This window comes from Atractosteus spatula, chromosome 28 (genome assembly GCF_055471065.1).
Source record: "Atractosteus spatula isolate fAtrSpa1 chromosome 28, fAtrSpa1.hap1, whole genome shotgun sequence".
Taxonomy (NCBI): Eukaryota; Metazoa; Chordata; class Actinopteri; order Semionotiformes; family Lepisosteidae; genus Atractosteus; species Atractosteus spatula.
This window is the reverse complement of record NC_142733.1, coordinates 7,887,825-8,104,400: the sequence shown is the minus strand read 5'-3', so window position 1 is coordinate 8,104,400 and position 216,576 is coordinate 7,887,825. Positions and strand designations below refer to the sequence as shown.

Genomic DNA, 216,576 nt, shown 5'->3' with positions numbered 1-216,576 from the left:
AATGATGTCTTTATGTACAGTATTAAACTACAGGAGCATGGACATGACACACACCAGGGTCTGTGGTAACAGCCTATGTATAAGAGTGTCCACTAGGGGGCACTGCCATTATGATCAGTTTTTCTTGGCAGAATTTTAAGGGAATTTTGTTGCTAAAATTAAAATTTGGCTCTCAAAACTTACTCCTACTGACTTATGGAAAATATAGGAACGCAAGAAGAATGTTTTCTTATGAGCAAAATGGTAGAGAAAGTTAAAAAGCATTAGTTCCTTCAGCCCATTAGTGGAGGACATTCCCATGAGGCACAAGAACATATCCGGTGGTTCTTCTGAGGACAGATTCCAGAGCAGCAATATCTTTTCCATAGTATAGTGACCAGTAATGCACATAAACAAGTTGAGAAATAAAAAGATTTCTGCAGTGCAGGCAATTGGTAAACACTACTGTTGGTTGTGTTCCCTTTACAGCTTTTGAAAGCTCTGCATAAAACTTGCCCTCTATCTGGACTTTGGATTTTGTGACTGAATTGACCTTTCACTGTTGAGCGCATTCTGTACAACCGAGTACCTAAAGGCGTTTTCCAAGTCGGAGAACTGACAGAAGCTTTTTAAGAATTTACATTTGAAGCCGAAGTTGACTTCAAACACTCATTCATGCAGTCTTACAGAGACTAACAGGGATGTTTTGGTCATTAATCTGCATTATACTTAACGGATTGCTCTTTCAGGTTACCAAAGTTCCAGCGTGTGGCAGTGTCTATGCACTGTAATTCAGTATAAGCCTGAATGCCAGTTTTTCCATCATCATGTCAATATGGCAAGGAAAAAAAGGTTAAGTAAATTAGATGTTACACACCACTTAATTTGCCCTGGAGTTCTTCTCCATTTATCTTCCAAACCCAGTCCGTAATCCATTCTTTCAGTCCTTAATCTATAAGAGTCCCAAAGTCCGTAAAGCAACAAATCCGAGCAACAATCCGTAAACTGCATTCCTTTTTCCCCTTTTGTCAGTCCATTATTCTTCAATCCTTTTGTAAACATCATCAACCTGATTCCTCCCTCTCCTCGCATTCACCTTGCCGACTTCCATGCCAGTTCACCACTTCCAGGGCATGTACATTTTGTTTCCTGATGAGGCTCACCTGTCTCGTTGTTTTGCTGAATAGGCCCTTTCCATTTGCAGGTCAGCTGGTGCTTCTTAGCTGCCATTTTCCTCAGCTCTGTCACGTATATGAAGTAGGTCATTCCAGAAATATCCATCATGGATATTTTGCCATGTCCTCAGATTGTCTAGAAAAAAAAAAATAAACAATGCATTTGAGAGAGAGCATCTATATTACCTTGTTTTTTTCCGGGCCTATAAACCATTTGGAACTGAAACCTTTGAAGACTAAAGCCCCCCATTGAGTAATTCAATCATTTCTGTAACATTCAGGTTAATGGTACATGATCTGTATACAATATAAACTTTCCAATAAAGACCTTAAATAATCAAGGGCCCATTTTATTATGAGACACTCTCTCTACTGTAGAATGTTTCTCCACGGGGTTTAACTTGCAGCCAATATACAAAATAGGGTGCTCCAGTCCATCAATTTCTTGTGATAGTATGGCTCCAATTCCAGTGTCAGAAGTATCAATTTGTACCATGACTGCTTTAACGTTTGGCACCCATAAGAAAACTTGAGACGAGAAAGTCATTTTTAAATTCTTGAGAGGCCATCTCTTCCATTTCATTTTTTCCAGGACAACTTGTTTTCGTCAAGTCATGCAAAGGGGCAGCAATGGAGGCAAATCCCGGAATGAAACTGCAATAACGCCAACTCAAGTCCCAAAAATGTTCATATTTGCTTCTTTATAGAAGGTTTAGGCCAGTTTTTAAATTAACTGCACCTTCCGATCTTGTGGCATAATCATTCCTCTCTCCGTCACGCAACCGAGATAACTGGCTTCCCAGGCCCCTAGACAACATTTGGATTGCCTGTGAATATTGCTTCTCGCACAGCTCCAGTTACTGCTTCCAGGTGCTGTTCTCATGTCGTACCATGAATTACAACATCAAGTAGGCAGCCGCAAAATCTCAATAAGGTCTAAGTATTCAGTCCATTAATCTTTGAAAAGTAGCTGGAGCCCCATCTAAACCAAATGGCAGGACCCGATACTGGTATAGCCCCTGAGGGGTGGCAAAAGCAGTCTTGGTTGTAGCTTCCCCTGCCAGCTGGTGCAGATATTGGGCATTTCTTAATTGCTTGATTAGCTCATCTATACGGGGCATAGGGTCTGCATCAAACAGCAAGATCTCATTTAACCCTTTGAAATTACAGAACCCAGTAGTTCCATCCAGCTTTGGTATCAACACTATTGGACAAGCCCATTTGCTATGGGATTCCTCTATTCCAATTCCTAACATTTTTCTACCTCTTCTTCAGTCAACTTCCTTTTGGCTTCAGGTATTCGATAGGGGGGGGGGGGGGGGGGGGGCAGTCTTACCCTTTTCCCTGGTTCCGAGAAATCTTATGTTGGATAAGATGAGTTCAACCAGGTGTCCGGGGAAAAAGAAAAATTGTTTTGCAATAGGAATTCCTGCAATTTCTGCTTCCAAGACGGACCCTCTTCAATGAATTGACATGGTTCATTTTATAATGACGTCATTTGTCACATTGCTTAACTTTAGTTAACTGGACCCACCTTTCCCCACCACCTCATAAGGCCCCTTCCAGGAGGCCAGGAATTTACATTCCAGGGTCAGAACCAATATCAGTACTTAGTCTCCAGCCTGAAATTCTCACACAATAGCTCCCCTACTATAAATCCACTTCTGTTGTGCCTGGGCTTTCTCCAGGTTTTCCATCACAATGGGAACAATATTTATTATTTCATTTGTTCTACATGTTCAGTGAAGGATGATGCTCCCAAGAGTCTTTAACCAAATCCAATACACCCCGTGGTCACCGAGTATAGCAACTCAAAACGGAGAAAAACCAGTCAAGGCTTGCGGTACTTCTCGAATATCTAGCTCCATCTTTTTAAGCCCAATTTGTACTACACTCATCTCTCTCCCCGTTACTGGGGGCCATTTAATTTCCTCCCCCAATTTTTGCAATTCTTCACTCACCTATTTCTGTTCCTCTATAATCCATTAAAGGAGTTTCAGTTTGAATTTTTATAGATTCTTGTCCTTTTAAGAGACAAAAAACAGGGTAAAGGTGGCTTGGGGCAATTGTTGCATTAAACTGTTCCATTTCCCTCAAAGGGAGCTCACACAAGCAAAAAAAAAAACTTTGCATTTCCACAATTCTCAACCCCGAGCAGCGGGTGTCCGTACCCTCCACCAATTGTGGGGTCACCGGGGAAAAAGTTCATGGAAATGAGAGGTTACTTACGCCACACTTTTCTTTCTTAAATTTTCCAGGAGCTCTTCTCCGTTTCTTCCGTCCGTTTATCTTCCCAAACCCAGTCCTTAATCTATACGAGTTCCGAAATCCGTAAAACAACAAATCCGAGCCACAATCCGTAAACCGTAATGCTTTTTTCCCCCCTTCCGTAAACACCAACCCGATTCCTCCATCTCCTCCATCTCCTCCAAAACGCATTCAACTCGCTGACTTCCACACCGGTTCACCGGCTTCCGCGGCATTTATATTTTGTTTCCTGATGAGGCTCACCTGTGTCTCGTTGTTTTGCTGACTAGGCCCTTTCCATAGGCGGGACAGCTGGTGCTTCTTGGCGGCCATTTTGCTCAGGTCTATGTCGCGTATATTAAGCAGGTCGTTCCGGAAATACCTGTCATGGATAACCCTTCCCCTGGTCATCTTACAACCTGAAATGCGCAATAAATCATTTTTATAACAGACGTTCTTTGGTCATTTTTACGTTGAAGGTTGAAGTTAGGAGTGCAATTTAATTGAGCTATTTATGTACCTGAAGAACACAAACATCCTTTTTGGATGCAAAACGGCACAGCGCAGTTCAGAAAAGGTTTGGAATAAGTTTTAATTTGTTATGAAGAGGGCATTTTCAGGAGAACACTTAAGCAGATGCAAACAACATGAATCTCCCATGGTGCTATGAATCCAAGTAGTTTTACAGAAAGTTTTATAGTCCAAGTACATCTCTGGTGTTATTATCATGAACAGGGTGATTAGAAATGATCACTGCATGTACAGTACATCAGAATGAAACAAGATAATTCCACATAAGGCACAATGGCTGTTTCTGATAATGTTATCCCCACATTTACAGGTAAGTTGAAAATCACATACTCAGGCCAAGTCAGGAATGAACCCCTAATAAGTGATTTAGCAGTAAGAAGATCTAAAAAGCTAAAAAGTGTTTAAGCTCAGGATCTCAGAATTGAAGCCTAAGTGTCACGACCTCAGCGCGCCTGTCTCTGCAGAAGTGAATTCTCCTGGGGCCACTAAAATAACCCCAGAATAGTGACTGGGTCAGGTTAAAAACCCAATCAATTCTCCCTGCTCACAAATCTTCCTCATGGTCTCTGATTGCATCTCACTAATGAAGTGGGGAACCCCTGGGGCAACATTCACAGTCACTAGAAGACAAGCAGGCAGTGGATGCCCCATTTGGCATTGTTCCTGCTATTCCATTTTCCACATGCGGTTGATCATGGAAAGGTGAGTGCTTCTCCTTAAATGAAAATTGACATAAGCACAATTCACCCTGCCCAGCAGCACTAAGGAAAATGTACGTCTGTGCTATGAATAAAGCCCTTTGACTGAGCACTGCCCTTGAGTGATTTTGCATTGTTCTTCTCCATAAGCATGCATGTCTGCAAGTCCACGTTTTCTTGTAAGGCTCTCAAACTAGCAAAAATCCATTTGATATGTCGGTCCCATCCATATATACGGAAAATGATGTGTTCCAGATCTTTAGTATGCTACAGTTTGAGGGTGCATAGTGATGTGGTTAATACTGCTGCCTCCTGGCTCTTGGGTTTGATGGTGATGTGGGTTACCTTCTATGTGAAGTTTGCATGTTCTCCACATGTTCATGTCCACACACAATGCTTGTCCCCGTCACCATAGTGGGACATTAGGACCCACATGGACTGCAGGGTGAGCACCCCCTGCTGGCCCCACTAACACCTCTTCCAGCAGCAACCTTAGTTTTTCCCAGGGGGTCTCTTATCCAGGTACTGACCAGGTTCACACCTGCTTAGCTTCAGTGGGTTGGCAGTTGTGAGTTGCAGAGTGATATAATTTCTTCTTTAATTGCTTATATGTTTCCTAAACGTCTGGCAATTTGAAACATGCGTTAACCTAAAGAAAAAAAATGCCGACCTACAAGCGAAGATTTTCTTCAACAAATACTTAAATAATTCTGAATTACTTCTTCGGGTGTTCATTGTATACTGTACTACAACTAGTTCTGGTCCTTGGTTTGAGCATTTTAAAATATATGTAAAGGAGTATCTGCAGACTATTTCAAAATGTAAAAATATGAAAGCGGTGCGGATGTTATTTTTATTTAATTTGTTTACACTTTTTTTCATAATTTGAGTTTATTTTGTAATATGTACCCCTGGCGATGTTTTTGTCTTGTTATATGTAAATGTAAATGTTATATGTACTCTTGTTTGTATTGTAAGTTTTGTTATTATTTATGCATAAGTAAAAAAAAATAAGAAACAACTAGCTCTGGTTGCGTAATTTCTATTTTCGTTTCTTATTGGTTTGGTATTTTAATTAACATAAAACTACGTATGTCCTGTTTGGATCAGGAAGTAGAGAACACGAGTTATGGAAGAAGTATTTGCGTGAACCGGCTGCCGTGCGGCTTATGAGACGAAAGTGTTCGTAACGTTTGGGATCCAAAAGGTTATTTTTTCAAACAAGAACAAGAATTCGCGTATATGGTTCCGTTGTTTTCGTGTCTACTGTAGGAAGCTACTGGGACTTAGCTGTTGCAAGTATTTAATTACTGTAAAAATCAAGATCTATACGTTTCTTCAGCCGGTTTGTCTCGTTCTTGAAGAGGTTATCGGAAGCTCGGTGAGTTATGATAGTAAAGCATTGAAAAGCAAGGTCACTAGTCCAGTCCTGCTGAGTGGATGGTAACTGTGAGCTCGCCCGCCGAGAGGAAGCATGATCCCCCGGGGTAAAGAGCTGCTTGTCCGGATTTCTGGCTCCTGGAAGCCGCTCTTCAGGGGCAGGTTCCTCCTCGTCACTAACACGGTGAGCTGCGGGGGGATGCTGGCAGCTGGAGACTTCATCCAGCAGACCCGAGAGAAGAGGAGGGATCCGGGCAGGACACGGGACTGGTTCCGGACGGGTGAGCCTGGAGAGCTGCTTAGATGATGCTTTTATTTACCCCTTGTATTGAGACCGCCAGGTATCGTTACCAAATCACAAAAGGAGATGCAGTTAATCGATTTTTTTTGTTAAGTCTTCTTTATTTTAACTTGTAGTTATCTGATGTCTTCGATTAACACCTGCTCTTTGCCTTTTGCACCTTGAATCTGATTTCCTTTTTTGCAGGTTAATCATTAAGTTAATTGAAGAAAACAACAAAAAAAAACACGGCCACTCTCGCCGTGTTCCCTCTAGAGCACATGATAAATAAGTACTGTACATAATATAAGAAGCATCAAAGTAACATAAATGACCTGAATGCAGATGCAATTCTTGTGCTGTCCCCTCTCAAGGTTTAAGGAGTCTGATTAGGCGGAGTAATGATTAATTCTCTCTTGCAGGGCGCATGTTTGCTGTTGGCTGTTCCATGGGTCCTGTCCTGCACTACTGGTACCTGTGGCTGGACAGAGTGTATGTGGGGAAGGCTTTGCAAACAGTCAGCAAGAAAGTTCTTGTTGACCAACTGGTTGCGTCTCCTACTCTTGGAGTTTGGTATTTCTTAGGTAAGATGAGGTATTTTAATTAAAACCCGGTAGTCCTACAGACCTTCAGGTTCACCGTTCCTGCCACATGGGAATTGATCTGCGCACTTGTTTTAGGTGTTTCTGCACTTGGTCTTTGGTTTCAAAAATCCCCTTTGTTCACATTTGTCTCCAGTATTCAGCATTAAGATCTACAGTCACTTCTTAATGTGGACTTAAGGTTTGTCCCCTCATTCTAACTAAACTGTTCTCAGCAGGGGATCAATTTCTGATGAAGGGACACAGGTGGAAATGGCTGTGTGTGAAACACTCCCACAAGGAGTGTTTTTGTTTCTCTGCAGAAGTCCACACGGTTACATTGCAGGCAACACATCTGAATGAGGGGCATTCTGAAACTCAGAAACTGGTGCAGGGTTGATGGTCATTAAAATCCAATTAATCTTGTTAAGAGTGGAAAGCATTTTTAAAAATTGAGAATTTGGCTAGATCAAAAGCCTGATCCTCCCAGAAGCAGGGTTTAGAAACACAGACCACAGCAAAGGCACTAAATTGTTTGATAACGTTAACAAGCAAGCAAGAGGCACTTGTTGTTTCAGCCTTATTAACTTAGACTGAGTGACATCATTTGCCACAGTTCACAACCACTGAATATGTGTGGTGCTAAATATTAAATTTTTGGAGTTAAGTAACATCAAATCTATTGCTTTCCATGTACAATGTGCACAGAAGTCTACAGCTGGGAAACTCTGAAATGGATCTCGTCAGCTGTGCAGTGAGAGCCTCCTTGCTTCCCCATTCAGTACGGCCTTCACGTCCGGGGATCAGCTGGTGCTTGAATGCAGTACACTGTGTGTCCAGTTTAATACAGCTAGCAATCAGATCTGTGGTGCTCTGTGCTTCTTCCATGCCAGCTCAGCCAGTAAAGTGAAGTTTATAAGCGCTCAACCTAGTGAAATGTTTAATATAAATCATAACCTTATTGTATGCGATGGATTTATATTTTAAATTAGAACTCATTAGCACTGCTTATGGTGAAAGCCCTCAGGTGAATTGTCTAGCAAAATGACTTGTTTTTTTTTTGCTCTAATTGGGTTGCAGTGGGACGATTCCAGTGTTGTAACTTGAGTTGCCGGACGGTGCTCTGCTCCGTTTCTTTCCATTTGTTAACAGACGGTTATTTTCTCAGGAATGGGAGTGATGGAAGGCCACACAGTGCAGGAAAGCTGGGAGGAATTCAGGGAGAAGTTCTGGGAGTTTTACAAGGTAAACACACGACAAAACATTTCTAACAATCCTAAGCTTAGGAAGAGTGAGGTGACATTAGGTGATGTTCGGACTGGGCCCTACCATGCCTGGCTGATTTTGATTAAATTATTTTGAATCCCTTTAGGCAGATTGGTGCGTTTGGCCACCAGCACAGATGGTGAACTTCTACTTCCTGCCTTCCAAATTCCGGGTCCTGTATGTCAACATAATCACACTTGGCTGGGACACCTACCTCTCCTACCTCAAGCACAGAGTAAGTCATTCCCGTTTCTGGGTTTTTTTCCCTGGCCTGTGTTTGTATTCCTCTCTCACTGGTGTCTGGCTTAAGCCCTGCTGCTGTGTGTGTGTGTTTGTGTGTGTTGACCTGTGCAAGTTGTTAAACTCCTTTGTTTTCCCTCATCAGGTGAGATGAACTTTGTCCACTTTGTATAGCAATTCCCTACACACTGTAAAGACTTATGTAACTGGGTCATGTGTACCCTAACCACATGAACATAAAGCATGCAAGAAAATATGAGGTCTTTCGGCTTACCTAGATTGGTTCTTAGTATGTGAAAATATGCACATGTAATTGATGGCGGCAATCACTGCAGTTCATGGTTTCTGTTGCTCTGTTGTGTCTTTATCAGGACAGTGCCAAAAGAGGTGACCTCACCCAAGACTCCAGCAGCAGTGTAAATGAGGACCAGGAAACAGAGGTGCCCTTACCTGTAGCACAGCGCTTGGAAGAGAAGCTCTAGATTCCTGAGGCACATGTGGGACTTTGCAGTACCGGCTGTCTAGACATGGCATCCTATCCTTTTCTGACCTGGGCATCGTTTTGTTAAAGAGATCTTTCACAATCTGGACCGCAAAATAAGCAGAAACAATCCAATAATGATCCTACTATCTCATGAAGTAAAATTTTAGACCATAAGATCTACCATGTTTTGTCGAAGTAGTTGCACTGTTTGAGTGTTGATTTTACACCCTTGCTGAAACTGGGGGGTAAATAATTTCTCTTTGTACGTAGGAGACAGACCCTGTTTTTGGCCTTTGGTTGAAGACTAAGGGTAACTGAGCTGATGACAGACACCAGAGTCCTCTCACCTGCCTTTAGAGAATAGGATAATTTCTTAAGTTTTTAGCTTCTGCTCAGCTGGGGAAGCCCGATAGAGCCTGTATTTCTGACACTGTTAAATTGCTTTTCAGAACTGAAATGTCTGGTACACTATTGGGTTTTAGATGTCTCTAAAGAGATCGTTTTTTGCCAGTGTCTGTACTGTCAAGCAAAGCTGTAAATTAGGAATCACTCGTGTTCTGCCTGTTTTCAAAGTGATTCTGTGCCTTTTGTTTTGTTGACTGGGTCTGCTCATGACTTGTTCAGCATTGCCATTGAAGAGTAAGAAGGCGTAACTGCTTTCTTGAAAGCAGAACCAAGATTTGAGGAAAGAGGATTAATAGTCACAAGTGTTTGAGACTTGTGTGGCGGCATCTTTCAAATTCTTCAGCTAGAATGAATATTAAATAAAACCTGAAAGGGTGTTTTTGTTGGAAAGAAAAGCATTTGAAGAAATGTTTTTAGCATACAAAAAACTTACAATACAAAAAAACTGATTAATTTCCACTACTTGAAAGACTTTTGTGATTTAGCTTTAGAAGGTTTTAGGGGCTGAAAGGAACATAATTGCCAAAATTCCTAGATAATCAGATCATTTAGACTAAAATTGTCTGAGTCAATCAATGGAACAGCTAAACTACAGTTCTGATGTAATGATCCATAAGAAGGGTTCCCCAGTGGATTTTTAAATGAAATGAAGGCTGCAGGTTTATGGGCATGTCTTCATGAAGATTTTTAAAGCCTCGTTCTGTTCTCTACTATCGATCTGTACCGTGTTGCTTTATATAATGTTTCGTCATTGTTGCTCTCTCCTTTCAACTGTAGGGGGAGCTCTATTAACACATCCTTCTTTCATGGGAGTCCTCTTTTCCCCAGGTAGATCACAAACATAGTAACGGAGCTGCATGGCAGTATAGTGTTGTCTGTATATGAGCAGGTGTGAAAACGGAGATTAAACAAGCAGTCAGTGGTTATAATTTCTACAATATAGCATTTGAAATCTACCATACAGAAACCTTAGTGTGAATCGATTTTATATCAATACTTAAATTTGGCGGAAATTGATTGTTATTGGTGTTAAACCAGTATTATCTGTAAATCACTGGGTAAACAAATTATATATGTATGGAATATATCTATGGAATAAATTATTTTAAATTTGTTGCAAAACCTGTCGTGTTAATCTAAACTTGAAAAGTGTATATTGTTTGTTAATAATCAGGTTATAATCAGCCCTGCTACATTAAAAAAGCCCTTAGCATCTCCTTGCTTTATCGGTTGAAATGCATTTGAAGATTGTGAAGATAAATTGATATTTTTAATCAATGGCTATTTAATTGGGGGACTGGAGGTTGTTTTACTTTATAATTCCGCTCGTTAATGTTAACACGCTGTATCAGGGTAATATGACGTGTGACGCAGAGTTCATAACCAAGTGAAAGGGAGAGACAGTGTTGCTAACGCTGTTTAGAAAAAGGTGTTGTGGTTTCTGGCTAACCTTGTTAGGGAAGAAACTGGCATTGCAGACCGACGTGCAAGGACAGTGAGGTGGCAGGCTTTGCAGAGAAGGAAGTGGAAGCCACTGCTCGTTGTGCCAGAGCACAACACTTTTTAATTAATTTTTTTTTGTTTTCGGAAGCGCAGCTCCTTATTAGTCTTGTTTTTGCCAGTCCACATCCTGTGAAAGGGGAAAGAGTAACAGGTTACCACAGGTTCAACATCGCAGGGTGCGACAACGTGCAAAGATTTCCTTAAATCTAACGATTTCTAGCGAATCCAACTTTGAGAGCTGAGGAACTGCAGAGCCCACTGAATCTCTACATGTGCATAGAGCATTCTGACAGCTCATACAATTTATAGACCTTAATTGGATTGCATGCTGAGAGCTCCCAAAGAAGATCAGTTGTAATGGACAGACGAAGATGATCCTTTTCTTAATCTGCTAAACAGTTTGCAGGTATATAGCCTTAACTGTAACTTGCTCTATGGTTGCATGGCCCAACCACCAATTAATTTGACATTTTAATTAGGATCTTGCATGAGTACCTTCTCTATTCAAAAAAGACATTTCCCTCTACATTGTCTGTTTGCCATAAATATTCTGTTGGAAGAAGTCCATATCCCTGCTTAAGCCCTTGTAATTATTTCTGTTTCAATCCCCCTTGTGTAAAAATAGAGTGCCTGAGAAATATTTAATATAAAATCTTTGGCTTTAATTCACCTATGTTTCTGGGGAGTGGGTAGATGCAATCTGCTCAGCTCTGCACACTAGTTTAGTGAGGCAGTGTTTGAGGGGGTGGGCGATGGGAGATTTTTCACATCTCCATCACTCGGCTGGCTTGTTTATAGCGTTGTAGTGTAACAATTTTTTTTAACAAGTCTTAAACAGTTGGAATTAAGTTAAATAGAAATAGAGGCCGGAGCCTCCTTAATACTGCTTTTAGGCCTGTTCTAAACATGGAAGTGGCAGGTGATTGTTTGGAATTATTCAGTTGGAGTCAATACTGGTGCAAGCATACAGTACATAGGCAAGATAAGAAATGGTAAAATAAAGCCGGTACTGAGCCTTGCACCTTGTTATACCCATTAGTACAGAAACAAGTCTGAAAACATTCTCCAGTTACTCCTGCCCAGGGGCAACCAAGTTAAAAGGCCATCTTGGTAAGTGGTCTAAGACATTGCGGGCACCGGGGTACCACAACTGCTCTTTTTCGAGACATGGCCTGGAATTGTTCATGAACAGCGGGATTCAGTTTTACATCTCATCCGAAGGATGCCGCCTTTTTTTTTTTACAGTCTATAATTTTTTGGCAGGAATGAGGAGGTAGACGTGAGGATGGAAAGTCATGGTCTCAGCCCTGGTTGACCCAGCCTTTGCTGTACTACAGTACATCCTCATGAATAGTTTGCGTAGCACAGCCAATATAATGATCTAGGTGCTGGGTGTGGTTGAAGGGTGGTATTTATTTAGCTGTTTTAAAAGCAGTGCTGAAAGCTGCACTGTTGTTACATGGCTGGGTTTCTTTTGCCTTTTGTTCGGGAGATTAGATGCACCACAACTTAGTGTGTCAGCTTAGTTATGGAAAAGGATTACAGCATTCTTTGGCATGACAACCGCTTGGCAAAGTAGCATCAACCTGGTATAGTTAACCCTGCCCCCATCTTCCCTGTGGTGAAAGAGCTGGTGGGGGCGGGACGGCTGCAGGGCAGTGGATGCTGGGAAGCAAGGACCCATGTTTATAAAGGGAGAGGAAGTGAGATCAGGAGCGTGAATGGAGAGGAGGGACCTTCTTCCCTGACCTTTCATCCCAGTGCATCACAAATACAGGTGACGTCCCCCTCCCCTTTCAAAAGAGCACCTTTGCATCACTTAATGACATTGCATTCAATTCTATAGGTGGGCGACGCAAGTTATGTAATTTGATTAAGAATTCATTTCCAGAGTGTTCTCTGGGGGGGGGGTTCATTTTTATTGTTGTCTACTGGGACAGCCTGGCAGTTGTCACGAGGCACCTACTGTACACTGCTCTAACTCCAGCAGCGCCTAGGTGTTTATTAATGAATTGCAGCTGGAGGGCAGGCAGGTGGGAGGGAATGGGGGTGGTGGTGACAGGAGGCCTTGTATTCTGTCCAGTCGGCTCAGCTCAGGAGGCACAGCAGATGGGCTGTTGGCTTTGTCTGACCCAGAGCTCTGGCATCAGAAATACCGGACTATAAATAAAAGCCGAGGCTGTGGATCAGTATAAATAGGCTTAACTCGTGGCAGAGCGCGAGCGTTATGTTTAGAGGAGCCGTAACCCTGGCTCTTTGTGGCTGTGGCTTAGCGTTGATAAGGAGTTCAGTAGGGGCAATTGGGGCGCCCTGCCAACCCTAAACCGAGAGGGCAACTCAGAAGGCTCAGGTGCGGTGTTGTACAAGCAGCAGTGTCGGATTTCCCAGCAACTCCTCACCGAGCGGCGATCATATTGTTTTCTCATTGATCTGGTCTCGCTTACATTCGCTGCCAAGTCCTCAGGCCCCAAGTGTCTTAAACCAGCATGTGTCTAAAAAGATTGCACGGTGAGTAACAGGAACCGCAACTCTGGCTGAGCATTTTTGTTTGGGAATTTTTATTGACTTTCCACAACATTTACAGCAGATTAGGAAATGTTCACCATCTAAGAGGTTTGACACTTTATTTTTTCTTACACTCATTGTGTAAACTACTGCATGATAAGATATGTTTTTTAATTTTTTTTAGATATCTCCCCCCCCCCCCCCACATAAAGAAAAATAAAAAAAATCCATGTAAACCAATTTAACCAATCCCTTTTTATCAGTGCTTTCAGAGTTGATGCATAATTGGGGGAAAAATTGCAAGAGAACAAGCAACACTCAAAATAAAAGCCACAGGTTTTGTCAATTACAACACATTTCCCACAGAAAACAGAACTGAACTCTTATGAGAAGGTTGTTCAACAGTAGCTTAACAGTCAAGTTGTAAACTATAAAGAAATCAATAAGTTCGTCTAGGCTATTTCCAAGGCCAGTACCTTGCTTCAGCACAAGCCCTAACTAGTCTTCAGCGCTGGTCTTACCTACCCTAGTCTCGGATCCGCAGAATTTCAGTTTGCTTTGGTTTCTAACCATGTATAACTCTCACAATTACACGATATAAAAACAAAAGCAGCTCAAGTCCAAATCTTAAACCATCCCGTGGAAAGAAAGGACAACTCGAGGAAGTCAGGCTTCGGCTAGTGTTCAGATTTCTCTGTAGTGCAAAAAAAAAAGCCTATAGTGAATAGTGAATTCCTAAAAAATCACTAGGAATAACAACACCCCCCAAAATTAAGCGTATTGAAGAAGTGTATTGAGCGATTTTTAGTGAAGTAAAATTGGCTAAACCCGCTTTCATTGTAGGCTACCCTCCTGGCTGTAGGACGAGGAGGCTGGAATCTCCCTACAGAGTGAGGAGTGACCAACGCGCAGCTGCAAATGTGGAGACAGCGTGAAGGAGGGATGCACAAGACAAAAGCAAGAGTGAAAAGGGGGCTTAGGTATAATATTTATAGTTTAAGGCGAGGAAATGATGTCAGGCGTGATTACGAATTATTGACAGCGGAGGCTGATTGAACTTGGCTGTTGTCACCCCTCCTGAACGTTTGTTATAAACTCCGTTAGTCACACACGTCTTGAATTGCTCTCAGGCCACTTGAACAAGCGTCACAATTGAAGCAGCTGGCTCTAGGCTTGTTCCTCAGTTCCTGGTCTGCTCTGCGATAGGTTTTGCCAGTGTCCCTCTTGCAGATTCTTACAGACCACGTGTCAAGAACAGGTCTGTCGTTGTGTGTCACAGTATCGGTCATACTAAACTGCAGCAGGTATAAACATTCACAGTCGTTCACATCCCGAAAGCACTCCCCCCCTGAAGAAAAACAGTTTACATTGTGCTATTAAGGGGATTTTTTTTCTTGTGTCCACTTTTTAGGTGGCTAAATTCCAATATTACTTTGGCAATTGGGTGTTAATAAATACTGGCCTTACATAATTAGAGGCCAGAAATGAGTAGTAACAAAATCCAACCATCCACCCACCCCTTTTCTAATGACTTCTTTCAGATCGGGCTCACAGGGGAGCCGGAGCCGGAGCCTAGCCTAGCAAGCTACGAGCGCAAGACAGGGTACGTGGGATGGCAGCTGCAGGAAATACAGACATGTATCCTTGACGCCATTTAACCTCAAGTAATAGGTTTATTCCATGCTGAAAAAAAGAAGAAAGAGAACTTTCTTCTTTTTTTCAGCATGGAATAAAACTATTACTTGTTCCTTTGCAGCCTATGCATGCTGACGCAGCTCCCCACCTGAACTACTACTGCCATTTAACCTCTCAGTATGTCTTTGGACAATGGGAGGAGACCAGAGAACTCGTCCGAAACCTATATGAACAGGGGGAGAACATACAAACTCCACACAGGTGGGACCCCAGGTCGGGAACAGAACCCACGATTCCAGAATCGCGAGGCAGCAATGCTAACCACCGTGCCCCCGTGCTACCCATAACCAAATCCTTCTCTGTTAATCCCTCTTTAAATCACTGTAGGTCTGTGGTGCCCAAAGAGCCGCCTGCCTTTCTTTTTTCCACTTTTGCTGTCTCACCCGGGCTCTGAGCTACTGTTGACAACCTTGTTTTTTTCATATTAGATATTGCTTTTTAATTAAGTGACACAATCGTTTACAAGCAGGTTTAGAACATAAAGCCTGTCACAAGCTCGGGTCATTACAACACAATTCACACAGGCAACACCGACTAAGCTTATTTACAATTCTTATTTACAGAGAGGAAGACAAAGAAGAGGAGGGAGAAGCTGGAGGAGATGCAGCTCAGCTCTACTGTAGGAGCAGCAGGACAGGAGAGAGGTTACTGACAGCCTGGTAAGTGTACAGACGCCTATCAGTAGTAAAAGAAAAAAAGAAGGCTTTTACAAATGTAGAAAAAAATACTAGAGTATGTTTTATCTGAATTGCAATAGAGTCTTATTACATATACAGTTTGATTAAAACAGAGAGACTGTTCTACAATGGTGCATGTCTTCCTGTATGAGTTGAAGTAACAGGCCAAACCCCAAATTATTCCATGACTACCCTGTTCTTTCTCAGTTCTTTACCATCTTGTTGGAACTTGTTCTCAACGAGACTACCCTGTGACCTTCCCTACAAATTAGTGCAGCATGAGGACTTTAATTATCACTCCTAAGCTTTGGAGAATTCTAATATGATTTGAAACTCTCAACTTCAGGTCAGTGCTAAAAACTCTTTTCGAAATGACAGCTCACTATCATAAAAGCTTCTGCTTTTTGTGTCCTTTTTCGCTAGCAGTCTGGACCAAGGCTGGTTAAAAAGCTTTTCTGTTTGTATGCCCGAGCCCCAAAGCCATTGGAAAACTGGAGCACCATGTTTGACATGCAATGCAAGAGGCATGACTTAGGTTTGGACGAAGAGAACATGCAAATACAGCCGTTTCGAATCAGAAGGGTAAGGAAAAAAGCACTGGACTTGATTCCTGTCCAGTCTTTGTATGCAACATGATACCAGCTGCTTTTAACAATATTTTAAAGGAAATGAACACAATGTAAAAAAAAACAACCAAAAACTTCGTTATGAATGTCTGATCACAGAAGGAAGTCTTGCCTGCAGAGAAAATCAGTGGTCACGAAGCCTGCAGTGATATCAACGCAATCTCAGTTTCCCTTGCAGACTGAAACTACAGTAGGGATTACATCCTTGCAGATTGGCACATGTGGTTATGTCGTACTCAGACAACCTGGTGGGGTCATCCTCTGAAAGAATGCCTGAGCAGTTGTTTTTGCTTTTAGATAATTCTTTTACAAAAGGCAAACAGCCACCTAGATTTGCACCACACACTTCTCTTTTAGTCTCCAACTTGAAACCTAAACAAGATCTGTATTACATGAGACAGTGTTTGCCCCTCTTTTCAGGCATGCTGTTCCCTCAATAGAGCAAAATAACAATAACAAAAATAACAAAGATAATATCAGCACAGTCCTGTATTCAAAGCTTCTCTAGCAAAACAGGAATAACACAGCTTTGAACACTTTTCATCTAATCCACACTCTCTGGCCAGCAACCTTCCCCTGCTCCTAACCTGTTCAACCATGCCATGGTTCTGAGAAACCTAGGTTTTCTTTTGCCCAGCTGCTAGCCCTTGGACAATTCTAAAGTTTGGACATGCTTTGTTCTGAGAAGACAGTGATGCCTTTTATAAAAGTGCATTAAAGCCCTGCTGTTAAAAGTTTTGTTCTATTAAGTGAATAAGTAATGGTGTTGACACTTGGCAGGTAGAAGGGAAATCAGCCTTTCAGTTACGCCATAACCCAGTGACTAATGCCTGCATTACCCATCATGCAGTGGGAGGCCAGTGAGCAAGAACAAGACTGGACTGTGACTAACAGAACACCAGAGTCTAGATTTCAGGTAATAATCCATTGAGACCTCATGCTCAGACCAAAGAAACATGGAATCTGAAAGCATAACAGCTGCTAAAAACATGCAATATACTGTCAGTAATAAATAATATATATTCATAATAATAATATGTTCAGAAACAGAATTTTTGTTGAACTCTTGGTATTTCATTCACTGAATACTGTTCTTGATTTTTAGAGTATTTTTGTCTCATTTGTATAGCCCTGTCTATTTGTGGCTTACACTACTGAAAGTTTAAGAAGACCAGACCAGTACTGCTTCAACCTCATAAATTCCGCACATATAAAATAATTTAAACAGTGACTTTTAGAAAAGGCTGGTTTTGATCTCACCATTTTTTGTGGAGGTGAGTGGAATATTTTTCAAACTGGAAATGGATGTGTTGGCGTTCTACAAAACCTTCTAAATACCACAGGATAGATTACCAAGTTTCTCTTAAGACTTTACGACATGACAGGATATATACATCCACTGTAAAACTAATCTGAGGTTCCTCTGGGTGTATCTGCAGAAACTTAGTTACATTTCACTACAAAATAACAAGACATCTGTAACCTAGGTCTCTGATTTAACATAGAACTTGTCTGATTTATAGATTTCTTAAATTATTAGTAGTACTGTATCTTCATATACTTTATTAAAATTTATATCTATAGATATACTATATGCCCCGTATATACACATCTCAAACATAAAGCTGTTAAAAGATACCCTACTTGTTTTGTTTTTGTTTTACACAAATGTTCCTATAGAATTTGTTCATAGAATGTACTGAAACAAGATTACAAAAAAAAAACAATTACAGTTCCAGGACTTCACAAAATGTAACAGCATGATACAGACATGGAAAATCCTTGGGATCACAGGGGGTGGATGTGGTATCTAAAGGAGAGGAGGTCTTACACCTTGTGCGTCCTACACCATTTAAACTCAAGTGATGGAGGCCCGGTAGTGTTTTCTGGATTTCGTTGCGTAGGGAAAAAAAAAACGACAGCTCTGTCTCAGCTGCGTCACACTGCTTGTGTACTCACGAGACCTTTTCGTCCCCCCAGATCTAGCGTTGATAAAAAGATCTCTACACCTGATTATAGGGACGCTGCCTACAAAACGCGTGGCTAAACTGCCCCCTGCAAAGAGAAGTGGATGTTATCGAGCTTGGAAATCGTTAGACCAGTTGAGAAGAACGAAAAGCCAGAGGACACAGCAGCCTGGGAGGGAGGGAGGGAGGGGGCGGGCTTGATGACCTCCCATACCCGGCCCTGCTGCCTGTCGCTCTCGCGGTGGTGGTGGGGGGGCTCTTCAGCAGGCACAGTCCTGGTGAGGGGGTGCCGGCTGCTCGGTGAGCTGGGGGCCCTGCTTGGCTCCCGTGACGGCCGGGTCGGCCGTGTCCAGGCTTTCTGACATCTTCTCGCAGATGATGTCCACCAGCCGCTCGAACGTCTGCTTCACGTTGATGTTGTCCTTGGCGCTGGCCTCGAAGAACTCGAACCCTGGAAGAGACGGACGCGTTTCGCGGGGGCGGAGCGAAGAAGCTTTTTGGTTTTGGTTTTTTTTTTAGCCCGCCCAGCACGATGACAAGCATCCACCTCCCTGCCTTAGACTTCTGCTGCCGTTCCTGGGTGTTTGCTCCCAGCAGCTGGGTGGAAAGTAGCGCGCAGGGAAGAAATAAGATGGGGGAGAGAGTGCTTTTAAGACGGCAGTAAGGAAGCTTTTCTTGACCCAAAGGGGTTGTGAGTATATGAACCAAATCTCACTGCCAGACTCCTGAAGCAGATTCCCTGGTCTCCTGCAAGAAGCAGCTGGAGATCCTCGGATGGATAAGCTACTACTGTATGTGCTAGATGGGCAGAATGGCCTCAACTCATTTGTAACATAGTGTTACATAGTTACATTTGTATGGGAGTTGAAATACAAGGATTTATCACAGGAACAGTAAGGAAATGCCGTTTTCAGACTAAGGGGAATATCCATACAGTAAGGTACAACACAGCTTCTAGACACTCCAGGATCTTGGATTTTCAGGGGGATCCAACAGGTATCATTCTCTGTGCCTAAGAGGTATACCATGTCTTTGGACAGTAGGTCTGGCTGCAGACCAGCTCGGACAAGCGGAGGTGGGTCGTTACTCACCTAGGTGTTCAGCCAGCTGTCTGCCTCTCTCCGCTGCTACGATTCTCTCGTCCTCCATGTCACACTTATTACCCACCAGAAGGACCTGAGCGTTGTCCCAGGAGTACGTCTTGATTTGTGTGGACCTGCCCAGAATGTGATACAAGAGTCACGTTATCAGCAATGGAATCCACATCCTAATCCATCAGCCTTTTCTGAGCCAGGAAAAAGCCCGTATGCGATAATGAAGTCAGGGGTTCCCAGGCTTGGTCCTGGGCACACCCACACCTGTTGGGTTTTTGTCTTCTTGGGCAACTGGTCCAAGAACCGAACCCTTCACAGACCTAGCAGGTTTAATTTGAACTTTCTGAGGAGGGGTCTCTTTAACTATTGCATTTCTTAAGTAACTTAAAATCTCCAACCCATCCATCCATCTGTTAACAGCTTCTTCCAATTCGAGGTCACGGGGGAGCCGAAGCCTATCCCAGCAAGCAAAGGGCACGAGGCAGAATACACCCTGGACTGGTAGCCACACACTCGCAACAGGGCCAATTTTCCCAGCTGCTCCCAGAGGCCAGCTAACCTCCCAGCCTGTTTTTTGGACTGTGGGAGGAAACCAGAGCATCCAGAGGAAACCCACGAGAACACGGGAAGAACATGCAAACTCCACACAGACAGCACTACCCCAGGTCTGGGAATGAACCTGTATTTTTCTTGCAATCTACAAATAGGAATGTCTGCCAACCTTTTATCTATCTAGAGGTTTACGTCTTCACTATTTACTTTCAGTTTTCTTTCGAGTTGGGGAGAGTTGATATGCATAAACCCTCTGCACACGTACCAGTCCTGGACAGCGCTGAAAGACTCCTCATTGGTGATGTCATACATCAGAATGAAACCCATTGCCCCTCTGTAGTAGGCAGTTGTGATGGTCCTGTACCTCTCCTGGCCTGCAGTGTCCTACAACATATAAGGAAACGCACTTCAGTGAAATACACATCAGTGGGATGGGAAAGGCTCTCATCCTAATGAAGAACAGTGCCATATTTACAATCCCTGCAATGTACATTCCAACAGCCAAGTCGCAGTATGTGTGGTACTCCATCCATCCTCAGAAAGCTACTTATTCCTGCTATGAGTCACAGCAGTCTGGCAAGAATAGGGCATGGGGAGAAGCTATCCAGATCAGATTCTGATTCATTGCAGAGCACAAGCTCACACAGATTTAAAGACACTTTTTAAAACTAGCCAGCATGTCTGAAGCATCCAGTGGACACCCAGGCAAACACAGGGAGAACACTCAAAGAGAAGGCACCCCAGGCTGGAATCTATATCAGGAGCTATTATTATTATTACTCTCTGTAATAAAACTGAGAATGTTCACAGACTTTTACAGGCCTGTGCACTGCCGACCCTTCGTGCCTCCTGGCAGCACTTGAACTTTACCAAGGTTGATCGAGTTTCACCCCGAGCTCTAATGAATGCTCAGGGAGTTGCACTTTTCATCTTCTATTGAGGCAGCAGCACGGCCTGGTCTGCAGGCGTGCAGGAACCATACTGTCCAACACGCACATGGAAACCTGCCTGGACTGGAGCTCAGCCTGTTCTGTGACGGCAGTGGGTTTGTAGGCACACCTGTGTTATACATACTGTATAGAAGCAAACGTTCTTCTGCTCTGATTCCGTCTATCTTCTGCTGCTGGCCTGACCTCTGACCTTTAAAGCTTATTTCCTGTACCTTTAGGCTGTAATGACAATACCTTGTTGCAGTTTAATATGACTATTTCTTAAGTGCAAAGCAATAAAGGTCTGAACACCAGTGTATCTATAACTGAAGTATGACTACTCTGACACAATCAGGAAGTCCTTTAAGTGTTTTCAGAACTCTGTTTCTAAGGCTGAATTAAGCATCCTGTGATGTGACCTCTTAATACAGACCGGAGATTCACTGGGTCTTGGTATGCATATTAGTCTCACACTTATAATATTGCTTACAAGGCTACAATTTGGCTTTAACACATTTAACACAATGTCCACAGTGCCTTCAGTGTACATACTTTGTGCTTTACATACTGAAACCAGCTGCCAGCATGCTTTTGCGTGTGCGTTTGTAAGTAAATATTTACAAGTCACACACCTTATGGTACTGTATGTACACACAGAGCTTTAGTGCATCTCTGTGTGCTGGCACCCATTTCAGCACAGCTGGGCTCTGTGCACGGAGAGCTGCTCAAACGGTTTGCATTTATGACGTAATAAAGGACACTGTAGAATAAATGGAAGCTGCAGGATTTTCTTTCTGGGCTGCATGAGCTCTTGAATACGAGGGCAGTGGGGGAGGGGAGGGGGTGGATAACCAATTGGTGTGCCCAGCCTGCCATCGATTGGATTGGCCGTCTGCCTGCACAGCCAGCCTCCTCCAGAGGCCTGTGGTCTGGAAAAGGCTGGCAACAGAGAAGGCTCCTTGCCTGCTGATGTGCTTGCAATCAGTGGGCTCCCCAGGCCACAGCAAACAGCTCCTGCGTGTACCTCCTCAACATGCACATTTCACGCTCTTTGATTCAGTATTACGCAGTTTCTAGGCTAACTAAAGATGAACAACTCAAAATGTTTTATTAACCCTTTTGTAGAGAAAAGGAAACTAGAACAGCACCAGTACTGCAGTATTTAGGCTGTGGCTATGCCAGTAATGTTCAGTGTTTTTAACCAGAGATGGCTGTATCTTTGAACTTTTTCACTTGAAATAAGATATTCATGGGCTGCTCCACTTGGAATCAAGTCCCCACTATTGTTATCATTAAGGTTAGTTCTAAATTATTCATTTGACAAATCGACAATCTTCATATTAATGCCTTGAGACCTTCACAAATCATTGCATAGTGGCTTTTAATAAGAAATACTAAATAATACATTGTTGGCCTAATTCCATAACTGGGCATCAGTTATGATGCTGAGGAGAAAAAGACCATTTCCCAGCATACAGCTGCTTTGTAAGACATTAGATACTAGATATAACATATTTGGATACAGAATTGCATTGTGGTTCCGCAGTGCTAAAGTAGTGCACCACTGTTCTCATACTGAACCATTCTTACTGCATATGACAACTGAATACAAGGGTAAATGGTGAGTAATACAATGAACAGAAACGTAGTAACTGGTGAATGGGAACAACATGTTAAGATTTCAAATTTACATTGACATTTAAACCAAGAGAAGCCAAAGTGATGCTTTACCTTTTGTGAAGGCTGGGAGTGTTATTAAAATTTGGCAGGTCTAAATTCCCTAGTGATGTGGGCTCTGGTGATCTCAGGATGCACTCTACAGAGGTGGGGGCAGGGGGTGGGGGGTGGAAATGTTTTTTCCAGTATCGGGAAAAAAGACTTTTTGTGCTACTTAGCTGTTGCTGTAGAAAACAGAAGCTGGCTGATCACCCTTGCAAGCCAGTTTTAGGATAAAGTCACCTTCTGAAATGACCTGAGACATCTAATATCTAACTCCAAAGACACACAGGAACAGCATCCAGTTTCCACAATGGCGTCAGCGTTCTAAATTCTGCTTCCGAAGTCCGACTCCACCACAATAAGACCGCTGACTTCCAGCAGTGAAAGCAAAATCTGTTCCTTCTCACATGAACTGGCCTGTCTCTCTTCCAATTTCTCTCCCCAAACCACCTCTTATTTCTGGTCGCAGAGTCTCCCCGACACCCTTGCAAGGTAAAAGGCTTCTCTTTGTGAACGACTACAACCAAGGGCACATGGGTAAAGACGGGGTGAACTCTCCAGCTGTCTGCCACCTTAAATGACATTAAACGGGATTGAGATGTTTTTCCCTTTTGGAATTTTTCAAACAGGCCGGATGCCTTCTTCCCCAAACATACTAAGGGAGAGATGGTGAACCTGAACTTTTCTATTGCACCCTTCAAGTATGAGAAGTTAGACTTAAAGTACCATCGCTACCCAAAATCATAAAGACTCCCCTGTATAGTCCTTGTCTGGTTTAACTGGGGGTCATCACCCTAGAATTAGCTGAAGAATATATTATTAGATTAAGTGGAATATATTAAAGGTAAAAGACCTGTGTTTCTCAAGGATCAGGGCTGGTGACCAGCTGTTCAGAGCTACTCATTCCTGTAGAATGGGTTTGCCCCGGCATGTTTGTGTGGCCGTGTGGCCTTAACCAGTATATTTCTCTTATATTGACTATGGAGAGATGTTTCTCACTTTAGTCAGGACAAGATTAATTACTATGAAATGTGTAACTGGAGCAGACGATTGCACACGTTCATGCACAATTTAAAAAACGTGCAAATGGCTGAAAACAGTAAGGTCAACATAAAAAAAAAGTTAGCTCTGTGGATATATTGGATATACTGTACTGTATATATATTGCTCTGAAGTGAGGAAACAGGATGGCACAAGTACTAAAAGGAAGACAGATTTATCTCAAAGCAGGCACAGCCAGGTGCCCATGGGCATGAACGGCTGAAGAGCTCAGAGGAGCAGGGGCTCGTGGGTAAGAGGCAGATTCCATACCCCCCTCCCCCCCCCCCGCCCTGAGCATGAGCCCTTACCCAGATCTGCAGCTTGATCCTCTTGTCATTCCTGTAGATGGTCTTCACCTTGAAGTCGATGCCCACCGTGCTGACGAACGCCGGCGTGAAGGAGTCATCGGCGTAGCGGAAGAGGAAGGAGGTCTTGCCCACGCTGCTGTTCCCGATGATCAGGATCTTGAACATGTAGTCGAAGTTCTGGTCGGTGGACTCCTTCTGCCCGTAGCGCGCGTCTGTCGCTGAAGCCATCTGCAAGGCAGCCCGGGATGTTCGGCATGAGAGTGCTGCACTGGGCGAGTTTAACAGCACCTCCTTTGCTGTGCAATAGCAATCAGATTCTTACTCCTCGCGTTAACAGGAAAGGCACGCCATCAATTTTTCTCTGCTATCGAGAACAACCTCACCGAGATCCCGTCATGATCCAACAGGACTTCGCTGCCAATATCTCGCCAGTTAATAAATTCTGTGGGTAAGATTGCGAGATCCTTGGTTGTGTTACTATTTGCAGCTTTAGGCTAGCGATACAGAATTGTGTACCAACAGGTTTGAAACCATTAACATTTAAATCGCTGATGCCTCAATGCCTTTAAGAAGTGTTAAATTAACCAATTACGCTAATGATCAGTTCACTTAGATAGATAGGAGCTCAGGCAGAAAGAAATCTTGAAGTTCTTCATCACTGCTTTGGGTACTTTTAATGGAGCTTAAGCATCCATCTTGTGAAACACTGCTGCCCTGCAGTCATTCCTCTGTACAGTACATGAAAACAATGTATAGAATTATGACCTCTTGCTAATTATACTAAAAACAATGTTGATCAATCTGATCCAGAATGATCCTCAGTGAACAATTAAAGAGATTTTAACAGCCACTGAATAAATGTGTTGAACTATTTGTTGTGTAACGGGAAAGAAAGAGATAACAGAAGACATTAACAACAGCAACATGAAGCAGAGAGAAAGGGCTCAGCCTCTTGGCATGTGACTTTCTGTGATAAACCCATGTTTTTAGTGTGATACCCAAAGCCAAATGTCAGAGTTCTCGCACACAAGACAATTAAGATGAAAGAATGTTATATAAATCATCACCTCTTCAGAGAAACATATTTCCCAAATATAAAATCCAGAAGTCAATGATATTGGCAGGGGTCTGTTTACAGAAAAGAATAATGCAGCCCATTTAAAAACAAAGACAAATGGAAGGAATTATAGCACTATACAAGGCCCTGGCAGATGAGCTTCTTTGACCTCCAGGCTCCCTCATAGGGAATATAGCCCTCAAGAATAGGGTCTCAAACAAGCCGCTTGCACAGGACCCCATATAACATCACATAACATCACTTTATTAGCCCTATACAATTTCTTGCATTAGGAATTCGTCTTTTCGCATACCCCAGCTTGCTCTCCATGAGACACACAGGCACACAGACAGAGAGAGAAGCTGGGGGTCAGAGCACAGGGTCTGCCATTGTACAGCGCCCCTGGAGCAGTTGGGGTTAAGGGCCTTGCTCAGGGGCCCAACAGAGTAGGATTCCTCTGCCAGCTGCGGGATTTGAACCGGCAACCTTCCAGCCAAAGGTGCAGATCCTGAGCCACAGAGCCACTGCTCATTTACATTTTTTTCTACTTTGTCAATATCTCAGAACATGACCAGCCATCATTATTATTATTATTATTATCCACTGTGCTGGTTTGTGTTTAATTGAATTTGAGCAGCCAAGCCCATTAGGAACACCTCTGTCTTGCACCAAACCTGCCAGCTGTGGCTTAGGAAGGCCATGTGTCACTCACATGTGCTTTACTGTGCAAAGTAAGGGTTAAACAGTTTCATTTGCACAGGGTGTAAACCTGCTTAGGGAAAGAATATAACACCTCCACATTAAGAACCCTGTCCACCTTAAGAGCAGAAATGAAACAAAGTAAAATAAAGGACAGATGCTTTAAAAGGAGACTCTTTTTTACAGACTAGCTGTGGGTGTAGAGTAAACCAGTCTCTATCTAACCTTGCATTACTGTACTAATATTTAAAATAAGAGCAAAATATATCCCATATTAACAAATGTGTTATTGGGTTAATGTGTGCTATCCAGTTTCTGATAGCTTTTAATGGTGAACAAATAAAAATGTAAATAGATTTTTGCTGTGACTGTTATTTCCAGAGAAATTCTGAAATGGAGACCAGTCTTCACATTAGAATGCAAGTTCAAGGTCCCTTACTGTGTCCCAAACTAGAGAACTAGAGCTAAATATGGAAACAAGTTTCTCTCCTTTTGTCGCATCGAAATTTTAGACCTCCCTGCAATATGGGCAAACAAGGCTTTCACCTTGTTTGAAGATGTTATGAGATGGCTGGAAAAATCAATTTACAGTAGGGCAGGGCTAATCTCACACAGACACAAAGCGCAGTACACTTTTAAAGGCATCTTGCAAAGCCGTGCCTGTGAATAGCTTCTGTGGTTTCCTTTCTGTTTGGTGAAGATGCCACAATGGGAGTTCTGTCCCCTCACTTTTTAAATATGATTCCCCATGAGGAAGTACATTCTGGGTGACAGTGCGCTTCTGATAGGGAGAGAGCAGACATCGTTTGAAGGACACAACAACTGACATGACACAGCCAGTGAAACACAAATCTGAGGACACAAGGGCACCTAGGAGAATGCATATTTAGATATTAAAAACAGGAAACTTTTTTTTTTTTACCTAAAGGGTTGTGAGAGCTGCCCAGCCATGCTGACAAAGCCAATACCCTGGCTTTCTTCAGGAAACAGCAGATAGCATCCTGGGATCAATTAGCTACTACCAATCGCTAAACTGACCGGACAGCCCCCTCTTGTCTAATAAAGCCTATAAACATTTGGGAGAAAAAGAGAAACTGTAGCCACTATAGAGAAATAATGTCGTCTGTATATCACTTTATGCGTTGGCTCTGTGGCTCAGGATCTGCGCCTGTGGCTGGAAGGTTGCCGGTTCGTATCCCGTGGCTGGCAGAGGAATCCTACTCCAGTGGCCCCCTGAGCAAGGCCCTTCACCCCAACTGCTCCAGGGGCGCCGTATAAATGTCTGACCCTGTGCTCTGACCCCCAGCTTCTCTCCGTCTGTGTGTCTCATGGAGAGCAAGCTGGGGTATGCGAAAAGACAAATTCCTAATGCAAGAAATGGTATATGGCCAATAAAGTGATCTTATCTTATCTACTTATGGGATATAGGACCAACAGCCTTTAAAAAATAACTTATAGAGTGCCCTTCTTCTTTTTCTTCACTGCAGAGCATGAGCACCGTGCCAAGATTCCCACGATGAAGATGTGGACGATGACTAGCTAGGTCCTGCGGCTGACCCTGCCTTTAGAGAGTTAAAACAAACTGGGATGATGACTCAGGAACCCCGCCGCTCATTCTGTGGGAGGGCCAGCTCTGAGTCAGCCCAGGCTTTCTCACTCACCTCTACCTCCGGAATCTCGGCCCAAACTACAGTTTGTCATTCGTGTGGTTTAAAAAAACAATCCGTCAGTTCTACCTCTGGGGAACCACTACGTTGGTTTTTAATGCTATCGACCTTTCAGTGCTGGGATTGGCACGAGGTGTGGACTCACCGATGACGAGGGACATCAATTGTCCGAAACAGCAGGACAGATTCACTAAGCCATTTGCGGCTAGGGGAATAGCTCTTTTAAAAAAAAAATATGAAGCCATTCAGTGGCTTAGGTTTTCAAGAAGCCACGTTTATAATCTAAAATGTGATGCGTTACAAAAAACGACATATTTAACATGCAGTAAGAAATAAAAGAGACACAAAATTTGGTTAAGGAATGACAATTTCAGCAGCTAAGGGAACATTTTCATTTTTGCTATTAATTACAGTTATATGCATAGGCCTACAGTAAGTGCTTTAATTTTGTTCTAAATCCTGAGCAGTACTAACGTGCAGTAAGAAATAAAAGGGACAGTTTTCCATTAAGAAATTAAACTTAATTTCAACAGCTAAGGTCATATTTTCCTTTTTGGCCATTAATTGTAGATATATGCATAAGCTTGAGTGCATTTTATTTCATTCAATTTGGGCCTAAATCCTGAGCAATACATTACAAAATTGCTGCAGCAGGATGTTGGTGTAATAAGAGACTTCGTCATTTTTTAAGAGATTGGTGCTTAATTCCAGAAAATGACAGACTCCGGAATAACTGGAAGAGCACCCTCACCACCACACACTCACCGTCCCAGTTAAGAACAGCCTGCAGTGACTGAAACAGCAAACACAAACTGGACACAAACTGGAGCTTCGGCTGTGTCTAATTCATTTCAATTGCAATCAGAATTTTTTTTTTGTCTCTGGCTTTTATTATTTGACCAGGCCACGCTGGCATCAGACACCCCCTAACCACATGGTCATCCACTGCCTTCTTCAGCTACTAATTCAATGTAACCTGCAAAATCAGGAAAGATCTGCTTCTGAATAGTATGTTATATTAATATAATGCTGTCCCCTTTTTCTTCTGGGTAATTCTAGCTGCAAAGCATACACAATATCATTTAAAGACATGCACAGAACCTAAAGTCTGTATAAGAATCAGATTAGTGGATCTGCACATCTTTGTAAAGTAGCATTATAAGATGACAGATCTCAGGTTACTTTATTTAATTTGAGAATTTTTTTAAAATCTGAAAACCAGCTTTTTATGAGATTAACATCCAAACGTCACAGGTAAAAAAAATACCTGTCACACAACTAGAGACAGCAGAAGAGCTGCTCCTTAGAACGCCTCGAAGGCAGTCAGAAGTGAATTTTCCAAAGGCAGCCGTTCACATGAGCTAATACATTGGTGACCTGATTTGACAAGGAAAGGAGAGCCAGGGTACTAATTATGTAGAAATAAAAGCATATAATTTGCATGGACTCTTTTGTTAAGTGACAGCATCTAAGGCAGGGACGCAGAGTGCTTGATATTAAAACAAAACCATTTACATCTGTTAAAAAAACTAATGGCCTGGTGGGTTTTTATACTTTTGACTTCTTATCATTAGATAAAAATAAACAGTGCATAATTTCCACAGTTCATTAAGAACCCTCCATATCTAAGCAATTTAAATACAGTGCAAGACAGTATTCTCTTTACAATAGGAAATCAGGATGACTGGGTCAAAACACCTAGTCTTAATGAGACAGTAGTTAGAAAACACTGTTCAAACAAAGACTACTAATTTAATGTTTTATTCTAATATTATCACCTGGTAATTAAGCGATGATATCCATCTAATGAAGATGCTAAACCTGCTTCACATCCTGTCAAGTGTTTTTTTAATTTACACAACTGTGTCTTTTCAAAGAACTCTGGAATTACAGGACCAGGCAACAATCCTAAAATACAATCTAGCTCTGTGCACGTTTATAGCAGAGGACCAAAAGACCTTATGTAAGCAGTCGTACAGTTTTCGTACCTCCAACACACAAACCTTCAAGGGTTTGAACAGATTTTTATTCTGTCTCTAGAGAAAAACATCTTCCAACACATCATTAAAAGCAGTTCACACCTACTGCTCGGTACGCACTCAGCTGTGACATGTCTCCATCTTTGGGTTGGTGCGATTGTGTTGTTTCTGAAGAGCTTTCACACCCTTATCACACATTTCTTATTCAAAGCTCGGGCAGACACCCCAAGTACGTTCGCTGAATCTCTCAATTCTGCCATAAACTCTATTTATACTTTAACCAAACTGTGTTGTAACTAAGTTCTAATAAACTTTATATGGAGGAAAATCCCTCACACTGCACCGCAGGAAAAACACTTCAAATTCCGAGCACCACAAAAACATTCTCCCGTAAAAAAGCGGTCTTTTGCACACAGCTTCATGCAATTCCAAGTAGCAACCAGCTCTCAAGAAAAGAGCCACAGAGGTCTTAATCTGTGATAAGATTTGTCAATTGAGAGAGGAAACCTGAGCGAACATGATGACAATTTATCAGGATTTTCACTTAAACAGGTGAGCGCCTCTGCCCATCAGTACAGCACTTCAACCAAGAAAGGCTACTCAAAATTATACTTTCAGACCCAAATAAAGCCTCCTGTTTTGACAAATATTTTAGTGTTTCTTAAACCAACAAAAATAGATTACACATAAGTTACATATTGAAGTAATGTTACAGAACATGTAAATTGTTGGCATAGTCTGGTATATGAACATAATTTCTGAAAAGTAATAAAACATTCTTTATAAGGTGCCATTTTAACTTTTGTCTTTGTAATAAAAGTGTGTTTTTTGTCAGATATATAAATGTTGTTTTTTTTTTTAATGTAGCATTTTGAGAGTAGAGTGCCCTGTCCTCCTGGTATCTTATTCTCCTGCAGACCTGCGGCTGAATCCTCTGGCTTACTTGCTAACTGTTGAGGAGGTCACTTTATCAACAAGTGTCCAGGAGTTGCTTCCTCTGGGCTTGTGAAGTAGGTTCTCTGCGTCACCCGCATTACCATCTTGTAACCTGACTTTGTCGGCTAATGGGAGGTAGAGAAGGCTGGGCGTGGTCAGTTCTGGGAAGGAAAACCAGCTTGGCGCAGGCAGTGGTATGGGTAGACCCGTAGATGGTGCTCTCTCCCCTGAACGACATTTTCCAAAACAATGGAAACAAAGGTCACCATGGTGACCATGGTCTCCATGCTGTGGGAAATGTCATCCTTCACATGAGACCTGTAACTGCCATATTCTTGGCCACTAAAGATTCCATAGCACTGATCATAAGAGTGGGTCATTAACTGTGCTATCCTTACTAAATTCGTTTCTGGGCCTTCCTCCTCGACTTCCTATTCTCTCTCTCTGATCGGCTGGGCCTGCGCTGCACTGAATTGGGACGACTTCTGTATGTAAAGTTCTTTGCGATCCTTTGCCATGAAAAGCAAACATAAATGTAAGCAATTAATAATTAGACAATGTGATAACTGCTTGCAGAGCAACCTCTTTCTAATAGACTGATTCCAGATGAAAGTGCATAAACCAGTAAAGCAGCAACAAATTTATTCATAACTGAACATTCAAATAAGAGTTGTCAGACAACCAATTCGCAACAAAATTGTTAAAACATTCCCAATATCAAGATGCAAAACTGTTCAGTAAGAATTTTCATTTTATATGCAAAGACAAGGCTATTCTTGGGACATCCTGGGATACCTCTTCCATAATCTTTCCAAAATCGACTTTGAAAACCACACACAAAACCATGTAGGGTAAACACTGCGTTGCCTAAATATAGGCAGGACTCCATTTAGTCTAGAGCTTCTGTCCTATGTTGTGTATTTACATGATCTTTTTTTACATGATGAAAAGATCCACCTATCCATTTTCTATCTTCATCAATTCCGGTTTGCGGGGGAGCCAGAGCCTATCTTGGCAAGGGAGGGTACAGCCTGGATAGGGCACCAGTCCATCACACAAACACACTCACACCAGGGCGAATCTTCCCAGAAGCCAATTAACCTACCAGTAGAAACCTATGCAAACACCAGGAAACATGCAAACTCCACACAGACAGCACCCCAGGTCCAGAATGGAACCCAGATCCTCAGCACTGCAAGACGACAATGCTAACCGCTGTCAAAACAGCATACATTTAATCCTATGGTCCATTGTACAACCACACTGGAGTAAACAGGGTAGGGTGTTGTGTTGCTATAAGAAGAAAGGGTTTAGTCTGCTCGTCAGCTTTCAGTATCTAATGTCACACCACCCTCCTGCCATTACAAACTAAAGCAAATTAAAGTTCCATCTACATGGCAATTGAAGTGCTTGTAGATTATGAAATATATCTGTATTAAACCAAAATGACTGTATAACCTTATTTGTGATTACAGGATGAAAACCAACAACAACTACAGTGTTTTCTGCGTTGGAATGAATTATTGCCATAGCTTGACAGTGTCAAAAACTGACCAAGGCTGGAGAAAGAAGTGTGTGCTGATGGTGGGGTTGTTGCTACAGAGAGAGAAGGGAGCTCTCTCCAAGTCCGGCTTGATCCTATAAATGAAGAATCCGGTCAGGCTTCACAAGCTGTGCGTGCATGCCTGTAAACCACACAGCAAAGACTGCTCCCGGACCTCTTTAAAAACAGGCCTGTCAGCTCTCCAGACGACCCATTTTGTTGACAGTTCCAGAGGCTGTGTAAGACACTACCAGTCTGATTGAATGGCAATTTCTATGAGGTTTTAAACATAACAAAATCCATATTTTAGTTTTTATTTAAAAAAAACTGACGCCCAGTGCATTTGATACAGATTATTTGGACAGAATGTGGCCACTCAAATGAGGTTGTAGAAATTCCTTCTAGTTCTCATCCACAGCAGGCTGTTATCTCTGTATTAATAACATCAACCACCTGCACTGGCCTGAATCCTCCCATTTTCTAACTACTCCATCCGATGCAGGGTTACGGGGGAGTTGGAGTCTATCCTGGTAAGGCAAGGTACACCCTGGACAGGACACCAGTCCACTGCAGGGCAGACACACAGACACAGACACTCACACACCCTGGACAGGACACCAGTCCACTGCAGGGCAGACACACAGACACAGACACTCACACCCTGGACAGGACACCAGTCCACTGCAGGGCAGACACACAGACACAGACACTCACACACCCTGGGCAGGACACCAGTCCACTGCAGGGCACACACAGACACACACACTCACACACTCTGGACAGGACACCAGCCCACTGCAGGGCAGACACACAAACACACACACCCTGGACAGGACACCAGTCCACTGCAGGGCACACACAGACACAGACACTCACACACCCTGGACAGGACACCAGTCCACTGCAGGGCACACACAGACACACACACACTCACACCCTGGACAGGACACCAGCCCACTGCATGGCAGACACACAAACACACACACCCTGGACAGGACACCAGTCCACTGCAGGGCAGACACACAGACACACACACTCACACACCGTGGACAGGACACCATTCCACTGCAGGGCACACACAGACACACACACTCACACACCGTGGACAGGACACCATTCCACTGCAGGGCACACACACTCACACCATGGCCCTTTCCCAGAAGCCAACTAACCTTCTAGTATGTCTTTGGATTGTGAGAGTAAACTAGAGCTCCTGGCAGAAAACCCCCACAAACACGGGGTGAACATACAAACTCCACACAGACAGCACCCCACGTCCGGAAATTGAACTCGGGGCCCCAGATCTGCGGGCACCAATGCTAACCACCGCACCGCTGTGCTGCCCCACCTGGATGTCACACACACACACAAAGATAGCTTTAACGATTTCCAGTCCAAATCAAGGTGTCGCTTCTCAAAATACTCTTTCCAGACTGAAGTTCCAAGGCGGTACATTGTCAAATGTGGACTGAATTAGAATCCCACATAAATCAGAGATCTGTGCTCTAACTGTGCACATAAAACCGGAATGAGAACTAAAACAACTACCATGGTGAAAGAAAAACATTTCGTAGCTCAGTGACAGGACTACTAACTGAAACAGCTGTTGAAATTTTCCTAGCGGTACACCGGCCTCCTGGCGCACCCGCTTCATCAGTCAAGCGGCCGGCCGGCCGGCCTCGCAAGCACTTAAATCTCCCGGTGTTGACGATCGTGGAAAAAAACAAAACTAATAAATAAAACGCACCGTCATGGTCACGACTGAGCACCCCTGTCGGGTAACGGTGCGAATGTGTGCACACCGCGCAAGATGAAAAACTGCATGCCGGAAAAAACGCAGGCAGGGTCAAGATGCCTATAGCCTCGCACCTCCTGAACGATTAAATATCCACAGCTCGCCGCCCGGGCGCAGTAACTGTATCCGTGTCTGTGCCGGCCCCCGGGATCGGACAATGGATCGGTTCCACGCCTCGCCGAGCCGGTCGTCACGGGCCGTGACCAGGACGCAGACGGACAAGCGGAGCTCACTGAATCGCCGAAAGGCAGCTCTTCGCGTCACTGTTGCAATGCCCCTGCCTCGAAAATTAAACTTTAAAAGCCTGCCTATGTAACCGTACACCGGAACCTACACATTCATTCAAGTAATGCCTTCGGTGGTACAGGTAAATAAATCTACGTGCGCTGCTGGAACACTGTACAGTGTCATGTACTAATGGCTCGCTACTGCCTATTCATACAGTGTGTCAGTATGATTTCATCAACTAATACATGATGGATTACTGTGCATTTGCCAGCGTTGTGTTCCCTCGCTAAAGCAGGGCAACAGAATACTCATATTTTTCTCTTTAATGAAAGGTTTGTCCTCTCGAGTTGATACTCCTTAATCTGCGCCCAGGGACGGCTGTGAAGGCTGAAACGATGCACCGTCCCTAATCCATCGCAGCCTCTCCACTACAATTCGGTATTATTTCGGTACTCCCTTTCAAACGTTGTCAACATATGAGAGTGGCGGTACCAAACGAAATCGACGTTTTTCAAGCTATTCTCTAATTAAAAGCCTTCACGGTGGGTTCTGAAAGGCTACAAAGAGACAACAGTGCATAGCCCGTAATAGCCCCCAGCAAAAAATGGCTTTCTGTATTCTCATCTTCTGCACTGACTATTGCTCTTTAAGCATCGTAAGTCAAATGAAGGTTATTTGTGCTTTTTGTGTCAACCAGAGACTCTATCCCGCACCCATACTAGCAGAAATGGTGAAAACAGCGCATCTTTTCGCCAGCGATCGAGCAGCAAAGCTCTAAATATTTAAAAACGCCGTGTTACTGCTTACCGTCGATGTATTTCTCGCTGCAGCTGCGAATGCACCAGTGCCGCAGTTCTCCGCTCACCTGCAGAAACCATGGACGTCACTTGATTGACAGCCGCGGAGCACGGAGGCGGGCCGACTGAGGCCTCCGCCCGCGAATCCGCGCGCCGCGCTCTCGCAGGCAGCAGGCGCGCGGCCTGTCCCTTCTTTACTTATTCACGAAAGGCCGGCTGTTCTCTGCATAATTCATGGGGGAAAAAAAAAAACAGTAAGAGAAAATAATTCGGAATTTAAACGGCGAGAACGAAAACTGCCTCGGCTCTTGTGCTGTCGCCTAAAGGATCTAGTCCGCACGGAGAATATTTCAAAATGTTAATTGTTGTGACTCGTTTCTGGATATTTGGAGCGTAACAGCTTTTCTCGCTGAATTGGGCGTTTTCTGCATGCTTGCAATTATGTTGTTGTTTTTCTCGTCAATGCTGACGTTCTTTGTGACAAGAATCTGATTTCTCTTCTTCTGTTGCATTGCTGTGGTATTTCGCTGTTGGGAGAAAGGAGCTTTGATGTGTAGTAATCAGTTTAAAAACCGTGTATAATTATGTATATAGATATAATATATAATAATAATGTACCCTAGGAATTAATATGCATACATTTCTGATTTACTGAAACACCAATGCGACGTAAGGCATTTGTCGCCTTTTAAATAGAATTGCTCAATGGTTCATTCCGGACTAGATGGCATCTGGATGATGACGTGTAGGCCCGTGCACCCCCCTTCAAGCTTCCTGCGTCTAAAGCACGAAGACTTTTGTACGGATGAATAACAAAATACGACGGAGTATATCTGAAATGCATCGCAGCCCGAACACAGAATGTCATTTTAGAAAGGCAATTTTAGTAGGTAGCTTGACACCTACGGGCCTTCATGCATAGCAAATCTAAATAATGAAGACCACGACAGCGAGCTCAAACGTTTCACTTCCGGCCGTGCAATGTGTAAATTGGGATAGCAACCGCTGCAACACCTGGGGTCAAGATATTCCCGAATAGTGGAAAGAGCTGTAGCTGTCACTCACAGCTCCACATCGAGCTCAGGCTGCACGCTACTGTGCCCCCTGGTGGTGTACTGCAGCTATGCACGGCGATGTCCTGTCAGTGTGCGCCTGCTACTTATATAGGCGGCGCCAACACACGAATTGCTACACAGCACAATTTCAGCTGTGTTAAAATATTATATAGGAAAAATGCATTACCAAATCTCGAATCGTTTCGAGAACAGAGTGCTCTTCTATACAGGGTCTAGAAGTACATGCTACCAAAAGATATGTTTTTCATGACTAATCTCATGGTCCTTTATGCCTGATAGAAACCCGTCATAATATCCTCACAGGGCTCAGATGACCAGTTTTGAGTGGTCTGTCCGTGCTCTGCTTTTGCCAGGCGCGGCCAGTGGCACACGTCTTAAGGGTGTGATAGTTCCCCATTAAACAGCCAGCAGCTATATCACCCTGCAGCTCCCAGCTGGCAGCCCACTGAAGCTCAGCAGGTGTGGGCCCGGTCAGTACCTGGAATGGAGACCTCCTGGGAAAAACTCAAGTTGCTGCTGGAAGAGCTGTTAGAGGGACCATTATTATTAAATGACCGCAACTGAACGGCCTGTAGGTGTCCCTAGTACAGCCCAGCGCCGCAATCGTTAGTTCCCTGTTCTGCCGCTCTGTAGCGAAGGAGGACAACTGCTCAGATTGTGATGCTACTGCTTTTCGCCGTGTAAAGTTTGCAGCAATCTATTGCTAACACTGATTTGTTAACACCGGCTGGTACTATCACACTGGGCAAAATAAAATAATCAGTCTGTTGTAGTTTCAACAGGAGAACGTGTGGCAAGGAAAAATACGTATTGCTTATGTACGGACACGTGACAGTGTACAGCTAGATAATGTTTTTCTGTGTAGCTCAGAATATAACAGCAGCCTTTCCGTTCACTCGCTCTGCAGTATTATTGACAATGATGGATCAATCTTGAGGACGCCAAAACTGGAGCATACGTGTAATCTAATAACAATTATTCAAATCAAACGAATCGGTACATAATATTGGTTCAAATTAAGGACGTCGGTCCATTTTGTCTGAGTTGTTTGTATTGTTACCAAAATTGTCTATTTTACATACAGTCTCAACACTAGATGTCTCCCACGCTCTGCAATCTCGACCTTGGGTATAGATTTTTTTTCCTACCTTGATCACTTTGCGTCACTATTTTTTAACATCTCGAGGAAATAAAATGAGATTGTAACTAGTATGCACATTGGTACCATTTCTTTAAACAAACTTTATATTTCAAGTACCCTAACCGGGGGTTTTCATTTTTACATATCTCAATGCTAACATTACAACAATCATTCTTACAAACTGTTGCAGTGCTTGTAGCTAAGCGCTTTGTTCCGTCTCATTTCAGTCTGTGAGTTTTGCTGTGTCTGAACGTTTGAGTTCGAGACTTTTTAAGGAAGGTTACTTTGTGGCTTGGACTCTTGCAGGTCTCCAGAATTCTTAAATAAGGTTATTCTAATATATCATATTGTATTTACGGGTGCAAGAAAGACAAAGATTACCTTGTATTTTTTAGAATATATTTATATATAAAAAATGTTTCAATGAATAGTGCAGTTCCTTTGTACTTGTACATGGATTGTATTATGATTTATTTATCATATGTACTGTAAGTTCCTGTATTTCTATAGAACTCCAAACATAGTATATTGTTACACTGAAGCCATCAGCAATGGGAATACTTCTGGCAAGATCTTTCTGTGATGCATGGGGGCGTCAGGGAACACAAGAAGATAAAAACATGCCGAGCCAAAAAGCTTGACCCTTCTTGTTTTTAATGACAAAGAGGACGTGTACAGTCATCAGGTGAGACAGAAATACAAATCAGTAGTAAACATTGGTGTTTGGATTGTCTAGACTGCAGTAAATTCAGACTGAACAAAACAAATATATATATATAGGACTTCACATACAACACAGTGCTATTCCCTCATATGCAACCTGAATCCTGGAGTCTTTTGGTTTTTTAAAAAATGGTAAACATTCGTCGTAGTGGTTCAACTGTCCTGGTCCTCTTTCAGAAGGTACACTTGAATCCTTGGGCTCCGGTACAAGAGACAGAGGCTCCGCATAGCACTTCATATATCAGAGATACGTACAAAGAATAAATAGCAAACTTTACAGAATGTACAAGGAAATAAAATCATACAGTAATGCAGTACGGAGGCTGGGCTCAATGTTGGGACGTTTGCATGGCACTGTGAAAGTTGTGAGTGATTGAGAAGGGGAGGTTCTTGCTGCTGTTGCTCTCGACTGAGGAAACTCATGACACCAGACAGCCACAGTTTCCAATGGGGAGGAAGGGAGGTGGTTCTGATAAGACCCCAGGAAGCCTAAGTGCTCATCAGATTGGCGCTGCTTACCAATTCCAATATCTTTTCACAAAGGTCTTGACCTGTCACCTATTCCAGCTGGTATAGAGACCATTTGACCTCCATGTGTTCAGCACAGTTTCTGAGGTCTAGGTTAGGATACAGTTTAATACATAGCATATATTTTATAACACTGTGATCTACTGCATATTATTATATAATATATCATATTGACGTTTCCTTTCCATTAAGCCTCATGGAAAGCAAACTGCCTGCTTCTCCCTGACAACTCAATTGCAATTTGCAAATTAATTTTATGTCCTGCAGGGCCATCGTTTAGGAAAGTTCACCATGGCATTCTTTACAGCTGTGTTTATGGCACATCACCCTGGAAAAATACTTTCCCTCTGGCTCAGGTACAGCCTAGATAAACCATATTCCATGTGCTGTGATGCACAATGTAGTACAAGCTGCTCTTATCATGGTTGACAAGACAAGATGGCACCCCAGTATTTATACAGCAGCCAGTAAAAAACAAAGGGACACTAGGCTTTGTTTACCACCTGTTTATAAAGTCATCTGGCATATTAATGCAAAAATAAATAAAAGTACAGAAGAATCCACTGTCACCAAGGGAGGGATCTGTGGATCTTTTGGAATGGAATTTCCAAAGCATGTTGTGTCATGCTGGCTTGGAACCTGCGCTGTCATTTGAGGTGTCCCTGTGCAAGACATAAATAAAGGATGTATTCCTCACCCATGTGTACATGCTTGTACAAACATACAGTCAGCTACAGTATATGGAAAATAGCAGCTATTTGGCAAATGAATAGGTAGAAGAAGTCAAGTGCATATAAAAGAATTGCATCCTTCAGCGATACAGTTGCCTTCTTCAGCCATCTGGCTTCATAAACCCTGTCATGTTTGCACAGGGAGTGTTTGACCACAGACAGGAGGGTAACAGAAAGCTGGGTTGCTACACAGCTCCCAGTTCATCACCTTCATTTCAGACTCGGCATGACGTGAAATACAAAGAAGGCTCAATTATTTGGGCATTTTTTCTCAGGTGGCAAGTGTAACTCCTGAACTCCTTGTAAAGGCATTTCCCCCAGCTCTGCTGCCTAGTGTGACGGCCGTGTGTCTCATCTGGAAGCTCCAGATGTGGAGGAGGCTCGGTGGGCCGCCTCCCGTGGGAATGGCGTTTGGATCGAGCCCTTCTAGGTGGACGGGGCGGTCAGGCAGGGAGGGGGAGTAAAGTGCTATCGTTGAGGCAGCCTGACAACAGAGCCGCCATCCAGGGAGACGGGCCTCGACCAACAGCGGCGACAGAGGCGTCAACAGCGTACAGACACATGGCGACAGCTTTAGATTAGAGCAAACCAAACTGCGTTACAGACCGACACGGCATCACAAGAACGGCACTCGCTAAGCACAGAGGACTGACGTCTCAGTATAAAACACAGGGCATCTCTGTTGACCAGCCCCTGACACACACTGGATCCTGATATATTATGGATGTCATAATATTCCTGCTACGCTAACTCTTCTCTCACTGCTGCTTTGTAAAACAGAATTTTAAACAGACTTTATTCCAAGCCAGTGGATACTAGGATTTTACAGCTCTAGGGATTTTATCTGATTTATCGGTTTGCATTACTGGCAATAATGCATCTACGTAACCCTTGAACCGCCTCATGTGAAAGGCGATACTTAAGAGGATTCAAATTAAATATGTTTTTTTCCAGGTCATATTTTCTGTCTCACTGCAGAGCTCAGTTCCATTGACAGCTTGCAGCCACTAGCCAGGTATTTGCAGGGCAGGTAGTGTTCCCATGAATAAATCTACATTCTCTTAATTAATTTCCTTTATCAATATTCCCTTATCAATATTAACAACAATATATAAGCACATGTAATACATGATGGTGTAATACAATTTTAAATTGGGTGCAACTGCACACTATGTTGACAGGGGGCGCCAAACATTCAGCAGTTGTCTATATACACACACACCATACACTATACTTTAGAAAGAGTTTTGACAGCATGAGTCTGGACAGGGCCAGCCATTTCTAAAGCTTTTTACTTTAAAACTAGGAAGAGGTATGCAGTACACAGGATGACCTGCTCCCTATAAGATCAAAAATGTGTGGGCTTTCATATGGTTGCAGCAGAGAGCCCTCAAATGAATAAATGCCTAGCTTAAAAACAAGAACAAGAACAAGAGATTCCCTGGATCATTGGAATGTCAATCACATTGAAAGCACAACCTTCTTTGAAGGCTTTTGGCATGAATTCTCTAGAACAGGGGTATCCCAGTTCTGGTCATGAAGGCCATGATTCAATGTTTTTTGCTGGTGTTCTGCAATAATTAACAGTTTAAGACCAGCAGGAAAGAATTAAGAGGGACCATTAATCCTTAACTGGATTTTCTTAACTTCTTTTATAAGTAATGGGGTGATTAGTTTAGAAAGCCTAGAACACCTGAAAAAACTTTGCCCGCAAAAACTGGAATTACAGAGCCCTGACAGAAATGTGTGCTATACTAGCTGTCTTTAATATACTGAATTTGAGAAATTGGTGCGTATTTGGTAGTGGTACGGGGTCGGTACTGTCAACCTATTCGAGAATCTTCAATGACTTTTTCAGTAAGTGATTGACCATGGGGGGGAAGCCTATGTTATTCCACTGCTGGTACGAAGAACACTATCACAAAATATGTGCAGTTTTTGCACATCATGGCTTTCCTGGGCTGCTGGTTAAAATCTTACAACTTTTTGCACCTCCGGTGTCAACGCTGGCATCTTCCATGTAATCATTTGGACCAATTAGCCTTGCAACCAAATGAGCTGGACAGGCCAGTTGGCCTCCTCTTATCCGTAACATTGTGTGTTCTGAGGTTTAGGCACTGGGAGATAACAAGGGCAATATAAACCTCTCTCTTCTGCCATTTAGTAAAATACTAATTTATACTAAAAGGGTTTTGTTTCTGTGTGTTGGTTCTAAACTGACGAGCGCAGGAATATGTTGAAAATGAAAAGACCAGCTTGATTCAAGGCTGAACTGAAACAGACTGCAGACCGGCAACAAAATCCGGATCCCTGGGGACCCACAGGCCTCGTTTCCTGTACCTAGTGGGGCTACTTTAACTTATCGTTACAACTGCCCTTCTCACTCAGCCTTTTTTGTTGAAATATGACCTAAAAAAACAAACACATATGGGATCACAAGCCCAGAATGACGAAAGCCTTGCAAAGGCCTGTCCTCTAAAGGTGGAAAACTGTTTAGCAAAAGTTAAAAAAGAAAAGAGCCAAATTAAGCTCATGTGCCACAGATCTATAAGGCATATCGGGCCCATCTGTATTTGCAGGGATACCCAAGATGTCTTTGCTACATTAGAAATCTGTTGTTCTCTCTCCTTCATACCCTGAGGTTAATGTTAATGGGGTTTTTATACTGTTCAGGTATGTATTTGGTAGAACCGTAGGCAAAGTAATAGTGAGTGTTCTCCAAATGTTAAAAACCGAGGAGTATGAGGTACGAACAGGCAAAACAAATATCGATTATTATTCTTTAAAAGTCAAATAAACTTTCACTTAATGTTTGGTATAAAAGTCCCGAGACCCTGTGTTATTATTCTGTCTTCTTACAAACGGTATATACAGTCGATCAAAGGAAGACGTTTCTTGGTAGAGTTCCTTTCTGTCTCTCAGTAGGCCTTGCAGCAGATGGTCTGCCCGACGCCGTTTCCGCGACGACGGCACAAACCGTAGGCCGAACGGAAGCTGCAGTGGCCATTGGATCCTCCTCTGTGCCGAGGTGCTTTTCCCGAAATCCAAAAGCCCCCATCCCTACCCCCCACCCTAACCCCCCCAAAAAAACAACGACTGAAGCATTTGGCAAAAACTAGAATTCTGGTGTCGCTCGCTCTTCGTGACGGTAGGAAAAATCAAGTAAAACAATCCATGGCATGTTGTCTCAGAGGCAACTCCAGTGTACGGCTACTGCTGTCTGCCTGACAGACAGTGCTGGAAGCCCCCTTAACCTCTCCGCTACCATTAAGACCACTACTGCAAGCCAGGCAAATGGGAAAAGTATTTAAAAAAAAACAAAAGTGCATCTCTCTTTTGTTATGTACCCAGTGGAAGGCACGTCACGTTCCCTTCTTGGTCTAGCTCGTTGTTTTCTATGCTTGTTCCCCTGTCAGGGCTCATGTCCACCTCCGGAGAACTGTCTCCAGGCAACGTCCTTTGCGCAGGGCTCTGAACAGGAGCGTTCGTCGGGGCTCTGGCATTGTCCTTAGCTGAGAAGTCCAGACCAGGGCAGGCTTCCCGGCTGGGGGAGTCCTGGCTCAACTCCCCAGAGCCCACAGTCCTAGATTCCCCACTGCTGTCCTCCGTGGGGCTCTCACTGTCCGACTCCCCCTCTTCCTCCAGGGTCAGCTCGAACTGGAACTTGTCTCCCGCGGTCACTCCCTCCTTCTCCCTCTCCTCGGGGGGAGGGGAGGGGCTGTGAGGGATCATGCTCTGGTACCACTCTCGGTTGTCCTCCAGGGTGTCCAAGATCTCTTGAGCGTCGGGGTGCACCAAGTCGGCCCAGGTCTCCCACAGCGGGTGGACGATGTAGTCAATGAAGCCCACCTGGAAAACGATGAAAGGGTCATTGTGGCTGTCTTTTTTCCTGAGATTTCACTACTTATCTTTTTTTTTCAGATTCCTTTGAGCATGACAGAAGAGAGGTAAACTCTTCTCTTAACGCTCTAGACCAGGGCTGTCTAATCCTGGTCCCTTGTCCTGGAGGGCCAGTGTGTCTGCAAGGTGTTCCTTCCAGCAATGCTCTTAAAAAATTTGCATCAAAACACCAGCCAGGCTTGTTGGTTCCACTCTGCTATAGATACCATCAGGACCTCAAGAGGAACGGGAGTGGAAATGCACTGTATCACAGTGCTGTTAATTGGTGGGACAGGTAACCTGGCCGTCATTAGCTGCTGTATTATTCATCGATACTTGCTTTAGCAGACGCCATTATTCAGGGTGACTTATATGTGAATTCTTCTTATGGGAATTAGGAATCATGTACAAACAAAAAGATAAGTTAATAAAATGATAAGGCTTGCACAAGCTGGAAGAGCTTGTGCTAGCTAGGCAAGAGGAAATAGTAGGATTTAAAACAATATATACTGTAGACAGCATGACTACCAAGCAGTAAAGAAAGCAGCTTGATGGCCTGTTTTTCTTGCTGTACCTGAGACTTCTCAATGGAGGCGTTGTGCTTGTCACACATGGGGCTGATCTCCATTCCCTTGTCCCGCTCGCGATCCCCCTGTGTGAAAAACTCCACCATGATGCGGTCAGTCCACTGGCGGTACAGCTCCAGGGGCTTGGTGGGGTTGCTGAGGTCAGCGCAGTGCACCATGTTCTGGAGAACCTGGAAGAGCAGCCGTCCTGAGTCGAGAAGGCAGGGTGGAGTGGATCTGCATCACCAAGCCCTGGCTAGGTGAACCACTTGGGGAAAAATCCCTAAACCACAACTACAACTGCAATTCAGGCATAAATTCACATTAATTCATATATTCTCTTGCCTGTTTTCAACACTCCAAATCATTCACACTGATTACTTGAGTTTTAATGTCTACAAAAAGATATTTCCTGGAAAAAGATATCTGTCATACCCTGGAGAAGCCAGTTCCACATTTCCGTGATATTTTTTCCCAATCTCAAATTCAACCCGTGTATCATCAATATGATCTTTTTTCCCTGTATCCCAGTTTCTAACCTGAATCCGATCGGAATAGTTGTCCAGCAGTAGCACTCCTAAGCTCGTCACCTTCTTAGTCTCCACCATTGTCTTCAAATCTGCCAGGAGGTTCATGTGTTTTGACATATCAGTGGCCAGTACCTGCAAATGAGACGATAACACTGGCTTTTGTGGCATTTAGATAAGGGGGGGGGGGGAATCCTATACTGTTGGTCAAGATCATGTCTGTAATACAAAATGTATTCATTTTATCAGCATCTAGCAATGTGAAACTCTAGATCCTGATCTTCCTGTTGTTATTCTAATGTAGTTGTACTGTATATAATATACTAGTATGGCTTTGAGGTGATGGTTACTGACAAAAAGAAACAAAAAATAAAAAAACTGACTGAACTGATGGCAGTTCTGAGCTTCTTAATGTGTTTCTAAATAGATTTTTAATATATCACTTCATTGAAAAAGAACTGATTGAAAGTAAGATCCTGAAATGAATACAGTAAGTGTAACTAATCCTATGCTAGCCTCTTCCTCGCCATCTTTCTAAATCCCGGACTCACTGAGTCCCCCCTTGTCCTACCCTGGTGCCCCTCTGCTCACACCCACCATGTCAATGACCATTTTGCGCAGCGACTGCCTCTGCTTCTTGCTCAGGTTCTGGAAGATGTCACAGTTCTCCTCCTGGAGCAGCTTGAAGCCCACAGCCAAGTGGTGGTTCTCCAGGACGGAGGAGTCATTGTACATCAGGGCCAGCTCTGAGTCTGTCAGCAAGACACGCAAACCACAAATCCCATGAGGGAAGACTACCAGGGAGAATGACACCCAGCGCCCAAGCTTAAGTTCAGTAGTAGGCTGGACACATGCTGTAAGGTAGCTGTCCGAAAGCTCGTTTGTAATGATTTTCCTATGGCTCTTTGCCTAGAACTCTATTTAGTGGAATATATCGACGGCCAGCTACCATCACTGAGTAGTATCACACATACAACTTGTACGTTGGCCCTGTGCTGCTTCAAGCCAGACAGTCATAGGGCTTAACCATGAAGCAGCACCTTGGTATGTGTTGAGATTACTGTGCAGCTTCAACAAAGGTCAAGCTCTGTCAACCTGCTGTGGTTTCACCACAACCACTATAGTTCTCAACAATAACTAGGAAACACAGTTGTCACCAGTGAGCATTAGCATGGTTCGTTAGCAGAAGTGACAAAGAAGCACCCACCCACCACAGGAGGCCACTCACTTGTGTTAATGAGAAACTGATTGGACACGCCAGGGTGGTCCACATCATGAATGGCACTGGCAAAAAGAGCAGCCAAGATTTCTAGATCAGTAAAGACTGCCTGGAAAAGACAATGATCTGTGTTAGAAAGAACTGCACACGATGCCTCCATTCAAAACTCAGAGCAAATGTCCAGGGAATTGTCGTGCAGTGTACTAGTATGTTTTCATATCTATCTGAGCACAATGTAAAAGTAAAACTCATCATTGATTCACAACTGCTGGGGGAAAAAGATGACTAATTTCAAGGCAACTTCTGTTTTAATCTATTAAAATTATTCTTGATGATATTATTTGACTATATTATTTTTTGGTTAGATATTAAATGCAAATAAAATACAAAGGCTGAAGGAATATAAGCATTGAGACTCAGCTGTGGTATAAATGGCTGGGGTTTCTGTTTGAGGCTCACCTCCAGCGCTGGCGTGGACAGGAGGACGTGGGTGGACTGCACCACGTCCGCGGCGTGGATGTTGTTGTGATACGCCACGTCAGCATGGTAGTGGTCCTCCAGGGTCATCATGAAGGTGATGAACGTGTCCACTGGGATCTTAAAGGACTTCAGCAGCTCTCTTTCCTGATCACAACAAGACACCCTTCCTTAAATCACAACCCGAGGAAGGAGACAAGACTGCCTCGATCTGCGTCAGGCTTCAGAAGTTGCACACTCTTGTACAAGTCATGGCCTTAAAGCATGAAAGCGAAAACTTGCGCCATATATGGATATAATCGTATATTCCATTTATATCCTATTTGCGTAAAATGAGATAAAAAAAATATCCAGAAATATCCAGCACCTGGTCTGTTTGTATAAGAGTCTGCAGCTTTGCTAAGCCCAAAATTGTTCAAACTGCTAAGCAACGTTATTTTCCTGTCTGCTGCTGTTGTTTCTTAAATCAAAAATCTCATTTTCAAACAGAATCCAGGAATGTTTCAGAATTTTAACAGATCCAAAATAAACATAGTACTCGTACATGTGAAATTAATATGTTTCAAAGATAAAAAAGACAAGCTTAAAATGATATATTTAGCTCACAGTAAATTCAAACCTATATGGTTTTAAACCCCAGTAGTGTACCAGCTGAGTTAGTTGTTGGGAGAACTGGACTTGTTTTGAATTTAGATAATTAAACATTATTTATAAAACTATGTGTGTGGCATGTTGCACTGTTTTGGGAAAGCTGCATTTTTGAAACATGAGCTGAGACTTTCAGAGGTGCAGTAGGCTGGAATGAGTGCTAATATATGGTGTTAGCCAACTGGGGTTTTAAGGATCCGTGGTACTGGAGTCATACTCTTTCAGTCTGTATTAATGTCTTTACAGTGTCAATAATTAAGGCCTGGGTAAATTGTTGCAAATAACTGATTCTTCAAATGACAAGTTCAAATAATATCAAATAGGAATGAAAGTTAAGTGTCCCTAAGGCTGTGGATGACGAGATTTAACAATCTCTACCTGGGTAAAAGAGGGAATACGATTGTAACCAACAACAAATCCATACCTGAAAAATAGTGTACATCATCACTGTTAGAGGGCGGTTCCCAGAATACTCCGCTATCTTAAAAATATCCAAGCCCCATCTGTTGATATCTTCAACTTCCTGGAAATAAAAACCCAGCGAAAAGACTGAGCAAAAGACAGTGACACACTAATCTGAAAACAGTCACTTCCTCTTTATTTGTCCATTCAAACAGGTTCCTGTCCACCAAATAAAAATGAACAATTGCCAAAACTATTCTAGCCCACTAAGCCCCAGTGTTAACCTGTGGCTGTATAATCATTATTCCCAAAGCCCTCCAGTCAAGAGCGAACAGACCAGGTAGAGACATACTCATACTATCAGCTGATGTTAAGGATAGTTGCTCATTTTCAGGGTTTATTTCTGTCCCATGTGCCCAGTTTAAAAGCTGCCAGTAGCATTTTCCAATCAAGCCCATTTCCTCATTGGCTCACCAATACTTGACAACAAAGGATTTCTGGTTATACATTGCTGTCTGGAAATTAACAATTATGATCACTCCAGGGAGGTCACAGTCATTCAATTGCATTGCTACCTGCTTTGCAAAAGAAAGACAATCTGCCTGGAGCTACACCTTGTCCTAAATATTGGCAAACCAAAAATGTAGAAATGGCCCAGACACAATTGGGATGATTACCTTTTAAAGAGCTGCTGCAGAAATCATAATGGATAAATGAGGATAGTGGATACTCTCCACTAAACAAGCGTCATATCTTGTTCTTACGTTCTTATGAAATTGCAGTGATGCTGCAAGAACACCGAAAATACCAACACAACACTCTTTCTTTTCACTTTAAGGAACAGAGAAGCACATCAGAAATCCCTTTACAGTCCCAAAGCCAGTAGATCCTATCCTGCACGTCTTTGATTGGTGAGAGCAAAACTGATGCAAGCATAGGAATCACATACAAACCTCACCCAGACTGGCACTCCAAGTTGAATTCAAATCGAGGACTATCGATCTGTGAGGCAGCAGTGCTACCCACTATGCCACTGTGCCAAACGGAAGTCAAGCTTTATTCTAATGTTCACGTTTACAGTAGGTGAGCAGTTTGGGTGAGAATGAACACCGAGAATGGGCATCACCCGAGAGAAGTCAATAAGCGCAGTGCCTTTGCAAGGGGGTCTTCCTGGTCAGTGTTGACCCCGAATCGTGGGATGCTGGAGGTGGCCAGGCTGGAGCTGTGGGTCAGCTTCTTCACCCCGCTGATCTGAGACATCGGCCTCTTCTTCTTCTCCTTTTCCTTGGGCGTGGGGGACAGAATCTCCACATCGTGTTGCTTGTCTGGAACGAGACAGGTGGAGCCCTGAGTGACACCGCAGCCAAACAAAACCCAGGCAGGCAAGATGTTTTGTTTTCCTGAGCTTGTATTGCGTACAGAAGACGACAAGCAGAGGCTAATGGCAAACCAAAAAGACACGTCAAGAAACTGTGCCAATGTCTACCGTCATTTTAACAAATATTGTTCAACTTTAGATCTCATCCTGTGCTTCCTTTTCGGGAGTCACATCACTCAGATGTAATTCAGAAGAATTCTTTGCTTTTGTCAGAAGAAGCCCTTGTTTCAAAGAGAAAGCAGGCCGTTCACATCGGCGTAATATACAAGACTTGCACACTATGTCAGTCTGAGAGATCTGTGCCTGAATTCTTGTACAGTTTGTTAGCTGTATGTTGTGATCTTATCCACACTGTCAGATCAGAGGAAGCCAGATCACAACAGATGATATTCACACTGACCAACGGCAAAATTACTCAATCTAACTACTCAAAATAATAGCAGGACATTCTATGGGAAGACACAAAAATCTAGCCTAATCTGAAGGGATGGGAATATGACTTATATCAGGAATACATATCATTTTAGGATCTACGCAATATACAGCTCGTAAGACAGGAAATAAAAAACAGTCTCACCTATTTCCAAATTTTTCCTCCTGCTGTTAGGACGCATGAGATAGTTCACAAAAAATTACTGTAATTGTAGAAATAAAAAAACCCGGGATCACCCTTTTTCCATCTGCACCCATTTTGGTGAAGGCTCCATTCTGCTATAATATTAGTTAAATGCTGAGTATTGACGCAAGTACAGTCTAATAATATTACCGTCCCCATGGCAACAACAGACAATGTGTCGAGGAATGTTGGTTTTTCCTTTAAAATGATGCTCCTGTTCCCCCCTTTCCATTTCTCACTCACACATACTCATTCTCACACAAGGAGAAACTCAGGATGCCAGAACTGGGATTGGAGTGCACTGAGCTATTCCTGGTCCTGTATGATTCACATCTGGGAGACAGAGACAGGCTGAGACAGTTTTGTCCACATGTGAGGATCACTTTAAGAGTCGTTCCGGTCCCAGCTTTCAGATCAATGATCCTAATTGACTCGAAGTTCTGTGCCATACTGTGTTTTTGAATATTTTTGAAAAACCACTGCACAGAAATAAAATTAATTAAGTGACCATGTATCCTGTTGGGGGAATTCTTCAGCAGAGGAGCCAGAGACAGCCTTGTGCAGATTCAGCTTTATTGAGCTCAATACACACAGAGCTGCAGCTTTGAGTTGGTCCCACTGAACTCTTTTAACTTTTTATACAGTATGGTCTGGTGTAGTATGTGACAGGCTGGTCTGTTTTGGGCTTGAGTGATGTACGTTTTATTCTTTGATAACTCCTTCTCTTGGCAAGCTCGTTAGGAGCAAACCTATTAATATTGTTTCAACAAAGTCAGTCCTTATCCTAATTTAACAGACCTTGAGCCAGTTTGGTGACTGCTGTATTCCAGTGATTATTCCACACACTGCACAACAGAATTAAACACTAACCCTGTATGTTTCACTTCATATACCTAAATTGCAAGTGCACCACTGAGGGAGCCAGGAGTATCTTGGCTCCATGTGAAACAGCACCCCTTGCAACTTTCTGGGTGCTTGTAGTGAGATCAGATGAGATCAGATGCACCCTTCCTCCAATCAGCAGTGAATCTCCTCTGTTCATAGCTGTGGAGTTTGGAGTGTTAGCCTATGAGTAGTTCAATAGGAGGGCAAGTCAGAGTTTGGGCACATGTTTCATGTTTTCATGTCCGATTGAAAATACCGGTTTTTCTTGAATACTGGAATGTGAGCTCACAGGAAGCTGCAATCTTTGACAGACCGGGGCTAAGCTTTACTTTCATCTTCTCTAACATGACCAGATACCTCTTTCTGCCTCTCCTGTGTGCTGGCTGGAAATGCGTGATGACAAAAGTCAGCTCGCCTGGCCTGCGCCAAGCCAGGACTGCATATCAGTGGCGAGGCACCAGTTTCGTTGGATGGTTTCTCTCTTAGCTCAATAAAACAGGCAGTGGAAAAACACCCAGAAACTTACTGCACAGATGCATTGTGACTCAGGTACACCAGCAGGAAATGTGTCAGTATTACGGCCTGCACCGTAACTAAGAATTTGCAGTATAAACCAATTCACGTGCACCCATTGGCAACAGCTTGTTGGAAAGGATCAAGTCACACAGCTCTTGGGAGTTTTTTGTTTTTCCTTTGGTAATCCAAGATACTGTGGGCACAAAAAAGTGCCACTGGCTCTGAATACCAATATGCCCCTTTGAGGAAAAATAAAAAACTCTAGAAGGGATAAAATACCTTCCCCACTTAAAACCAGAAATGAGTTGACTGATCTCATAACTTGCTTAATGGTAAGATAATTTGAAAGATGCACTTGATTCAAGGAACAGGCCACAATGTTTTCAAACGTATTAAATATTGCAGGTACAGTATATTAAATAACTAGGCCAACAGAACCAGAATAATTCATTTAAGAAGAATGAGAAATAACGGCCTGGGATTGAACACAAACTTGGACCTGCCTGCCAAGTAGCCTGTCTTCTGGAATGTACCCAATGGACAGCCATTCCAAACAAGACCCTTAAATTAAAGCTAATCTCAAGTGAATTAAACTGATCACTCTGGTCCTAACTCTGTGACAGTGCCGTTTCTTAACCTACCCAGAAAAGTGCTTGATATGAACTCCGATACTTGGTTTCCAGACCGGCTGGTTTCTGATAGGTGCGTCAGTTCCCGATTCAGCATCCTTTTAAACTGCAAATGAAACAAACCACAACAAAAAAAGACACATTAATTCCTTTCTTCTGGAGTGATGCACAGAAAGTGCAGCTCCACGACCTCAGCAGCTCTAATCAAGAAAACAGTGAAACAATGAGAGGATATTGTAAGCATGGTAAAGTGCTGTAAAATGCAGCTGAGCATGGCTTGTTCTTTTTTTGAGGTCAAATTTTTATTTTGCTCTGAACAAGGAACATCAGAACGATCACAAGATAAGCAAAAAGACAGTGCAACAAATTTAACAGGTTCCCCCTCTCTCCCTCCCCAGCAGTCTCACCAACCCTCCCCAGACCCTGCTACAATCAGACCTGTGCCAGTCTTTCATTTATTTGAGCTTTTCATGGTTTTTCAAGTCAAACTGTAGGTTAGGTGAAGTTTAGGGTGCTGTGACTGAAACTTGAATAATCCAACATTAAATACAATTTGCCTGATATACTGTATCTTTGTAAATTCAAGGCTGCAAGTAAGTTGTTTTTTAATAGTTAATGGTGGTGTTGCTGCAACAGTTTTCAGCAATGTACTGCAGGCATGTAACTTATCTCAGTGCCTGAGCCAAAACAGCTGAAGGCATCGGAGGCATTACCTGTTCTGTAAATGTAGCTTCATTGGAGCTATGGTATTATATAATCATGCATGTACTGTAGGTCTTGTAAAAAATTATTTCCAGCAAAAAAGAACAAATACATGTATATATTCAAAAATCAGAACCGTCCTGCTTTGTATTGACCAGAAGCAATGAAACTACAGCTCAGAAGACACACTCGCAGTTCTGGGAATTATCACTGAAACAACAGGTTTAGCAACAAAAGACTTATTGAGCTACAGCTGTGAGGGCCAGGTGTATGCAACAGACACTGGCTGGCCGCACATTTGTAAGGCACCTGTGAAGCTGTTTCCCCAAACCCTAAACGCAAGAGAAGTCCTCTGCCCTTTGTGGCAGGAGTCCTTCCTCACCAGAACAGAACAAAAGGAACGGAATTTCATTCACAGTGAAGAGCAACGCAATGGCAATGTGGCACTCTGCTCCTGATTTCTCCAGGGCAACCCTTTAGCTGTAGCACCTGCAGGCATGCCGTAGTAACTGCGTTTCCAGCGAGAGCTATGCACTAAAACACCTGCAAGAGCATGCACCTCACAGCACAGAGCAGCAGTGCCACCCTGAGCACAAACAGCAATGCAGCTTTGCCTTACCTGAATGAGCATCCGCGATACAGACAGCAAGCGACTGACTTCTGGCATTTCAACGTGAAGGGGGAAAAAGAAGGAGAGAAAGCTCCACGCATCAGATACACTCTGCCTGCAAGTGTCTGTCTAGTCCAGGCTCGTCCGACAGCCCGCGTGCACGCACACACACACGGCGCAGGAGAGCAATGAGGCAGGGAGCTGTGCTTATCCGAAGACGAGGTGACCAAGCAGCCACGGCCAAGCAGCCTTGCTGATGACAGGACTAACGGGAGGCGACCGCCCATGGAGAGAGGGAGGCAGGGCTGTGTGTCCGGCTGCAGACACAGCACGGGAATGCATGGCTGCCTGGAGTCTCCCTGTTCCTTCCCCTCGGTTTCTTATTCATGTGTAAACAGAAAAGGCTCGCTCCCAGCAGGTATCTCCCCTTCAGCCTCCCACACGCAGGCATACACATGAAGCCCCCGCCAGCCAATCGCCTGCTCTCAGCAGCCGAGGCTGGGAGGAATGCAAGGCCCTGATTGGGGCCCGGAAGACAGAGGAGCAGGAAGGGGGGGGGGGTTGGGGGGGTTGGGATGGGATGTGCTCTGACTGTAAAGCCCAGCTCATCAATCGACTGCTTAACTCTTTCACTGATGCTTCTCTCATTCATGTGTGCGTGTGTGAGCACACGTCTGAATGAATAAATGCGAGAGGGGTGGTGGGACTCTTTGTAACCAAACCCATCACACGAGGATACTGCAAAGCCAGGCCATCGAGATACCGTGCAAGCCGAGAGATGTTTTCAAATAAGAAGGGCATTGATCAAATTTAAATGTTACTGTCCATAATATATTTTTTGCATTATAGGTTTGATTCAAATACGAAACGAATTCTAAATTAAATAAGTTGGTGTAAATTAATGATTTTATATATTTTAAAATAATCAGAGAGATTGTAGATACTGTAGAAAGTGGAATATAGTTTCAGATGTCAATGTCAGAGTTCCTTTGTCTTATTATACTGTAAGTTTGGAACAATGTTGGACTTCTGTGATTCATTCAAATTTATTTATTATTATGCAAATCAAATCCAATGACTAAACCACAATGTTTTGAATTAAACCAGCTTGTTGATTGAAAACTCTGTAGGGTAGGTTTAGAATAAGGAACACGGGACTATACTATGTATGCAGGAAGTTGGGCTGCAAGAACTCCTTCCATGGGAATAACAGTCTACAAAAAGTGTTCAACTACAGCTTCAGATGACAAAACAAAAGGGAAACACAGTCTAGCACTAGAACCGAGCACTAGAATATTGTGTTTGTCAGCCACTTGGCGAGAGCAGGGTTAGACATATTAGGACAAATCACGGACCACAGAATCAGTCATCTATAGGAGAACAAATCAAGAACCACAGAATCAGTCACCTACAGGAGAACCTATTAAACCTGAAACACAGACTCACCTGTCTTCAGGAGAACCAACCAATCATGGACCACAGAAGAGTGACGGAACAGGCAGGCAACACAACATAATGACAGCTCATTCATTCACATTCTATAACATACAACACACACCACACAGTTCCTTCAAAACTAAAAACAACATTATGTTAGAAACCCAGGATGCTTGTTTTTTTTTAATTGTATACTGCTTATACAATTAAATACAAATGCAGGACACAGCAGTCTACAGTATATCCAAGAAAGAGCTGTAAGCTTGCAACAAGGCACACCAGACTCCAAGCCCATGGTGCCTGAATAACAGCTGTCATCAGAAACTCTGGTGGTTACATTTATTAAGAAGCATGCGGCTTTACCCTGTTTTTACCCGGGCTTACCTGTGTTTACCCAGGATACTAAATTTACCAGGTTCTTTAAGCAGGTCAGGAACATTGTTTAGTGACAGGAATTAGTTATTTCTTCCCAACTCAGAAGTGCATCTCACACAGCAACGCTGGAAGGATGGTTTTGTGCATACAGATGCATACAGATGCCAGGTCAGTGCTGGACAGTGGCTTTGACACACCTGGGAGCCGGACCTGGCGTGCGGGCAGGGGTCTTACCTTGTTGGAGGCCATCTCGCTGACAGAATGGCGAGTCTGCAGGGTCTCCAGCTGGTCCAGGCACCAGTCCAGCTCCTCCAGTGTTTCAACTGCCAGCTTCTGGTAGGTCTCCTCTGTGGGCACAAACACAGGTGTTGAAAGACGTAACTCTCCCCCCCCACATTCTGACCAGAAGTCTTATAGCTTCAGCATCCCAGACCCTTGCCTGCCTCACTGCCAGTGATCCCCTTGCCACTCGACTGTCTCACAGCCTCAGGCCTTTCATCTTTCACTCTCACTTAAACCTCTGTTCTTTTGCAAGGTAGCACAACACAGACAATCTTGTTAAATCCTCTATTTTAAGGCTGCTACCATGTGTAGCAGAAGCTGAGTGAGCAGTTATTTGGTATTGAAGTCTAACAAGAAAGCTTATGTGACACTGCCTTATCCTTCAGAGGCCCTCCAGCAGGTGGGCACAGAAACCCCCTGTATGTTTTGTGTTGAGACTTGGTGGTCTAATTGATCACTAAGCTATGCAAGATTACCCACTCTTCTTGCTATTTTAATTCCAGAACATTTTCCGTGTGTGCATATTAGCTAGAAAAGCCACCACAGTTCTTATTTTACATTACCTGACTTCAAACTAACCCAACACTTGTTGATTTTTGAAGTGCAAGTGCGGCCATTTTGGGTTGTCATGGAAACGTTGACCTGTGTTTACAAATGCAGTCTGCCGCACAACTGCAGAAGGAAAGATTTTTCTTTTCTGTTTTTTAACTCCATTGTTAATATGTCTGTGTCTATTCTCCAGTGAGAAAATGGTGTTTGTCCCCCACAAAGACCATGGAGAGACAAGACTGGATGCTTGCAATGATTAGCTTGTTTTACTGTTTAGAGTTATGCGGTGATTCTATCTTAAATATGGCTACTTAGCATCTCGGAGGCAAGTAACCCTGCAGAGTCAGACACAGAACTGGAATGGAATGGTCCTGGGGTATTCTGGGAAAACTGCTTCTCTGAAAATTGCTGTTTTAATTGGTTTAAATCAGTAGCTGCCACTGAAAAAGCTGCTGTGAAGCTAAGCCATCTTTCTCATACCCATAAACACAACCAAACTAGCACAGAAGTTCCCAATCCCGGTACTGGAGGACCACACGATTGGTTCAGCTCAGCTTGCAGTTACACAATTGAAATGATAACAGAATGAATTCAAACTGTTCAATTTGTTGTCTAAAATTCATTGAAGGATCCCTTTTAACCATTATGTTTCATAAGTTGTTTAACTTGTCAGTTCAATTAAGACCAGGAGGTGAATTAAGAACAGTTGCATTAAGCATCAATATCACAGAAATGATTCTGATTCTGGCACGTGTATAAGGGAGAATCTACTGATAATGTACAGTAGATCTCATTGTGCTTACAGGTCAATTTTTTCAAGTTCAATTTCTCGAGCCTATTTGCAGTAACAACTTCCTGTCATTCCAATTCAGCAATTTAACAGGCTGCTATTAACGGCACAGTGATTTCCAAATATAGGTTTGTACTGACAGACACTGTCGATCACAGCATTTGCTGTGCAATCTGTCAGGGGATGGAAGTGTGACCGATGGTGTCTGCTCAGTCTGGAAGCTGCACTTCTAGAAGCAATGATGTGCACAGTGCAGCCTTCCAGCAATTTTAAATGAGAGAACCAGGGAAGGATTGCCCTGAATAATCCCTAGCGAGCATTCCAGCATAGAGTGAGATTGCAAAGAAGTGGCAGCCTGAAAAAGAAAGATCCCAAGCAAGATAAAATATGAAATCGACTACGGAACACCATAAGCTGATGAATGGGAATGGTCTAGCTGGTTGACCAAGAGTTGAGGATGGGATGGGGGTGACGTGAGGGTGTTGTGCTGAAGTCACTGCTGGTCTGAGGTGAGGTGACTGGTCAAACGTATCTTTCCCTGCTTTTTTATCTTACAGGGGAATTACACCTCAGGCGAAGTTTATAGATGGGAGCACATCCATTGAGGCCTTACTGTACACTGCTCCCTGCAGGAAAGGGGAAGGATCAGTTCTTTTAACAAGCTTTCATTCTGGATGTACAAAAGAAAAGAGCAAACAATTTTGCACATGCTTGGAATCCTCAAATTCAGACAACATGCTTTCTACACACAAAGCAAACACAAAACAGGCCTTTTGGTGTGTAGTAGAATGTAGTTCCCATCCTACCTGGCCACAATCCCATTGAGTTAAGGGATATCTTACATCTGTGAATTGGCAAACACCTTGATTTCAATACTAAGTGAGTTGAATTAAGCAGTTGGTTAGCTCAGCTAGGGAAAGACTTTGAGGAGTAATGTCTGGAGCCTTGTTCCAAGCAGATTAAAAACTGTACTTAAAATTGTGCAAAAAAGGGATGAAAAAGTATGCGTTTTAAATATTTTGTAGTGAGAGTCAAGTTAAGGTGATGAGGCAGGGTATTGTAAAAGCATGGATGCCAGGGGTCTGCTGTTTCAGATCCCTGACAATATTACTGAGCCCATGTGCTTTACCTGAAAAAAGGTAGAGAAACAGACTAAGTTCTGTCCTAGAGATGAGCTGTAAAAGTGGAAATGGCTCTGCAATATAAGCCACTGATATAGATCTTACCCTCTCCTGTCTGTAAATTACTTAAGATGATAAAGCTTCAGCTACATTGTCTAGAAGTATCCACATCGCAACCTCTCACCTGGCTGACTGGGCTTGGACACTGATGGCGGATTGCTGCCAGATGATCTCCTGTAGGAAAGAAACAGACACTTAATGTGTAGCTGCATTATTCCCACTAGTTCAATCCCCAGGTAGAGTCGCAAAAGGTTGATCTGAAAATCAAAACTGCTTTTGTTACTTTCAACTACGGAATTCCACCCATTTGTTTGTTCGGCAATTAATGTTAATATGCCTTGGCCATGAACGAATGTGCTGTTCAATGGACCTCTTTGTTCCTTGTGTAGAAGCTTGAGGATGATTAGAGTACATTTAATCACTTGCTATATATTCGTGAACTCTTACAAAGTCCTTACTTGTTGGCCACACGATCCTGCAGGTGGGTCAGAACAGCAAAATTACTTCTCACTGTTCGCAAGCTGGCCAGAACCTACAAAACAGCACACCACAGAATAAGATCACACCCTACCCACATTTTTACAGTTTTGATATTGCCCATTATAGAGTAATAAACCATAGCACAGTTGAATTATGGAGTTGAGCTTGGGCTTGCTTGGGCTCGGTTACAGTTAGAATAATTTAATTTGCATTCGTATTTTTGCTTTGGTACACTGTGTAAGCAAAAATACGAATACAAATACGAACTGGTGTCCTTCTAATAATTAAGTGTCAGGCTGGAGCCCATCTCAATGTTATGTATAAAAAGAGTTGCTAACAATGGATTTCAAATCATGGATTTCTAAACCAAGGAACAGGTCTATACTTGGTAGGCCACATTCTTGCTTCTGATGTCCTGCAAATGCCGTGCTTAAATAGGTGCAACTGGGTTAGCTGGAAATATAGGACTGTTATTGTAGCATTATCTTGTTATAAGAAATGGGAAAGCTACACCAAGCACAGTTTGAAATGTTGCTGCTTCCGAGCTCCAGTGCAGAGGTAATATGCCTCTCCACCAATCATCATTCAACCCCTGGGACACAGCTGCATAGCTGATGATGTGTTAAAATGCGATTGGCTCAAAGAAAGATGAATGAGAGGAGTTTGACTACACATCCCCATTCTCCCCCTTGTGCGGTTGGGGGTTTGCAGCTGTGAGCCGAGAAATGACACCACTCTAAATCGGCTATTCCAAATCAGGCGGGTCTACCAAAAATAACTGGCCATTTTAACTTTATAAAAAAGTTCTGAGGCCTAAATGGACTGTGACATTAATTGAGTGTGCAAATAGTCCACAAAGGCTTACATAAGTTTTGGCCAGCCTTGGTCCTGATGAGACACCATCCAGCAGACTTCATAAATTACCTTTGTAAAGGTTGGGTGCTATTGTATTTTAAACATTTAAGGAGGTAATTGGTTCAAGTAAAAAAATCATACAATTTTGTTAGAAAGGACAAATATTGGTGACCCGAGCTTTCCATCCTTGCAATATGCCATTGAAATATGGGACCCTAGACACGTTCGAGACTTACTTGTGCAAATGGGGTTACGATCATGTCTTCTCCATGTCTGTGGAAGAGAAAAAAAATACAAAGTGACCAAACAAGACAAGCTTGAATAAATGACAATCATATTTTTTCTTGAAATTTGTAATTACACAATTTGCAGCAGGGTTTTAAAGCTATGACATACTCTTGAGAAGATATCTGGGCAGAAGATGTTCTCTGCAAATCACTCTAAATAATAGGCAGTAACTCCTGAAAGAATTTGTAAAGTGGGAGAATAAGACATGACTGAACTTGCTGGATTGGATGCACCATACTCCACATTCTAAAACCAAATTTTCCATTCCCATACAGAAGGGTGGCCCATCATTAGTCCTGGAGGGTTGGTGTGTCTGTTGGTTTTCTCTTTCAGCTCTACACTCAATGATCTACATCAGCTCATTAATGGCTAAAATGAAACAATGTATCAATTAAAAGTAGCAACAATTGCTTTTTTAAAAAAAGGCTAGAAAACCTGCAAACACACCAGACCTCCAGGATCCTCAGTTTGGGCAGATCCTATAGAGTACATAAATGAGTCTTATGTCTCTGGAACACTGACATATGATCCATTTTGGGTAATATTTAGTGACTAAGTGCAATATACCTGGTTTAGTGTATATAACTGTAAAGCTATTTTCAAAAGTATTTTTTTATGGCACATTACTTGTCTTAATTTGAGTTAATCTCAATTTGGGCAATTCAGCAAGTTCATACTTTCCACATACAATCTGGCAGTGCATGGCTACTGTTAAGGCTTTGTAACACCATGCACATTTCTGAAAGAGCTATACTGTCGTAAGGTCATTCGCTTCCTTAGTTTCACCCTGCAGGATGCTGAAGATTGTCATTCCATTACAATTATCTTAGTCCAGAGAAGCGAGTAAAGGTGTCACCTTCCAGAACACAGATCTGGTTAGATATGCAAGCCCCTTATCACAATTACGAGTTAGATTAAATGGAAACCATTTGAAAACAATCAATTTCAAAGAAAACAAACAGGGGAACTGGTATGTTAGTAGAGGGAAGTCTGTAAATTGTGAGAACCAATAAAGGCCCTTTTTGAACCTGAGATGACCCTAATGCACACTCAATGTAACCTGCACACCCTATTCCTTTCCCTGTCTCTGGAGTTAGTTCCCTATTAATTAATCCCCATTTTAAACGGCATTAGAGCCTAGATCCGTCACCAAGACGCACCAACTGTATTGGGGCAGGAGAGCTTCACAGCTGCAGACTCAAGCGAGGGGCGGTTCTTTCAGAAAATAATTTCACGTGTCTTTTCTGATGGGAGCAGGCAGCTCGTTTCCTACCGTCACGAGCCCTCTTCCCTTTAAAAACACAGGCAGAGTTTGTGACCCGTGACCAATTAATCACCAAACGAGCTGTCGACACAAGGGAAACAGGACTGACGTGGGCTGGAAAAGCAAACAGAAAAACGCCCCTTTCTGACTCCTTATTTATTTTCAAACAAAGCGGACACAAGCAAACCTGGTTGTAATTGTGGTGGGAACAGGAGCTGTGTGAGGTTATCTGGGGGGGGGTTACACTGGAACTCCTGTGACAGATCTCCAAACCCACAGAGCAATAGAAGCTTACAGGGTACATACTGTACAGTGACTGAGTCTGTTATCTCTGGGATGCTGACGTCGTGTCCGATTTTGGTTAGGCCAAAGCCTAAGCGCAATGTCAAAGCCATTTTCTTGAAGTTAATTTTTTATGTAGGTAATGGTGAAAAATCCCTAGTGTATTGTGAAGCACTTTCATCTGCTTCGTCATCTGTTAGACAGATCTCAGTTGTGGAAGTGAGTGCAATGCATTTCAAGGCTGGGCAATTACACTCACTCTTGACTGTTGCTAGGTTATTTTATTTCGAAATAAATCTGATTACAAACCAAGTCATAGGTGAAACAAAAGCATATTTTGCTTGTAGTGAGTCTGCAGTTAGACTTGTCATTTTATTGGACTCAACATATTTTCCCCTTAACTTGTAAACCACATGATTATGGTACACAAACAATGCAGTACAAAAGCCTTACACCTTTTAGACATGGTGTCATAATTACAAAATAACAGCTAGCAGTGGCTTTTAGTAAACTGAGTCTCATAATAAACACACAGTACTGTATACTACAACTCCACACTGTGCCTAAGAACTCTAAGACTTGTCAACAGCAATGTAACTATAAAACATCACAAAAGGTGACACTTTATTTTTCTTTTGTGGCTCATGATATGCAGACAAAACAAAAGATTTTTATATTCCTAATTCTGCTAATTGGGCTGAAAATCTTGAAGCCTACTCCTGTTGTATCTCTTGTCATGTCTCGATTTGGGGGGTCAGAGGGTTAGAGTTCAGAGGTCGGCCAGTCAGGCGGTAGGTACTCACAGCTCACTGGCGGTGGAGGAATTCCTGGACATTGTCTTGGGTGAGAGGTCAAAGTCACTGTCAGAGCGGTATAGGAAGGACTCGCGCCGCTGGCTGTGGGGGAAGTTGGCCTGCAGGACAAGCCCGGATCCTGGACTGGCCTGGGGATCCAGGGGACTGCGACCCACCGACAGACCATTTTCAACATCAAAACTGAGACAGAGAGAGAAAAAGGAGGTTAGGGTGTAAAATTCAGAGGCTCTTCAATCGTTTGCCTTGGAAGAACTTCATTTTGCAGTAAAACAACGGGAATGGAGCACATTTATACCATTAAGCATAGGAGACCCCCCAGTGATGTCTATAGAATTGCCAGATGTTCTAAAGACATATCAAATATGCCCTATTATTATATGTCATATATCATAGAGTAGAAATTAAAGAGCCCGAGAGTCTTAAATGAAAAAACGATCTTCAGGACGCTTGCCAGGCACAGATTATGATTTTCAAGACAAACACATTGATGAATCATACAAATTGCAGAACAGTTACCCATCCTAACACAACTGAGAATTTGAGAGTTGCAATTTACATTGAGAGCGAACAGGGCAAAGTGGGAGGCAGCTTTTGAACAGCCCTGAGAGACAGAACTGAACGATGGATTTCACACACACTTCAAGGAAGAAAACAAAAGAACACAAGGTAACACTGACCTACAATTCTTGGCTGTTTCAATGAGTCTCACAGAGAATCTCTGCGAAACACTGACCTTGTAAGACAAAAGGACCAGGTGGGCAGAAGAAGAGGCTATTGTGCGTGTTTGCCAGACCTATTCTAACTCCATTATACTGACGTCACTTTTGACTTCATGAGTAACGTCACAGACAGAACTCCACCATCTTCAGTCAGGAGCACCAAAATAATTGATTTCCACCTCCACTGACTTTTAATAAAGGCCCTATTTTTTTTTCTAATAGTAATGAAAAATCATTTTGAGTGAGACGCTGAAGATTACTGATGACAGGTGGATTTTTTTCATACCTTTGTATCTGTAAACCGAAACACAAGCCGATGTTAACAAACTCTCCAGGAGCCAAGGACATTGTGTATTGAAAGGTGAGAATTACAGACCAGATGCCTCACAATGCACAATCACAATCTCTCTTTTTTAGGGAAGAGCGAGCCATTTTTAAATCTGGGTAGCTTCGCTGACTATTTCCAATGACTGGAGAGATATCAGTGTGTGCTTCTCATTCACAAAGTCTCTGTGAATGCAGAAGAATGGGTCCTGGGAGGCTGTATCTTTTTTTTTTGGCGGTAGCAGCTGCCTCAAGGTCAATAAGATGTAGAGTGGGTCTAAGAATAGATCTGTTCTCTGACGCGCTGTCATGTAGATGTGCTATAAATAGTGCTTCAGGTAGGGTAGACTCCTGGTCCATCAACTGTGCCTAAGCAATCGCCCACTATTTATAGAAGGCATATCGTTAATTTTGCCCCCTAGGCACCAAGTGGTACAAGGAAACCATCGATAGCTTACTTCTTATCTTCGCCTTTTCACTAATGCCAATATGTTAATGAATAACCGGGCTTTAATTGCTTTTTTCTTATACTTGGAGTGAGGCCCAGTATTGATCCCTCCCTTTCCACGGGTTGCCTTCTTTGTCAATGCACCTTGCTGTCAGACACAGGTGAGAGAGCTGTCAGCCAAAGAGAGCTCCTGCCCGGAAAACTGCCCGGGACTCAAGGCAGCACCATTAGAATCATCTAGAAGATCTCAAATTGCATCTTGTAGACCTCCTTGTGCTCCTTCAGTTCTAACCTTGACTGAATTGCTAATGGACTTCATTAGAACTTTATTTATTGTTTTTAGCCTTAAATGGCTGGAAAGGATCCTGTTAATGGTTCAAGAAAGCAGCTGAGACCTTCACTAAAATAGAAACTCAAATGTCCAATAGGTGTTAAAGCTATCGCAGTCTGTTTTTACTCTTTGTGTTATGAGGGCAGATTTAAAGCGTGTTGCTCAATCGCACTTACTATGTCCTGGGGGAGTAGTAGTATCCTTACTATCTAGTTTCCCCATACTCCACTAAATCAAGCGCTTGTCAAGTACACCTTTCATGTAAACAAATTCCAGGCTTTCACATTTTGCAATGATGCACAGGAGGCTGCATATCTTCTGATATCCTTGCATGGCTCTGAAAGAGCAGAACCCTTTCTTAAGCTTGAAACATGTGCAAATACAAAAAGCCCTCACCATCCTAAACAGCCCGCTTCACGTCAATGAAATGCAATGGGATCTTCAATTAGAAATGGACTCTTAGTTACATTTCGCGAATACATTAACAAGAACATTAACTCAGTGAAATTGGGTTGTGCCTGCTATGCTGTATTATGTAATCAATGCCAAAGCAACAATGTGGAAAGCAATTTTCCATTCATGTAAAAATCTTTAAAAAAACACGAGAGCTATTTCTATAGATTCATAGGGGGGCTTTTTTTTCTAAAAATACCCACGCTCACGGCTTGCTCCGTCACTTCCATTTCGCCTTTCATTCTTTTCATTTAATGAGCCTCACTCCTCAGGGGCAGCACTACGCGTTCTGACAGTAGGTTGCTTCTGCAATGTAGGCTCACTGATAGCTTCTAAAAATAGCCTGCACACCCCCACCACAACCCCAGCACCTCCACCCTCCTGGGGGAACCGAGGCAGAAATGCTATTAATAGCTTTTCAGGTAGAGTGAGCAGCCTCCACAATCAGGCACAGATGGCTCTGTTCATTCATAAATATTTATAGTGGTGGCTATTTGAGGACACTACCTCTTTTCCTCTTTTTACACCCACATCTTTCCTCTTTTTACACCCACATCTTTCCTTCGTTGCCTTTTTTAAGAGGACTGTTTGCTTTCTGCATAGATCAGCACACTTTAAAAAAACAGATTACACATTTTGGATTGCTTTTAAACTGTCTGCAATCTAACAATGCGTTTATAGCAGATAATGTTTCCCTTCATTCGCCAACATCACCATGCTATTCATGAAGCTGCAGTGACAGAAATCTACAACAGCAGGTTAATCATGAGAGGGGTACAGATCAGACTCTCTTTGCATTGTACAGCAGGTGGATCCGTTTCAGGTTTATGAGTTGGAAAGCCTTAAATAGGATACTAGTTTCCAAAATATCCAATGGAGTATCCAATATCCAGCCCCTGACATTCCTTTTCCAAGAGCTTGGAAAACCTGAAATTAATTCATTTCTAACTGCTGTGCAACAAGAGTCTGACTTGAATTGGCTTAGTTCTTCACAGTGTTTCGATACTGTACTGTATATGCTGTAGCATCAATTAGGAAATGTAAACTCGTGTTTTATCAATTTGCTGTGTTTCATGCATGCATTTATTTATTTTTGCAAACCTACAGAAATACAGAAATACATATATTACATTTTCCTGAAACAATCTGTAAAATGGGCTTAGGGATGTCATGTATTGGACATCATCCACAAAACCGTTTAAGAAATGCACATGAAAATTTCTGGATTTTTAAAACTTATCTCAAGTATTATTTGGATGCTGGCGATGATTGTGGACTGGGGGTTTCAGAAAGAAGTGGATATGAAAAGGATCAAGAAGAGATACATCAACATTATATCCCAACAGAGTTTAATTTCGTCACTGTAGACCAGGCTCTCCAAACAATACACTGAACCACAAGAGAAAAATGTTTTCTGCCATCTGGCTGGGATAAAAAATGGGATATAAAAGGCTTCATTTTTATTCCAGCTGATACAACTATTATAAATATAGAACACATAAACATCCAGTTCCATTCTCAGGCTTCTTTGTTGTAAGTATCATGACCCCTATCACTAGACGTCAGAGAGCTTGTGCTCAATTTTCAGGTCACAGTTTCCTGAAAGTCCCCTTTTTGAAAAGAAATAGATGTAGTTACTGCTTATTGAAATAAATCTTCATAATTGTGTTATATATATATATATTTACAAATATGATCTATACTTTAGAGGAGCAAATTTATGTTTTCAGAAATTCTGCTTCATTCCAAATCTATCTGAAGGACTCCAGACTTGCTAGAGGAAAGGTTATTAATTTGTTTCTCCCCCAAGACCTGTGAAAGCCAAAGAGATTCGGACTGTTGTTTTCTAAACGCTTCATCCAAATTAGGGTCGCGGGGGAGCCGGAGCTGATCCCGGTAAGCAGTCGGAGCAAGGCAGGATACACCCTGGACAGGATCCCAGGCCATCACAGGGCACACACTGACACACACACTCGCACCAAGGCCGCTTGTCCCAGAAGCCAATTAACCGAGCCGCCTGTCTTTGGACTGTGGGAAGAAACCGGAGTATCTGGAAACCCGCCTGAACACAAGGAGAACGTACAAACTCCATCAGACAGCACCACAGGAACAGAATTGAAGCCAGGGCTCCAAGGCTGCTAGTTAGAACAGAGCCACTGTACCACCCACTAAACAGTTTCACTCCTACCATTAGAATTTATTCTACCATTAACGAGTACTCACCGGTCAAACAGAGGGCTGCACTAAAAGCTTCCAACTAAGAAATCAGATCTTGCTCCCACTTCATGTTCAGATCTAACCCGAAGATGCATCTCTTTTTGGTTTCTTTTTTATCTTTGCTGCTCTCACGTCTTATACCCCACGCATGCACTTATCTTTTAGACACAGCAGTGTGGAGAGGTGTTTAAGGGCTGGAGCCACATGGCTTAAAGATTATGGGGCACTTCTGTTGACCCAGCAAACCCAGGTACTTCACTCAGAATAGTAAAAAAAAATCCAGTTGCATGAATGAGTACCTCCCAGCTAACCACTGTAAATGACAAATTGACTTATCTGGTTAATCCATCCATCCATCCAGCACTGGGAACAAAGCAGGATACACTCTGGGATGGACACACAGATGCAGAGACACAAACACACACTCACACCTAGGGCCAATTTTCCCAGAAGCCAGTTATTCTGCCAGTATGTCTTTGGACTGTAGGAGGAAAATGGAGCTCCTGGGAGAAGCCCACGCAACATGGGGCAAACATACAAACTCCATACAAATAGACCGCCACACATGGAATCCACTGCTGTGAATGAAATGCTGATGACTCAGCCACCATGTTTGAATCTGGAAACCTGGAAAGAAATCCTATAACTATGGCATACTAGGCTGCATTGACATCCTGTGTTGCTTATTTTAACATTATCAATCATTATCAATACTATAAATGTATGTACACGAGTGTAAACTGCATGGAAGTCCATTTAAAACTGAAACCAGGGGACGCTCCTTTACCCTAAGAGTTGTGGGAGTCTGGTACCAGCTACCCAGCCATGTTATTGAAATAACCTGGTTTCTTTCATGAAATCACTGGATAAGATCCTTGGCTCAATTATGCAGTAACTACCAAATGTGTTCTATATTTATTCATTGCCCAAATATGTTCTCGTTAGTTCATTTACGGAGATCACACTGGACAGCGACAAAAAGTGCAATGTGAAAAACTTAAGCTCTCAGAGCCTGGTTTTCTGAAAGCTGGTCAAAACTGGATTTACTAAGTTGCATTCTGACCAGCTATCTTTGGCTGACAACAGCAGGGGGCACAGAGTTCAGGAAAGAGGCTGACCTCACATAGCTATGAGAGGAAGTTCGCATTGTGCTTTCTGGCAAGGAGCCTGCCTGCTCTATAGCTGTTGCTCCCTCACCTTTTAGAAGCTTTTAATTACCATTCCCTAAGAAAAACAAATACCTATGAATACCTTAGAACTACCAAAAATAAAAAGAGAAAAAAATATTGAAGCAGGAAGTGGAGAGATGCAACTTTTCTTGCTCTGCTGGGATGTTCACTTTGCAATTCCAAAAAATGAATGCCCATTACAACCCTGCCATCTTCTTGCAAGTGGTTCCCTCTACTGGTCCATCACGGAATTACAATCATTCAGCAGGGATGAAATTTCCACCCTGCAAATGTTATCATCATTTTACAGGGTGCAGGGTGGAAGTCCCATAGACATATAGCACTTTTCTGGACACTCCACTAAAAAAGCTTTACAGATAATGGGGACTCCCCTCCACCACCACCAAACATACTTCCTACATGTATGATAGTTCATACATTCCTGACATGTGTTGAAAGGAACCAAAAATCGAGATCTCTATAATATTCACAGACTCTGAGTAGCCTAAATCCAGAAAGGATTTGATCGTTGTAAACTCTCGTATTCGCAAATTAGCATCTGCGAAACTAGTGCTGAGGCAGAAAGAAAGGTTTTCTTTGAAAGCTCCTGCATGCATGTGCATAAGCTTTACGGCATCAACGTCATGTGACATCCGTTATTAAGAGTAAACCGGTACAGGACCTAGCTCAGATCAATATACGACAGAAGAGAATAACAATTAACTAAGGATTGTATTCAGGTCATGAAAGAGTGCATTCTGTGAGTCTGAAATCTGTGAATGACACATTAAATGAATGGAACTATTGATACCAACCAGTGCGCATCAGACTTCAGCAAATTACAAAGCATTTAGCGCATTTAAGTGTGGATAAGACTAAACCTTGCTGACTTATTGCAGCACTGTTGTGAAAAATACTTCTTATCTTCCCATGACAGGGATGACAAGGAGGTTTCCAATAAGAAAATCTAACAATCAATAGACTTTTGTTAGCAATAAAATGAACTGTGACATCAGAACTAATTTGTGGACAAAATCAATGCAGCTTTGTTCACCGCACCTCTTTTCAATAACCAATTTTCAGCACTGCATTGGGCCAGTAACCAAAAACATGCATATTTATTCTTTACAAAGAAACGTGCTTATTTCCATTTAAATCGCCTAATCACTATTTCTTTTGCCGAGCTAAGGCTTTGAATCAGCTCGTTTGACAATGAAAGATTTGTATTGGAACATGAAATGGGCTTGTGTTATTGTTTCAAACTCTGTGAAGAATGCAAACCAAAATCAACAGTAGGAGGCATTCTGTATGTCTCGGTTATTAAATCAAGGTAGAGGCCCATGGACAGACACGGTCAAGCAGCCCTTGTGACCCCTTTTACCTCTCAGGACCCTCATCTCTGCTCTGTTCTCTTTGTTACGAAGTTCCCCTCACATCGGACAGAAACATGGTTGATCTCAGCTGCTCTGTTAAGCATTATTGTGCCCAGCCAGCCTTCCATGAAAAATATAAAAGATACACATCAGTGACCAAGATCTGTGGTCACAGTCGCTGAAAATTTCAGAAAGCATCAATTTAAACCTTAATGGAGGAGATCGGAAATTGGCATTGAGTAAAAACATGCACACTTGAGTACATAAACAGTTTGGAACTGTGTGGTAATTAGAAAAGACAGCTATTCTTCAATTAGGTGGCGACTGATTCTTAATGGATGACCTAAATTTCATCATTAGAATGAAGCCTAAAGAAGATTGCATATTAAAGGAACGTACAGTACAACACATGGAAAGAGATCCACACCAATACTGCCTTCACTTTTTCATGTCTAAGGGGTGTTGCTTTCAGAATAGAACTTCACTTTTAAAAACTATTCAGAGGCAATTAGCCCTGATCTGCTATGCTTTTATTATTTATTTTTTTCAGCCCACTTTGTAGAAAGGCATCATGGGGAGCAGTATGAGACAGGACACAGTCCACTCATTAAACACTAGTTGAGTCAAATAAAAAGGTGCCTTCATTTATATTAAAGGCATACCAGTCAGTCTACAGAGGGGGCAAGAAAAGTCTGAAGAGTTCTGATTTAAGAATCCCCCCCACCCTAAAAAAAGGTATAAAAATCAAGGACAGGTTATATAGACACAATGCCTTCAATGTCACAAAAAATAACTCCTTTGAAAAGCAGTACTGGACAGTTTCACCTTGCATCACACAGTAACCAGGGAAGGTATAAATAACTTGGAAATGAGGACAGACAGTCATGGTGGCCAAAAACACTAATTAGTCTGTAACCTACCATCCTGTGCAGCCAGTAGCCTGCAGTGATTTTCCCAAATTGACACCAGCTGGGAAAGATCAGTATCTTCCTGGGAAACCAAAGACTCTTTCATATGAAGGAGCTGAAACACCCCACCTGTGCCAGTTGTGTGTGTATTTATTCCGGGAAACAGACCCTGTGATAAGAGTCATGTTGTGTTTTTATCTGTTGTTGTGTTATGCTCTTGTGTGAAGGATCAAAATGCAGTTCAGCTTTTATTTGGAGGAGTTTGAGTGGCGAGTGACGAACCTGATGAGCTCTCGAAAGCCAAAACGGTGTGTTTCTTCTTTGTATGTTTCAGCCTGGAATCAACCTTTACCTGTTCCTGTTTGAAGTCTTGTGTCGTCAGACTCAAACACTGTCACTAGTTTTTGAAGGGGTTGGGTGTTCTCTTTCTGAAGGCACTTACACAATTTCCCAAACTTGCAAAGCAGAGAAAGAGAAAACATATGGAAAAGAGATGTTTTCAACATCTGGCTTATTCACGTTTTAGGGCTGCACTTGTCACAGTAAGTTATGTTCAAGGGCAGTAAAGGAAAGCCCTGCAGCCATGATGCTGTTAGAAAGCTGAAGTGGTTCCCAGTCCCAGACCTGGTGACCCACACACCTGCTGGTTTGTGTTCCCCCAGTTACACAATCAAACCCTTGACGTAATAGTACTAAGATTAATTTGAAATTCCCTGCTCATAAACATGTTTGAGCTTTAACTGTTGTGTTTTGAAAGTGAAATAAAATCCCAAATTGTGACTAGAAGCAAAATGCAAACAATTAACAATTAAAGCAACTTCTTAGATCCAGTAAGGCTTCAATTATCTAATGAAGGTAGGCTGGTATCAAAACCAACAAGTGTGTGGGTCACCAGGACCAGGACTGGAAACCACTGTCTTACAAGGACAGTGTGCTCTGTATTTGCTCTCTTTTGAAGTTTATCTCAGTCACCTCACCAACAGCTACAGTATATGCTATTATAGCTATAGGTTATAGCTAACCAAGCCAAGTACAGCAATGCAGCCATGATCCTGCGATATAGTAACATTTAATTAACACCAAATTTGAGCAATTAAAACATTAATAAGAACTGGGAAGACAGCTTTACTCCGTGATGTTAGACTAACCTATGAAGACAGCTCTTTTCAAAATTATTTGCCCCGCTTAGGGCTGACTGCACACATCTGTGTTTAGGGAATAGTATGTTGCAATAACAAGTCAGATTTGATACCCAGGAGACATCTCATCTTCCTATGAACTCTGTTCAGATGGTCCATGCTTGGATTTCTCTAGCTCATTGTGATATCTCCAGAGGCACCCCCTGCTCAAGAACATTTAGGCTTGTCACGGAGGCACAAGGCTCTGCAGATCGAGCAGGAGGGCAGCACGTTTGTGCTCCGGTGGTGAAGCTATGGAAAGCAGTTTTCCAGCTCTCTTCTCAAAAGCCCTTCCTAATTAGACCCTGGAGCAGTGAGCAGCTGTGTGCAGAAGGCACTGAAGTGACACAACACTTGTCTGGTAGCCAGGGAGCCAGGCAGTGTCTGCACATGAAAAATGATTACTCGCAAGCACAATCCCGAATCTAAACACTGGAAATATGGGAGCCACCCCCCACCAACCTCCCCCTCCCATTATGCCATAATTTGCCCTGGGTTTGCATCCTGAATGATTTAGGTTATTGGGTGCTCAATGTGGCTCTCTTTAAGCGGAGGCAGAGCTCAGTAAAGACAGGCACTGATCCTACAGTATGTAGCATTTTGATCCTACAGTACTGTATGTTGTGCAAAAGAATTTCCCCATCACTGATGCAGAATGGACATTGCAGTCTTGTGCTCAAACAAAGACCTTCTGTTTAAATGGGTTGGCACCCCACGCCTCCATGTTGTTATTATGCCCTTGACCTCTTGCCTACCCAACAAGGCTTTGCTCCATCGGCACTGGGTGTGGGCTGGGAAATTCTGGCTCAGTGCCTAGAAGGATCAACCGCAATCCAGACAACAAGCCTCCAAACACACTGACTGGTGTCACATAGATAATCATGTCAGACTTTGTGAAGCCCCTTACACAAACTGATACAGGGATTTGTATATCTGTATGTGCTGCTAGTTTTTATTTGCTTTGAGTTTAAAAAGAAATACGTGAAGCAATTGTGTCTTGTCTTCATCTGACTGCTTCACTTCAATACTGTCCCTGTCTCAGTCTGTGGAAATTTATCTAGACCTCTCGAGCCACACCACACTATGCTGAAATACATTTATCCTGTCATCCCAGTAGTTCATTAGCAATTTAATTGGTAAACAATTCCAAAATATCCTCTCCTCTGAATGTGATTTTATTCTGACATGCTGACATAGTTTGTTTTGACCACACTCGTTAGGCAAGACCCTCCGTTATTCAGCGGCCCTGTGAAGTTACAGTATCTCAATTCTTCGACTTTTACCACCATGCAGTCTGTTGAATGTCTGTTAATGAAAAAAAAAACAAGTCTCAGTTTTGATGCACCAGAGACACAATGTCTGCATGGTACTTTGTCCAGTTTGTCTGTGATGGAATTCCATCAGTCATCACTGGGGAATTTCTGGTGTGTTTTGGACAACCTGTTCAAGTATGTATAGGTTACTATAGACACACAAACCTCAGTGCTAGTAAATCTCAAGGCAGATAAGAATGTACTCTGGGCTAACAGTGAAATATTACTGAGAAAATAACTTGAGAGATGTTTATTTTACTTGTGTATGACTGGAGGGATGACACTGTCCAACTGATCAAACATTACCTTCCAAAGGTATGTAAACAGGCTTTACTCTGTCCTTCACATCTTTGAACACCATGTAATTTAATAAAACACTTTCTTAAACAGCTTGTTAAAAGAGAACTTCATATTTTGTCTTAACCATGAAAAGGCCGGGTTTGGCTAGATCTGCCCTTGCAGTTTGGGTACCTGTCCATAAGCGTTTGTTTCACAGTTAAAGAGATCACTGGGATGAATGCTACCTAATCCTTGACAAAGCTGATTAGTTCTTTTGGAGCAGTGGTACTGCAAGCTATTAAAGTGCAGGTGGCCTGGGTTTGAATATCTGATTAATTTGGCAATGACAGATTTTAAGTGACAGAGAAAATAAACCATGCTGACACTTCAGAATCCTTTCTCACTATCCTGTTTAAAAACACTGTCACTTGATGGCTTAACCTCAGCTGCTAAACGCCTAGTATTTGTATGTATTGGGTCTATTTAAGGCATCTTGGTTGACATTGGAAATATGACAGAACTCACAAGACAGCATTCACTCGTATGGCAGTCTTTGGGATGCGCTGTGATTTGGTGATAGCTTTGTTTCCTAAATAAAAGACAGAACTCATTACCATTTGCTTTTTAAAAAATTGGCTTGGATGAAATAAAATTCTGATAACAAAAAACAGACCCTGCAAAGTTCCAAGTGTTCCAGGCACAAAGTGAGAGAATTACATGTACTAGGCCATTTTTCAGAATGACTGCTTGAAGAGCCAAAACGATCCCTAGATATCACGCCATCAGAGCATCAGATCAAGTAAAGTACAAGAATCTGAAACTGACAGGTGAAAGCAGACTTCCACTGATTCCTGTACTGGAAATTTAGATTTTATATTAATTTATGTATGTATATGTTCTAATCTAAATTTGCACCCACTTAAACAGCTGGGTATTTAACCAGAACTATTCAGGTGAAGTACCTTGTTCAAGAGTATTATTACAGTGACTCACCTGGGATTTGAACCCCCAGTTACAAGTCCAGAACCCTACCCATTGCTCCACACTGCCGCCCCCTAGTTCAAGTAGAAAACATTCATTTTTCTGGTCATCATATTATAATCATAACAATCTAATGATCATAATCACTAGATTAACCATAGTTAATCTATAGTTTAAAACAGTTCATACCAACAACAACTAGTTCACACCCTTCAGTTGCTAATACCAGTTGCTAATTTCTATTGGAACCAACTGGAACATCCATTAGGGCAAGAATGTCTTTCTAAGAAATCCAGCTGCGTTGAAGTCACACACTTGTGCAGTGCTCATTCTCCAGTGGAAACATGGCTAGAAAACCTCCCTTTACAGTCAAGGTACTGCAATTACCTTTGAGGGTATAATAGGACCCTGTCTCCATAAACGTTGTGATCTTTAAGACTCTCACATGCAATGGAACCAGTGCCAATTACTTGTAATAACAGAAAATGAGGAAAGATTGCACAACTTTTTACCGTTAAACAAACTGGAGCGTTTTCTGCTGTTCGTTTTGTTCCTTGTCTTTCTGTACAACAAAACCACATTTTCTCTTTCCCTTGGGCTAGGCATGGAAATAAAACTTGTTCCACTCACCTAGGTTACTTTGCCTTGATTTATTTTCTAGGATGTCATGCGTTTTTTGCAGCCTGTTAATGGAGATTCCAATTCTAATAGTACCATTTTTACACAACTGATGAAGCAAACAGATCATCTTGCAGATGATTTCATCAAAGCCATAACACAAAACATTCATAGATACCTACTGTGTGCTTTTTTGTCAGTATGAAGTTTCTTCATACTATAGTACATCTGCTCAGCATTCTTCAGATGTTATTTTCCAGACCTTAACCTTGTTATGCAACAATTAATTATTTGCCAAGTAAACACTCAGAAATCAGTGAGCTGCACTATTTTGTAGGTGTCAGCAAGAGCAGGAAAACAACTGCAATTCATTTTTAACTGTGGTCCTTCCACTGGACTGCATCTTCATCCCAAACTGTCCCAGGACAAGAGAAACAGTCCTTTAAGCCCAGACCACCCCAATTTTTCTTTTCTGAAGGTGTAACAGTCACACATCACAAGATGTCATGATCCATTTCAACACTGCCTCACACAGCCAGTGTCAAGTTTCACAACCCAAGAATTTGTCCCGATTTCACGCAAGCCTGACAGGAGCAAATATGCCCTTCTGGCTAATGACACTCAGATCTGAGGGCCGGGTCAAATTACAGCACCTGAGACTGAAACGCCCGCCAGATGTTGCAAAAACTCTCCGCAAACTGATGAAACAAAGATGCCCTTGCTCAGAAATAAGGTGAGGCATGATTTAGGGAAAACAAGAAAAATGCCAGGATAGTCAAGGAGAGAGCAGAAAAGGCCGCAAACCAGTGAAGACATGAGAAAGACAAACCAGAGAGCAATCGATAAGCAAAGTCGAAACAAAGTAACTCAGGGAAAACCACCAAGAAAACGTAAACACGCTGACTGGGCGCCGGAGTATCGCCGGGGCAGGTCTTATAAATCCAGGTATTTAGTAAGCATTCATGGGATTGATCTTCATCATGATCTGGATGTCACACAAACTGGTTGATTGAAGCGAACATATTAAAGACATATTAAAAGTAGCAATAGCAAACTCGGGTGTAAGTTTCCACCACTCAGAATAAGCATTTCACAATTGTTTCTATATGTCAAGTACTGTCCATTAGGTTCTTAGGATCTGTGCCATTCACGTGCCTGTTCTCCTACTACTTTAATGAAAAGGAGATCGCTGCTCTGGGAATGACAAGATATAATATTCATATCCCCCAACAACCACCCCGCCCCCCTCTCAGAATGATGTTTTCTGTGTAACCTACTGAAATCCCCCTCGTCTTATCATTTTGTTTCTATCTGGCCTAAAAATCATGTGATTAAGAACAGGAGATTCCCACCCCAAGACATTCACTCCACTTCATGGAGCTGAAGGAACTGCCAGTAAAAGTAATGACGATGTACAGTATCTTAGGGTCAGCCCACAAAATGTGAATGGAGGAAGCATGGCTCCTAATTCTGATTTGTTTATGAGACACTGATCCCCTGGGGCTCACTCGCCAGTGAAAATAGAACAGGTTTTTCCTCCTACACTATTCCCTTAACACACACCTCTGGAGTCACGATTCCAAAGACAGAGTTATGAGCCTGTGGCTTGGAACAACATGTGTTAGCGCATTGCCAACCCAGAAAGACAGTACAAGCATGACTTAATCCCTGGTTTTCAGAGGATTACAGTGCTAATATAAAAATGTCAAGCTATTTAATATAAGGAAAAAGAAAAAATAACTTGGGCTCCTGTTAAGTCATTCTTTTACTTGCTTAAATAAACTCATAAGAACACTGATATATTGGTTCTCAATAGGTGTGCATTTTTAAACCTTATTGTATTTAATGGCTTTCAAAGTTGCTACCCAGAGCGAACCTTCTTTCTTTTAAGAAGAGGTGTGAACACAAGGCAGTGCTGTAAGAGCATGATCTACACAATGCATTTAGAATGCTCAAATGAACAGCTCTCCCCAAACTGTTGCACTGAGAATATTTCCAGAAGACACACGGTAGGTATCATTCCTGATTACTAAAAAACAGATATTCATCCAAGATCCTAGTACATGTCTATGCATGGCCAGTTTAAACCATCAGATGAAAGCCACAGAACTTAGCCCAGTGCCGCCCATCTGCAATTTAACTCGCATGCATCTTGCACAATAAGCTATTCTATATAAAAGCTACTGCGTCCATTTTGATGGCACTGCTCCAGACCTCAGGAGCACATGTTGCCTCCCCCTTTCTGAATGTCATCGTTGCTGCATGCCAGAGCTGTTAACTATCAAACCCGACCTTCCATGTGACGTCAGCACAGCCTCTTCCCTCAGTCTGGAAAAGACAGATAAGCTGGTGTGGAAAGGGGCATGCCTGACTCAAGCCAGACCACAGGGGCAGATGCTGCCAACAGGCAAGACAACATGAGCCCAGGCGCGGTGGACTGGTGCAGGGGGTGTCTGTTAGCGGCAGGCTAATGCTATGCTGTGCGGGGACAGCGCTAACTGGTATCCGTGCGCTGTGAACCTTCCCCACGGACCCATGCTCCAGCGCACTCTGCAATGAAGGTTCTCACACCAGCTACTGTGATTTCAATGGTTTGCCATGCTGCGGTATTGATGAGCCAGGAAAATTAAAAGAAAAGACATTGCTCCCTTGGTAATGCACATGTGCAATGACACAAAAATCCAGAATACAGAATTTATCAAAATAAAGGACCTAGAAGGGACCTACAAATAAACTGCCAACCAGAATTGTCATATTTTCAAATAAAGTGGCGATCACCATGGGCAACTTTAATCAGGCCAATTCAAGGCCTGATTAAACTGTCAAGCTGCTACTGGGGTGGCTGTTCTGTGTATCTTTCCTGTCAAAGCCACATGACAAGCAAGGTACAAAACTGGGACTCTGTTGACTACCAGATTGTCACAAAACACACAGTTTCTCCCCCCCCCCTCCTCCCCACCCATGAAAAAAAAGTTTCAGGCTCTGAATCCTGGCAGCCTCACACTACACAAATCCAACAGTGTAAGTGATGTATACTGTATGGTTATTCCCTAAATTTCCAGAATCTACAGGACATTATTAGATGAACCCAGTCCAGCTGGTTTTCTTTAAGGAATCAGTTTGCTTTCCGCCCCCCCAACCAGCACTGTCCACTTCCCTGCCTGTTTAGAGCTGACAGTGGTCTCTGCTCTGACTCCCAACATACTTTGCTCATAGAGTCAGTCACCAAATCCTAGACCTTGTGCTGTGTATGTTACTTCGTCTGCCGACAAAACATCTCGGTTTGCTGTTCGGCTGCCAAAGTTTTACTCCTCCGTGACACATATTGAGCGTGGCCCTGACACAGGGTGAAACCCTTCGCTGAGAAATGGGGGGGCCATAATCTTCCTCTGGGCCACTGCTCATCTCCTTGGAAGAAAAAGGCTCCTCAGTTTATTTGCTGCAGCTCGTCTGGAACTGCTCTGCTCCTGCAAACAGGAATCCGCACGGGGCTGGAGGGGGTTGTTTGGTTGTTTCTAACACTTTGGGGTGATGTCAAAAACAATACTCCCAGCGCCGCATCTACAGCCACTTTATAAAGTGATTATTAAGAGGACTGTTAGCAGGCAGCCTGAGCCATTTCCTGGAAGAAAAAGAGGGCCAGGCGCCCATGAATGTGTTGGGTAGTTAAGTTTTGAAACTGGCACTGGCCCTTGTTATAAAAGTTGGAAATCATAACATCCACCGCATTATGCTGATAAAATATCTGTAAATGAGCTCATGTTCATCCAAAGATCTCACACACTTCTTCAAACCAAGAAGTCCCGCATATGACACACAGCCTGGTAAGAGGACGCAAAGCATTGAACTCCCATGTCTTTATCCCAGGAATTCATTTGACAAGTATGGTTTTAAAACTGCCCCTTTGGCAGATCAGTGCACTGACTTCATCTCAGCAAAGAACAGACATTGACAGCTGCAGCAGACGCAAGAACAGCTACCATAAGGGGACGGAAAATCTTTCTCATTGTATGGTTTTGTTGATGTCAGAAGAGACTGACAGTGGAATACCATTTTTCGGGAATCTGTTGCTTCAAGACATCAGCGGGGATATGGTTTATACCAGCAGCGTCAGAATGAAATCCACAACTCCCACAAATGAGCTAATGATTGGATCAAAGTATTGAATATCTGTCCGAGGTCTTTTAAAAGATCTTGGTTGATTGGAAAAGCACGCTTGCTCAGAGGTCATCAAATAATGAAAACAATTAAGTTAGCGCAGGGTTGGGTGAATCAGGAGCCAGATTTGACAAGATCCTGATACACCACAAGGTGGAAACTCCTTTAATTAGACTAGCTCTGTGGATCTCTTAAGAATAAAAATCAGTGACCACAACGGAGTTCCTACTCTTCCTTGAGAGAGGACAATAACGTGCTAAACCACAGTAACCAGCAGGCCTCCACACTGTGCTTGATTGCCACAAGGCAGAAGGCTTCTTTATTAAGAGGACGTATTGATCACTTTGAATTCCAGGTATTGTTCCTCCATCATGTCCGTTACCAGGGAAACATCTCAGCCTTAGAACTAAGGCACATATAAAGCATTAAGAGACAGTTCTCTGCATCAAACCTGTGGGTGTGACCTAATTTCTCTTCCGTTTCCATTTAAGTACTGCTGAAACAGCTACTACGACATGTAGGTTTTGTATGAACCACTTGAGAGAGACTCATACATTTTGAGAAGCAGTTCAAGATTTGTGTTTTATCATTTTCAAACAAGCAACCAAGTCTCCTAGATGTGATCCTGACCGATCATGTTTCTGAAGGAACACAAAAGCAATCATTTCAGTCATGGGAGTTTTTTTGTTTTCTTATTCTGAAACTCAGATTCTGACAGGAAAGACAAGAAGGAATTTCACATGAAGAGAATGATGTGCTGAACAACTAAACCAGAGTGCATGCACGCACACAGATATAAATATATTAAAGGAAAATTAAAAGTTCTCATATAAAAATACTATAATTACCCCATGATAAAAATACCTAAAGAAAAACACTCCAATTTTAAAAGGGACCCTAAATATCTGTGTTCTGAAAGCATCTAATATGTTAACAATGAAAGTCAGGATCACTGGCTATTACAACCAACAGCCAACAGCCTACTGTATGTTTATTTTTTGTTGAAAGGGGACTGGTATTGGAGCCATTCAAAAGTACTTACTTTATTAAATGCACTGAAACGATACTCTTAATTTTAACGTGCAATGACTCCGATTCATCAGGTGAAGACTTCAGATCCAGCCTGCTTCTTGTTAACCCCATGTAGTTGTGCTGTTTTGTTCTTTGCTGAACCATCAAGATCCTAACACTTGGTATCCACCTAAAGAACAGTGAACCTAGGTTGAACATGATTTGCCGGTTAAATGCCACACTTGTTTGTTATTCACTGGTTACTCCTGTCACTCCTTCTGAACTTTTCATGAATTTCTCCACACAACAGGCTTCTGTTATTCTTGGAACTGTAAAGCCAGGTCTTTAAAATCTCAACCTGCCCTGAGGTCAGAAAAGATATTCAAGATGAATTTTCAGCAGGGAATTTTCCTGCAGGAAGGATTAGGTAAGCTTTGAAAAGGATTAGCTGTGAAAATGTTTGTTTTAAATGCTAACTGGAAGTAATAACAGGCTATAAAGTCTTAATTTTCTTCTTCTTCAAGACAGTCAGCTATTTATTTTTGTTAACAAAGACCATCAGTAACTACAAAATGGGATTCACTTAATTTATTCTTCAAACCAAGTGGTTTTATTTTGCAAAACACTATATAAACCCAAGTGGGGAAAATTCTCACACCAACATCTCTGCTCTCCTGGCCTCTTGCATGGGACTACCCACCCATTTTCTAACTGCTTCATCCAGTTTGTGGTCTTGTTTGGGGGCCTATCCCAGCAAGCAACAAGACAGTGTACACACACACACTCACTCACACCAGGGCCAATTTTCCCAGCATTCACCTGCCAGCATGTTTTTGGACTGTGGGAGGAAACCGGAGCACCTGAAGGAAACCCACATGAACAAATACAAACTCCAGGCAGAGAGCACCCCTGGGTCCAGAAATGATCCCAGCGCTAACCACTGTGTCACCGTGCTGCCCACATTGGAATATATTTAAAACAAAGTCAGCCGAGTGACTAACACACTTCCTGTAATTTGCACCTGGATTTAATCTTTGCCATAAGGAATGACACAGATTACGCCACAGACAGAAGGATGCCAGGGAAGACAGGGGGCCAACTCGCCTCCAGTTTGCTCATCTGGCTGTTAGGCGCTGATCATCAAGGCTCTCCTGTGTGAACGTACTGCCAGGTCCCATTTACATTAAAAAGCCAAGAATCGCCCCTGTCAAGAGCTATCCTAGCATCCGAGCATTAACACTCAGAGTGAATCTGATCCCTAAAAATAAGCGAATAAAAGGAAATCCTCCAAGAATACTCCCCCGGTGGAGTGATGCATATTCAACGCACAGAGGGGAGGGGGGGCCACTGCACATCCTGCCGGTGTTTAATTCCCTGGGCTTTGAAGATTAAGTTTCCTTGAAAGTCGTTTCCACCCTGACTGCCCACGTTAGGAGAGAGAGCTCATCACCACCCGCACAGCAACCAGTGTATAATTACAACGACTGTAGAAGCCCGGCCAGGTTACAGCACATGCCCAGGCACTGAGAGGGTTTACATGACTGATTTACTGAAACGGCTCTGAAGTCAGAGGTCTCGATGCTTCAAGTCCCCTCCTCCTCTCCCTCCGCACTTCTAAAGCTGCCGAACATTTGTTTTTCCTTGACAAAACCGTTTCTTTCCGAGGTAGAGCTGGTCGATTTAAGGAAACTCTGTACCCAATACAAATTGCGTGGAACAGTCTTGGAATTTCGACACTCGAGTATTGTTTTACGTTCTTCATAACCAAGGTTTGGGTGAAAGACAACACCTCAAGGCCCGCCAGCCATCTCCTGACTACAATACACATACAAGACATCATGCTTTCTTTCCCAGCAGCCTTTGCTCAGGCTCCCCATCACTAAGAGCAACCCTTTGGCTCATTTTATAGGGGAACTCCAACTGCCTTATCCACATGGCCACTCAACATAAAGTCAAAACGTGTTCTGAAGTCTCCAGTTCATTTATCGCAAATGCATTACTTACAGTGAAAAGAAACCCACTAACCCCACTATAACTATGCCACTATTTCGGACTAGGCATTGAGACCCCTGCTCTTTTCATTATAATAAAATACCCATGTGCAATCCACAACTACACAAAAAGTCTATAATCAAAAATAAATGATCTTCCAATTATGAGCACAGAATCTTCCCTGCAGCAGTTGTGATTTCAACAACACCTTAAAAAGCAATCACTTCTGATCTAGAAACCGATACAGTTCAGCAGCAGATATTTAATTCCATAAAATTAAACTTCGACCCAAAACAATTCAATTGGACTTTTCTGATTTAATTGGTTTTGAGCGTGAGGCAGTTGCATTCAGTTTTACTTTTCAAAAGTCATGGTGAGGGAGCCAGTTCCACAGGGTGGGATTGGCACTATCCATTGGGGTTACGGGCACATTTATTTGAGGTTCAGACATCTTTGATTCAAGCACATAACCCGATTTTCTGATCCCACACAGATCAGAAATTCAATCACCTTCAATTCTCAAAGGATGCCAATCTCATTGTTACGGTTACTATAGCTGGGACTGTATGTTTTCCTTTTGTAAGGTGAAGGCATATTTTGCCTTTGTAAATAAATACAGAGTCTTGTTTCCACCTGGATGGAAGAGAGCTGTTTCAAATGACAAACTGTGCAAGGTATAGTCACAACTCACCAAGCAGATACCTGTGACACACCTGTGTGTTAGTCCTTCTGTATGAATACTAAGACAAATAAGTAGAAAATAGCCCACCTTATTCAGTTGGGCTCTTTTCTACTTTGATTGAACATCAGTTAAACATCAGTTGTGCACCTTATGAAACATCAGCCACCATGAGGACACTGAGCTGCCCCTCTGGTAGAGTAAACCATACAATGAAAAAAGGGTACTGTACTTCCCTTAGAATAGAAACATTGACTACTGTAAATTTACAAACCAATTCCACCACACTTGGAACATATACAACAAAATACATTATTGTGGCTTACTCCTGATTTTATTTGGTCTATTTACTGCAGGGGTTGCTTGTTTCACAGTTACTATCGTACAGCAGCTTGAATCTTTCGAAAAGCACTTCTAAGTACAAGGTAGCAGTTTTACAGTCATGGTCCAACACACCTCACCATGCTAGATCTTGTTGGCATGTTGTGAGCATACGTTTTCGAAGCATGCTACAGATTTAGAAGGCTTCTCATCTCGGCTAGCATAAACAAATGACTGTTAAAAAAAGTTTTTTTTTAGAAAAATAAATAAATGGCATTTACCGACGGCGCTTTTGTACAATATCAATGGGTCGGTTGACAGCACAGGGAGATCCGAATATATTCCCATTCCGCACTTTGAACGCTCGGTCGGGCGATGGGAGAAATCCACTGTTCGTTGGCAAACTCATATTTTCTTCTGTCCTTCCTCGCTCTTTCTTTATGCTCAACAGTTGGGGGGGGGGAGAGAGGGAGCTCCTAGTATCTGTCTGTCCTCTTCCTTTCACACAACCCTGGCTTCGCAGTGCAGAACCTGCTTCCCATTGTCACCAGTCTAACCAAAGGTACTGGACAACAGTAACACTAACCGCATGAAGACCAAGAGGAATAGCTCTCACGATCTTTCTCAAGCTTTGATGAAGGTTCACTTTCTCCTTCTTCCTCTCCAGAAATCAATATCAGCCGTGGCTCCTGAATCCAGCCCCTTGTCTCTCTGCTTATCCCATTTTTCGCAAAAATGACATCTTCCGAAGGCTTCGTGCAAGCTCATTTAAAAGTCTGCCTTTTCCGGAGAGCCTGTCAGAAACCAACTCGTGCTGCACTCGCACACACACTCACACGCAGAGACACGCGCACACACACACACACGCACTCACGCACTCGCACTCACACTCACACAGTGCAGGATTTTGTGGAAACCTGTGAAAAAGCCCTTGCTCAGTAAAAGAAAGCAGACGCACACTCTCTATCTCTCCCTTCTGTTCTACACACCACACTGCCTGCAGATCACACTCCTCTGGCTGAGTTCCATGTTTCAGCCCCTGCTACACTCTCACACTCTCACAGTTCTGCTCTCCCTCTCAATGCCTTGTCGCTCTTACTCCCCCCACCCCCCTTCACCACCCCCCCCACCTCCCCAGCTCCCGTCTCAACTCCCTCTGACAGCTGGAGTCCTGTACAACTAAACTGTCTCTCTCCTGCACCAGGACAGTGAGCGGCCCTCTGAACAAGTGCCAGTCTCACTGTGAAGTCACTGCGCGGAGGGGGCGGGGCTCAAGGCTAATGTGCTGAAGCTGTCTTGGGATGTCCCAAGTTAACCCTTTACTGGAGCTCCCTCCGGCTCTCCACTGCAAGACAACACAGACACGGGGAAGCCTGAGGTGCTGAAGAACCAGCAGCATTGACAACAGATTCATTAGTATCCCCGGGGACCAAGGCACTTGCTTCAGAATGGGATGCACAGCAAAACTCCGGTTTCCTTAAAGATTTCCTGCTGCGCACCACAAACACACTGTCTATTCAGTTCCTAAACATGCCAAAAAAGATAAATGTAACACCAAGAATGTACTTTAAAAACACCAAAACCAATTTATTTGTATACTGAACTCAAATAAGATGATTCTGTCTTTTGTGAACAGGGAAGCCTTGTTTTAATATTGCTTCAAATCTCCATACAGCTCTCTGGTTGTGCCTAAAACCACTTTCTTTTAACAGCTTACAGCTAACTGTGCAATCCTCAGAACTCAATGCACCTCTGTACTATGTGCTCTACACACAGTCCCATTGCTAGGAACCTTAATTTCCTAGGGGATTATTCATTGTGCACAGCTAGGGAGCACATTTCAATCCTTCAGGGAAACAGGATATCTCAGCTTTTATTCCCTCTGACTTCTCACAGGTCTGATAGCACTGTCTAGTTCATCTGACAGCTTGCCGTTGTCTGCTCACAGCTCTGCGAGCCGTTCTGCACATGTCAGGAGCTGCACTTAATTTGAACTGGGCTTGTAAGTCAGCTGCTGAAAATAAAGTGAAACGTGGAAAGCTGAGCAGAAAACGGACTCCATCAAGAGGAGATTTCTGAAGCTGGGATGACAAGCACAGAGCCTGTATTCTCTTTAGCACGGAAGGCTGTAACTCCCCTTCTCCCTCACTCTACCCCCCTGCAGAGCGAAGCGCTGGCTCTTCTGTTCCACAGCAGGTATGAGACGAAACGACTGTTTGCTTTTCTCGTGGCTCAAGCGCTACCATCATCCCCAAACGTGGACTAGCAAAAGGTGAGATACAAAGTGGGCCAACAGATGAACACCAGGAAGGCAGTGTGTGCGTGGGAGTACGAGGGAAGGGGGGTGTTTATTCTTGGCCAACAGTCTATAGAAACCACGCCAAGAGAGACTCGGACGTTTTTGCTGTGGTAATTGAGAACAGAAGGATAATGTCCACAGAGCTGACCCTCATCATTGGAATCACAGTTTAAATGCAGTACTCGGTGATACTGCACAGTCTATGACTAACAAATGATAAAGACTGGCATGCACCGATACCTGAACACTGACAAGGCCAGTGAGTAAAACGTTTGTATTAAACTAGACTTTATGCAGTGTACTTTATACAGGGTTATTTACATTCACACACGCAGTAGAACTTTGATTTTGTTACAAATAAATATATAACAGCGCCTCTCTCTTTCCTTATTAATTGCTTTTTTTAAAAAAAAGTAAAGAAAATCACATTGCAAGCATTTCCACTGTTACAAATTGTCTTTGAAAATCTCCAATTTCATGAGGAAGCCCCAGACTCTGTACTGTACTGTTCCTGGACACAATGCCTTTCAGCAGCAGCAGAGAAAAAGAACTAAAAAGACACTTTAATTTAATAACTAAAACCTTGAAATTGGAAAAAGATACACTTTTTCTACATTTTCCGTGGACATTTTTTCTTTAACATTTGCTTTCCCTTAAGGAAATCCCTTTAATCTCACTAATTAACAACCAGATAAAGACTTTGTTACTTCATCAGATGAAGGAGGGTCCCAAACTTGCCGATTACTTCCAGTGGCCACCAACCCAACTGATGGCTCCACAAGAGAGTGAAGGAAGATTCTCCAAACAGCAACTGTCTGAAACATCTCAGTAAACCATCTCAATAAACCTCTAAAAACGCAGGGGTCAGCAGCTCCACTCCAGGAGAGCCTCACTGATTTCAGGTTTACATTCAGAATTACTTAATTAGGTCAATATGTTGCTTCATTAGGAGGTGTGAACATGCTCTTCCAGAACTTCTAATCCCTCAGTAATGCTGCCTGGAGGCACTGTGCTGTTGAAGGTGCTGTCCTTCACACGCAACATTAAACCAAGGTCCTGGCTACTCGGTCATTTAAGATCCCAGGGTACTGCTGTAAGAACAGGGTTGTTCACCCCAGTATCCTGGCTAAATTCCAAGAAATTCCAAACTCAATTTGTAAACCAACTTTTTGAAAATTGCTTTAGGATTAATTGGAATGAAAAGCACAACCCAAACCCAATTAATGAATCTATAATAATCATCATCAACGACAACAACCAAATTCCTTTAATATACAGTAGAGCCTGAAGCAAAAAATGTCCTTTTCATAATAACTTATATTTACTAATAAGCTAAAACTTATATAAACTTATATAGGAACCATACAGGACAAGCACCCTGGTTTCAATTTTGTAACACATGATAAGAAATACAAAAAATCAAGAAACTCTGCTGAAAGTGTGACTGAACAGTTGTACACTGGCAAAGCTAATTATAAAAATCATTTAAAAATGTAAGGCCAAGTATTATTTTTAAAAACTTAAAGACATCACCATTCTTTAAAGACACCTTTGGGAAATCACTGCAATCCAGGAAGAAAACCTTTACATTTTCAAAATCAGTTAATTTTTCTTTTTTTTTCCCCAGTGAATTTTCCAAGACATCTATTTAAAGAGCTCCAGTTTGTAACTGAAGAATTAATCACAAGCATACAATGAATATCCCAAAGGATATTTACTCAGATCCCATGGATTCACAAGCCTCACGTAGAGTAGCTGCAGTGATTAGAATAAAACCCACTGGAGAATAAGATGTTGGCAGGACTGCGACGGCTGGCTTGTTTCCCCCCACTTTACAGCAAAATACACATACAAATAAGGAAGCACCTTTAAAAGGACTGGGTAAAACAAGAATATCAATGTCATAATGACATCACTAGTGAAATATGAGCCCAAACTTTGAAGAATAAAAGGAACGATTACCGAAAAAAAGATGACAGCAAAAGTTCTATCAGATGGTATTTTGACAGCAGGCACATGGGTGGGATCCCTTTTCAGAAACATAAATATCTGTCCGCTCTGAGCACTTGTTATTCACTGCCCACTAAAGATGGCCAGACAGGGGGAATGCTGTCTAAAGATAGACAGTGTCCTTTTCAACCTGTAATGCCCTGAATCAGCAGGTGACTGACGCTCCCTTGAGACTGCAAACCTGCAAATCCAAGAGTGATCTAATCACCTTCCCAGCACAGCCTCAGAGACAGGAAAAAGGGGTCGGGTTGCCTGAAAACAAGGCGCCCCAGATGCTGGAGGAAGTAACTATTAAGCTACAGGACTGGTGATGAAACAGCCATACTGGCAGCCTATACAGCAGAAGGACATAACAACAGCAGGAATAACACTCAAGGCTGTGAACACTCCCAGTGATGGATAATTCAGCATTGTGCTTGACTGAAGCATGACTGAGGCCTCCAGCATTTTAATAAATGAAATCTATGATCCCTGTTAGTTTCAGCCCAGTGGCCAGGATCCCACTGCTGCTGAGATCAGTGATACTTAAAATGATTTAGAAACTACAATTAACAGGTATGGAATGTGAGGCACATAAGTAGTTCTGCTTCAGTTTCATCATCAGCACCAGTGATTTGGATTTAGTCTGGTGTTCTATATTTGTATAAGACCTATTTGAAAGTGGCTTTCCTTAATGAATCACGTCATTGGAAAGAACACAATTATCTCAGTGTGTTTCCAATACCTTGGTATGTAGCCTTTCTTTCCCAAACACTTCCTGCTCTGACAAGCACATCCGACTTCAGACTAAAACTTTGTCTCTGTTGGCAAGTATTTACCTCTCCTGTCATCGCTGACCTCAACAAAAAGTGAAAAATAATGGAAAATTGTTGCTGGATTGCCTTTAACAGCCCAAGAAGTGTAAATATGGTCTCTGATGCTGGAAATTGTCACTTTCTACTTGCGTGTATTGGCCCATCTGACCTGGTGTCATTTCAAAAACAGGCTCTTTATCCTTCAAGCAAGTAATGTATTTTATACTGTAGAGAGCTCCTTTAGCAGAGATATGATCTGTAAAAAATGATTAAATTAAAACTCAAACATCATATTATCATGAAATAATCAGATTTTCCTGTAATGCATGTAAAAAAAGGTATTTGTAACTGCTACTACAAATTTACATTTTTATCACAAGGCTTTATCTTTATGAAACTTCAGTTAGATTTGGGGGTCCGAGTCCTGGCCTTGGGGTCCCCCACACCTGCTGGTTTTCATTCCTGCTGAGCCATTGACTTACTCGAATCCTTAACTGAACTGACAAGTTGCTTCTTAGGAACCTTTGCACATTTCTTTTTCAATTCCTTGGAGATCTTACAAAACTCAGCGGTTGAAAGGCCACTTTCAACATGTGAAATAATGAAAAAAACATCCACCTATTTTTGAGCTGCTTTGTCCAATCCAAGGTCTCAAGGGAGCTGGACTCTATCACAGAAAGCAACAGGCACAAGGCAGAATATGGGTGGTGGATGGATGGTCCAGAGGTTAGTACTGCTGCCTCACAGCACTGAGGTCCTGGGTTCAGCTCCTGAGGTGCTGTCTGTGTGGGCTTGTATGCTCTCTCCACATTCACTTGGGTTTCCTTCTGGAGCTCCGGTTTCTGTCCACAGTTCAAAGACATACAGGTAGGTCAACTAGCTTCTGGGACGAGTGTGTGAGTGTTTGTGTCTGTGTCTGCCCTGTGATGGAGTGGCATCCTGTCCAGGGTGTATCCTGCCTTGCGCCTGTTGCTTGCCCAGATAGCTTCGGCTTCTCCGTAACACTGAACTGGATAAAGCAGTTAGAAAACAAATGGATGGAATAAGTTGCAGATCGAACAGAAAAACATATGAAACTAAGAAGACCTCTGAAGAATCTGAAGCAGTTCAGTTTGATCAAGCCAGGGTGGGTGAAACATGAAGGGTTTTCAATCGCAAAATACGAATAGAGGCTGTGCAGCTGAGGACTGTGCAGTTTTTGAAAAACGAAATAGAGGCTGAAACACGAGGCAAAGAATCGTGAAAAGAACACAAATAAGAGACAGTGTCTCCTTCCAAAAACACACCAAGAAAAGCCACTCATCCCACAGACACTAATATAACCCTCTTCAAGCATTCTCTCCTTCACAGTCACAGAAATATGTGGACAAGGAAGTCATATAAAAGTGGCTGCAGGAAGGAAGCAGACTGGAAAAGACTCTTTTATGTATTTCTAACAGCAGTTAAAAATAGTTTCCCCTTTATTTTCAGTTGTTTAAACTTCAGTAGGACAAAAAAACAAGTGAGGCCATGTTTACATAACCAGCCACTTTTTCCTTATTTCTTAGGGTTGCTGAGCGGAAATGGGCCGTCGGGGTGACAGAACGCATCTTTGGAGGGTTTTTTTTTTGGTGCTCTCCGCTCAAAACAAGTTCCTCCTGCTGGAGAAATTTGCTGCTTGCTTCTGCTTGAAAACCAAGAGCTGCTGTGTTTTGTCTCTTGTAAAAGTCAAATGTTTTAAGAGTCGTGACACTGCCAATTCACAATGTTGTGATTAATTGTCAGATTCTCTGGATTGACGGCAGCATTGCACATTGCAAACAAAACGTGCATATGGCCCAAATGACATCAGAAACGTTTGGCTACGAAGCCATCTCTGAAGAATTAGACCCCTGTGAAAGAGGAGCACATGCCTAAGACATTAGCACTTCCTTTCTTTCTGCAGTTTGCTCTCCTTTCCTTTCTTTTTGCATGAGCATGGACATGACCGATGCTCATCCCAGTTAAACTCTGTAAAGCAGACACAACAGCAAATCCTCAGCACTTTGAGGCTGTAAAGCTGAAACTGAGAACAAAATCTACTGAAGTTGGACTTCAACTAGAGCTCATTTCTTGTTTAAGTTTATATAAAAAAGCATTTCAGACGAACCCCAGGGTGGGACTGCAGCCCCTACAATACACCCCTTTTAAGTGCTCTGAACATTTTCTCCTGCCAAGAACAAAAGTCTGGCTTAACCATTAAATAGAAGAAAAAGATAATGAGAGCTGGTGAACGTGACAGCAAGTGTTTCAGTAAGCAGAGGAGTGCGCTGGCATGCGACAGTGTGTCTGTGTTTCTATGGCCTACATACACTACAAAAATAGAAGCAAGCTGAGGCTTTTTTACCAGGAAGACTACAGTGAACAGAAATCCAAAGTGGAGTTAGGATGCATTGACAGGGGTGGAAATTTCAAGAAGTGCTAATGTTGTTAAAAAAATAAAACAGACCAGCATGGAAAGAGGCTGCAGCTGAAAAATATAATTAGGGTGATTAATACGTGTTGTGTGGCAACACGAAGTGGCTCAAATTGCTTTGGAAGACTTGAGGTGGATGCCACGAAAAAGCAACTGCAGCATAATGTTTCCCAAGGGATTGTTCTTGGAAAAGCTGTCAGCACGGCTGCCAAAAATGTCCCCTCCCATGCAGCAATATACATGTATAAAGACAACTGCCCCCTAACGGACCAATGTTAAAGAACTGATGCCATCACCTCGTTACAGTACAGCTCAATCTTGCAGCTACAACTAGCGCAGTACCCAATTTGTGTAATTGTTTAACACACAATGTTGTTATTTACACTTAACTGGATGCTGCACTACAGAAGTGATGGTGGTCTTCACTGGGCAGCCTGTGGGCACTGACTTTTTAGGTGGGCGTGCTGGCCATCACACAACACTGTACATTGAACTGTGATTTAATTAAACCGCGACAAACAAAGATGCAGAAATGCAGGCTTAAGATACATCATATTGGCATAATGCTGGCTGATCAACAGGCTTCATACACCCTCAAATACCATAAAGTAACCTGCATTCATCTGATTAACGTGCTGAATGAATTGAAGTAAAAATCAAATGACCAGGGCATGGCCTGTACAAACAAGCAAAATGCCCACATGTCCAGACCATTAACCTAAACATAAGGCTATTTTCAGCAAAATTCATCAGAGATAATATTAAACAGAGACTGGTAACTGAGGTTACAGTGCCCCCAAAAAAAACAGTATTACATGATGAAAAACTGCATACATATTTTACAAAATTTACAGATATGATAAAGTACAGATTTTAATACATAAACCTTCCCTAGCAAACTGTGAACATCTGGGAAGGACTACTGAACAGAACATGAGAAAACTTTACATCTCGTAGCTACAGTACAGCACACAACACCTGCAGTTAATCCTAACAAATTATATGACGCATGAAAAACTAATGAATTCTAAGAATTCCGAACTGATGTTTCAGGAATATGCAGTACAAATTACCAATATATCGGTAATAGGTTTGCACAGCACAGCTATATACAGTACAGTACTGTTATCCAGAAGTTTTTAAGATATTCTGAGGTTCCCCAACGCTAAGCTTGAGTATTATTGAGCCACTTACGCCCTCTGGTGGGTCCAGAAAACAATTACTCAAATACGCTTTGCGTGTTCTATTACGAGGAACCAAACAAACTCCCTGCCACAGACGCTCAGGATTTCTTGAATTGCTGTTTGAGATTACCGCTACTACACGCTGTAAATGCTGCCGTTAGAATAGTCTGAAATCTTTATTTTTTTCCACAGCCATGTTTTTTCTCTCAAACCAAACACTTTGAGGCACTCGCGGCAACAGTACACATCAAGAACCCATTTCTAGTGTGGAGTGCTTGAGAGAGGGCCGATCATGTTACTAGAATTTATCTGCCTTTGCATTTCTCACTCAATTCCGCATTTTGTTACATGCATTCTAAATACCTCTCTGCCTTTGTCTGGTTCCTGGCGACTCGTTCCTGAAACAACAGCATCTGAAAGCTTCCTCAAGCATGACAGCTGAGGTTCTGTGCAAGGGGAAGACATTCAGCATTGCACAAGTCTCCAAAGCCTATTGGAAAAGCCTGTGTAACATCTATTTCCCCACCAAACTCCCGTCTTATATTTACCCTTGGAATACTTCCAGCAGCCATTGTCACTTGTTGAACAGGGCATATAACAAACATGAGATAATTATACAATTTTATTTAGAAGCTCTTTTAAAAGAATCCCAAAGTGCTCTACAATAATTTACACATAACAGACAGAACACGTAAAAAGAAGGAGAGAAAAAAGCAGAGTAGATTGACCCAATAATACCCAAAATGAAACTAAATGATATCAAAACCTACACTGAAAAGATGCGTCTTTTCAAGAGGTGCTTTAAATACGTCGGCAGTTGCAGTTGTAATGGATTTCAGCAATAAGCTCCACAGACATTTTGACACAAGAGTAGTCTGTACCACTCATCATGTGGAGCCTGGACTTTGGTAAAGTAAGAAGGCTTGAATCAGCAGATCTCAGATTGTGCTGGACTATATTAATATAATAAACCCTTAGGATAGCCAGGAGATAACCACAATCACTAAGCACACACATAAAGGAATACAAATTCAGTAAGAGACCAGATAGCCAAAGATAATATACAGGTGATTAGTCTTTATATGTTTTTACACTAGCTGATGTTAGACTGTTCTGTCAGTTCCCTGAAAAACCTTTAACCTTCTGCTAAAAATAATTCACAATAATGCATGAAAATCAAACAAAATGTGTCGCGCCCTTCCAAAACCTCCTTGAGAGGTGAACAGACAAATGAGATAGTCCAAACAACAGTCTGTGATGAAGAACAGATCCTCTGCTCCTGCCAAACGTGATATAAATAAAAGAATTGTGAAGTATGTGACTGTGCAGTCAGTCCTTTATCCTCTTGGATAAAAAAATATCTGCTAGAAGCAAAATATTACATCTACACTGATGAAGCTCTATGTGATATATAGCCAATATGCGATGTGCCTGTCAGAGAGATTGTTGAAATGCTACTTTGCCTAATTTGATCAGATTTTTTAGGTCAGCCAGTAAAATCATGTTTTGCTCTCGCTCCCTTTTGTTAATCAAGGCACAAACAGACAGGAAGACAGGCAAGCACTTTCCTTTGGAGATCACACATCTAGAATCATAGAGTACTAGAAGATATACTCCTTTCAGCGTCCCATGGTTGGGAACTTTTCAAAGAACAGCTAATAAGGCTGTAGAGGAAATGAATGATTTGACTTCTGACCCTTCTGAATAATGAGTTGTATGAAGGAATTAAAATCACAGACAGCATGCACACCAGAGGGTCTTGTGGCTCTCAAGAGTGGCCCATTCTCTGTTTCAGAACATAATCCAACTGGCGTGTTATATAAAACGTGTTCCCAGTATTTCCGGTTACGAAGAGTGTGTCTGCACACATTGTACAAACATTGTTTACGTGTTTATGCAATATTGCGATGTACCATCTTTACTCTGTTTCTCCAGTTTCTTTAAGCAAAACTAAAAATCTGCTCTATGGCTTCCCAATCCTGATTTTTTTCAACTTTTGTGTGCACTTATAATTATACCAGCCGAGCTGTCTGTTAATTCATTGAGCACTTAATAGAACAAATAACCGACATACTTGGACAATTTCATTGTTACTGCACCTACTGTAAAAAACTTCTATTTTATTTTATACTTGAATTCTCCAATGTCTTCAGTGCTGAAAATATTGAAAAACAGATTAAGCAAATTATTACTTTAATTATGGATTCAATTAAGTAACGAAGAGCTCAGCTGACACAGCAAAAAGTATACACTGAAATCATTTGTATTAGGATTGAAAGCTCTGGAAATTGTACTGTGTCTATAGAAGATTAAAATTGCAAAATATCAGATTTTAAAAAAGTAAGCATGCTGCCAGAAGATGTCACTCTTTCACATAATGTAGAATATTGCTCTGGAGTCTGGTAATGGTAGCACTCACTTTTCTCAAAAACACAAATTTACATATGTCACAAAAGGGTGAAAATGATTTTCCTTTTGCCCCTTCTGTCAAACTCAGCGGGTGCAGTGCGGATGAGCAGTCTCTGACAGATACTGATTATACCCTTTTAAATGGAGCAGCTGTAATCAATGCATATGGTGTGATTGGGGACGAGCTATTCATGCTGAAACTCTGGGCTGTGTACTGACGCACAAAGCAGTACCAATCAGCACGTCAGGAGATATCGACTTCCTGAGTGGTGAGCTTTATCTCTGGGATCAATGGCCAGTGACACTCATGTCCTACAATCACCTCACCTAACTTGACTTTCCTTGTCAGCAAGGCATCATGGTTGGTAGTACCTCCAAAACAGCACCATGCACTTCAGATCCATTTCAGAACCTCGGTTCCAAGTCAGGGAGATGCTGCTACTGCGCATGTTACAATTCTGCGCCTCAATTCCTTAGCATTTGCTGGCTAAGATGTCGGCCTAACACATTCTCAATCCAAACAACTAATTGGACGGATGGAAATGAAAAACAGTAAAAGAAAAGGGAAAAAAAGGTAGATTTTGTAGACTTGTTGTAAACTTGTAGGTAGACTTCTTTCGTCTTTATTTAACAGGTAATTCCAAATATTTTTCCATACCCCTCTTACATGTTGTTTCCCACTAGCAGCATTATTAATTCCTAAAGATTCTTGCAGGCTTGGCATTGCAGTGGGCTACTTTTCAATCACCTCCATTAATTTGTTGTCCTCCAGGCCTAGAAGAATCTATACACGTGGCTATTGAAATACTTTTCCCCCTGCAGCGCCAAACTTGAGCCTCAACAAGGGGCAAAGGTTACTTTGAAGATCCTCATGCTCAGTGCATGTGATTATGATATCAGCGCAGGTGGCTCCGATAGCCACTGGGCATGCAAAGGAACTTTGATGTTGCAATGAATGGGGCCGAGATCAGACTGACAGTAATTGTGGAACGTACAGAAATGATCCCATTAAGCACCAGACCTTACAATTCTGCCGCGATCCTTAGCACGCTTTGGAGAGCTTATGACAAACACCTACAAAACTTCATTGCCATCATTCCATGGGAGGCGAAATCCATCCATTCCACGGGAGACAAAAATAACACCGTTTACATTTACCAAACTAACTGGGGAATAAAATAAAAATATTTATTTCATACTGTCATGGGTATATGAAATAGACAGCTGTGTTGCTTGCCAATTAAAATTAGAAAGTTTATTTTCTCTATTCAGAAACAATAATCATTCCTAGCTTTTATAAAGAGCTTTTAATTCTAAAGAATCTCAAAGCATTTTACATATAAAAAAGGGGACCCACTTTGTCAACAGGTGAAAAGGGGCCTCCCTGTGTTGTCCTATAGTCTTTGTATTTCTTCTTTACTATGGAGAGATCTGGGAACAATGTTAGCTTAAAATAGTTTCAATTACATTTAAAGTTTAAAGATAAAATTTAAAAAAAAATGCATTGTTTCAGCTCTTACCAAGTGTGCATTTCCATTTTCTAGTTATCAGAGCTGAAATCAAAGTACTTCCACTCAACTGAAAATAAACAGGATTCTCCATGGAGTTACACACTTTGTCATACTAAAGCTTTCATTAATTCAAGCGCTTGTGTCATCGCCTGTGTTTGTAAAACCAGTGAAACGAGCAGTGTTGTTCTTAACAACATCGGTCAGAGTATGAAACATCCCTAATTGTTTTTTCTTGTTTTTGCTAGAGAGTGTTCAATGTATGAGAGATATATATTTTTAATTCTGCTATAGAGAAAGCCAAGAGAAGGGTTGACAGCAGCCAATAGGTGAGGACAATAATTCCGATTTAGTCTTACAGAACCTTACAGAAGGTTTTGCCTGTATTAAAGATGAACAGGATCACGATTTTTCCCATTTCTCGCATGGCAGCTTAGAGTGGCATAGGAACTTGGACATCACAGGGGTACCAGGATCAAGACCAATTTCACAGGCTTTCGTCAGCACAACACAACCTTGAACAACTTCTCAATCTCTTGCACCAAAAACCCACTTTTGCCTTAAAGAAAAATATTCAAGTTTCAAACACATGCTACACACGCTCCACAGCCAAGTACAGACACCAAATGTCAAAATCCTTAAAAACTGTTCTTAAAAAGAAAAATTTTACATTCCCCAGCCTAATTCTTGTGCCAATGTCTTTTTCCCTCCAACTCAAGTGATACCTGCTTGATGAGCTGTATTTTGTGATATGATACAGTTTTTAGAACTGCATGTGTCTTTTCTTCAGCTATCTGTCTGAGCATTTTTCATAACTTTAGACCTCACTTCCTTGTGAAGGAAGTGCTTTAATAGGGAGCATACCAAGTTCACGAAAGAAAGTGAAGGTATTTGCTAATTGTCTGACATATTTATTATCTCCAATGTTCTTTGCATGCTGTCCACCTCCTTCTTTGACCACAATGCACTTAAAAGTTTGATTCGGAAATGCCTACTTCTATTTATAATCTGCTTCTTACCCCTTCTCATAAACTCTGCACCTGACAGTACCTGACAGTACCCAAACACAAAGCTTACTCTATAAGAGCATGCCAAACAATGCCAGAAAAACAACAGGAAGACACTAATTTCCTGCCAGATATTAGTGTGCCAATGCGTTCGATGCTTTCTTACAGTAACAGGCTGAACTTTGTCCAACAGATTTCTCATTAAGAAGGAAGCTTAAAAACCCATCGTTAACGTGAATCCTTGATGATGTTTCCTGCAGAATGCAAATGCAGAAGATTACATCTCTGTATGATTCCCATAGATTTCCATAGAAGGTTCCTAGGAGGTTCACCCCAGGACAGATCTCAAGACTACAAATAAAAGGAACTCAGTGTAAAATGCAACTTTACTATTTCATGAAGGCTTAGTGTTTTATGGATTTATTTTTATTCATACAGCCTGCGGTACGGCACAGGCAAAAACAATTACTACCCGGGTACATTTATTATTTACTGTATATATCTTCTGCTTTCCTTCAAGTGCAAAACACAACACAAGCAAGAAATATTGCCTGCAATTCAGGGAGCCAGAGCCTAGTATCTCAGCATGCAACAGGCAAAAGCAGGGGTACACCCTGTTCAGGAGGACAGTCCATGGCAAAGCAGACACACAGACACAAACAGAGACACACACTAACAGCAGGGCTAGTCTTCCCAGAAGCCAATTAACCCACCAGTATGTTTTTGGACTGTGGGAGCAAACCACCAACCAAGAGCCCACCTTCTGTGGCGCATCTTCCACGAACACTGACAACATTTCTGTGTGCGCACAAGATGCTGACAGGGGAGTAGAACCCTATGCAATGTTTGCTTTAATACTACATCATTTGCATACAGGACAAACATGGTTACCCTGCAAGCATCCAAGCACTTCAGTCAGATAAGAACACTGGAGGATGCATTTTTGCTGGAGTAGCTATTTGGCAGATGGGAGTGGAAGCCATCTGATGCAGAAAGCTCAGAACAGAAACACTGGAAGTGTGTGAGGTCACGGAGTGAACAAGAAAAACACCTTGGTTCCCTTCCGTTTCTTGAGCTGAAAATGTTTACCTTTGCCCCCTAAGCAAAAGTGAAACCTGCTTTGCCTCTAACTTTAGCATTCAGATTCACTAGCAATACAACAGAAGCACATTGCTGCCATCAGTGAAAAACATATTCTGTGTATCTCGGAATGATGAGAAAATTGTCCTGAGATAGTAAATTATTACAGAATTTCTATAATAATCATGTCATACAAAACCTGCATTATGATTAGGTGACTTTCAGTTTGAAGCAGTGGAATCGATTGCATGGTACTGTCTTTCTTGTTCAAGGACAGGTTGAGTGTCTCATGGTCATAATGATCATGTACACATTAGTTAAAAATTGTAACATTTAATTAAACAAAATCGAAAGTTCCAGCTGAGCTATTGGTAGCTTCTAGGTGCTGTCATTGCACAATGTTGTTCATCATTGTTGGTACGCTTAATTGATCATTTGTATCTCAGCATTACGAAATAATATTGTATCGCGTAATAAAGAGATACTTTACTGACAATGGCAGCTTCATCCCATTCTCAGTTCACCTTGATCATACTGTCTCTCTTTAGAGGAACGATGCGATGGCAGCAAGCATATGTCTGTGAGAATTCAAAAATAATGAAATCACACCGGACGTGTGGAATATACATACCAAGAAACAAAAGCACTGAACCTGGAAAAAAGCAGCACTCCTGCACTTCAGCTGCTTGATATTCAAAGTTTTGGATTTACTAGAATATCATAGTAACAGTGACTTTTGTTGTCAGTCAAGCATGAAATTAACCAATGCCCTTCAAGAGCTTAAAACTATAGGATCGTACTCTGTAGGGATGAAGAAAGAAGCACATAGCTGTAGATCTGTGAGGACTTTCAATGCATTCTTTTTATCATTTTGAACCCAGCTGAAACCTATCAAGTTATTCTTACTTTCAATCACTTTTCATCATGTTGCATCAGTGTAGATGAAGATTATACTATTTAAAGCAACAGAATGGCAATATTTAAAGACTGGCATGACTTACCAATGTTTTGGATAGCTTCCATAAAATTCTGCTACACCTACCATTTCATCAACTAGATAATACACATATAATGGAAGACTAAGCCCTCTAGATCAATAGTCCTTAAAGATTCTGTGAAAAACCGGCATATAGGCCACATGAATGGGTTTCTATTAATAAGCTTAAATGTAAATGCTTGGTCTTTCTTTCTGTGGTTTGGCAGAGAGAATTCTTCTAGTTTGGGTTTAACCTCTAGTTCCATGCTGTCATGAGAAACCATCAATGTCTATTTGCTTGTGCTCAAAGCACAACTAAATAAATGGGTTCAGGAATCGTGTGTCTTAAGCTCAGGGAAAATGAATTGTGTAAGCATTCCCAGCCCTGTTTGTAGCAACATGGCATGACAAGACGTAAATAGCTGACTTTGGCAGCTGTATCCTTCACTCTGAGCCCCATTCATTACAATACATGCTGGGATCCTGGAACAGCAATCTAAACACTAGGGTGAAGTCAACTGTTCCAAGCATGTAAAAGCACAAATGACACACTTCCACTTTCCAACAGCAAAGGAATGACAGCGAAAACAGCCTTGAAAGTTTCTCTCCTCAGCCAAAGAAGTGCTACATACCAAATGCAAGAGTGTCTTCGCATGGAATTGTAGTTGAACTGCATGGCTTTTCTGGGAAAGCGGGAGTCTCTATTCATCATAACAATCTTAGTGATCCACAACGTATCTCCAGAAACTGAGCTCCCTCATGAACTCTGGGCAGCTGACTGCTAATGACCAGTAGGGCATTTCCACCGGTATCTCCTGCTCATTCTCGTCCCACATGTTGCTTCAGTAGCTCCCAGACAGCTCAAATGCCTGTTACCAAATTCCCGTTCAGATGAACTTGCAGACCTCCTGCCAAAACGTCCTCCCAAAGCAAGGTCTGCGATGATCCTTTTCAAAGGCAGGTAGGGAAGTGCTGCTGGTCTCGTATGGCTGGCAGCACCAGCAGGTGGTTGTAAATGCTACAGGTTCACGGGGCTGTATTCATGCAAATGTTCTGGCTCATTTGAACATTGGTATTCCAGAAAAAAAACAAAGCATTCTTTGTGAATTTCAAACAAAGGCTTTTTTATGTCCGGACACTATCAGGAAAGCAAAACTTAACCTGCGCACGATGGTGTTGGAGTTTATGGTGCACTAGCGCTGAAATGAGCAAAATCCCAACCCCACATCCGATTCCTAGAGTAAAGTCGGGCTCTTATAGGTTTTGACAAGGCCGCTTTGGTTCATGTTGACACAGACACCATACATATCTTTCCTGGCCTCTGGCATCAAGCTAAATTAATCTCTAGATAGTTATGTTACATCTATTGCCAGTCTAGATCAACAGCCACTTCACTGTTTGTTTTCTTTGGCTCAGGACCAGACTACAAGCAAGGTAAACTTGAACTTCTGTTTCATTCATTCCTAAATAGGAAATGCTAAATTCCTCTCCCCTCCCCCCCGGCACCGTATAGAGGAACAAATCAGATAATCCCTCCTAATAGGGTTCTTCCAGAGTGGGTTTCTGCAATTCCTTTACCCCAAAGACTTGTTTCCTTTCAAAAGAGAGGGCATGGAGGAGACGTCCACAGACACAGCAGCAGCGATGCAAATAATGGTAACAACAAAAAAGGACCTCTTGCTGCAGCTTGTGCTGAATTATTGACAATCCCTCAGGCAAACCAGGAAATCTGTAATTAACCAGAGTGAAATTTCAGAATCCGTATCAAGTTTCCCAAGTATCCAGGGTCTCGCACATTAAACTGAAAATTCAGGAGAATAAAGCAAATCACAACCTGGTCTTTGCAAGAAGTTGAAGCTTAACTCTTAGCTGCCAGCAGATGTGAGACTCATGAAGGTTGCACATGCATGACCGGTGGGCTAGGCTTGTTTTTTCCCAGATTTTGTTCTCAACATGAGGGCACAGCTGCCTGGACTTGTTTCAGACCGGCTGCACGATGTTCACCGCAGTCATCTTCAGCTTGCCTGCACTGGATCAGCCTGAGTGACACACTCGATCGACAGCTTCCCAACAGAGCAGAGACTCGTCGAGCCGAAAGTTCAATAAAGGCGGCACGTAGTGTCAGCTTGTGTTGATAAGGGGGGAGGGACATTTTCCAAAGGATTTTGTAACGCGCTCTTTCCTAGCATAGTAGCTTCTTTAGCTAGAAAACTCCAACCAGTAGTTCCATGTGCTTGAGATAATTCAGTTCTGCTGAAAACATTCAGTGTGTTTGTCATGACACCCTGTGTAAACAGAGGATTTTTCTGCTGTCCTGGTTTGAGTCTTGGTGCTGCCAAAAGTTGACAACCTCATTCTACTGCAATGCACACTACACCATTTTAGTGATGTGCATAAACATCGTACACATTGTTCTATGTTTCAGTTCTGGATGGGCAAACTTTTAACTTCAGATAAAGAATTATCTGAATTAGCACACAGTCACACCATTAATGTACGGAAGGCGCATGTTAAGAGATTAGGTGCATGAGTTGATATATAGTCACGACAGGTTTCAGGGGGTCAGTCCCTCCATTTGCACTTTACTTTCAATCTAAAAATGCATGATAATCTGCATGAGCTAGTCTTTTCTTTATTATTCACTAAAAGCAGGCTATAAGTACTATACTTCACAGCATGTCTAAGATTACAGTAACATTTTATGACTAACGGCTTAAGGCTTCCAGCTGTTTCTGAGGTATGAGTGAAAATAATGAATGGCAGGTCTTTCAGTTCTTGAAATGCATATCTCTTGAACTCTCTTTTTAAAATCTAGCAGAGCGGACTTTCTTTAAATCCAGACTTACATCCTTCTGATGATGTTCTAAATAAAGGAGCTGTATGAATCTTGTCAACTGTACTCTACTGCTGAAAACGTCTCCTTCAACACATCTAGTCCAGATTCGTTTTTTACATAGAGAAAGCAAATACAACTCCCCAAACTTTGCATTTGCATATGAACTAGAAGCACGAGTTCATCTTAAAAGAGCATGCAAATAAGGTATTGTAATTAAGAACACATTTCAAATAACTGGATACAACACCACTTAAAGGAAGAACAGAACTAGATATAAATAAGATAGTTTGAGGAGAACTTCCACGTGTTTCCTTGATTATTTAACGTGATGTTGACTCTAATTTGATCTCTCAAACTGACAAAGAAGCTGATGTGTCAATGCTTCTCGCAGCAGTCAAAGGTTGTAATGTACATTATATGCTCCAAAAGCAATTGTAAAAGTTTAACAGTATGAGTCTATCAGGAGACATTGTAGGCTAGGATGTGTATTTTAGTATTGTAAAAACTGGTCAGAGCCTATTCATGTATGCACAGAACTGTGAGAAGACCCATGTGATGATCAGGGCTCTTGGTTGGACAATATCAGACGTTCTACTTTGTTGCTGGATTTATATGCTAAGAAGGGCTTTAATCCAGACTAAAGTGGACCCCCTTGCAGGGATTAGCCAGTGTGTTGCTACAGCCAATATACTGTGCGTCATTACTGTAGCCTAGAGTCAGAGCCATGCAACAGCGAATGGGCTCATTAGAGCATGAAACTGACACTAAACATAAATTTGTCGATCCGTCAACTGGTTTCTGTATTGAAGAGACAGAGGAGACCCTGCTTGCTTGGTTAAGCCTGGTAATGAGAACACTGAGGTTACACTGTGACCTGGCTGACCTCCCTGTCAGGCACCAAGCCAGAAAGCCTTGCGGTGCCCCCTGGTGGTAGCTGAGAGACCCGAGCCCAGAGGGCCTCTTACTATTCCAAGTTCAATCACATTTCATACACTGTTTTCACAGCTGTGTGTCGCCATTACTGGAGTTCTTGTTATCACCCCTTCCCTTATTTTACCTTTTTTTCTTCTGTTTTTTTTTACACTATGACTTGTAAAACATTTTTGCAAGAAAGCTATTGGTGTGGAGGTTTGTGCAGATGCAGACCTGGTTTAACTCCAGTAGGTGGAAAATTCCACAACAATCACAAAACATTGTTATTGTCTTATATTTTGTGTGGGGTGTCATGCTACAGTACCAGGAAATTCAAATTACTATGGTTTATTGTTCAATTTCCTAACCTTTGCCCAAACCTTAATCTACAACTGTACATCGTTTAATGTGCTTGCTCTGTTTTTTTTAGCCAGAGGTAAAAGAGTACCAAGATTACTAAGACTAAGAGTACTAAGACTGGCAATAACTGTCTCTGCTCAGTGTCACTGTATTTTGGAGCTGAGAGCGTCAGGGCGATGAACGTAGATGTCTGGAAGCTATAACTGATACTTAATCTGCACCCCTTGTCAGCCATTAGGTAAAATGCTATCCAGACTTGCTCTCAGGCTCCACTCTATGTGCTGAACTCACAAAGCACTAGTAATTGAGGTAGACTTGACAGACTCAAATCCTGCGACCGATTTGACATCAAGGGGACCAAGTAAAGGCAGTGACAGTGTTCAACATAGCCTCCTAAAAACTGTTGCCTAAGTAATAATAAGCACTGATCACAGCTCTTTGAATGTTTTTTCATTAAATGAACCATGAATACATTAACATGATCAATCTTCCATTTGTCGATGATGAAACATTTAAGCTCGATGCTTCTCTTTCCAGGAACTAACACTTTGCAGTTTATTACTAACTGAATTTTAAGACTTTTAAACTACTTTAGTGATTGTGCTGTACCCCTGGTTTTTCCTTGTAGTAGTAGTCTACTTTCAGTGAGTTTGTGAATGGTGGACAATCATTCTCAAAAGTGGAAAAGACATTCTTCTGGGCAAAATTTTGGCAACTTAAAGCATTAAATCTTTAGTGACTTCTAATCATCATACACAGAAACAAGGAATGGATTATATGCATGTTAATAATGTCAATTACATCAACTGATCCTATAGAATAAAATGACATCAAACAGTAACAACTTACCAAGGACTTACCATACAGGAAAGTTGTCACTGGCTGTAGTGAAATCAATGTTCTTGCTTTACTCACCAGATTTTAATTTACTTAGATCTTCAGTCACTTCATATTAAAAAAGCAAATCACAACACTCTAATAATAGAACCCTTCTCTCATTTCATCCCCTTATATGGCAATAAAGCCTCACTGCATTAAAATCTTCCTTAAATAACTCTAGAACTCTGGAGGAGAAGTACTGTAAGTGTTCACTACCTGTGCCTTAAAGCAGTTAATTCACAGGAAATCTTAACTGATACCAGCATGAATGAGGGTTCAATAACCTTTGTACAGATATCATTGTCACACTAGCTTTACAAACTATTGCACTAAATAAACAATTGACTAACTTTGAGTTGTGTGATAATAGGCTTGAGTGAGTGCCAGTATTTACTGTATCTCTGCAACTGTACTGTACAGATGCATGCAAATAATACACATATGAGCCCATGTAACAAGCATGCGGTGTTGCAGTTTTTAGAGTAATCACGTGGTACCACATTTTAAACAGTTTTTGATATTTCTGCTTTATGCCCACACATCTCATCATTGGGGAGAAAGAAGAATGATACATGCTCTGCTACAACCCACTCAGCCTTTAACCTTTTGACAGGCTATAAGCTCCACAGCTCCTGACAGAAGAGTTGACTGACTGGAGGGCTGTTGATCGGAAAGCACAAAGAGCCGTCCATCCATTTTTTAACCACTTTTAACCACAGCTGGAGCCTATCCTGGCAAGCACAAGGCTGGGCACACCCTGGCTGGGTGCACTCTGGGTACAGCAGTCCATCACAAGGCACACACAGATACAGACACGGTCTGACATACACACTCCGTCACACCAGGGCCAGTTATCCCAGAAGCCGATTCACCTACCAGGACTGTGGGAGGAAACCGGAGCACTCGGAGAAACCCCAAACAAACCCCACACAGATAGCACCCGGCTCGGAAATTAAACCCAGAGCCCCAGCGCTATGAGCTAGCAAAGCTCAACACTGCACAACCACAACGCCATCCCAGAGAGCCTGGATGACTGACCCCCCCAGTGTTCTGCTAATTGTGAACCACCACAATTGTGAACCACGCTAGTTGTGAACCATTAGCCAGGTCACGGCTGGCTAATGACGTGGCCCAGGCTGGAACTCACAGCGACTCAGCTCAGTCTTTACTGGCCAAGACACGGGGGGAGCCCCCAAAATTGCTGGATCTTAACAAGGTCTTCTCATAACCGCGGGAGGGCAGTTCACATCAAGGGCACAACATCTGTATTCGAGCAAGTAACATATAGAGTACACATTCCAGCATTCTCACGGAGCCCATAAAAACAAGTTTAAAAAGACCCCCGGGGTAGGTCCTGGGTACCCGATCATCTGCTGTTTTAAAGCTTCTCCTTGTGCTTTTCATTTGGTGAACATGTGCAAGGAACAACCGTTGTTAGGGCTTACATTATGTTATTCCCCTGAGAGCAGGAACAGTAACAGAATGATGTCACAGCACAGCACAGTGTGCAGTATTCTGACAGCTCACCACAATTGGCACCACTGTTCAAGCACTGATAAGATTTTGTCCACTAAACCAAATATACAGTAGTGTGCACAGTGCTCCATTGATGGTACCATGATAAATTAATGGAAGCTCCCATTTACAGAGGAGCAATGAATGCTGCCTAAAGCACACAACTGCACACCCATTATTGGTCCTTGTGATGTACTGATGTGCATACTGTGATGTGACAGTATTTTGGGAGTTCTGGAGTCCAGCAAACCCACAGCTGTGCCTTTTTGAAGGCTCAGAAAAGCACATCTACTGAAAGAAGATATAAGAGCAATTAAAAGTTTCAGCCATGAGGCTGGTTACTATAGCTTGTCAACCTGATGCACAGTGCAGTATCAAGGTGCTTTTCAGAATTTTTTACTAAATAGTAATGTTTCTCCACTGAACTTTAAATTTGTGAATCTATTTACTAAAAACATTGTTGGCTTTTGTATTGATTTCTTGAACCATACTTTATAATGAAGACAAACAACTCAAAGGAGCCTAAAATCATTAAATAAATCCTCCTGATTACGATTTTTCCTTTAAATTCTTTACGACTAATGTTACTTGGGCTTTAAGGAATTCTAAAGCTCTGGAATACAAGCCTTTCTTACAGAAGAAACTGCTGTTCCAATGCTGTGCTAAAAGATAATCAAACTCTTGAACATTTATAGCAACACAAGGTTTCATACAAGGTAAAATAAACCACTTTTATGATATGATGTTATGTCAGATGTCCAGTGCCATCAATATACAGCAATTGCCTCTATCTTATTTCTTGACAGCCTCAATTCACTTGTGGATTAGTCAAGATAGCACAGGAAATAAAGTGTCAGGAACCACTATTCGCGTAGATTGACTGGATTAGTTAAATATCCATGGGTTTAAAAAACTCAGAGTGATTGAGCCTTCTATACATATCATGCTGATGGTGTTTCATGAGATGGGATAATGAGTGGGCTGTTCATTAAGTGTCAATAATAAACCCAGCAACTGTGTGGATTAAAGGCAATGGGTTGTGATCCGTTTTCTCCACTGTGGCAGAATTCCTCATGCACTGGTAAGCTCTAGCCTGCTGGGGATACAGTACGCATTAAGGTATTAAAAAGAAACAGATCTGATGAAAGTCCAAAAGTCTTGCAAAAGTAGAACGGCTGTTGGAACTTTAATGCCACACAAGATAGAACAGACAAACAGAAAAAGATGCTTCTCTGAGATTTTAGAAAATGCCCTTTTAATATCCAATTTGTTTTGCAAGTCTAGAGTTGTTTCTACCCACAGAAGATTCTTTTAAAAAATCACCAAGCAAAATGCAGATCTATAGAGATTTAAAGCTGCAGAAAGAGAGCAAGCTAGAGAAGGACACTAATACAACTGTAATCGACAGTTGTGGATGAGGCTTTTGCATTATACTGTGCTTTTCAGTATTTTTCTGTCTTCAAACAGAATGACACATTTTGTGGGGAGATTCAGCCTAAACTTTTGCCCCTTTAATTTGAGATAACAGTTAATCCTGATAGATCTGTAGTTCAAAAGCAGCCTTTAAGGTTTTTGGATTTATAGAGAGAAATCAATTAAATGAATGGAAAGGAATGAATGAAATAGATTTCCTTAGTAAAGCAAATCTAGTAAATATGATGGATTAAGTACTAAAACATGTCATATTCCCCACGTAGTGTGTATCTTGAGCTGTTCTGATCAATGTTATTGAGGATTCTGATCAATTTGAATTAATTAATTAATGACAAGCGTGGTTTCCTCTCTTCTAAAGTAAGCTGTATTCATAACAGATAATGTTATAATATAAAGCTAGGATCTCAAACCTTCATCCTGGAGAGCCCTAAATTTTTCTAATAATTCAACCTAAATGACAGATTATTTAAAGACCAGAAAAAACGTTTAAGCATTTTATAGATTAAGCAAATAATGTTTTGCTCAATGAAGGAAACACTGATCCTTTAAGGCTGGAGATTATTCTGATTTTTGCTCCAAATGATGTCTTAATTAATTGAACTCATCACCTTTTTAATTGATCGTAGTTAAATTATTTAATCCTTTTAAAGTCTAACTTTGAAATTCTGCTGGACTAAGGCTCTCCAGGGGCAGAGCTGGAGACCCTATACAATAATATGTAGATAGCTATATAATAATCAGAATCATAGAAAACACTACTTTATATGACACAAAGCTTTGAATACAATCTGAAGATGTCTAAGACTTTTGCACAGCAGAATAAGGCAATGGGCCTGTCTAATAGTTGTTGCTTCCTGTCACTGAATTCCCTTTGTTCCAATCGCGAGACACAGTCTTTTATAAAAATGGTAGTTTTTCTTCCCCTTATTATTTTCCATAAAAAAAAACCTTGCTTAACTGGAGGGATAAACATGCTGGCCTACAAAAGAGATGAACGCATTCTGTGATGGTGGAGTTTTGATATCTTTGCATTTTAGTGTCAACAGTAAAACCCAAAAGGATGTCTTTTTCCACATTTTGACAGAAATAAATCCCTTTTGCTCTTCCTCGAGGTTCAGGCTTCTACAATCAATGAGACAAATTAACCCATAAAGGTACTCTCTGAACAGACTGGCGCCATAAAATTAATTCTGCTATTGCTCAAAAGGGCACACTCAGACACCACTAATGTCAGTAATAACATGAGGGTGCTAAGGTTAAAAACACCAGAGTGGGTTGATCTAAGTTGCATTAGAACAGCATATGTTTAATATGTATATATCCCTTGCTATATTCATAATAGCTTGTAACATCAAAGCACCACAAAATAGATTAAAGTCCTGTTTTGGGTAGATCCATTAAACAGAAAGGAAAAAAACGACCTCTTCCAGCTAGGCTCAATGCCAAAATCTACACTGCTATTCCAAGAGCACGGCTTAAAAGATTCCTGTAGAAATTACTCCTCTCAGATATTTGATTACATCTGGAATGAAAGCTCACAATAAGCATTAAGAAAAGCTTTCTTTCTTTTTGAAGAGAGTTAAATAGTAAATACTTGGAAAGGAGGTTGGGATTTTCAGCTCTGTGTTTACCGTTCTCAAGGTATTCCAAGACTGAGGTGTAGATGTTTTGGGTGTTTATTGATAGCACAGCTCAAGTGATTTAGAGGTTGGCACGCAGCAGAATCAGCTTGTTCCTATGATGACAAAGGATGGGACTCACTTTAGCCCCAGTCCTGGGATCCACTCACCCAGTAAACTTAGCCAGCAGCCATATCACCCTGCAACTCACAACTGGCAGTCCACTGGAGCTCAGCAGGTGTGAGCCTGGTCAGTACCTGGATGGGAGAAAGCTAAGGTTGCTGCTGGAAGAGGTGTTAGTGGGGCCAGCAGGGGGCGCTCACCCTGCGGTCTATGTGGGTCCTAATGCCCCAGTATAGTGACGGGGACACTATACTGTAAACAGGCGCCATCCTTTGGATGAGATGTAAAACCAAGGTCCTGACTTTCTGTGGTCATTAAAAATCCCAGGGCGTTTCTCGTAAAGAGTAGGGGTATAACCCCGGTGTCCTGGCCAACATTTCCCATTTACCCTTATCAATCATGGCCTCCTAATAATCCCCGTCTATGAATTGGATTCATTCCTCTGCTCTCCTCCCCACTAATAGCTGATGTGTGGTGAGCGTTCCAGTGCACTATGGCTGCTGTCGCATCATCCAGGTGGGGCTGCACATTGGTGGTGGTTGAGGGGAGTCCCCATTACCTGTAAAGCGGTTTGACTGGAGTGTCCAGAAAAGCGCTATATAAGTGTAAGCAATTATTATTATTATTAAACTGACAAAGTATTATTTCTGGTTTTGAAAGGTTTTCCATAACACAGAGAGTTAGCAGACAATGGGACTAGATATCAGGTCCCCAGTGCTGCCTATGAGCATCAGGTGTACTGCGAACAAATGAGACTCACTTGCAAGGCAAGAATCTGCAAGAGTTTCTCCTGCTGTGCACCCTGGGCATACCTCAGCTTCTTCCCAACAGAGGTCACTGTAAGAGCCCTTGCTCTCCAACGCACGGCTCGCAGCACAAACTGCTCATACAGACACGGCGCAGTGTGCTTCGAAGGAAACAAAATTAAATCACACCCTGCTGCTGACATAACTTCAGGGAGCTTCTTCCTCAAGTGTTTATCTTCCAGCAGCGCTAACGCCCTGAAGTCTCTCAAGCCCTAAAAGGGCTGCAGACTAATTTCTATCTCTCCACCCTGCACACTAAAAGCTTAATTTATCTTCCATGACACTAAAGCAAATAATTTATCTGAAGCTGAGCCTTCTCCTGGCTAGTGTAGCTTTCTCCTAGGTACCACGAAAGCTTGTATTCTCTTTTTTCCTTTTCACTTCTTCTTCTCATCTCAAGAGCAACCTGACAAGTCGGAGTTCAGGCATAACTACATGAAATCATGAAGCATTTATAGAAAAGGCAGAAGCTGGCTTTCAGGTTCAGTGTGTTCCCAACTACAGAGCATCGTGAGCTGTTCATCTAATGTCTTGGGAGACGCAATTCAGCATCAATCATTTTTTTAACAGAAACATCTTTTCTGTTCAGTTTAGGGTGGTATATTGACGCAGTGCTTTGCATTGCTGCCTTGCAGTGAAGGGGCCCTGGGTTCAAATACATACCTAGCATGCTGTTTGCATGGAGTTTTCATGTTCTCCCTGTGTTTATGTGAGTTTTCTGAAGGGACTCCAGTTTCCTCCCACAATCCAAATGCATACTAATAGGCTAATGGCCTTCTGGGAAAATTGGCCCTGGTGTGAGTGTGTCTGTGTGTGTGCCCTGTGATAGACTGGAGTCCTGTCCAAGGCGTATCCCACCTTTAGCTCATTACTTGCTGGGATAGGGGCTGGCTCCTGTGAGACCATGAATTGGGAAAAGTGATTAGAAAATGGATGGAAGTAAGTTATCCTTAGTGAGGATGAGTGCAATAAAGAAACAGCAGTTTTGTCTAAACAAGTCAATAACCATGATTTTCCTATGCTACAATTAATCTCAGTCAGTCATTGTTTAAGGTTTATACTGCACAGATGCACAAAACAAACAAGCAATCATTTTAGGGTAAGGTTTAAACTACAGAGATAAAAAACTGATTTATGAACTTACACATAACTTCTGAGCTAATTATAAGGGCAAAGGAATTTGTATCTGGAATATAGTCATCACTGAAGACTATTTTCCTCTTCTCCCCATTATATCAAAGAATATTTGATCTAAACTACCTTTTATTAACTCTGGAGCAAAAGATGATTTACATGATACACAGCCGTTTAAGTTGGTTTCAACATTAATATGTCATGGTAACACAAAACTCTGGATTTATTTTTTCTTTGAATCATCTCTAAGATGTAGGTCAAGCCTATTTGTAGCGCAAGCCAAATTAAGTATAACTTGATGTGAAGCTGACTTGCCAACAAAAGATCTTCTGAAACTGTTCTGAAGTTCCCATCAAAAAAAACTATTTGTTAAATCACCAGTTTTCTCACAGATTTTTATGTCCAGTAATTAAAATAAAAAATATTCTAATGTCCAGTAATAAATTCTTAATTATGGGGGGAAATGAAAACCTGCAGTATCCTTTGATCTTTGCTTGAATACGCTTAGCCACTTTTTAAACCTTTTAGGTTAAAATATAGAAATATTAGAAAACACGTGCTAATGTAGCATGTCAGGTTACAGATTTTGTACCAGTGAAGAACCATCAAACCTTCAATCAGCAAGGAGCCAAACACAATTTTAACCATTCTTTTCATGAAAGTACACAACAATGCAGAGGTACACAAAGCTCTTAACGTCTCATTTCTAACTTCAGATGGATTCTTTCTGAAATTGTCCAGCCAAAATGCAAACCAGCTGCCACTGATAAAAAGCTGCAGTGCACGTCACAGTCACCAAGTTCAAAAGACCAGGCGGGGGAAGAACACTCAGAAAAACAGCCTCCCCTCCTCCTAGCCCTTACTATCTTGGCTGGGATGTTAATGAGAGTGGGTCATGCAGGTGCTCGCTGTATGTCTTTCTAGCCTGTTTGATAACTTTCGACAACAGGAGCCCACAGCCCTAACCATTTCATCTCCCTTAATTGATTCATCTGTTCAAATTGATCTCAAAACAGGAATAACAGGCTCTGAAAATCCTCCCTGTTTATCCCTTTATGTCCAGTCGTGGTTCTGCATCCAGTATGTGTTTTACACCTTCTGTACTGATCTCCTCTGTATTTTAATATTTTAATTTTGAATTCCATATGCCATTATCAGGTTTACTGCTGTAACATTCTGTGCCACTATTAGGACATTGCCAGAAATCCTTGCAAATGAGCCACTCTTATTCTAGAATTAATGCTCCTTTATTTTGTCTTTCCAGCCCCCATTCATCCCATTGCAATAACCCACCTTTTTGGTAAAGATAAGATCACTTTACTGGCCCTATACAATTTCTTGCATTGGGAATTTGTCCTTTCACACACCCCAGCTTGCTCTCCATGAGACATACTGTATAGCACCACTGAACCAATGTACCACCCTAAACTGACCTTGTTTAAGAAAAAGGGTTTGTGTGAAGCTACTGCACCTTATAAAGTGAGGCATTTAAAGCTCTCCAGTGCTACTGGATAGAGGCCTGGATTCCTCTGTGTAAAAGCTGGTCACTCCACCTTTATTTGTTAATTGGATTAGGGAACATATGTGGCTCCTTAAGCTTCAGAAAACAAAGTTTATGCTTAGGGTGTCAAACAGAAAATTGTATAGTATGTGAACCTTCTTTTTCTTTTGTTGACAGCTCATTCTACCCCTGTTTTCCAGACAAACAAACCAAGCATGAATTGGTTTAAAACTAAGAACAGGTGGAACTTCTTTACACAGGGAGTCTGGAACAAGCTACTCTGGCTTCTTTCAAGAAATAGCTAAATGAGATCCTCTGATCAACAAGCTACTGGCAGTCAAATGAGCTAGATAGGCCACATGTCCTCCTGTCCTTCGGAACAAGTTGAAACAATGAGCAAGAGCAGGAGGCATTTCTTTAGACAAAGGGTGGTGGGAGTGTGGAACAAGAACAGGCTACATGGACAAAATGAACTCCTCTCGCTTGGAACACTTCTTATATTCTCATTTTTATGACACTTTTTCTCTGCCTTGTTTCATGCCCACTTATCCTTTCCATTACAGTTGTTTCTACTGTGATTTTTATTCTTTGTAACACGAGTAAATCCTTTTACCCACTCTCTTGTGTAATTTGGCGTTGCATTCACTTCAGTTTAAAATGAAAAAAGCCCATAACATTCATTTGAAGAAATAAAGAATAATCCTGAAAAAAAAATCAATTCTGATGAGTTTGTAAAATAAGGTTTACAACACTGAATTTATTTTTTTAATTACATATCAAGGTTAACTAGGACTGCTTTCAAGAACTCATTAATACAGCACTTCAGGGACTGCGTCACTAACAACGTCTTTAACCATGCCTGTTACTCTGCTGAAATTCGGGACAGAATCTGGAGCACAGAGGAGGACTGCGAGTGATTTGGGGAAATGAAAACATCGCTCTGGGAGTTTGCACCAGAGCGTTTTTCTGGGAAACGCAGTAGGGAATTCTGCAAATGAAAAATAACACCATGCCATGAGGGAAGGGAGTCAACAACAACAACAGAAAAGATTTTTCGGTTCACTTCAGCGGAGTACTCTCCGGGTTTGGCAGCACTATCGAGGAAGAAAAACAAAGGCTGGAAAATAAACATTTAGTAACTGCAAATGCAAGCCTGTTTCAAGAGCAGAGCAAAAAACTGCCATGGAAAAAATCAGTCGTGCCAATTGACACGAATCAACCTTAATCTAATTGACAGGACTTTCTCTCATTCATCCAGCTATGAAGGACAGAGTTATCATTACACATCCTCTGTATTTTGATCCAGAGTTCCTGAATTCAGTTTTATTGAATCCATCCATTAAAATAAAGAATTGAATGAACTGTAGGCACATGCATTGCTGAGAAGTTTGACGGCATGTATACAACAGGTAGTTTCGATGTTCATTCCTCTCTGTCACTCCTCTCTGCCTTTTCTGAACTCCATGATGTGAAATACAAATGGGATGATCCACTTCAAGACTGACATTTGCAGCCCATCTGCAGCTGGATGTTTCTTGCTTGATACGTTACAGATCTCTGTGCACAGAAAGGCATAAGACGTTTAAACACTGTTTAAAATAACCGTTTTGTCTTTTTTTTATCGCACACACTCTGTATGTGGTAAAACCTAAAATGTTTTAAAAAGCTATGCAATGGAAATCTGTATACCTCTATCTGCCCACATAACTGCCAATAACAAATAAGAAGAAAGAGAACTGTTCAGACCCAACATAGTCCGGAAACATGCAAAAAATGAAACAGGAAACAAAGTCATGACATGATAAATAAGCATATCCTGTATCCTATACTCTTTATTTGTATTCCAGCAGAGTTTTGTAGTGGCCTGTTGCTGGGGATGATGTACAGTAAGGACATTCATCTTCTGGTGGAGTTCTACAGTCTACAGTAGTTTATTGCTCGAGAATGGCAGGATTCTGTAAATATTAACCAGGCAAGCATATTTTCTTACCAAGAGTAACGGCCACCCTAGCACAGGGAAACAGGACAGGCAGGCAACATAACCAGAAATTAAGACCGTGATTTGCAAAGCCTCTGCACAAGCTTGACCCATGAAATGACTGGGAAAATGGATTTCAACAAAAAAGAGCCTGGAAGAAAACATGCATATATACAGAGGAAAGGCGGCTTCATTTCTCAGAAGTCTTTACATCAGCCAGTGAGATCAAATGTACCATGTGCCCTGTTCTTTGATCTTTGTTTTAACCTTATATTAAGCAGTCTATTGAATCCAACCATTAAAATAAAGAATTGAATGAACTGTAGGCACGTGCATTGTTGAGAAGTTTGACGGCATGTATACAACAGGTAGTTTAGATTTCCATTCCTCTCTGTCATGCCTTTTCTGAACTTCAGCACTTGCCTGTGATGGCTAAGCGCTAACTTCACCAGTCTGCCATAAATAAAAATAAACTACAGAGGCAATGTCAAGAGCTCAAGGGAGATGTGGCAAGGAAAGCTGTAGGTTTAACGACAGCAGCTTTTATATTCTTTACAAATTCAAAAACATTTCATACAGTGGCCTGTAAGACGGAAATTTGATGTCTGTTTACATCAAATTTCAAATCAAATGTCTGCTGCACAAAAACGCTGCTGCACAAACTTCAATTGATAAGACCTTGGGCAAGCATAAGATCTGACTTGCAAACTGTAAGGAAACCTATACTGTATGTATATCTATATGTGACATATGTCCTTTTCTTGTCAACGTACCACAGAAAGACAAAGACATGGAGTGCAAGACAGTAACTATCCAGTACAAAGGATAAACTCTCTGCTAAGTATAATAACAACAAACAGCTGCTCCAATAAATCTGACTGATATGATGGAAAAGCTGCCGACATAAAAGTCAAGTGATTTTTTTTGTCTGCCAGACTGAAGGGTATGTTAGTCTAGACACCACCGTTCCAGGGGGCAGAAATCGCCTTCCACCAGCAGAGACGTGACTGTACCTGGGCGTGTGTGCCAACGTGAACCGGCGCTGAAGACAGATACTCCGGTTCATCAGCAGCTTTCGGAAGAGCAGAGGAGAATTCCGAGGAGAATTCCGGGGGGAATTCCTGGGGGACATTTTGGGGGACCCCCCGGGAGAACTGCCGGAGGACCTGGCCACCTTCAGTTTTATGGGCTGGGTTTTGATGGGCGACTCTTCCATTCTGCCTCCGAGATTTGTGCTTGGTTTCGCTCGTCACAGCTCGTCTTTCCTTCCCCTGTCTTCGCAGACAAACCTCACGAAGCCAATCTCTGACCTCCGGGCTGAAGTTCATCTGGAGCTGCAGAAGGGACAGTGGGACTCCAGTGCCCCTGGAGGAAAACCTTTCAAGAAACCCGGTCTGTTTGCCTTTGCCTCTTTATCAATCCAAGGTGGAAAAACTAACCTCTCCCAAGATTACTGCAACTCCTGCTGACAGGCAGAGTCTTTGAAATAAAGCAAGCCCCCCATCTTCAACATTATCTGTTTACATTAAGAACCCTTCCTTTCCCAGACTAAATATGGCCAGTTAATTTATAGCACTCACTGGCTCAGCATAACCAGCTCTTTATGTACAACATCTTCTGTGCAGCCGGCAGTTTCAGAAAGTTCTTTTATAATCACTTCCTTTCTCTCTCCTTGGTGCATAAACATTAACCAGCCCTCCCCCACCTTCTGCAAAAGGCGCTCTTCAGATTAGCCCTCTGGTGTGATGTCCAGGGGTTCTCGCAAACTAAAGTTTGCTCACCAGCATTCAAAGTCTTCCAGGTGACACTTTCAAAGAGATCTCTCCATTGTGGAAAAAAATAAAAAGCAGGAGTGCCCTGAGCCCCAGAGTCAGAGTGTCTCGGATTTTCCTGCGCCTACCTCTGTGGGTTTGTTTATCTGGAAAAAAAAACGATCCTGCACTCCCAGCTGGAGCTTGTCTTAATCCAAAAGTGATGCCATGAAATTCCCTCCTCTTTTGTCAGCAAGGAAGGGCCTGTAATGCTTCGGATTTAACCCTGGAATACAAGTCAGACTTGTTTTCTACCTCTTTAAGAAGAGTAGTAGCTGTCACATTGGCCTTGCTGAAAACATCTAAGGAAAAGACAGTAAACTAAAAAAGCATACTTCAGAAATTAACTGACCAGTTTTTTAAAAACTTCACCCTTCAACCCTGGGATCCCAACTCAGATTAGTGGCACGAACCACAAGTGTAGACAAAGAAATCAGAGAACAGAATTTAGAGAAGGTAAAAAAATAAAGTACACTTTAGAAAATGAAATATGTCCAATTTGCTCTCAGTTAGGGAAGTGACATCAAAACCCTTCACCCGAATTCAATACAGTCACCCGTGGCTTGATAATTCAGTTTTGAGGGTTAAGACTAAGCAAAATTGTGAAATACATTTTTTATTTGCCTGCTGTTCAGCCTTCTGGAAAGATAAAAGTCTCTAAATACAGAGCAACCCTTCAACCTGCCCATAAAATGTTAGTGGCCACAGAAAAATAAACAGTTTGAAAACTTTTGAAAGTCCACACTATAAAACTGTCATGCCTGATTATGAGAAAGTAAATACTTTTGCTGGCCTGGAATGTGATAAGCGATACAGTTTTTTTCCTATCATATAATGGGTCAAAGTCACAGAACGAGTGTTTGCTTTCCTGGAGATTGCAGTCCCCTGTCAAGAAGTGCACTGCAGTCTTGGGGCGGAGCAGTGGCTCTGTGGCTCAGGATCTGCACCTGTGGCTGGAAGGTTGCTGGTTCAAATCCCACCGCCGGCAGAGAAATCCTACTCCATTGGGCAAGGCGCTTAACCCCAGCTGCTCCAGGGGTGCTGTACAATGGCTGACCCTGTGCTCTGACCCCAAGATCCTCTCCCTGTCTGTGTGTCTCATGGAGAGCAAGCTGGGGTATGCGAAAAGATGAATTCCTAATGTAAGAAATTGTATATGGCCAATAAAGTGATCTTATCTTATCTTATGTCTTACTAGATGCCCACTGCTATGGTAGACCTGGGAACGTTGTAGATATTTCATTCCAAGTGTTTAGGATAGCTCACTATCTGTAGACCAGTTCCATGCTCCTAAAGTCAGGTTTATACATTTGTTTTATATATTGCAGGTTTATAGATCTATATTATATGTTACAGGTTTAGGACAGCATGGTGACACAGTGGTTAGAGCCTTGGGTTCCATTCCAGATCAAGTTTACTGTCCGTGTGGAGTCTGTATGTTCTCCTCATGTTCACAGGGGTTTCCTCCCACAGATTATTAGGCCTCTCAAAATGATTCTGGGCTACAGTCACGCAATTCCACAACATGTATTCAAACCAGTGAATCAGCAGAAACAGAGGTAGGCTTTAAAAAAATACTGTCAACATTGAAATCACAAAAATGAATGGATTTAAATAAGTGTGTATTTACTGTGTTGGGGAATACAGCAGGCAGTGTGTGGCTGTCCGGTATATGAAAGGACTGCAGTAGCAAGCAATCTGCCGCTAGATGCCGCTACAGAGTCTCTAACAATTGTAGATTGCGCCAACGGGCGTTAAGTTAGATTGTACAGTACTGTACTGGTGGGTTAATTAGTGGTGTATAAAAAGGGCTTGCATGTTGTTAATATTTAGGAGGCAGACATTGCTAGAACTGATAAGTAGCGAGGAGGGGGGCTTTTCTGGAAACATTGAATGTGAAAATTGTAATAAATCATCCTGCACTTTACTACTGCCTGCCACTGTGGGCTTTTCAAGTATTCAGATCGCTGGGGAGACTGAGGGTGGAGTCTCTCAGCCTGTGCTACACCTGTGCACTATTTGTGCATCGGAACTCATGAAAGAGGGAGTAGAAGAAGGGGTGTTTGATGATTTTTTACAGTTGTTATCTGTTCACAGTGTGAGAGACACACTATTTTACAGCAACAAGACATGGTGCAGCCCAGTGCTCTGCAAGTACAGCAAGTACAATGTAAAAACTACAAGCTATTCTGTACAGGACACAGAATTGGAGTTTTACTGTTCTGCAGAAAACAAGAAAACAACACTGTAGCTTTGTGTTAACTTTAAATCGAAGTACAAGAGGCACTTTTTTACATAAAAGGTTGTGGGAGTCTGGAACAAACTACCCAGCCATGTTGTCAAAACAGACATCCCAGTGTCCTTCACAACATGACTGGATGAGATCCTAAAATTAATCAGCAGTTAGTCAAGAAACGAGCTGCACCAGCCAAATGCTCCTTTCATCTTAAACTTTGTCATGTTCTTAACAGCCCGTTAATTACTTTGGGTTGTCAAATGATGTTTTTTGCCTGATTCGCCCCCCAGAAGGAGCACTTAGAAAACAATGCAGAATGCCTTCATGGGCTGATAGATTAGGAGCTACATCTCAATGACCTACTGAGCCACAGACAAGTGCCAGAATCTGGAACTCAAACTGTACCTGTCATTCTGTCCCGCTGCAAAGGGGAGTGGAACATTTCACTGTGCTGCCAAGTGAAATTCACTATCACAATGTACTGCCTTTTTTACATACTGTAGTACCGACCTGAGGCTGACAAGGCAGCTGGTTGATTTAGTCATGTTTATTTAAAAGTTTTAAAAAAATAAATAAAGAATGGATTGTTACCGCTCCTCTTAAGTCAATAATTCCAATTTGTTTGACTGGAAGGAACATTCTAAGTCCTTGTCTTCATTAATACTATTAATGCCACAAGCACAAAGGTCATTGCTGTTTTTCAAAATCTGCTGGGACAGGTTATTCTCGGCCATGCCAACAACTTAAATTACTTTGCACGTTTTCCCAAAATGAGTGACTTCTGCACCAATATAGGAATATTCAGAATCCAGACATTTGTGAAAATGCTAACCCCTATTCGTGCATTTGAGTTGGCAAATCCTTTAGATCGGACATCTGGCATCAGTATAGAGAGTGTTAGCAGTGAGTGTCCATTTTAAAAAAGTCTTCAGATCTACAGAAGTGTGAGTAATAAGAGCCTACCCTTCTGACAGTGTATGTGCCCCTTCTTAACTTATATCAATTCATAAAAAAGTCAATTATGAAAAGACAACCACAGCATAGCTGTATGTTCATTCTCTCAATATTTCCATCTCATCTCTTGTGTCCTAATCAAATTAGTATAAGGAATCAACAAAATCCACATAAATAAAGGGGGATAATTAATATTTCCACTACTTTAAGTACTAAGGATTCTGTTGTGATGATTTCTTAATGCACTTATATTTGATTTGTATTTAGAATGCTCACTCTGCTACTCTTTCACAGAAAAGATTAATCTAACCTTAAGATGAATCTAAGCACAGAGACACCCCTATACTGTAGGTAGAATACATATACATGGTGTCTAATATCAGGACTGTGAAGGACTGATATGAACAGGCTGAAGGAATCATTCTGGCCTTGCGTCCCTGGCTAAATGCAAAGGGAACAAAAACAAAGCAAATTAGATTTTTTGATTATTCAGTTTGCATCACCCAGAAAAAGTCTTTACAGAGCAGACAAGACAAAGGTGAAACACTACAGAAAGTACTTCCTAAAAAACTACAGCACTAAACCCCAGCCCAGCCCATGAGATCACCAAATTAAGTAAAAAGAAGTTGTTTCTTCAGCAGCACAAAGTCCCTTTACTTTTCATGGGTCATCCGCTCCGTCTGCGGTGAGGAACTGCTGAAAAGGTCTGTCTCTAAGCGTTCCTCACTCTGTCTCCCCAAATGTCAAAGAGTTCTGCGTTTTTTCCACTGGCGATACCTGGTGCAAATTGCTCCACCACTCCCACTCATGGTTACAAAGCTCAAATGAAGTATCATGCCCTTTTTTTTTCAAACTGTTATTTTCCACTTTGTGCGGGACGCCACCTTTCCTCAGCGATGTGTGTCCTCACTGCCAGAGTAAAGCATGAAAACATTGCCTGAGGGTCTGAGATTGATTAAAGCCATGCGGTAGGCTGATAAACCGGGAAGCCTACAGCAGGGCTGACTCATTCACAAAATTAGCATATAATGAACGTGAGGGGTAATTTATGGAAGCCACCTCAGTAACAATTTTTCTTTGTGTATTAGAGAAGACGGTAGTGTTCTGTGTTGCACACTGGTGGGGGTGGTGGGGAGGTACCATTGTTTGTAAAGCAATTATTAGGGAATTATTTTTAATTGTTATTTCAAAATTCATATGACCTTCTCATGGCTATGATGGGAATGTCTACAGTGCTGCCTGTTTAGCAACCTGGCCATATGTGATACTGCAAAAACCAAAAGACTGTTGCACATTGTCATGGGTCTTTCATTTTCAGCCGCAGAACACAAACTTTAGTGCCGGGATTGACTTGAGTGCAACAAAAGACGCAGCCTGAATGTGGCCCCATTTTCCCACACAAAATCTGGCCTGAGAACTGAGCTGAACCAATTAAATGTGTCTAGCAGTCCCACATGTGAAAAAAATAAACCCTACAGCAGCTCAGAGTCGTCCTGGGTAAAGGGCATCCCAAAATTCCACAGATCTATCAGATCTATTTATAGAATTACTACATTCTGCCAAAAGATGCTGTAAATCTTAAACCACAACCTTTAAATGGACTGAAACATGCAAAACCATGGATTGACCTTTGAGAGGAAGATCTAAAGTAAGCAGACCTATATAGTGTGACCTCATTCAGAATACTGTGCAATATTTTGGTCACCCTACAAAACAGATAAAGCTGAGCTGGAATCACCTCATCGAAAAGCAAGCAGGCACATTCACAGGCTGCAAGATGCCCTACTCTGAAAAGCTACTCTTGAACATGAATTCAAGCTCAGAGATGAGCAGGAGTAGAGAAGACTGCAGGTACAGCACATTCGAGTACTGAAAACCCAACGGACTTTCAGAATCAAACAAGAGGTCACATGTGGGAACTACAGGGAACAGCCTTTAAATCTGAGGACAAAAGGCACTGTTTTACAAAAAAAGTGTTTTGGGAGTCTGGAGTAAGATCCGAGGACACAATATAAACCATTACTTCTTTCACAAAATGGCTGCAGGAGGTGACAGGGAAAAACACACTAAGTACACACTGTAGAATTGCCGGGGCAAGTCTTAAAATCCATGTACAGTATTAAGCACATTCTGGTGGGACTGATTTCCGTCCACACTGTACCTCGCTGTTATGGCAATGGGCTGATTGACAGTAGTGGTGTTTTCAGTGCATTTGGCGATCCTGCGGCACGAGCAGACATGAGAGCCAGTGCTTGCTTGATGCCTTTAATCAAACTGCTTCTTTCTTTAGCTGTTTCTGCATTCAGAGTTTGGTTTCATAAATAACCTGCTTCAAGTGTACTGTTGCCAGCAAACTTCAGCACACAGAATTTTAAGCAGTCGGGTCCTCAATATGTCCTCGAGTGTTTGCTCTATTAATCCTGCCCAAGCTGCTCTTACTACGTGATAAATGAATCACAAACAGGCACAGGTGGGAATGGCAAAGTAACAAACATGCCCACAATTAGCTTTTTTTTCCTTCTGTTGCTGTCCAGTTACATTCCATGCAAGACACCTGAAGCAAAGGCACTGGTACAGGGTTGAAACCAACTGCAAATCCCCATCAAATTTTCAATAGCTGAAAAGGTTTTCTCAAAAAACTTGGCGAGAACAAAAACTAAAACAGTTAGCGTCTAGTACAAGCATTCCAGGCACTGAAGACCAACAATATAATATCAATATCACCGGACTAATTTGAGTAAAGGTTAAAGTTTTGTCTTTATCAAAAACAAGCACAAGCCCATAACCCTAACCCAATCAATTTGTTCCGCTTTGTATAAAATGTCTAGGTTTCACCAGACGTTTGAAGTTTGTTTTTAGTGCTTTGAAACATCTCACTATTTTCGCAGAATTTCTAAGAAAACTGTAGTTCTTACAGAGATCTTTTAGAAAGTCGGTTCCTACAGAGGCTGCCTACATCACCTCCTCTTTTTCACTCAATTAGGATTCCATCTGATCCATGTGGGATAAACTGAGCGGAAGGAGCATGCGATTCTGCACTGCAATCAGTGCACAGTGCTTAAACAAAGGGGTCCAGAAAACTGCAATCCTCTCCTCCTTTCACAGTTCCATAGTACTGGCTTTTTACAGGCCATGTTTCTGCAGGGGCAGTGCTTGTACAGCTCGCCAGATAAAAATGAGCATAGCAAATCCCACCACATACACATTATAGGATGGGCAACAAGTCAGGAACTAACTCAGGAAAAATGCAAACGATACGAATGACTCCTCTCACGGACGGCGAAGGCCTCCATAATTCAGCCTCTGCTTTTCCTCTTCAAGCTGACAGCCAGGTTCCGCGGCTAGTTTTTCTTTCTCTTCCTTTGGTTATCCGACGTGACAGGACACTACTGCACATGTTCCTCGATCTGCCTTCAGGAAGGTCACAGGCAGAATACAGATCACGGATTTTGTCCAAGTGGCCATGTCGGTGTTTTTTTTCTCCTACTACTATGGACAAAACAAACAATGTCAAATTCCCTACGGACAGCGGAATTTGCACAAGCAAAGGCTGAGGTGCTTTATTTTTTTTTTATTCTGCTGCTTGTGTGAGTTATCTCCAGGCCCAGGGTGGTTATTCGCCGTGCTGCTGAGTCAGTGCTATTTTATTTTCCCCCTCACAGCTACAGCGTAGGACTTCAAGTGTGCGCAGAGAGACCGTCGGGCCTGCCAAGGCGCCTACACCCTCCCACTCCAGCACTACTGGCTATGCGCGGGCCCCCGGTCCGCCTGCCCGACTGCGGCTCTTCGCTCACCAGGGTCACCGCGGGTCTTCCGAAAGAATCCGAGAGCTGTCCGCGCGTTCTCAAACACAACAAACTCCAGGCAGCAAGATAAAACAGAGCGACAGGCACCGTATGGCTTTGAATTTGCTCTGTGGCCGGCCCTTGTGTTCAGCTCGGCAAGGAAGACGACGTTTCATCTCAGGGGAGCAGCTGAATCTTCTGTCACATTTGCAATCGGTCTGCGTTCTGGACAGTTCTGTTTTGTGCCAGTTTATTTGCTGGATCTACACAAGTATAATTCTTCTGCATGATAGTTTTGGCCAAGAGCAGCAGTTCACTTGAAACTGCCTCCTTTGCGATGAATCGAGTGCCGTTCTCCGAAACCAGGTGGAAGGAAAGGTTTTGCAGGATGCCGACTGGCGAAATCAACATCAGAGCTTCGCCAAGCCCCTCTGACAGACTGGGACAGAAACAAGGTGGATGCAGGCAAAGCTGTGATGAGTGCTAGATTGCAAAGAGGCACATTAAGACAACTGTGACGCTAAGGCCATGAAACGATGGATAAGTGTGTGAAAAGCAGTGCAAAACTTCTCTTATACACCTAAGCAAGGTAAATGAGGTATCCTGGGAACAGCTCTTGCTTGGCTATGAGATGACAGGATTTTCTTCTTCCAGCAGCTCAAGTATTTCAGTGGCACTGTCTAATCAATCTCAAATCTAGCAAAGACAACACCTTCGAGTCCTCACTGTCCACATATGTGCATTAAAAAAAGCCGAGAGCTCCAAAACGTCCACTTGCTATTCTAATTCTTAAATTTTAATCTGTCTGACAAGAAGTCACTGCTGCTGTTACTAGAAATTATTTTAACTCCAGGAGCCTTTGGGATAGGAATGTTATTAAAACACGGGGCAGAATGGTGTATGTTCAAATTATTCTTTCCATGAAGAGATGTGCAAGTCAAAAGCTTTTTTTACAACTTTTTGCAATCCAGATAAGAACAAACTTCTGCAAATGCAAGTCATCTCCATCACAGCATCAAAGAAAGACAGAAATCCTCTCCTGGTTCAGCAAAGACACAAGGGATCAGGAGAAGATGTTCTACATTTTCAGGCTATTGTATTGTTTTTTAGTGGGAACTCAAGTAGAAACAACACAGATGGAAGTGCAGCCTCTGTGTGTGATGTCCTGTCAATCAACACTGTCAGAGAAACGGGCTGACAAGCACGATAAGTTCTTATGGCAAGTAAACTCAGTCACAGACCTGTAGTCTTGAGAACAGTGCAATGCAACTTGCTGATGCAGTTATTGAAGAGAACAGAAGTCTATGTTTTCTCTTTTTCCAACTACAGGTGTACTTCATTAAGCTCTCCTGAGTGATTCAACCAGTAAAGGGGCACACGCAAATGTAAGCTGAGTTCTAGAACCACAAGTTCAAGCTAACTGTGACTGGTATGCCCCAGGCAGGGGTGATCACAGTCGTGTGCCCTTTGGACGGGGAAGAGTGGGATTAGTCAGCTGGGGCTCTCTCAGCTCTCAGGGACACGACAACCCCTGCTGTTTGCCAGCAGTTCTATGGGCCCACGGTGTTGTCAGTGATGGACAAGCCTCTTATCCAATCAGCACTGATTCTCCGGTATGGGGCGGTGCTGCCTGTGACATGTTACATGACGATTGGTTCAATGGTGGGAGGGTCTTTCTTCATTCTCTCCTGTGTGCGGTCGTGGGATTCGTAACAGTGAGCCAACTTCAGAAAAAACACTGTTCCAGAAGGATAATTCCAACTGGTATTAGTCTAGCAAGAACCCATAAATACAGCCTGTATAGTTTAGATAAACCTATCTGAAACTCAAAAATAAACTTATACCAATTTCCAGTTTAATGCAAGCTCTAGCCCTGACACAACCTTTACTCTGAGTCTGAGTTTTTTTAACCCTAACCTTAACACTTCTTCAAAATGTAACTGAAATACATGGTATTTTAAATGACAACTACCCAAACTTCACTCTAATACCAACCTAACATGTCCCTAGTTAAAGTTAATCGTTTGTCTGCATTGATTTCAATGGTATTGAACTGGAGAAAGTGACTGATAGGTGCCTTATCTGTATTTAATCTAAAAGAGCCCTCTCCTAAGGTAAAATAGTATATATGATTTTGTAGAATATTGCCATGTAGGAGTAAACTAAAGTTTTATGGTAGAATTCAGCTCTTTTTTCAGCATATAAAATCACCTAGGAGACCATTCTTTTCATTGAAATGCTGAATTGAATAGTAGGCAAAAAAAAATCCATTGAAAGCATGAAAGTGACCTTCCAGCCACCTGAATTTGCAATGAGTAGGCTTTTAAACATGTAAGTGTAATGGTTTACCTGTATTGCAAGTAATATACTCACTGGGGATCATGGACACATTAACTCAAAAGGAAGAGAGTAAAATATATATACACTGTATTTTTACACGCATATCCTGGTTCTATTTTTTTCAGAAACAGAGAATACGTGAACCCGAATTAATTTCTGATGCATCCTAAAGCAGAAGACCAAGAGCAAAAACAAAAAATCTTTTGTACTTGTAGAAGTGCACTGAAGGGTCTAGAAAATGGAAATGAGAAAAATATGCATTCGTCTTCCAACAAATCTTACCTACTGGAGGAATGTTCAGGACTGCCATTGGGGAACTAGCCAGCTCTGATGAACAAAGAGAACAAATTTGCAGAGACATTTCTTTGTGGAAGAAGAACTGCATTAAGAAAGCTGTTAAAAAAGAGTAAAATGGCATTTCAGGTTCTAATAAACACACTTGTGCTCTTCACAAGAGATCAGTAAGCCCTATTGTCTAGACTGCACACAGGCCCACATCATTCTGTTTTGTCTGCCTGCAACCTGCTCTCAGTGACGAGAGCCCTCATGTTTCTGTACAGATTAAAAAACCGACATGGGCCCCTCTCAACAGCCACTGAAAGCATAATTGTAGCAGAGCTAAAACAAAGGAAGGCAGCAAGAATCTGGCTGTCATCTCAGGTTTTTTGATGTCTCATTGAAAGTCCAATCTTTTTCTATTTCCAATCCTATCTTTTCACTACTTAACCAAACGCACATGAGGTAAAATACTTTGAGTCTAGATTAAAAGCAACCTTCTCTGAAAAATATAATGAAATCTGAGGTGAAAGCAGTATATGTTGATCTGGTGGCACAGAGAGTTAGCCCATGTTTGGAAGGTATACTGTAGGTGATTTCAGATTCTAAATCATTCAGATTCTTTAATAAGAATTGTATTTCCTTTCATAATCACTGAAACATTTCTCATCTTATTTTGTCTACACTGGCACATTATTCCTCAGTGCAGTCCCATACAGCAATGGGCCACTACAGGGCAGCCTCAATGCCTCAAAGACTCAGGTGCTGCCCTCTAGTGGTGATTTAACCTCTTCAATCGACATCTATTTTTACACAAAATATAGCTTACCTTCTTACCATCCTCCATTACTGGTTTTACTAACTGGTTTACAAACTGAACCTAACTAGGGTTAAACACAATTATTAGCTCTCTCGTAGTAACTGCTGAAGAATTCATTTTAAACTTTATTGTGTGCCAGTGTGTCTCAACCCAATGATTAAACTGTGAAAAAAACACCATATTTCATTGAACATCGTGACAATACAAGATAAATGTTTCACAATGAAGAAAAGCCTGAAAGATAGCCACATTCGTACAGAATGCATGTTCTTTTAGTACTTCATTACTGTGAAATTATCAGAAGTGAGATTTCATACCACATTACTCCTTGGCTGAACAAACTTTGCAAAATAAACTGAAGAAAAGAAATTGCTTTTCGCCAAAGATCCGTTTCCTTTTTCAGTCAGAGTGGGTTGTGATTTTTTTTTCTGGTGGCCCTGAAATGTCTGGGGGCCAGGTTACTTTCTGGGTGTTTTCATTTGTTTTTGAAAAAAGGAAACAGCTGCAGAGCAGTCAGAGAATAAACAGGAGAGGTATGGGGCCAGTTCACATACGAGATGGAATTTGCAGAGGTATCTAATTCCTTCCTACCTTTCCAATTAAGCCTCCAATTTCCAATTCGTCTCTGCACACCCGTGGGCGAGAGGTTGGCAGTGGTTGTTGCACCAGGGCACTGTGGCCTGTGCATGGGCTGACATTTCATTTCAGCATTCTCTATTAGAAATGCACAGTGCACAATTGCACTGTCTAGGCAGGGATGTCTCTAAAGAGACAAAACAACCCACTGAGTGCTAAAAAAAGAATTAGTCCATTCAGGGCAATAACATCTCGAAACCGCTCTCTGCAAAGACACGCCACTATAGTTGGATAATTATTGACAGGTTAATAAACTCAAATCTGCTCAATATTTGGATGCCTTCAGTACTGTAGACTAGCAAAGGTTAAAAAATCTCTCTGAAAATCAATAGCCAATCTGGAAAACCTTCCCTCTTAATTATAATTATTTACTAGGATTTCTCCAGTAATTGTGTGTGATGTGTCAAAGGCCATTAACAGCTCACTTCAGGTTGTAACAGTGTTAGCGCTTGGATGACTTACTGCTCTCTGGTGTAATGACAGGAACCAATAACACATGAACAGCAGTAATTGTCCAGAGGACATTTTATGAGAGCCATGAGAGTTGGGAGAAACCAATCTATACTATATATTCTGTGATTTTCTGCCAGCACACCATGACTGGAGTTAATTAGAAAAGTTTACAAACAACCCCTGTGTCTGCTGGGACAATGCGACTTTCATTTCATTGAATGAAATGGGTTCCCCAGGTTGTGCATGAGCTCTTCACTTTACAGCCTTCCACTAGTAACTGGAAATATATTGTACACGTCTGTAAGGAAGAAGCTTTGAAGCTGAGGTGACTCACAGTTTTAGTTACGTTCCCATTAAAAACTTTAAACAGTCAAAAATGTCACCATTTCATTTCATTTAGAAGCCGTGGCACAATAAATTACGTTTTGATGATGGGAGCAACTGTATTTTGCACTGAATACTCCAAATTTACCAGGGTTCCAGAGGACGTTATGTCTCCCTCATGGAACCCGATTAATGCTGGTTTCTCCTATGGAGGGGAACCAGTCTTTTGGCATGGCAGGATTTTCTGCTATCTGGCTCTCAGGAAAGGGTTGCCCACGAGCAGGTGTGATCAAAACCCAGTGCAGACAGAGCTGCACTCGTCACACAAGCACAGCAAAGCTGCCCAGTGTTCGCTAATGATGCCATGTTGTCTATGTGTCAGCCTTCTATCTGTGCATCTACATCAGGCCCCGCATGACACACGAAGCTAAAGTGATCACATACTGCTGTGCTGCTTTCGTGATGGGCTTTTGTGTCACCAAACTTTATTTCTGTGAAAATGATGAATATCCTTCCATTCACTTTCTAACTGCTTCATCCAAGTCAGGGTTGCGGGGGGAGTCAGGGCCTGTCCTGGCAGGCAACAGACACAGACTCCAAGCAGACAGCATCTCAGGTCTGAAACTGAACCCAGGGCCCCAGCACTGAGAGGCAGCAGTGCTAACCACTGCCATGCCGCCTACGATGAACATTTTCCACCTTGATATAGAAATATATTAATATTTTTAATACCAAACCCCCGAATCTCAATTTCCTAGCCTCATCTTGAGCGTCAGTGCTAGCACCACTGAACAAGGGGAGATTAAAATCCCTGAATGAAACAGCCCCGCTAAATGCAACAGGAAAGAGTTCTTCCTCTTCAAATCAGTAATCGCCTGTCTTCGTGTGCTTGTTGGTGAGAAGAAGGCTAGCAGTGAGAAAACACATGAACATTATTTGCCTTGGACTGGACTCCATTTCATATTCTGCCTCAGATGGATCAGGTTTAACACTCCTCAGGTTATGAGAATCAATCCAGAATTGCCACTGTAATCACTGAGAAAGTGTAGGCATTATCGCCAGTGAGTCGATTGATTATACATTCATATCTGCTGAAATAATATCAGATATAAAAGGGTTTAATATACCTTTTCTCATCACCATTTTCCCCTTAAAATTTTGCTTTGCAAGGACTTTAGTTATCAGCACAAGGTAAAGGGATCTGAATAACACTGGGAAATATCCAAGTATTTGTGTGCTTTACTGTAGCTTCTAGAATGAAGGGTCATTTCCTATTTTTAGTTTAAAAAGACAAAAATGTTACCTTCCCTATCTTTATTGACCATGCCTGTATGTATTTTTACTGAGCGAAAACAACTAAGCAGATTGATGGAGAATTGCCTTTTCATTTTTCATTGCCTTTCACAAACCCACTTGCTGGCAATAAGAAAAATGAAACTGCACCAAGGTTACTGGGCTCTTTCAGTAAGTAACTACAGCCGCGCTCAGAAACCATTTCTCTGAGTGTCAGGCTACAAACTGAAAAAAAAACTTCATTGCAGCTTTCCATCAGGTTAAGAGAAATTCTGGAACAGCCTCACAGAGCAGCAGATTGAGTTTGTCGAGACAGCCTACACAAGGCAATTAGATTTTTCTCGATTCTATCTAGGGAGATCGGGCTCAGTCTGGCAAACTAAATAACACTTCAAAGGGCCGTTCCATTTCACCTTCAAAAGACGCCAGCAAGCATAACTGACACGAATGTCCTGCAGCACTTGCTCGACATTCCTCAGCGATGACAAACTCAAGAGCTTCCTGACAAAATCATAATAGCTCCGTCACAGAGCCCCGACAACAGGCGCAGCTGTTTAAAAAAGGGCAGGATCCACCCATTCCCATCTCCTTTGTTCTCACTGTGGCTCTGCTGAAATGCTTTGCATTTTCTTTTGGCTTTTGTGAGTAGTGTGGCTCATGCCTTCACACAATGCATTCAGCCTCCCATTGTGCGCCAATAGCTGAAGGAAGCTTCCCCTGATCACGAGAGAGCCTCACTTTCTTCAGGGACACCGTTCCAATCCAAGCTGTGGTTCCCCTCGAGAAGCCTCATTAATTGTACCTGCCTGGCTCTGGGTTAGCTCAGCTTCATCCATTTTCTAACCTCTATCCAATTCAGGGCTGCGGGGGAGCTGGAGCCTATCCCAGCAAGCAATTGGCGCAAGGCAGGGTACACCTTGGATGGGACACCAGTCCATCGAAGGGCAACCCAGTGACAATTTTCCCAGAAGCCAATTAACCTACCAGCCTTTTTTGAACTGCAGAAGGAAACTGGAGCACCTGGGGGAAACCCACACCAACACAGGGAGAACATACAAACTCCACACAGACAGCATCTCAGCTCTGAAATTGAACCCATGGCCCCAGCAGTGTTGGCTCCAGCTGACCACTGCACCACCGTGCCGCCCATTCAGCTCAGCTATTCACACTGTTATTTTAAAGTGAAGTTGCTACAACAACATCAGGAGGGCTAACACTAGTCTATATAAGATAGTACTATGAATTGCTTAACTGTCATACAATAAACTGCCGTTCTTTATATATACAGTACGATTGGTTCTCGAGGTATGAATGATTGAGATCGGAACATCGCTGCTGGTTCCCATAAGAAGTAATAAGAATTTCACATGGTGAAATAGCGAATATGCTCAGAATATATGAATAATGAACCGAGACTCACAACTATCGTGAGGGGATGCAGCTCAAAGCTACTGGGTAGAGTGAGTCACTCTCTCAGCGGCAGCCTGGTGCTGTTTATGTTAACATCTGACTTTTGCTCTGTGATTTCAGGTTATTTTGAGTGCTAACAGCGTTTATGGCTGAGAAAAGGCAAAGTAACAAAGACATATTGGATCCTAAAAGGGGGGCACTAACCTCTGGAATGAAAGTGGGCCTCTACCAAAGCTGTCAATGGTAGAAGATGGCAGCAGCCATCACACGTACAATAAGAATGACATTAATAATATTAGGTGCCCCAGCATGTACGACAATGCAGTAATCAATTCTAGAGAAGACGAATGTGCTGACCAGCTTTTCAGCTCCAACACAGGGACACAGTCTGGAAATGGATTCCATAGTTCTGGGGATATGGAAGCCACAGTGAACTTTTACAGGCCCCAACTGGGCCATGCTGCAATCCCCCAGTGAGCAGCATTCCCCAAGCAACTGGCAGCCCACTGAAGCTCAGCAGGTGTGAGTCTGGCCAGTACTTGGATAACATAACATCACATAACATCACTTTATTAGCCCTATACAATTTCTTGCAATAGGAATTCGTCTTTTCGCATACCAAAGCTTGCTCTCCATGAGACACACAGACACACAGACAGGGAGAGAAGCTGGGGCTCAGAGCGCAAGGTCAGCTATTGTACAGCGCCCGTGGAGCAGTTGGGGTTAAGGGCCTTGCTCATGGGCCCAACGGAGTAGGATTCCTCCGCCGGCTGCGGGATTTGAACCAGCAACCTTCCAGCCACAGGCGCAGATCCTTAGCCACAGAACCACCGGATGGGAGTCCTCCTGGGAAAGTTAAGGTTGCTGCTGGAAGACGTGTTAGTGGGACCAGTAGGGGGCGCTCACCCTGTGGTCTGTGTGGGTCCTAATGCCCCATTATAGTGACGGGGACACTATATGTCTTTGGATGAGACATATAACTGACTGGTTATTCAGCTCTGTGAAACTGATTAACGTGGCAAAAAGGTTTTCTATGGGGGTAAGAGTATGGCCTCTGTAATAAGAGAGACACACTAACCCTAAAATAAAATAACTTATTGGTTAATAAATAATTACAAGGCTATTAGTAGCATTTATACTTATCAGTTTACTACAGTGATTGTTATCCTTACAAACCCTGATAATTGCTAATGAGTCATTATTTCCCCTTTAACTTTATCATAAGTTCTGATACTGAGGAAGCAAGTCTAAGCAAAGATCATGCTACAGAAAAACATAGTAAAAGAAAAGAGCTGTAGAAAAGTGTAATAAGAGTCATATATAGTTTAGAAATAAACCAATGAGTCAATTTTCCATCACATATGAAACCAATGTGTCAAAAGATATTTTAAGGCTGTAAGCAGCAAATCTATAATGCCAGACAGTGAGTACATACAGTATATTGTGCATGTTCGGATATAATTTCCTCACTTTTGCGATTGTACAACTGAACAATCACAGGAGAACTTACACCTCTGAATCAGAAATAATATGCAGAAACATGTTGCTTGTCTAGTACTGCTCAACATAGAAAAGCATTTCTTCATAGGTTTCTGGGAGATTTAAAAGAAAATTACATTATGAGAAAGCCACATCTTTCCCACAGCGCAGTGTAACAGAAACCTTGTTATAGATTGAGAAAGTCACTGGAATTGAATTTTGAGGAGCAATGAGCATCTCTTAATGCCCTAGCAGATATGCTACTAAGTGGTCATTTAAGTTACGACTTTAGGTAGGACTTCTGCTGTTCTCAGCAAAATGACTCACAAGCCGAGGTTAAGTCTGGCTGACCAAACAATTGCTTGACAGTTTCTCTTTCTGATTTGATTTATTGAAGTCTATGGACACATGGCAACATCCATCACTAACAAAGACTTAGCAGCTAACAAACCATCACTTATCAGAAAGAATTTCCTCTTGCCCACCAAAAACATCAACTACGAGAAAAAAAAAAGGACGTGATAAATCGGCCCTTTAATTCTGCTGCCTAGTTTTCAGACAGCACAAGCCAGCCGTTTTTCCACCACGTCACCAAGATCTGATGAGATTGTTATCCAGACTGGTATATCCGCAGGCCTGACACAGCTTTCACCGAGATGAAAAGACGCAGTGATGGATCGGTCGGGTGTTTCAGATAAATCCAGTAAATTGTCAGAAGGCTATGTTATCCTTCGAGGATCAGATAACTATCGCCTGGAGTGCCGTGAGAGTCAGTATTAAGCTCAATCACGGCCTAGTGCAGCAGCATATAAGGGAAAATACGGCGATTTCTCATACACTTTTCTAGATAGCTTACTAGCATGCTGGTGCAGCTGGAAGTAATGAGCCTGCAATCTGACATTAATGGCGGAAAAGAAAAGTCAGCCGTTTCACACAGCACCATGATCGGATCTGGCGCTAACGAACACCATCTACAAGTAAAGCAATTGCCTGTACAAAAGGTCAACCTTTGCACTCCTTCCTTTCCATTTCTCAATGAGAGTAAAGGCAATAGTTTCAGTTCAAATCTCTCTTTCCTTGCCACTGTTTTCAATTAATAAACCACAGCTGCTGACTGAGAACAGGAACAACAAGACACCAACCAGAGAGACACTGTAAATTGCAGTTTAACCCTCAGTTAAAGCTAATATACATCTATGAATTGACTACAGCAATCTGGGTAAACACACAACAGGAGACTCCACAGTGTGGACCATATACTTACAATCCTCTGGTCCTAACTAGGACGTTACACTGCAGAGCCTATATAACGTTTGTACCGTTTTTTTTACCATTCCAAAGACAGGGCGTTTGTGCCACTGGAAGGACGGAAAATCACCTCTTACCCACAATTCTCTAGGTATCATTTTAAGACTGGTTAGCTGACAATGTCAAAGAAAAATCCACAAAACCTCTTAGGTCACAGCATTCATGAGCCTTCCAATGGCATGACAACAAGGTCACAAATGTCAAGCGCAGGAGGAATTTAAGTCAGGGAAATCCTATACCCCCTTTCCTCTGGCACACCCAAGCCAAACAGAAGCCACACCCAGACCCACTCATAGCTGTCCAGCATGGGCTGAGAAGTTTTCTGCCTCACTACCTGAGACATGGTGTATGATGTCATTCATTGCAGCACTGGAAGTCACTGGACAGAAGAGCTTATCATTGCTGATACTTTATAAGAAACACATTACAAAATAATTTGAGTATAAACTGCATCATTATGGATTGAGGATTGGAGCTCTTCTCAAAAGCTGGAATCTCCAACCCAAATACACTAGAGTGTGCACTTCTTCAGACAGATCAGGGCTGAACCTTTCTTTCTTGTTGTCCAGCATTATCTGACTATCTACGTCTGTCTCTCTCTCCAACAGAAGAAACAAGGTGATGGGCACTGATCCCAGTCTCTAGGCTAGTGGTGCCCAAATCCATGCCAGTCACAAGGCACAGGAATCTTACAGGTTGGAAACGTTGGTTTCTGTGAAATCTGAAGAGCCAGTTTAAACCACACCACACAGAGCCTGCACAAGGGGTTAAAGGTCCTGCACCACTAACAAACTATGTCCAAGTGGACCCAGAAACTTGAAATTAATGATAACAGTAATGGGCCACTTCACAACTTGAATTCATCACCGTGTGAGACAGTCCGCACCAAATGTATTTTTGTGTCAAAAAGAAAAGGCTTTTCAGCTTCTGCAGGAATTGCTGGTTGCCCGCTTTGTGAGAGACTCGTCTGGGTCCAGAGGCAAGCCGCTCACTGCCACGTTTCACAGTACAGATTACTTTAATATAGCACCGAGAAGAAAAGAGCAGAGCGATTACGGAATCACTTCCCTGTGATATTGGAGCTTTTACAGACAAAGCTGTTAACTTATACACATCTCCACATAAAAAAGGCTAACAGAATTGCCTCATTCAGTTTCATGACAGTTTCTGACAAGTTATATTTGTTATAAAAGGCGGGGAGGGGTAGAAGAGATCCCTTTAATAAACAGTTTAATCTCTTCTTCTCAGCCTTCAGCATTCCAAACCTTTACTTTTGGTCTTATGTTAATAAAGGGGAGAGAGGACTAATTTAAAAAATCATAAAAAGATTCCACTAAGTATTTGTGGTTAAGCTAGAGCACGTCTACCATAAAATATTAAGCTACAATGTTCAAAATGTACTGTTGTGTCTCAAAAAGGCAGCACCGAATAGATCTGTCATTATGTCCCAACAGTCATACGCATTTAATGCTTAAAAGGAACCAGACCAATTGCAACGTATGTCCTTTTCTGTAAAAAGGAAATTCATATGCCCTACTCATGTCACACAGACCCCATTTTAGTCTATGGCAAGATGCACTGAACAGGTCCACCGTTACAAAAGCTATATATGTGCATGTGCTTCTGACTGGGTAGTTTCCTGGCTCCGACAGACTCCCACACTAAATTAAGAGCTTGGATTACATCAATCCATAAAAATATATATATTTTCCACTAAGCAAACACAAAAGCACAACTGCACCTGTATTTATTTTTAATTGTGTGATTCCTGAGCCCCTTTACTTTGAGAGCTCATTTTTGCAATTCATAAAAGAATGTTCTTGCTTGAAAAATGTCTCGGCCTTCATCAGTGATGTCATGGAATGCTGAAACACATTTTTATGACTGATGTTCCAGACAAGAGGAGGAATGTTGTTACAACGAAGCATATCCCTCTTTGCTCAAGTCCCAGTCCGCGTTTTGACATTTATGGCTTTATAATTGTGCTCGTGATTTTTGCAGGCAGACTGGTCACCACTCATTTCCCACCAATTGAGTTAACAATGGAAATAAAAATGTACCCAAGCAAATTTTTAAACAGACTGCAGCAGATCAGGATCTCTTCTGTTTTACCCCTGGGAAACAAAGAAAATGGATCTTGGAATCTTTGTAAATGGGGTGGTAATAAAAAATATGAATTAAAGTAATGACTTTAAATGCTTCAGTAACTGTAAATACACAGCAGATCTTTCCCCTCCAGTATAACTAAAGAACACAGCAGTTCTAAGAAAAGCAGCATATTTTTAAGAGGTATTTTTTAATGTTTATTACCTAAAGCAGCACAACACTGCTGAAGTGGCTCCATTTTTGGTTCCAGGTTTGTCCACAAAGATCTTGGTAGAAATAAAAATAATAAATTAGAAAAAAGAAGAGGGCAACAGAAGTTCGCCTTAGAAGGAGAACTGTGGTGAAGCTTCTTGAAAAAAAAAGAATATTTTAAGAAGAAATAAGAATCAGCCTTTTCTGCCTCAAGAAGACAGATACCAACACATGCACAGCGCCTCAGAAAAGTCTTTGCCTTTGTGTACCAATGGATCTGACAGTCTCATGTGGAGGTGAGATGCAAACGATAAAAACAACTAGGGGTTTTCTGAGTCATTCATAAAAGGATACTTCAGACCTCTGGATTATCATGTTGCTGGGAGATGAACTGAAGGTAGGCTTAGTCATTCTTTCTCCGGGCTACAATCCTCTGTAGCACATGGGTTGCCTATCTAACTGAATAACACCAACGAGGAGAGGGAATGATCACAGAATCTTCACTGGGGAAGTAATTCACACACTGCAGAGGAAAACCAGCCTGAGGTCTGGCCAGGAAGGAGGGGTGATTTTGTCAAAAAGAGACTCGAGGATCTAAAATTCGTTCACAAGGATGCTTGAGAACATTGTGACAGCATTCACCTCTCAAAAACAACACGCAGAAAAAAGCAGCCGACTGAGTCTGTGTGATAGATCTGCTCCAGCTCGTCAGAAGAAAGTGGCATTTGATCGTTTTGAAAAAGGAGTAAATACATAATTCCTTACGCTTACATAGTGCTTTTCTGGACACTCCACTCAAAGCGCTTTACAGGTAATGGGGATCCCCTCCACCACCAGTGTGTAGCACCAAGCTTGATGCTGTGATGGCACCCAAAGTGTGCCAGTCCGCTTCCCACACACCAGCTCTCAGTGGGGAGGAGAGCAGAGTGATGAAGCCAGTTCAGAGAGGGGGATTATTAGGAGGCCATGATGGGTAAAGGCCAGAGGTAATTTGGCCAGGACACAATATTGAGCACATCAATTTGTATCACAACCCTCTCAACCATCAACAGTATTTACTTTCTGCACTCCACTGTGCTGACAAACCTATCAACCACCAGCAGTTTATACTCTTTGCACTCCACTGTGATGACAGCAGGCACTGTGCTAATGAATTAAACAAATTAAATTAAAAAATGAAGCCCAGGTCTTCAATGTGTAAAATGCAAGCTGGATTGCCTGAATTATGACCAGCGACTTTATATTCCAACGCATTCGACAAGGAGATCTTTGTGAATGATTAACATTTTGTCTTCCCATGAAAATGTTTCAGTTCATGAAGACAGCAATTGGGCTGTTGTTCTCTGAGTCACCGGCATCCAAAACTGTACCAAGCCAATGCAAAACCTCAGAGGATCTCTTAGCATGACAATTCATTGAGGAGAATGAACACAGAAAAAAGCAGGAAAGGTTTTCCATAGCAAGTGTCCACAACACAGGCCCAGCTGGAAAAAAAAGCAGCTTTACTGTGATCTCTCAGCCTTTTCTCTTTGTTCAGCTTTTGGCAAGAATCTTGTCTCGTCCTGCATTAAGGCAGAGTCAGAAAAAAATGAAGCTGATCATATCGCCATTATTTGCAGCGATAGGTTCGGTCCCTGGGGGAGGAGATCAGGCAATAGAATACTTCCTGCCTTTGTAGTGCTCAGTGGGGGGGAGGCCACAGTAGTGTATGTTGGATACCAAACTCAGCAGTGGGGGACATGGACCGGCTGTGCTAATTAGGCCTCTGAGGTTCAGTCTGCCACAGCCACAAGGCATTATGGGTATTATAATGAGATGGCTCCAATTCATTCTGTCTCACACACACAAACACCCACTCACTAATTCCCCTCTTATCGATGAGACAGAAATAAAAAAAAGATCAGCAAACAGTGGAATATGTACGTTTTGAGACACAGCCACTAAAAGCCTAGAGAATATTCACGGCAGACAGGGACAAGAATGACAAAGGAAAAAAAAAGGAGATAAGAAACACACTGATGAAAGAAAGACTAAAAACATGATGAGGGATCACAAAGGAAGGATTTCCAGCGATGCCCTTGGAAACTATTCCTATTAACACACTAATTAACACTTTAATTCTTCTATCACATATTATAATAATACAAATAGAACAAGATGAAAACTGAAACAATGGAGATAATTCCATAAAACAGGCAGTTCATTTAGCTGTTTTGTGTAAACTGAACAATTCTCCAGATCAGGCTGACCAGGATGGCACCCTGGGCATCCTAGTTCAATTCAGACACGTTCAATTGCAAAATGAAACACCCCATGTCCAGGGAAACTGCATGGTCTTTTAGTACAGAAGATTGTTATTTTTTTATTGAATCATCGCAGTGTTGTATGATGTATCCTGCAGTATTTCATGTTGTATTTGTTGTATCTTCCTGTACTTGTGTGTGTTTTCCTTTTTATTGATTAATGTTGTGAATTATTATTGCCCACATGAATTTCCCACGTTTGGCACAATAAAGGTCTTCCTAAACATCCCAAAAAATGCTTAGGACAAGCAGCTAAACATTATTTTTAGTCTTAATCATTTAAATCAATTGCGCTAACCACTGCATGTGTTTAAAAACACAAGGCCCAGGAGTCACTTTGTCAATGCTGAAGGTGGTTTTGGAGCTGTCAGAAGTTTCCACCAGCACCTGCACTCGATTACCACCGGCAATTACTAACCACTTTACTAATCTGCACTTGTCAATTCAATGTTGGCAACTGAAAAATGAGATAGAGAAAACAGAGATGAAAATAGAATCAGAACTAATATCATTAAACTCTCTGACCCTCGGCGAAACTGCAAGCATTCTTGCTTGCGGTGTCAGTCAGGTGCGTTCTGCACTGCCTACTGCCAATTACTGCTCATAATCAGCCTTCGCAATAATGGCCCAGACCTTGAAGCTGTACTGTAATTGTGTGCAGGCTCAGTTCCCTGTCTTGGATCCTCTAGGTAGAATGGGTACGTAACCTGCTGGCATTAAACCACAGCAGAAGTCTGAAACCACAACGAACTGTCTTTTTAGAGAGTGAAAATAAGCTCTGGCCTAAATCCACTTTCTCTCACAGATGGGAAAAAAGATGCATTCCACAAAGGGACACAGCATCCTGAGAGCAGCAAAATTTACTTTCCAAGAAGGATCTGAGAAAATGTTTCCGGTGATAATTCTTCAAAGCAATTTGCATAAGGGAATATGCCTTTCCACGTCCTTATTAATGAAGATTTCTCTTTTCAAAAATGAAAATATCTGGAACAATTCAGATCGCTTTATCAGGGGATCAGGAAGTTCACACTTCCCTGTGGATCACATCCCAGCGGAAAGGCAGATCACCTAATGATACAAATCAAGTACATTGTGCTACATTAACCATATATCTGTATCTGTGCTGTATATCTAATTCCACTGATTACCAAGACTTTCCTGTGATGGGGGGTTGTGGGGCGGGGGGGGATACAGAGATGTAGTAAGAAAGGAAGAAAACAACCTGCTGGAGTCTCAGACTGCTAACACCTCCTCGTCTCTCCCTCCCTTGGATCACAGCACCATACACGTGTGTGCTGGGCAGACTGATTCACAGCACCGATCCTTCCTCCAACTCCCACTGTTTCTCTTTCGCTGAAGACAAAAAAACTTTCCCACTGCAACTTGACTGAAGCAGTTCGTAACTGCTGACATGCTGCATTCCCAGACAGCAAGCCGGATCTGATGATCTCCTTTGCAGATGGTTCCCACAGCTCCTACAGCCACCCGGCACACACACACACACACCATCCAGACAAGCCTAGGGTGAACCACAGGTTCATGCTGACTTGCTTTGCCACAGGCTTACTGTAAAATTCCTAAGCATCCCAGCTGTGATGAAGGGGGCTGCATAAATATTACTTTTGTGATCTTATGAAGAGGATTGAGCTGATTGTGCTGCTGATGTGCTCTTACACTGCCCCCAAAAAAGAGACTGTGCAATGAATTGCAAAGTGGAATATTTCCGAGGCAATAAAATATTTCAACCTATGACAGATTGAAGCGTTCCTAAAACAATAAATACATCTCAAGTCACGGCGTTCTATATTTGTGGTCCCCATTGCCTCGTATAAGGCGTGTTAAGTCACGAAGAACATGCTATAACAAATACCATGAGTTTACATCTCACGTAAACAATCTCCTGGGTTGATTCTGCAATAATTCTGTAAGTTAATACATTCATTTTATATACATATTAATTAATACATCAAGCAGTCCCACTGGCAATTGAAAACTGCTAAAGTAGCACCCATCCATAAAAAGGACAGCATTATCAAACCAAAATGAAAACAGTATTACACGCCAATAAATCCTGCATTGAAATCAAAAGACCTAAGGTCCCTCAGGCCATTTATAGAGAATCTGCAGTAAACAAACAAGTCAGAGGACAGGGGAGTAGCTTTGGGGTAATTGTGGGGTTCAAAGTGTGCATTTGCAACTAAGAACAGAAGCACTTATTTACAGAAAGTACTGTCGGGGTTGGAAGTGCTGTTGAAGCTGATAACCCGACTTCTTTTAGGAACAGGGCCGAAACACCTGCTGTAGCCACTAGCACCTCTGTAAAGATTTGAACTTTGAACTTCCATCCATTTTCTGACCACTTCATCCAATAGAGGGTGCAGCTGGCCGGAGCCTATCCCATCAAGCAATGGGCTCAAGGCAGGATACACCCTGGACAGGACGCTAGTCCATCACAGGGCAGACACACAGACACACACACAGACTCACACAGACTCAAAGGGTCCTACTTGCACCATTTCATTGGTACTTTGTAGTTCAAGCAAGAGAGTGAAGACTTGTACAGTGAGAACATTTTTCCTATCACCACAAGACCCCTAGCTTAATCCACATTTTAATAAATACAAATGCCTAGATGACTAGCCTGTAAAAAACAGTTAAGCATGACTGTCAGTAGTAGCCTTATGTCACTGATCCTGTTGTTGCCAGTAATAATAATCAAAGGAAACAGCAGGGTGGAGAAACATAAAAGTTGCTTTTTAATCATTCTAAAGGCTTGGTTGCAAGCAATTCTGCTAACAGCAGTAAATCTCTACAGTGTGGCGCATAAAGAACAAAGTCTGGAACAACATAAATGTTAGCAGACAAAAGATTTTATAGTATCATCAGGATGTCCATGCTAAACTGCACCACAATGCAGAGGCTCACACTGAGCACAAGATGGGAGAGCCTCCCTGCTGGACTGAATAAAGACGTTGCAAGTGGTCTTTTAATTAGAAACAAAGATAGCACCTATCTGTAATTTTAACTATACTCCACGAACAAACACCACGGTCACAGTATGTCAGTGCCACCGTGTCACTCAGCAAGGCGCACACAACAATAAACTGGACATGAACGTGCTAAGAAATAATATATAACGTGCAATGGAAGTCTGCACACAAGAAGTGTCAAGCTTTCTCCTTCACTAAACAGTATTTTCCTGTGAAACCTGGTCCAACAGCCAAGCAGCTCTACGAATATAAAATAAATCCTCAGGAATTCTGAAGAAATGAGTACACCGAAAACACTAGACATGAAACAAAGGCATACAACAGCAGGAGATATTAGAAAAAAAAACAATACTGCAGAATTCACAATAATTGCATGAAAAAAGACAAATCTCATTTCCCTTAAGTACTGGCATGTCATTCTGTCAATGACAATTATGATATAATGCAGAATCATAAAAGGGTTAGGGCACAATTAACTTTCCAGTTTGGGTTTTGCAGGAAATATCACACAAACAAACAGACAAATGGAAGGAACAGTTGCAGGTGCAGAGTAGTGACAGCTGCCCAGCAATTCTTGGGTTCATCAGCTGCAAAGCAAAATCTGGAACACTAGGCCCAGACAGCATGTCTGCGGTGTTGTATTAACATCATATACAGTACACAAGCTGGCTGCATAGTGCTGTAATTAGAAATGACTTGGTTTGGAATAAGAATTAATCCTGTTGCTGTTAGTGTCAGTTAGAGAGATAGAGCCCTCGTGCCATGGCTGACTACCGTAGTAACAGTAATTGGCTGATGTGACAAGCACCTTAGTGGCAGTAATTGGCCCCAGGTTTTGCAAGCCCAGCACATCCTGTTTGAATTCCCATTTGTCACAGAAGGCAACACTTTTTCTAAGCACTAATCAGTGCTTAGAACATGGACTCTGTACAGTGTCCATCCAGAATGTCATATTATCCCCCCTCTTCTTCCAAATGGTTAAAGCAATTCTTTTCATTGCGAACCCCCCAGCCTAATCTGAGCTCTGCGACAGCAGCACTGCCTGGGTCATAACAAAGGCATTTTCTTTTTCCATGCGTCACGCATATGAATCACTCTTTTAAGCAACACGTTCAATGTTTCTAATGCAAGATTAAATATACTTGGCGTAGTGCTATACTATTGCGAAGAATATTTCGAATGCGGAGCTCAATCACCGATCTGTCAGCGCATCTTGCTAAGGTGTTACCGGACACCAAGATCACTGGGGGACAGGGTCCTGTGGAGTGCAATTATAGAGAGTGGAGGACCGAGTGTGGGAGATATTGGCTGATCCGATAAGGATGAATTCTCTAGGCCATAGGAAACTTAGGAAGCATTACTCATGGCGTGTCCACATCTGGCTTTGGCACAAACAATCTAAGGCATATGCATCGATTGCACAGAAGGTTCTGTTTTCTTCTTCAAGAGTTATAATCCCCATACATTCCAGTTCGCTGCACTCCACTGGTATTGGGCTCCTTCGTTTTCCAAGACCATCACACTGCACAGGAGGAGACTGAGGCTTTTCAACAGCAGCTCCAAGTCTTTGGAATACTGTTCGTCACCACAGTAAAACTGCAGCTTCTGCTGATGTTTTTAAATCTCGCCTTAAAAACTAAAAGCCTGTGGTGGCCTTTACTTCTTAATCGTCTCTTTAATTTTTCAGTTACAGTATATCTGGTTGCGCTGTATATGCTGTATGCTGAACTGTTTTTATTGTATCATTTATATAAAGTGTCTTGAGAATGCTCTGTATTGAAAGGTGCCTAACAAGAATGAAAACTGATTGATTGTTTTACCTGGGAGCACACAAACAGTCCAGCAATGGGGCATTTAATGATGCCATTAATTGTGCTCTACATGCAAAAGAAGCCTATGGCTGATCTGAACAAGAGTAGTGAGAAGGCTGAGCACCGCAAACTGACAGAGAGAACAGCCCCTGACTCTCGCCTCCTCTGAGCTCCGTTCACACGGGCTGCCTGAGCGTTTTTGACTGGTGGGGAAGAAAAAAAACGTATTTCTGTCAGTAGTTTCCCCCGTTTACCACATTAATTTCAAAAACTAGGTTAAAGGGGAGCAGGTGATCGTACAATGTGTGTTCCCCATTTGCAAAATCAGAATCCAGATTTTATTCTTTCATAAGGATGTCATTGCTCTGTTGAAGAATGAGCATGCAACTGAGTGCCCACCCATTAAGAGTACTTTGTTCTGTATTTCACAGATTAACATGACGTCAGTGTCACAACTCTCAGGGGTTTAAAACAGTCCATCCCACTGAAAAACTCTGAATCTTGTGTGAGGGGAATCATTTTTTCCTCTGAAGCATAACAAGGGTTCGACAACAGTTTGCTACGTATTTGTGTGAAGAATCTACACATTGTCATCAGCTCTGCCTATATCATTCCGGACTGAACACAGCTCTGCAAAACTAAAAAGTGGTTACAGAACATTCACCATCACAAAGGTGTATCTGCTTCTTTTGCCTTAAAAACCCCAATGTACAGGTACAATGTACTATTTGAATGTACATCTATAACATAAAACAAAAGGCATTATTAATAAAACAAGCAAGATGTAAAGAACGCATGTTATTCTCGAGAAAACATTATTCTTAACTAACCGCGTGGATTAGTCTAAAAAAACTGCATCTCAAACTCTAAAACTAGTTGATTTATTTCCTAAATTGTTCTCCCACACATTGCAGATGATCTCATTTGTAAAATGTACAGAATGCAATGTAGTGTGATTTGTGGGGTGGCAGGGTGGAGAGGGGCTGCTTTGTATTTTGAAATATCCACTATGGAGGCAAGCCAGCTGAGGCTGTGGGGTTCCTGCCAAGAAGCAAAGTAATCAAAATGCAAATCAGTATGGATTTTATGATTTGTAGGATTGATGGCTCGGGCAGTTTACTTAAAGACGATACTTTGCTTGCTCAGTTTCAGAACCATTTGTTACCTTGGCACTGATACAACACTACACGGGTTTTTCATTTCCTACCCCCCTTCTGTAACAAAATCTAAGGGGAATTACGCTAACTGAAAGCCAGCTACAGAGCCATGCTGTTGAAACAGTGGATGAGATCCTACAATCAGGAAATGAGACACTACTTTGCACAAAGGGGTGCAGGAGTATGGACCAAGCTACCCAGCCATATTGTTGAAGACTGGCATCTTTCCAGATTTGGTGGGATGCGCTAAATGGATAATATCCCCTTCTCCTGTCTATTAAATGTTCTTATGTTCTTATATAACCGATGCTCACAGACTGAAGCACAGATACTTCTGTGAGCTTGCAGAGTAGAGAACAAAACAGCCATTCGATCAAACGGAATCATGACTAATAGAGCAACTGTATAAACACAGCAACTATAAAGTAGGTATTCAAAGTTTTGGTTTAATATTATTTGTAAAGTAAGATGCTTGTATCACGGGCATTACAGTTTTTTAAAGTTGTTTCATGTTATATCTATTTTCCCTTTCTTTCTACTTATCAAAACTTTTAACTTATCAAAAATTGAAGCAGAGGCAACCTAAAAAAATATCAGATCTACAGTGCACTGATGTCATTGATGGTATCTTCATTAAAAACATTACAAATGTATCTTCATTTGTCAACAATAAAGCATGCCTCACGATGAATACCTTTCCTGATTCATCAAGAACTAATCTTTGAGTAATCCTCTTAAATTTATCCAGACAAAAGTCAAAGCCTTTAAATTTATCCCTCTAATGTGCTTTGGAAAGAATAGTGTCAATCAAGATTTTTGTTGCTGGTTTATTGTGAATTATTTGTGGTTGTCTTCGCACACGGCTAATAACACATGCTTCGATCGCAAAGTAAGTCATTTTTCTGAACACGCCAGCTTGATTAAAAAAACAACAGCCTCGGAATTTGTCATGAAGCCCTAGTGTGTGATTCATCTCCGACGCGGAGAGTTAACCGTTTACCTGCACATTTGTTACATTTTCAAACATCGGTTTATGTAGTTCTCTCTTTTAGAGTCAACGTACATCGGAATCAGTGAATTGTTAAAAAGAAATAACACTGCAGGTAATATACTGTAGAGTGGAAGAGACACTAAACAAATGAGAAAGAACAGAAACGGCAATCACACCAAAAATAGGAATATATCAGAATCTAAATCTGAATGGTCAAGAGCTGTAACAGAGACAGACATTGCTGTGAATTTAGCATTTTCCTACACCATTCACATAATATTTTTCCTTCTTATTACAGAAACAGTTTTCTGTTTTCTATTGATCATCTGCTTAACATTTTGTTATAATCAAACAGCAACTCTTGACAGATCTGTTTTTTAATTCCATGCATGTTGCTTTATTCTGAATGTACATGGTGTATAATTATAATTGGTGAGATAATCAAAAGAAACATATCTAGTAGGTATGTTTCTTTGTTGATTGTTGATGTGGTAGTTTATTTCACATGATACTGCAGAGTATCAGAATGTTTCTACTCACAGACTCAGTTCAAACAGCAGTACAACAAAATGCAGTAAACAAACTATTAGACCTTCCTGTGAGAAGACGGTTCCAGTTCTAAAAAAATTATTTTCTCAATACGTGTGCAGACAGAAAACAAAGGTAACAGCAGAGCACTTTCATTCAATGGAAAAAAGCATGTTGCTTATTTCAGTATGATGTATTGTAGACTGTTTGATAAATAAGGAACAAGTAATAGGTTTATTCCATGCTGAAAAAAAGAAGAAAGAGAACACAACGTTTCGGCCGTGGAGCCTTCTTCAGGTGTGAGAGAGACAGGGCAGTAGGCAAAGGTAAAGTAGCAGGAGAACAAAGGTTGGGAGGGAGGAGGAGTGAGAGGCGGGAGCAGGGGACAGAAAGAGAGGCCAATCAAGAGGTGTGAAGTCAGAATGGGTGCAGAGAGGTGTGAAATGAAACTTCCAATGAATGGAGAAAATTTAAAAGAACATTAGTCTGTCGTTAAGGGAAGGGAGAAGGTGTGATCCTAGCTGCAGAATAATTTTAGTTTCGGTGGTCTTTCTGATGTATGAGTTTGGAAAACCGTCTTTGAGAACACAGACGGAGAGATTAGAGTGGTCGTGGCCGTCAGAGGTGAAATGAGAAACAATGGGCTTGGAGAGATCTTTAATCTTTACAGCCCTGACGTGTTCTCTGAAACGGTCTCCGAGTCTCCTTCCTGTTTCTCCAATGTAGATGGCTGGGCATTTACTGCAAGAGATACAGTAAACAAGGTTGCTGGAGGTACAAGATGCTGTCTGGGTGATCCGGAATTGTCCTGAGGGGCCTTGAATGAGTGTGGTGGTGGCTGTGTATTTGCAGGTGATACAGCGAGCTCTGTTGCAAGGGAAAGTGCCTGGTGTGGATGGTTGTTGAGGGCGGTCAAGGGAGCTGTGAACAAGGAGGTTACGCAGATTAGGTGGTCGGCGATATGAGATAATAGGGCGATCAGAAAAGAGGGCCCCAATGGAGGGATCATCCTGTAGGATGGAAAAGTTGTGGTTAATGGTCCTGGGGATAGGAAGTGTGTTAGGGTGGTAAGGAAGCACCAGAGGAATGCGGTTGTTACGGCGGGAGTTCCTGATCGGGTTGATGGTCCGGGGGGTGTTTTTGGCTCGGGCAAGGGCCCTGTCAATCACACTGCTGGGGTATCCTCTGTTGATGAAAAATGAGTACATTTCGAGGGCTTGGTTCTCGAAGTCGATGTCGTCGCTGCATAATCGTCGTAACCTAAGGAACTGTGAAAAAGGAAGAGAGTTTTTAGTGTGGTTGGGGTGAAATGAGCTGTACAGGAGGTAGCTGTGTGAATCCGTGGGTTTGTAATAAACTGAAGTGGACAGTCGGGGGTAGTTGATAGACAAGTGGATGTCTAGAAACGGAAGAGTAGTGGAAGATATGTTAATCGTATATTTGAGGGACGGGTGGAAGTTGGTGAAATGGTGCAGGAAGAACTCAAGCTGATCGTTGGAGCATGTGGCGGCACCGACGCAGTCATCAATATATCGTTTGTAGAGGTCAGGGACATAGCCAGTGTAGGAAGCGAAGAAGCGTTCTTCTACCCAGCCGACAAAAATGTTGGCATAGCTGGGTCCCATTCTGGTGCCCATGGCAACTCCACTGACCTGTTGGTAAAAAAGATTATTGAAAGAGAATGCGTTCAGTGTGAGGACCAATTCTGCAAGGCGTACCAGGGTGTGGGTGGGTGGATCAAGCACTGTGCGTTTGTCCAGCATGTGCTTGAGTGCTGTAAGGCCGTCATTATGGGGAATGACGGTGTACAGAGATGTGATGTCCATGGTAAAAATGTAGCATTCGGTACCCTGAAATTGGAAATCATTAAAAAGTTGGAGCGCGTGGTTGGTGTCTTTGATGTATGAGGGAAGATCTTCAACCAGCGGTCTCATGAGGCTGTCGAGAAAGGCTGAGATGTAAGTAGTTGGACAGTTACATGCTGATACGATGGGGCGTCCAGGGGTGTCCGGTTTGTGGATTTTGGGGAGGAGGTAAAATTGAGATACCTGTGGATGTTCCATGATGAGCCGGTTTGCCTCCTGGGGGAGCTCATTACTGCTGATAAGAAGAGAAATGGTGGATACCACTTCCTTTTGGTAGTCAGTGGTAGGGTCCTGTTGGAGAGGGAGGTAGGCAGAAGTGTCAGTTAGTTGTCTAGAGGCTTCAGAGATGTATAGATCCTTACGCCACACCACAACAGCGCCTCCTTTGTCCGCTGGTTTGATGACGATATCATCCCTGTTGCGGAGAGACTGGAGCGCCTGATTTTCTCCTTGGGTGAGGTTAGACCTATGTTTACTGGGTATAGAGAGTGCCTTGGGAGCTTGATTAGTGCATTGGTTGATGAAATAATCAACTGGTGGAAAACGGCCAGAGGAGGGAGTCCAACAGCTCTGTTTGGGATTAATGTTGTTAATGACATCAATAACCGGGTTGTTATCAGCTGCCTGTGAAGAGGAATTGTCGGCAAAATGTGCTCTGAGACGGATCCTGCGGTAAAAGCGGTTAAGGTCGACATTGGTCTGGGGGATGTCCAGCTTCCTGGGAACTTGATAAATAGCTTTATAGTTTTTAAAATATAACGTATACGTTTTTTTCTTTATTTTGGCAGATTGTTTAATAACATCATATGTTATTAAAATACAACAGATTGTGTTTTTACCTTATTTCGGCATGCTGCTTTGTAATCAGATTAACAAATAATGTCATTGGTTATTAAAATGTAACTTTATTGCAGCATGCTATGGTGTAGGCTGTTCAATAAATAAGAGTAACTTTATATATTCTTAAAATATTACTGATTGTGTTTTTGCTTTATTTTAACGTGCTATACTGTAGACTGTTTAATAAATGAGAATAACTTTATACATTATTAAAATCTAACTGAATGTGTTTTTGCTGTATTGTGGCCCAATATGCTTTAGGTTGTTCAGTGAATAAAAGTGTGACATCTCTAACACTCCAGTTTGAGATGTGCTCTGCACTTCTCTATACTACTCACTGCACAATAGCGACATAATTAACTTTCATATTATGAATTTATGGTGTCTCGAGCTGTCATTTAACATACTTCACAGTTACATTACGGTGTGTTTCCCCAAAAAATTAATTGGGACAACATTTTGTGCCTGCTTTTCCCAGCATATGTGACATGTCATGCTTAAATGCTTTCCTTTGTCACCATTTTTTCTGTGAAAATATGTTTGTTTGCAGTATGTGTGATAAGTCAATCACAGAAATGAATATCTGCCATACACCATTCCTTTTTGGAAGATAGTACAGGTCATTATATTTGAGTTTTCGCACTACACACAAATCATACATTAAACAGTAAAACGTAAATCATTGGACTGACCAAATCATTTTATCTGTGTGCTATTGGTAGTGACACTGACCAGATTATACAATGTTAAACCTACGCTTTCCAAAAGATTCAAGATTTAAAAAAAATAATAATTCCACCTATAATTACCAAGACCGCAGGAGGTCACCGACATTAACGACGCTGTAATGAAAGTGTTCCAGCACTGCGGGATCAGGAGTTTCTCACCACAGAGTAAGCAGAGTGAATCAGAAAGCAAGGAGGTCACAAGGCAACTCCGGCTGTAATGTATGTGCCATCCACCCACAAACTCACACAAATATCCACCGAGCTGAAAACACACACGCAGGAGACCATACGTAGTCAGTGAAACACTCAGTGCTCTCAACAACAGAGGGAATTTAGACTGTTTTAAAAATAAAAAAATACATTTTAAAAGGCCCCTGTAGATGTGTTTGCAAGTCACTACCAACTTAGTCAGCAACCTCAGTGGATATGAGGTTCAATATAGTTTCTCATATCCTAGAATCGTGCTTGCAGATGATTTATAAATATGAATCTCTGCAAAATTGCTAGCAGGGCTTAGAACATTCCTGACTGCTGCAGGGGACTGAAGAGGATCTGCTTTGTGTATAAAATACTGATCACCTACCACAGCAACAGGCTTGAGACTAGGGACTCAATCCTGCAGTCTCTTTTGAAGACATGGATTCTAGCATTTATGAGTCACCAGAAGGCAATCTCCGGATGAATCAAAAGTCAAAATCAAAGTTTCTTGAAACTGAACCTACTGGACTTTTAATTTCCAATAATCACCAAAAACGTTTGATGAACTGAAACTTTCATCTCAAGCGTGCTGAAAACACAATTACTCAGACAGTGAAAAATGAAAAGCGCAGCTGGTGTATTTCTGGATCACTGTGTAGTTTAGGCAGGTGATGTGCATTCTAAACTAAGAATGGAGAGGAAAGAACTGAATTACTTTTGACACAATGAAAAAAATCAAATTACGTGCAATGCAACAACAGTGAGGTGAAAACATAAAGGCTGCAAGCTATATACCAGTTTACTTAGAAAGAAAGTTAAACCTGAAAATAAAGACTTTTATAACATTTTTAAAAAAATGCAATATAACATGCATACAGTCAACATTCACACACCAAGAAGTGGAATAATTCAAAAGCTTTTAAGATATGAAAAAAACAATTATGTTTGAAGTTCTGTACCATGTGACAGCTTGTTACTTCTGTGTTATAATATAGACTTAGACATGGTCAGTTACATTGGATGTATTAATTCTTAATTCTAATGTATTTGTAAATAGACACACATTAGCAAATCAACAAATAACAGTGTCACCTTGAAAGCCAGTGATTTGACAGTTCTGTGTTTTTGTTTCAATAAAACTCCTGTTATTAACCAAATATGAGCATAATTATGAATAACTGAAAAAAACAATGAAATGATAACTATAAGAGGTTGAGTGTTACCCATCATTGCGTCCTTTTTGAAAGACTGCTGTTTTTAAAATTGTGCACATACACTGATCTGATCACTATAATGCTGCATTATTCTTTTAACTAAAGGTGTGATGACTGTAGCATGAGTATGCAATTTATGCTTTTTGCTGGGTACTCAGAATCGAATTAAGGGACTGGGAAAACTAGTGCACTAAACAAATAATCATAATACACAGGTGAGAAATGCACGGAGGTTGTTTAAAACTGATTTTTTTAAGGCATGTGTGACTATGACCCAGTAGCCAACAGAAATTAGCAAAGGCAAAAAAGTAAAACATGCAGACTGCATGCAAGCAGCTTTTTAAAACAAATGAATGTCTTTCTTTTGGGTGCAAAAGAAAATGAGACACTATTTCAGATAAATATCTGAAAGAAATAAAAGAGAAGGCTTGCTTTATTGCACTTGTCTTGGCAAATAAAAGTTTATTGAAACTGAACCTATTGGAGTTTTAATTTCCAAAAATCACTAATAACAGTTGATGAACTGAAACTTTCATCTCTTAATACCATAAAGGGTAATGATTATTCTAAATACCTTAAAGGGTAGTCACTGTTTCATGGCAAATACAAAGATGGAGCCCAGTAGACTGGAGTTTAAAATGTTCATTTCCAGGTGGTTCTGCAGAAAATTACAATTGTGTTTAAGTCCCTCCACTCTGAGGGTCAGCCTGACAAAACCACTTCAGAGGCAGTAATTTGATAAAAAAAAAAGATCTTTTGCGTCATTTTGTTTTTCTTGAAAACCTTTTAAACTAATTTTGAAACAGGAGAGCACCATACAACAGATGTCAGGAATAGGGGAAGCTCATTCAGAAATATGAAAGGGAACCTAATTTAATTCTGAAGAGGAGGAATAACCATGCTGTCAGCTTCTGTAGCAAAACTGAAACTAGCTTGGCTTCTTTCCATAGGAACAATGCCTGCAAATGACGGCAGCCTAGTCAATTTAAGGGTATGATAGTATATACCCAATCTCAAAGAACCTCAAAACCCTTTCTCAAAATAAATAACTATAAGTAATATAAATAATTATATAAATACAAATTAATCTTTATATCATGGTAATATGGACCTCAAGAAGTGAGAACTGAGGAAACTAATTAAGTTCATTTTTTAGTAAGATGGATAATATGAGATCATTTGATAAGTCTCTACACTACAGGTTTCTCTCACTTATCATGGGGGTTTTGATTCTGAAATCCCCTGCAGTTTGCAAAACCACAGCTGGTAAATACTTGAGTAGATCGGAAACTGGCCGTTATATTCCCACGGTCTGTCTCACACTCATCAACAGCTACATGATGAGACAGACGTGAGAGGGAGGCCAGACAACACTACAGAGTCACAGGCTGGCGGACAAGCCAGGTGCTTTCTGAAAGTTTCCACGGGCCGAACTGTGGAGCAAGGGTTCTTCTCTGGAAACGCCTCTACCATTGACTTCATTCCATCTCTTTCAACCTAATTCCCTTGCCACTCCTCTCCTCTGCTTTTAAAAGCTCTTTGGAACTGCCAATCAGCTTCTAACAAAACTGCTGACAACTCCGCTACTCCACCCATCAACATTGCTCTGCGCTGCCCACCTGACCCCTGGTCCTCTTACTCAGTTTCTTTTAACTTGATTTCCTCCCTTCTTCCCCACCCTCTTAACTTAACCCTCTTAACTTCAAACATAATTGGTTTTTTTTATGCTTATGCTTAATGTAAAATGGCTATATTGCAGATCATCCCGGTAAGGGCATCTGCTAAAGAAATAATAATTCTAAAATGCTAAATGGTATTGAAGACCACTTGTGCCTTCTAATAAAATTCTGCTTCTCAATAAACACACTTACAGTGAAATATACCCACATTTGTGATGCCAGAGTTTCAACAAAACCGCTTCTGGCTTTAAAAAGGAATCTATGTGCATATGGTGGTTAACACTGAACCATACTATCAAACATTTCGTCTGAAATCGCACACACAGAAGATTTATTTCTCCAAAGGAGAACCATCTGATTTAAACCACCCAAAACTGCAAACTGAAGATTAATGCAATACCCATTATGCAATATGCCTTTATAAAAAGAGGATTACTCTCTGTGTACATTGGAGAACCTGATCGCCAGCTTAGTTTAAAAGGGACATTTCTCTGCGTCCTTTCAATGTGTTTTAAATGTGCTTTTTAAGTAGCAGGTTAAATGTCATTTGCACTTCAGAGCTTCTGCTGACGTGTGGCACAGACCTGTAATGAGATGAATTGCTGTTCCCGAGTTGAACGTTCCCAGGCCTGGCAGGAGGAAGGCATGCTATGGACTCCTTATACGACAGATGGAATGACGTATCCCTGGACCAAGCCACAGGGAGTATAACACTGGAGCAACATAGCATGATGGGTTCTCACATGGTTTCACACTGCAATACTGGCTTCACAACGAGTGCTCTATTAGACAAATCAAACATAGTACTGTGTCAGTACTATGACTCAGGAGTCCTTCTCAGCTGTATATGAACATAAGAATGGTTAAAAATCAGAGACGGACATTTGAACCTTCATTTCATAAACTATTCTGTTCATGGTGGCCTGCAACTATCTGATCTCAGGATCTCAACACGGATTGGAAGTTTGTTCCAGACACCCTCAACCTACTGTATAAAAAGGTGCCTCCTATTCTAGTATGTCTCGCCTGGTTCGTATTTTTCTGTTGCTCCTGAAGAAGTCCAGTGAGTGTCTTAGTCAGTGCCCTTGAGGATTTTGAACACTTGAATAATGACCCCTCGCAGACTTATCAGATCAAGCCTAAAAACTAGAATGCGATTTAAAATGTAGCGTTTTATATGAGGAACTTTGTTCTCTCTTTTTGCCTTCTGAAAATCTTAATATGGTATTTAATATTAATACTATTTAATATTATTTAATAATGCTGTAATTCTTCTACCTGTTTTATGCTAATACAGTCCTACATACATCTGTACTTATACTCATACTATTAAATAAAGTTGTCTTTGCTTAATCTGAGACATTGTCGTTTTCTTCCCTGGTATATATCTGCCTGAAATATTAATTGATTAGAGATTTCCCTTTCTTTGTTTTAAATTATTATCTCTAAAACACATTTACTTCATCTTGTGCTGTTGTTTTGCTTTTATTGATACTGAAAAATACTGAATACTCCTAAAAACTATTTTTATAATTATTTTTTAATTTTTAGTTTTTTAATATCTCTGGACTTAGAACTTGGACACATGACCGCTCCCGGTTATGAAATGCAACCTGCATTTGGATTTGGCATTTATGTGATTTCATAGCTAGTCGATTTCATATCACAGTGGTACCTTTGGCTGAAAAGAACAATCCCTCAGCAACAAACATAAGACCTATCACCATCATAGGGGTGAGAACAAAATACGAGCGTCGCACACTGCATGGTGTTTGTCCACTTTTCCACTTTCGCAGACTTCAAGGGGGTTTACAGCCACGGGGACAAAAACGACTTTGTGTGTTTCTCGAGAGCCCTAACCTGCCCAGCTCTGTCCTGCGTGCTCTACTGGGCCAGATTTTCAATAAACCTCCTTCATCCCTGCTAGGGATTAATGGCTCTTTTAGACAAAAACACAGAGCACAGACAATTTGAGAAGAGCATCCAGTTAATTATGTGAAAATAAAAACAAGAACGACTAGTCTTCTGGGAAACAGTGATTACTCTACCAATTTATTAGGGTAATGGACAGAGTCTAGAGGCAAGGAAGGTAAAATCTCATTGGAGATCCTGACAATTTGAAACACAGCAGGCAGAACTACAATGTTGTATCTCAGTGTTAGTATTAGTGTCTTAGTTTTGAAACCTTCATTTTTTCTTGCTTGGTCCTTAATTTCTGTTTCCACTCCTACTCATAAATCAACAATGTATTTTAATTCCTAAGCAGTCATTCTGGGAAGGCATCACTTAAGAGCTGTTTGAACAAGGAGCTGTACACTTGTTACCTGTAAAACCAAGAGACAAAAACAGTGGATGCTGCTGTTTAAAATCAAGAGGGTGGTCATTAAACACATCTATAAATTAAAAGTCAGCGTTGAGTTTTACAACTTTAAGAATAGTATTGTAGTTAAACATTTCTTTTGTATAATTAATAATCTATTTTAGATTGTTAGGAAAGAGTGTGTTTTGTTTACTTCCACCTCTTCACAAACATTTATAATAACAAAACTCAAAGGGAACAGGTGTAATCTTATGTTTTATTTACATCCCTTTAAAATGGCAAAAATGTTACTCAAGAAACCCTTATCTATTATAGGGGTTGCAGACTGACTAAATTGACCAGACCATTTTTCACTAATCAAGATAGTCAAGGATCTGTATACAGATATCATTTTATAAGGGGAAAATTTCACTTTCCTTTATCGAAATTAAATACCTTATGTTAATGAGAATAAGTCTCAAGGATGCAAGAAAAATGAAGCAAAATGTTTAATAATAATAATAACTTGTATGTATAAAGTGCCTTTCCAAACGCAAGAAGAAAGTATATAGTGATGAAGATAAAAAAGAAAAATTACAATAAGCTGTAAAAAAAATAAATCCAGAACAAACAGGATAAACTGTAAGACACACACCCTAGTACAATGGTGAGTTTTAAATTTAGATTGGCAGAGTCAAAGAATTAATCTCTTGAAGAGCTGCAGGAAGGATATTCCATGACAGAGGAGCAGTGACAGAAAAGGCACGGTCACCAGTAGTCTGAGATTTAGTCCCGGGTCCAGTGAGCACAGGAGCAGCTTCAGCTGAGCGGAGCCATGGGAGGGAGTGTAAACATTTAGAGCTGTATGAATGAGCCAGATTATTCAGAGCCTTGAAAGTCAGTAACAAGATATTATGTTGAAAACGCGACTTTATAGTAGAGATTTAAGTGTAAGAGTGAAAGGTCTGATGTGAGTTAAAAATATTTATAGCAATTCCCCTGTTAACTTGGATAACATTGATAAATATTACATTACAATAATAAAATAAATACATTAATTCAGGAAACATTTTTTTAAATATTAATAATTTTAGACGCAAAAGTATTCAATTAATCCACGTGTTGCGATGTTTTCCGGCTGAAACTCTTAGTCGGGATTTCTTGTTTAATGTTTAGGAGCCATGTTTATTAATTTTTATCACTTAAAATTATTTTATAACTTCACTGCGAGCGCGTTACGTCTAAGCTTTTATAATTTTAGACTTGTCCTTACTTGTTTCATTTAATGAAACACCAAACGCTTTGTAAAAATACATAATATTGTTTAATTTCACAATTTTATTTTGATAACAAATCCGTATTAACCAGTGTCACAAACAGATTACACTACACATACTTTTTATTTCATCACACACATTGCTTGTTTTTCCTTATGTATGTAAACACTTGCTTCTACTCAAAATAAAACTATTTGCAGCATTCGCTATTAAAAAAAATGTAGTTCCCCCAGAAAAGGTTAAGCTATGCTTGCTGTGTTATATAATGGCTGGCAAATTATTTTTGAAATCCTAGTTTAAGTAGCTTGTTCTACTGTTCCGAACATTCAGACTGCTCAAGATCCAGTTTACTAAGCAGACTCTACCCTTTGACCCTGGGAACCAGATGGGCTCCATAGCAACACCATCTGCAGCAAATCCCTACTCATAAAGCTCATAAAGCTGAAACTGCTGGGTATTGGGCAAAGGGCTAGATGATACGCTATCACTACTTTAGTAACATATGCGCCCTTTTGCAGAATCAGTGACTTCACACTGAAGAATCAACTTGGCACTGATCGCTATCATCTGCAGCCCGCGGAGTCACTCGTAAAGAGCCGGCTTGCTCAGCTCTGTAACCCAGGGCTTTCAAAACACCTCCCTGTTGCTTGGATCGGAGCAAACACAGCCCACGAATGGCTGACAATGAAAGAGAAAGACCGGTCAGCTCACACACATTCACGCAAGTCGGCCTAGAAAGTTACAACCCGGACGAGCTCCCTTTCTGTATTATGATAAGGTTTTACAAACATACTCAAAGCAGTAGCCTTAAAAACGAGCAGGGATTACTGGCAGCGTCTGGGAGAAAATGTAAAGAGCAAGCTCGACGCACCAAAGATGAAAAAAAACACAGCAGAAAAAGGATCTTGTTATCAATTCAGAAAAGAGCATCCTGACATAAACCGCACTTTTCCTTCACTTGCACATCACCCCAGGAAAGGACGTGCCTGCTGGAGTCTCTGACAGACTGCCATCAGAATGTTTTTACTGAAAATGATCCAAACCGATCGGGCAAAACGGTTTGTTGTCAAATTAGAGAAGTTTTGGGTTACACTGCTGTGGCTAGGCTGTTGCCTGTCACTCCAGAGAGAGGGCCGAGCCAAGACAAGGAGCCAGAGAGAACACATTTAAACGAAACAATACTTTGCTTATAGGCCCACCCATTTTTTGTTCCAGCACTGATACCAGAACTCTGCACGTTAACTTGTCACAAAGCACTGAGCCACTAAAATGCAGGATCTGTCATGGGACGCAAAGGAAGCTAGGCTTTCTGAGAGAGAGAAACAGAAAATGAGTCAGCCACTGCAGCTGAAAGCATGGGCATTTCTCCGTTTATAACCCATTCAAAACGCAAGGCCACTCAACAGCTGTAATTCTCTCCCCTGCTTGAGGTGAGTCATTTATTTTTAATTTAAAAAATAAAGAAAAAGAAAAATATCGGCATTGCTAGCAAATGAATCAGCTTGATTGAGATGCTAGGAAAAATTCAGAAAGCAAACAATGCAGTACACAATTAGAGAAACTGAATTTCCCTCTTATTATAACCATAATTTAATTCTTCATACATAAAAAAATAGTGACTATTACTCAAAATGAAAGGCTAAATACACTCGGTACCATATACTGACAAATTCTGGTCAATATTTTTTAAAGACCATACTTGGTAAAATGATCACTAATAACTCTTTAGGAAATTTCACTACTGTAATTTTCCAAATTAGAAATGCTTAACTATTATTTACTCTGATTAATTTACGTATTTCTGGTTTATTGTGTATACACAATTCACAGATCATATTAATACTTTTTACATTTGAATTAGTTTCACGGCTTGTCATTCAGGTGGGATATTACACTTACATTCTGCAAACATGGTAATCAATATCAAGAGGCACTACTGTCTGGAAGAGTACAGTTTACTGGCTAAACTTCACGTCAGACTTATACAACCTGGCCTCCCTAAATCTCCCCCCTTTGTTCAATGGGTGGTATAATTTCTCACCCAGGTATCAATCACACTCGAATTCAGGATAAAAGAGGTCTACTCCTATATGTGAAATATGTGTTCCTTTGCAAGAAATAACGCTGGACAAACACAAGCAAAAGGCATTCATATATATGGTACTTAAGTCCATAATAAATATGTGTATAACACAGATGGTGCTGTGTTTCAGGAAAACAAGTTTTTCACTTTTTGCATTTTCTACTGGATTTGTTCCTTCTTATTATCTGGCTCTTTCAACAGTGGGCGCAGTGCCATAATGCAGTACTTTAATATTCTAAGTGAATTTCCATGAACTGATCCCACTGCTACATCCCAGCACCCAATGACTTTGAAACAGGCCATCAGGACTTCAGTTCACAACAATGAAACATGAACCAGAAAGGGGGACATGCCTTTAAAAGTGAGAACAGAGGACTCTTCTTGGCCAGATTGCAAGGCAAAAGCCCCCGTCACATTTTTGTACGGGTTATACACTGGCTTCTTTCAAAAGACTTGACAATATACATGGATCAACTGCCTTCTAGCAAGCCAGAATGACCTTTGCTTATATTTCAACCTTTCTTGTGTTCTTATCTAATGCCACCACTTACATGTAACCTTCTTCCCAAAAGCAACACTGCTGGTGTAGTCTGACATATTGTGACAGTGTGACCTAGATCAAATGAATAATGCATCTGCATACAACACTAGAAGATACGTCATTATGCATCCAGATCAGGATATCAACAGGGAATCACTGTTATGTGTGTAGCCATTTAGTAATAGAAGGTTTCCAGGTTACAGGTCTGCCTGGTCAAAGAGACCCTTGTAGTGCATGCATGTATTCATAGCTCTAATTTAAATCTCGTGTCTCCCTTGTTGCAAAGCAATTGTTTCAGATGGAAAGGTAATTCTGTTTTAAACTCTTGCAGCTCTCCTCTACAGATATCACAATGTCCCACGCATTATTCATTTTGAGCATACCATGAATTCTAATTTCCATCTACTATTGCTTACATGGAAGGAAGGCAACTGAACATTCAAGCTCCAGGTTACTTTAAGGAGTTGTTGCATGAGTAAAGTCTGGGTCTTAATCTGAGATCTGCTGATTCAGGTCCTCTTAATCTACCTAAGACCAGGCTCCACTCAACGATTGATACAGCCTGCTTTTGTGCAGCTCCATTATTCTGGAACACACTGGCAGAAGCTGGTAGACTCTGCATGTAGACATTTCTAAAACTCATCTAATGTCCTAGCTTTTTACTACAGTTTTTGATGAATGATGATCTTTTATCCTTGCTTTCGTTGGATCAGTTTACTGTTTTTTTCTGCTTCTACCATGTGTTAAAAATGTAAAAGTGCTTGTCCCCACTTGCAGTACTTTGCAAAGAAATGAGCAAGCAATCACTTTTTTTTACCTGTTTTTGATTGAATTGTCCTTGATCCCATTTGGTTTTCTGAGTTTCCTAGCCCCCTATTCTTTCACATTAAAAGATTCAAACAGTGAAAATTGAAGAATTCAATAATCATCATCATCGTGGTTGTGACCACTACAGTTATAGATCTGGGATATACAGTATATAATATCTAATTATTCAAACATTAAAACAAAGCAAAGCCTAATCTCAAAATACAGCAACCATTAGCTTGCTGCACTAACTTCAATGAAGTGTAGCTTCTAAATGCTAGTCATTAGGACTACAAAACTACAGAGAAAGCAAAAAGGTTAAGATCAAGGCCATGAAGCTCAATGGAGAAGTTCATTTCTTAAGACATAAAAACAGACATGCATGGTCTTCTAAAGACATGCAACAGATTCTGTCATATTGATTTGGTTAATAAGCTTTTCTGTGTTACACACATGCTGTTCTCCATCTGCTTCACCAAAGAAAATCCCAGAAGGATGTAATTGGGAGGTTTTTCAAAACTGTGTTACTTAATTGCAGTTCTATTTTGGTTTCAGCTCATTTTACATCCTTGATCAGCTTGAAGGATGTCATTTACCACTAATGAAGGGAGTCGTTCAATTGTGAAGGCTTCTGCTTCATGTATTTTGCAGAAGAGTGATCATTTTCATGAGGAAAAAAATTTGAGTAACACCTTAAAATGCAAACATTTCTATGACAGGGAGGGAGCCAATGTTATTAAAGCATAGTTTCATTATGCAAAGGAACATGTAAAGGTTTATTCCACATTAAAAAGAGAAGAAAAGAAGCACAATGTTTCAGCTGAGGAGCCTTCTTCATTATTATAATTCTCCATTACTACAACATTATCTTCGTCTGTTTGAAAGCTGCAGATCACACAGTCTGAGTACAGTACTACACAGCTGATAGAAACCCAAAAGAAGCAACCTGCAATTTTGGATTCTGTATCTAGTGAGAGCAGGCCTTGAGAAGCATTAAAATATATCTTGCCAGAGTGAATTCCCTAGACAATAAGCTCCAGTCTATTAGATTTTTTTAATTTTTCTCAGAGACAGAGACATGAGAGAACTCTGGATGCACTGCAGTGCAGGTCACCCTACCTGTCATTACATCTTAATGTCACAATGTATCTGCTATTCTTAGGAGTATAAGCATACGTTCTGACCACTGGTTCTAATGATGGCTCTCTGTTACTCCTTTATCTGAGGCAGAAATGTCTGACCATCATAAGTCTACTTAGCAGTACGGCCTTTCACCTTTTAATACCTTATGCTGTTGAAAATCCTGATCTTTTTTCTTTCAACAAACAGAAAGTAAAGTTCATTGCTTTTAACCCTTAAACCCTTCAAAAACACAGACTGCTCGCTTCACCTACAAATTTCATGTGTGTTTTAGGCTCAGTAAAAGCACTGTCTTAAAAAATGTACTGCAAAGCCTTTCCTTCTGCATACTGATGCTGAACTGTTCCTCATAAGTCCACGGTGCATTCAGTAATACATTATGTATATTGAAATATTTTTTAAAATGTTTGAACCAGCATGACTAGAAATTTATTTTTTGTTTATTTTGATTGTCAGTTATGACAAGATCTCTGAATTCTGGCATAAATGAAGGACTGTTTTCCAAGCTGGAAATGTGTACAGTATATTGATCCACAGAAGGAAACAGAATAAATAGATTGAAAAGGTGGATACCTAAATACATACAGTACCTGGCTAACAAGTCGTGTAAACTGTACCTGAGAACTCAGAGCAATGACAGCTACACATTATTAATCTGCAAGTGTTACTTGTGCCGTTTCAGGCGCTAATTGAGATTTGAACCTAGCAGAATCCATTGTGACTGTAAACTATTCATAAAAGAGATGACCCGCGGAAAAAGGTCACCAGATGAGAAATCCTTGTCGTGCACACACAGCCGGCTGTTACCAGTTTCAAAGGCGGGGTCAGAGGTACAGTTATTACTGCTGTCCTATCTGGCTACAGCCGGGACGGCCGCATCTGTACCACCAGTAATTAATCTCCGTGTCGTGTTTCGCAAGTACTTTCGGAACAAGAGAAAGACGACAGAACACGCCGGTAAGTAGGAAAGCCTGTCACAACGACACCACACTTGGATGTAATAGTGTTAGTACTTCTGCTGGTGTTTGTACAAGTGCTTCAATGTTCGTTTGTTTTTGTGTTACTGGATCACGCTTGACATAACCCTGAAGATCTTAAGGGACTCTGAATTTCAGTCATTCAGAGGAAAGGATAAACGCACATTGCAGTATACTTTACCGTTTATGAAACGACGAGGGCCAAGACATCCGCGGCTTCTTGAGCCCGGGGCGGTGCTTTTCCATGGCCTTGCAGTACAGGTACCTCTCCGTGTCCGAGTGGTAGCGCTGTTTGATTCGGATGTGGGTCCGGGGCTGCCTCCACAGGTGTTTGGGCGGCTTGGCCAGCCCCGCGCCCTCTCGGCTTAAAGTTGTGCACTCCATGCCGGTCCCCCGTGTCTGTGCTCCTCCTTTTTCTCCTTTACAATCTGCCGCGCAGCTCGACGTGCGAATCGGTTTCAGCGGACATCGAATTAAAAGCGCCGATGCTCTTGGAAACGCTCGCAACTGACGGGCAATGCCATCTTTGCTCAGCTGCGCAACTAAGTTAATGCCGGAACAACACCCGACAGGCGATTCTCAGCTAAAGCCCGTTTTAGTAAAGCGCGAATTTAAACGTTAGAGTCAAATGGGATCGTCGCTGTTTTGCCCTTTTCCCCTCCCTTCAGGAATCCTACAAAATAAGCGCGGTCTTCGACGAACAAGGCGCTGTCCAAGAGCAGTGGTGCTGAAGTCCTAGGTGACGAAGCTGAGGCGCCGCATTCACTGCGCCGGAGAAACTTTACTCAGCGCTGATGCTCAACAGCTGCTCTGCGGCGGCGAACTCGATACCTCGATCCTCACGAGAGAAACAATTAAAAAATATTCTTCCGATTTAAGATTTGAAAAACCGGAGACCGAACTTCGCCAAGCAACTACCGCACTACCTGACGCTTTTACTTCAGCTGGGGCTTTTTTCTTTGTGTGTGTGTGTGTCTTCCTTTCCCGAATTTCAGAAGGACTCAAGTTCACTTCCACGCAGTCAGGTTAGGTTTGACTTCAGGGTGTTGGCTAAATGGCGAAATAGGGACAGAAATAGCCCGTCAGTGCGTTTACCGGTGCGTCCTCCTCCTCCGAGCCCGGTAAAAGCAGCAGAGAAGAGTTGAGAGGGAGACGCGCCTTTACAAACCAGCACCAGCGCGCCGCACGTGGGCTCTCTTCCTTGTGGGCAGGAGGAGCTGCGGAGCGCCGCTTTAAGTGCGCTGGAAGCAACTGCACAGCCATCTGATGCGATGTCAGCGACAACTCCCGTTATATAGCAGGAATCAGACCTGGGTATTGACATTACATCATCGGCGCACCACGAGCCGGGGAATTAGTGCTAAACTGATTCCACTCTCTGAACAGCACGGCTGTGCGTTAAGGGGAGAGAGAAAAAAAAAAAAACAGGTGGAGAAATATAGTCAACTGAAAAGAACAGAATTTGGGTTCGAACACGAGCGACATAATCATTGTGCTTGCATCAACAAATAAAACAGGTGCTAGGGAAACTGCGTATTGTGTTATTCTGTGTTGATCTGAACGCAGGGAGAATGTATTATATATTCGTCTTGACTTTTGTGCTAGTACACATCATCGTCTTTATCATGCTTGCAACAGAGCAGAGAAGACTAGCCCTGGTCCTGGACAACACAAGTCCAACGGGTTTTGCAGGTCATCATTAAATTCCCAAATTCCCAGTTTCTCAAGACATGGGAACAATTCCATTGTGATCAATTAAACAGGGGATTTATTAAATTAAGTAGAGATTAATCAGGACTAAAATCTAACTACTCTCGGCCCGTATGTACCACCGTTCTCTTTGATGAACAGATCAGATCAGGCAGTGCCAACCCCGGAAACATGAGAATGACTGTTCAGACAGCATTTAAAGTAAAATGAATACCGTCCACTTTTTTTGACATACAATCAATACATATCAAAACGAAATAAGCTCTTCCTAAATTCAACCGCAGTGATTTTAGTAAAAATGGCAACTGCTTCGTCAAAATATTGCACAGGAACACTTAAGTACGTGTTGCCAATGTACTTTAAATGAAACTCCGTTTGCTTACATTTAAGAGAAATGTGAGCTGGTAAGGACTGTAAGAGTGTTGCCGTCAAGTAAGACAAGAAAATTAACAAGTTTAGCTTTTATTTACTCGGTCATAAGAGACAATTTACACGGCTTCTCGTAAATCACCCTAGGGCGGCGGTGCCGGCTCTTATCCAGAACTCATTTCTGCTGTACACGCAGGGCAACGGGGCAGGTTATTACTGCTTTTATGAGATGTGCTGCTCCTTTGGGTAATATTTCATTATCTGTTGAAAACCGCCATGAAATCTCACGCAGTCTCTCCACCAGCCACCGATTTTGTTTTAGTTTTCTCGGTTTTTTTTAACTTCCACGAGATGTTTTCCGCGAGTTTCTTTTTGAAAACAGCTCGAAATCCGCAGATCGGCTCCCAGCATTAAAAGGGTGAGAAATCGGACACCAATTGCATTCCTGAGCCACAACCAGGAAAGTAAAAGTCAAGCAAAGTTGTCAGAAAAAACCCATCATCTCCTAATATTTTGCTACATAAAGAACCCCCCCTGAGTCAATAGCATCTTCCAATTAATTAATCTTAATTTGGTCTACTTCAGCTCCAAATCGTATGCATGGGCACATCCTTCTCATACATAACAGGAGCCAGGAGACAAACATACCAACCAGACTTGCTCAGAATGTTAATGAAGCTGTTACCGTTTTCACCGGATTCAGAGATTTAAATCGATGTTGACAGCTGTCATCCTTTCTATTAACAAATCATACCAGTTCCGGATGAGATTCCCATATCTTTACTAGCAGCTGCAAAGTTCAGATTGGCCTCCTTTCATTTACCAACTGTGTTGTTATGTTTATCGTGTATTTTCCTGGCTTTCAAAGAAGTTCACATTGTTAGAACCCACCTTAAGATTCTACAACTATATTTTTAATCCACCCATTTCAAACACATCCATACACCCGTCCATCCATTTCCGAGCTGCTTCTTGCAGTTCAGGGTCACAGGGGAGCCAGAGCCTATCCTGGCAAGCAACAGGCACAAGGCAGGGCACACCCTGGGCGGGACGCCAGTCCCTCACAGGGCACCAACTCGCACCAGGGACAATTTTCCCAGAAGCCAATTAACCAACCAGTATGTCTTTGGACTGTGGGAGGAAACCAGAGCACCCAGAGAAAACCCATGTGAGCACAGGGAGAACACACAAACTCCACACAGACAGCACCCAGGGTCTGGAAGTGAACCCAGGGCCCCAGCGCTGTGAAGCAGCAATGCTAATCACTGTTCCACTGTGCTGCCCTACACATCCTGATCATTTCATTTGTATTGTCACACAGACAATGTGTGAAAAGACTGAAGTGTTGGGATTAGGTTCACACAGGAATATTTCTAATCCCACTAAGAAGCAGAAATGCTGTAAATCTCTAGCAGACAGAGGATAACCACAGCTTAGAACAAGACCAACCAGTGCACATAGTTTAAAATCTAACAGGCAGCATGTACAGCCGACAAGGAACTCCGTCTTATCAGCATTGCTTTGTGTTGCTAGGAAATTATCCCCAATTCTCCTCTTGAAAGAAAGGCATAGAATCCTGTTTATATGATATCAAAAAATAAATGTATCAACATAAGAAGAGAGCAGACATGTCAATTAAAATAAAATGCTGAAGGCTCACTCTATTATGCAATGTTGATGTTTTGGATTAAATGACTGCATTAGGGAATCACATTTTCAACAGTACAGAAAGAGGAATGCTCAGATCCACATTGACAAGATTGCATGGCACCAGACACAACGTATATACTAAGCAAAGAATGGATTTTTTTTTCTTTTCCCTTTTTGCTTTTTGTAATGCTAAGTTTCTGAATTCTCCAGAAATTGTAGTAGGTCACAGCAATGTCACTTTAACATCCTTTAATCTTTTTCATGAATCAAGGTTTGGGAAAGAAAAACGGATTGCAATTCTATAAAAAACTTGGGATTTAAGAATTCAAGGGAAGGATAACCAAGACATTCACATTTGCTAAACACAGAACCCTCTCCATATTATATGGGCAGACCTGACAAGCAATAATGTTCTGTACTTTCAATACAGAAATCAGATAAACGCTTGCAGTCCATATTTGAAAATACTCAATTTGCAATCAGGTGAGAGAATAATATAACCATTTTTCAAAGTGTCTCTCCTACAAATGTGTTTGGGCTGAATCATTTAGTCTGCTTTAATGCCAGGTGAGAGAATAATATAACCAATTTTCAAAGTGTCTCTCTACAAATGTGTTTGGGCTGAATCATTTAGTCTGCTTTAATGCCACTACTTGAGAATCTCCTACCTATAGTGCCTTATGTGTGTCAGTGTGCCCTTTTCATGAGTCTGCAGATGGACAGGGTGGATAGCAACACACAGCCTGGGGCAGAACGGAGCAAGATAAGAATCTGCCCTTCTCTCAAGTCTTTTGGCTCTTAGCTCATTCTTTACTCTTACTGCACCCACAAGCATTCCACAATTACAGCTTTCCACCATTAACAGTCTAGCGCGGTGGGCGAGTGGGCGTGGGCAGAAATTAGTGCTGCTGTGCTCTCCTTCATTAACTCCAGGAGCTTTTCGCCCTGGAATATCTAGGCATGAACTCATCCCTGATCATTTAATAACAAATTCAAACAGTAAAAATAGACCTCCAGTCTAACATTAGTCACCCCTGCCTATATAAAAAAATCGAAATATTTGATCTTAGTCATATCACTTGGAGGGGCAACAGCACATACTTATGAGAATGCTTTAGTCTCAGGTAAGTTAATAATAAGCCTATAGAAACACCAGCCATCCAGGGCCAGAAATGAATAACCCTGATACACATCAACCATTTTATAACCCTGTTTATGGCAGATTAAGAAAATCTTCTTTTCTTCATATGTTTTTCAGTTGTTTTTCAAATCGCCAGCTGTTTCATAAGCAGCTGTGCCTGAGAGAAACCCATCTGCAGTCGGTCCACATAACCCAGGCTAGAACTCCACACGTGGAGATCGCAGAGGTCAGTCTGCGCCACTCAAGAGCCCCAAGAGTCATGTGAGGCTCTGGCAGTTTCTTGAAGGCCTGGCTGGGTGCGAAGGCCCCCCAGCGTGGCCAGACTAACAGACCAGGTGTGGGTGACCTCGGCTTTTCCATTCCATTGCAAGTTTTTGTTAAAGTCATCCTTGGCAGCTGAGCAGAAAGTGCTGGTTGGATAGACGTCTTGCAACATGACAAACCAGAAGCAGGCTAGCACACAGGAAAGAGGACCCACTCCAACGGGTGTGAGCCAATGCCTGGAACCAAACCTGGAAGAAGAGGGTGGGTTTACCCACAGTCCCCCCCCCCCCAATCTACCAGTTCTCCGTAGAGGACCGGGCACTTCCTACCTGTCTGAAGAGTCACAGCTCCTGATCGTGTCCAGGCTTCGTGCTCCGTACAAAGAAAAGGCCGGCTTGGCGAAGGGCAAGTCCAGATCGGGCACTTTCCCATGGCTGGAGTGTCGGCGGGACAGTGGCGGCAGGTGCAGGGTGCCCGAAAACCTCCTCCTGACTGCGTACTGTGGGGGCAAGGCGTCGGGCGTAAGGGGCACAACGCAGTCCGCTAATCTCTGGAAGAAGAAGAGAACGAAACGTTAGATAAAAAAAAGACCATTTCACTGTTTTAATTGAATGCTGAAAGCATGGTTACAAGGCACTCAACCCTTACACCCTTGAAGTCATGGTGGTTTCCTGGATCGGCCTCAGAAAGGCATGACACACTCAAATCGGAGTAAGTGCATTTGACAGGGAACAGCACAATTACATCACAACATTATCTCAGACAGGGCTTGGGCTGGACTGCATTCTGCTGTGAAGTCTCTACATTTCAATGAGGTTTGGTGAGGCTGTTGTAAATAAAAAAATCAATACTATATCTGTTGTTCCACAACATATCGTCATCACTACAGCAAGTAGAGATTAAAATATTTCAAGCAGGGAGCTGCGTCAGCATGCATAGGCTTGAAAGGAACAAGTACAGGTTTTTTCCATGCTGAAAAGAGAAGAAAAGAAACACAACGTTTCAGCTGACACATTTCAAGTGTCACACCCGAAGAAGGCTCCACAGTCGAAACGTTGTGTTTCTTTTCTTCTCTTTTCAGCATGGAATAAACCTGTACTTCATATTTTATTCTCACTTCTTTGCATTAATATAATTAATATAACAAAATCCCCACTAAACCCATTCTAAAATTCCACTCAAAAGCCCTTCTGAAATCACTACTGATTTACCAGTACAGTTGGTTGTTGTGTTGGTGGACCATCAAGCTTGTTTGGTTTCTAGCAACGAATTAGGATAAAGATCTCACCCAGCCATTTCTTGAAAGAATACAGATTCTACAGTATTGCTAGGTGTCTTGTGTGAAGAAGTGCCACCTGGTTTCATTTTTAAATGCACTTCCCCTTAGCTTCAATGTATGGACTCTTGCTTTTTGTTTCTCTCTACTGACTTTGTCAGTGCCTTGGTGGATGCTGGATACTTGAATTGAGGATAGTGAATACCATTATACTGCAATTTCTGCACTCTAAACAGAGTTACATGCAGAGTCATGTCAGCATCTGAAACACATTATACAGTCCATTAGCAAGTAGCTCAGAATGCTGCTCATTTCTTTTTTAAGTGTGAAGAAATACCTTAAATGAACAGTTCTCTGAACAGACCCTAAATATGAGACTGGCAAAGACTTTACCAACAGGCAGCTCTGCCATAACATGCAGGAGACGGAGAGCTTGAGATGTGATGTGCTTTAGTGACGTCTAGGTTTTTGTGATCTTTACTAAAAATCTCGCTCAATTTGCTTCTGTCTCTTTGATTTGTCAGGAGTTAAACAGAAGGGAGATTAAGTATTGATTTGCCTCCAGATCCCCTGGCTCCCTGAACACTTAGCCGCTTTCAGTTAAAAGGGTTCAGGTCCTTTAACTCAGCCTTGCAGGGCACATCAGAACAGCAGGGCCACTCGTTCCCCACTGTCAAAACCAGGCCCACACGCGCTCCTGCAATCAACCCCTGGCCCTCCATCCACTCCAATCAATCTGAGGATAATGACTCCAGGACAGTGTAGCTCCAAAGCAGTCAATATAAAGTGTGTGCTTCACATCCTTCTTGAGACTAAACGTGTATGCCTGCTTCTTATCCCGCAGGTCAGTCCATTCATCCCCCCATCCATGCTCTGACCACTGCCTTCCATGCAGCATCTCAGGAGAGCAATTAACCCACCAGTATGTCTTTGTACTCTGGGAGGACATTGGAGAACCCAGCTCCAACACGGGGAGAACATATAAACTCCACACAGACAGCACTGCAGGTCTGGAACTCAACCCAGTGCTGTGAGACAGCAATGCCAACCACTGCCCCCACCAAGCCTCCCACGGAGCGGTTCCCCCAAAATGAAAATGAACAGATGTCGAGGCTGACACGGGCCTCGTTATTTGTTGGGAGAAGACTCGCTAATCTTCCGGGAGAAGAAAACGACCTCCAGTCTCCACCCTGAGGTTCCAGTCATAGAAAACTGAACATGCTGAACCCACCACGTATTTAAAATAAACAAAGGAAATTTTGATATGACCCTGAAACAGTACTGAATAACGACTACTGGTTAAAATTGAATCATTTATACTGTGTCCATTTACATTTAATTTGATGTGTTCCACAATTCATTTAGTACATTTACACCTATGAATGAAAACCTTGTTGGCCATATCTTACACCTGTAAACAGAAACCTGTACTTTTACCCATCCATTTATTTTCTAATCGTAAATAACAGGGACACCCTGGAAGGGACGCCCGTCCATCGCAGGACACACTGAAGCACACACTCACACCTAGGCCAACTTTCCCAGAAGCCAGTTAACCTACCAGTCTTTGGACTGTGAGAGGAAACCGGGGCGCCTGGAGGAAACCCACGTGTGCATGGAGAGAACCTACAAACTCCACACAGACAGCATTCCAGAAATTTAACTCAATGGTTAGCAAAGCAAACCACCCAGCCACTGTGCTGCCCCCTATACATTTATATGTTGTTAAATGAGAAAAAGGATTTTCTTGAATCTGATCACTGTAACTTAGTTCTTAAACATTCTCAAAAATTGCAGTCTTAAAGCTAAAACCTAGTAACTTTTTTCAATCCAGAATCCATGATGATTGTTCCTTTTAAAGGAAAACGTTTTCAAATTGTCACACTTTTCTCCTTGAGCAGATTTTCTCATGGACACAGACTGGCAGGCTAATCCAATGTCTCCGATACACAGTATACATTTTTCCTTTAGCTGAAATAACTTCAGAATGAGCACAGATCTTTAAAAACAAATGTGGCTCCACAACTCTCTGCATCTTATTCACACTTGAGGACCGAGCACAATGTCATTTATAGGACAAAACATTCGCTGCAGTGTTACTGTGCCAAATGAAGACACTAACAAGATGTGATAAAGAGGAAATTGCCAGATCCTTCAGGAAGTCTATATTATTAACAGTAAAAAAAATGTAAAAACTTAGAGGGTATTGTGTAGAAAGAAAAACAGTTACTAATCTGTGCTTTTCACATCCAATATCCTGGTAGTATGAAATACTTTTAACGTTGTGTACAATAATAGCATGTTTTTGAAAAAGTGTCTTTCAACAGTTTTTTTAACACAACAGGGGCTGAGGAGGAAAAGAAATTGCTAAAACAAAACTCAGTTCCACTTTTTTGGCGTCACCACTGAATCGTATGTTGTCTGGTGTCCAGTGTGGAAGGAACTGATTACCAATGCAAGCTCTGTTTCTTCTATCGCTTCTCTGTTCATGTTTGGTCTTCATGTTGTGTCCTGTGGGTGGAAATCAATATTCCTCTGATAGGAATACTGTGTAATGGTCTTTACAGTAAGTTCATTACACAATATTCCAGAACTGCCTCTCTAGAGCTACCACCTAGAGCTCAGGAAATCTGCTTCCTTCGGCCTAATGTTAAATTCATGCTCAGTTTTTCAAGCTTCGAGTGGTCTCCGAGGTGGATGTCTCCTCTGCCATGATCAAACTCAAGCAAATGAGGTTCAGATGGCTAGCACGCTGAGAATTCTCGGGACACAGTGCTCAAAATTAAAAAGAGAAAAGAGTGCCGCTTGTTTAATCCTTCGCAGAAGTGCTTTGAAGAAACAGAGCAGTGGTATCAAATGAGGACAGCCTGTGATATTCCTGCCGAGTCTCAGACATCCCAACGACACACACAGGAAGAATTTAAATTACACTCATGCAGTTGGGTTTCCTGTCCGGCCCTACTGGGTTAGACAGACGGATCGCAACTAACAGGTAAGTGTCTTCACGCTTCCGCTAGGACTGCATTTCCTTTAACAGTTTAAATGGAGACTTGTATCATAATAGTAGAGACATTTCCAGAAAGCCCAAGCAGGAGTTTCATATGGGCTGTCATGGTTATGATATGCAGTTGGGTTAATTTTTAATTTAATTTAATTAAAAATAATGCACAGAGCCACTCCAGGCACCCAATATAATGCAATATAACCAAAGAGCACAGTGTCCTTTCAGAAATGTCCCCTGCAGGCTTTACAATGGGGGAAATTGAAAAGTGTATTAATTTAAAATAGAAGGTCAGCCCCTGGAAAGAACAACTTCCGCATGTTTTTCTTTGCAATTGGAAGTTGAATTGATTTCTTGAGCATTTCTTTGTCGTTTAAAACAGGGATGTTCCTTCAACCCCTTGTACAGTAGCTAAGAAGAAAATTAAACAACTGGGTTCATTCTCTCACACAACCTAGGAAATAAAGCAATAAGAGACGATGGGTTTGAAAGGAAGGTTTTCTATTGAACAAGCAGTCTCACCTAGTTTGTAAGTGACATTTCAGGTGACATTAGGATTTTCTTGAAGCTAATTCCACTGTTTACCCTATGCTCTGTGGGCCTGAAAAACATTAATCTAATACATATCATATTCTGCATGGTCTATAAATAAGCCTCCTTTGTCATTTTTTAGATATTTCAAATATAACATTCGTTAATAAAAGGATCGTGTGACGTGGAACATTCTTAAAGTTCGTAGTAATAAAAGAAACTGTGAAAACCCTTCTGTTCAATATTTTACATCCAGGGCACTATTAATTATATCTAAGCAGGGTCAAACACTGCTGAATACATACATCCCACAGGATTTCTGCAGGGGATGGTGGTGAATCTTCCAATTTCCTTCGTTTACATTTTAATTGTTTCCTTCTTGGTTGAGTGAGATTCTTAATTACTTCATAAAACTTTCTACCTATGGTTTAGTGTTATAATTAGATTCAGTTAAAAGATCGTGTTTGGTTGCGATATAATCAATTTTCTCATTTAAAAGCATTAAACTGGAAAACAGACTAAGAATGTGGATCTCTACACACATACACACATTGATGTTTCACAGGTCAACATTAGCAGCGCTCCGCTGATGAGCATTTGCAGGGCAAAACAGCTGCTTGCTTTGCATTTTCATCTCTGAAGGAGCAGGAGCCTAAGCTGGCAAGCAGTAGGTACAAGGCACACACATACGGTATACACACATGTACTGTATATAACCTTAATCCAGGGCAGTTTGTACTTTCAGGATTTAAAACGTGGAAATATCTTATATTTTTAATATAGAATATCCTTCCTGGCTTTTTCTTCTGTTCTGTATCATTCTTTTTTTATATAGAAAGATCTCATTCCAGTGCTTTGAGTTAAACACCCAATGCAATTCTGATGCGAAAGGAGCCAGCTGAATCTTATTCTCCATCCCTGAGATAGAAATATGATTAAAAGTGTTTTAATATTTTAAATGACAATTCCCCATTAATCCATCAAATAATATATGGGATCCTGTCAAAAATCCGATAAGGGTTTATATCCTGTATAATACATATCCTAAGGACTAAGGCATGGAAATCCCTGCAATACATCCAGGAATAACATCTTAATTCTGGAATGCATATCACAGCAGCATCCCCTTGTTTGAGGATGGGAGAATGTTTGAAACACTGGAGCATCAATAAAGATTTATCACAGGATGCATGGTCTTGTAGCAATGCACCCTTACAACACAGGATCCTGAAGAATCCCAATTTTTTACCAGAAAAAATCATACCAGAAACAAAAACACAGACATAAAAGAATGCATGGCATGAAAGCTACATTAGTAAAGAACATTGCGGTAAAATGAATTGGGAAAGGAATTTAATTAAAGTCCACATCCGCTGAAACTCAGATGGATGACATTTACTAAGAAGAGAATGGAAGTTTCTAAAGCAAGAGATTCTGAACAGGGAGCACAGGTACCGGAATGGGCTGCAGTATCTTCAAAAGAAGAGAAGCAAGGCTGGGCTGTTCAAAGTTAAAGCAGTATTCCTGGTATCAGCTACCTTGCAAGCTGAAATGCAGCCAAGCCACAGCACAATAAAAAGCTCTTGCATTAACAAGAAATCAGATTTAAAGTGGCCCATTGCCATCATAAAGAAATGATGGAGGGAATGAGATGATTGGTAATGTAAAAGCTTGGGGTAAAAAAAAAAGCATGAGTGTGCTTTATATCTTAAAAACTTTGTACACTGATGATGCAATTCCTTATTTTTAATTCACTCAAATGCACCAGTGTCCATTAACCAATAGACTTAATTAATGTTTTTTCAAGCTAACTGTGTAATTGAGACTAATTGAGCACTCCAGTAATGCACTCTTATTTGAACACTGCATGCAAACATGGATACATCATTCAAAAAGAAAATCACAAGAACTGCAACTGAAGAAGGGGAAGTGAAGCAGAAAGTCGACATGAGAAAGTGGCCTCCTCTTTAAATAGCTTCTGAATTTGAGTGTTGAAAGCCCCTCCTTCACGGAGATCTGCAGCCGTTTCCCCTGACTAAGTGGTTGCAACATCCAAAACTGTTTCCTGAACGATCAACTGTTCTTTAACAGCTCCAGACCCAAAAAATAGCCAAAAGAAAACTTTTACTGTCACATTATGTTAGTGCTTCCCACTGGATTCCAGTTCTTTTTGTTGACACGCATACGGGAAAGTCGCACGTTTCTGCTCTTGTTTGCTGTTCAATGTGTGCGGTCGTTCAAAATTGAATTTAACATCTAAGCAGCAACAACTATTGCAGCTGTATCCTGAACAGGAGCAGAGTGCGTGCACGTTTCTTCCCTTTGTCATATCGTAAAGCATTTACAGCCAGTGAGGTCATCTGTTCCTTTTCAGTGAGCCGATGTGAAGCACCCTGTTGGAGAATACCTGTGACACGGTGGAGTGGACTTAGGCCTGCAGGTCTTCCCTCCCAAAGTTAAGTGTTTCCCTGTTGCATTATTGTTTTATTCCAACGTATGTAATTTAAACCGTAATTAGCCCACCCTTCAGCAGGGCGGCTTGGGTGTAGAGTGATACTTGTGCACAACAGCCTCCCATTATGCAGCGTGTCAAATGGTGCTGGGTCACAACGCAGTCAGACAAAGGCCATCCGCGCTGCAGTGACTCAGTCCCTCTGCCTTGGCTTACATAAACTGCCCACGGCTTGCGTAATGCAGAACGGCACATGGGAAAGGCCACGCACGTGTGCTCAGGGAAAAGGCATTAATGGATACCACAATGGTTCTTTTGAATCATATTTAGAACCCATGAATGCGTTTTCCTTTTTCTTTTCATCTTCTTTCAATAGCCCCCTTACAGCCATGGCCCTTGTAGTGCACCCTAGGGAACTGAATCTACCTCCAATGGGACAGCAGGTTTATCCGAGGTTTTATAACCTGTAGCCTCCAGTGGCCTCATATTCAGTATTAACACTGCACACCGCCTTGTGCAAACCTACTTCACAAAAGTTAATGTGCCACCTTCCCACAAAGCTGAAGACAGATCTCCTGCCCAGAGGATAAAATGTGGGTGTTGCAGAAAGATGCACGTTCCACACAAGAGTGTGAGGTAACCCCCTTCGTCACTCTCCTCACCATACTGCAGGTCTCACCTTAACTGACTTGCACACTCGATCTATGACCCAAGAACAAATGAGAATATCTAATCTGTCACAACTCAGATGTCAGGTGTGGGATTTTAGGAATGCATGCAGCCTAGTGCACAGCCCCTTCTATCTCTGGGCCCAGCAGACATCAGCTGAGTGGCACAGCCAGGGTGTGAACCCATGATCTCCTGCTTTTAGGGCTCAATTTACAAGCTGGGCAGCAGATTCCATATACCGCCATCCAGGAGCTTCATGCAGACAAACATCTGAAGAGGCAAACATTGTGAGCAGGTGAGTGCACGTTCTGCCACACTTTCCAATCGTCAACGCAGAGGCAAGGTTGTGGAGAGAAAAATCGGTCCCCTTTAAAGAGATCTGGCTTGCAGGTGTGCCAAAATGCACCGTTCAATATGGCCAACTCTGTTAACGTTCCTATGGAAATTCAGGCATGTCCAATATTCACACACAATCCCTGGATTATTATGTACAAGCTTTACTCTTGACTGTGCAGCCTTCCTTGTCCACAGTACGCAATCACCCAGCTACTGGAAGTTTGGCTTCGTGTTTCACCTTCAGCTTTCACAAAATAGAAGAAAAATAAAAGTAAAGTCTTCCCTCTGAGCCTCATCTTAGTAATCACAGCTGCAATGAGGCAGAAAAAAAGGCCCTCTTTGGCCGTTGAATTTAATCATGCACTCAGTATGAGGCCTGTCTCCAGCTCAATGGTCTTATTAGGGCATAGAGTCTTATCACCTAAAAATCCATGTTAGAATAGCGCTGTAAATTAAAACATGTGAGTGTAATCACAGTCAAGTATGGCCCTACCATCTGCACTGCACACAGGAGCTCAGCTCTTCTGCAGGAAACAGTTAATCTTGTCAATTATTTCTTCAAACAGACTCTGACACTGGAGCCTCACTAATAAAGAAGACTGCTTGATTAATTTAAACTGTATTAGTGTTGTTTTTCTTCTTCTTGGGTTTCAGCGGGCAAAGCACACAGACCTACATTAAATATTTAATCAGGACTGCTCAAGTAGAAAAAACTTGAGTACACAGACACCAGGTTGGGGCCTGCTGTCAGGACTTGCACAGGTAATTGAAACTGTGAGCCCTGAACGTACCAATCAGAAAAACAGGCAAGGGGAGTGGGCTCACAAATTAACTGAACAGAGAGCGTTATTATTATATTTTTACCATACAGAGCACATTTGCCCCACACTGAACTGGTTTTTCTCAGTTCGAATATATGCAACCTATATGGTAAATGCATTGTGATTTCAAAAGCTATTTCAAACCCCTGCCATTCAGCAAAGTGCTTAAATCTGTCATTTCTGTTCTGCTCTTAGTGTTGCTTAACTGCATAAGTAACTACATAGGAAAGCAGGGGAGTCCTGATAAACACAGTAACAGATAAGTGCTTCTATGAGGAGATTTAATTGCGAGAGAGAAGTATTTTGCCAAACCTATCAATACAAACTAACTGCAGAGTACTTTTTTTAAAATAAAACAAATTAACTAAAATCCTTTTCCAGGTCTTCGCCTGCTTCTGTGCACCAACTCAACAGTATTATTTTGAACAGCAACAGCTACAAAAGCATCCTGACGGTAGACAGATGATACACATGTTCAGCTAATCGCTTGTTCTAATCCATCTCACACACAGCTCCTTCATACTGCATCAGCGAAATGTTGTGCAAGCATCTATTTAGCAGAGGGTGTTCCAGATCAAGCGTGCTTAATGCATCACGTTTCACACAGAGACTGCAGATTAGAAATGACATACAATTCTGAAACACGCTGATTTATGGTTGAACATGTCAGACGTCAGATTTGAAGCCATCCATCGGCAACCTAATCAGACAACTGATTTGCTATTTTGTAAAAGCAAGTATACATCGCAGGACTAATCCAATACAATACACACAGAACAGCTTGGCCACTCTTCGTATTACAGTAAAGAACTTATGCGAAAATTTTGGATGCCCATTTAGTCTGTTTCCCTGCTTGAAAGACATTTATTTTGATGCACTGTACAGAATGGGGTTCGATCAATAAAGAGATCGTCACCATTGGGGGTGAATTTCCAATCGGCAGAATGAAACGCACTAAGCTGGAACCTATGCACTGGGCTCAGCAGCGTGCAAGTGGACCAACATTTTAATTATTTCTCCTCGAGCTACAAGAGAAACGTGATTTTTTTGTTGGTACAGTGAGAAGAGACCGGACAAATATACACAAGAGCAACAAGTCTGACAACTCCCAGAAGGGAATAAAAATGAGAAGAGAAAACGGTGAATCGACTGGGGTGTTCCCTCATCACACCGCAGCTATGGGTTCTCCTTACAGAACGAACGGCTAATTTCACTCCACCACCTGGCAGCTACAATAAATCAAAAGCACTAGCACCAGTTCTGGGGGAGAGCTTATAAATAATAAATAAGAGATAATGACTCATAAAAATAAGCAGAAATCTTAATTACAAGACATTAAACTTTTAACAGTCTCTCTCGTGTCCCCTTGGCCAGATGATTCCAGCTCGAGTGGGGGAGGCCCATTCCCCCCACCTGTCCTCCCCCATGACCAACATCACAAGAAACTGCGAGTGGCCGAAACTGGGAGTTTATTTTTTTTTTTTACAATTTGTGATTTTTTAAAATCGGTGTTTTTAAGAAACCAAACACAGAACAAATATAAGAAACATGAGCCAACACTACAAACAGGAGCGCATACTCAAAGAGGATGAGAGGGGTCATGAAGGAGGCAGGGGGGGTTGGAGATTACATCATCTCTCAACCCGACCGATTTCTGCACACGAATGCAGCGGAGTGTGAACAGTCAGCAACTCCGACTCTACCCAAGCTCTTACGATAGAAGTGTTCCCTGAGGTTCCGTCAGACGGCAAAAGTCAAAAGAACTGACAGCAAGTTGGCTGTCACCACTGAGAAAGAGCCCTGGGATGGTTTAAGGCACTGTCACAGCAGTCGCACTAGTCCCATATTTCCAAAAGCGCTCTATCACAAAGCGCATCTCTCCCAAAAACATGTAGGTGGATATACAGTACCATGAGTGCCTCTGTGGCAGAGAGGGCCAGGAACATCGCCATCAGGCCCCTGTTGGTAGTAATGCTGTTCTTTTGAAACCTGACTTGGGCGGGATTCATTTTGTCCTTAAAAGGGTCGGTAATGGCTGGCATCACCGTACTCAACGGTCCGCCTTGTGCAGACCTCACTGCGATCTGTCCTTCTCCGATTGCAGGCTAATTGCTCAAATGAGATGAACCCTCCATTGAAGAGTGGCCACCGCCAGATCGGATAACAGCATTATTCACTCACTGCTCTTTACAACTTGAATGGCACTGTTAACTCAGCTACAGTTAAGCATTCATTCCGCAGGCACAAAGACGAATACAGGAGACGACAGAGCATAATTTAGACAGCAATAAACCACAGTCCTCTCCTTCAATTTCTGGGATTTCAGCTTTGAAAAAGCTATGGGCCATATTCATAAAAAAACTCTCACCTCATTATTTGCACTTTTTTCTTCTTCTAACAAAATACCACCTCAAAGTTGGAAATTATCACATTAATCTTTCAAGATGTTAATTTAACAGCGCCTCCAGGCAGAGCAGGCCAAATATTTCTTTTGCATTTTCTAACACCGGAGGTTTTTTTTTCCTTTTTCAACACAGGCAAACGGCGAACATCTGCTTCACGCACTACCAGTGGATAGAGTTTGCTTTCTCCAGAGAAAATTGCCGGAGAAAGCAAGAGAAAGGCTCAAAGAAGTGCTTATTCTGTTCTCAAAAATGAGAGGCAGATTCAGTCCGAAGGAAAAAAAGCAACCATTGAAAGAATTGCTAGTATTGAAAATGTGCCTTTGAGTGATTTCAAGCAGCCCACATTCCCAAAGGTCACTGATCATTTGGGTACACAGTTGAAAGGAACACATTAAAAAAAACAAAGCATCACATATTATTTTTGTTTTTTTCCAACAGAATTACTCAGCTATAGGCATTTCCTAAGACTGCAGACTGAGTTCTATAATCCAGACTTTAGTTAGTCAACTATGCCCAGGAATTCCTGCCAGTGATGGACTGACTATTGAGAGTACTACCAGAGCATGGTGGGAATGAGCTCTGGTAGTTCCAGCAAAAAGCAACTCCAGCAACTTGCCGGGCAACTGCAGTCTTGCAGTGTCGTTAGTGAGACCTAGCTCTCCAGTCGCATGCTTTGGAGATTACAATGCAGCAGATGACATAATCTCTCTGCAGATGGCCGTGCCTGAGCACCAGTTCAATACTTTAACTTCTGCCACATGGCCCAGGAGCTGCTGCCGAAATAGCCAGTCTTAAATCAACAGGCAATTTCAAACAGGGTAGGTATGTAAAAAAAAGAAGATTGCCACCTGGTGTAGTTGTTAGTGACCTCTGCTGCACAAAATGGGCAGTACACCTACTGTAGGCGATGCAGTGGGAGAAAATCATCAATTACTCTTCAAACAAGAGGATCTAACCCGACTTGAAGTCTGTCTGCCCCTGGCTCCTTCAGCTTCTGGACAACCTGCACAGAACCCGTCTTATGCTCAGCACCCTAAACACAGCCTCCTTTTACGGAACACAGCTGCACTTTCTATTAGATAACTCCATCAGTTCCAGCGCGGGGAAGCATGATGAAAGTGTATAAAAGACTAAACTGGCATCACAAATAAAATTAAGAAACACACAGCAATAAAAACAATAAAGAACATCAGCAAAGGCCCACATCTCTTTGCCATGATTTACTGTGTCCCTTTGACAGCTGTTCATCATTACCTACTTCCCTCAAGAAAGCAGCCTTTAACTTTCTCTCCAGAGCAAGGCGTGACAAGCAAGAAAGACAGATATTTCAGGCTTTTCATTTTGCAATTTGTTCTTTTCCTTTGAAGGTTTGAAAAGACCCGAAGCTGAGGAGCAATGTTTGCACAGTGACAGGCTATCATATACTTTGATGTTTTGACACACTGTTTGTCAAGGGATTGACTTAATTACCACATCTTGGAGACTGGAGGTGACACATTATATTATCTAGAGCCTTTATACTCTGATGAATGCGTTGTACAATCGTCAAGATTGTCTTCCCCTACGGCATTTATTCATCAGAAAATGATCACACTTGGATTTAACATCTGTGAATCTGGCTAACTGTGACTACATACTCTCTGTGCTGTTACACCCTCTAGATTTTGTACCTCCTGTATTTTTGCATTTCTTACTGTTGCCTGAATACCTTCCCAAATCCAGTTATGTGTTAGTGAATTTGGATGATTAACCTCTCATGTGAAAGCAGGCTCCTGTTTTTTTTAGTTCATACAATTTCTCAACAGTGAGGCACCAGATATTGCAGCTTTCACACGTATGATAAGATCTCCTTCGGTGTAAAAAAAAACACAAACCTCATTTCGAGGTTTTGAGCACTGCTGCAAGCATATTCTACCAACCCTCATAAAGATTAGCTGCATTTTTTTGTTTTTACGAGGTTATGAATGTGGTGGGAGGCTGGACAAGGGGGAGATCTAACTTCAGTGATGTGAGATACACAATATATTTGAAATGTAAGACTCAGTAAGAATTAGGCATTTGGCTTAACTGCTGTATCCAACAGAATGCTTAAATGTTTTCCAATGGGAGTGTTCTGCTTTATAAAAGAGATCTTGCTTAGATTGGAGAACAAAGAGGAGTGTAGCACCAGCTACCCAGACATGATGTTGAAGCTGATATCTAGGGTATCTTTCAAGAAGTGACACGATGACGTTCTCAGATCACATAGCCACAAGAAACTAATTGAGTAAGTGTCACGATCGTCATCCCTCCTCTTAAGGGTGATCCAACCCTTTCGTATTTTACTTTAATACGTGCACCTGCCCCCTGTTTTGTCTGCCATTATTTAAGCCTGGCGCTCCCACTACTCCTGGCTCAGCACTGGGAGATGGACGCCCAGGAAGCCCGCCTACCAGCGGGTCCAGGAGAGACCCAACGGCATAGGCTTCCTCACGGCGTCCTGACCATCTGAGTCCGGGACTCGGAGCGCCTGGCCTTGTTACCCTGGTTTTTATTCCCTGTTCCGGATCCCATTCCGGTTCTTAACCTTGTTTGTCTCGGATGCATCCTCCGGTTCCTGGATTCTGGACTGCGCCCCAGATTCCCCCCTTGGACTGTCTGTATTTGTCTGCCTGTGCCACGCCCCCCAAGCACCGGATCACCGTTGTCACACCCCCCTGTCTGTCATCCTGTCCTGATCCTCTACGTCTTTTCCCTGTTGTCCTTTTCCACTTACTTCCGGATTATACCATCTGCATAGGGTCCTGAACTACCCTTCACGGGAGCCTGGACCAGCTCCCGTTACAGTGACATGGGCCAAGTGGGCTCCCATCGATGGTGAGCTATCTTATTTTTTTCTAGTAATTTTGCTCCACCTCATGTTGAACTGTGAGTTTTTTGCTGGAGGCAAAAATAAAACAACAACCAAGCGGGAAAAAAAACATTGACAGATAGACGCACCTCCCAATCCCAAAATACTGTTGATTTTCGGGTGCGCACATTTGAAATTCCCTTCCTTTTTGTCTGACCTCTAATAGAGATTGTGCAGCACGATATTCCAGTTACTGGGTCAAGTCACATTGGAACTGTGTCTAGATTATTGTGCATGAGGAAGTGGAGAACATCTCTGAAAAAAACTGTACCTCCATTGGCGTGAAGGAAGCAGAGCTTTGGCTTTTCTTCATATCCCTGCGCTTCACACGAAGAATCAGGGAGCTGCAAAGGCAGAATATCAGAAGATGCTTTTGTGAATCAGCCCACAATACAGAATCGCTACAACAATATTACTGCAAGCAAGGACTGGATTTATGGCAATTTGCTTTTTGGAAAACAAAGTGCCGATGTCACCAAATACAAAAGATACATTAGAATTGTTCATACTGAATCTTCAAAAGTCAGGGCAGATGAACAGGCGTTTAGGACAGAACATTTAGAGGATGGACGAGACCTTAAGCAGAGCAGAAAGTGAAGCCGACTGACTAGGCTGAGGTTTTCTATACGTAATGAAATAATGATATCTGAGGCTTCAGTTCCTGATACAGGTAAAATTAGGTCTTTATTTCAGCTCCATTGCTGGCGGTATATACTGTATGTGGCCCCAGAAGTACATTTCTGAACTTTTTCAATTTAAACTTCCTTTATTTCTCCTTGACTGTGAATTCTCCATTCTCTCTGAGCTCTCATACTTGCAGTGAACGAAAACAGAGACAAAAAAAAAAGGCTTGGGATTAATTTAACCACAGACTGACATCTTTTTATACTGAAAATAGCCCGAAAGTGACTAACTCTCATAATTACAATCCAGAAAGCTATGTTTAAAGAGGCAGGACAAATCTCCCACTCGCATTTAGAAACCAAGGAAAGATGATTATTTCCAGTTTCTCCCTATATACCTGTCCTGTACATCCAGCACAAAAATGTAAAAAACGTAGATGCGTAGAATCTATAAATGAATAAACTTGAGGCTGTAACAGCTTGCGCAGAACTAAAATTGCTTTCTTAAATATTGTGTTTGTATATTGTTAGAACATATTTACACACTCAGAATGTTTCTCTCTTTGTATCTTGTATGTTTTGCAACAAGCGAAACAGAGTCCCCAGTTTGTGCTTTCACCTGCCTGGGAAATGCTAACAGTAACAGATTTAAAAACAGAGATACGGTGACCAGATACGATGTGCTCCACACACAAAATTGTCTGGAAGGGGTCAACGCCAAGCTAAGAGTGACTCACAACAGCTGCAGCATGACAGCAACAAACTGCGCATTGACCAGGCTACATTCTTCAGTCACTCTTACTTGCCAGCTTCCAATGGATTTACTACATCCACTAAACGGCACACTAAAAAGATCTGACAGGGGGAGTCACTGCAGGGTGACTCCACGCTGGGGTGAGTGTGTACAGTATGTGTATGCACTTGTGCGCGTTGGTCTAAAAGCACTCGAACCGCAGACACCAAACACTCTCCGAAACAGTACAACAAGAGTGCAAAAAACATGTAAGAGAAACGCGGAAGAAAAAAAAGGGGGGGATTTTAAACAGTTTTCTGCTCCTCTTGGGAGTAGGCAGTAGTAAAGCAACAAACTGCTTTGACCAGCCTGAATGAAGACTGACAGGGAGTTCTGTACAAACAGCACAATGAGGAAAATCCGCCGCCGATTCTCAAGACCTTGATACTTTCAAGGCGAATACTCTCAATACTTGAAACTCCCAAGGTCCATCTTTAAGTTATTCATGGGCATCATGGCAATCTGACACCACTGCTGAGGTTCCTATTCACTGCAGGTAACTGCACAGCACAAGTCAGGACCTGATCTTTTTGTTGTAATGTTGCCTGCGGGGTTTCATCCATCTGGCAGTCACAGCTGCCACCGGTGTCAATTCCCTCAACCCCCCCCCCGTTCATTTACACCCTTATCTTGTGCCGGCTCTGTAGCAGCTTCAGCTCCATCACCGAGAGCTTGCAGGGGATAAGTTCACTCACCGATAAGTGAGACTCACAGCCCCGCACAACGAAATGCAGGGGTTGGCAACTCGAGCGGCGTGTTATTATCCAGTCTTTTCTAGGTCAGAGCTAAGCAATCCAAGGCCTTCAGCCAGAGATGGTTCAAATCTGTGCGTCATGCTTCGGGTTTGGTCTGTAATTACAGCTATTTCCAACTCTCTGGCAATGCAAAGCAGTGCAGGAAGTTGTTGCTGTTTCACTTCTTAAGTGATCTCTTTTTAAGGCTAATTAAACAATGGATCTTGAAACCACCCAATCCGCAAGAAATCTAGAAACCTCTATCTTATCTTAACACATTATCCACTTGATGACAGGAGAACTTCTACCCTCATTCTAAACCTCATTACCTTTCCTTACATATTAACCTCCCTGCCTCCCTAAATTAACCTCTCTTAAACATTAACCCCTCTAACACATTTACAGTCACAGTCATAATAAAGCGTGCATTGGCTTCCTTAGGAAACTTTGGAGTCCACAACATAAGGAGCAAGTATAAGAGCATAGCATAAGAGACCGAGAAAAGTTCTGCATGCTTTATTTACGTTACTGTATGATAACCTTGTGGAGGAATCCATTCACCTTTATTACAAACACAATTAAAAAGAGCATTACTTTAGCAAATTACATGGGTCATTTTTAATCTTTATAATTGCTTAACTTGTATTATAGGTTTTTTCTTTACTTGAAATCAGTATCTTAAACAACTCAGTCTTTCACCTTGGTTGACATGGTTTAGCAGTGCATTATGTGTTATTTTCACTTGTGACTAATGTTAAATTTAGCTTTCCATCCTCAAATCTTAAAGCGCAAAATATCACAGGAGAAAATCCATTACTGACAGTTACTTCTAACCAGCAAATCTAAAAAAATGTATACTTAATCCTACTGAAATTTAGAAGCTTGTTTCACCAATAAAAAATATCCAAAAAATGCCATGAGACTGATTGGCAGTGATAAGGCCTTTACTTACAGTCTGAGAACTGAGGCAGATGCAGTCCACATCTTAACATTTAGAGGAGCAGCACTCCATCTACTGGAAATTCAGAATATTTCCAAATTAAAATTATGTATTAAGGCTTGTGTAAACTTGTTTTCCTACAAAAAGCTTTTCAAAAGAACGAGATGCTTAATCCTCTGACCCAGCACCCCATTTAGAATGCCCTGTTTAGTTTTTCCCATAAATCTGTGCAGGGAATGAACCACGAAGACAGAGCAAGACGTAACTCTGCAGGGTTAAGACAAACGAATAGCTTCTGCAGACAAGAACATCTGAAACCTCCTTTGTCCAAAACAGAAAGGTCTGAATTGAGATTGGACTTCAAAGGACATGCAAAATACCCCACAGAGAGAAAACCAGTTTCACTGTTACCCTTTTCCTGCTGAGAGCCTGGGAGAAATGTTAAACTGGTGCAAGTGGAATAAGTAAACCAACAGAAAAAAAAAGGAAAATGATCAGAACACCTTCACTGTCCACCTCAACAGACGCATCTTTACAGTGTTTGGTTCTCTCTTGGAGTCTGGTCATAATTGGATGTACATTATGGACCAGGAAATGTATCCCACTCAAAATTCTAGCGATCACCCAAGGTATAGGAGGCAACCATACGAACAGAGCAGGATGGACATGAAGTAAGTGCCACCAAAGAGTATTTGAGCAGATCTGACGGGATCCTTCAAGAACATGACAGGTGATCATCCAGGATCTATCCCATTAGCTAGCAGAGATCTGATATTATCCCAACATCTTTGTCTTAACAGCACCGCTGCAGTTCTGTAGGTTTATGATGCCTCCAAGATCACAGAGTTACAAAACTTTTCACAGTTCAAAACCTCTTCAAGAGAAAGTTAGACACATCACGGAAAGAATAATAAAAATCTGACCAATTAATAGATTTGACTTTTTGCCCAGACATGGGCGGATTGTTTATTTATATGAGAATGCATACTTTTTTAGGGAAATAAATTATTTGCCTATTTGAGGTTTCATTTTTTTGGTCTCCAAAGGCCTCTCTTTAAGTATTATTTACACAGAGTTCTCAGAACATTCAAAGCAATCTCTGCATTTCACAACAGAAAGACTCCCACACAATTGCTAGCCCACATCAGGAGAAAACTGGAGAAAAGGAACAAAAAAAACAGAAAAAAATATCATTAAAGCTAGAATCCAGGTTTAAGGGGTTCTGATATAAAAAATCTAATTTTATCGCACAGAATATTTCAGTGAATCTTAGATGGGCTAAGATTACGTCTAAAACATAATGTTAAACTAAGACACTCCAGCTCTTTGCTAGCTGATAAATAGAATGACTAATTAACTGTGTAATGACAGATACAACTACATAAACTATTAATTGGGGAAGCCAACCGCTATCTAATACTGCAGCAGAAATAACCCAGAGCATACAATATACAGTAATTCATGAAGTAAGTGAAAATATGGCAATAATTTATTTTCTATCAATTTACTACCCAGTAGTATTGATGGCTTTACATTTAAAGGGATCTGTTTTAGCTACAACCAGAGACAAACTGTCTTTCTGTTTTTCTCCCTAAACGTAGCACAGGGGAATGGACTAATTCCAGTTTGTTGGACAAGCAAAGTGACTGACTGCCATCATCTGACTTGAGCCGATCCTAAGGATTGCAATGCTTCGCCACTCTTTGTGGGATCAGAGAGATCGTCTTGGTTGCTTATGTATAGAATGCTGCAGCCTATATCACCACTTTACCTACGAGTCCCAACAACTGAACTATCTTCTCCTTTTAAACACATTGCTGCCAGTCTTCGGCTCCACCCCAGACAAATTGTTTAACTAGACCGATAGATATTCCATCCAAATAAGGATGCTATTTATTTAGATTAATGCCATCTTGCAATTTTTTTCCCTTGTTTCTTAAAGTCTTTTTTTCCAGTGTCACCTTGTAATAATTATGTGTATGTGATCAAAACTGAGCACTGTGTGGTTTTTGCAAATTTGTAAACACTTTTGGTCACAAAACAGCACGCATGGAAATGTTTAGACTACAACACTGAAGAGTGCTACAACAGATGAAGGGAAGCTATTGGTGAGATACATGAAGGCAACCAAACTGTGTTTATTTATTTGTATTCGCTCTGTATCCCAGAACGATAAATACACAATCTGGTGTAACTACTCCATTGTAAGTATACCAGTCAATCGGGTCTTTCTGGAGGTGAAGGCATATAATTCCCTCTGTAAAACAATGAGAGCTTAAAAGAGTCTGAAGAAGGAACAGTTTGAAACAAGAGTGTGAGGTGATACTCCAAGCAGACCTGGGGTCACAGTGAGTTCACCCCAGATCATGACACACCCTGTATACTGTTTCCTCCCAACTGTTGAAAGTTTCAGTCTTGATACAAAATCAAACTTTCCTAGCACCAATTCCTAGCAACAGCTGCAGAACCAAAACTTGACATATTGCTGAAATAAACCAGTCTGGTCTCAGCATTAATTCCACAGATAGGAATTCCCAAACCTGGGGTAGTATCCTCTCTTCTTAAATGAACTGATACGTTGCCTGACTGGAAAGTTGTTGTTTTTTTTCAGTTCAAAAGACGGAAATCTTGTTACTTAAGAACAAGCGCACTAGGTTGAAAGGCGCCTCCAACATATTTAAGAATCGAAAACAGTTTTGAGTTCAGATTAATATTATTGTTTAGTTCAATTAAGGGTTCGATTCCGCCGCTGAGCGCTCAGTGAGATCGAACAAAGGCAGATATGTGGGTCCCGAGCCCCAGAGCTGAGAAACCTAACAGCAAAACGGCGTGCAGGTCTTCTCCACTTGGTATGCAAAAATGCAGCCACTGGTGGTAATTCGATGATTCAAGTTTTAATTGGAAACCAGAACTTTTCCCAATCCTTGTTGCAACCTGTCGCCGACAATCAGATAAATTAGTACTCAAAAATGAATAAAGCTTGCTTATTCTAAGTGAACCCTAAATGTAACCCCCATCACTTCATCTATCTCAGAAACCTACCCCTGTTCGTGATATTGCGCAGGACATCGGTGTCAGTCCTTCTATAATAACTTTTAAACTAGTTTGTACGACAATCATCCTAAAACCAACTAATCAGGCCGAATCTGAGTAAATCGCTACTGCTTTTTTTTCCACATTGGCCTTTTTAGACGGGCGTTGGGACAGTTACGACCGTGTTGCAACCTGAAACTGCTGTAAACCGATTAGTGCTGCTAGCGCAGCATTCCTGACCCCGTCCGATCGCAAAGTTCACCGAGACCGGTATGTTAATGCGTGGTGAGTTTGCAAGCGGCTCACCCGATTCACTAAAGCGTCCCACGGATATTCAGACAGCCGAGAGAGAAAAAAAAATCCATCAAAACTAGTCTGGCAAAGTACTTCTAAACGAAAATTCACCTCACCGTCAAAGGTCCTGAAAAGACTTCTCGTTTCTCTTTCAAAGACAGCCTCTGGGTAATACGCCTCCTCCCACAGAAAGACGTCTTGAACGCTCCTAGGTTTGAAACAACTCGCTACTTTACTCGCCTGTCATCCGCTAAATGCAGACACTTGCCAACATATGACCTACTGCTCGCCCCCTGTCATCGGCTGCAATTCTGAAACGACGTCTACAAGCCATTTACACTGTAGTTTTTTTTAAAGCTACTTACTTTGTTAAATTTCGGTTCTCGTCCTCCTTCCGCGCCGAGGAAGTCACATTTGACGTCAGGTTAGCTAGCTGTTTGTTAGTTCAGATCTTTTTCTCCGATTAAATATTTCCAAACAGCAAGGATTTTTTAGAAAAACGCCGGAAAATGGTAGTCATTAAAGTTAGTTGGCTCCAAGCTGTAAAAACAGGACTGTGTTGTTTTACATGTTACAGCTGTTACTGTACCCAGTACAGTACTGCCTAATCAAAATTACACCTCCGAACCACGCTGACGACTCCTTGCTGCTGTGAATGACGCCCCCATCGGAGTCACATGTCGCCAAAACTTTACAGTTGTAAACAGTGCAAACGTGCTATCGTGAGCGGAATGCTTCAGAGATTTTAAAGGAAAATGCACCCTTTAACTCTCCCGGGAGTTGCTCGGAGTGAGAGCCAGCTTGTGCGGGACTCAGGAAGGGATTTAGCTCATGTAAAGAAAGACGTTTCTCCTGAATCAAATTAAATTAGTTCCATAATATGGTAATAGTTATTGTAGCAGATGTTTCCCACCCAACGGAGCTGACTGTGTATCAAGAATGCACAGCTCCAGTCCTGGAGGTCAAGAGTGTTCTGTACGGTTTTACCTTTTATTCCACTCGATCTCTTAATTACCTGAATGAGCTTATCATTGGCGCAGTATCTTTGCCCTGGTCCAGTGCTACACATGCAACACAGATAACCAGCGAGCACTGACCGTTCCACTGGAATCTGTGTTTGCCCCCAGTTTAATAGTACTCCAGTCTAATCTAGAATTTCATGTATATACTGTAAATATAGGATTATGGAGACCATCTTTCCAAGCCTTGGACTCCTTTGTAAACTTTCTGCATTTTTATCTCTAAAATCTGTTTTGCAATATCCAGTCAGAATGTTTTTAAAGACTCCGTTCTTGGTTTAAGTAGATGTAAACAAAGAGAGACTGACTGCCGGGCACTCCGAGAGGGCCAGAGGGAATTTGAGGCTGGTGAACTATGACCCTTCGTTGTCTCAGCCCCAGGTCACACCAGCTGCGACCAGCATCCAACTCCTGTCCACTGACTTGGTCCAGCGTTTCCTGATTGTCTGGGAAAGAGCCCTGCAGGACCTGCTGGGTTGTGGCTGTCTTGCACTGGGCTTGTGTTCCTCTGTGCTGGGACCGGGGTTAGCGCTGAAGAAGGCCCTGCTGGTACAGATCTACTGCCTGAAGAAGGAGTGTACCAGCTCTTTAACATTACACTCACAAGACAGAATCACTTGGAGTAGTTCAGGTGGGGAGCTGCGTCAGCATGTGTAGGCTGCAAAGGAACAAGTAATAGGTTTATTCCAGGCTGAAAAGAGAAGAAAGAAAACACAATGTTTCGGCCGTCGAGCTCCACAGCCAAAACGTTGTGTTTTCTTTCTTCTCTTTTCAGCATTGAATAAACCTCTTACGATTACATGGAGACAGGTGTATTAGAGTTTATCCAAATAAGCAAATGTAAAAACATAAATAACATGAAAAAATAGACAGTTATTAGCTCCCTTTATTACCATCATCGACTTTACGGTTAAGCTTGCAAAATACAGTTTCTGTGCGTGAGCATCCTAACTCAGGAGCATCATAGTAGAATAAGGTTGTGACCAATTGTTGAGGTGTTAAATCTTCTATGTTTACAGTTTACACTTATTGCAAAGCAATCCAAACCTCAAGAATGCAGAGACTGGGGGTTTCCAGATGTCTACAACAAGCAGACAGAAACTAAGCTTTGAAACATTTTATTTTCCGAACAAGAGGATTTGTCCCCATGCGCACACAGTATGCATACTAACTGGATTATCATGGATGAACATTCTTATTGCATTTCACAGGAGGGGTGACGTTGCCACTTCAGTAAACACTACTGGAAGCATACAAAAGAAAACCAGACTAGGACAGATGTTCTGAAGCATCAGCATATCTGGACTAGAGTCTCCAACACTTATTGGCTTCAAAGTATTTTAAGCACCTGTCTGTCAACCACCTCCAATCCTGAATTTTCTATAACCACATTTTTTTATTTTTATTTAACAATGAAGGTGCTGGTTTGTGCATTAAGCAGCTGTGCAAAGCCTACAGAAGCTTCCTGGTTACAGTACATAGAATACAGATGTCTGCATTAGGATTCACACACTCATGAGGTGAGAATGGTAGTAGAAGCAACTTGTAAAATATTGTGACTTTCTTGTATCAGATGTAAATGAAAACATTTCTGGTTCCTCACTCTTGTAGCCAAACCTGTTCATTAGTACAGCTTTTATGCTTTAAGGCTTTCTCTGTGTCTGCTTCACTGATGGTCATTGTGCTCACTACTGTAGTAACAGGTTCCTTCTGCACATCAAACTATGGGGCACTAGCTCTGATGATAGGCCTGTTCTCCCCCCTCACTACCCTATATCAGAATCTACTTCTTGAATGACTTTGTGTGTTTTTCTGGATTGCTTCCTCTAGCAATACTTGCTTATCCTGGTAGCTAATCGAGGCAAGAGAAAAGGAGACAGATAAAGAAATAAGATACGCCTCTGTCATTAGCTTTTAGAATATTGTCTCTTCACATCAGTTTCTGTTCACATTTGTTTTGGGGACAAGGCTGTTTTTAAGGTGTGTTTCTTCAGGCCTCAGTTCAATTCTGCTGACAATATATGACATCATAAAACAGGTCTCTGAAATGCTGGTGACAAACAGTACTTCAACTGTGTGGGGTTACTGCAGTGAATAAAAACTAGAAAACTGAGATATAGCAATTTTCTTTTCCATGGCATTGAGGGGATGGCAAAACACCGAGAGAGCTGGAAATATAATTTATTATGATGTAATATGTTTCGATTTGTTCCTACCAACTTTAAAATATACAGTCGTTTAAACATCTTTTATTCATTCTAATTTTAGATTATGCTACAGCCAGCTTTTCAATTGATTAATCAGATGCAAATTAATTTGGTTTTATTAATGTTCTGTATTGGAGAGCCCAGGAAGTTCTGAAATGGAACCGCTTTGAGCATGACAAAGTCCTGGATATTTCTGCGACCTATGCAAAAAAAAAAATCACTATAACACCACAGCAGCCAAGTTACTAAACAAACCAAAAAGCTGTATTCTTGAAAACTGCTCTACCCCCAACCCTCAAACAGAACCCTTGGTTTAGCAGTCAAGTAAATGTAAGCATTTTAAAAGGTACGAAACGAGCTGTGGTTTCACAGATGTTTTTTTTACAAAAGTAAACCACTTCCACGTCTTCAGCAAAACAGGAAGCATGGTTTTCACAAAGTGCCAATTCTAACCAAACACACTTCAGTACACTTAAGTGCTGTGGGGACATAAATAAGTGCAAATTAAAAAAAGTAAAACAAGACAGTAGCACTGCACATCTGCTAGCTAAGGGCAAAAACTCTCTTCAATGTGGCAGCAGTGGGTTCTAGTTTTCCCTAGTTCTAGTTATCATCTTCTTGTAATGAATTTCAATTTTGTCTTCAGTCTTCATCAGGATCTGTGTGGCACTCTCGCTTCATTCAATCTTTACTTTGGAGGGCAGTGGGCAAAAGGAGATTCCTCATTCATGTTGTTCTGGAAAAAGACACACACACACACACACACACACACACACACACACACACACACACACAAACACAAAAGCAATCAGTTTAGAACAAAGGTCACCACAATTCCCAGGCAGAAACAATCCAACAGGTTTCCATAAGCCTTAAAAAGTATTCAGTAAATGAAGGCCTGGGAAAAGCTTTCAGTAATTTCAGTTAGTCTTTCAGCAGTGATTGTGTTACTCACATGGGAACATGACAAAGCTGTGAATGTGCAGGAAAAGAATAAAAAATGTTTTCTAGGATGAGTGTCTGGCCTGATTTAGGATATATTAGAGGATGAGGAGATTTGGAGAGGGACAAACAGGCCGATTTCTGGGAGTCAAGTGAGTAAGTGCTGCCTCTCTCATTAGAGGGCGCTACATTTTCTTAGTCAAAAGGGCGCTCTCCATGGAATATGAGTCATTTTGCTCAGTGGTTATGGCATTTAGTAGCATTTTAATCACTCATTGCTCAGCATAACTTAGTCAGCTTTGATAAGGTCAAAGTTTTTTTATTGCTTTATTCTACCATGTCATCAGGAAAGAAAATTCTCAGGACCTGAAGACCCATTTAAGAAGGAGGGCTTTTAGTGGAACAGTCCGAGAGAAATACCTTACTGAAGAATACATCAGCAAATCTCCCATCCAGAATTTGAACTCACAACCTCCGATTTAGAATTCAGAGCCCTAACCAATTCGTCAAACCTAAACATAGCCAGAACTGGTCTATATTTCACATGCATTGGCCAGATATTTCCTTTTATATAAGAAGGAACTAAATGCATCTCATTTGCCTTGTAATCTCTGAAGTCAAGGCTCTGATGCATAGGATGCATATACACTCCTGTGATCCAAACTGGAGATCACTGGGTGACAGATCATTTTAAACATTGTGTAATCTATCTCAACATACAGTGTAATCACAATTCTGGTGTGGGAGAACACTGAACAACAGGAAATGTACAAACACTTGTCAAAGACATTTTCTAGCATCAAAATCAGATGACTGCACAAAAACTCCTTCATTATGGTCTACCACCAAAAGATACAGAACAAAGCTCACTGTGTAATACCAAAAATGAGCTGTTAGCATACACGCAACACAGATTCCAGTAATTCAAGGATGTTGTTTCCATTTGTATTGGGGCCCAGAGCTTTTTAAACTCCCCTCTTATGTCAGGAAGTGGACTTTGGAGCCTCTCATTGACTCACCATGGGCAGGTCCTCCAGCTTCTCGAACTGGGGGCTCCTGGAGCTCACAGCCTTCGCCACGACAACCACCAGCACCAAGACGACCACTATGAAGAAGATGCACAGCACGGCCACCAGCCCAGGGCTCCTGCCGATGTCCTTGACAGGCTGGTGATGAATCCCTAGTCATCGAACCACATGCACATTTACAGCAGGGGAGGGAAAGGGTTAAACAGCAGAGAATCTAAAGGAATGGCATGATCCATGAAATAAACCTCATAACCGGCCTCCATTATTCTGCCTCAGACTCTTAAACCTGTCAGTACAGGCCTACAGTTCTTCAGGAAATGTAATACAATTCCATTTGATCCATGATGCCTTGCAGTTGCCTCTAAAGTGATAAGCACTGTTCTCTATGCATTTATCCTCCACATTAGACCAAGGTTACTAATTCAAAATAACAGTTTGCACAACTTATCATAACAACCACATAGGAAACCATAGCCAAGTCATTGCACTAAGCAGCAGGATGAAACTAAATCTATGAGCTACGTGTTCTAAGTGTCAAATAGCACTGTGTCAATAACACTGTAGTGTTTTCTGAACCTGACAGGTGCAAAACTGAATGCCATGTTGCCATGTGATTAATAGATTTCTATTTAACTAGCAGGGGTCTCCATCCCTGGTGCTGGGGAGTTCCAAGTCATCTTAAATGATCTGTTTTGTAAAAGTTTCCAGGACTGGGGTTGCAGACTCCTGACTTGGAGAATACAGTCTGCAGTAGAACACTTCCAATGTCCACCACTAGTGGGCGAAAGATGTTTATACAGTGCATACGTTGTTCTTTATCAGAACCTTGTCTCAACTATCTGGGCTCTAGTTTTGGGTGTCTTGGCCCAGAACCAATCTTGAAAGGCACAGGAAGGCAATGGCATCAGCTGCTATCTCACCTTGCAGTGTGCACACACAAACATGGGCCTATAGGTACAGACTGTTTAGGACAGACAAGCAGAACACATTTTGGATGTTTCTGACTAGGGAATAAACTTCATTTCTACAAACATAAAACTGAAACAAATAAAAGGAAATCAAGATCAGCAGTTTTTTCCCCCCATGCATACCTGTATGCGTGACAGTTTTGTTGGCAGTTTTAGAGGAAGCCCCAGTCGAGAAAATAGTTTTAGGGGTCTTTGTGGTCGCGACGGACGTGTTGGTTATGCCTGTGCTGTTCAGGGGCGAGGTACCGGAGATTGTCCTGGGGTGACTGGTACTGGGTTCAGAGCTGGTAGTCAAAGTCAGGTTGGAGGTCCTGCTAGTCTCCGTCTTTGCCGTAGATGGCAGTAGAGAGGTCCCTTTGGCAGCAGGGGTTCCTGTACTGCTTGAGGTGGACTCTCTTGAAATACTGGGGGAATGAGGCGAGCTGGTGGCTGTGGAGGTTAAGGTTGTTTTCACCGCTGAAGCAGTGGAGGTGATGGAGGACTCATGAGGATGGGTTGTCAGCGTGGTCTTCACTAAGGCCGAGGAGGAGGCTGAGCTAGGGTTCGTGTTCTTGGCCGTAGTCGAGGTGTGCGGTGTCGTTATGTTGGCTCCTGCAACAAGATGGAATACAAGATCAGATGTCTCCTTCTTAATTTACAGCACGCGTTATGGCCTGTCCATTTTCAAAACCTGGTTCAGTCAATTCTGTGGCGATATTTTTAAATGTACAAAATTCTTAATGAATAACTCCTTCACATGAAGCTGTATTTCAGACGAAGAAAAGAGGGGAAACCAGGATTCGGTAACCAGGACCTTGAATGGTAAGGTCAGTTGTTTTGTACTATTAGCACTCCCTCTAGTGGCTGATAATGATAGTCAAAAAAGTTTTTTTTAACCTGCGAACAGGGACAAATTAAATCAAAGTTTATTTATCAAATGCACAACAATACAGCGTGCAGCAGTAAATGTCAGGGCGGGGATAAAAATAACAAAATTAAAGTTACAAAATAAGGTTACATAATAAAAGATGATAGTGCATAAGACATCTAGCTGAGTAGATATCCTGGATGTTTGGTAGCTCACAGCCGGTGATGAGCAGCGCTGACTGCACCACCCTCTGCAGTACTTTGCGACCAAGGGCGGAGCAGCTCCCATACCAGGCTGTGATGCAACCAGTCAGGATGCTCTCAATAGTGCACCTGTAGAAGCTGGCCTGGATATGTGACGGCATGCCAAACGTCTTTAGCCTGCGGAGTAGGCGCTGCCGTGCTGTCTTGACCACGGTGTTGGTGTGGTGGGTCCAGGTTAAGTCCTCTGTGATGTTAACTCCCAGGAACTTAAAACCGCTGACCCTCTCCACTGCAGTCCCACTGATATAGTAAGAGTGATCGTACATTATATAAGGGTTTGCATTCAAGGTAACTGCTGTGTTTAAAATTCGCCTTTTCAACAGTGCAGCTGATGTGCGGGGGAATGTTTTAGCTCTGAGGAGAAACTGCTGCGGAGAAGAAAGCCAGAATGTTTGTTTTGAAACACACCCTTTCTTCTATTCGATTGAGGAGGGAGGGTGACTTTTCTGCCAATCATTTTCTGTCGTTTCTTTCCGCGAACAACAAACTCAATTTCTGATTGAAGCGCTTTTTAGGTTACATTTTGTCCAAAAAATGATTTCCTCAAATTACACGACATGTGTGACTGCAGCCAACACGCAGAGAAGAGAGAAAAGCTCAGGCCTACTGATTAAAGATTCCCTTTCTTTTTGTACTGCGGATATTAGACGCCCTGCGATAAATCACACCCGAGATTAATCAGAACAGTCCGTACAAAGGATGACAACATAGCCTATTATTAACAGAAGTGTAACACCACCCCTAAACGTGGTTAATTATAAAAAAGATGCATTTGGCTTTGGAATTCTGTAGAATTCTGAACTGTCAAGATGCTGTGATGAGATTGCGTACAATGGTTTCATTGACAGGATAAGATCACTTCTTTCAGGCTCGTGACACGCGGGGAAACCTGTCTGAATCTTTATCTATTGGGATATCTCGCCTCAAATATAAATTATAATTAATTTAAATTAATTATAATTATATTCGCCTCAAATATAAATTCAGCGAAAGTGACAATCTGGTTTTAGAGCAGTTTATACCCCTTTCCCGGTGGAAAACATGTTTGTTACCTTAAAATGTATCGTTCAGCATTCTCTGCGCCGCATTGATGTCTATAGATTCTTATTTCTTTCGGACAAATGTCGTGCAAATTTTACACCTGTTCTGAGAACTTCTGGTCATGCGGAGTTGAACTGAAGCGTGCGGTTTTTGGTGCATCTAGGCCAACCCACGCTCAAGACTTTATGTTTTTGCAAATATCGGCGTGGTGTAGAGGTTTCTGAACATGTCGGAGCAAAACGAAAGAAAGGGGACTGACTTGGGATACCTGAACAATCAGTTAAAAAAGAACCTCCGTTGATTTCTACAGCGCACTTTTGCATATGTAACCCGATGCGTTGGCACGCGTCTTAATGGTGTGCCATTTTCCTAAACAAACTTAAGTAAATGTTCACCCTCACAAATCACCCACATGATATAATAAGCAGATGGAGAGGTGAGGGAGTGGGAGATGTTTGGGAAAGGTCCCTCTTCTTTTTGTTTTGTCAGTTAAAAACAGAAAAACGTAACAATTACAAACGCTTCGGCATCGTTTAACACTCGTCCCTGCACCTGGATGTGAAGTACGGGTCTGTTTGGTTAATGATACTAGCGGTACAGTACTCGTATTAAGTAGTAAAAGCACTGGCACTCGTACTAGTGATGCTGTTTGTAGTTACAGCAATAGTTCCACATGAAAACTGCTGATGAGCAGCTTCCACGTTTTCCACATAGATTTAAAACTATATCATAAACAACAACGGTATGCGTTGCAGCCACAAACAAGAAACAGATGATTAACAAACCGACAATATGCAGCTACATTACAATATTATAGGACGTACAGATAGATAACATATTCTCTCGTAGTCTTTTTTTATAAACGTAGACCATAACAACAATTAAGCCCGACGACCAGGAAGCAATTGAGAAACCGCTTAAAACACCTCTCTGAAAAATTCGCCTGCCTGCCCACGGACGTATTTATCGCTTTTCAGCTCGCCTTGCGGGAGGACTGCCAACACCTCCGAACCTCGTACCCCGTAGCCGGTAACCTCAAGACTGTCCCTGCACTGCGGGCTTACCTGGGGAAACCGCCAACACGAAAAGTGTTGACCAAAACACCACCGTGCGCGCCGCCTCTGCCATATTGCCCAGTGCGAAAGTTTGAGCACACTTTCCGAGATAACGCTGAGCAAATACCTCTAGCAGGCACAGGTCTCACATCCTTGAACGCAGGATGTAATTTAAAAATGGGCGTGTCTTTTTTCTTCTTTTCATACCTTGGCAATGACCACAACCGGTGCGGGCAGGGCTTTGTTTGAGTAAGGAGATCTATTTAACTTTGCGTGACGATATTAGTTTTTTTTTTAGAGTATGGACTCGGCCTTTTCTCACGCAAAAGTATCCCACACTACGGACTATTGGCGACTATACGTGAGTTTATACGAACGGCACATTTCCCGATCAAAGAGTCTCATCACCTGTGCACCTGAAGTCCCGGAAAATCATCACTTTCACTGTCTTCACACACGTACCGCTCGACTCCTTAGCGGGAAAGAACAGTTTACATTTCTATGTCCTGGACACGCGTCAGGATCAATTTCATTTGCATTCTCTCATCCCAATTTCCGCATTGCGTTTTAAACTAGCGGATCGCACTGACTGCCAGAGTCTCTCTCTCTCTCTGCAAGTCGTTACGTAAACCGCACAGAAATTGTCTCAGAGTTAGAAACATTCAAAAAGAGATTCTTGGAACGGATTTTTTAAAAAGAAAATAAACTATATTACAACAATGCATACAGTTCTCGCAAACAATACAATCGCAGCATAATTCAAAAATTAAAAGAAAGGCTCAAATATCGTCCATTAAATATCGTTTGTTTAGCAAGTGGTCGTTAAGGCAGGATCCCCCTTCCTATTACAGAATAATCCCACTTTATACCTTGAAATAATAATTCTGTTGCAGTGTCCGATAAAAACAAATACTCCCGTCCCGTCGGGAGTGAATCCTTGCGTGTTGGAATCGGCTCCGACTCTCCCGACTCTGTACTGGATAAAGCAGTTAGAATATGGATAGGCTAATCGATAAAGAGAAAAAAACATAAAACGCAAGTAAAGGCACACTGTTTTGTATGTATTGCGTCCTTTTGTGCACAAATAAAAGAAACATTTTGCTAGTTTTGGACAAAGGTATCAAAACCTGATGACCTCGGATCTCCGGTCAGAACGTCCCTCTACAGCTGGTAAAGCTAAAGATCAGAGCAGCCATAAGGACGATCAAAGAAATTCGAGCGGGCGGCTGTGTCAGCGTCCCTTGTTCCAAACTTTGGTGACCATCGATCTTCTGTAAACTTCTGTACATTTCTGAAGAAGTAAAATGCAGCTGTCGATCTCCTTTCAAAATCTCCTACCTATATATAATTACATTATATATATATTTTATGAATTGTGTAACAATAAATTAGTAGTAGTAGTAGTAGTAGTAGTAGTAGTAGTATTACGAAACATTAATTCAATAACTTTTTGCAGTTGATTAGCGAAAGTTGAGAATGAATATATCACAAACCTAGAAAATATTACCGAATTTAATTTGTATCTTTGAGAACCTTTGTGGATGTGGTAGTTTCTGGTTAGTTCTACGGAAGCTGATCTTATCAGTTCTGTGTCACTGAGAAGGTTTTATCTGGCAATGGCAAAGCGTGTGGGAATATAATACAGTACATGTAGACACTGCAGTATCAACCTGCATCGCTAGAGGGCATTACAAGTCAGTTTACAGGGAATATTTGCTTGATTTCAGTATAACTCATCTAACAGGGACTATTTGCTTTCTTTAGCAAATTATGAGCCCTGACGCTACATTTAATGCCCAACTGCAATGTTCTTTGAATTAGAGAAGGCAAATATATATGCAGAATTAAAAGAAATTGGTTGTATATGGAGCGTGAGTCCAAATACAAAATGTTTAAAAGCTAAAAAGGAAACAGAATTGTCCTCTTTTGTCATGTGAGCGTCACAGTCTGAGAAGAGCTCCCCGTGTGGGCATCTGTGTGGTTTAGGAGTCAGTCTCTGCCTGAGAAAGCTGTTGCGTGTTTATAGTTGTAAAAGCAAACCTCAATAAATCAAAATTCTCTCCCCACCCCCTCAGCAGAATAATACAGGGCGAGACAATAGGGGAATGTTATTGTTTAACTGTCCTTCGAAATTGCATACTTCCTGAAGGCCTTGGTTAAGCATTTAATCGCTGCCATTGCAATAACGACACATCACTTCCAGCTTTCTGTAACGCTTTACATACAGGAGGAGGAGCACTCCATTCAGCACTGACGTGCAGAACAGACCTGCCTGGGCCACTCGCAGCGGCACGACTGCAGAGCCCTTCCAGTTGACATTAGGTTAAAATTTTTAACGAGGCCAGAGAGGAACTGAGGCACGACATCCCTTCTCCTTTGACGAGTGCCATCGCATTTAATGAGCAAGTACGTTACCTCCTACTGTATAGCACAATGTTCAGGTCAAGAGAGAAGAGCGCCACCTGCTGGAACCCCAACACTACTAACAGTAGCAACCTGAGTTTCTTACCTTGAGGGGACTCCCTGCCCATCTGTGACCTGTGTCCTTGCTTATCTTTGGAGATCTAGTGAAATCAGGCATCAAGGTATTAACGCCAGTGTCTGTTCCTCATGGAGAACACCAAGCACATCTGGTCTTGGCAGCGTATTAAATCCAAGGTTGGGCTTTTATACACCAATCATGTCATGATACTTAAAAAAAACCTTTTTGCTACATTTTTCCCTACTGCCCAGAACCAAAACAACCAAACCACCCATTCCGATAATGGCTGTTATAACACAAGGAATTGTGCTACCATGGGACTGTCTTAGTTCAAGAACCTGGGGAAAAATACAGGTTTGAATGTTTCTGTTCATATCCAAAATGCAAGGATCTATCTGCACCTATGAGACCAAGAGAACTAAGGAGATTGAAAAATTATTGCTGAGGTGTGATGTTTTAGACAGCGCTCATCTCCACAGAAAAATAAAGCTCCCTCAAAGTTTCAAACTAGTAAAAAGTAATTTTCATTGTTCTAATGGAAACTTCTGTGAATGAATCCCCCTCATTAAGAACCTTTCAAGGCTTTGTAAGTGATACAGTGTAACAGATACTTGCTGTGGCATTTTACTATGATACTGTTCTTCATCCCTGCTCAGAAACTGTACATAACATTTATGCTAATTATAAATAAATGACATTGATTTTTGGGACCATGCCTGAAAATTGGCTGAAGGCAAGATCTCTAATCAAGTTAAAAAAGTAGAGCTTTTCTCCTTCCTCATTGCAGGAGTCAAACCCCAGGGTTCTGGGTCAGTTTTCAAGCAGCGAAGTAGCGATTCCAACCCCACTAAACTAGATCAATGGGTCATTGAATAAAAAAAAAGATAAGATTTTGTTGAACGAGGCCTTGACATACCACTTACTAGTATTTTTTTTTTTACAGGAACGTTCCAAAGTAAAGGATGTTGTGTGAAAGATTTATGAGCAAGACCGTGGAGCTCTGAGCAACAGGTACAACCAGAAAGACGAGTCAGAGAGAGCTCTGTAAGGAACTCGCAAACAAAAACTAAGATGGTTTTGCGATTGCCTATGATTCTTATCAGACTTCATGAATTCAAGAGTCAGTAGCTTATCTTTGCAAAACCCTTGAAAGTGCTGAAGTTTAAGTGTCATCAATGTAGGGTGTATTTTCAACCAATACCATTTCAGATTATGAGGGTTAAGTTTGACCTTTTGCTCTGTCAATCCTTAATGTAAGTGTTGAAAGCCCATGTAATACAATCGCATTGCACAATAGTAGAACATTCTTCAAGTCCTAGTGCAGATTCAGTTGGAATATTTACAATTCCATCAAAAATAATTTCCAAAATACCCATTCATTTACAACTGCACTACATTAAGTCTATGGATGAACACAGGCCAAGAGAGGGCTAGAACAATCACTACTCCAGACACACTGCATAACTTATGTAGCAAATTTTATTTGTTTACACTTTTTTGGACTTGGTATCCAAGTAGAAATATATATATATGTGGAATGTGAAAGAAACTTCAGTGCAACATAAATATTTTTTTTTAAAAAAAAAGCTCATAATGAACCAATAACAGCTTCACATTCGCGAAGTAAAACAACAATCGAAATAAAGATGCTGTACAAGTCAACTTTGTAGAAAATATACATACAGGTCATCTGTTCGCAAGTGCTTGTAAACATTTAAGGCTTTAATACACGTGAAGGACATGCACCTGATGAGACCCCGCTGGTTCCCAGCTTTCACCAAGTTTGTCACGGACATGCAAAACGGCTGGTTTAGAGTTCCTCTAGTTCAATAAGGCTGTCTTTATTTATTTTTTTAAAGACAAAACAAGAGACAGCTACAGAACGGAGCCCCTTTGGGAAGAAGGCTTATTTTTAGAATGATTTAGATTGATGCATTTTCTGCTAAAAAGCATTGTAAACCGTATTCTTGTTACATTTAGGCATGATAGTGTGTCACTCAATAGTGTCCTTAAGAGGGGGGTCTTACGTTCAAGAGCCATAGTAATTTTCCGAGATATAGATGTGTTTAATCGTTAAGTTTTAAAAGTCAAAAGTTCAGAGCTTATACAGACCGGGAGGCAAAGGGAGCGAGTCCCTTCCTCTAATACGCTTGGACTTGATGTGGCAGCAGCTGGCAGCCGCGGTTGACGTGGTTCAGGACCTTCTGTTTGAGCTGGGCGACCTGTTCCCTCAGCAGGCTGGCCGTGGAGGCGAGTTCAGTGTTTTGATTCTTCAGGGACTTCACTTTGTCCTCCAGCCGCGAAATCCTCTCCAGTTTCCTCTTTCGGCACTTGGACGCGGCGATGCGGTTGCGCAGCTTCTTCCTCTCCGCCTTGATGCGCTCCTGCGTGTCCATGTCGATGGGCGACAGGGGCGGACTGTCCCCGAAGCTTTGCACGTCGGGCACGGTCTGCGGCTCGTCCTTCAGCGCCTGCAACCGCGTGTGCGACGGCTGCTGGCCCAGGTGAGCCGGCGGGGGAGGGAAAGGTACAGTGTCTGTGGAGTAGTTGACGGTGGTCCCCATTGCTCCGCTTGCGTAACTGTTCAGGTTAGTGTAGACCGGAAGGTCCGTGTGCATTGTGGCTGGGGTGGCGTTGGTGCCGGTGCCGGTGCCGGTGCCGAGACTGGTCGTCTGGACACACGCCCCGGACAGCTGGTTCTGCTTGTGCAGGTCTTCCAGAGCCTTGACGAAGCCCTCGGCGAACTCCTGCTCCTCGCTCACCGATTTCGGGTACAGGAACTGGGAGGTGGGGGTGGTGGTGACCATGCCGTTGGACTGGATGATCAGGCGCTCCAGCTCCGGCGACGCCAGCTTCAGGAGCCCGAGGTCGGGAGAGTTGAGGATGCCATCGGAGTCTCTCAGCTGCTGCTTCAAGCTGGCGTTGGGGTCGCTGAGGTTCAAGCTCATGTCCGTCTTCATCATGTTGTTGTAAGAGTAGGCGCTCGCGATTCCTCCGGTAGATCTCAACACATCATCATGATAGAAGGGTGTTTCCATCATCCCCCTTCACATACGCAGGGGAAAACGGAGTTTGCAGCCTAGCAAGACTGGAAACACTATATTCTGTCAACAGTCAGTGTAAAGAAAAATCGCTATAAAATTGCGCCCAAACTGTTTTTTGTTTTTGGCAGGGGTTTCCTGCCGCACTGCAAACTTGAAGTTCAGTCTTTCGTCGTTGCTAAAACTGTTGGACCGGCTGCCGTAAATAACAGTTCCGGCAACGCAACGATTTCCTGTTCCTTCCTAATCTTCTGGTCGATCACCTTTGACGGCTGACGTAAACAAGGGCATACGGTCTCATTTTCAGTCACAAAACTCCAAAAACACACGCTGGAGAGAGAGTGAGACGGCCAGCGCCAGCAGACACCACACGCTTCTGAGCGCAACACGAGCTGGAGTGAGGTCTGTGTGGAGCAGGCGCAACCTTTTCTATCCTCCTAAATTCCATTATGTCATTTCAGAGCCTTGAGATTGGACAGAAATGACGTTTTCTTCCTGTTTCATTTGCATAAAGGGCCGAGCTCTCGCCCATTGCTATGGAGAGAATGGGTAAACTGCAAACAGTGCAGTGCATTGTGGTTTGATGTCATTAGTCAACCCAGGGTCGGAGAAGACGGAGGGAGTTTGGGAGGATGGCCAGACAGGGAGACGAGGGAGGAGGGAGGGAACACGTGGTGTTTTCATAATGGGAATTCATATCGCCATATCCAACGTCAGGCTTATTTATAGGCGCATTAAAGGGAGTGCCTACCGAGTGGTTTTTTTTGTTTCTCTCCTCCAGACTGACGCATTTCGAGTCGCAGCTAAAGCTAAAGTCGCAGCTTTTTTTTTTGACCCTTTTTTTTGAGGGGAAAAATGTGAAGAAAAAGGCAGGCTCACCAGAACACAGCAAGCATCCTTCCTGCTGCCATAACTGCGATTCCATTTGTTACATTTAATTAAAGACGGTTCCCTTTCAACCCAAACCAGGACGCTTATAGCGGTATGGGAATTCTTGGATGTTTCGTAATACAAGCTGCTCAAAGGCACTTGTTTCAATGTTAGATCCCTTGGATGGCCCTGATTGTATTTATATTGTTTTCCCAATGTCAGACGTAAAACTAGGTGTTCCCAGTATACTGTCACATTATCACCCTTCTTTACTGAGAGATGCTTCATCAGTTAGTACCTAGACTGTATCTCTGAAGAAAGTTTAACAAAGGTCACAGCACAGAAATGTCACCTACTTTCAGATCAGTGAGATTTGGACGACACCTTCTGTAGGATGACTTTAAAGCTCTTGACCACAATACAGGTACAATTGCCATTTGCATAAAACATGATTCTAAACTACTGAAGGAATTGTTTTTGTCTCCTTTATTCAGCTTACATATGAAATACTCTCTCTTTAACACAATAACACATCCAAAACTATTCCAAACTATCCATCAGGTCTGATCTGAGGAACAGCCCACACGTACTGCTCCAAACTTTCATTAAGAGAAGTTTGAGCCGCCTTAAAAATGAAACTTTGGGACAATAAAGGCTGGCAAGTTCCTTCAGTTCTTGCCCGTGAGATTGTTTCCCCTGTAATTCTACCCATTGTCTTAAAATCCAGATGAAAAACAGTCTCTTTCCAAGGAAAGCTTGGCACACCAATCCCCACAGCAGTATAACAACGTGCACAAAAGGAGGGCATTTAAAGAGAACTCCACCTCACCAAATTTGCACTGCCCTTTTTTCAGAATCCGCCCGTTCTGAAGGAAGGTTCAGCCCCTTGGGTGCTGCTGGATCTGTCTTCCAGAAGAGGAGTTAAACTGAAACATATGATAAAGACACAGTGATTCTTTATTCATAACCGCTGACTCCAGTTTTAGACTATACAAACAAATGTAATCTGTCCCCATTTGCATTTAATTTAAATTAACAACTGTTTCTGGGTCATTCCTCTTTTTCAGCTGCTCCTAAGTGTTTCAGGTGAGAGTGTTCAGAGGTGGACACATTTTCCCCTGGGGTGACAGATTTTTCATTTATCATCATTGGTTTGGGGGGGGGGTTTGGTTGTAGAGGACTTTGAGATTTTGTTGGAACGAAAAATACTGAACGATTGTAGGTCACACAGACCCACTGCAGGTGGATTTTGTAGGGGAATTTCGATGCAAATCCCATCCGTTTCGGTTGAAAGAATTTGTAGCTTCTGAAAAGAGCGGAGCTGAAATGGCCCTGCACACAGAAATTGAGATTTTTTTTTTAAAAGAGAGATGATTTCCCATTCACTGCTAGTATAAATCACAGATCCCCAGGTGCCTGTGAGCTATGAAGGCTTTCCGTAACACTGTGCTTAGCAGAGCATTAGGACTTACAGTTCAGAAACTCCACAATTAGAGTAACTGAGAGTGGTCAGGGATTTTCTTTCTCTCTCTGTGAGCTCAACGAAAAAAGGGGAACTGTTTTTTTTTTCGTATCACTTAAACTTCCCTATTCACTTGACAACATACTGAAACTAATGGAGTTTCCACATTTCAGATGTGGCTGAGTTTCACAGACAACCCTCTTACTGAAACAAGTGTGAAGCCTACAGGACAAAAGTCATAAAAGAGGCCTCCCCCTGATGTGCCTACAGTTGAAGTGGGACATTCGCATGAGCATGACTTCACTGACCGCTGACCAATCAAGGATCACAAGGACAGAGGAGATAGATGTTCAAGATAGCCACAAGAAGCAAAGATTCTGTCATGTGAATTGTGTTTACTTGGAAGAGAGGGATGTTTGCCAACTAATGCAGAGTGTCCAAGGAATTTGGTAAATAACTATTCAATTCAACACTACCTCATTCACAAACATTACATTACAGCATATGCTCAAAAGTAAATCTGTCACGTTCACTTAAGTAATATATCTGTGAATACATCAATATTGCACTGTACCAACAGAAATATTTCATACAAGATTGGGGTTCCGGTTTTAGCATTTGACAACAGTATCAGGTTGTTTGCATTGTTTGCAAAATGCATCTGTTTGCACTTTTCCAAGAAATGGTTTCAAACTGTCTTCCCAAATCCCTTACTGAAGACTGCCCTAATGTCTAAAATTTCTGGAAACTGCCTGGCTCAAGCCCAGCCAGAGTCTTGCTATAATTTTGTGGTTCGTGTCTTGTGACCAGCAGTGCTTGGGCTGCACTTTTGTCAAAAACCATACTTGTTAGGAACTGTCTTCCTTCTGCTTTCTAGAGAGCAATGTAATTGTGAGTTGTTTTTTTCAGGATAGCAGTTTTGTTTCATATGGAGCCGTCTAATGACATAGGAGCACACAGGAGTGACAAATCACGGAAAATCAGTCATTTTTTCCATCAAGCACTCTTACCATCTGACATGCTGTATTGGGCATCAAATACAACTGAAAAAACCTGTATCTACCTGCAAAATCTCACTTCAGGCCAGCTGAATACAGATCAGGAAGCACTGAAATGAAATTGAAGTACAGGCACACCTCCTAGAGCATGTGACATGACACTTACCTTCTCAGCTAAATTATAAAACCTAGAAAGTTACAGATACGTTTAGGTTTGTTTATTTCTCGTTGTTTAATTGCATGTTTTCCTGTTATTATTGTTTATACCGTACCCATTAAACACATTAAAACATTAAAGCAACATGCTTGTCCATTCTTCCCTCATTAGAAAACAACACAATCAGCTGTCAGCTTAAGATGAAAGAAGCAAGATGACACTTTTTATGTATCAAATGTATGTCACCCGTTACATGTAAGCCCTGAGGTCAATAAATAAAAAGTAAAAAACATATTGGGCTATAGATGAGATAAATATGAATATTTCCAGATTCTCATTTAAAAGTGGATTTGATATTTTTTTCAATATATAAAATTAGGAGTTTGTTTTCCATTTTCATTCAGTAACATTTTGTCTGGCAGGAAAATGATTGAAGCACATACGCCCGCACCTTCACTTTTCAGAGAAGTAAACATAAGTTTTGTTCTAATATAGTGCTTCCCGTAGTTGCTGTACAATAAAACGATTTAAACAAAATCATGCATCACAAAATGTGAGTGCTGCTTGAATAAATACATATTTCAAGCTTTTTTAAAAGCATAGTGGAAAACGATACGAGAAGAGAAAATGCGCTCTGTGCGCGTCTCATGTGTGAATTACAAACGCACGACAAAGGAAAACTCCCCATTAGCACTGAGCACATACTGCAGGCAGAATGGCGAGGGTTGAGCGTGGGCGTGCGCGTCACAGGTAGGCCCGGCTCCTCAAGGCGTAGTGGGGGCGCCGGCGCTTCGCTCGGTCTGTGATGTCAGAACAGCGGGCTGCCTTCTGTGGCTTTCGGCGGAGGAAGTAGAAAGTGCAAAATTTCACTGCCGATCGAAACAGGCCTCGGGCAGGAAAAAAAATCAATGCGCGGAGCTGCGCGCTTGGGTGGGGGGAGAGGGACTCATCTGCAGTTGCCGTGTGGAAAACTGGATCATATTTGTTAACCTGTATCTGCTTGTTTACTGCTGTGGGCAGAATTCTACCAACTGCACGCTGGTTTATCACAAAGGGCCTCATACTTCATTACCCATGATGATAACTGAAGTGAGCTAGGCCGGGTCTGCTGATTTATGTTTTTTTATGCTCCTCCTATTTCGTCATTTGATTTTTTTTTTTCCCGGTAGTCTTGCAATAGCTGAAAAAATGCGGGCTGGGCATGTAGGCTGGCTAGGTCAGAGGAAGGCAACATCTTCACTGTGCCAGCGCCGAGTTTCAATTCAGCTAGAACTTCAACGACTTAATTGCCAATTAATTCCCTAATTACCCCGTGCTGCTGACAGCACCACTAAAAAGAGGAAAGGATCACCAGGAACAAAGAGAGCAGTCTGGAATAGCAGCCAGCACTCTGACCTGGAGGGGTTGAGGGTTCAGATTCCAGGAGGGTCACAGCTGATGTGACCTTGAGCAAGGGCAAGACCTTTACTCTGATTGTTCCAGCAAATGCCCTGTAGTATGCAAGTGTATTCTCTCTTGGCCATTATAGCAAACGAGAGTTTGTTCTTCACTGCATTTTATGGTTAAATAAAGGATTAAAAAATAGAATGGAAGGGCTATGCTAAGCCCCCTTTAACAGGGCTGGGACCCTCAATGATTCAGAGCTGTCTAGCAAGTATTAAATTATGTCATATACACGCTGTAGATAAAGTACTCTGTACCTGACAAAGTGAACCCAGTGCAAAGTGTTCTAGACTGAAGTGAGTCACACAGGAAAATCTTTTTTTCGGGGTGGGGACTTCTCAAATTTGCTTGATATTTGGCAAGAATGTCAGCAGAGAATCGCTGATGAAATAGCTTTGTGGCAGGGCTACACGTTGTTCCATGTTACAAATAAAAGCACAGGGACAAAACAGGCAGTGACTTTGCTAAAGTCAACCAGAGCTGAACTGTCAGGACTCCCTGGGTCTCCTAACAGTACGACAATTACGACAATTCCTGTTTTTTAAAAAACGAATTTAAACATTCACTTTTTTTCATCAGCTATTGCTACATAATCCATCCACCCACTTTCTAACTGCTTCTTCCAATTCAGGGTCACAGTCAAAGGGTACAAGACAGGGTACACCCTGGACAGGACGCCAGTCCATCACAGGGCACACACACACTCACGCCAGGGCCCGATTTCCCAGAAACCAATTCAACTATCAGTCTGTCTTTGGACAATGGGAGAAAACTGGAGCACCTGGAGGAGAACATACAAACTCCACACAGACAGCACCCCAGGTCTGGAATTGAACCCAGGGCCCCAGCACTATGAGGGAGCAATGCTGGCCACCATGCTACACCTTGGGATACGATATGATTGATAATCTCTTCTACATGTTTGATAATATTACAACGCGATCAATTGTTTTTTGTTAACTGTAGTGCTGCTTAAAAACTTCAGTTAAGGTACCAGAGATTTGTCAGTAGTGTTGGACATGTTGTTGCAACGTTTGATATTACATAAGTGAAAATTGCACAAAATTATATTTCTGTATAAAGGGAGTGAAATTTACTAGTTCCTGGTTGCGCATGTGTTATAAACATGTTTCACCACATTCTGTTGAGAGATGTGGTGTACATTATGTCTGTTTTTATAAATGCACAAGTAAATGGTGCTATATTTACATGTGGCATGGCCTCTAAATACCAGCCAAAACTTATTCAAATGATGTGTCTTGTCTGTGCTGGGAAATTGTAAAATGTTATCAGACACACAGGCATGGTAACGTATAAGGGAATCTCCCACTCTATCTTCATATTTTCAAAACATAAGATGTTTTGCTTTATGTATAACCATTCTATTAGTCACACTTGCTCTGGAGTTCTGTGCAAAGAGCATTCACATCTGCCCATAGTAGTGCCAGCTGGGCAGGTGGCACAGTGACTTTGCTACTTTAAAGCTCCAGGTCCCTAAATTTGTTATGGCCTTCAGCACCCACCTAAGTGGAGTTTGTGGGTTTTCTCCACATGGGTTTTCAGTGGGTGCCCTAGTTTCTTCCTATCTAGCCTGGGACACGCAGGTTAAGTTGGCTTGGCCACTCTGTCGATCCCAGGTGCCTATGGTAATGCCAATCCCAGACATTGGTCATATTTCAAATGCATGAAGCAGTACATGCTACGAAATTGGCAGGGCTGAATCTCAGTTCACAAGATCTCGCCACACACTCAGGATACTCGTCACAAATCATCAAGTACGTCGTTGTTGGTATTTTTGCAGTTTCCATGGCGATCTGTCTCCTGGAAGCAAGGCTCATTCTGTGATGCAGTTCATTAACTGACGTCCCTGCAGTGCGTGTTGACTTCACTGTAGTCGGGGGTGAAGAAATGACAGCCGAAGACATGGCACCCCTCAGCTCACTCTGGTGGACGTTTGGCGCATACTGTACATCTCAGAATGTGGTTAATACCTACCTTACCTTACCTTACCTTACTGGGCACAGACATAAGAGCTTCTGACACCTGAAAAATGTTGAAATGACACAATAACACTCAGAATACAGAATACAGAAATGTTTTTGAGCGATTCCCACCTCACCTGATTTTATTTAACATTGTAAAACATCCTCATTGAGGAAGTAGTTCAAGTAGTGAGCTACTTCAGCATGCGCAGGCTGCAAAGGTACAAGTAAAGGTTTATTCCATACTGAAAAGAGAAGAAAAGAGACACAACATTTCGGCTGTGGAGCCTTCTTCTGGTGTCAAGACTCTTAGACTCTTAGAAGGAACTCAGAAACACAATATAAGCGAAGCTGTTGCTCACTCCATGCATTTCATATCATCCTTCTTTTTGGGCTAATGGGAAAGTCTACAACCATGAGCTTGGTCATGTGTTGGATTGCGGAGTGACAATGGAAAAAGGAGACAGACAAGAGCTAGTTCTGCCCTTCTGCCTGCCCTTGGTTTCGGAAAGGATGCGTTTCCAGTACTTTATGACCCTGAAATGTTGAAAAGCAAAACAAGATGGGGATTCATGCTTCACTGCCAGCGTGCTGGGGTGTAGCTGGATGAGAGTTGTGCAACCCTTGGCATTGTGCACTGTGCACCTCTGGAGTGGGAAATATACCGTACCCGGTCAGATCCCAGAGGACCAGCGGGGCTTTGTGTGCTGTAACAGTTTCCGAACGCCGGCACAGTTCTGAATGGAACACACAGGGGTGGGGGAGGGGAGGATCTACTGCCAGCAGTCCTGAGGAAGTAAACAAGAGTGCGCTTCACTAAACCACACTGTCTCCTAGTCCCTCATGTTGCTTCTTGGTGGGAGTGGGCTTAGACTACAAACCTTGTCAGGAACAGCCCTAAAAATGTCATAAATCTGTCTGGTTTTCACTTGCGGGGCAAAGGCTTGTGGCGAAGCATTTTCTTTTTTTCAGATGTAGTGTTATTTTGTAGTTTTAATACCCCTGACTACTGCTGTCCCCCTTTTCTTTCTCATCCTATATGCTGACCTGTCACTTTAACCATTTACTTTCGCTGTGTTTGCTTCAATCCTCAGGTTCAATTTATTATATTTCTTTTACACTGGAGGCCAGCATTTTAGTTGTTATTCTAAAGCTGACTTCACAAGTTGAACAGAAGAAGGTTGAACTTCAGAGGAATTATGCTCCTCGTCTAGGACATTCAGAGATTGCCTGACATAAATATTTTGTGTCTCCACCTCTCAGGAATCTCTCAGCTGCAGAAACTTTAAGTTCCTCCACGCTGATTGGTGTCTGAAAACTACGCTGGCTCTACAGTCTCGTCTCGACACTGTCATAGTCACCGTCAAAAGGATTGGGAGGCTTATGTTAGAATGATCACATCCACAAAGCAGTCCTCTGCTCCCCCCATTCCTTTCATTAATGGTATGAAATAGTAAAGAATTTCTTACCATCTGCGAAGGCTTCGCACTGCTGTGAGGTAGAATGTGTTCCTTCACACTACTCTCCTGCTAAAGATGTGATTCACAAGCTTCTTCAATGTCCAGTGAAATAGAATCTCTGTGAATGTGGAGGACCAAAATCCATTTAGCTTTTATTGGCAGAACATATCATTACAAACACCATTTACAAGTCCATTATTTTACTAGAAGTTCCTTGGTGAAAGTCATGTTGTTCGTACTTTCGAAAACTTTCAACGGCGTGACGCCATGCGTTAAATCTATTCCCACATGGATTCTGTCTTTGTAGAAACTTTTATTATTTAAACTTTATTATTTTACACAACAAACCAAGTGAATATTAATTTCCTAGCACTCAGTTGAGTTTACTACAAAGTCGAGGACAAAATGTAATAGTTATTTAGCACTGTGCCCACTCCTACAGAAATCCCCCAAATGTATTTGCCCCTGCTGTAAGAATAATGATCAATGCCTTCAGCAGGAGCACACACAAAAACACAGAGCTGGCGCATAAGAACAATTCCTGAGGTTATGTTCCTCCAAGACACCATGGGGTGTCAGAAGGCAGGAGCACTGGCATCTTGCCTGATGTACAAGATCTGCCAAAGTCCAAAGCTCTGGACCTGGATCAGTCCAGGGGGAATTGCTACATTCAGTGCTGCAATACAAGCAAATACCTCATGGGCTCTTGGTCAGAGAACCAGCCCAAATCAGAGCGAAGCACTCCACAGGACTTTGTAACCAACTCCAGTGAGCAATAATTTCCTAAAGGAGAACCACTGGAATCTGGTGTTTTTAAACCTAGACATCAATAGTGCTTCCTTGCAGAGGGCATATCATAACTGTGCAGCGTGCTCTTTACAAAAGGGTTTAAAACATAAGGAAATAAATGTAGGTTATGAACATTGATACATGCAAGTGCACAAGAGGATTAATGCACATGTTTTGCAAAAAACATAAAAACCTTACCAGCACTGCACAGAAACACATTAGGCATGACATAAAGATATATATGACTGACAGATACATACAGTGAAAAATGCAGTTTTATAGTTATAGCCCTATATCTCTGTAAATGGTTTGTGTAGACCACAAGGAGTTAGATGCTCCTGTTTTCCAATGAGAGCTGTAGTTTTTTTTTCATCTTTGTAAGATCACAGTATATTAAGTTAACAGTTATGCTAATAATAGCCACCTTCTTATTTGCGAGACGAGCTGTTTGGCTCCCATGACGCAGTTTCAAAGTGTAGGTGAGTTTCCAGCTCTTGCCGTGAGGGGAATCCCTACTATATAGAGAAAGAGCCAGAGGTTTCACCTGAGAGATACAAACGCTTTCACCACACTGAGGGGGCGTGACACTTCTCACACATTCGCAAACCACACGGAGCTCGCAAGGCCTTTCATTCTATTTTAGTTTCTTAGTTTTTGGTTTGTAGCGGCCGGGGAATAGACTCCGGCAATAATGTGCTTCACTCTGCTTCTGTTTCACCAATCAGGGAACAGGACCAGAAGTAAGCAAGTAAGAAACGTTACAAAATAAGAAGAGGTCACTTGGCCTTGTTTCTCATGGTATTGTGGATCCATACTATAGCTCATGTCATATTGTTTCTTAAGTGATCCCAGCAAACAGAGTACAGCACTGATCTCCATAATTCCCTCAGCTCCATCCTGTCAACTCATTCCTGCCTCCAGCTCGGATATTGTGTTATAGCATGTGACGGACATTTATATGTGAGAGTCTGTGGTCTCATCTGGTCAAGCTGGGATGCACACGAGGATTGGGTTGAACAGCAGTTCCAGTTATTGGCAGTTCTGGGATGCATCATGCTTATCTGGCTGCTCATAGACCTCTTTCATAGTTTGCAACCTGTGCAAATGATGCACGTTGTTAGTGTTTCTCTCCGGCGCAGTGCGTGGCCAGGAGGCCTCGGAGGCCGTGCAGGTTCTCGCTGAAAACATCTTCGAAGAAGTTTCCGCTCGCTCTAGACACTCCAGCAGCCGCCTCCCACTCCGCCACCCGGCGGCTCACTGCTTTCGCCACAGGGCCCCGAAAAATCATCAAAATTTCCAGGCCGCAGGGAGAAGGCGGAAACAAGCAAATTCAGGCAATCATAAAAAGAAAACAAACAAAAAAAAACGGAAGAAAATGACCAGAAAAACAATGTTAACCGTAAGCTCGGAGATGTCACTCTGAGGAAACATCTCTCGAAACGCCTACAGTGCTGTCATGGTCCAAAAAAAGCTTAGTTATGAAAATCAAGATGCTCAGTGCTTTTTTTTTGTGAATGACAATTGTCTGAAAAAAAATCTTCAACACACACCCATGCCAGGGCTTTCATAGTGCCAGTGTGTCACAGACAATGGTGTCTGGTAGCACCAACATCTACTGAGCCCTCCCGGCAAAGCAACCCGGGCCACGTGCAATAATCACAAGCTGATCTGAGCCCGGCTGGGAGTGTGTGGCATCGCCTAACTTTTTGTGAATGGAAAAGCTTTCATTCAGAAAACTGTCTGCCATTCTTTGATCCTAACCTCAATGGTTGTTGGAATCCCTTTAGGGTGGCTGTTGAGACCGCTGATATCTGCATGAGCTCCCCATCTGTCCTGTCTGATGTCAAAGGAAATGACATGTGAGCCACCATTCTCACTTCTGCGATCAGCAGCCTTAGCGATCGGGAATCGGATTCCACCAGTTTGACACGTTTTTGACACATACACACGCATAAACACACATTGCCTCAGAGCTTCTGCACATTCAAAGCGGAATGTCAGTAAGTGCTGAGTGACTCACAACGAATAACAAACAACATGCTTAACTAGAGGCCATCACTAATTTCCACCAAGTTCAGCCTGTCACGTGTGTACTGATGCAGTGAAGCAAACTTGTTCAGCGGTGGTACGTTTCACGGCAACATCACACACGTCCAGCAGCCAGCAACACTTCTGTTCGGTCTGGAGTGGGAAGCTGTACGGTAACTAATTGCATTTTGTCTGGAAGAAAAACAGAAATATACTGTATGTAAAAACCTCCCACCGATTGGAAAGCAGTTTGCTCGTCGCTCGTGTTGCTAACGTCGCCCTGGCATAAATGTAGCGTGAGAAGGCTGACGTAGATTACAGAAACTTGCACAGAAAGGCAGAACTGAAAGACTGTGGGGGCATCGTTGGAAAGGCCTCCTTTTTCTTCAGCCCATACGCAAACACTTTCTGATGATGGAGTCCTGCACACCAGCTTCTGTCTAGTAAATTTTAAAGGGACATTAGGTTCATTAAGAACATAGAGGAGATATTTTTATTTATGCACTTTTTATTAATATTTCTTCAACAAAACTTCTTGTATCATGTGGTTGTTTTTACTTTGCCGATTCTTCTGCATCTACTGTTATTTCCCCAGGCTGCAAAATATCCATCCTTCCATTTTTGAACTTCAGGATCCCTGGGGAGCCGGCACCTGTCTCGGCAAGCAACGGGCACAAGGCGGGGTGCAACCTGGACAGGACGCCAGTCCAGCGCAGGGCACACACAGACACAGACACACACTCGCACCAGCATGTCTCTGGACTGTGGGAGGAAGCTAGAGCACCCGGAGGTGCTAGAGCACATACAACCTCCACACAGACAGCGCCCCATGTCTAGAATTGAACCCAGAGCCCCAGTGCTGGAAGACAGCAACCGTAAACCCATTGTGCTGCCTTCTTTAAAACATATTTTTTCCAAAAAGTGTGGATATATATCATTGTTCAAAGTTAAAGCACCATTTCAACTTGGGAGGAAGTAGGAGGGAGAGGCAGTTCAGTGTTTTGAATGGTGTTGGTTCCATCAAAGAGATCTTGGTTAGGATGCAAGAACAATCTCTGGTTCCCCCTACACTACAGCACTGCAGAATAAGCATGCTGCGCCTCTGAAATGCTTCCCCCTTGGACTTCCTAGCGAAAAGCCCTGAAAACTGCCCTGCTGAAGCTCTTTAATTTGCACATGGTCTGCATGCCAAACCACCGTCCCGCAGAAACAGAAACAGATGATTCGTCTGGATAACGCACAAGAGCAAGAAATAAAACAATCGGAAAATGTCAATGACAGGGTTCTTAGAAGCAATTCAGCAGTTTGACATTCAGAAGTGACTTTTTTTTATTCCCTTTGACAGAAGTCAGCAAGGACACATGACAGCAACTTCACTATTGTACCTCACCTCCCAAATTAGATCATCTAAGAGCAACACCTGCTTGCCCACGATATTTCTTCTTGTTTCTGGTACATAAAATTAAATACTGCTAAGGCATATCAAGAAGATAAGTGACAGTCATGTCACAAAAAAACACTTTTTCAGGTGAAGGTACCCTTACTTATTTAATGGCTTTTGTGGTTTTCTTGACCTGCAGACAGGGTGACGGCAACCATGCTGGATTTCCAACTGTGGTTGGACGCATTGCTTGTCGCACCAAAAATATCCGCTAAATTCCCAGTTTCTAGCTCTTATCTGAACACAGCTGGAGAGCGGTGCACATCACTGACCATTTCCTCACACAACAATCTTGTAAGAAGAACAAGAAAATAGAAAAACAGCCGAGAACAGCAATTAATGTCACAGTGCGTCAGCCACGCTGTTCGCAAAGGCCATTTATCCTCTTAGGACAGCCTGAAAGACAACACAACGAGTGTGAAAAAAAGATCAATTAAAGCCTATTTATAAAGGCAGGGGGGCAATTTGTGCAGTATCTGGGCTGAAATGGTAATTTGATTCTATAAATATGCCAGAGGTGGTGTAAGTTGGTGCCTGGCAGTAAAAATAGTCGAGTTTCCCAGGAGAAGTGATGACGTCCATCGGCAAGGCTGCATTGGCAGCAGAGAACAGAATGGGCATCATCTGTCTCCATAGCAACACTGACATGATATGACGCAGGAGCAGGTGAATTGCAAAGGAGGGGGGGGGGGTGTACACTAGAGAGATGCTGTGTGGGCGCACAAGTCGAAGGAACGAGAAGAGAAAGGACTCTGCTTAACAGTCAAGACTCCCTTGTTTTCAGCCTCTGTGGTGTAACAGCTAGATGAGAGAGGCAGTCGCACATACAGAGAAAAACATCTAGCGAAAAGCACTGATCTTGTGTCACAGATTCCTTTAAACTCCTGTGTACAGTACATATGGTCTGACATACACATGGCAGACATCTACGCTATAAAATATCCCTTGGCTACACCTGGATTTGTACACAGGAAAAAGTCATAAAGGTCAGATTATGTAAGCCAGCAGAAATGTAGTCAAGCATAATGTAAAACGTCTGCGCATGTGAAATTCAAATACACAGCAGCAAAAGCAGAAAAGACAGCAGGCGTTTCTGTGGGCCGTCAAGGAACAATGACGAACAAGAACACCTCAGACGATTAAGATAAAAATAGAATCCTGCAATTTCAGGTCGATCTGGAGAAAGGAAATAAAAGCTCTCCAGCTTTAACTTTAAAAAGAGAAAAAGAGAGAAGCCTGCATTCCAGGGAATATGGAAGCAACGCTCTTTAACCCTGCCATTAACGTTCCTGAGGCCTTGTCTGGAATGTTTACAACACGTTCCGGCTAATTGCAAACAGGCCGGGACATATCAGCAAAGACACTGTTTCAGCACTTGAGCAGTACACACTCCAGAATTCACCGCTGGTTTCCTTTTGGCAAAGATCTGGGGAGGGTTTTGTACGAGGGGAGTTTGAAAACACCACTAAATCACTAGACGGCATCATGAATGAGTGGGACTGCAGGGACCACATCTCTGCGCCTGCAAGACTGCTGGATGGTCCTTTTTGTTTGGCACTGCGTGGCCAAAGCCACATTGCACACTCTGTTTCCAGTTTACTGTTCATGCAATCTGTTTTAAATTCACCGATCGCTTAGGAACACCATGCTGGTTTTAAGCCATCTTGAGCTAATCGGACATCAGGCTTCCCAGCAAACCTCTGCATCTTCTTCCTTTAGGATAAGCAAAGAAGGGGAAAGCGAGCAGATACCATTGCAGAATCCTTGGAAACGCTGTGATGGATCAGTGCTGGTGACGGTGCTTGTCCCTAGGACTTTTCACTTGAGCCCAGCCCTCGCAAGTGGATCGCACCACTGTGCAGCTCCAGCTTGATCAAAGCCTTCCGGACACAGCAGAAGAGCAGCTCCCGCCGGGACCAGCGGCCCAGCTGGGAGAGAGGGCACCCCATGCAACCCCTGCAGCCAGGGACTTCAGAGGCACTATTGTGTGATCCTGGCAGAACATAAAAGAAACCATCAGCCCTGGCAGCTCGCCATGCAATCCTAATGAAAATCAGATATCCTATTGCTATTATTGGAAAGAACAAAACAGTCACTAATAACCAAGAGCAATCAAACAGCTCGTTCCTCGTTTGTATGGTCATGATCTTACTCCCTTTATTTAATTGTTCTGAGACATCCCCAGCTTAATGAGCGCGGATGAGCCTCAGCTGCTTTTGCATTTTCTCCAGGTGCTGTTAAAAAAAGGCCAAAAGGATTTCCCCCTCACCATCAGAAGAAGAGTTTACTCAGCCTGTCGATTTTTCCTCTTTCTGCTGGGTCACGTTTTGCTCCATTTGTGCTCAGTTCGTATTCTGACACATTGTCTGTTGAGGGGTTGAACTGGATTATTTCACACTTAAGTCATTTATTTCTGGCTTGTTTCCAGAGACCTGGGGTTGGCAGACATGCTGTACTACTGTTGCACAACTTGTGCACGGCCATTTGAGAGATCTGTGTGACACTAGTTTGTTTCCCCCAGTACAGTTCCTTGCGGCGCACCTTGCAAAGGCCTTTCTAGGAAAACAAGCCAGCACTGATAAGGGCTGGAGGGACAGGAATTTCTTGTACGCAACAGGATCAGCAATCTCTGAAAGAATGCTGATCCTGTTGTGGCCACTTGAAAACATTACAAAATACAGGGATCTGATATTAATCCCAAAATACCTCCTGCTGCCATTTTATTAATACGAAACAGATGAGCCATTCGATCTGAATGAGTGAACCTTTGCAATTTAAGTTCTTGCTTGGCACATGGAAATACTGGCAAAGGAATCCAAGTAATTCTTTTGTCCCTTAATGCAAAAGTCCTCCTTTGAGCTGCAGGTCGTAAGAAAACACACAGCCACTTCCTTCTTAGTATCTAATTGGCTTGCAAAGCTCAAGTTGTAGGGAGTCCTTTTCTCCACCCAGGCAAAAACAATATAAGCTGTGCTAGGAGGCTGTCTTTTGCTACAGGGACATACACTATACCACTGTAACAATACAGACACACAAAGATTTGGCTCCAGACCCACTTGGGACTTTTGGAAAACATTATCTCTGAATTAACTGGAATATGTATCATGGTTTAACGAACAGCCCCCAGGGACAACATGAAATTCCAGAAAAAAAGCTCATTAGAGCTCAAAAGCAGTGTAGAAAAGTGCACATGGACTGCACAACAAGGGCAAGAAGTATATGTGGACAGACTCCAATCCCATGCTTAATGCAATATAGACAATTGATTTGAAATGTTTTCTAACCTATTGTATGGTATCTCCCACTGAAGGTAAGAACTATTGCTGTAATCAATTGAACTTTCTCTCCATAATTTAACATTATAATCATGTGTATGCTGACACATATTTATTTAAAATAAGCTATTAATATTTTTAATATTAAGCAATGAACCGCATCAATTATTGTCTAGTTCATGTAGCAGCTCCTAAATCATTTTTATTATTACTCTCATTGTTTATTACAGTGGAGCTATTGCCATATGTATTCTATAAAAAAATCCCTGAAAATATAGAGCTGAATGGATTTAATTCTGGGAGATTCCCTGGTAAGGGAATTCATCCATGGGAGAATCTGCTGTCAAAGATGACTGAACTCACATTTTATAAGAATATAAAGATTTTCATAGTACTCTACTCAAAATAGCATGTTTCTGGTGTCATTTGGTGATCACAAGCTCAGATCGTTTTGAAATGAGTTTTTTTCATTTCTCACTTTTTTTCATTATTCCTTTTTTCTCTTACTGGTTTCGTATCCTGCTGGGTGATCTGTCTGCTTAAGAGTGCCAACGCTGAGTGATTTCTGGGAAAGGGGGCTTGTGCAAAGAATCCTCAAAGCCGCCGATGGAGAAACAAGGGAGAGGAAGTCCATGCCTTGCCAATGTCCTCCTCTGGTCTTCGTGCAATGCTCCTTCAAGGGCTTTCACAGTGACACTCCGACCCCTGGAACCGTGCCTGGGCGGGCAGGTGTTAACCCCGGTCACTAGTGAACCATCCGGGGGTCCCGACCACCGCCTTCAACCTGCATCAGACAGGGCACAACGCTTAGAATCGGACCAAGTGGCAAATAACCCCGTCAGATTAAAGGTTTCACTTCCGTTTTGAACTGCAGCTTCAATGAACATACTCATCGCCGCAGGAATTGTGCGTGGGGGGGGGGGGGCAACGCAGAAGCAGTTCAGTCCAGAGACGTCAGGATAGAAGCATCCTTAACAACAAACACACCTTCCAAAACATTTCCGTGTGGTTGGGCGGGGCAGGATTGCTCGCAATAGCAGTGTGGCGCAGGAAATTAATTTTAAAACAAAGTGAAAACGACAGAAGAGTGTGCTTCTTGCAGGACATTGCTTTGTATCTGTGACCCTAGTTTGAATCTCAGACTGCCTTGTCAGCCGACATGACACTGGGCCAGTGATACACATAATCCAATCTAGGTTAAGGATGCCACCAGTATAAGTAAGCAAATGAACTCGACTGTTCTTTCAGAAAACACACTTCCTTTTTTTCTTGACAAAAATATTTGGTAAGC

At 42.0% G+C, this 216,576-nt stretch overlaps 5 protein-coding genes across 8 annotated transcripts; 1 reads left to right on the top strand and 4 right to left on the bottom strand.

Moving 5' to 3' along the window:
* Nucleotides 1-5,704: 5,704 nt before the first annotated feature.
* mpv17l2 (MPV17 mitochondrial inner membrane protein like 2) lies at nt 5,705-10,388 on the top strand. The gene is made up of 5 exons (XM_088907659.1): nt 5,705-6,291; nt 6,713-6,874; nt 8,040-8,116; nt 8,244-8,372; nt 8,749-10,388. The coding sequence occupies exons 1-5, from the start codon at nt 6,105-6,107 to the stop codon at nt 8,857-8,859; spliced, it is 666 nt and encodes a 221-aa protein (XP_088763785.1). The 5' UTR covers nt 5,705-6,104; the 3' UTR covers nt 8,860-10,388.
* A 2,922-nt stretch (nt 10,389-13,310) lies between these two features.
* On the bottom strand, nt 13,311-34,679 carry rab3ab (RAB3A, member RAS oncogene family, b). The gene is made up of 5 exons (XM_088907660.1): nt 34,594-34,679; nt 23,883-24,110; nt 20,151-20,269; nt 19,331-19,455; nt 13,311-18,690 (listed from the first exon to the last, which is right to left on the bottom strand). Exons 2-5 carry the CDS (start codon nt 24,108-24,110, stop codon nt 18,500-18,502), a joined length of 663 nt encoding a protein of 220 aa, XP_088763786.1. The 5' UTR covers nt 34,594-34,679; the 3' UTR covers nt 13,311-18,499.
* Nucleotides 34,680-37,437: 2,758 nt separating this feature from the next.
* pde4cb (phosphodiesterase 4C, cAMP-specific b) lies at nt 37,438-185,129 on the bottom strand. 4 transcript variants are annotated; one of them, XM_088907654.1, is made up of 17 exons: nt 184,853-185,129; nt 178,342-178,414; nt 164,019-164,239; nt 60,423-60,614; nt 58,022-58,058; nt 56,909-56,982; nt 56,575-56,624; nt 53,883-53,995; nt 50,537-50,630; nt 47,653-47,825; nt 46,523-46,621; nt 45,433-45,597; nt 44,983-45,082; nt 44,352-44,506; nt 43,767-43,889; nt 43,236-43,418; nt 37,438-42,631 (listed from the first exon to the last, which is right to left on the bottom strand). In XM_088907654.1, exons 2-17 carry the CDS (start codon nt 178,381-178,383, stop codon nt 42,122-42,124), a joined length of 2,331 nt encoding a protein of 776 aa, XP_088763780.1. In that variant the 5' UTR covers nt 178,384-178,414; nt 184,853-185,129; the 3' UTR covers nt 37,438-42,121. The 4 variants fall into 4 exon arrangements, with proteins under 4 accessions (XP_088763780.1, XP_088763781.1, XP_088763784.1 ...); XM_088907655.1 differs by lacking the exon at nt 184,853-185,129 and adding an exon at nt 184,604-184,725; XM_088907658.1 differs by lacking the exons at nt 164,019-164,239; nt 178,342-178,414; nt 184,853-185,129 and adding an exon at nt 97,240-97,594.
* A 1,481-nt stretch (nt 185,130-186,610) lies between these two features.
* cist1 (colon, intestine and stomach enriched 1) lies at nt 186,611-194,002 on the bottom strand. Its single transcript, XM_088907653.1, has 4 exons — nt 193,867-194,002; nt 190,775-191,242; nt 189,675-189,835; nt 186,611-188,449 (listed from the first exon to the last, which is right to left on the bottom strand). The coding sequence occupies exons 1-4, from the start codon at nt 193,928-193,930 to the stop codon at nt 188,402-188,404; spliced, it is 741 nt and encodes a 246-aa protein (XP_088763779.1). The 5' UTR covers nt 193,931-194,002; the 3' UTR covers nt 186,611-188,401.
* Nucleotides 194,003-197,800: 3,798 nt separating this feature from the next.
* jund (JunD proto-oncogene, AP-1 transcription factor subunit) lies at nt 197,801-199,779 on the bottom strand. Its single transcript, XM_088907652.1, has one exon. The coding sequence runs from the start codon at nt 199,378-199,380 to the stop codon at nt 198,481-198,483; it is 900 nt and encodes a 299-aa protein (XP_088763778.1). The 5' UTR covers nt 199,381-199,779; the 3' UTR covers nt 197,801-198,480.
* Nucleotides 199,780-216,576: the final 16,797 nt, after the last annotated feature.

Excerpts from the sequence above, each read along its gene's own strand:
- mpv17l2 (XM_088907659.1), top strand. The coding sequence starts at position 6,105 with ATGATCCCCCGGGGTAAAGAGCTGCTTGTCCGGATTTCTGGCTCCTGG. Across the intron at positions 6,292-6,712 it reads ACGGGACTGGTTCCGGACGG|GGCGCATGTTTGCTGTTGGC; the intron begins GTGAGCCTGGAG and ends TCTCTCTTGCAG. Across the intron at positions 6,875-8,039 it reads TGGAGTTTGGTATTTCTTAG|GAATGGGAGTGATGGAAGGC; the intron begins GTAAGATGAGGT and ends TTATTTTCTCAG.
- rab3ab (XM_088907660.1), bottom strand. The coding sequence starts at position 24,110 with ATGGCTTCAGCGACAGACGCGCGCTACGGGCAGAAGGAGTCCACCGAC. Across the intron at positions 19,456-20,150 it reads TTCAGCGCTGTCCAGGACTG|GTCCACACAAATCAAGACGT; the intron begins GTACGTGTGCAG and ends CATTCTGGGCAG. Across the intron at positions 18,691-19,330 it reads ACAGCTGGCTGAACACCTAG|GGTTCGAGTTCTTCGAGGCC; the intron begins GTGAGTAACGAC and ends CGTCTCTTCCAG.
- pde4cb (XM_088907654.1), bottom strand. The coding sequence starts at position 178,383 with ATGAAGAAAAGCCAAAGCTCTGCTTCCTTCACGCCAATGGAG. Across the intron at positions 53,996-56,574 it reads GTCCAAGCCCAGTCAGCCAG|AGGAGACCTACCAGAAGCTG; the intron begins GTGAGAGGTTGC and ends TTGTGCCCACAG. Across the intron at positions 45,598-46,522 it reads TGATGTACACTATTTTTCAG|GAAAGAGAGCTGCTGAAGTC; the intron begins GTATGGATTTGT and ends TGTTGTGATCAG.
- cist1 (XM_088907653.1), bottom strand. The coding sequence starts at position 193,930 with ATGGCAGAGGCGGCGCGCACGGTGGTGTTTTGGTCAACACTTTTCGTG. Across the intron at positions 191,243-193,866 it reads CGTGTTGGCGGTTTCCCCAG|GAGCCAACATAACGACACCG; the intron begins GTAAGCCCGCAG and ends ATCTTGTTGCAG. Across the intron at positions 188,450-189,674 it reads AGCTGGAGGACCTGCCCATG|AACAACATGAATGAGGAATC; the intron begins GTGAGTCAATGA and ends GTCTTTTTCCAG.
- jund (XM_088907652.1), bottom strand. The coding sequence starts at position 199,380 with ATGATGGAAACACCCTTCTATCATGATGATGTGTTGAGATCTACCGGA.